The sequence below is a fragment of the Pteronotus mesoamericanus genome, unplaced genomic scaffold, assembly GCF_021234165.1.
Source record: "Pteronotus mesoamericanus isolate MK-2021 breed Mesoamerican mustached bat unplaced genomic scaffold, CSHL_Meso_final contig_25, whole genome shotgun sequence".
NCBI classification, from domain to species: Eukaryota; Metazoa; Chordata; class Mammalia; order Chiroptera; family Mormoopidae; genus Pteronotus; species Pteronotus mesoamericanus.
Genome location: NW_026555105.1, coordinates 4,070,058 through 4,358,415, shown reverse-complemented (window position 1 = coordinate 4,358,415; position 288,358 = coordinate 4,070,058). Strand labels below are relative to the sequence as shown.

The 288,358-nt window shown below is 43.9% G+C and overlaps 1 protein-coding gene across 1 annotated transcript; it reads left to right on the top strand.

Moving 5' to 3' along the window:
- Positions 1–112,329: 112,329 nt before the first annotated feature.
- Positions 112,330–228,820, top strand: DOK5 (docking protein 5). The gene is made up of 8 exons (XM_054573585.1): positions 112,330–112,650; positions 172,082–172,189; positions 184,961–185,075; positions 185,161–185,280; positions 187,943–188,132; positions 203,700–203,835; positions 220,953–221,067; positions 228,678–228,820. Exons 1-8 carry the CDS (start codon positions 112,585–112,587, stop codon positions 228,740–228,742), a joined length of 915 nt encoding a protein of 304 aa, XP_054429560.1. The 5' UTR covers positions 112,330–112,584; the 3' UTR covers positions 228,743–228,820.
- Positions 228,821–288,358: the final 59,538 nt, after the last annotated feature.

Sequence of the window (288,358 nt, the reverse complement as noted above, 5' to 3'; positions counted from 1 at the left end):
TATTCATTTGACTATGAGTCTCTCTTTTTCCTTTGAAAATTTCTTTCTTTTAATGGCTGTAAATTAATTTCAGTAATAGCTCTTATTTAAAGGTCCATCACATGTATTGACATAAGTCACCTTTCCAAAACTCTAACTCTCCAAAATGTATGTAACTTAACAAACCTCAGGCTTATTTTACCAGCATTTTGTATCTTTTGGAAGGATTAATGGATTACTCCATGGAATCCTTTGAAGCACTAACCAAAGAGGGTTTTTAAAATTTTTTTCCTTCCTGAAAATCATACAATTCGTTTTCCAGGAGGTTTTCTTTTTCCCCTCCTTGATATTTAATTTCTCTCTGTGGGGGTTTTAGAGAAAAGAGAGAAAAAAACTCTTTGAGAAGGTACATTGTGGTTTTCTTTTCAATATGTATTTGAGATGTTTCATGCTAATACGGTAGTTGAATGGCTAAATGTCTTCTGAATCAAAATAATATGTGCCTCCATGGCCGCAGGGCGAGCCCACCACCCACAGGATGTCAGGCAAGATCCCGAACACTGGGCTCCTGGGCGCGCCAAAATGCACCATGCAAACAGCTGCGGACTTGGAGGGGTCCCCACCCCGTGCCCCAGTTTTGCTTTCTATATTTTTTTTTACTCATTGAACAATGTAATTGAGAATTCTGAGTTACGATGAGCCAAAGCACCCACCCTATCAGCTCACGACTGAATGATTATTAAAATGACTATCACCATCAGTAGGCTCCTAGTGTGGAGAAAATAATGGTCACATGTTTCTACTATTTTCTATTTAGAATTAAATTACATTCTAATTACTTAATTTTTTTTTTATCCTCACCTGAAGACATTTTTTCATTGCTTGTAGAGAAGGATGGAGGGAGGAGAAGGGAGGGGGAGAGAGAGAGAGAGTAAAACATCGATTGGTTGCCTTCCTGTAAGTGCCTGACGGGACATTGAACACACCACCCAGGTATGTGCCCTGACCAAAATCGAACCCACAGCCTTTCCATCAATGGGACGATGCTCCAGCCAACTGAGCCACACTGGCGGAGCCCTAATTATTTTCTTTCTTGAGATGATTTCTCTCTCTCTCTCTCTTTCTCTCTCTGTGTGTCTCTCTCTCACTCTCTCTCTCTCTCTTTCTCTTTCTCTCAATTGATGATTGCAGGTGCACTTGCTCCAGGACTTTTAAAGACCAATTACTTTGATTTTTTTGCAAAGGTGTCACTTCCTTCTTTCTTCTATCCTACAGTTATTTGGCAGAGGATTCTAAGATGGCACTAACAAAGGTAATAGCGGACCACATAAGCTGTCCCCCCTGGCAGTAGTCAAACCAGCTTGCCTATGCTAAAGAGATGATAGTATGTTCATGTCTGCTCATTCTATCTGCCTGTCTAGGTGGACAACGTTCCAGGAAGGAGTGTACCCTCCCCACTGTAAGGTGGGGCCCCCGCAGTTCACGATGGCCGACGTGACTACTGCCTCCGCGTCATCTTGGCGCATAAGTTGGATGTGAAAACAACATCAAAAAAGATGGTCCTGTTCTTGTGAGTCATTTTCCTGATTGATCTAATTTACCTTGAAGGTTAATGTATTCTAAACTAATTCGGAGATTAATAACCACTTAAAGATATATGAAAGACACTTAGCTCTCTGTGAACACTGTGTCATAACCTCGTTTATTGCCTCCTCAATGACTTTGGGAGTTATTTGATGAGATTTAAGGGGAAATTTGATTGTCGAATATGGAGAGTGACAGGTGCAATGCATAAAGGGCTTTGGAACTTATTCTTGTTAATAATAAAAACAGGCATGTAATTTGATTTTCAGTAATATGATCTTAAGAAGCAAATATTTATTTTCAAGGTGGAAATCATTTTTATCTATTGAAGGAGATAATTGAATATACTGTTTTGCTAAAAGGGAAAGATTGCTTTTAGGATAAAAAGTGACACACGGGTTTTTATTTCACCTCATTTAATTTACTTAATCAATTGCTGAGAGATCCCTGCATGTGGGCATCTTAAGTAGTGGTTCACAAAGTGTTTTCTCTCCTTGTTTTCAATCACTTGAAACGTATTTACCAGTATGATGTGGTTAAACTCATCTGGGCATGCTTACACGTGAGGTATTCCGCCCAACGAATGGCAAGATCATTCCCCCAAAACCTTTCTTTCTCCCTTCTGGTATTTCCCCCCCAGCTTTTATTTACCGTCTTTTTCATTGTTGTTCTCCTTTTTCATTTATCTAACTCAGCTTCCAATTCCCAAGTTCAAAGTGAACACTGATCTGTGGTAAATGAGATCGCACTACAGAGTGAAAAAGTGGAGGGGAAGTACTGTTAGGATTTATAGCTTTTAGAGGGGCATGGAATTAAAAAATAACATTCCCCTCACCTGCACAGCGAGCTGTGATCTGGAGCTGTTTGAAAAGTACAGAGTTGAATGGAGGCTTTTGGATGAATCACCATCATTACCACCACCGCCACCTCCGCCACCTCCGCCACCACCGCCACCATCACCACCATCACCATCATCACCATCATCATCATCATCATCATCATCCCCAGTTCACGATGCCTGAGAAATTTACTACGCACTTTCTCAGCATTGTCTCTTTTGCTATATATGTCACCAACACAAGAAAAGTGACTTTATCATCTCCCATTTTACAGAAAGGGAAACTGACCCTTCCCATTTCCTTACAATTTTGCCTGTGACCGAAGTGAAAACAAGAGGTGCTACGTACTGTCATATTCTTTCCACAGCCCAAATTAGTGAGTTCTTCTTGGGGACCATTCACAGTAAGGGTGTGCTGATGAGAAGAGCCCTTCGCTTTATGTCCTGGTTGTGTACAGCTCAGGCAAGTAGACCTTTGCTCTCGTGGCCCTGCTTACCGGAAGTGGGTAACTCAGGGACTGGAAAAACTCATGGGCTGAGGCTGGGCTTGCCCTCTCAGTGTGTGGTGCAGCCACGATGTGGGAGTTTCTCCTGAGTCCCTTCAGCAGTGAGAAAACCCACAGGGCACTTTTTGATTTGTCTATGCCTATGAGGACTGGACAGAGAAGCTGTGGGACGTGGTAGGTAGAAGAGGTGTCATGGGAGGGCCCCACCGACTCTGGTAAAATACAGAGATCTGCGACCCAGGCAGACCCAGGCAGACCCAGGCAAGGCAGCCTTTGGATGCTGCCACACGGAAGGCATTGATGGCCAGGACGGACATCGGAGAGGGAGGGACAGCCACTGGGGAGGGAATGGAGACTCTGCTGGCTCAGTGAGGACACACTCCTCCTCTTCCTCATCCTGTTCCAGCCCCCGACACCAGAAATGTAACAGCCAAGGAAGGGACACAGCGGAAGTACGGAGAACTGTCCGCACGCTTCCTCCCCAGGCCAAACGCCTCGGTTCGTAAGCCCAGCATGTATTCAGAGAAGGGAACTCGGACTTGAATGTGAGATTGAGGGTTTAGATTGTACTGAACCAAAGTTTAGCAACCAAAGCGACCACGAGGTTTTGAATCCATGAAAAACTAGTTAAGAGACTTACTAGGATGGTTTCAACTGTTCAGAGGAAAAGAGAGACTGTGGGGAAAGACTGGTTTCCTCTTTATAGCCCCTTTCAAGGGTTGGCTCCACCATGAACAGTAAAGTGCTATATATATGTAAAGACTGCTTTTCTTCTCAATGGTGGTTGTACCAATTATTGGATGTCAGTATATGCCAGGCAGTCTGCCAAATGTCTCTTTGATACAATGCACAAAATAACATATGCAAAGCATATTTGAATCATGAAGCATGATAATAAAATGAACCATCTTGACCTTACTTCCCCATTTAAGAAGTATAGTAACACCTGTATCATGAGACTTCTTGTATGTTCCCCTTTGTCCTCTTTTCCTTTGCCTAATTTATTCACCATCCTGATTTTTTTTTTTTTGCTTATTATTTCCTTGATTAAAAAGAACTAGTTTTACTATTTTAGGTTGCTGAGGATGAGAGGCTCCCGTTGATATGTCTGTCAGTGGGATGCAAGGCTCTCCTACTAGAACATAAGCTTCATCCCACTGCCGTCCTTGGTTTGGACTGGAAGTGCAGGCTACCTCCTGAGCATCAGTCAGCCTTCTTGAAATCATGAGCTCTTGCTCACTGGGAAAGCTCCCTTTTATGTTATGAATCAATTACTGAAAAGGATGGTATGGGAGAGACCAAAAAAGTCCTGTGGTACAAGTTCTCTGGCCAAGAGCCGGCAGATAACTGGGGCCTACCTCTAAAACTGTGAGTGACCTTGGAAACAGTTTCTCAGGTGCCCTTTGAGCCTTGACGTCACTATAGGCCCTCTGACAGCTTGACAACCCTCTTGTGGGAGATCCTAAGCCACCTGGAACATGGGGTCCTCTCTGCCTCATTCGCTGTCGCGACTGTCTGGCTTGTTGCCTGGCACAGGGTTGGTACATACACAAAAATATGATGGGTGAGATGCTGACGGTTATGGGGACCCTGACCATGGCTGCCTTTAGGGAGCATTTTCCACGGTCTGGCTTTTTTTCCAATGCTCACAGGTATCCTGTAAGGTAGTTTACATTAATAAAGCTCCCAAATGAAAGAGAGCTGTCGTCATTTACTAAAGCTGCACATGGCTCGTCAGCGGCTGGACCGGAGTTGAAGGCAGCTCTATCAGGTGACAAGGCTTGCTCTCCCTGCATGGTGCCAGCTTGACCTACTCCTCCCTCTCAGTGCCTCAGAGGGTCAGGGCTGGGCCAGGTGCTGCCAGGTAGCTCGCTGCGGGGCGCGAGCGAGGAGCACTGCTCCTGGCGAATCCAAGGGCCTCTATTGCTGTCTCTGCACTGGCATGCATTGTACCTTTAATCGGTAATAACTTCTAAAAAATGAGTCAAAGAAAAAGTTGCTCCTGGAGCTTGAAACTGCTCATTTATCTGCAGGCTTTGTTGCATAAACATCGAATATACGATGGGAGCCGTGCTAGGGAAATGATTCATCTCCACAAGTTATTGATTCTCTCATGAGCCAGAACAGGTTAGAACTGAGCAGAGCTATGACTGGTTTATGGAGAGGTAGCAGCAAAGACTAGAGAGAAGATGTCTCCACAGTTGGACCCATTCTACAATCCTTTCTGCCACATTGGGCCCAGGTAATTTTCATAATCGAATGAACTACCTGATGTAGGTAACAATGCTCCAGCCCACTGTTCAGAGAGGCAAGCTTCATCATCAACTAGAATAATTAATCACTGATAAGATCCTTTAAATTGTACTTAATGCCTCAAAACATTTTTAAAAAATGCTATAAGGTATCATATCACTTCATTCACAATGAATTATGAGTTCAATTTCTTTTAAGCTTGAGACTTTTTAATTGAAAATTATTGTTGCAGGGGTTTTAACATCTCTAGGTATTCTAATATCTTGCTTCACCTCCTTGACATTGTGCTGATATACATATGTGTGTGTGTATATTTATTATATTTGTATGTACTAATTGTGGGAATTTAATTTTGGTGCTTGTGTTTTTATCACAATATTTTGTTGGTTAAATGGCTCAGGTAGGGTGACTTACTTAAGGAGAACGCAGCCTTGTTCTATGGAAACCGGAAACATCTCTTTTAAGGAGGTATTTTAGCATCATTTTGGAGTTCCAATGCCAGCATTTACTAGCCATGTGACATTGGCAAAATCTCGCATCTCTAAGTCTCAGTTTGCTCAACTAGGAAATAATTGTTCTTCACAGGGAGTTTCTGTGACCAAATTCACTAGGGCTGACACGTGGCTTGGCTCTGTGTTTTGCCAACAGCGAGCCTCTGACCGATGATAGCCACTGCCGTCCTTGGTTTGGACTGGAAGTGTAGGCTACCTCCTGAGCATCAGTCAGCCTTCTTGATATCATGAGCTCTTGCTCACTGGGAAAGCTCCCTTTTATGTTATGAATCAATTACTGAAAAGGATGGTATGGGAGAGACCAAAAAAGTCCTGTGGTACAAGTTCTCTGGCCAAGAGCCGGCAGATAACTGGGGCCTACCTCTAAAACTGTGAGTGACCTTGGAAACAGTTTCTCAGGTGCCCTTTGAGCCTTGACGTCACTATAGGCCCTCTGACAGCTTGACAACCTGCTTGTGGGAGATCCTAAGACAGAACCATCCAGCTAAGCTGCTCTTGTGTGTTCCCAACTCTCAGAAATTGTGAGGAATAATACGCACTTATTATTTAAGTAGCTGAGTTTGGGGGCTGTTTGTTATGCAGCAATAAATATCTCACCACCTGTTACAAACTGTACCTCTGCCATTGCCCTTGATATTCCCAGCCCCCTTCACTGCTATCTCTGTCCCTCTCCCTCTATCTCTCCTCCACCTTATTCTTTAACGCTTGACACCTTCTAACGTTTATTTATTCATTAATAATGTCTGTTGTTTATCTCTTTCCTTCTAAAATGTAAATTTTACAAAGGCAGCAGTTTTGATCTGCGTTGTTAACTGCTCTATCCTTAGTGCCTGGTAAACAGGAACTCAAAAAATGTGCGTTGGAAGAATAAATAAATGAACGTAAGTAAGGAGATGTGCAATTGTCTTGCTCAATTATGCTCAGCTTTTTTGTTTTGTTTTGTTTTGGTCTCAGCTCAGGTCTACCGAAGACTTGGGACATTTCAGAAGATAAGGTTCAGAGCGCTGAGAGATAAGATTCCTGCCGTTTGAGAAAAAATTTTTTAACATCATTAAAAATCGGGTTCTTTTTCTAGTTGGTTATAAACTTTAGTAAATTTGCCTGCTGGGAAAAGATGGATGAAATAAATGGCCTTTTGCTCAAATGACTTTCCCCTGAATTTAATTTCATCCATGCGTAGCTTCAGTGTGAAGTTGCCTTCGGATTCCCTTGATAAGAAGCAATGTAGAAAAATGGTAGCGATCACAATGGGGGTGGACGGGACCCAAATAACTTTGGCCTTCCTTTATTTTTTTTATATTTATTGGTTTCAGGTTTTCATCTCCTGTGCATTTCCAAAAGACGCTGAGTTTTTTTTCTGTCCCCCTTGGACACATTGAGTGTGCTCAGTTGTTCCATCTGCCTTTGCCACGAGAACTTTGCAATTCCCGTGATTAAATATGCAATTAAGACTTAAAGCACAAGCCACGTTGCAATTAAGATGAAGCTGCAACCTTGGTGGCAGATTTAAATGTCAAGCCCTCTAATCAGAATCGGAAATGGGGTTTTCCTCTTTCTGTTTGAGTCTGGAAAACCATCTTTTACATGTTAACAACCAGAATCACTAGAAACCAGAACTCAGTGTCCTGATAGCATTTCCTTTCAGAAATGGGCAATTTTGGGAATAATCTGTAGCCTGCCAGTGTACACATGACGCAGTGCAAGTGAAATTACTTTAGCGTGTTTATCAATGTGCCCTAGCATCTCTCCTTGCTGGGTGCATCACCTTGTAAATCTGACATTCACAGGCGAAATCTCTGGAATCCCTTGGGCTGCCTTGGGTTGCAGCAACTTTATGTGAAAAATACATTCCTTTGTCTCTGTGGGAAGGATCTAGGGTTGCTGCATTCATTTTTTTTTTTTTTAAACCATGGTCTGAGTACTTAATCATATGGACATTGTTCAGCAAGAAAATGGTCTCTTCCTCTCTACCCTATTAGCAACATCCTTTCAGTCTTAAGAAATATCAATATTGGAGCACACTCATGGAAGTGACAGCCCACGCTGATCTATTAGCACTCAAAAAGTGTGATAAAGGATGCTGTTAATTAACTCTTTTCGCCAGAATAATTGTTTAGTGCGGCCTCATATTTTAGAGCTATTTGAACTGCCAGGGAAAGGTTAGTAGACTGGCCTGAGAGAGCTGGAAGTCAGACATCGTACGCTTAATTAAATTCTATTAATACAGCAAAAACAGAGCTGAGCCTTCTGTTTTGCAGAGGATCCTAACGGAGAGAACTGCCAGTAGTTACAACAGCACCTGGGAGACAGGAAGGTTCCAACTTCTTAACCCACAGCCCCCTCCCTTCTCCAGGGCGCTTCCCGACACCACCACCACTTGGTCATGTGGCGAATCTTAATCAAGCGCGTGCTGGGTTCCGGCCTTGTTCTGGGGCTGTGGGTGGAGCGGTGAGGAGCAGGTTCAAGGCCCCCTGTTGCGGGGCGCTTACATCCCGGCGTGGGGGCAGGCTCTGACACAGACAGGCGGGGTAATTACACCTGCGATGAATGCTGTGAAGGAAGAGGGGCAGGCCGATAAAGAGGGTGCGGGAGGCCTGTGAATAAGCTTCAGATTGGGCGGTTGAATACCCACTCTCCGAGGAGGTGTCATTTAAGCTGAGACCCAAAGGATGAGCTAGGTGAAGAGATCTGGAGCGGGGGGAGGTTTGCGTGGAGTGGTTGGGGAGGGGCCCTGCGCTGGAGGCAGGATCAGGGGTCCGGGAAGAGAAAGATGCGGCCAGAGACTGGAGCCTGTTGACGGGGCTGGGTGTCAGACGCGGAAAGGGGCTGGCTGGCCGACAGTGAAGAATCCGGATTTTGGGTTTTGCCTAGGGCAATGGGAAGCCCTTCTAGGGCAGTCACATGACTTGATTTATATCATCTAAGTTGACTTTGGTGCTAGTGTTTGGAGAATGGATGTAGAGGGTCAGGAGGCAAAGTGGAAGGGCTCTGGTGGAAGCTAACGCACTGATGAAGGATGCAGCCCCTGCCCATATGCAGGTGGCTGCCCGCAAGCTCAGTGTGATTATCCCAGAGGACGCGCCCATGGCCGGAGGCCCTTCCCAGCTGGACCCTACACCCTTTTCCAGATTTCTTTCTTGCTGCTTCTGACCCTTAGTAGGGGAAGGCCACTCAGTGCTCTCTGGGCCACTACATGCATTTCAGTCCCTCACCTTTACTCCGGTTACTGGTCCTGCCTGCAATAGTCCACCTGCCCATTACCTAGGTCATTCCCACCCTTCAGGCCGGAGTTCAGCTCTGCTTGCCCCGTCAGCCCCCTAGGGACCAGGCCAACCTCTCACCTCGGATCTGAATTTAGGTCAATCACATTGCAAACCCCTTTCAGCCAAAACCCAGGGATGCTCGTTCAAATTGTCGGTGTCCACAGCTCACTCACTATCTGCCTAATCAGGTATTTTGGAGGAATTTGGAACTTGTAAATGAAGTATCCTGGGTGATTCATATAGCCACTCAGCCGCAAAGCAACGCTCTCATGCTTCTTGTCTGCTGCTCGGTAGCACTGGTTTTCCCTTGATTGAGGGTTGCGTGGGAGACGTGGGTTCTTCATGTCTAGAATGGTCTGGGTGTGTATCTCTGCTCCACAGTTAACAGCTGTGTGACGTCAGGCAAGTCAGCGTCTCCGAGCAGGGATAATACTCCCCCCGTTCCCGCACCCCCCACCCCGTGAAGATGAAATCCTATGTGTGAAGTAACTGGCACTTAGTATTTGCCATAGCAACAGCAGTAACACTAATGAATTAGTATATATTAGGTATGTTGCCAGCAATATTCTAGGCAACATTTTAATTGCTTCATATGGAAGAACTCATTCTCATCATGACCCTCTGAGGTCAGCTCTATTGCTATTGTCTCTATTTTGCAGAGGAGGAAGCTGAGGCACAGAGAAGTCAAGTAGCTGGCCCGATGGCAGCTAGCCAGTAAATAACCGTCAATAAATAAACTGTACATAACGATGACTCATAGCCACGTTCTTAGCTTCCTGTGCTAGCCTGCTTTCTCCTAGGGTGACAGCGGAGGGATCTGGGGAGCAATTCCATGTGTGGGATTTGTTTGCTTGCTCCAGCTTTTCATTAGGGTGAGAAAACTATTATACTATGTATGCAGTATATGGCAACTCTAGTTAGAGCTCTTATGGATCCTTTCCCTCCTCTTCCCCATCCTTATCATACCCTGAGGTTCTACCTTCCAAAGCAACTTACGTCATCATCATCCACATGAAAAGCGGTCAACAGTACTTGTTGAAAAAGAGGATCTGAAGATACTGAAGATACATTCCAGCACCTGAGATGGGAAGGCCCCCAGTAGATTCTTCCAGAGGGAACGAATGAAATTAGCCTTCCCTACCTCTGCGTACTCTTGTTCTTCCTTAGGGCTGTTTCATCCCTGATCTTGGGCCTACTGTCTGTATAATCAATGAACTGGATCTAGCATTGAACTTCACACACACACACACAAAGTGATATATTATCTGTCCCCAGATATTTCATTTACTCAACTCAAGCATCCACAGACCAGCATGTGTTTTGGAAAGTGACAGGCTTGTAGGGCAGTAGATTGTTTGAAGGCACGCAGATAGCTTTAATTTTCTCTCTCACACTGATGGTATCTACCAAGAAGAATTAATTTGCGTTGCTATGAAGTCCTGAAATCCTGCCTAAAATATATTGCCTCTAGCAGATGGTGGCTGTTGTTTCTCTATAAAGAGAGATGGGGCACCACTGACATACAGATGTGTTTAATGGGAAATACTAGGACTGAGATTGCCAACAGCTTGGGTAGCTCTTTGGGTTGTCAAGGACCGAAAGCTGTCATCAATCAGCTTGAGCAAAAAAAAGGACTTGATTGGGAGGATTCTGAGGCATCTCACGCAAGCTCGGGACAAGGCTGTGGCTGTGCTCCCAGGGTAACAGGACCCGGAGACCCATACGTCGGGGACGTTGTTACCTTGCCCTTTTGTCCGACTTCTCTCGGTAGATCTGATTTGTCTTGTCTTCCCTTGGCTGGCGCCCAAGCCTTTTCCTCCTGGTCCCGGGGAGCTCCCCTGGGCTTCACAGGTTCTGGTCTAGGCCGGCGCCCGCTCCCCCTTCTCAGCTCCCCTTCTTCATTTCCCAAGGAGGCCCCTCGCCAGCGCAGCCTGGATCAGGAGCTGGCCCAAGACCAAGGAACTGGAGGGCGAGTTTCTGTAACGCTGCTGTTCTGTCACCATTGTGCAGGTGGAGTGGAGAAGAAATCACCCCAGAAGGCAGTGGAGGTGTGGCTTGCCAACGGACACCAGAGATGACGTGTGACACAAGGCAGTTTATACAGGGAACTGGTTACAAAAAATGGGCCAGGGCGATCTAATTTTCATTGCCATGAGGGTCCGAAGTCACACCAAAATGATTACCTCTGATGGATGAGGGCTGTTGTTTTCTCTGTAAAGGGAAGTGAAATGCTCCTGTGCCCTGGATGCGTTAAGTGGGAAATGTGGGGACTGAAGTTTAAATGGCTAGAATGTGCAAAAAAAGACCCAAACCCAAACAAAACAAAACCAACCTCATTTTTGGGGGGCTTGTTTTGTGCAATACAGAGCCGCCTTGATCACAAATTTTCTGGCTGTGACCAAGAAAAGCAAACAGTGCTGATGACTTTGTTTCATCCTCTCAGCTGTCCAGTGCAGTAAGTTTCATTATGATTCTCATTCTACAGTTGAGGAAACGGCGACTCAGAGGGCTCGTCTCTCAGAGCAGGGAGCAGAGGAGTCAGGATTCGAAACTCAACTCTTTATCAGAACTTTCCAGCTAGTGTCCTGTGGACTAGGTGCCGCTCTGGTGTTGCCATGGAAAGGTCTGGGGTGGCCAGAGCCGTTGGGCCGGTCAGCCTCAGCCACAGCAGCCTCACGAGGACTCCAAATCCCCCCAGTTTACCCCTGTGCCACGCAAAGATCATCATCTTCCATGTGTACTTTGCTGCGAGGATATCGGGAAAGATTTTTCCATACACTTTGTTAATGTCCAAAAATGTCGCTTAAAAACAAACCTTCAGGTGCTAAGATTTGAATATTTAAGTGTGCTTTGGTGTGTGCTAGCTGCAGTACCCACCCCTGCCCTTCATCGTGACGAAGGGCCCCGTTTGTCCGGACCTTCCTGTAGGCCAGCCACTGAGCCACGTGCTGACAACTACATTTGCTTTTCCCCATTCTTGCCTTCTCCGATAAACTCTCAAATAAAAATTGCAAGAATGAGAAAATACAGCACCAAAAGAGACAGTCGGCGATGCCATGCAACGGTGGAACTCACATGTGCGGAGATAGACGTAAGGGCTTGATTCAATAGTGCTTATTAATATAAAGGTGTTTAAAACCATCAAAGAAAGCAAGGAGGCAATGACCTCCTTAGAATGAGAAGAGATGTGTCAGGCATTTTCCCTTTTTCTTTGCTAAGGAAACCCCATTTCATTTTGTGCTTAGTGCTGGGGAATAAATCAAGTCTTGGAAATTGGTCCTCTTCCGTCTGTGGCCGGGTGAGATGCCACCTAACACAGGCGCGGCATGAGAGGTGTACACGGGCTTCTGAAAAACATTTTTCTTCCTGGATCAAGGAGAAAGAAATGGGAGGGGAGTCCTTGTCCTCTCCTACACTCTACTTTGAGCTTGCTCACCTGAGTCTTCAAAGCTTAGAGTCGTGGCAGTTGTCTTGCGTGAATGAAGCAACAAACCCAAGGGTGAAAATCCCCAATGCTGAGTATAGAAAGCAGGGGAGGGGAAGGGAGAGAGCCTGGGTGCTTGAAGGTATTTTTAGTCCATCCTCTATCTTATATAAACCCTGGAACCAGCTAACTACAAATTTCTTGTTATTTAAATAGATGATAGATGGAAAGGAGGAACGGAAAGTTGGTTGGATGTCTTTTCTTATTTAAGAAGCCTATGCTCATGGATATAGACAACAGAAGGGTGGTTACCAGAAGGGGAGGGGGCGGGGAGGATGAAGAGGGTAAAGGGGGTCAAATCCATCATGATGGGAGGGGACTAGACTTCAGGTGGCGAACACACAATGGACTATACCGATGTCGTATTATAAAGCTGTACACCTCACACTTATGTACTGTTATTAGCCAGCATTACCCCAATATATTTAATTAAGAGAAATTAGAAAAAAGGTGAGCCAAAATTGCTGCCTTTAAGAAAAAAAGGAACCATTGGTAGGATATTTGCTGTTTGGTGGAAGCATCATAACTGAAACGAGTGGATTATTAAATAATAAGAGGCAGGCACTTTAAGGATAAAATACTGAAAACACAACTGTTGAAACAAAAATGCATGGGTGATATGAAATTCAGATATTGTTAAGGCGAATAATGCAAAATATGTTAGTCCCCTGTAAATAATTTCCAAAGAAAATTTTCATCAGTCGTTTGGTACATATGCTTTCTTTTTTTCCTGTTGTTATTTCTCTTTTAAATTTCTTATAATACTTGTAACATACTATTCATAATGTTTCACAACTTCGTTTTTCACTTACTGGTATGTCTTTGTACACACTGTGGATCTCACTCAATCTTTTTAAGGGCTATGTGATATTCTCTAGTATATACCTCCTTCAGGGATAGCATTTGGCATGAGCTTTTAAAACTAAAATGTTTGAAATTTGTGTCTTTAGGAATTATCCTATAAAATATACCCAAAACAATAAAAAAATGTATGTAGCCTAGAATATTCATTATAGCTTTGTGTTGACTGTAACAATGACCATGGATTAAGGACATTGAGTATGACCCGATTTAGTTCTTGATCACATCTTTTAATTTTGTGTTTATATTTTCCTGAGTGCAATAGCATGCAAATGTTCACAAACTTTAAGCCTACTTTTTAACTTTCTTTTCTAACAACCATTCTGCCGTTGTTTTTCCTGCACGTTTTGTCACTTTGATAACTAAGTGCCTTTACCAAGAAAGCGATATAAAATGCTGAATCACCTATATGTCACTGGTTTTGTACTCCGTGATTATTCATGGGCTAATGGACTGTACGCTTTTAATGAACAGAACATAAATGCAGAGATAGGAAACGATATTAGCTTTTCTCCTCAGGGGGATATGCCTTAATTATACTTAATTCCTCAGGTTATTAACTGCATAACTACCTGTAAAGAACTTATGATCACTCCCTTATAAAATGAAAACATTTGCTTTTACAGATTGACTATCATTTTATAATTTACTTCAGAGGTCAAAAAATGACTAGATTTAAAAGTGATAATTTCATGTCATTTATTCAAATATTAGAGACTCTATCATATTATTCAGTAAATATTTATTGAATGATTACTTGGTTCCAGACTCTGTTCTAGGTGCTGAGATTACAGCAGTAAAGAGACCAGACAAGATTTTTATCCTAAGGCAAATTGCACTCTGGTGACATAGGAGTTAAATGAGTTAAATGAAAATTCTGTGTAGATCGTCCTAGCTGAAACTTAGGGGGAAAAATTGGTGCTTCAGACCAACCTGGACATGACTAAGCAGTTTTCATTTCTTAAAATTTTTTTCTTTTTTATTGAATTTATTGGGGTGACACTGGTTAATAAAATTATGTAGGTTGCAGGCATACGATTTGATAACACATCATCTGTATATTGTACTGTGTGTTCACCACCCCAAGTCAGCTCTCCCTCCATCACCGCTTAATCCCCCCTACAATTAGTTTATAGTTTTATTGAAATGAACATTCTTTCTTAAATAATTGAGAAGAATCAGTTGCAAAATCAGAATTCACACCTATTAGTTGAGTGGTCAGTTAGACATTTCAAAACATATTTGTAGTAATAGACGAGGATTTGAAACTTCTAGTGGAATTTGTAGAATTTGTAGTGGGGTTATATTGAAATTTACTTAAAATCTACTTTAAAAAAATCCGTTATCAACTTAGTGGCTTGAAACAGCAACTTCCCCCTCCCTATTCTGTGGACTAGCAGTTACTGCTGGGCTCAGCCAGGATGGTTCTTCTCTGTTGCACATGGTGTTGGCTGCTTGCCCAGGCACTGGCATGTGGTGGGCGGGTCGCGTTGTCCAACAGGTTATCTTGGGCTTGTTCCCATGGCAACAGTCTTCCAATTGTCATGTTGATGAGGGACTGGAAACCGGCTAGTCTCGCCTACCCTGTTGGTGGGACTATGAATTGACAGCCCCATTTTGGAGGACACCGAGAAGCCATTGGTCTTCTTAAAACTCAGGCTCAGAAGTCGGGCGGTTACATGTCGGCAGGATTCTTTTGGTTCAAGCAAGTCACGAGGCCAGCCAGCCATAGTCGAGACGGTAGTTGAGAAGGTGAAGAAACAGACTCCATGCCTTGCTGAGAGGATTGGCAGAGAATGCGTGGCCATTTTAAATCTACCATGTTATATGCCAGTCTGGTGTTTGATAACGAACTGCTAAAAACTAAATATAAAATAGCACCTATACTTTATAATGTTTTGATCATAACTTGGTATGGTTAAACTCGTCTGAAAGCCACACCAGGATTCTCCCACTCAGCCATCGCCCTCATGGAACTGGGAATAAATTCTCCATTCTACTCGTAGCCGGTTAAGCACACCTTATGGCTTCTAATAAACTACATTCTCTTTCTTTCTAGGTGAGTTCTGCTAGTTTGTTCTTGTCAGAAAGACATATGAGCAGCAGATCACTGGGTGGATGGGTTAATTTTCAATTGCCATGTTTATTCCAGTGAAATGTGGATGTGTCCTATGAGCTGAGAAAACTGAAGGTGATGTGCAAATGGTGGCTTGAACTCTTATCCTACTTGATTTACTCTCTTGGAGGATACACAATTGTCACGTTGATGAGGGATTGTGAAACAGGTAGTCTTATGCTGTGGTGGTGGACTGTACGGTTTTAATGAACAGAACATAAATACAGAGATAGAAAACGATATTAGCGATATCCCTCTGAGGAGAACTATAAATTGACAGCCCCGTTGTGGAGGGCACCTTAGAGATTTCTATGACAGCTAACCATATACCACATTTGAACAGTCCGTACCTGTTTCCTCTTATTGGGCACAGTGAAGGATCATTTCTCAAAATGCGTTCCAAAGGACACTAATTCCAGCAGGAGAAAGTCAACAAAAGGTTCTCATGGCCAACCTAGTCTGGGAGATACTTGATACCTTGGCCTTCTTTTGAAGTTTGCTCAGTATCATCATTGTGAAGGCTCTGGGGAACTGAGCAATAGGACAATCCAGGTAACTATGCATCGCAAAGCGTATTAAGCTTTCCCAACTTACATATAAGGCCGCCTCCTTCACACTTGCCAATCCACATACCCCATGCACATAACCCACTCATTTCCTATGCCCAGCTTCCTAAAGCACTTACCTGGGAAACTACTCTAGACGAATTTGTGAATTAAAATAATGACTAGGCTAGAAGGTCTCTATTAGCCTATGATTCTGTTCCTTAGCCCAAGGTAGCATTTTGAAATATTTTCCCCTTTGCCTCTACCTTTCAAATTACTAATTTTTGTCATATGTCTTAGTGACTAAATTGTTATTGTTTGTAAATTCCAGGATGGTATAAATTTCCATTTGTGGTGGCAAATATTTCTTACTTTCAGTGTAAATATTGAAGTTAATGCATTACAGTTGGACCATGTGAATCTCATCTAAAATCTTGTATGGTGACAGTTATTAGCTGTCCCCATCGAGTTCTGCTGCTTCTGTTTGTGGTTAAATAGTTAATGTGGTTGTAAAAATGTGCTCAAGCTAGGTAATTTGTCACCTAGTTAGGCCTTATTAAATACTAATCACAAAATCTAATGACTGCGTCCAACGATGGGACACTTAATAGGAAACCCTGCTGAGCAATGTCTGGGAAGGTTGAGAGCCTCCTGAATATTTTATTGTTATTGTTGTTGTTGTTCCACTCTTGGGAGAGATCAATGGTCTAAAAACACATGACTCCTATGAGCGATGTTGGGTGGGAGGTGCATATGGAAAGTAAACCCTTCAGGGAGGGAGAGCTGTTCTCTGGGGGCCCTCCGAGAAGGGGGGCGCTGCTTCTGGTGACTCAGCTTGCACATATTTCTGAAATGGGCCAAGGAAACAAAGGCCAGAATGTGTATGGTATCCCCGAACTCGGAAGCCCTCTTGCCAAAACCGTAATGCAGGTGTCTGTCCTCTGAGGCACACCAGACTGTGACCTGCAATGGTACCAACTGGTACCCTAACAAGAGATAAAAAGTAAATAAAACCAAAACGCTTACATTAGTTAACTTGGGAGTTTCACCACGAGCAAGGCGTGTCACCAAGGATAGTGAGAAAATTGTCAGCAATTGATACTTAGGCCAAAAATACTTGTGAAATTGCCAATGATAAACAATTCTCCCACTACCGCAAGTGCTGTTTTCTTATGGGCCTGCCCAGGGCAGAGATCTTACAGCCTGGGGCAGTTGGCCAGTTTCTGAATTAGCATAATCAGGCCTATCTACTGAGACCTCAGGCTGCAGAGCTGTGCTTTGCCACGTGCTGGAAGTCAAGAATGTCCACATCAGAACTCTGAGCTCTGCCCTCTAAATATTTGCCACATTTTTTTTTAATCTTCATCTGTGGACATTTTTTATTCCTTTGCTTTTTAAAGGAAGAAAGGAAGGGAGAGAGGAAGGGAAAGAGGGAAACATTGATGTGAGAGAGAAACATCAATCGGTTGTCTTCTGGACATGTCCAGACTGGGATTGTAGGTGCCCAGACCAGGGGACCCACAACCTGGGTATGTGCCCTGACCAGGAATCAAACCTGTGATGTTCCAGTTATGGCACATCGCTCCGACCAACTGAGCCACACTGGCCAGGGCACTATCATTCTTTTATTTATCAGTATTTATGGTATGTTGTTATGGCAACAACCCTGTGTTTGACATCAAGTAGGGAACTAAACATGCATGGCTTCCGGGCTCATGGAACACATCGCCGGGTGCCTACCCTGAGAAATTTTCCATTTGCAAATCAATTTGAAATACAAGAAAAGAAAAGATGTAAATCGTGCCCCTGTGTGTTATGTTTCTTTCTTATAAAGACGTGCTTAGCATGAGCATTATAGTTCAGTTTGTACTATCTTCCCTGTAAATTTATTTCCAAGTTAAAACACAATCATGAGCTATTTGAATTAAGTTCTTACAGATTTTAATCTCATTCTACCCAATGTTTTTGATAATAGGGAGGCTCTTCCTGAAAACCAAGATTAACCATATTTCCTGGGGGAAACATAATCAGCTCTTAAAGATACAGTCCTGGGGTGGGGGTCACTCGAGACCTTGCTACTCTGTGTGGTCCAGGCTCAGGAGCAGCAGCATCGCCAGAGAGTTCGTTAGACGTGTGGAAGCTCAGATGCTAGCCCAGACTCACTGAGTCGGAATCTACATTTTCCCATGATCCCCTGGGTGATATGAAGGTACACGAAAGCGTGAGAAGAGCAGCTCTAGAAATCTTTCCTGCTGTTGTCTCCCCTCCTCACCTCCCACTATCTCTGGCTGGCTTAGTTGCTTGCCTCATGGTCAACCACACTCAGCATTGTTGATGGACCTGTTTATTTCCCTTACTACAATCTCCTTGAGAGGCAGACCCTCTGGCCATTAATTTACCCTTAGCAATTAGCACTGCAGCAGACAGCAATGTTGTGAGCTCTCAATAAATACTGGTTGGTTGACAGTGTGGATCCGAATTTCCCATTGTCTTTAGCTCTGTTGGACCCAAAATTGAGCTGGATGTTTCCAACAGGGCAAGCAGATTCTCACAAGGCTCCTCAAAGACATGGGAAATGTTAAGACCCAGGACCTGATGAATGACCATCTTTTAATAATGCATTAGAGCAGCGATTTTCAACCTTCTTTATCTCATGGCATACATAAACTAATAACGAAAATTCTGCGGCTCACACGAAAATATATTTCTTGCCAATCAGACTAAAAAATAGGTATAAGTTTGATTGATTTACCAAAAAAAAATAATAGTAATTATCCACCCTTTTATTCTAAAGCGACTTAAAAAAAAATAAATCAGGTGCCTATACTTGTATGTAAGGATTTCAGGTACCAAGAATTAACCAATCAGACTCAACTTTATTATGTGACATGACCAATAAGATGCAGCTCTATTATATGACCTGCATGTTTATGGTTCAAGACAGGGGGCATTCACACCGGATGGCTATTGTTGTGTTGGCTGCTGTCATTTTTTCATTTGACAATCTAAGGGGAAAGAGGTCAGTGCCCTTGACTAAATCATCAGGTATTACACGTTTTAAAAATTCTTGCAGCGTGCCCGTGCTCCGCGGAATACTGGTGAAAGCTGCTGCATTAGAGAAAGAGGAGGAGAGAACCCAGGGCTGCTGTGTTCCAGGAGGCAGCATCGGGCAGCGTCCAGTCTTCCCAGAGTGAGGCTTGAACCCTGGCCATGTTCCCTGCCAGCTCTGTGACATTGCACTAGATTTGCTTGAGTCTCAGTTTCTCCAGCTGTCCCGTGGAAGCCGTAATAAGATCATATCTTAGCTTGGATTCCCTTGTAAGCAAAACCTGAGACAAGATTGTGGGTGGAGGTAGTTTATGTGGGGGGTAGATCTTTGGTGTTCAGAATGAGGTAGTGGGAAGAGTGAGCAGAGGTGTAAGAAAAGTCACTGCAAGAGTCCTTACCAAGGGCCTCCTGGGAAGTGTAGGGACTGCCTCCCAGAAGCGTCCACTGGAAGGATGGGAACCAGGGTCCCCAGTGGTTAAAGGGCGTCCCCAGGCGCTTTCACTGTTTTGCAGTGGCTTGTGCTGAGTGTGCGCCCACCAGGCAGAAGCAAAACTGCGAAGGGCTGGAGGTTGGACCCTGTTTGTGCGCGGTGCACCTGAGCTTGCAGAGAGCTGGCTGCCGCAGCCACAGGTGAACTCAGAAGCCAAGGACATGTGACAGGGAGCAGCAGCAATGTCTGTTACAGGTTGCCATGAGGGCCCCATGAGATCACGCTCCAAAGCCAGCAGCTCAGAGAATGCCAGCAGCAGGCCTTCTCAAGGCTGCTTCATGCAGCTTGAGCTCCGCTCCCGTTTCTGAGGAGCACAGACAGTTCTGCCAACTCTTGCCCAGCCTTGCTCGCATTCTCTCTCCTTTCTCTTCCCCTCGCTTCCCAGTCTCCAAGTTAAGAAAAATGTTTGCTGGGGTCTCCGTCAGAAGCAGGCTTAACCAGATTTGGGAAACTTAGTTGTAGATCCTTTTGTGCCCTCCTTCCAACCTACCATTTTTACCTCACTGCCAAGAGAAAATGGAATTAATGCAGATATAGATGTAATATGTGAATATGTATGTATCCCTGCAAGCCAACCTTTTTTTCTTTCTTCCATAGGCCGCCAGTAAGACTGGAAACTATAAATGGTTGCTGTCAGGGCTCACGTGTGCTTGCCCAGATCTTGCTCTGGGAATTGAAATCCATCTTGCCGTTATAAAGGCGTTTCCGCGAGCGCCACGATTCAGCCTGGCCGTGGGGACGCCTCCTCGGAGCCACACGCCTCCCGGCCAAGGCCCAATCCGCTTGCCAAACTGTTTCACCTCTTTTGTTGTCAGAAGCCGTTGGGCCTCCTATTGTTGTGCTATCCTGTGATATTTTAGGCATATTAACCATTGATCCAAGTATAGTTAATCTGCAAAAATGGAAGTCGGTGAGTCACGGAACAGTCATTCATCATGGGCTTTGGCTCAGTGCCTTAGTGTAAGAAAACTAAGAGGGCAGACTGTGTAGTCCAATGCCTGGAGGTTAAGGGAAACAGGATTAAGGAAGAGAGAAGGTCTGCCTAATCTGTGAGGAACTTGAGCATGGTATCTGACTTCCAGAAGAAGCCTCTTCTCTTGCAAGACTTCTCCTTTGAAACATATGTCAGAGATGCCCTTTTTGGTCTGCTAATTGCTTAAATTATAATCACTTAACAATCTTAAGACAATGTTTAATGACAATAAGGCCACTGATTTCTCTGTGAATGCTGCTCTTATTTATGTGGATGCTATAAATATATTTTAATATTAGTATTTGGTGTTTGGGAGGGGGGTTGTTAAATTAGTTAAATAAAGATATAAACCTGGAATTGCTGGCAACTTTATTGTTTCTAAATAGAAAGAGCCTTTTTGAGAATGAAACTAACATATAATATATAAGCGAAGCAGAACCTTGAGAGAGATGACGTAGTTTAAGGCCCTGGATGCAGCCATGCCTGAAGCTTATATCCTACTGCATGAGCCAATATTTTCTGGTTTTTGCTGGGGCCATTTTGAGCCAGGTTTCAGTTTCCTGTCCTCAAGTTCTTATTAGTACGTTTTCCCAGCACGTAATCTGCTCTTGTAATTTTAAACACACAAGTTATCTAATTCAGTCTGAAAAGTCAAATTTCCAGAGGGGAAGTATTGTATGTGAGCTGCTGGAATGTGTATTTCCATCGTTAAAAAAATCCACCTGAAGTATTAATGTAAATAATAGACATATTGTTAATATTTAAAATGTTATTATATGCTTTGCAGGATTATGTAATGCAAGCAGAATCAAGGTTATTACTTAAATTTGTGAATTTGTCAGTTTTTAAGAAATATTTTAATTATCTCCCTCCCTACCTGTTTTCCTTAGATGCTTCCATATTACAGAAAAGATTTAAGGTACCAGGGTAAAACACACACACATGCATGATAAAGAAACCTAAAAGTCTGTGGTAAAGACTAAGGCAGGGAAAAAAAAGAAGCAAAAAACCTTAGAACATATTGATCTACACACTTACTCAATTGTTATTGATCGGTACATTTATTCACATTTGTAGCTGAGGTACAAATTTGGCTCTGAGTTTCCAACATGTCATGAGAAAATTGAAACACATTACCTACCTTAAAATAAAAATTATCCAATGCTGAGGAATTTGTGCATCTCTTTTATAGTAAGGCAATGCAGAAATTTTCATGTAAATACCTGTGATTCTTATAAAACAAGAGACTATGGCATCATAAATCTACTTTGGTATAACACTTCGGGGGCAGCAGGGTGGGGGACAAGGCCGAACATATCATGGAAGAAGGTGACATCATGGAGCAGGAATTATTTTGCCACAATTCAGGAAAAAGTCTTGACTTTCTTGAAGACCTAGAAGAGCAGATTGACTGACTCTGAGACATGCATATCGTGGCTGAATATTTTTAATAACTAGGTTTATTTTAATAAATAGGTTCGTAAATAAACTATAATCCATTGTAACAAATGGGGTTGTAATAGATTGTAATCCACATTTCTTTAGAACCCTGAATATACCTACACTCTCTTCAAAAATTCTAGCAAAGACACTGTACTCATAAAACACACTAAAAAGTCATCATGGAATTTTAGTGTCTCTGTAGGCAAAGCCCACATTTGCTGCAGGTCTAGGTACTTCTGAAGTCATCTCTAAAAAGGGTAAAACTTGGAAAATATACTCCTTGCTCAACAGGGTAATTTACATTTTGCAAATGCTGTTCAGGGGAGACCGCTGAGCAGAGAGACACAAGGCCAGGTGACAGGAAAACTGAGATGTGGAATCGAGTTATCAGCATGTACTAAGCATGTTTTGTTCATTGGTTTTTGAACACTGAGAAAAGGAAGCATGCACATTTGTAGACAACCTTCTGCATGACTCTCTCCCATATACACAGACTCCTGGTAGATTGCACACATCCGGTGTAGGTTTGCTTTTCCCTTAGGACAGAGAGGAGGAAAGACGGGGTGGATGTAGTCTCAGGTGTGGACGGTGAGACATAATTAAGTGGTGGTAGGTCAGCATAAACATATCTAGAAGAGGATGCTATGGAATTGTGGCTTTGTCCTGTAGTTTGCCCTTAACAAATACCGGATTAACAATGACAATCTGGGTTGTTGGTGTGCTGGGTTGTAGGATTAGCTATTCGGTTGTGGCAATTGGTTTAATGAAGTACAACAGGTGGAAGTTGAAATTGCGTGGCAGGTGGAATGTTGGTTTGGCAGCATATGATCCTACAGTGGAGGGTGTTTATGCGGTTCAAGAATAATATTTTGAAAAGACAAAAAGCTTCCTTTTTCATACAAATAAAAAATGAAGATGTGTCAAAGGTTTTATTTTACTTATTAATTAATGATAGAACAAAGAAGTTACAACCTGTTCAAGGGAGATCCGAAGAACAGACAAATATACATCCCATCAGAGGTGCTGATAGGAATTTGCGTGATAGATGCAAAGCTGGTCTGTATCCACGGAGTGACTGCGGGCTGCGTGCCACCGGACACAATGGCTGCCAGCAGGACGTGGGCAGGAGTCATTGGCGTCACTTCCAGTGTTTAGTTCAAAGACAATAAAATGCAGATAACCGACAGAGATCACCTGCTTTGGTTCCTACTTTAAAATCTTTCACAACTTCTCTTGACAATGCCTCAGCATAAAATACAACTTGTATGGAAAATTTTGGCTTGCTATCATATTCAGAGTAAATCCCTGCTCCTTAGTCTGGCCACAAAATCCTTACAATATGCAGCCTTCCTATCTCCCTCATCTTATTTCTAATACCCTTCTTCTTCTTACTCTGTACAGCCTACATTCACTTTTTTTCTTTTTTCTTGAATTAGTCAGAAGCTGCTGAAAGTAGAGCATTTGTGTTCCCAGCTTCATTGAGATATAATTGACATAGAAACTTGTGGAAGGTATACAACATGATGATTTGATTCATGTATATATTGCTAAATAATTACCACAATAGAATCGGTTAACACCTCCATCACATCACATAGTTATTGTGTGTGTGCACATGTGTGGTGAGAACAGTTAAGGTCCGCTCACTTAGCAGCTTGCAAATTTATATTACAGTATTGTTAACTATAGTCACCATGAACATTATATCCCCAGAACTTACTCATTTTGAAGTGGAAGTTTGTACTCTTTGACCAACATCTATTCATTTTCCCCACCCCAAACCCCTGGCAACCACTATTCTCTGTTTCTAGGAGTTTGGCTTTTTTATATTCCACACATAAGTGGTATCATACACTGTTTGTCTTCTTCTGCCTGATTTATTTCACTTAGTGTAATGCTCTTAAAGTCCATACATATTATTGCAAGTGGAAGGATTTCCTTTTTTCTCATGGCTCAATTATATTCCATGGTGTGTGGGGGTATGTGCGACATCTTTATCCATTTATCTGTCGATGGTCACTTAGATTGTTTCCATATCTTGGCTACTGTGAATAACACCACCGGGAGTGAATAAGGGAGTGCAGCTCTCTCTTCGAGATCCTAATTGCATTTCTTTTGGTCATATACCCAGATATATATTGGTTTTATAGTAGAAAAATTGACATTCCCACCAACAGTACACAAGGGTTCCCTTTTCTCCACATCCTCGTCAACAAGTTATCCCCTGTCTTTCTGATAATAGCAAGAGAAGTGAATTAGTTTTCTCCAAAAGGCAGTGAATTCATTTCAACAGAAGTGAATTAATATCTCCTTATGGTTTTTATTTGCATTTCCCTGATGAGTAGAGATGTTGAGCATCTTTTCATGTACGTTGACCATTTGTATGCATTCTTTGGGAAAAAAAAATGTCTATTCACATTCTTTGCCCATTTTCAATTGGGTTGTTTCCTTTTTTGCTATTCAGTTGTGTGAGTTCCTTATGTATTTTGGATATTTGCCCCTTATCTTATATGGCTTGCAAATATTTTTTCCCATTCCATGGGTTCCCTTTCCATTTGGTTGACTGTTTCTTTCACTGTGCTTTCAGTTTAACGTAGACCCACTTGTTTAGTATTGCTTTTGTTGCTTGTACTTTTGGTGTCATATTTTTAAAAATTTGTTGCCAATACCAATGTCAAGGAGCTTTTCTCCTATGTTTTCTTCTAAGAGTTTTACAATTTCAGGTTTTAAGCCTTTAATGTATTTTGAGTGATTTATTAAGGCTTATTTAATTAATCATTAATTAAATTAACTTATTAAAGCATGTTTTTATTTTAATGACATTTTTGTGAGTGGTATAAGATGCGAGTCCAGTATCATTTTTCTACACGTGATCATGCAGTTTTCCCAGCACGACCATTTACTGGAGAGATTGTCCTTGCCTCACTGAGTGTTCTTGGCTCCCTTGTCAAATGTTAGTTGATCATATATGCGTGGGTTTATTTCTGAGCTCTTGGTTCTATTTCTTTGGCCTATGTGTCTGTTTTTATGCCACAACCATACTCTATTGATTGCTATAGCTTTGTAATACTGTTTGAAATCAGGACTTGTGATGTCCCCAGCTTTGTTCTTCTTTCTTAGTATTGCTTTGAGTATTTGGGGTCTTTTGGGGTTCCCCAGGAATTTTAGCACTGTTTTTTTCTATTTCTGTGAAGATGCTATTGGAATATTGATAGGAACTGTAATGAATCTATAGCTGGGTTTGAGCAGTATGGACATTTTAACAATATCAATTCTTCCAGTCCATGAACACAGGGTATCTTTCCATTTATTTGTGACTCCTTCAAATTCTTTGATTAAACTCACAGTTTTCAGTGTACAGATCTCTCACCTCCTTGGTTAAATTTGTTCTTAAATATTTAATTTCTTATGCTGTTGGAAATGAAATTATTTGCTTTATTTCTTTTTTAGATATTTCATTAGTATACAGAAACATATCTGATTTCCGTATGTTGATTCTGTATCTTGTATCTTTACTAAATTTGTTAATTAGCCTTATCAGTTTTTGGTGGAGATTTTAGAATTTTCTATATATAAGATCATATCATCTGTAAACAGAGACAATTTTATTTCTTTCTTTTGAGTTGGATGCCTTTTATTTCTTTTTCTTGCCTAATTGTGCCAGGCATTATTATGCTGGACCAAGGGACCCAGCTGTGAACAAATGAATTTTTCAGAGTTATAGCTTTAGAATAGTAAGATAAGTTGTTGTGGTCAATAAAATTTACTAAAAAGGTTTCAAAAAGGGGTTACAATTTGTTGAAAACTCAAAGGGGATATGGGACAAGGGATAACAATTTAATATCAGGGAATAGTATTTTCAGGCCAAGCCTAAACAAAGGACTTGGACAGAGAGCATAAAAGAAAGAATTTGAAAGCAGAAATACATTACATTAAAGCAGGTCTTGGCTCTAAAAGCTGAAATAAAGTATGTTTTTAAAAAGATATTTTAGGTAAAAGTAAACTTTTAGACTTGAAATATCTGAATTATATCACCTTTTCTTTTTGTAGACTCTTAACTTCATAATAATACTTAAATCTGATGGGATGCAAATAAGCATTTTAACTTATATAAAGTTGATTTTATAGACACAAGTTTTATTAGATTTTTCTATGAGGATGATGATCATTTGATCATTGAATTACTCCTTGATTCTTTATCTTAGCACCTGTGAAGACAGACATAAGTAAAGGATTTTGTCAATAGGAACATATTAACCCAATTAATTTCTAGTTCTGTAGCACTTCTTTTCTCCAAGAAAAGATGCATATATCCACGCAACGTGCATCTGACAAGTTAGCATTTACCCTTTGTTCACAGCTCACAGTAAGAAAAACGCAATCAGGTATTAACCACACTTGTTCTTCCAATAGAGTGTAATTTTAATGTCTTGCAATTTGAAGACTTAAAAAAGAAATCACACCAAAGCAAATCAGTCCTTTCAAAATCCCGTAATAGGACTTGCCATGAAGGTCAAAGTTATCTAAAAGAGAGAGCTAATTCATGTGTGTAAATGAGAAGTGGGGATAAATGGCAATGGAAAAAAAAATACAATAAAGAAAAAAGAAAAGTGGGCTGTGGGCTAATACTTTGGCTTAGAGAAATGTTGACTTTTGACTTCTAGGTTTTTTAATAGATTATTAAATAAGTCAGCCTAGAGGACACTTTATTTATTTCAAACCATGCTTGGGTAGAAACACAGCAACCAAGCCAAGACTAACTTTTCAGTATCAGTCAAGTCTATAATTTTTGGTTTGGCTATCTCAAAGTGCTTGAAAAACATTATTCTTCAAAATTGTTGGGATTATAGCTACTTTGTCGTCAGCAACAAGAATTTGGCCCCTGTCAAATTGGGAGTGAGGCCTGTGCCTCTCTTCTGGGAGGCTTACTGGGCAGTCGTTGCCTCTTGTGACCTAATACATTTCCCCAGAACAGTGGCTGAGAACAACAGCAAACATTTCTTATTTCATGTGGTTTCTTGAGTCAGGAACTCAGGAGCAGCTGAGCTGGTGGTTCTGGCTCAGGGTATCTGTTGAGGTGGCTGTCCAGCGGTCAGCTGGGGGCTGTGTCATCTGAAGGCTTGACCGAGCCTGGAGGATCCACTTCCAAGGAGGCCCCCGCCAACGTGGTGCTGGTTGCTGGCAGGCAGCCTTAGTTCTTCAACACAAGGCTTTCTCTCCAGAATGCTGTCCAGTTCTTATGTTATTACTGCTGGCTTTCCCCGGAGCAAGTGATCCAAGAGAGCAAAATAGTAGTCAGAGCATTTCTTATGACCTAGCTTGGGAAGTCATGCTATCTTTTCTGCCCTACTCAGTGTCAAAGAGTGTGATGTATGAGAAGGTGGGAGGTCACTGAGGGCCTTCTTGGAGGCTGGCTGCCAGCAGTTTCTTGTGAAATGAGTTATAGGGCATGTCACAATTTTGAGAGTTCTTATATTGGTACTATAGAAACAAACCAATATATAAGCACAACCCAGAAGAAACATGGTATTTAGGTATTTAAGAGTAAACTGGTTATTACCACCCGGTAAGTTTTTAATTGACCTTAAAATGCACCAGCCCTAGACCTAATAGATACAATGGCTGGTTCTAAATAACATGCTGGCTCAGAAAAACAAATATTTAATTCTGGCAGGGAGAGTAAAACAGAAAAGGATCCCTCTAGTTTTCTCTGGAATGCATTGGCAAATGTGTACTTTGCTGAATTCTCAATTGGTAAGCATCCAAGAAACTATTCAATTTTCTAGAAAGATGGTAGATTACTGCTAGAGTCTAATTCTCAACACTGTTGTGTATGATCGGACCATTGCAAAATTTCCCTGCATTTAACATTTCATATGCAGTTTGTTGAATTATCCTCAGGTAATTTGTACATTCTCTCTCTATATATAGAAACGATAGGTGTAGATATGATCAAAGGATGCAGTTATTTATGCACCATTACTCTTTTTATTTGCCACTATAATAAATCCTCCTGTTTACCTTGGATTAATTAAACCTAGAGTCATAAGACTTTGTTTCAAATTACACGATCTTGAACAAATCACCAAAACCTCTTCAGGTCTCGGTGTCCTCATATGTGATGTGCATTCACTTGCAGGCATTTCACAGATACTTGTGGGTACCTGTGTCCTCCTACTGTCCTAGACATTGGGGATGCAGAGATGACCAAGAGAGACAAGGTCTCTTCTCTCATGGCCTTTACACTTCCGTGGGGGGCACATAAAATACAGACAGACACACTGCATCGCAGGTGATGACGGTGCCGCATGGAAAGGTTGCTGGGGTCCCAGGGTGCAACCTCAGATGAGAAGCTGGGGCGGGCTGCCCTGTTCAGAGCAGAGAGCTGAAGGGGGGCAGGCGTCTGGCCATGCACAGGCCTGAAGGAAGAGCCTTGAAGGCAAAGGAACAGTAGGTGCCAACTCCTGCGGCTGGTGTCCTTGGTGTGTCTGAGGAATAGACGTGTGCCTTGAACTGAGTAGCAGCAGCTGGAGAGACAGGAAAGGGAACTGGAGGCAAGACCATGAGGGCCTTCCGTGTTTCACTGTAAGAGTTTTGAATTCAGTTATGGGTGATAGGAGAAGCCGCTGGAGGATTTTTGAGCAGGGGAATGACACCGTCTGACATAGGATTTCAGAGGATCACTGTGGATGCTGGGTGAAAAGCGAGTGAGGGGGGCTCGAGCTGGGACGAATTCAGCCTGCCCGTCCACAGACAGAACCAGGTCTTGCATTAATTAGCCCAGGACAAAGAAGGTGGTGACGTGTGTGGGTGGCCGGTGGGAGAAGCGTTTGCAGCGTGGACACCTTTTGCAGACAGGGCTTGCTTGTCCTCCAGATCTGTCAAGGCCTCTAAGGAGGACCGGATGTGTAAGAACATGTCCTGTGCTGTTAGGGAGAGCCATCTCGTATGCCTGTTTGCGTGACTGCAGCCTCCGCCTCCTGGGAATAATGCTCATTGAGTCTTTATTAAAAGGTGTAAATACCCTGAACACTAAAATTTCGAGGATTTTAAAAAAACAAATGAAACAAAGAAAAAAAAAAGAGAAAAATTGTAAGAGAAGTAGCCTTCATTCAAGTTAGGGTACATGGCCCTCTCCCTGTGCTCAGCAGCCCACCTGTTAAAGAGATGCACAGGCAGTATGTTTCCGACTAACTTCTGCCAGACGTGTGCTGTTTTGCTCAGGTATGTGCTAATAATGTGATCACAAATCAGTTAAGTGTTGTGTTTCAATGCCGAGGACTTGTGGTCACAGGAAATCTAAACAAAAGTTTAATATTTTGTTTACCTATGTATTTTTGTTGCAAAGAAGTAGGTTGATCAATAAGATACTGTTAAATGCAAAAAATAAAAATAAAAATCTTCTTTTAGAGTGAGATTCTGTGGTAGATGTGGAATGGCCAAACAATTTCAAAGGAAGAGGCAAACACTGAAAATTTCTGACCACTGAATGAATGCTCTTGTTCTAGAGTCTTTCAAATGAATGAGAGTGGATGTCAAATTGGAATGATTGTTATAGTCCTTCAAATAAGTATAAAAAAATTAATGTAACTTTATAAAATAAAATCAGTAGTTCCAATATTACAGAAATTACATCCTTTTAAACTTACAATGAAAAGATGTGCCAACCTAATGTGTCAAGGTATATTGGAATGTTCAAAAAATTTTTAGAGGATTAGGGAACAAACAGCAATCGAAGACCATGGGTTAGTATTTGAATCAGGTCCTTTTGTTTCGTGCTTAAATGCCCTTTGCCAAGTTGTTTATCCTCTTTAAACCTCAGGTTCTTTATCTGTACAAAGGTAATTACGTTGAGGTGGGGATGAAATGTGATACTGTACATTGACATATACTTACGTACTGAAAATTGGTACCCCTTGCCATCACGCTAGTAATTGCCAGAATAAATGGAAGAAATGGCACCACTTACAATGGTAAAACTCGTGAGAACTCACGCAAACTTCCCAAGAGAAGTTCCAGATCTTGTCTAAGGACAGAGTCTGCTTCTGGCTGAGGGCTGTGGGTCTTTTCCTATTCATTAAATGTTCTCTTGACTGTGGGTCACCTCTCACTTCTTGGCATGTTTTGTAATTTTTTAAAATATATTTTTATTTATTTTTAGAGGGGAAGGAAGGAGGAAAGAGGGGAAGAGAAACATCAGTGTGTGATTACCTCTTGCACTCCCCCTACTGGGGACCTGGCCCGCAACCCAGGCAAGTGTCCTGACTGGGAATCGAACCAATGACCCTTTGGTTCGCAGGCCGGCATTCAATCCAATGAGCCTCACTTGCCAGGGCATGATTTGTAATTTTTAAAATTATGTTTAGGGCATTGGACCTGGAAGAATAGTGGAGGCAGAAAGGGCATGCCCTCTCCTTTCTCAGACACATAATGTGAGGTGCGTATTAGACTGATCAGATCAGGGCTCGAGGAGATTTGGGGAAGGTTTATGGCTTTAATCATCTAGCAGCCCCTTAGATTTCAAGCACCTGAAATCAAAGTACATTTACTTTTTTAAAAAATTATGGTAAACTACACGTAACATAAACTTTACTGTCGTCACCATTTTTAACTGCGCCGTTCAGGAACGTTAAGGACATGCATGCACATTGTCTTGCAACCGATCCCCAGAACTCTGTTCATCTTGCAAAAGTGAAACTCTGTCCCCAGTAAACAACAACTCTTTTGGACCCTGGTTGCAGTCATTCTACTTTCTGGCTCTATGAATTTGTCTCTTTAGGTTCCTCCTATAAGTGGAATCATAAGGTATTTGTGTCTTTGTGACCGGATTATTTCACTGAGCATAACGTCCTCCAGTTTTATCCACGCTGTTACAAGTGGCAAGATGTCCTTCTTTCTAAGGATGAATAATATTTCATTGTATGTATATTATATCAAATCTTGTTTATCCATTCATTCGTTGATGGACACTTACTTGCATTGATTTCATCTTTATGCTGTTGTGAATAATGCCTGTATGAATGGGGATGTGTAAATATCTCTTCAAGTTCCTGCTTTCTATTCTTTTGGAGATCTATCCAGAGGGGGAATTGCTGGGTTACATTGTCATTCCATTTTGAATTTTTGAATTTTTTGAGAAAATGCTATACTGCTTTCCATGGTGGCTGCACCATTCTGTGTTCCCACCAACAGTGCACAAGAGTTTCAGTTTCTTCCCATCCTTATGAACATTTGCCATTTTCTGTTTGTTTGTTTGTTTGTTTGTTTGTTTTTGGTAGTATGCATCCTAGAAGATGTGCAGTAGCTCCTTTGCTTTTTAGCCTAATACTTAATTTCCTGGGCAGCTGGAGTGCTGGTGTTTCTGGTCGTGTCAGAAGTTGAGTGAGTTAGGCTCGGTTACATCGTGAGTGAGTTACATCGGGGCCACATGCTGTAGCTGAGTTCAGGCTCCTCTCTCAAGTAGAGCACAGACCAAAGAGCAGGAGAATGCAACACCTCGGTTCTGGCAGATGCCAGAAACACTGGCCGTCCTGATGACAAGGTCGAGCTTCAGCAACACTGGCAAACGGCGAGGCAGGGAGACCAGGGGAATGCAGATGGCAGGACATGGGACCGCGAGTCTGCTGTACCATAGGCTGTAAGAACATCAGTCCATGAGACCAAAAAGCTGCGAGCTCACGACTCTCAGGATCGTTCTGTTTCAAAGCTGCAGAGACCCCAGGCAAGAACATGAACTCTCTTTGTGAGTCTAGCCCTGCTCTTCGCCTCTGTTCCCAAGAGAACTATTTGGGTAAAAGAGTCATCTTTCCATGTGTGGCTTCTCCAGATTCAAAACCAAAGCAGCAGCCCCCAGGCTCATCAAAAGTTTCACTGCTTTTTACTTGTTCAAGTGAAACTTGGCCATCTCTGGCATGATCGCCCTTCTTCCTGGCCTGCCCTCCGCCCCAGCCACTGTCCTGGGCGTGGAAACACCCTTGCTCCCTCACACGGAGCTTGTGCATCTGGATTGTTTTCTTTCTAGCTTTCTTTGTAACCACAGCTCTTGGATGACTTTTAATAAAAGCATGGATTTTTTTTTTCCCCTTTGTGTGTTCATCGGTTACTTTTTGATTGGCCTAAATGTCTTCCCCATCTTTCTGTTTGTTTTTTATTGTGTCTTCTTTGTTTGAAAATAACGGCAATCCTTGCAGATGTGCTTGGGGAAAAAGTGAATTTGTTATAAGTACACCTAGCCCTCTCAGACTTCAAGGGAAAAGGCAAACCATGTCTCCTGAGGAACAAGGATCAGAAAGGCATCAGGAAGCAGAAGAGGTTGCTTGTTATTATTTTGTCTCTTAGTGTTTTTCTCACCGAGTGTCTGATAGCATACATTTTTGCTTCATGGGCCTTCCTCTCCAGGTTTTGCTGCTTCTCTTTGCAGAGTGGAATCATTTCCCAGCTCTTGCCCCCAAATTGACCAAAACTCCAGTGCCCCATTCCAGGTCCCCAGTGGGGAGGATCTGGTTAGCAAGCCTTGGTGAGGGGTGCGTTCCTGGACCAATCGACTCTTGCCAGGAGGTCAGGGTGTTTTTGTTGTTGTTTTCATTTTTTTCACCCAAGGACATGCTCATTGACTTTAGAGAGAGGGGAAGGCAGAGAGAGAGCAAGGGGGAGAACCATGGATTGGTTGCCTCTTGTACGCGCCCCAACCAGGAACTGGACCTGCAAACTAGGTATGTGCCCTGACTGGGAATCGAACCAGCAACCCTTCAGTTTACAGGAAGAGGCTCCAGCCAAGTGAGCCACACAGGCCGGGGCAGAGGTCAGGGTCTTTTGCTATAAACATGGCCACATGACTCACTCCTATGGTTAGATGGCTCTTCTCAGAGATGGGGGATGTGACATGTGCCAACCAGATATTCCAACAGCGATTTAAAAATAGAGCCCTCCAACCCACTCAGCTCCAGCTCCCCTTCCGCCCCCCAGAAAGGGCCTAGTGTAAAGTCTCGTTTGGACATTATTGCAGGAAATAATGGTATGTGCCTATGAAATGTCTGACATTAATTAGCATTCATATTAAATGTCAATCTTAGTTTCAAAAACTAATTTAGAACTGTCTAACCACCTTCTTTTCAAAAACTAATTTGGAGCTGTCTAACCACTTATCTCCTCCAATAGCAAGAAAAAAAAAAAACCCCACACTTCTTACTAATTGTATTGAATAATCAGGAAGCAATTCTCATTTATTGCCTAACGGTTAGATAATTAGACACAAGTAGCAGTAGTCTCTTCCTGTGTGTGCTTGTTGAAGTTTATAATCTTCTTCACTGATTGATCTTTAATTAACAATAACATTGATGATCTATATTAAATGATTATTATGGACATCTAATTAGGGCCCCCGGGGCAGAGAACAAAGTAGGCAGGGGCAGTGGAGTGAGTGGGGCGTGACTGAGTGACATTCCTTCAAAGTCTCCCTTTAAGTTTGGGAGGATCCATTTAACAATTCCTCAGTAAAGAATTTCCTAGATGTGGCCTTCATCCTCAGTTCATTCGATGGCAGTAAACATACAAATGAGAGAGGGCCCTGTCTTCTCTGTGTTGGCACTATAAATTACTCAGCTGTTTATCTTCTTTCAAAACCCTCCGCAACATTGAATCTTTGGGGCAGCCCTGGCTTAATGGAACCCTAATAAACTCCATGCGAGAGGGCAGAGATTTATGCCTACCCCCGTTAGCCACAAAATAATGCGTCCATTCAGTGAAATCCTTCTGGAACTGGGAAGTTTCCTCCTGGAATCCAGAAGGCCCACAACTCAACACAAGGTCCTAAGTACTGAGGTCATGACAGACTTATTGGTAAAACATCATGTTTGAATATAACGAAACACAGGCCACATGCGTGTCGGTAAAAGGAAGCCCCATAGTTCAGCAGTTACAAGCCCAGAGTGCAATCTACTCGATGACAGTTTTCAAGATGAAGAGCTGTGTAACTCAACGCTGCACTAAATACACTGAAGATTTAGGACTGATCTGCAGTCCACTGAGGTCCTTTGATTACTCACTAACGTCAGCGCGGCTCATGAATTATGTGTCTCTGTGTTCCTCATGAACACAAATCCCAATCCCGCTGGTTTAGTTTTATGTACTTAGATCATTTATGTGACGACATTCCCCCCATGCACTGGAGGGGAAAGGGAGGCACTTTACCGTGTTTAAAAAATACAAACAGTTTTCTGGCACCAAGAAAATTATCAAGGGCCCAGAAAAACAGGACATGCCTCCCAACTCCTGCTAATGTACAATATGTCACCTTAAACCCTGACAGTAATTCTATTTCAGGTCATATTTGCCTTCCCTGCTTCTCCCCTTCTGCATTATTTCTTGTTAAATTGGCATGTGTGGGAGGGATAGTTAAGATAGTTTGTTAACAGTCTTTACTTGGAGCACCCTAGCTTATCTGCGTGGATCATTTGGGCTTAAAATTAATTATTTTGCTTTTCTTTTCTACCTTTTAAAATAGTATTAATATGGATCTGTATCAGTCAGGATTTGCCAGAGGAATAGAACCAATAGGAGCAGAGGATAGATAGATAGATAGATAGATAGATAGATAGATACATACATACATACATACATAGATACATGGATACATAGATACATGGATAATAGATAGATAGATAAGGACTTATTTCAAGATATTGACTTACATGGCTATGAAGGCTGGCAAGTCTGAAATCTGTAGAGTAGGCCAGCAGGCTGGAAATTCTGGGGCTGATATCTTGAAGCCTGAGGCACAATTTCTTCTTCTTCAGGGAAATCTTAGTTTTGCTCCCAAGACCTTTCAATTGATTGGATGAGGTAAACCCACGTGATCAAAGATAACATCCATGACTTGAAATCAACTGATTGGAAATGTTAACCACATCTACAAAATATTTTAACAGCAACAGTTAGACTAATGTGTCCATGAATAACTGGGAACTGTATCATAGCCACCTTGACATATCAGATGAACCACTTGTCTCTGGTTGCAGCAAGGCAACCAACAAGACTGGCTTCGTAATAATGGCTAATGTGCGTGAACAGTTAGTTGCGCGCAGGCACGTGTGTTGTTTCATCTCAAGGTCTCCAAGCTAAAAACAGCAGAGGCTGGGCTTTGAACCGCTAGGCAATAGTGACTGCAAGTACTTCAAAGAAAACTAACTGACTCATGTGTTTGGATAGTCAAGGAGTAGCTCCAGCTTCAGGCATGGTTGGATCCAGGGCTCGAAAGCTGTGATGAGAACTCTATCTCTTTCTCTGTCTGCTTTGGCCTCCTCTCAGGAAGGTCTTCTTTAAGGGGCACCTTCAGGTTTATGTTGTCTGAGCTTAATAACTCCAGAGGGAAGAGAGCAAAGAGAGCTCCCCTTTCTCAGTATTCAAACAGAAGTCCTGGGATTGCCTGTTCCCGTCCCTCACTCGCCCCTTAACCGATCCGCAAGGTCAGGAGAATGGATGAGCTGGCAGATCAGGTATGAGTCCTCACTCTACCTCTGGGTGAGCAGCAGTGTCTGACGCCCACTGAATCCCTGCAGATGGGTGTGGGGAAAGCTGGTTCCTCAAGGAAAACCAGCTGGCAAAATCAGAAGAGAAAAGAGTGTGGAGCAGGCCTACCCTATAGTGCTTGCCATTGTAGATTAAAAGTGTCTCACCCTTATGTTTTAAAATTTCTTTGCTGGTCTCAACGGATTCTTCTTCGTCTGAGCCCAGTTCTGTCCTCAGCTTATTGCCTACCCTTAGCTGGCTGCTGTGAGCGTGACTTTCTTCCTATCCCTTCCTGTGCCTTTTGCAGCCACCTCTTTGCCCAGACCATTTCCCCTGCTAGGAATGCTTTTCCAACACACCACCTCCTTTTTGCAAACACTGACTCACGTTTCAGATCCTTAGTGAAGCCCGCCCTGTGCTTACATTCGTTTGCTGACATAGTCCTTCATTAATTCACTCAGGAGCACTGTTGTAACCCAGGTGCTGTGAAGTGTTGAGGAAATCAGATACAACAGGCCCCTCTCCTCATGAAATGCACCTTGTCTCGTAACCCTTGGTCACGAACCTCTCAAGAGCTGGATCCGTGCCCGGGGCCATCTTTGTGTGTCTACAGCATTCAGGGAGCCCCAGTGAAGAGGTAAGAGCCTGGGGGCCTGGATCAGGCAGACGTGGGTTCCAGTCCAAGCGTGTGGTCTGGGCTGGGACGATTGCTGAGCTTGTCTGTCCCTCAGGGCCTTCCTCCCTACAAGGGGGATCATAGTTCCTGCTGTGTGAGATGATTTTGAATATTAAGTCCATAAACGGATCTAAAGAATGTGTCCTCGTATCTATCATACCATAGGCACTCAGTACAATAACAGACGGCTCTTATTGTACTAAATGTTCAGTATGTGCTTGAGTGGACACCTGATTGAATTAACCATTCCATTGTCATGCCCCTTCCCTTGAGGTAGGAAGGAGACGGCCTCTATGGCATCGCCTTCTTTCAAAGTGGCGGCCTTGAATGTAATACAAAGATTTAAAAAAACAAACACGCTTGAAATGTTATGCTCACTCTAGATTCTAAAACATCTACTCTTATCTCCATAAAACAACTTTTTAAAACAGAAGATGGTTGCAGCTTAGGTGAGTTTGCTAGGAAATCTCATGGTTCTTCACAATCCAGACTCTTTCTTCAGAGTAACTTTTCCTTCCTTAATGGAGTTAGGATTCGTGATTCTGTTTAAGAGTAAGTAAGGAAGCAAAGTTTAGTATTTTTCTCCCTCAGGCAATGTAATGATTAATGGAATGTTTAACTGACTCCTCATATTATCAACCCACTTACCCGAGGACTCAGTTCCAGCCTTTTAATATGATTTCCTACTAAATGATGCATGGCGCCCAACATCTGGAGACTTGGATTCAAATCTGAGCTAAAAGTGGGTTTAATTGTCCCTAGATAGCCCACGTCAGCAAGTTCATCACAGAGTCGACACCGTCTCCAGGGAAGACTGTGGCCCTCCCGGCCACAGCCAGAGGGGAAGCTGTGAGCGGAGGAGAGTTAGCGAGAGAGAGTGAGGTGCTTGTGCAGCAGGAAACAAATGTGGAGGCGTTCGTGTACCACAGCTAAAACAGTAGAACCACACGAGTTTCTGTCAGCTGGGGAACTGGTAAATAAACTGCAGTTCATTCATGCAGTGGATTATGTTTTAGTAGATATACATGAGTTCTGCATTCACAACAAGGATAAATGTCAACTACGTAATAATGAGCAAAACAATGTTTACCATTTATGTGTGCTTCTAAAGAGCAGGAAACCATATTATATGTTGCATAAGGATATATACATGCACTTATTGTGTGTGTGTGTGTGTGTATATATATATATATATATCTCAAAGTCTAAAATGGGTCCAAAATTATCTCAGGGAAGGAAGGAAAGAAAAGGTATGAGAAATAAGGCTTACGTCGAATCTGTAATTTATTTTCTTTAAAAGAGAAAGATAAAAAGAGAGCTGAAGAAAAGATAAAAACACTCAAACTACTTTTAAATCTTGATGGTGTGTATATGGTTGCAAAATTAGATTCTGTATGCTTAACATTTTTATAATGATAGTTTATAAGAGAAACAAATTTGCAAGAGAATTTTGTGGTGGCTGGAAGACTAACACATGTTATTATTCTAGGACTTTGGGAAATCAGACAGTTTACTCCCCAACTTGATAATCATGGCAGTCATTGAATTTACATCAGCCATAAAAATAATTCCTGGCCCAGCAAGGATTAGAAATTGGGAGTCATCATCAAGAAAACCAGCCAGCGGTTCTGAAATAACTCATCTTTCCTTTGTTTCAGTAGCAGGCTTTGTCTGCTGGTAGAAGTCTTTAAATGTCAGAGTTCTGTTGCACAAATTTCTCTTTTTCACCCCTCCTCTCCATCTGTCTGTCTGTCTTTGAGTTGGGACACCAGTCTCCTGCTGCTTCTGGAGTCAGACTTAGACGGGAATGTGCACCTTGGGTTCTCCGAGCTCCCGGCTTGTTGACCGCACATCTAGGGGCTTCTCGGCCTCCACAATTGTGTGAGCCAGTCCCTTATTTTCATACACACACTCACACACACACACGACATGTAGACATATATATCTATACATATATAAATTATTCCTTATGGTAGGTACATAGGTAGGTAGATTGATCGATCTGTTGGTTCTGTGTCTCTGGAAAACTCAGACTAGTATACCTTCCATCCCACAAAGTTATCATGGGAATAATTTCTAAAATATTGCTTTTGTTGCAAATAAATATATTTATTGTTTAAAAGTCAGGAAATGTTGAAAAGCAGTAGATAAAATAAAAATTACTTATATTTCCAACTTCACAAAATAAGAGTTAACATTTTACAGTGTGCCCATCCAAATATTTTCTCTCTCTCTCTCTCTCTCTCTCTCTATCTTTTATCTACTTACCTACCTAGCTACCTACATACCTATTTGTAGTGGGTTGAATAGTGTTCCCCCCAAATCTATGTCCACTGAAACTCCAAATGTGATCTTTCTGGAAATAGTCTTTGTAGATGACTCAGTTACTTTGGATGAAGTCATACGTGATTAGGGTCAGCCCTAAGTTCAATGACTAATGTCCTCATGAGAACAGGAGAAGGCACACAGAGATACACAGAGAAAAAGAATACCATATCAAGATGGGGGCAGGAATGCCAAGGATGGCCAACGGCCACCGGGAGCTGGGACAGAGGCATGGGACAGATTCTCCCTCAGGGCTGCCGGAAGGAACCAGCCCTGCCCTCACCTTGACCTTGTATTTCTGGCCTCCAGAACTGTGAGAGAATAAATTTCTATAGTTTTAAGCCACTTAAACTGTAGTAATTGGTTACAGCAGATCTAGGACATTATCCATACATGTAGATTTAAAAATGAGAATAAGATTATGTTGTAGAGGGCATACAATATAATTTTGTAGCTATTTTTTAGGTAAGATGTTTAAATCACCTTTCTCTGTCATTTACTGTTCTTCTGTGATGTAATTTTTAATTTCACAATACTTTGTTTTATGGGTATACATTATGTTATTTGTTAGTGTTCTATTATGGCTTTGGACTTTCAGGTTTTCCCTAGTTTTTTATTATTAAATATACTGCCATGGTGGGTGTTCTCCTAGCTGAATATTTGAGCTGAATATTCATAAAGTTTTCCTTAGGATAAAGTCTTAGACATTAGATTTCCCTAAGAACCAAGAGCAAAGGGACCTTTATTGTCTTGTTTCCTGCTGCACCTATCAAATAGTGCAGGACATGTAATAGGAAAATTGTTCCTTTGCTTTGACCTGCTGGGTAAAGTAAAAAGTAAAACTGAAAGGGTATGTACATTTTTACAGCTTTGGGAATACATTGTCACACTGTATACCAGATAATTTTTCAAGTGTCAAACTAAGGAAATAATTTTTTTTTCCTATGCGAATTGATGCAATCTAACTCTAGCGATTTGGTCCCCCAATTCCCTCCTATTCAATAATTACTTTATGAGTCCGGAACTAGTTTGATATACGAGGCTCCTGATTTTGTTATTTTAGGCTACCTATGATGTCATCAGTTTTTTGATGTTGTATCCTCTCTGGCACAAATCATACCTCATACCACTCAATGAGCTCAAAGTTAGAAGGTAGGCGCAGGAGATAGAAATTACTCAGCAGCTTGGCACTCGTTTTGACTTGAGTCATACTTATACTTTAAAAATAATGGTTATGGATCATGATTCAATGAGTATTTCTGTATGTTATCAGAACTATTAGTAAAAGAGGAAAGAAAATGTGTAGTAATGAGGATGAATTCATCACCAGCTACTGAAAGCTGTTTTCATCTTCCCCTTCCCCCAAAGAGCAGAGGGCTTAATTCCTTCAACGAAGTGCTGAGAAACGAAATATATTTGACTGATAAGGAGCATAAAATTCAGTTCACCTTTGCAACACGCACAACAAGAAAGTCTTAGCAAAAGCCCCAGTTTGGACAAAATTCTTTGTATAATTTTTTAGTGGTTGTTCTAGGAATTGCAACAATACATATATGTCTTTTTAGCAACCTGCTTAGAATCCACTTTTAACACTTTACGTGGAATGCAGAATTTTGACAACCATGTAGGTCCCTGTATCTTCCCAATTTTTCGTGTTAGTTGCCTTACCCATAACATTTATATACATCAAAAACTCCATCAGACAGTGTTATAATTTTTACTCTCATCATTCAATCATATTTTAAAGAACCTTAGAGGAAAGGAATATGCATTACATTTACCTAAATATTTGCTATTTCTGTTTGTCCTTCTATAAAAATCCACCTGAAATCGATGTTAGAAAATAGAAAAGAGTTAGTAGAGTTGCCCCTTCAATGATTTTGGATAAGTACTCAGAGCTCTTATCACACAGGATGTCAGTTACAAGCAACAGAAACGATCCCTTACTTGTTTTAGCAGAAAGGGATTTACTAGCGGATTCTCAGGAGCTCACAGACGCCCTGGGAAGGCCAGAGGGACAGGCGTGGGGCCTCGGCGCCAGCAACGGGCGCTCCAGGCCAGTCTTTGGGAGACACCGCTCTCCCAGCTGCTTGGGCCGGGAGGCCAGTGAACAATGTCCCCAGTGGGGGGCCCTGGGGCGCTGCTGCTCAAACCATTATTTGCTGCCCCCTGGAGAAGGGCTGTGACTGCTGCTCTAGCTCCCTTGCCTTGCTTGGGTTGCTCAGACTTTCCTTATTCTACTATTTCGATCAAAATCTGGACTGGATGTGCCTGAATGGCATCGCTTAGAACACGGGTCCTAGCATGCCTTAGCTGCAACAGACACTAGCGGAGGAAGTATTTGGCATGTTTCTGTAATGAGAAGAGAGCTCTGAGGCATGAGGTAGGGAATATTCCCTGAACAGAGAAATGGAAGTTAAAAACCAAAAATGACGAATTCTATTAGAGTCAAGCTTTGACTCATCCTTCTACTTACGATGTATGTGGTCTTTGCAGGAAGAGTTATTTTCCTGCAAGTTTTTCTAAGCATCAGGGTTCTATATGGCAATAAATAAAATGGCAAGTTTTCACTTAGCATAATGTTCTCCAGGTCCATTCACACTGTTGCAAAAGGTAGAATTTCCTTCTTTTTTTTATGGCTGAGTAGAATTCCACTGCTTAAATGTCCAATAGGTGTTTTATCCATTCACCTGCTGATGGGCACTTTAGTTGCTTCCAAAATCTTGGCTATGGTTAATAACTCTGCAATGAACATAGAAGAACATATATTTTTTTGAATTGGTGTTTTGAGTTTCTTCAGATATTTTCCCAGAAGTGGCATTATAGGATCATAAGGCAGTTCCATTTTTAATTTTTAAAGGAAATTCCATGCTGTTTTCCACAGTGACTGCACCAGTCTGCATTCTTATCAACAATGTAAAAGGGTTCCCTTTTCTCCCCATCCTCGCCAACACTTGTTTATTTATTAATGATAGCCATTCTGACAGTTATGAGGTAATATCTCATTGTGGTTTTAATTCTGATTTCTCTTATGATGAGTGATGTTGAGCATCTTTTCATAGATCTCTTGGCCAGCTGTATGTCCTCTTTGGAGAAGTGCCTATTCATGTCCTTTGCCCATTTTTTAATTGGATTATTTGTTTCCTTGGTGTTGAGCTGTATAAGTTTTTTATGAATGTTAGGAATTAAATCTTTGTCAGATATATCATTGGCAAATATGTTATCCCATTCAGTGGGTTGTTTTTTCATTTTGTTGATGGTTTCTTTTGCTGTGCAAAAGCTTTTCAGTTTGATATAGTCCCATTTGTTTATTTTTTCTTCTGTTTCCCTCACCTGAGGAGATATATAAGAAAAAATATTGCTACAAGGAATGTCTGAGATTTTACTGCCTACATTTTCTTGTAGGATTTTTATGGTTTGACATCTTACATTTAAGTCTTTAATCCATTTTGAATTTATTCTTGTGAACGGTGGTCTGCTTCCTTTTTTCTTTTTTGCACATATCTGTCCAATTTTCTCAACACTATTTATTGAATAGACTATCTTTACCCCATTGTATGTTCTTATCTTCTTTGTCAAATATTAATTGATCATAAAGGCATGCATTTATTTTTGGGCTGTATTTTTTTTCATTGACCTATATGCCAGTTTTTATGCCACTACCATGCTGTTTTGATTACTGTGGACTTGTAATATAGTTTGGTACTTATATGTGGAATCTGATGAAAAAAATAAACTAATTAGTCAAATAGAAACAGATTCAAAGATAAAGAGAGGAGACAGACAGCTGTCAGAGGAGAGTGGTGTCAGAGGGGACTGAGTGGAAAAGGTGAAGGGGTTAAGCAAAACAAACAAACAAAACCAAAAAACCCACCCAGACCCAGACAGCAGTATGGTGATTACCGGAGGAAAGGGAGTGTTGGGGGAGATGAAGGAGGGCTAAGGGGGACAGACGGTGGCGGAAAGAGACTTGACTTTGGTGGTGAGAGCGTGGTGCAGTGTGTAGTGATGTGTTGTAGAGTTGTACACTTGCAACCTGTGCAGTTTTATTAGCTAGTGGTGCCCTAATTTAAAACATCATAAGAAAAAACAGTTTGATGTTGAATGTGTTGTGATTAGTGGAGACGATGATTGTCAAATTTTATTATAGAATCTTGCACAGAATAGGTAATTGCATGTTATTTTTACATGTAATCTAGTTAGTCTGGTACTTGTTATTGAATGAGCGGTCACATCATCAGGAACTGTACAGCTAACTTGCAAGGATAATTATTAATTTGGTCTTGAACCCAGTGAGCTTCAGGTATCAGGAAAAGATGGAGTTCGAAATAATTGCAAGAAGATGGCACCTGTCCTGGTCAGGGCCCCCAGAATCTTCAAGACCTAGAGACAGGCAATCAATTCTCTACCGTGTGGTGGTGGATAAATATGTGGGAGAAGCCTTATGGAGTTAAAGCAGTCACACCGTTTTCCTTTTGCTTGAAATGATGAAATCAACACCCAAAGAGCCCCTTTGCCTCCTGACTGATTTAGATCCAATGTAACGGGAATGAAGAGGATACATATTTTATGCCATGGCCTCTCTAGCAGGGATTAATACTTTTTCATGCCCTGGGGTTGAAACAGAAACTGTAATTTCATAGGCATTTTCACAGAAGGAATAAAGGGCACTGAGCTGCTATAGCAGGTCGACTCTCTGTGTTTATGATCAAGCTCTAATAGGTGTTCTTACAATTTTTATCTAGTGTCCCTTTTATTTTATTATATTTAATATACTGATATTTATATGTAATTGTATAAGATTTTATATTATATATTAAATACATGTATCACATGTTTATATTAATACATTAATAATATAACAGAAAAATACATTAATATTGATCAATATAAATTATTATTTAATATGTATAAATTATACATAGGGTAAATATAAATTTATGTATTCGATTTTGGTTTATGGAAGGTTATATATGGGCTCTCCTTTGGAGAACAGTGTAAAATTTTTTCAAACCTGTTTATGTATCAAATGAGATAATTTAAAAAGAAATGTCAAGTAAGCAATGTTACAGATAGTTTAGAGATATGGCAAAAGTTAAGGAGATATACTGTGAAATTTAATAATGTCTGAATTTAGCAAAAAGCTGCAAAGATGGTGTTTATAGGCTTAACATTTAGTAAAACCAAGCTCTGCGGTAGTGTCGAGGCTCCTTTATTTTTAGCCCTGGGCTGTATCCCTAACTTTGCTGTGGCCAAGCTACTCTCTAGCTTCTTCTGGGTAACAGAACCCCATGTTTCCCCCCCACCAGTTACCCATGCCCATCAGGAGACACTGAGCGGAGGTGATTGGCCCACACCAGGTGCGACATGATGATGGTCTCGCCCCGTGTGCTGGACGCCTGGGTTTAGGCAGCAGCAGGTACTCCATTCTACCCGATGGACGCAAGGGTTGGTCTACCGGGTGGTCTCGCCAAGTTAGAGAAGTTCTCCTCTTTTCCAATGAATAAAGCTATGAAAGGAAGAAATGGCAGAAACTGGGGCAGCCACCGTGAGAGCCGGAAGCCAATAGCCTGAGGATGCCAGGGCTGAAAGATGGTGCCAAACAGTCTGAGGACAGTTTTGAAACTCCAAATTAACTGATCATGGAACTGCCCGGTGTCCGTACCTCCTGTGCAATGAGATAATTAGTTCCTTACAGTATATGCCCTTTATTTAGTTAGATTTTCTCTTTCTTGCAGCTGAATGCATCCCAAAAGACTCACTGTCTCTTCCAGCTTCATGGTCTAACTTCCAGAAGCTCATCTACCCACCTGTTATTTTTCTAGCTCTTCAGCGTGTTTCTGGCTACTGAGCCTTTTCTCACATGGCTTCCTGTGCCTGGAATGCTGGCTTCTTTCCTCCCCTTGCACATGACTGGGGTCTTCAAAACTCAACTCAGGAGTCACCTTAGGAGCCTTTCACAACACAGGTAGGGGATCCATACTTTGAGCACCCAGTATTCACCGTTGATTTCCTACGCTGGCTGGGATTTTCTGTTTGTGGACCTATTTTTCTTACTGGGCTCTGCTCCTTGAGGAATGATGTCCCATGGCATTGTGAGCAGGGACGATTATTAGAAATATTTAGCCAAAATATATCTTTCATAGAACAGTAGTGTCTATGAAAGATACCAGCAGGAGCTTGGTATTTGGAGCCTGAGATCCAATCTGGACATTTTATGTAAATGGGGTCATGCAATATGTGACCTTTTGTGCCTGGCTTCTGTCACTGAGCATAATGTTTTTGAGGTTTATCTATGTAGCAGCAGTATCAGTACTTCATTTCCTTTTTATGGCTGAGTAGCATTCCACTAAATTTATATCCTGCAGTTTGCTTGTTCATTCACCAGTTGATGCGCTTGTGGGTAAGGTTGCCAGGTTAAGTATAGAATGCCAAATTCAATTTGTCCCAAATAATTTGGGACATACGTATGCTAATAAAGGCTCACTGTTTATCAGAAATTAAAATTGACCCGACTTCTTATGTTCTTATTTACTAAATTGAGTAACTTTACGTTTAGCATTTCCACTTTTGGACTATTATGGGTAATGCTGCTGTGAACATTCATGTGTTAGTGTTTGTGTCGATGTACATGATTTTTGTGATGGGGAAAAAACTTTAAAAATTTTGTAAAAAGCCCTCCTTTTCTGAATGGATGCCAATAGCACCAGTAATTTAAAAGTCAGTACAAGAGCTTAGGATGCTGTTAATGAATTTGTTGCAGATAAAAGCCCATAAATATTGGACTCTGCTTTAATCATATACCAGCCTTTAATACTGCAGCGATGCCATGCTGTCTTGCGTTGTTTTACTACTTGCTGGATTGCCTACGGTTATTTAAGGGGATCATAAAGCTCGGATACCAGACTTGCTCGACATTTGAACAATCAAAGCCCAGCTCATTAAAAGCCGAGATCGATGGCTTGGTGAATATTTGAACACAGGTTTCTTGTTTTGCTTTTTTTGGTTTTTTTTTGGGGGGGGGGTGGTTTATAAACAGTTTGGATTTCAGGAGAGGATGCGATGTTTTGCCGTCTGTATTGTGGAATGAAGCGCAGCCCAGCCAGCATATTCCCAGGCTCGGCTTGTGCCCTTGTGGCCACCTGGCCTCAGGACACGGCCACCCTGACGCCTGTGTCACCCCTGCTCTGATTGCCTTTGGGTCTCTGTACAAATATCCCTCACTGGGGAGGCCTTTCAGAACCACCCTAACACATGAGCCCCTCAGGCCTACCCAGACCGTGGCCCCTGCCCTTTCTTCATAAGTAGGGTTGATAGATTTGGTGAATAAAATATAAGATGCACAGTTGGGATGTCAGGTAAACAACAAATAATTTTTTAGTCAAAGTATGTCCCAAATACTGCATGGAGCATACATACTTGGCTTAAAAATTATTTGTAGTTGATGTGACATTCAAAGTTCACTGGGTGTCCTGAATATTACCCGGCCATCCTATTTCTAACTCTTAGTACAACCAGACATTATATTATATATTTCTCTGCTTATTGATTTTATTGTTGGCCTCATCCTAAGAGAACATGGCTTTATTAATTCTATAGGGTTGTCATGAAAAATAACTGCAAATTTGGTGGTTTAAAACACCAGAAATTAATTTCCCCCAGTTCTTCCAGAAGATTCTTTCTTGCCTCTTCCAACTTTTGGTGGCTCTTGCATTCCATGGTTATGTGGCTTAATCACTCCGGTCTCTGCTTCCGTCTTCACATGCCCTGTTCCCATAACTCTGTGTTTTCCCCTTTCTGTTTCTTTTAAGGATACCTGCCATCGGTTTAGAGGGCCCACCCTAATCTAGGTTGACCTCATCTTGAGATCTTTAACTTAATTCCATCTGCAAAGACCCTTCTTCCAAATAGGTTCACATTTACAGGTTTTGGGTGGACACATCTTTGGAGGGGCCATCACTCAACCTGCTATAGTGGAACATAAGAATTTGACAATTATATGTTGAATGAGTCAGTGGAAAAGTCAATGGAAGAGGGCATTTTGGGGTTCAATTCTATCCCACAAACATCTACTGAGAGCCTACTGTGGACTGAGAGTAGGAGGGAGCTGGGTGTACATTTCTGATTTAAGCTTCTGGAGGGACCTCCAGGTAGGGACGTCTAAGAGCGGAGAAATACACTTTAGGGGTACACGGGGGACCCTGGCAGCATGTGGATGACAGTTGAGGCATCTGAGCTCTTACATGAGGAAACTTGTAGAAAGTTCTAGAAGGGGGGCTGAAGATGGCACCTTGGTGAGCAGCAACCACACAGGGTTAGGGAGCAAAAGAGAAACAATGGAGGGAGGTAAATCCGCGTGCTGGCATTTTTTATATCAATGCCTGGAGCTCGGGCCTCTGTCCTCAGGCAGAAAGCACCTCAGCAGCCAGAGCGTGAGCCCTGGGGCCAAGACAGCAGGTGTGGCAGGAACGTTTACCTCTCCTTGGGTGGGGAGAACGGTTTCCAGCCCTGTTCAGACCTGATGAGCCCTGAAGCAAAGCTTCCTGCTCCTTCTTGCGAACTGGAAACAAGTCAAATCGGCAGGAGCCCAATGACCAGGGGAACGCTGTCCCCAAAATCGCTGCTGAGCTTTGCCAACAAGGCCATTGTGCTAAGCAAGAAACACAGTGCAAAGTGTCATTAAAGAGAAGCTTGCTTAATTTTTGGTGAACATTCCCAAACGGATAAGAGCATCAGCCCTCCCAAACTGATCGCTGTGAAAGGATGTACTCGTGTGTCCATGGCTGTCATGACGGGAGTGTGACTAGGGCAGTCGCACAGGGCCCTGTGCCCAGAAAGGCCTGGCACACTGCCGAATGCTTAGTTTACTGCTCTATTGTCACTGTCTTCGGATATTTAATATTTTTTAACAAGGGGCGCCCTGTTTTCCTTTTGCATTGAGACTCACACATTATATAGTCAGTAGTGCTTAACAAGGTGCCTAACATTTTTAACAATGCTGGGTTTGTTCAAAATCATTTTGGTTTCTCTTGGGGACTTGCCCTTCGGGAACGGAGCGAGCTTTGTAAGAACAGCAGAATTGTTAGTCTCAGGAATAGAGACGTCAGGGCCAGCGGGATCTGACCGCGCACCCAACACCTCTGCTTCCTCGCTGCCTTTCTTCTTCGGCCTAAGTTTCCTCGTCTGTGAAATAAAATTGGGAAAACCTGTCTCCTGCAGTGGTTGTGAAGATTAAAGATATGCACACAAGCATGTAAAGCCCCGCTCCGTGCCGGACGTGGTGGGGTTCCGGGCGCAAGTGTGGCTCTGAGCCCCACAGCCTGTTGCCAGGCCGGCCAGTAAAACCCGCAGCGATGTGAGAGCATCCAGCCCTTACTCAGCAAGTGCGCCCGGCTGGCCTGCCGGACCCCAGTGGAGCAAACAGATCAAATTTCTCACTTTATCGTGCTTTCCTTACAGTGGTAGACGCGAGACAATTTCAAAGGTATGCAAATAAATAACAGAATTCCAGGCAGTAATAAATGTGAGAAAGGAAATAAAATAGCTTAGAGAAATAAAGTGGATGTAGGGCGGGCCTGGGGGTGGGTGTGGGGGCCTCTCTGGATATTGGGTGTAAACCCAGCCTCTTTATCAGGATGACTTTGGAGCAGAGGCCCCACGGTGTGATGGAGCGTCCCAGTGCGTCGTATGGACGGAAGGTTCTTCCAGGCGCAGGGAGCCAGTGGAGGTGTTAAAGTGGACGCACCTTATCATTGGTCACAGCCATAGCCGGAATAATTGCAGCAAAATGTGCCCGTAGGTATAATGGGTTGATTTAACCAGGGTTGCTTGTGGTCCTTGCTATGCACAACAAACTGTGTGGAGGGAGGAGGTATGAGAAGGAACCCGTCGTGGTCATGTTCAAAGGAGCTGGCGATATACGAGTAATTAAGGAGTCAAAGGTATATAAATAATTGCAGCGAACAAATAAGGCAGTGCTCGGGGGAGAGTGAAATGAAATATTTATTAGTGCAGGATTTCAAATAGAAATGTTGTTCCCGTGGGGTGAAAAAGGTCACTTTTAAATTCTTTCCTGGGAGGAGGCTGGTAAGTTCCTCAAGGATTTAGGGTTAAGAAATTGGGTAGAGAAAACCCTCTAAAAATGCTCTCCCCTCAGCACCCTCATGCACGTCAGGAGTGGGTGGAAGGAAACAAAAAGATTAATATATTCCCAAAGCATACATGCAAATATGTATAACTCAGGAATCAGCGCAGCTCACTCTAAGACACAGCGAAGGCGGGCACTGCCCGCCACACACCCGTTCTGTGTTCCAGGAGCGGTCACGGTTTCTGCGCTATTTCTGAAAAGGAGGGGGTCTCCCATTCCACATTCACATCTGCCCTTGATTCCTCTTTCTGGTCCAGTTCCCAGCCGGACCTGCTTTTTTCAATTCTTGTATCAGTCAGCAGTCTCCCAAGAAATAGAACTAATAGGGTACATTTCTCCTCCACCGAGATTTCAGTAAGATAGTTTCCAAATCCTGCTCAATAGCCCTCCCTCCCTTTCCCTCCCCTTCCTCCCTCTCGCCTTCTCTCCCCCCCCATATTTGTGCATCTTCCTATTTAGAATTTGTCACTCATCATTTGTGATAGAATAGCTAGCGTTGTTGTGAAATTAAGAAAAGCATAAAGTTATTGTTAACACCAGGGTATTTGTGTTGATGGTTTGTTTGTTTTTTTTATAAAATTACATAATACATTTTAAAATACAAAAAAGTTAATGCATCTGCACATTTCCTCATACACTGATTTATCTTACATATATTTGGTGATTTGATGGCCTTTAGATGTTTTACTTATTGAAATGCTTTGGATCATCCTAATATTAAATTTTGTATTTTCTCTTTGTTGGTGAAACAGACAAAATGGAAATGTCATTGCTTATTAAACTACAGTTATAAATCTCAACTCCTTTAAGATCCTGGAATTGGAGATCTATTTCTGAGATTCTTTTGCTCCAATAACCTTCTTCTGGAGCTGCCATATGTCAATTTCTCCTCACCATCGTTTCAAAATGTTTAGTGCTCCAGGACATAAATAGGCTGTTTCTTTTAAATAAGCTATGACCCCAGTAGTCAATAAGGTTAACAAGTAAATTTACAGTTATCTAAGAAAGCTAACCAGAATGATTTTGCATTACCACACAGAACCTTCCCCTTTATAGAATCTAAAATCATTTTCAAGTAAATAGAATGAAACCATCATTCCTTGGCCACAGTTTCTCTTATTTTAAAGTAGCAGTTGCCAAGCACAATATTTATATTTATACATGCTTACTGCTGAAGAAGTCTGAATGAACACCTTGTCTAACAACCTTTGATTAAGGGGAAATTAAATTATTACAGCTCAAACCCTTCATCTCCAAAACTGATCAGCATAGTAAGATCTCGGTGTGGCAAAAATTTCTTTGACAGTTCCTCTGTTGACTTTATTATTAAATTATATAACACATGTTCCTGAGTATTTGCTTTAATTTGTGATAATAAGATGTAATTGTTAGATGTCGTGGCGTAGTTAGTAGCTATAATGCCCTGAATGTAATGGAGAGAGGCCATGTCTGCAATGAGAAAACTCATTATTGTACGTATGCTAATTCTCCCCAAATTAGTCTATAAATGGACATTTTAGTTGGAATCACGCTGAACAGGACTTCTCAGCGGCCCTAAAACATGTATTATGAAATGCATTGGGAAGAATAAAAAAAAAAAATCTAAAACTATTCAATAAAAACAAGATATCAACCCTGGCTGGTGTGGCTCAGTGGATTGAGCGCCAGCCTGAAAACCGAAAGGTCACTGTCTCGATTCCCAGTCAGGGCACATGCCTGGGTTACGGGCCAGGTTCCCCGTTGGGGACGTAGGAGGGGCAACCGAATGATGTATCTCTTGCAGATCAATGTTTCTCTCCCTCTCTTTCTCCTTCCAGTCCCCCTTCTCTAAAAATAAATAAATAAAATCTTTAAAAAACCCCCAAAACCCCAAGATAACAATACTCATTCGAAGGTAGATGATTAAATGGGCAAGCCTAATAGCTTAATGATTAAGCTTTCCAAAAGAGCTCTTGCATCTGACGTGTGCCTTAGATGCTGAAGAATAGAAAGAGCTATGTGAGGCCCTGAGGACCCGGAGGCAGTGGAATGGAGACACCTTCGCCTTCTCCCTTTTCCGTGGCATTAGTTCCCGGGTGTCACCAGTGCGCAGGAGTGGTGTCAACACCAGTGGGATTAGCCATGTGTCCAAAGACCCTCCATTTCCTCCATTAGTTGTCACTCTTGGTGTTGAACAAATAGGGATGCCCTTGTGCAAAGGCTTAGACTAGTGTTCTCTTTATCGTTATCAATAGAAAATGACCCTTGTTTGGCGTCTGAGACTTTTCCCCCTTAAAGCGAGCCCCACGCCCAGAAGTACCCTGGGAGCGACATGCAGCCCCCAGCTCTGCTCGGCCTCCCAGGCTGGGATCAGCAGCAGCCCTCGCAGGTCTAGCAATTGAACTTGGCTGGCAGTTCTGAAGGTGACGTGTTGAGCAGAATGCAATCCAGCATGTTCCTGCACAGTTTTATTGGCTCTGCAATTTTCAAAAGTCGTAAAAGATGGTTTGTCAGTAAAAGAAGCCGGCGTGCAGGGAACACATAATTATGTAATAAGGCGTGATTTCCCATGGCCTAGAAACCATCGCCTGTTTTAACTGTTACACATTATAATATCAATAAAGCCTTGCTCATTTATTATCCATTTTTCAAGTCTTCTCCTTTCAGTAAAGACATCAGGAAAGGTCAGAGCCGCAGTCAGACCCCAGGATGAAGAGCTGCCAGGTACTTTGGAAAATGGCAGTTCTCGCAGCGTTAGGGACTATAAACTTTTTAAATTGAATCGTAAAAGTTTATAATGAATAAAGTAACTCTTTTTAGGTGATTCTGATGGTATTTGGTCGTTTGAAATATTCCACAAATGGAAACAGATGGTCAAGTGACAAGGGAGGGCAGCGTTCGGCACTGTCAGATGCGAATGCGTTTCCTGCATGTTAGGGGAGTAGTGACATTGTCACACTAACGTCACAGGCCACCGTCGAATTTCTGTGAGGATCCGGTTCTTAAACATGACGATGTACATGAAGGAGCAATGCGGCTTCTGTTTGCAGAAAAAGGGAGGAGAGCGGCCAACAGGTCTCCTTTTGGTAACATAAATATGTATTTCTCATTTTCTCCTTCAAACGACCTTGACCAAGTCCATTCTTGCAATGGATCAGGCCCAGTTTACCTGACAAAAGAACGGAAATTCATTATTAGTGAAGAGTAATTTTAAAAAGATTGATTTCTAGGAAGATAAATATATTAGATGGCAAATTTCTTTTTTTCTTTTTCTTTTTGCAGTATACTTTTTATTAAATTAGGGTGGCATTGGTTAGTAAAATTGGTTAGTAAAATTATATAGGTTTCGAATGTACAATTTTGTAATTCATCATCTACATTTTGCATTGTGTGTTCACCACCCAAAGTCAAGTCTCCCTTTGTCATCATATATTGGACCCCCTTTACCATTTGCCGCCTCCCCCACCCTCCTTCCTTCTGGCAACCACCAGGCTCGTGTTTGTGTCATGAGTTGTTGTCCATCTTGTTTGTCTGTTGGTTGCTTTCAGTTTTATATCCCGCACATGAGTGAAATCATATGGTTCTTGGCACATATATGTGGTGGAATACTACTCAGCCATGAGAAAAGATGAAATACTGGCATTTGTGTTGAGATGGATGCATCTTGAGAATATCATGCTAAGCGAAATAAGTCAGATGGAAAAAGTTGAGATTGCACATGTGAACTGTGGCTTCTCCTAGGTCTGGGGTGGAAGTGGGGGCCTGACGAAGAAGGGGACAGGGAACGGAGAAAGTAATCACAACTGCTTGGCATCGATTCATCCCATATTCATCCGTGCATTTCAGCAGATGCACTTCAAATGCCTAGTGTGTGCCAGCCAGGCGTTAATCTCTCATATTGGACATTTAGCTTTTCTGGTTTTGATTTTTTTTTTTTTTGCCACCCAGCATCAACTTCTTCTCTCTGATCACCTCAGTTTCCTCTCAGACATGCCTTCTCCCTAGTTTTGTGAAATCCTGGAAGGACAGTAAACCCGGAAACCGGTACCACATAGGTCCTGCCGGGAGACCAGGCACGTGACCTAAGCTTGACCCACTGAACTCTGTCTACCAGGATTCTGGCTTTATCTCGAGGGAAGAAGAAATGGCTAGTGCCCATGGTCTAGTAGAATATAGTTCAGGTCACAAATGTAAGCTGCACATATAATTTTAAACTTTCTAATAGCCACTAGAAAAAGAAACAGATTTAACTAATTTTAGTTATATATTTTATTTCATCCCCAATCCAAAATATTATCATTGCAACATGTAATCATTATCATAATTATTCATGAAGTAATTAACCTTATTTTTCTTGTACTAAGTCTTTGAAATCTGGGGAGTGTTGCACACTTACAACACAATGCCACTCCATTCAGTGTGGTAACTTCAACCCCTTGTGGCGATCGAAGAGTATAAGGTTGAGTTCATGCATTTCCGCAGCAGCTCCCTGAGTTCCTTCTCGAGATTTTGCTTCTTACTGTGAACTTGGTCTCCTTTGTCAGCTCACTGGTTGCCGTGTTGGCCAGGTCTTATTTCATGCCTCAGGGTAATTAAAAAAGCCAACACTCCCATCAGCGGGAAACTGTGGACTATTAGAATCTCTTTCATTCGTCTACATGTTTACCTACCGACCCACAGAAGATTTGTGTTAATACCCTTATGATGCAAATATTAGAAACAAATTTCTCCTGGCTGGTGTGGCTCAATGGACTGAGCACTGGCTTGTGAACCAAAGGGTCCCAGGTTCAATTCCAGTCAGGGCACAAGGCTGGGTCGTAGGCTAGGTCCCCAGTAGGTCCCCAGTAGGGGGCTCTCCCTCTCTCCCTCCCTTCTCCTCTCTCTAAAAATAAATAAAAAAAATATTTTCTTCTTCTTCTTTTTTTTTTTAAAGAAACACATTTCTTAAAGTTTAAAATGAGCTCACCCAAAGATACATATAATTATGGCTCAAATACTTGATTTTATGGACTTCAGCGGAGGGTTACATTGATTTGGGCCATGGTTATGAAATTACTATTTAATTCTTACCTAATTAAAATAGAAAATAAAAATGTTGAAGTTTGGGTCTGGATTTAAGTCCTGTTCCTCCAAAGCAACTTTGGTTGAGACTTGAAAATGTAAACTCCTGGGGTTATACAGGTGTGTGCCTCCTCATTATAAAATCAGTTATCCTGGCAGCTGTGAAGTATGTATCAAATGAGAACTGATGTGCGCAGACCTTCTGGCCAAGAACACACAGTAACCATTAAACAGATGCGAGTTCCCTGTCATTCATGCCCCCTGTAGGATGGCTCTGCTGGGTGAAAGAGAAAAGCAAGTGATTTATGAGCATATGATTTAAACCAAGACCTGAATTCAAATCTGGAATCTGCCACATCCTAGCTATGTGACTACAGGCAAGTTGCTTAAAATCTCAGAGCCTTAGTTTCTTCATCTATAAAACAGGGATAACAATACCTATTTCTAACTGTTAGGAAGCAGATGAGATAAGTTGATGTGTCTATTTCCTTCACTTAGTAAGCACTCAATAAATTGTAACTATTGTGATTGGCAACTAACGTGTTTCCGTGACTCTGACTCTTTTCTTGAGAACAAATACTCTATAACACATTTAAAGCAGCTTACTAATTATGTTTGTTTAATCTGCCTACATCTGACTACTTGGTTAGGTATTAAGAATACAATGGTTGTGCCCTGACCCATGTGGCTCAGTTGGTTGGGCATCATATCACAAAGTGAAAGGTCACCGGTTCAATTCCCGGTCAGGGCACATGCTTGGGTTGCAGGTTTGGTCCCTGGTGGGGGCTCTTAAGAGAGGCAACCGATCGATGTTTCTCTCCCTCCTTTCCCCTCTCTCTAAAAAGAAATGAATAAAATCTTACAAAGAAATACAAGTGATCTGAAACCAGAGCAAATCATATAACCCACAATTTCCTAAAATGTTTTAGTGCACCCCACCGTAAGATGTAACAAAATGGGCCACTGGGAAATTGTCCTGTGTTCCCAAGGAAGGGGAAAATCTTGATGAACAAAAGTCAAGCCCCTGTCTTTATTGCAGAACTTCTCAGAGCCTTGAACATACAAGCCTGCGTTGTGACTTTCCAGAGGCAAGCAGTGGAGGCAATTTTCTAACTGTTTTGACCAAGAAACACGCTAGCATGGGGTCAGGGCTATTCAGAAAGCATGCGAGGAAGCGACGGCAGAGCGGTTTTACCACCCAACTGCCAAGTGGCGCAAGACGTGATCGCAGCCGACAGCCCTCCTTGCCTGGAGCAGCCATGATGATTGCAATCTGCTGGCTCTTCAACACTGGGCTCTTTCCCCCCACAAATTGAGTTGCAGCCTATGCGGGAGAAGCAAATTGCCTCCCCACTGTTTACACGTCTGCTCTGTCTGTAAATGTGAGGAAATGCTGTAAAAAGATATTTGAATTCCTGCAGTAATAGATAGCAAATACACATTTTCTACAACTAGGGCCAGGGCATCTTTTTCTACCCTTTTATCATCTCAGAGTACCTCATCAGGTTGGGATTGTTGGCAAAGCTTTTGAAAGCCATCTAGCTGACTTTTTCTTTTGTGTGTTCGCAATCTGTTAAACCGTATTTCCAGGGAACTTAGATGAGGAGTTCCCCCCACCACCCTCACCTCCACACACACTCTCTTCCTTCTTCCTTCCTCCCTCCCTCTTTCCTTCCCTGTCCCTGGCTCTCCCTTCCTCTTTCCTTTGCCCTATTTCTTATTCCCTGGCATCTTTGCCACTGGATGGGCCAGTTGAAGCTCACGTAGTCATCTGCCTTCTGAGCACCAGAACTTAATCATATTCTATGCCACTGGCTAAGTAATTACTTCAAATTTGTTATCCGTCATTTAGTCTTTTGTTCCCAGCCTGCCATTGATGTCAGAGGCGGTGTGCCCGCAGAGGAATTAGGTCCTGTTCTTTACGAAGGAAATGTTCTCGTTTGTTCCTGACTTCTGTGCCGGACCGCATCTCAGGAAGAAAACATTCCACATGTCCGCCACCATTTAGAAGTGCGGCAATGTTTCCACCCAAAGCCACATGGGAAAGAGACCGCTTATGGAGTATGGGCAAATCTATTCCTCAGAGCTTACATTTAAAGTCAAAGAGGACCGTTTTCAAAGTTTGCATGATGCTGGTTGGGCAAAATTTTCTTCAGCCTCTTGCACACTCATTATATTTAATGATGATACGCACCTTTTCGGGATCCTAATGGTGACGGTTACTAAGGCGAGATCTAGTCATGTCTTCATCCTTACGGGATTAATTTGAGCTTTGCAAAGTGGAGGCGGAGTTGGGGCACAATGTAGACAAGAGAGACGACAGAGAAGCCGTTTCTGCTCTGTGGTGGGAGCTTCCTGTTGGCGGCACAGAGGCAGGTGCCCAGGAACTACTTGTTTAAGGAACAGAGAGACATCGTCAAAGAGGCCGCCCCAGCCATGAGCACCTGTCCCCTCTATCTATCCGCGGAGTGTCCTGTCATGGCTAAGTTATGCCATGGCTGAGTAATACAGCCTCATAGTCACCATTGGCCTTGGAACCAGAGTCTTGAGAGCGAGGCCCCAGGTCTGCCCACGTCATCTGCGTGGCTTTGTGCCAGTTACTGGGTCTCTCTACGCCTCACTGTCCTCCCCTCGGCAGCGGAGACCACGGTGGCTCCGTCAGACTAAATGCAGGGACTGAGTAAGACAGTGAATGTGAAATGCCTGTGCATGGTACCTGGCAATAGCAAGCATTCGGTACATGCGAATATGACTAGAAAGGGTACATCAAGGTGATTTAAAGTGGATGTATCCCAGGTAGAGCGAGCATATAATAGGATGCTATGTAATTCACGTGCTGTCTAAAAAATTTATAAATGCGGGTATTAGGTCCAAAATGAAAATGTAGCACTGCATTATGTTGAAAATAAAGCCCTGTCCCGCCCTCCCCACGCTGCCCCACCCATCCCCCGCGGCCCCCCATTATCAGGGGAGTAGTTGGTAGCCTATTTCATGGAATGCCTTATAAATAATTATTTCAAAGTGTGGCTCTGGGTCAGTAGTTCTCAGCCAGGGACAATTCCCCTCATTCCCCAACCCCCTCCCGCCCGACCAGGACACTCAGCAGTATCTGGAGTTACTTTTGGAAGTCAGCGCTGGGTGGGAGGCGGGGCGTGCTACATGCTTTTCCTGGGAAGAGGCCGGAGATGCTGCTAAACACCCTACAGTGCCCGGAGCCCCCCGACTCCCCGCTCCCCTCCATGGGGAATGAACATAGTGCTCCAATTGTGAAACCCTGTTCTGGACTTTTGGTTTTAAAAAATAACTTTTTAAAGACTCTGTCCAGGCCGTTTCTTGGAGATAAGTGATATATGACATTATTTTCAGAACATTAAAAAGAGTTAAGTCACATGGCTCAGTTGGGCTGTGAGGACTGGCTAACAAGATCGTTCTGGGGAGCCCCAAACCTGTTTCCTTTCCTGGAATGCATTTGCCCGGCTGCAGGACCCGGGGGCAGAGAACCGCAGTCTGAGGAAAACGCCTCAAGCAAATACCCTGCTTTGGAATGTTTTTAATGAGTCCTTTTCAAAAACTCAAGAGCACTGACTAGTGGCAAAGATCCTAATTAACCCAGATTCCACTAAAAATAGGAAGAGCTCATTGCATTTGTGTGGAATTTTTTTCATTAGATTGTAAAGCCACCCTGTGAGGTAGGCAGAGGAAGTAAATTCTGAATAATAACAATAGCTACTGTTTAGTAAAGGTGGTACTGTGTTGGATACTGCTGTAGGGCAAAATGAGGCAGAAGTTAGGGTCATTTTTTTGGTGGGAACAAATAAAATTTATAATTATTAAAGCATTTGTCACTTCGGTCCTCATTAGTTTAAAAAAATTCTATCTTCAATTCAGGTCATACAACATACATATATAATATAGTATGTCACATGTATCTCATATATAATAAATGATTAGACAGGTATTGAAACATGTGTTCAAAATGTTTTAAACGAGGGAAGTGCATGGATTTTTTTTAATGGGGGTTGGGCAAGGTGACCAGTGACATTGTAATTAAATTTGAAGAAGAGTCAAGGTAAAAAATGAAAATTCTTGTAGGGTAGAAAAAATAGGATTTAATATCTCAGAAAAAACTCAAGCCCTTCATACAATATTTGCCCGTGAAGGATTTACAAAATCGAGGCCTGCCTCCCACCCCACCCCTGTGCTGGCTTCCCCCTTTCCCTAGCCTGGGCCAGCCAGGGGTGCCAAATGGCCTGGACTTGTGTGCCCACGTCCCTATTGCCTTTGCTCAGACAGGTCGCCCCGCCTGGACTGTCTTCCTCATTCCTCTCTGCCTTGCCATATTTCTTAAGACCTTGGCTCGATCCGATCTCACCTGCAAAGACCTCCTTGACCATTTCTGATGAAAGGGAGATTCTGCCTCCGCTGAAGTTCTTGAGCTGGGGTTCAAGGGCGGGGGCAGGTCTAGGTAGCTCAGAGTGATCTGGGAGCACTTTAAAAACATGGGTTCCTGGTCGTCCCTCCAGAGAGTCTGATTCTGTAAATGTAGGCCAGGGGTGATGGGCGTTGCTTAGGACTCCACTCCTAGAAGCTGTCCAATTCTTTCCAGTGATAAATCACCCTCAGAAACTGGCATCCAAGAGATCATTTGTATAGGATATTCAGCACATGCCCCTTTATGGTACCCTTTTCAGAAATTATCTCATGTTTCTAATTAGCTTGTCAAGAAATCATTTATTCATTATGAGGATTGAAAGATGGACGGGTCCTAATGCACTGAACTCTTTTTAGAATTGATATTGGACCCTGGCCAGGTGGCTCAGCTCATTGGATCACCATCCTGTGCACCAGCGGGTTGTGGGTTCAATTCCTGGTCAGGGCACATACCTGAGTAGTAGGTTTGATCCCCAGTTGGGGCGCATTTAGGAGGTATCTGATCCATGTTTCTCTCTCTCTCCTTTCCTCCTCTCTAAAATCAATAAGCATATCCTCAGCTGAGGATAAAATACAAAATAGAATTGGTGCTGAAAGGGCAAGTCTCTAGTGGGGACCAATGCCCTGAGCCAAGAGGTTTTTGGCTTCGCACAGGAAAGAATCCAAGACAAGAGCCAGACAAAAGGTTAAAACGGAAAAGCAGGTTTTATTGAGCAGAGGGAACAAGCAAAAAAAGCCACACCATAGACAGAGTAGAGGATTCTCCTCATGAGAGAAGGAAGAGAGACAGACCCCAACCATCTCTAGGGCTGAGCTTTTATATTTGTGGTTTCTATGGAAAATTCCTGGTATGGGAAAATAGAGAGTGGAAAAGGTTGAGATTAACTTTAACCTTTCCAAGGCATGTTTTGTGGCCTGTGTTTTTCTTTTACAGTACGAGTAACCGATAAGGTAAGGGTGAGTACCTATTCATCAGTCTTTGCCGGAGTTGTCTTGGTTCCCAAGGCTCTCTGCGGTGGGCTCGCATCTCCAGTCAGCGGAGTTGTGTGGCAGGCAGCCTGGGGCAGGCCCCTGACTTAACTTTGTTTGACCTTAGTTAATTTATATAGTTCTCATGCCCTTCTCCTATATTAGAGTGACTCTAGGAGACAGTGTAAAATACTAATGGAATTAATGGAGTCCTAAGGGAAAATAGGTACCAGCAATAATTGAACCAATTTGCATGTCAATAGGTAGGTTTTCATTTTCATTCTTGAATTTTTATTTTAAAAAAGAATGTTCTAAAATGTGCCATATGTTTCTTCTAATCAAAGTAAATGATCTTTTAAAAACTTAAACTATTTCTACAGATTTCTCTCAAGTTATCTCTAGCCAAGTAATGTTCAAAGGATTTTATTTTTAATGAGTGGAGTTGTGAATTGGAAAACAAATATGCAGAAACCTATTAACAGGCCAGTAAATGAGAATAAAAAGAAAGAAATTTTCTACTCCTAAAAGAAGGTTCTAATTTACATGCAAATGTGAGGAGGAAAAAAATGTGTGCTGGAATTTATTTTTAATGGATAGCAGATCTAGAGAAGAGACAAGAGGTACAAATTGATGGCCTTTCAAACACACTGCTGGTTAGAACTGCAGAGAAATGGGCCAGCGTCCTTAAGGATGAACTATTTTAATAATAATCTTACCACATGAGAAAAATTATTAATTCATCCAATTAGCATTAGTATGTAAATTATTCATTAGTGCAACTATCAGAATGAAATGAGATTTTCTAGGAAATTGTCCATGGTTCTGTCTTCTACTGTGTGAGAGAGACTATATTTTGGAAGACTAGCAACTACTTGAGTGAAATATAATTACAGATGGCCAAGGAAAATGTGGGCATTGAGTATAATTATAAATTTGCTCTTAGCAAACAATTAGTTTCAGTTATTTTGACATTAGTAAAGGGCTGGGCCTATTGACTATTTATTTGTGATTTTAAAAAGCTCCCCTAGTGTATGGAAATAAGTTGGTGATTTTGATATGTGTAAATTCGGGAATTTTTTTTTTTTATCTAGTAAATGAAATTCTACCTGTCCTCTTCACCCAAAAGCATTCAGCATTCAGTGTAACAACCAAGTAGTGCCACATGAATGGAATGAAAGATCTCTTATCTTTGTTCTTCCTTAGTTTGGCCTCCCTTCTTCCTCTTTATTGACAACTTGACACTTGGCTGGCAGTCTAGGAAGAAGCGTTTTGGCAGGCGGTATTTACAAAAGCCTGAAACAGCCCAGGAATCAGGACCTGACACATGAATACTTTTCACCGAAAATCTCTTGCATCAACATATGCTCAGCTCTCATGACATAGAAAATTGTAACCCCCAACCTTTTCTCATCCTGATTATCTCAAACTAACAAATCAATCTCTTTTCTTGGGAAAACCAAACAAAAATCTCGTTTGGGCAAAGGAAGCTTAAGAATTTTAAATATATCAATATATGCACTATACACATACACACACACACAATATACATACGCATATATATATGTTATATATGTATTTTATGTGCATTACATGCATTAAGTTCTTTGTGTAGGATTTTTCAGCTCAAGGTGGTGTTCTAGTCAAAACTCTTCCCAGCATCTTACCCTTTGAGAATCCAAAGTCCCCACCGTGGCCTGTAAGGCCATAAAATGGGCTTTCTTCTTTCTGTTTCAAATCCAGTGATCCATTCCAGGTTTTATGTGCCCCCGACATACACACATACACACATACACACAGTCACTAATACAATGTGCTAATTGCCATAACAAGCCCACTGTCCCCTGACACATTGGAAGGTTCTGGTTAAAGCATGGTTTTCCAGCATTTGGATGGGAATGAATGACTTTTCGGAAGCAGGACCTGAATTGGTAGTTTTGTAATCTGTAAACATTTTCTCCGCCTCAGGACACAAACCTGGCCCGGTTAACTGGGACATGCCAAGACCGACTTGATTGGCAGCCTCTCAACAGAACTCATTATGAATTGGCTGTTTCAAAATAGCTTTGGATGGAAAAATGGGTGAAATTTTTTTCTCATTTGAGCACAGGAACCCAAGCAGAAATAGGCTTTTGAGAGTCTCATTGTCAGCAATGGATCTTTCCCAATTAATTGTTGAAAACCCTGATTGAAGCCAAATCAGAGGGGAAAAAAAAAAAGGAATTTGGAGTCTTCACATGTGTCCAAAGAAAATAGAAATTTTTAGACACAGTAAAGTTAGAATAACTAGTTGGTTAAGTTTCACCAATTTCAAGAGAGAACTACAAATACTGAGTAAAATCTTAAAGATGAATTGAAACTTGGCTTCTGTCTTCATTGGGTAGGACAGGTCTCTTCCTCACATTAGAGGTTACCTTCCTACTTTCAGCCTATGAATAAGCGTTTTATTTGCTGCTCACGAAAGGAAAAGAGATCATTCTGATGCTCCTGTTCCAAAATTAAGACTGTTTATCATTAATTTTTATAAGAATAAATAAGTTTTAATGTTTTCAGTACATCAGAGGTAAATAAAACCAAATCAGATTACAAAACAAATCGGTGGAAGGATGCCTTTGTATTTCACAGCAATTAGCTACATGATTGGTTATTGCTCTGCCTTGTTCACATTGGAAAATCAGATTTGAAAATTAGGTTGGGAATAATACAAGGCATTTGCTACACTTATTACCAATTACTTTTTTTTTTTGGAAGGCTGTAGTTATGCATAAAACAATTTGAATTTCAATGGCGTGAGCAAAATTCCTGACATGGAAAGTTTCATTTAAAATTCTAACCTGAGAGAGAATTTCATTAGTTGACTATTACCTCATGACTTTGGGCTGTTGTAATGAGAAAGTGGCATTAAAAATTATTTGTTGAGCAAATGCTTTTCAAGGCTTTTGGTGTTTACAAAGCATAAAAGATGCATATGTTTATGAAAGATGGTTCATTGGAGATCAATTTAGGTACTCATATATTCATAGCCTCTGTGTTTTGAAAATTCTAATTGCCAGCACCAAATTAAAGTCATTGCTGTTTTTAAAAATGTTCCTACATTTTATTATTGCTGTGTTCTTCACATTGGTTTATAAATATTTATATACCTAAGTGGAATTATGTATCTTAATGGCTCCAGAAGGTAGAGGTATAGAAAAAAATACTGTTTACAGCAAAACAGACAAACAAGCAAACCCCAACAACAACAACAACAACAACAACAACAAACATTACCAAGAACCCATCCTTTGGCCTCTGTTATTTTGTTTAGTAGCATTTTCTTTTCACAGCTCCATGAGACCCGCCCCCCACCCAGAAAGGAAAAGTGGACCAAACACATTTTAAGAAAGCAGTGAAGTAAAATTCTTTGACTATGGTGGCTTTGCTCAGTAATAAATTGTGTATAGTGTTATGGAGATTTGATTTTAAAACCAACTTTCAGAAATATCAAAAGGACTATTATGCTTTCTCTGTAATTCCCTGGGCTAATATCTCCACTCCGATAGTGATTATTGCTTTTGAATGTTGCATGTTAATTATATGACTCGACTCACTCCTTTAATTAAGTACCTCAGAAAACTGCCAGATTTCCACTTCAGTTTGGGCCAAGTTCATTAATTTGGGGCAGGCACATATTAGGTGATGTATTTCTTGGGGGTGAGGGTATGGGATTCGTCCATTGGAGAGCTGTTGTTCCAACCCCTCCAAGAAAAGGGTTGTTGACAGGTTTTGTTCCTCTCTGAGACTTGTAACAAGAGCAACCACGGTAGTAATTGCTAATACCAGTGACACAAAGTTCTCCATGTGCCAGGGACCATATATGTTAGCTCATTCCGTCCTTGCCCCGTCTGAGGAAGGCAGTGTGTGGATACCTCCATTTTAGGAATGAAGGCATTTGTACCCAGAGAAGTTGTAAAACTTGTTCAAATTTCCCAACGTAACTTCCGGGCTTGGGCTTTGCACACTATACAACCTGTGACCTTCAATTGCACAATCAAATAGGGATTTTCAATGTATCCAGGTGATTTTAATTGGGTGAGTTTGAGTCATTTTCTAACAAGTTAGATAGAACGTCTCAACTTTTTTAAAGTTCAGGTACCACTCATAGGAAAAATGTTTTTGTAGACCCTGTGTTGGCTTAAATTGCTTGGATTATAGTGTTATTTAATAAACAGGCAAGACCGTGACAATCTTACTTTTATTTCTCATATGCAACTATAAAACCATGACCAATTTACAAGTTAATTCCAAATAAAACTCTAAAACCAATGAAGCCAAAGTAGAAAACATCAACTGTTACATTAATAATAGATGTTTTATTGCTGAATCCAAATTTCTGCTCACAGAGTGAAAAAGTCCTAACAACTGGAACCAAGATTTCCTCAGTTTAATGTGGTTCTAGAGCTTCTGCCAGGCAAGGACTCCATTCTCCCATCAAGTTTTTCTATTTGAACTACTCCTTTCTTCAGTGTACCACGGCATTTTATACCATCCATTGGTATGAATGGATCATTTCCATACTAGGTCTACTCTCTTCTCATTGTAAAAAAGAGATTAAATTATAGGAGTATAACTCAGCCTCAGCTCACTCATACACTCATACTTTGGAATTGCAATGCAGTGAAGCACTCAGATACGCAGTAACTATTGAAGACCTGACAACCACCTGTTCAGTTCCTGCCTCTTTCTGAAGCAGACAGGAAGAGCATGCCTTCCCACCTCTCCGAGGCTAGGTGTTGCAGTGGATGTGCTGAAATGTGAGTGGAAGCAGTAAGAACCAGGGTACAACACTCCATGTGCCCTTCCTCAGCTGTGGTCACAGGGAACACATTTTGGACATCATTTCCATATGACTGCAGTGGCCTCCATCACTCAGCCAACCCGTGGCCCTGCAGGGAGAAATGAACCTGGATCATGTTTATCACTGAGATTTAGAAGTGTTTGTTATGGTGGCATAACTTGTTCTAACCTGACCAATGCAGAAGTCACCCACTGTGATGAAGCATACGCTCATGATTATTCAGAGGGAGGCTGTCATTTAAATGCAAACATGACATTGAAAAGGTCACTGGGGACATCGTCAGCATCCTGCTCTATTCTTAAAGCTTTCACAGAGCCCTCAGTCTGCAGGTTGGAAGCCCTTCATCTTTACCGAGTATTGCTCCTGCTCTCGTAAATGACATTTTCTAATACTGCCTGTATATAGTTGTCTTTCTATTTAAGATTCTCTGAGAAGTTATGTTCCGTCCCATGAAATTGCTGCTCGATCCTAAATTGATTGGGTTAAAGGAAATTCAGCTTTCTGGCCATATCAGCCCACTTCCTCTAGACAGTCCTTTGGTGTCTAGAACTTCAGGAGAAGACGCAGAAGCTGGCTCCAAGTACTTGCTCTGTTCCGTGTTTGGGTCTAGTGTTTGTGGCCAGCACTCTAGGTGGATCCAACACCTATTTCAATCCGCTCCCCTTCAGAAGGTGAGAAAGCTAAGAACCTACATTCACGGGCCTTTTCTATAGCTGGCTGTGGCATTGGTCGCAGACTGGCCTGTCCAACCTAATCTGAAGTCATTTGGGGGCAGTTGTTACTCTACCAATAAAAGTGATAGCGCTGCCTGGCGGTTCCTCACTTCTTGCTGTGAATACAGATGTCATAGCTGGAACCACAGAGGCTGTGTTTTGACTCTCAAGGAAAAGCCAAGAGACCTTCTCATGCAGAGCCACTGAAATAACACCAGCAACTGCCTGCTTCTAGACTTCATGTCACCTGAGAACAAAAAACTTCAGAGTAGGCTTCCTGTGACCCACACCCAAGGGGGACCCCAGCTGACATTCAGGCGATTTCTCGTTCCCTAGAATCGCACATAATGAGGAGGTGGCAATACAATGGTGAGACTGTACCCGTTCTGGAGGTCAGAAAAGAAAATCCAGACAGGTGAGTTAGCTCTCTTCCTAGCAAGCATCCCATTCTGTAGTGTGTAGTTTATAGTCGATGATGAGGGGGCCTTATTCATCACAGTTTATTATAATTTATCACCTTTATATTTGGTGATGTATCTGGAATATGCCCCCTAAAAGTGTTAGATGAATCAATAAAAGTAACACAGAACCCCAGTTCACTGTGCTTCCCTGCTCGTAACCCCATTTGCTGACATGAATACCTGGATCCCCATCAGGGGCCGCTCCTAATTCCTTTTTTTGCAGGGATGAGGCTTGTTGTACAGATAAACACTATGGAGTTATCCCTCTGGGGAGAAAAACACCTCTTAGGAAAAATCTATTCTACAAAGGCTCTCTCAAAATTACAAAAGGCATCACCAAACACTAAGCTATTCTAATTAGCAAATTCCTCCTGGCTTTGTGCAAACACCCAAAGGAAAGAGAACAGCCAGAGATGTTTGGAAAATTTTCCTAGGGGAAGAGGGTGGGGAGGAGGAGGAATCTCAGTCTACTAATTAAAAGAATGAACTTGAGCTAAAGAGCCTCCTGGGACTGTCGTCGTAGTAACGAGATCCAAGTGAAAAAGTGTTTCTTGAAGTTGCTATTCAGGAAAAAAAAAAGCCTCTTGGTTGAGAAAGTGTGGCTTTTGTGATGCAAGATGCCAAGTTTTCAGGCCTAGACTTGGAAGATTCTGAAGCATTTCTGTCACGTCAGTCACACTAATCCCCAGACACAAAGAAGATTGCTTATAATGTTATGCAAATAGCCAGCAGGGAGAAAGACACAAGATAATTTCCAAGCATTGTGTGCTAACGTTATTAAATGTCATCGAAAAGAAAATAATTGGAATGATTTATTCTGCCATATCTTCTCTCATTTCTTTTGAGTATCTAAGAAAACTTTAGAGTCAAGTAATTATGTCATATTAAAAATCATTACGTTAGAATGCATTCAATGTTATCGGTTATATCACATATCTATAGATCAGTTAGCTATTGCTGTGTAACAGTTCCCCTCCCCCAAAGACAATGGTTCAGTTGTGTTTGTTATTGGTTATGAGTCTGTGGGCCCACTGAGGGGTTCTGGTGGGATTTGGCTGATTGTAGCTAATTGCTGTGTCAGCTCCAGACCAAGGGGAGGCCTTTGCTGGTTAAATGGGCCTTGTCAGTTGTGCAGGAGTTTGTTGGCCAAACGTTGGTCCAGGATGGCCTAGGCCAGAGCGACTGGGCTCTCTTCTGAGGGATCTGTCATCTCGCCGTAGTTTGGTCCAGGCTGTTCGCACGATGGAGGCTGGGCTGGTAGGAGGAGTGAAAGTGCATAGGGGCCTCTTGAGTCCCTGTCTCAGAACTCACACAACGTAAATACTGCTGTATTCTGTTGGCCAAAGATGGCCGAGGCCGCCTCAGATTCCCGGGGAGGGGAAGGAGACGCCATGTCTTGTAAGGGTAATTACAAATAGTGTGGAAATGAGGAGGCCTGAAGAAGTGGGGACTTTTAAAAAAATTACCCTACCTCGTAGTATGCTCTGTTTCTTTCTCAATTTGAAAATGATTTATTGCTGTTCATCACAAACAATAATAAGCTGTTCCTGCACTGGGAACCGTGCTACCACATCAAATGAAAAATCTATTCTTGGAATATAGCACATCATCTTCTGGTTGGGGCAAGGTTTAAATTAATTCAAGTCAGCAGGCAGCTGTAGAGCACCGCTCTGTGCTCAGCACGGATGTAGGCTCAGAGGGCTCATGCGCAAAGTGAGACAGGGGACCCCTGGTCTCTGGGCTACCTAAGAGTTGGGGGTGGCAAGCCTGAGATATTGGAAAAAGATGTGCTAAAGGGGTGTTATGTGAAGTGAGAGAGATTTTAAATATTTATTGTCTACAAATTAACTGAAATCACTTAAGTGCAATGCAACATATTTGTGCTTCCTGCACGATATTGATAGTGTAAGATTTAAAATACCAATTCATGGTGTGGTATGATCTGGTTGTAATTCAAGTTCCCTGATTTTTTTCCTTCTGTCATATCTCCTCTTCTCCTAATCTCATCTAGTAATTTATTTATTTCAGAAGTTCCACTTGGGTTTTTTCTTATGTCTCATTTGTCTCCAAATTATGTTAATATTAAAAAAAATACTTGAGTATATTTACAATAGCAATTTTAATATCTTGTCAGCAAATTCTTCCTTTTTTGTCATTTCTGGCTTGGTTCACATTGACCTATTTTTCTGCTAATGATGTGATATTCCTGCTTTTTGGCCTAATGATATTTGATTGAATACAGGACGTTGTGACTCTCCCATTGCTGAATGCCTGGATTTTGTCATCTTCTTTTAAGAAGCGTTAACCTTGATAATGGCAGGCAATGGAGGGAACTGCAGATCAGCTTGGTATATTCAAGTCTTTTTTAAACCTTCGTTATTACAGATGTAGGACAGGTTTAGCCATACCACTAAGGCATGGCCCATATTTAAGTAGTGAACAAAGACTGTCCACTCTGGTTGGCAGGCACTTGAATGGGCGCTGATCTTACTTAGCTTCTCGTCATTCTTTCCTTAGCCTTACCGAGTCAGGGTCTACACTTGTACAACTTACACTGCAGAGAAGAGCCCTCTGCAGATAGGTATCTGGGCTTCTTTTTCTCCATAGCTCTCTCTTTTCTGGAACTCCCTGTCTTCCAGCAGCCTCAGCCTCCATGAACTCCAATCTCTATCATCTCAACTCAGTGAGAAGACAGAAAGGGAGCCCTGCTCTCCTTTGCCCTTTCTGTCCTTGAACTCAGGTGACGGTGTGACTGCGTGCATAGGCTCGAGACATCGACAGGGCTCCCTTTCTTTGTGTTCTGTAGGAATTACAGTCTTTCACTGACAGCTGTCAGTGTCTGAAACAGTTTTTTTCTCTATTTTGTCCAGTTTTCTGGAGGGTAATTCCAGTGCCAGTTAGTCCCCTATGACCAGAGTTAGATGCTATTTTGAGCCAAAAGTCTCACGTAATGGACTATCTACGGCAAGTGTCCTCTCCTGGGGTGTTTTCAACCAGACTACTCCTTAGCATCTCTCCCAAGCAACTAGCCATATTGTAATAGGAAAAGGATGCTCATTTTAATATTTTATTAAGCATATTAAACAGCTGAAACATTATGACAAAAAGAAATCTGACTGAAATCCAGCATCTATAAAAATCATGGCATTCTATTGTCTTTGAATCAGAGTTTTCTTACGGCTCTCTTGGCGGAGATGATTGAGATGTAATTCTTTTCCTGGAAAATCCTGGATTAGAATCATATAATCATTTATTTCTGCATCGCTGAAGAACTAGTAAGTGCACAGCCTTTAAAAAGGTTCACAGTGGTAGAAACAAACATGTAACTTAATTTTATTGTTATTGCTGTCATTCTTTTTTAATCATATTTCAATAAGGAAACTGGTTTACCTTAAAATTTTTTTCCTTATGAGTTTTCTTGCATTTGGATTCGAAATAGAGATAAGTTGGACATTTATTCTGGCGCATACGCATCCTTGTCAATTTACTCTTTGTCATAGGGCCTGCTCTGGGGATCATGCCTTTGAGACATTCAGAAATCATGTGACGATGACAGTTTTTTGGCTTGTAACTCCTAAAAGAACACACACACACACACACACACACACACACATCAAAAATACAGGGGGCAGTGAGAAAACAGTACCTGCTTTTCTTAATTGTGTATTTGGGTTAAGTCTTTAAGTCCTTATTAATAAAATTCTTAATGAAAGGAGCATGTTTAGATAACATGTTTGATTTTTTTTCTTCACTTACAGTAGATTTGAAAATAATGTGCACGACCGCAAGCTCAATTTTTATGAGGATTTTTCAATTCTTGGTCCCTTGGAACAGAAGTATAATCATTTACCACATCAGTGCACTCGAAATGTTACATCACTAAATTGCCCAGCAACGGCCCCATGCTCCTTCATGGAACACACACACACACACACACACACACACACTCTCTTTCTCTCACAACCTGTGTGCTGAGGCAGATGCCTGACCTGGTCATATTTCCCCATTCTGAAGAAGACATCTTGGTTCCTAGACAAAGCAAGTGACAGTTGTGGTGGGGGTAGCAGTTTCAGATGAATGGCCTGCTCGAGTGTGAAGACTAAAAGAAATGATAGCCGGCTGCACGTATTCATCATCCCTTGACAGCCGGCCCTAATAGCGCCATTTTTATAGCTCTGTGGTAAATTCTGTTTTCAGACAGAAATCATTCAGTTATACATCATCCATGTTTGTAATGGCACTCCTTGTTTCCAGTACAAAATCCAGAATCAAGACGACGCTCGGGAGATAGGAAGCAGAGGGGCGAGGTGTTTTCAAAGAATCAGGAGCTTTGTGTCACCTTTGATTTTGAGTTAAATGCAAACACGATGATATTAATAACATAACCAAAGAGCACTGCCTTTAAGCCAGAGATAAAAAGCGCATGCAAAATAAGCGATAAGCTCCCTTCCTTGATAATAACTCATTCTCTATGCCATGAAATATAAACATAAATGGGATCGCTGCCCTGTAGCTTGTCGGAACTAGCGATATGTTTTTTGATAGCATGTGTCTATTGATGGCATGCATCTATTTAAAACCCCGCAACAATGGGTTGAAATCATGAGGGCTCATAGTCCATTAGTGGAAATTGCAAATATGTGTTTGGAATTACAAGCGGTAATTCCAGCCACAACAACCTTAATTAAAACTATAGCTAATATTTTTTGTGCTGAGCCTCTTCACAAGTCTTTGTGCTTCAGTCCCCACTTTCAGCCCCTGTCCCATGCTCTGAACACAAAAGGCAGAGCCATCCTGTTCCAGTCGTGGTCAGATGACGCCACTCTTCTGCCCAGAGCCTTCCTGCTCCTACCTGTGGCAGAGAGAACACCTGGGGTCAGCCGGGGCTGGCTGACCATGGCCCCAGAGCCAGAGCTAGCCCGATGCCTATTTTTTACGTCCCCTGACCTAAGAATAAAACAATTTTTTTGACATTTTTAAATAGTTGGGAAAAAAAAGAACAGTACTTTGTGGCATGTGAACATAATATGAAATTCAAATTTCAATGTTCATAAATAAAGATTTACTTGAACACAGCCATGCTGATTGGTTCACCATCAGGGGTGTCCAACCCACGGCCCACGGCTTGGAATCCAAAAACCATGATCCACATGGTTGTCAGGGACAGGATTTTTGCAAAAGAGGAAAAGCTGGTAAAGTTCCAGCGAAACAAAGCACAGGCTGCTCTGGATTTACCCAATGGTTTTCTACTGGTGAAAGTCATTGAATAGTAGGGTCCTACATTGTGTTCCTCGTAAATGATGTTTAGGTTCTAATTGCAGTTCATTGTAAGCAGGTTTTTCACTCGTGAATGACATTTGAAAGTTGGGCTGAAGGTCAGAAAGCTCGCCTTCGGGCAGGACCATCAGATGCCTTGCGAGGCGCCTGCATCTTACGCCATCCCTTGTCGTCACAAAGTGCTCATAAGACCCCACACTAGGACAACCCAGAAACCCTCCTGTGCTCACACGGTTCCCTTCAGGGAAGCACTGAGGTGCGTCAGGACGCCACGCAGCAGCTCTGCTCTGCCTTCGTGGCCGCCCTCTTGCCAGTGCCCGGCGATCCCCTCCATCGGTTCCTCGTTGCCAAGCGCAGCGAGCTCTGCTCAGGCCGCTGTGCTCCGGAGCACGCTGGCTCACCTACCTGCGGCGTCCCACCTTCTTAGCTTCCTGCCAGTGTGTCATCACACCTCATCAAATCTGAGGCGCCTTTGACATCTATTATTTATGTGCCACCAGGAAAGAAAAAGTGCTGCCAAGAAGCCTACGGCATGACATTGAAGGTAAGATGCATCCCAAATTCTGAGATATGAAACGTGGGGGGAAATGCATAGGTAGAAGCAGTGAAATCCGGCCTTTGTCGTTCAGAGTCAGGCTGCCTGGGGGAGGCTGTTGACTGAGGTAAAACCGGGTCTGGCCTCAGAGCCAGTGACCCACTCAAACACCAGCTTCACCAGTTACAGCTGCAGTGCCTCTCTTTCCTTAACTCTTCAAATGGGGGGGATGATTGGGTTTTGGGAGAATTAAATGAGGTAATTCCTATAAAGCACCAAATGCAACGTCTGGCGCAACGGTGACCCCTCGGCGATTGTGGTTACTTATTGTTATTCACAGCGGGCAGTTGTCACGTCACCTCCACTGTCGATTTGTCCCCGATTCTCTCCATCAGAGGCATCCCTTCCTTTTTGCGAAGGCGTTAGGAGTCTGCTGCTGACCACGCACCATCCCCCGCCCCAACCTCCCTAATCATTAAGGGATTCAACAGGGTTCCCAGAAGTCGTCATCTTTGGAAAACAGTGTAGACATTCACGTGCACATATATGTGCACACACACGAGGCTGAGAGGAGAAATAAATTGCTCAATTCCTAGAAATAGTGGCTAACATTTCCCCCGAGTTGGCACTTGGCCAGGCACTGAGCTAAGCAAGCGCCCGCAGGCATGATCTTGCTTAATCCTTGTATTGATCCTGTGAGGCGGGCACAGCGAACCCTTCATCACAGAGGAAGAAACTGTGGCTTAACTAGCACAGCCGTGTGACAGAGCCGGGCTATGATCCCAGGGTCTCTGACCCCAGAGCCCTAAATGTGCACCTATGACACATCTTTGGTTCATTTAATCAGCATCCGAACCAAGTCTATAAGCAGCTGGCTTGTCTTTCAAGTCCCTGTGCCTCTTCTGCCACTACCCTACCAAGAAGGTTTATTTAATGACTTTTTGCATTTAGGGATTGGGTACAGTACTATTGGAACATTTTCCAGCAGCTTCTTAGTGCTAAGCAAAGCTGTGTTAGAAAGAAAAGATTTTTTTAATCCATCATATCATTCCCAAACAGTGAGCCAGGTAGGGAGACGGAGAGGAGGTGGGATTTGATTAATGCATCAAGCTGGCTCTGTATTGGGATGAATTTCTGAAAGGAAAAGTAGGCGAGCCCTCTGATAAAGCGGGCGTCACTGCAGTCGACGTGTGGCTTCTCCAGATAAACAGCCCAGCTCGGTCGGATGCCTCTCCGGGGAGCAATGCGATAGCGGAGCTCTACGTTTGATGGCTTGGAGTCGGAAAATCAAATGCTAGATTTTTGTTGGGGCTTTGTGGATTCAGCCCCTTTATTCTCTTCTCTCCCCAGTGATTCATGATCCTGAACACAGAGCAAAGATGATGAAAATTGTAACCAATAGCTTAGTAAATATGCAGGTCATTTTTCCTTCTTATTTTGTTTGAAAAGATGGCATTGCAAATTTGCCAGCTCTTTCTCTCTCTCTTTCTCTCTCTTTCTTTTCCAAAGCAGTGAAGGCAGAACTATCTGTTAAGAAATGTGTGGGGTTGCCAAAATCCTGCTGAGCAGCCCCCAACATCTGGAATTCAGACTGTTGCAAGTTTGGGGAGTAAGAAATCTATTCTCCTGCTGTTGCTGGCGATAAACTAACACTCATTAAGGCTCAGAGCAATGTCCAGGGATTCAATCAGATGATTAGAATGCCTATCATTTCATAGAAGTCTTGCCTCATGTTACTGAAATCTCATAGAAGGGCACCAGATGTTGTCTAAAATGGGAGGGGGGGATGTTTCTTGCCGTATATAGTTCCTCAATTAAAGGTACTTTTATTGAAGCACACACAGCCATCTGTATAAAATAAATATTTGCTTAGGCAGAACTCAACTAAACAAAAAATTTTAGTTGGTCCAACAATGGATGGTCATAATGATGAGCCTGTTGTCTTCCGTCTTTAAGCTTCTTTTCAGATATCAAACGAAGATTGAATTTCTTTTGAGTGGATTTTTGCACTTGTGTTGGAATGACTGCCTGAGTTTTAACTATGTCAGGTCAGGATGGCAAACACTACCTTCAAGTGTCCCTGTCAGCCCAGCCCCTGCCCAGGTGCCCACGACAGCCACCCTGCACTGGTCATGGAGGTCTCTCCTCCCGACCGCCTGGCCTTTCCCTCCATGCCTCCACTAAAAGCCAGGCCACTCAGATGCTAAAATGTGGAATAACACTTATGTGCCATTAAGTTAACTGATAAGATTTGTAAAAAGGATATTCAGGTAAGAACCAGATAAACAGGATTTTGTTGATCTTATGGAAAACTCTATTGTGTGGCTTGCGATTCAATATGCCGTTGACTTGTGTTTTGTACGATATTAGCTGTTTTCTTCAACGCGTGTAAAGCTGAGTGAAACTATGCAGGCTGCTGGTGGACTTAGGTGGTATCAGTAATAGTAAGTCACAATGCATATATTTTACAGAGTCAAAATGTGATTAAATTAACTTGATATATATGACATATAACAACATTTATAGCATATATTGTATATAATACACATATTAGCAAGAGACAGCACCATAGTTAACAGTAGTAGCTAACACAGAGGAAGCATATGCACATTTATGCAACTTCGTGTGTTATTTTTAATGAACTATATGCATTCTGAAATACACACATGTTAAGGGTAAATGGCAATACATACATTCATGTAACTGGCAGTCCTCTCCGCTTCTCAAGGTACGTTCCCATCACACCCGGAAGCCCCCCTGCGTCCCCTCTCCATCAGTTGCTCCTTCCCAGTGCTCTCTGCCAGGGCATCTGCTGTCCGACTTCTATCACCGGGATGAGTCTTGCCTGTTCTAGAACTTTCTATCAGTGGAATCACATAATACGCACTTTTTGTGTCTGGCTTTTTCTACTCAGAAAGAAAAAATTACCCTTAGACTAATAAATATGATTACAGGTAACAATAGGTTATTTCTTTTCCATTGCTGATCAGTATTTTATTATAGGAATTGGTTTATCTATTTTCCTGCCAATATATGTACATTTTGGTTATTTTCAGTTTAGAATTATTATAAATAAAACTGCAATGTGAACATTGATGCAAACCTTTATGTGAATATATGTTTTCATTTTTTCTTGGTTAAATATAGAGCAGTAGAATCACTGGCGCATATGGTAGATGTACTCATCAATCATGTTTTTCTTACCCAAGAGTCCTATGAAATTTGATTTCAAGAAATTTTTATTTTTTGAAAAATCAAAGACACAGGAAAATGACTTCAACAAAATTTTGCAGATCGGAATTTAATTTATTTACATATGGCTTAACTTTTTAAAAAAGAGCTTAGATTGCTATCAAAGTTCATAAATGTAGGCTGCAGGTAATAAAAGCCAATTTTAAGGATACCCACATTTATAATAGGACAAGGAAAGGAAATGCAGTTTGTTAAAATGTAGAAGACAAAATTGTAGTTACATTCAGATTCATTCTTTCTCTTTCTAAAAACTCGAGTGAAAAAAAATTGAACTTACAGTAACTTCAGAAAATGGCCACTGAAATAAATTTGCAAGAGAGTCAGTAGCTTTCCATGTGCTCAAAATTGTCAGTTAAAAAATATGATACAATGTAAGATCGTATTCACAGTAATAACACAAAAAAGACAGTACACTAATAACTGGATGTAAACTCTTAAAAAATGCAGGGCCAAATTTAAAGAAAAAAGCAGAACTTTTCAGAGGGACACAACATAAAGCAGGAATAAAGGAGAGCCATAGTTACTGAAGCGGTGCAAATTAAACTGGAAAAATACTCATCTGGAAGAGGTAACCCATCAACTCCTATTCATTAAAACCTTAGCTCCCATTTGCTTAGTTTATCAGTGGCAATTCACTCAGCAAAGTGAATCAGTTCCTAGGTAATGAGACATGGCATTAGCAAGTCTGTTAATAGAAATGATGTGAGAAAACACACCCCGAGGAGAGAGTATCAGAAGGGATGCTACCATGGGATATGTTAACCTTTATTGTAAGGCTGTCTACACGTGGATGGCTTTCTTAATGGGTTCAAACTTCAGGGGTTAAGCAATCTTTCCATGGAAACACATAAGAAATATGAAAAGCTGCAACTCTGTTAGATCATTTTTAAGATATATTTTGATGTTCACCATAAAAATACCAGTATGGCACCCAGCAGCCACATTGGTGGTGGTTGCTGTTGCTACAGTGAGTCGGTCTCATTACTGTATCGGTTCATTAAGTTTTTCTCCTGACTGTGCTATTGGACAAAGCTTCAATAGGCAAGAGTGTGAGTCGTATTCTGTTGTATACATACACCTCATATTCTTTATCTAGTCATCTATCTCAGCTATCAGAAAAGATGAGATACTGCCATTTATGACAGCATGGATGGATCTTGAGAATATCGTGTTAAGCAAAATAAGTCAGTTGGACAAGGTCAAGAACCATGCGATTTCACTCATATGTGGGATATGAAACTGAAAGCAACAAACGAACAAACAAGACAAAAACCTGTAGACACAGACAACAATGCAGCGGTTATCGGAGGGAAAGGGGGTAAGGGGAGGTGGGGAGGGGTTAAGGGGGCCAGGTACATGGTAACGGAAGGAGATCTGACTTTGGGTGGTGGCCACAAAAGGCAATATGCAGATGACGTATTGTAGAATGATAAACTTGTATAATATTATTAACCAATGTGACCCCAGTACATTTAATAAAGTAAAAAAAAAAAAAAAAAAAAAAAGCAGGGGTGGGAACAAACCATCTATTCACACAGCACCTGTGCACTGAAGCCTGGCTGTTGATCTTTTCTTTGAACAGAACTAGTGATATTTTTAAACCTAAGGTGAGAAAATGGAACTCTCGCTATGATTCAAACAATAGGCACCTATGGCTCTTACAGCTTTTGTTAGTTTAAGAAAGACAAAAGATACTTACTTTGATTGAATCATTCCTGAAATTTTTGTTTCTGCTTAAATTCCATCTGTCATAAACAGCCCCCTGCGCCTTTGAGGAATAACTGTGCCCCACAGGGCAGAGGAAGGCAGGGGCCTGCACCCTTCTGTGAAGAGCCAGGGAGCCAGTGTCTTCGGTTCTGCTGGCCACGCAGTCTCTGTCTTAACTCCCCGCATCTGCTGTGGCCTCAGAAAAGCAGCCACACATGATAGGTAAACAAAGGAGCAGGGCCATATTCCAATAAAACTTTATTCACAGTCACTGAAATTTTAACAGCATGCCATTTACACGTGTCATGTTTTCTTTGGACTTTTCCCCCAACCATTTAAGATGTAAAATCCATGCTTAGCTCCTGAGCTGTACTGGGTGGTCAGCCAGATTGGGTCACAGGCCCATTGCTTGCCAATCCCAGGATTATGACACTCATTGATTATTAGTACCTTTTCAACAAAACTTGGAAGGAAGCTGGGTGCGTAGAGCATCATGGTGGGGAGCCAGGCACCGGCGTCAGAGTGGCGTTATTGCCTTGTTGTGCTTCTTACCAGCGGAGTGGCCTTAGGTCGGTTATTAACTTACGTAACCTCCACCTCCTCACCTGTAAAGCGGGGGTGTTAATACCACTAATTTGTAGGATCGCCGTAAAGGCTCAGAACGTGGCTGGCGCATCAGCGATGTTCATTAAACGGAAGCACTGGCCGCATGGTGACATTGAGCTCGGGTGGGAAGAAGGCATACTGTGGCTCTTAGGGGCCACGGCTGGACTACGGTGTCCACTGGGCAGACGGTTACTGGACTAAGTCAGTTAGCTGTGTCTGGAGTGTTTTTGTTAGAGGGGAGCATGCATCCTGTGACCACTGCCTGCACACCTGGCCCAGCCATCTTTAGAGGCCAGCCGGTGTGAGCGGCTTAGAAAGAGGATTCTGTCCTCAAGTGTGAGTTCTGTCTGTCTTGTTATGATGAAAAGCACCGTTTGGGCCTTACCCAAGAAGAGTGTCATATTTACGTACGAAGGACTCAGGGACTCCATGAAATGTTGCAGGCTGCTTGGCCTCCTATCTGCGTGGTGCCGTCATAGCTCCTGACTGAGATCCTTGGAGCTAGGCTGGCCTTTTGTGTCTCAGAGCTGCAAAGCATGAAGGCTTCGTCACTCGCGGGCCCTGTCCCAAACAGATGTGTGCACGGCCATACAGGCGCGCAACCGAAAAGTAGGATAACACTGTCACCTTTAACCAAAAAGGGATGGACCCATGGGGGCGGTGCCCCTCCAGGAAGCAGGCAATAGAATTGCAGGCAGAGAAACCAGGCACAGTAATAAGTGAGCTTTAGAAGTGCAAGCCTCCTCGTCCAGAGCTGCTGGGATTCTCGCCCTGAGTTGCTCGAGTTGCTACCGAGGGTCCCAGGCACTCATGTTGGGGGGTGTCTCCCACCCCTGCACAGCATTGGCCCCTGGCTGTCCTCTGGAAGCAGATCTCATTAGCGATTACAGTTGATGGCCCTTTGTGTCACGCAGGATGATTTTAGCAGCCCTCTCATTCCCCCCGCTACAGTTTTACGCTTCACCCGGAGTGTGCCAGGGCTCTCTCCCACAGTGGGCGTGGGGTTTCCATCAGTCAGTGATGGGCACCTCCCACCCCTGTCCCCATGTGCTGCTTTATCATCACATTTCAGCTCAACCCTCGTGAACACAAGGGGATGGACCCCTGGGCTTCCCTCCACTGCGATCGCCATGGCCACGCCCCCAGGGAGACTGACAGGCCAGTAGGATCTGCCTGAGCACTTGCTGACCCCTTGGGGCACTGCCACACTCCCAGGGAAGGGGGGGTGCCTCCTTCTCTAGGCTACGGGTCAAAATAATTGCCGTGAATGCTACGCAACTTGCTTAGTGACTTTACCTCCTAGTGTGGAGCGGGCTGCCCATTCAGGAAATCGAATGCGGGGGGAATTAACCTTTTGTGTTCTGACCTACAGGCGTCCCCTTTCCTTGCGTTTGGCATAGGACCCTTCCTTTGTTGCCCCAGGTGCTGCTTCTCCTGTGAAAACTCTTCTTCCCTATTGGTAGCCCCAGAGGTCGTTTCTGTCCCACCCCAGGAGGGAAGAGTCCCTTTTCCAGCTGTCCCACCCTTGTGGTGAGCATCTAAGTAGTCCTTTCACTTTGCAACTAGTTGTGCTTCCAACTCTTGTGAAGTAGCCACAGTCCCTTGGAACACACATGGCCCGGGGTGGATTTAATGTTGGCTTTTCCGACTTTCCCAGTTCTGAGAACTGACTTCTACCACTCTCAGAGGTTTGCATTCCATGTGCATAACAGCCTTGACCAACATTTCCTTCTGGAGAAGTACCCCAAACCCAAATACATTCTTCACTTGTTTCTGTTTGCAGATCGACTTATTTTTCGCCAACCTTCATGATACAGGTGTCCGGAACTAGAGGAGTCACCTTGTAAACCTCTAAGTGAGCTGGCAGATTGTCTACAGGTGACAGTGAACGTGCGCTTGTGCCATGTGAAAGGCGAGATACAGACCATCAGACTCACAGACTCAGGGAAGAGGCAGCCGTTTTAAATCAGGGCTGGCCGTATTTCACAGAAATTGAATCTTGTAGCTTTTGAGAGTTCATTAAATCAATGAATCAGCAAACTTTTTCAGAAAAGGGGCAACTGGAAATATTTGAGTATTTGGAGTCCATGCGGTTCCTGTCCTAACTACTCTACTTTGCCTTTGTATCAGGAAAGCAACCTCAGATGGCATGTTGGGTGGTATTCCAATAAAACTTCGTTTATAAAAACAGGTGCCCGATTAGACTGATCCACAGGCCATACTTTGCTGACTCCTGATCTATTTGATTTCATATAAGGCAAAAGATATTTATTATATCCCAAACCTGAAAAAAATGTATGCTTTCTATCTCTACCTAGTTTTAAAATTGACAGGTGTTATCTTTGTGTCTTTAAATATCATGTTTTAAAGTAACTCAGCAGGTGGTACTATTTTGAAGTGGCCAAGTGTGCTGTGATTTTCCTAGGTATGCAATCTTTCCATGTTTCTGAGAACCACCAACTTTCCTAAGATGAATTATTTAATTAAGACATCAATCGTAAAATGGTTCCTAATTCTCACTTGGAAAAATGCTACAGTGCATTAAGGAAACTGAGCTGAAGCATCGAATATTAGAAAGATTAAAACCTTCATTGCATTAGTGATAATGGTATTATTTATTTAGCATGTATGGTTTGGCTCTGCTAAACCTTCGTGTCTTAAAAGAGATGGCTGGTATGATCCCTACTATAAATTTGAGGGGACTTAGTCCCTCAGGTTGTAAGTGACCTGTGCAGTGTCCAAATATGTCTGAACCCAACGTGGATTGTTTATGGGGTTGGCTTTGGGCATTCGTAACAAGCAAGTCAACAACTTCCATCTCACTTTCTAAATAAAGGGTTGGTTTCACTGAGCTTAACATACCTTCAAATGTTCTTATTTGAAATAATACTTAGGTACTTCAAAAGATATGCCTTGAATATAGCAGACACTGCTAAATTCTGGTGATGCAGATATTTTTCCATGGAGTTTGCTTTCTAGAAATAAGAACTGTATTGTCTATAGAGCACAGGATATATTTTACAGCTCCGAAGAAGAGAACAGTTGTTTTTATTAAAACATGGTATGGGCCACAAACTTTGAAAATAACGCTTCAGGCTTCTATGTAGTGATGTAACTAATGAAGAAAATCAATCCCCTAAAATTCAAGTGGGGGCTTTTATTTAAAAGGAAAAAGCTGAAAGAACTGAAAACATATCATTTAAATGTGAGAGTTGGAAACAAAGCCCCAGCTAATGACAGCAGATGAACTTGAGTAGAAGAGTGACTGTACAGGAAACAATAAAAAAGAGGTATTTTTATGGGAGCCAATGTGTGCAGGAGTTCTAAGGTTGCAAGCAGCAGAAACCAAATATGGCAAAGTAGACCAAAGAGGATTTATTAGAACAGCATGGGGCACCAGCGCCGGAAGACTCGTAGGATGCAAGGGAGCCTGTTACACCAGATTTGGGAACAACCCTGAACAAAGCGTTTGCAAAGGTGAGCAATCACCTTCTATCTGGAAATAACTGGTTCAAGATGCCAGAAATGTGTTCTTCTCCCGGGAAGGAGCACCCGATGGTGGACGCATATTCACAACCCAGTCCCTTTCCCATGCCCAGAAACGACTTTTCCCACACTGGTTTTCCTAGAAAGAGGCAACCCTTAGGATTACCCTTCTACCAACACTACATGCCAATGGGGAAAGAGGGTCCCCAAAAGGAGATGGGAATAGAATGGGCAGGCAAAAAAAAAAAGTGTCCCTATTAAGACTATTACCCAAAACAATCAACTGAGAAATGAATTCACACCCCAATTTTTGATTTATTCAGATAACTGCCAGAGTTTATTGTCAAATGATAGCCAGCTTATTCCATTTGGCCAAATCTGATCTTAGATAATTAGCTTTCATGTTTTCAAATTATTCCTAAAATGCAAATTGGATTCCTAATTTCCTTATCCCAAACAGTAGTAAGATATAATTATGTACTATTAAACACCTGCTAAATTAAAATGAGGTGGGTGGGGGAAATGAGGATTATGGAGTAATTGGATAGTGCTGGCGCAGGGAAGTGAAATTGATTTTCATTACCGGAAAAGGCCAGCCAGAGGTGGAAGTCCATGGCTTTATTTTAGGACAACTAGCAATTGGATGGAAGCGATGCGGTGTCAGGTATTTTAATTCTCTTCACTGCATGAGCCTCTCTAATTGAGCTCGGGAAGTTCAATGAGTTTAGTGCATACAAGTGAGATAATATTTGATGATGAATTAAGACTTCCTTGACTTCTCCTGCCTCTAGGTAGAAATCTATTCCTTCAACATTTTCTTTCTTTCCTGAAGATTTTATTTATTTATTTTTGAGAGAGGGGAAGGGAGGGAGAAAGGGAGGAAGAGAAACATCAATGTGTGGTTACCTCTGGTGCACCCCCTACTGGGGACCTGGCCTGCAACCCAGGTGTGTGTGTGTCCTGATTGGGAATCGAACCAGGGACCCCTTGGTTCGCAGGCTAGCACTGAATCCACTGAGCCACAGCAGCCAGGGCTCATTCAACATTTTCTGAGTGCCTACTGTGTCAGTAAGATAGGCTAACCCTGGAGTGTTACAAGAATAAAAACACATGGTTTCAGTGCTAGAGAAGCCTTCAGTCTAGTTGGGAAAAGGGACAAGATGCTAAGGTTATGATGGAAACATGAGCCAAGTGTATACGACATGCTATGGAAATGTAGAATAGGTTCCTACCCAACTTGAGATTCTAACAGAGTCTCCGGAAGATGCGGTATCCTTCTCTCTTACTGAAAATATAGCGCAGTGGTTTTCAAAATATGGTCCCCTACCTGGCAGCATAACCCTCCCCTAGGAGCTTGTTATAAAGCAGACCTACTGAAACAGACCCTGGGGGCGGGGTCTAGCAATCTGTGTTCCAACAATCCTTCAGGTGAGAATCGGCTGTGCCCAAGTTTAAGAGCCACCGATACATCAGAATGGTTAAGACCACAGACTTTCCTATCAGATCAGTCGTTCTCGATTCCAACTCTGTGTTAGAACCACCTAGGGAATTTTTGAAGGCCTTGACGCTCAGGCAGAACCACACCAATACACTCTCCTGCCCTGGGGCGTTGGCCTCTCCCTACATGTACACACATACATGCACATTTCCATTCTTTCCCAAGTGATCTGAATGCTAGATCAAAGTTTGCTAAGTTCAGCCTTTACTTATTGAATGCCTTCTAGGTGACAGAGCAGTAGGTTGAGAGCAGATGTGAACAAGAAAAAGAAAGAAAGAAGAGAAATAACATCTTTTTTGAATGTTGCAGGCCAGACACTGAACAAGGGGCTACAGATACAAAGAAAGAACAAGAGGAAATAGGAAAGGAAAGAAAAGGGAAAGGGAGTACAAGAGGAAAAAAGCACTTGGGAGCTTTTAGTGATTCAATAAATATCACCTCATTCGGTTCTCATGACAGCCCTTCCAAGAGGCTGATGTTAGACCCACTTCAAAGATGAGAAAACTGAGACTCAGAAGTAAAAAGGAATCTCTCAAGGCTATGAGACTAGCAAGGAGGAGAGTCCGTAGTTGAGCCCAAGGTCGTCTACCTCTAGATGCTAGGCTCTTTCTTTGCTTCCTGAAAGGTCACATAGTGCCGGGGACAGGCCTGTGGGCTCAGACCAGACTTCTCACTAGCAAATCCTGCCTCCTTCACTTTTGAACTGTGCAACTGTCAGCAGATTACTTAGCCTCTGTTTTGGTTTCCCTCTCTGTAAACAGGGGACATTAATGGCACATAGATTGTTGCAAGAGCGGATCAGTTGATGCACATCAAGCTTTTATAACAGAAATCTGCGCCATAGCTAAGTGCTGATGCATTTGTTAGCATCATAAAACAACATTTTAAGAAATCACAGGACTGTTGCAACAGACTCCTATTATCATAAAAACTGTTTAATAAAAGGAGACATAAATAAAAACAACTAAGTTGACTACAATGTGACCATTTTGACAAAAGTACAAAAGACTTCAGAAGAAGTTATAGTCGTATACATTGACATTAAAATTTAAAGTATAGCCCTGTCCTGGACATTTCACTTTTCTGAATCTTTTCTATAGAAGTGAGATAACGTCAGTGGAAACGAAAGTACAGAGACGCATTTCTTGCACCTTTCTTTGGTGGGGTGACCAAAATAAAAAAGAAGAATCAGAAAAAGAGGAGGAGGGGAGGAGGTAGAAAAGACAAAAGAGGAAAAAAAATCACTGGAGGAAGAAAAATAACCCAAATGTCTACCAATAATAAAGTATGGTGTATCTGTAAATACAAAATTATACAGTTGTTTAAAAAGTTGTATTTCTGCCCTGGCTGGTGTAGCACAGTTGGTTGGGCATCGTCCCATAAACTGAAAGGTCACTAGTTCGATTCTTGGTCAGGGCACACGCCTGGGTTGTGGGTTTGGTCCCCTGTTGGGCACATACCGGAGGCAACTGATTGATGTATCTCTCTCTTTCTCTCTCCCTCCCTTCCCCTGTTTCTAAAATCAATAAGCATATTCTTGGGTGAGGATAAAAAATAATAATTATAAATTAAAAAATCAAAAGTCATATTTCTCCATATATGCTTAAAGGGATATTTATGATATGAAACAAACAAAAGTTACAGTGTATATGATGTAGTGCGATTCCATTTAGAAAATGGACAACAAAACCTACATAGGTTTGTACAAGTTTATACAAGCATTAAAAAAATGGTGGGGAAGGTTTCATACCAATTTTGTTCCCATTATTGCTTCGGGGTTTAGAATTAGAGGAATAGATGGGGGTTGCTAGCTTTTTATTCACTTTCATTTTTATTTTCGTTTATGCAACAAATGAAGAAGAAATAGTGCTTGAGAGAGTACCAACACTTTGGCATGCGTAACTCTCTGTCTCTCCCATCAAATGAAGAGGTTCTGGGGGCAGGAGTCCCCAGATGTTTATCTTGCAACCTCCAGGTGTAGCCCAGATGGAGGTCCATGGATACTGAGAAATCCTGTGTGTTTTGTTGAGCTGCACTGTTGAGAAATCTCTGAGCCAAGGGTTGATGTGGGGCATCGGGGGAAAGGGGTTGCTTGGGAATCCTCCTGCAACCAATAGGCTTAGCTTCATGTCTGCTTCCTGGTCTTTGAGACCCAATGGGGAGGGAGAGAGTCATTATAGTCTTGATGATTCCCATTTGTGTGTGAGTATCTTGAGGCAAACTAATTCAACTTTTTGTGCTGTGAGGTCTTCATTTGCAAAGCATGATAAACTTGGGTTAGGTTTGCCAATCAATCCTGTCTGTTCTCCACCCTGGGAAATTACGGAGATAAATGGAGTTTAAAACATGATTGTTCTTGGCTTCCTTAGAAATAAGCACATGCAAATAACATAGGTTACAAATAATGTGCTGTGATTGAATAAATCAAATGTTGCTATTCGACTGAAATCAGAGTTCAGGAATGTCCAACTGTGCATTTCTTTGAATCTTCCTGCTACAAAAACATTTTGTGGTGCATATGCTTTGCAGGGGGGAAGTGCTTCCAGCCTCGATCATGGTCACCTGATGATTTGATCAGTAATCAACTATAGTGAAGATGATGTGAATAACTTATTACAGGGCAATGGAGCATGCTTAGAATTTATTGCCTTGTGTCCTAGCAAATGTGAAATATAGGCAAGCTCATTCCATAACACCTTGAAATCATTTCAGAGGGAATAGATTAATTAGTCAGCTTCACTTAGCAAACAAGCAGTGTTGATCATTTGTCATGTGTAGGTGGATTTTTCCCTTCCCTTTTCCTCTGTGTCCCAAGAATGTGGGTGATTTAAGGAGAGACAAGTTCCTGGATTTATTTTCACCCTCACAGGCTCTGTACCTTGTCCACAACTGGTACGCAGATGACTTTGTGCAAAGCAATCAGATTTCATTTGCCACAGATGGTGTTTTGGCCACGCCGGCAAAAAGTGGGCTCCTTTCTGTGTGCTACATCAATATTCCAATCTGGCCTGCTGGCAAAGTTGACTTGAACCTGCAGCAGAAATGTGTCAAAAGATGCAAAGAAAATAAACAGAATCACATATGGACTGGATCCATTGGAAATTACTTCTTCTAGACTAATATTTCTCTTTTGAACATCCATCAAGAATGCAACACAGAAGGAAAATGGACAATGTCTTTTTAGATCTTTCTTACAAGACTAGAGCTTTCTAAAAATATTAAGTTCTTAATGGATCTTCCTGAGAAATCCCTTGGCTTGGATAAAAACCATGGAAATCTTTGTTTAGAGCAAGCACTTCATGGAAGAATTGCCTGGCCTATTCTTGGACCCTCAAATTTAGGCCAGTGGTAATCAGGCAACCATGTTTATTTTTGTCGATATGCTGGCAGTTCCAAAGTAAAAAAAAAATGACTCAAGTTGTCTTCAGTAATAATTTATTGGTCAATATAACAGAAAACTTGAGAGTAATCTTCAGGCGTGGCTGAATCCAGGTGCTCTGATTTTGTCATTAGGGATCTCCCTGTATCTCTACTCTTTGCTTTCTTCTGTTTTGACTTTAATCAGGCTCTTGAGTCATTGTAACAAAATGCCCTCCAGAAATTCTAAATATACATCCTACCAGAATACCAACAGCATTATAAAGAGAATTTCTTTTTATAAGGATTCTGTCACAATCTTAAGGTTGTCTTAGTGGTCCGGCTTGTGTGCATTCCTGAACCAAGCGGTGGCAGAAATGTCCTGATTGGTCGTGGCTTAGTCACATGAGTACTGCTGGAGCAACGTCAGTGTCAGTAGATTCAATCTTACAAAAACCATATGGACTCATTTAAGGAGGATTTCTTTTCAAAAGACAAAAAATGGGTTCTTACTAAACAACAGAGACTGGATGATGGGCAGTAAAAATAAACCAACAAAAAAGTATATCTATTGGGGATGCAGATGGGAAGACCATGACGTCAAAAATGATTCACATCCCAGCATTTGCTTGAGTGCGGTGTCTAGTAGAATGATCAAGCCAGGACCTCTGTCCAGCCTCGGGGAAAAGCGTTATTAAGCACTTGAATCACCCGAGCCACCTCCTGTTGAGTACTTTTTTCACAAGAGGTTCACACAACTCAGGTGAGTATGTGCCTTATGTTGAAAAGCATTACGAGGTCCTTGCATTTTTTATTCCTGATGACAAAAATTAAACAGCACCAGCGACCTCAGCATTCTAAAGGAAAAAAGAAGGTGCAGGGTTCACGTAAAGTACTTTGTGACCAGAAAGGATTGTTTAAAGAGAGCTGGACTATAAGGATGCTTACATTTTTAAAGAGCAAATTGAAAAGAGCAGAAATGCTTGTATTAAATTTTAATGTTAGGGAAATGGGCTGTCAGGAGGTATATGGCTGTAGAGCTTGTAAAGTAATGTGAGTGCATTCAGACTTTAAATTCTCCTTAAATGCCACAGGAACCATTTGACGTTAGTCACATCTAAATGAAAGAGGGAGACAGTTTAAGTCCCAGGAGGAAATCTATAGCTAGAAGCCATGCCAGCCCACACCTACATAGACTCCATATTATACTGTGAACCTCGAGAACCAAAGGGGTTTATTCTAAAGCCAGAAGATTTGTGCCCGCGCCATAGAACTGGAATTTTAATTCTCTCCCCTGGAAGATGAATACAAATGCAGGAGAGGTTTGAGGAAGATGAAGAGACCAGATGCGTATCAAAGAAGGAGACCCTAAAATTTAATACCGTGGTTCATCTTCTAATTAAATAAGCAACCAGATATATGTCTACTGTCAGTGAGGACATTTCAAAGAGGGATGCTTCTCCTTCAAAGCAGGGTAGATTTTAAAATATGTAGTCTCCATAATCTAGGTCTTGCAGTTTCCTTCATGATCTTAAAAGGGTACCTATATAAAAATGAGCCCGTCGTGTTTTCATAGCATTTGGTCTATACCCCTGTCATAGAAATTTATTCATTTATCCACTCACTCACTGACTCGTCTAATGGATATTTATTGGGTATCAGCTATGCTTCAGGCGGTATGGACTCATCAAGGGAAAAAACAGACAGAGCCAGTGGTTTTCTGGACCTGATAGCCCAAGACTCAACTAAAAATCAACAGGCAAATACACCAAATGACGTGCAACAAGAGATCCAATCCCTTCAATGTTCTCTATCACATAATTTTGTTGTGTGTATCAAATAATATACAATGTGCAAAATGCTTAGTGCAATGCCTGAAATGTAAAAAAAAACAAACAAAACTCCCACAATATTATTGTTATTGCAGAATTAGTTCTTTGATTATATATGTGTGTATAAATAAATTCATGTGTTAGAGAAGACATTCTATAGTTAAGCAATTTTTTTTAATACCAAGATTTACACATCTGCAGCTAATGATGTGGGTTAAAATCACTTTCTAAACGAATCAGTGTTTGTGAAACTTTGCTCATGTGTCATCTTCGCAGTTTTTGCCATATTGTGTATCACACATACCCTTTCTATTTTGATTTATTATTTTTAATGGAAAAGCCTTCTTTCTTTAAATGTGTATATAAATATATAATATACAAATAAGTGCATATACAGAATGTCTTTTCTATGTCTTTCTACATATATCATATATTACATAAATAAATAATATGTCACTGGCTTAAATGGAGCAACACTATTGTTCTGATACACATTACAATGAAGGCATTACTGTTTTTTAAAAAGTTTAACACCTGAGTTCATTTCTTACCCCACATTCTGGGAAACATTAATGAATTTATACTTTTGGCAGAAGTGCTCTTTTTACTGTTTCAGATCCTTGCCAAGCTTATTTTTAAAGACCCCTTGAGTAGATTTCATAATCACTCTTAATTACAGCTTGAATATGAACTCTGTACAGGCGGGATCATTGATCTTATTCACTGCTCCATAAATACGTGTGGCACGAATGGATGAATTCCGTGATCTGCCCTCTCCCTTCACCCTGCGCTCGGGGGTGCAGTGGGAATGGTCACAGCATATTGCACGGCTGTGGTTTACGGTGCGCGTGCCTTCTGGGGAAGAAACGGCAGAACTGGGAACTCAGTGTCACCTCTAGAAACTTCATTAAAAAAGAATGAATCGCGTTGGTTGGTGATGGCTTGGCCGTCAGGATATTTGGTTTTGATACGAGGCCATGTCCTCATTCGCATTTTTCCCTTGCTTCTGGAAGTTTCCCTGTAGATTATTTTTGAGTCATGAGGTTTCAAACTTTTGCAGAGGGTAGTGCTGATGCTATCACAATATAATTAGACATTTGGAAATGGGTAAAATCCAGCTAGTGTATATTTGGTTTTAGTTAGAGCTGCAACTTATGTAAGCAGCAATAACTCAGTCCCAAACGCTAAATGTGGCCTATAATTAGAAAGGCCCACTTTTATAATTGATGGTTAAAATTATTGTAACATGCTTAATGGACTTACTTTAGTTTGTCTTATCATAAGGAACATGTAGGCAGCCTGTTTTTGCCTTGCAAAGGAAGATTCACAAAACTGTCCCTTAAAATGAAAATAAGGTCACTCTATAAAGCATGATTGTCTCATGTTCTACTTTGTTAAATGACATAGTTTGTAAGTTTTCGAAGTACCATCTGCATTCTATAATTAGAGCAGTATATTTTTCTTCCAAACATTTGTCAAATTAAGGGTCCCAAGGTCTCAAGCATAACTTCACAGCGCGTGTGCATAGTGCTGGGAGCTTCTGTGTGTGTGTGTGTGTGTGTGTGTGTGTGTGTATCAATTCAAGATGAGGACAGGCCATTAGCAGGAAAAGCAAGATTAAAAGAGAAAAAAGAACATGGCTTGGGGTAAAAATATGGAGACGTGGCTCAGCCATTCACCAGCTGGGGAATTCCCTGAACTCCTTTGGGCCCCTGTTTCTCACCTGAAAAAGCGGGGAGATAGGAAAGGACCTGAATGAGAGAAGCATTCAGTTCAGCAGACATTTCCCTGAGTCTCCAGCCCATGCCAAGTCCTTCCTGAGTGAACATGAGACAGAGAAAAATAGGGTGAACCCCTGCCTCTAGGGAGTTTGTACTCTCCTCTGCAAGACAGGAAAATAGAGATCATTACATTACAATAGAGAGAGTCAAAGTAAGCGTGGGGGCGTGGCCAGAAGATAACCCTCCCTCCCTCCCATCCCCCACCCCTCCCTCCCTCCTTCCTTCCTTCCTTCCTTCCTTCCTTCCTTCCTTCCTTCCTTCCTTCCTTCCTTCCTTCCTTCCTTCCTTCCCTCCTTTCTTCAGCAAATACTGACTCAGTACTTCCTACGTGCCAAAATCTAAAGACAATGGATTTTCAACATCAGACAAAACAAAAAGCGTCCCTGCTTTCAGGGAGGCGTGCCATTTCCTGCTTGCCCTGAGCGTGCAGTGAGGACCAGGAAGAAGAACAAAGGGGATACAAACTAGAGAATGGTGTTGGGTGGGAGACATGCTGCTGGGGAAGGCTTCTGTAATGAGACAGTGCTTACGCCAAACCCCCCTGGCAGGTGGGACTGTGACCAGTAAGCCCTGAGGTCACAGTACCAATTGTCTGAGGTCGTAGTGTACTTGGAGGCTAGCAAGGAATGAGCATGGAGCACAAATATTTAGGGCCTTATGTAGGTCATGGTGAGGATTTCTGATTTTACTCTGCGTGTGTTGGGGACGACTAGGTGATTTGGGGCCAAGGCTGACCTGATCTGACTTCCGTATTTTAAAAAGACCACTCTGGCTGCCGAGGCACGGGCAGCCATAGTGGGAGGCGGCGCGGAAGTCAGCAGACAGCGAGGTGCCCGATGCGCCAAGGAGAGGGTGTTTTTACATCAGCATGTGACGTGGCAGCTATGGAAAGTCAGTAAGAAGCTAGGAGAATGCTGAGCCATCCCTCGTCCGTTGGAAACTGGGGCATGGAAGGAAAGGGTAACTGGCCTTCAGTGGTTACAGAAAAGCAGCGCCTTGGAGAGGAAGGGCTCGGCTGGTACCAAGTGACTGACGGCAGGGAGGAGGAGGAGGTAGGTTGAACTAGAGGGAAGTCCGGCAACCGGGGATGTGGTTTCCCAAGGAGCACAGGGTTTTGGAAACAGGAGGTGGAGAAACACAAAACAGTACAAGGAGGGAAAACATTTGTAGGAGGAGAGCTGGCCAGAGGGGCTTCGTGTTTCAGTATTGACAATGCACGTAGTTGGGATGAAACAGCTAATGGATAGGAAGGGAGAGAGTCAAGTTCAATGCAGCCGCAACACATTTTCAGACGCTGCTAAGGAAGGGAGAGGCAAGCTCTTGGGGAATACTAGTTGAAATCAACTTCGTTGAAATGTTTCTTCCTATATATCAATCCTTCAGTGTGACAGTCCCCCTCCTAGAAATTTATCATCTCAAATAGTTGAGGATATATGCAAATAGTTAACTACAAATATATATAATGCAACATTAATAATAGTTTAATTTTTAGAGTCAAAGTGTCCAGTAGTACACACTGGTAGATACAGTGTGTCCTCACAGTGGGATATTATATATGTGTTTACAAGGATGTTGCATAAGAATAGTTAATAACATGGGAAGTATTCCTAATACATTATTAAGTGAACAAGCAAGTTAAAAACAATAGTTCCATATTATGCCATTTATGTATGAGGGTCTTCATTGTCTGGGATTTCCTTATCTGAACCCTGTGGTTCAGGAAAAAGTAAAAGTTATTGTAATATAAAAGCATTGATTAATAGACTACTTTAAATTAATAAAACGTAGTCTGTGCTTAAATGCTGTCCTTGCTCAATGCCAATATCCATCTCAGCAGTATCCTAGCTGATAGAAAGTTGATTTTGGGATGTTGTAAATATCTAAAAATGATCAGTGAAGAGACCCAATCTGTCTATTAGTCATCGTAAACAATAAAAGATAGTTCAGCCCCTGAGCAGGATTCCCCAGACATTCTGTCTTTCATGCGCGTATGGGTTCTGATGGAGACATTAATATGGTGGCTCCTGGGCCTGGCTCTGCTACAGGCTTCCACTGTTCCAGTGTCAGAGAGACACCTGAAGCAGGGCCAGGTCTTCAGGTGTGGGCAGAGCCTGGTGGATACGAAGCTGGAGGCGGTGCTGCCTTGCGAAGAGGCTGCAGCCTGGGGACTCCGCCATGGCTGCAGTGAGCGGGATGCAACTGCTTCCTCTCTGGTGGAGATGTTACCTTCTCCCTCACGGCTGCCAGAGTCCTGAAAACTGACCTCGATGAAGGGCAGTCAGGGCCTTGCCTTCTTGACATGCCCAGCAAAAATCGGCCGGGACGCTCAAGGCCAATGGCAACGGCCTGCCGCCCTTCCCCACCGACACGAGCACCAGCCTTACAGCTTTCCCTGATGGAAGCGTCCGCCACTGTAAGAGCCACGCTACCCCTCACGCTGTTTTAGAAAAAGGCAAAGGGCTGCGTAAGGAATCAGTACCGGCGTAAGAGTTTAGAATGCTTTGGGCTGCAAGGAACGAAATAGTCCCTTTTTGGGATCGTAAGGGAATGTTTCATTCTCACCTAAAACGAAGTCCTGGCAGAAGGCGGTTTGCTCATGACGGTCCAGTGGCTCAACAGCATTGGGCCTCCAACTTAGTCTTCTGCAGTTCTCTAAACTTTCCGCCCACAGTTACAAGATGGGACTGGCTCTTCTGAATGGGATGTTCTGACCCCAACATTTCCAAAGCAAGGGGGAGTGGTGCAGGGCATTTCTTTTGGTACGGGGGCGGACACAGACACCTCACTTTCTCAGGGGTCTCCAAGGGATGTTTTCGTGTATATCTTTTTGGCCAAAGCTGGTCCTGTGATACCAGGTCACATGACTACTCCTAGATTGGCATCTGCTTCCTTCTTTCCTGGAGGACCTCTGCCGGGTATTTAAATAAAATCAAAGCTCTGTGACTGAGGAAAGCCGGAGTTGATGGCTTTGGGCACACTTCTGCCCCGGTTCCTGTCTGGCATTCAGACCAGGATGCCGGACAAGGAGGTTGGGCTGGAACCCCATCATCATGACAGCAAGTGGTGGCTTGGTCGGTGCTTTCCCGAGGGAACAACGAGCGTGGATTGGTGGTGGGTGAGGAGCCTGCCAATTAATTTGGCAAAGAACTCCGCTTCAGTGAACTTTAAATAAAGAGCACAAAAAAGGGCCCGTGGGAATTATTTTGTAATCTGACTCAAGCCTCGCGCGTTCCCGAGTCGCTGAAGAGCAGAGCGACAAGAGGCTCCTCGTGGCAAGCGCTGCCAGCCAGCCGAAGCCGGAGGGGCGCGGGCAGAAGCTGTTCGTACGCCTGGAACCTGTCACAAAAATGCCAAGGCAGCATGATGAGTGCCCGGCTTCTCAGTGGGTGCCACAGCCCAGGATTCAGCAGTCTGTTTGCTTGCAGGTTTACTCAGCGTTCTTTTCCTCCTTTTAATAATATTCACCATATTGACAGTAATTTGCAGGTTTTTAATTTCTGCATATGTTCTTATGGAAATTTTTTTTTTTTTTTCTCGGATCTTGTTCCAGAAACACTGGAGGTAGGCACAAAAAAAAAAAAAAAATTGAAAATACTTAACTATTGTGCATCAATCAGAAAACATCTTTGGAAAGTTTTCCTGGCTTTTGCTCATAAACTACTGCACCTATTGGTGTGGCGATGGCAACATTAGGACATTTATTTTTATAAATTAGATTCATAGTCACAGGTTGTTTTCCACTGAGAATTATTTTACACTGTTAGGTCTGTAATATATTTTTTAAAGGTTTAAAAAATAACTTTTTAACTTGATAAACGGCACATTTATGACACACAAATTCTATTACTGTAATTTTATTAGAGGTCCACGTGTACCTAGAACAATGAGTGTACTTTTATGTGGACAGCTGTGTGTATTTGTACGTACGAAACCTTAATGGCCCACCAAGGATGGATCCTAAAGGCAGCTGGTTCAAATATTGACCCAAATTACGATTTGGTTTTCAACAAGATACTTATTGTAGATCTGGTGGTTCAAAGTATGTCTCTGAAGTCAGATTCCGGGGTTCCAGTTCTTGCACTGTCATCTGACCTTGCGACAGTTATTTTATTTCTCTGACCCTCAGCTTCCTTATTTATCGAATGAGTTAACAAATACCAAGAGTAATAATGATGGCAATAATAATGATAATGATGGTGATGATATTATAGCTACTAGTTACTGAGTGAGAAGCATTGCTCTAAACACTTCTTTTGTGTTTACTGATTTATTACTATTAATATTGATGATTATAGGGGTTTGTGAGGATATTGTAAATGTTTGAACACATGTAGTAGCCAAGATAATATTAATTGAATGAATGGATTGGGAAAATAAGTCAAAATGGAACAGACCCATTATGTGCCCAAGACGCCACCAAGAAGCCCCAGGCTGTCCTAGTTATTGAGTTTCAGAGACATTGCCAGGGTGTTCTGGGCAGAGGGTTTCCAAAGTATATCCGACCCTGACAGAATTCACCAAGCACGTTAACAACAAAGGTTCCTTTGTCTTTCAAACGGGAGCCTTTAGGATTTCCACACGTTTGCATGCAGATCTGGGTATTTCTGGCTAGAACCTCAAGAGTTTAATTAAATAGTGCACAGCAGACTTTTTCCAGAACGTTTGCAGAAGACAGTACACCTGCTGCAACTTCAGATTGGCTCGTCCCTGGGCTGGCATTTTTCCTTCTCCCGCTCCGGTCCCCAACAGCCAAGGACGCCCAGCACCCGCTGCGTGAGAGGTTCCGATGGGTTGTCTGTCTCCCGGTGCCAGCGCTTGTTAAGCCCTCCCCTGCTGGCTTTTTCATAATGAGCACAGGACACTGGCCACCACCGTGCATTTGCTTACTCATGCATCTCCAAGATTGCCCGGGGAGGTCTATAGCGAAAGGACACCTGATCACAAACATGCTTACCTTGTTTAAAATTTTCAGCAGTTTCTCATGCATTCCGAAGAAGAAGCTTGTTCCCTCTACCCCCCGAGAACTGGCACCTCGCCTGGCTCTGTCTTCATTTTTGTGTCACACCCTCAGTCTGTGTGCTTCAGCCACACTTCTCTAACTGCCTCTCTTTGAACGAGCCAAACTCACCCAGCTTCACTCTGCCCTGCATGCCTGTCTCTACCGCTTCCATGACTGGCTCAGCTCGAATATGTCTCCTCATGGAGCCTTGTCCTGTCGACCCTACTTAAAGCAACTCCTCTTTCTCCAGTGCGTGAACGGTGCCACGTAGGTGCTCGTTGTTCATTAAATCACACGAATAATGCACCTGCACTGTGCGGATTATTCTCTTGGAAAGAACATACTTAGGGGTTACAATTAAACCCAAGGAGAGCTCATGAGAGTGTAGTGATCTCTTAGAAGAAAGGCAGTGAGGGTCATGGCTCCTACGTAGAACTGGACATTCCAGTCTAAATGGCTGCAGGAGCCAGGCAGGTTAACAGTGTTGGAAGTCAACCTAATTTTAAAGAAAGGACAATGGGTTAGGTCTATGACCTGACCGGAGAGTCATGCCCTGCCTAAAAGAATGCAAACTCAATAAAAAAAATAAAAACAAAAATTGTCGCCTTGACCACGGATCCACTGGCTGGTTTCTAACCCTTACTTGGCCAAATGCTTTTCTGTGCACTTTTGTTTAACATTCACAGTAGCCAGTAAATCCTTTGAGTTACTGTTGTGACATCGTTTCCAGATGTGGCACTTAGGGTTCATAGAGCAGAGCCAGGTAATGCCTGTTGGATGCTTGGTTGGCTACATGGTCTCTGTTGCAACTTAAAAGCACTCGGCTCCCCTTGTGACGCAAGCAGCTGCAGTTGTGACACAAGCAGATGGGCGTGGCTGTGTGCCAATAACGTCGTGTTTATAAACACAAGCAGCAGGCTGGATTTAGCTGGCTACGGTCTGCTACCCTCTCGAAGAGAGGGTCCTTTGCCTGCATTTATTATAAATAGCTGTTAAGTAGCAGCATGGTTTCGAACTCAGGTCTCTGTGATTCCAGAATGCTAGATGTTAATACCTAATTTCTGTACGGCCTCGCCTTCCCCCCAGCCCATCTAATAGGTCAGGGCCACCACTGTCTTTAGTAACTATGATGAACATGTGTTGACTGCTTAATACACACCAGGCAATGTCTACAAGGTCCATATGTATGCAGGGTGGGACAGAAGTAGGTCTACAGTTGTTCCTATGGAATGAATTAATAAATAATAATACAAGAATAAACTGTTTCACATACTCACAACTGTAAATGTAGTTTTGCCCCACTCCATAGTCAATGATTTAATCCTCATGGTGTTGAAGGAAGAAGCTACCACTCGATATCTGAGATAAAAAGCTGAATTTCTCATTTGTTAAGAATGGAGAAGAGTTTTGGTTAAGGCTCCCTCTGAACAAGCAGAGAGAGAGCTGACCTTTCCAGCCTTTGGAGAGGTGTGGAGTTCAAGGGTTGGTGGGCTTCCAGAAGCTGGGGGTTGAGGGAGAGCTTGCCTTTTGTTCTGGAGGTCTGGCTAGTTGTCCAGGGCTGCTGTGGATACCCTGTTAGAAGGAGAGTGCTTGGCGAGTTGACATGGGTGGGCTGGGATAGACCTCAACCCATTCTGGTGATTACTTGTTTGGGGCATGGACAAGGGTCAGAGTATTGTCCACATTTCTCTCTCTTGAATTTGGATACTAAGATTTTTTAATGCTTACAACACCCCTGTGAAGGAGAAACTCTTTTTGCCCCTGATGTTTCAGGAAATAGAAGCATATAGAGATGTTGAACATGACTTGCCCTGGATCTTAAGGCCGGTAAAACTCTTGAGCCAGAGTTTTAAAACTGAAAGTGGGATCCATACTCACAATGGCCCTCTCTGCCTCCCATGTCACGTGTTTGCTTTCAGTGAGAAGCATGAGTTGATCACCTGCAGGCATTCAAATTAATTCCTCGTCTGAATCCATACATTTTATTCATTTTAACTCGTCCTTTGTTCTCATCTCCATTCTATCTTTTAGGTAACAAATGGCCACTTAAAAAAGAACACCCACAAGGCCAAGTTCCTTGATGTGAAATGCAGTGCCATTTAAGGTAATTGTTCCTAATGTTTAGCTTCTAACTGAAAAGCTGGGCTTGCTTTTGCTGAAAGGTTAATAAGCAGAAATCTTGACTTTACACTGCATCAGGACAGATAAATGACTACGTGAAAGATAATGCAAAATTATAGCCTAGCTTAACCCTATTGGGCTTGTTCTTGACTCCTAGACCAACCTTGCAAAAGGTTAAATGGAAAATGAAGGGAAACACAAGTTTATTTCTCTGCAAACTCATGTTCTACCTTTTACAACCAACAACTCCAAAGTCATGGCCAACATTTACAGCAAAACTAAGAGTTATATAACTAAAGAGTTATAATTGTCTCCAACTTGACCACAGACTGACTCAGGGGACAGAAGACTTGGACTTAATCCTATTTTCACCAGTAACTTAGATGCAAAATCCTGAGAAATGGGTTGAGTCTGTCTATATGTATTAGTATCTTAGGACTGCAATAACAAAGTACCGCAAACTGGGCATCTTTAAATAACAGAAATGTTTGTCTCATAGTTCTGGAGATCAGACATCTGAGATGAAGGTGTTAGCAGGACCACGTTCTTTCTGAAGACTCCGGGTATCATACCTTCTTGACTCTCCTAGTTTCTGGTGTTTCCTGGCAATCTGTAGTGTTCCTTGGCTTATAGATGCATCACTCCAATCTCCATCCCTATTGCTACGTAGCCTTACCCACTATGTGCCTCTGTTTCCAAGTCTCTTCTCCTCTTCTTATAAAGCCACCAGTCACATTGGATTAAGAGCCCACGCTTCTTACTTTGACTCATCTTATTAATTACATCTACAATGACCTTATTTCCAAATAAGTCCACACTCTGACGTACCAGAGGGTTAGGACTTCAACATATATTTTGGAGGGATGCAATTCAACCATAACGCCAGGATTTCATGTTCTTATTTGTTTTATGATGATAAGATTGCCTTCTTCATAGAGATTCTGAGGGAAGATAATGAGATTCAAGTCCTTTGAGGGAAAAGTACTCTGTAATTATTAAACATATCACTGCCAGACTAAGCCAAAAGATGAAGACATATTCATGGGCAGCCCTTATGGAGACCAGAATTCTTTTATTATAGACTCAGCCAACTTCCTTTTTATAGGAGTTGAGCTCCTGGAGGCATATTTTTTTTGCCAAAATAATAAATAACTTCAAAATAAGTGAGATATACACAAAAGGATGATAATTTCTTCCCCAGATGTGATTCTGCAGTAAGTTTCAGAAATTGCTTCCTTTACACATGGATGGGGCATTTCTTAAGAGAAACTCAGCTTCTCCCCAGAGATGCAAAGAAGTGTTTCTTTTGTTTGTTTTGGAGGAAAAGGAAGTTTTCATCAGTACAACTCATCCATATTCAGCTTTGCCCCTGAACTTGTAGAAAAGAATGTCAATTTAGACAGTGCACAGAGGGTGCAGGAAGTACTCTCTGGCCTCTCAAGAAATAAAGCCTGCATGAAATGGAAAAAACATGGTCCCGTAATCTTGTCTGGGTTTTGTTTGCTCATTGCTCATTGATTCAACAAATACAGAGCCCACCAGATGTCAGGCAGGGACACCAGAGGGGCAAAGATACATTGGATATGATCCCCACCCTCAGAGAAGGCCCAGGTAAGAGGAGAACACACGGAAAGAAATAGCCATGCTATGTTAAGTTCTATTGGAGAGGTGTTTGCAAAATGCTGTGGATACAGCTGAAGCCGTTGAAAGAAATCGGGGAAGGTTTCCTTGCAGCAGAAACAACAAAAGTAAGGAGTGTAATGGGGCAAAGGCGAAGGAGTGTAGGGTCCTTATTATTTTCTCCGTGAGGCTGGAGGGTAGACTGTGAGGTGTGGGTGGGAAGTGGGACAAGGAGAGGCAGGTAGGGGCTGTATCATGAATATTTCCTTTGTATGTCACACTGAAGAATTTGAACTCTATCACCCCAGAGTAACAATTGTTTTTTCATTTCCTAATAATTATCTTTTCTTAAATTAGCATGAGCTTGTTATAGAAAACTGAAAGTGTTATAGAAAACTTAAAGTATAGAGAAGTGTAAACATGAAAATTAAAATCAGTATCTATAGATGGTTTTTTGTGTTTTATGTATATCTTTCCATCTTATCATTAAGTAAATTTAACATAATGTATTTATTTTAATTTTAGATTATTATCATGTTAAGATGTATATGTTTCTTTTTTTTTGTTTCACTTAAATTATCCTGCAGACCTGTCCTAAAGGAATCTTTTCTAGACAGCATTGTGATATGCCTGCATTTTTAAAAGATGTTCAACTCTGGTAGCAAGAAGAGGGTCCACAGTCTAGGATAATAATGTCAACGGAACTCGTGGCCACAGCTTGAATTCCAACCATTCCTAGCTGTAGACTTTGTTCAGTCTTGATGCCTTTCCACTCATGGTGTGATTCACAGAAATAAATAATTGGCTTCTTTTTTTAATAAAGGGGAATTTTAAGTGGTAAATGAAAAAGAAAACGTTGATGAGGAAGAAGAGCAGGTTCTAAGCCATACATTGATTTTTCTAAAAATAAGTGTTTTTCTTTATTTAAGCTTGGAGTCTGAGCATGCTGAATATGTGATACTTTAATCCTAAGATTTCCATAAACTGCATCATTACAAGACACATAAACTCGGCGGTCAATATTACAGGAATCTCCTATAATCTGTCTAGAGAATAAATCTTAGATCAAAGTAACACCGTAGTCCACATCAGAGCTTTTCAAATTTATGCTAATCATAATTTAAGATAAAATTTAAGATAATCTTAATAAAATCGGAATGGATCAAAGTGGGTCCAATGGGCATGAAATAAAATTAACTGATAGGAATGTGGGCGTGTACAATGCCTCCCAGGCTTTGTCTACCTCTAAGATGACTTAATGTTTTAATGTGAAAAATTAATAGTCTGTTGCAATTTTAACAATATTTAATAACACCCACAAATTCCACTAAATCAGAGTTCACAAACAATTAAGATAAACACAATGATTTTTATTTTGCCTTGTCTTAAATTAGAGGTTGTTGACAATACCTTTTAATTCACCATTCATCTATGGTGGCATTTTATATCTTCAAAGATAAAGAAAAATAACTTAAATATCTAGAGGGAAAAATCAAGTTATCTTTAAGGAAACAAAAGCCAGGCTAGCTCCAACCTTCCATTGTGGGAGGGAGGGAATTAGACACCCATGCCCATTATAGAAAGATAATTTTCAGGAAGACGTAAAATCATGACTTACATATAGATATCAAAGTGAACATGGTGATTTTATTTTACTCCCAGGAGAGGTCCAGGCCGATGTTATCATGGGTTCAAAGGAAAAGTCAAAACAGCAACAAATTATCTGGAACAGAGAAATGTTGGGGTGAATGGCAAGCAAAGACAAAAACTGTTTTTTTCCGCAGGGTAGGACTGACGACAGTCTGAACCTCTACCAGATAAGACATATTTTGTGTATCTGTCAGTTATCTGTGACTTCCAGAATTGCGACATAGCTCCTGGTCAGGACCGGAGACGGATTCCCACAACTCGGAGGGTGCGCCACAGACGTGCCTGGTCTTCTGCGCAGACCCTTTCCATCCCGTGAGAGCAGTTCACCTCTCTTTGCCCTGTTGCCTTCGGTTCCCGGTTACGCCAGTCTTCTGCAGTTCTAAAACTCTGAATTAAGTCAAATGATGCCTTTAGTTTTAGGAGGAGAGAAAGGTTTTAAAAAGCACTAATCTAGGCTCAAACAGTGACTATTACTGTCCAAGGGCAAAGGGCAGATGCCCCGCCCCTGCAGCGTCCGTTCCACTGACCAAAGCGCCTCAGCCGTTTGGTCCGCTACTACTTCTGATCGACCCTGGTTGTTGAGGCCTGAAACTTTTGCAATTATCAGAGTCCTCTTTAAAAAAGAAAATGCATGTAAAATTGTGAATAGAAAATTAGGTACAGAGCAAATATTTACTTAGAATGAGAAAATAAATCATGACATAAACTGTCAATCATTAACAAGTCCTAAATCACAAATGTTTTTAAAGCTAATGAACCTGCATGTGTCCCCAAGTCCAGAAACACAGCACAGTATTATTTTTTGTTAACTGATTGACACCTCTGTAGGGCCTTTTCCCCTATATTTTTTGTGGACACACATTTTGATCATTCTTCCATGGGACAAGGATTTAATAATATTATTTTCTAGAGGGAGAATTAAAAGATCATTCCGTCTTTCTTCCGCTGTGGTTGAATATTTCTGTTTTGAGAGCTGTTTTGTGTGGACACACAAGATTTCACCAGGACACGAGGTGTGAGATGAGCTGTGATTTTAGCTGCCACTCAGTGTGTGTGTGTGTGTGTGTGTGTGTCCTGGGCATTACGAATTCAAGATTTCTGAAATTCATTCTTTCATAATTCCCATCAAAAGATGAATAAAAATGTATGGTGTGTTTATTGTTGCTATGTTGTCAAATAGATTCTCAGTGCTGGCGATCTTGGGTCTCGGAATTTTCCGGAGACTGTCATCTGACTCTGCATGTTCCAAGCCTTGTTTCTCCTTCCTGGGCCACATACTTGTTAGGTCGGGAGAGTGGCTCTGTTGTGATACCACTTCTGTCTTTGCGTCTGGTGTCATGAGACCTGGAGGTCCACCCTGTAGGCACTGAGAGTCTCTTAGGAAGCAGTTCCTACACCAGAACGGTCAGCCTACATTGAACTGAAACACATCAATGACTATGAGTCACATACATATATCCCACTAGAGCCAAAATCTGTGTATCCTAAATTCATTTTTCTCTTAGCCGGTGCATGGCCACAACCACTTTAATACTACTTGATAAGAAGGAAGTGTAGCAAGCAGGAAGTTAGTGGGGAAGGAAGCAACATTTAGCTCAATTGGGCTTGAATATCTCTGACAAAATTTACAAAAATATGAAAATATGTATCTGTCAATATATTGTTAGTAATCCTATCCATGTCTCCATATATCCCCAGTGTCTTACACGTTACATGGATTATAATACACACTTAATACATCTCTGTTTAAGGATTAAATAAATGCTGATGAAGCAACATGAAAAAAGGATATATATATGTGTGAGGTTTTTCCGGTGCCCTCGCGGGATGGTTGTACATGGAGAAAATACTATTTAGAAGGTTTTCAAAAAATTAGTATTCAATTTATTAATATCACAGTTGTAAAAAACTGTTAATTTTTTCTTAGGCTTTAAGCAGAGCTCACAAATCTATTCTTCTATTTTTAAATTAAGTAGATGTTAGTAATCATTTTTAAGGGATCTTTGATAAAGAGAAAAGCTTCCTTTAATAACTTAAATGCCTCAGATATTTTAAACACCTTTTATAAATTTAATATATTTCCTTTACTTAAGTACTCCAAGAGACTGAACTAATAAAAACAACTTTCACCAGATCTTTTTTATTTACGAATGTTTAAACTTATAAAAATTTGAAGTTTTCATTTTCTTAAAATGTTTCAAATGCATAAGACAAAGTGTATACAATTTTTTGTTTACAGAAAAATATTAATACTATGGATTTGTTACTCTCAAAATTTTTATACATAATTTTAATGTTTAAGAAATGTATTCACATTTAAAGAATACAGTTATCATCCCAACTAAATGGGTTTATTCATGATCATAGGTTTCATCCACAAGATTTGCAATGACCACACCTACTGGGACACATCGCGGTCTATTTCCGTTTCCTTATTGTATCTCCTTAACTCCAAGATATGGTCAATTAGCCTCCATCCCCAAGTTCATTTGTACGCATTCACTAATCCATATGTCTATTCACAGATTCTGTAACTCTCACCCAAGCTGATACTTGATTAAATTTTTATTTGCCTCCACCCATCTTACAGCACATTATATTGATCCTTGCTAAATCAGACTTAGGAATTTGATGGAATTTTAAAGACATAGAAATAGAATTTCCACCCAAGGATAAAGACTTGCCAGTTTCATGACCTCATTTTTAAAAAATATATTCTCAAATGTATGCCACTGGTAGAGGTGTTTACAATGATATCCAGTTGAATTTTGTGGACTTCATCTGATTTGCATTTAAATTCAGTCATTCTACTGGAAGGAAAGTTAAGTACTTTTCCTAAAAATGAAACTTCCGGCTATTCATAAAAATATATCAAAGAATTTCAGAGAAGGAAAATGACAGTATGAAACACAGGCAATGATCAGGAGAAATGTGATTTAATAGTAGGCATTTGTTAAATGTGATTGCAAGAATAAACACGAGTTTCAAAAACAATCTTTGAACGGGAAGGTGCAGGAAACAATAAATAAGAAGTTTATGGATTAAAACCCTCCATTTACATGGGTTCTATATAGTAGATACTAGATGAGGTAGGGTGAGGCTCATATAAAACAAAATGCTAAATTCCCCATCATAGATATTTATATCCTTATAAAACCTAATACAGATGTCAAAAGTATTGAAAGCAAGGGTGATGTAAGCTCATCATCATCTTTATCATTATAATACCCTATCCTCTCAACAACAAATGCTAGGAAAGGGGGTAGGGTGTAGGGGAAATAAAAAGTTGCTTAGTTTTCTATGTTCTACAAAAAGTTAGACTTTAGAATTTTTGACAGAAACATGAAAAATCGATTTAAAGGTATTCATAGAACTATGAAATTACCTGCCGAGGGAATAAAAATAGGACGGTGTTGTTGCCTGATCCCCCAGCGAGTCCATCAAAACACCCTGCAGATCAAAGCCAAGCTGGTGGTCTGCTGCAGGGAGGGTGGTGGAGTGTCGAGGGTCGGTCGAGGGTCGAGGGTTGGGGCATCTCCAAAATGGGAAAGCCAAAAGCGGGCTCTCCGCGTCCTGATTTAAGGGGGTCTTGTCACTGGGATTTGGCAAAGTTTGTGACAGGCTAGTTGAGATTTGATGGATATGGACAGGTGAAGATTTTGAAGTGACTCTCTTTAAAGAATAAACAATAATTTGATGAATCCACTCCAGCAGTCTGTTTTACGGAGGAAGAAGAGACTATTGCTCCCTGTACTGAAAAGAACTAGGTGAATAGCCTATTGTTCAGATAAATGGATGTTTTCAGCAAGTTCCTACAACAAACAAGTGACTGGCAACTTTATTTTTCTGGGCAAGAATTTCTTGGCGATACAGAGTAATGTTAATATAGGCAGCAAGGAGTGTTGATCAGATGAAACAGCTGTCAGCAATGTTTTTTCCCCCAACATCAGAATTATTAAAACTTAAAAAGAAAACACAGCTTGTAGAGAAAAAAAGGGGAAAGATAATTTATAAAACAAGCAAAAACTCAGAAAACAAAAATTAGGAGGGGGTAGGAAGAAGGCCAAACACACCAAGACATGTTAGAAATAAAAATGGATTCAGCTATCCGGTGAAAACATGCATTTAATTATAGACTAATCGAAGATGAACATACCTTACGATGAAGCCTGTAGATTAAAAGTAGAGTGGGCAGTGATTTCTCAGACCATCACAAAAACATTAATGGGGAGTGTTACACTAATGCAAGGCATTAGAATTCAAAGCAAAAATTATGAATGTTGTAAAGGAATTTCATTAGTTTAGGTTTCTACTATTTGTTCAACATCTCAGAACCCAAACAATACCAAACAATAGCCCACAGGCACTGTGTTGCTTTCCTCCCTCCCTCCCTTCCTGCCTTCCCCCCCTCTCTTTCTGTCATTCAAAAACGTAACAGCTTTATGAGGGCCAGTGACTCAGTTGGGGTTGGAAAGTTCAGAGGTCAAGCAAGGCTTCTGCGAGGAAGGGACGTACCCACAGGACAAGGAGGAGTCACTTGTGAGAATCTGAAGGAGGTGGGTGGGAAAGAGAGAATGAGCAAAGGTGGACACGTGGAGGAGGGAGGGAGCGGGGTGCACTTCCAGGCCAGAAGGAGGTGGGAGCTGTGCAGGGGCCTGAGGTAGAGGACTTCAGAGGTGGGTGAGGGCCCAGCAGGGTCTGACCCTGAGGTCAAAGACAGGGTGTGGGTTTTATTCCACGGGCCAGTGAAGCATGATCTTGTCCAAGTCACTTCAGAAGACTAAATGTTACCTTTCTTTGAGCTAAAATACTAACGCAATGTCCTACATGTTCTTGCTTCTCTCATTTTTAGTTATATGTTTACAGTGATTTAAATAGACTGATATGAGAGTTAAACTTTGAAGCTTACGAGGGAAATCAAAAAAGTATTTAAAATATATTAGTTTAGTTTTTATTCTCCCAGCAGATTTTCAACAAAACAGACTATTTTTATTGCACTGGCTCCTTAGAAAGTCTCTTGAGTTATTTGATTTCATTTTTTTAAAATTTCATTTTAGAAAGCCCACAAGTACCTATATTCTTTAAGAATTCTGATATTGTCAATGACTGACTGTGATTTTAGATATTTTTCAGAAAGATATACAGTGATGCTCTTATTGCATATTTTAGGACCTAACAATTGAACACCTATTGCTTATAGGATAAAATGGAAATGATTTGAATTTCCATCAGTGGAGAAAGGAGAAATAAAATTGTCATTGTCAAATGATGTACTATGAGTCAGCAGTTTAATGGACTAGGTCTGTGTATATCAGTCTGTACAGGTCTCCACAAAAAGAGGAGGCAGGAAATAGAAACAATGCAATCTCCCCCCCCCCCAAGGTTTATTGAGATATAATTGACACATGACATTGTGTAAGTTTAGAGCATACAAGTGTCGATCTGATACATTGATATATGGCAAAATGGTTACCATCACAGTCTGGGGGCATGAGATTGCAGGGGCCCGAGAAAACTTGGATGGATACATTCATGACGTTGATCATGGTGTTGATTTCGCAGGCATATGTGTGTCTGAACGTAGGAAATTTTGCATTTCATTGTGTGCAGTTTCTTGGATATCAGTTATACTTCAGCAAAGCTGGTTCAACGACTGTGGTTGGTCATTGACTTGAAAAGGGAGATTGGTAGTCATTTTCCTTCCTAACTGGTGTGCGAAATGGTCGTGTACTTTTAAATTAATGGCATCTTAGATTTCAAAAACGACAGCGATAACTGCCTTTGAGCTGAATTCTGGTGGCTGAGCTTTATGCTATTTTCAGCTAAAAACCTGCTCACTGATATCACAGGAAACACTAGAGGGGGATGATGTGGGGAAGACAATGAACTTGTTCTCAGGCATGTTAAAGCTAGGGTGTCTTGGTTAGAGGCTGCTGGTTGTCACCCCGTGGCTTCCTAAGTGGTCACTTCATCCTCCTGGGCTCTGTCTGACCCGGTCCCCAGCCTGTGCTGTAGACTCGCACCCTAGCATTGCTCGTGGATGCCTTTAATGACACCTACACTTTCCCACCTCCCCACCTGTCTGTGAGGCCAAGGTCGTGGGACTCAGCTGTGGCCAATGAGATTAAAGCGAAGTCAATGTGCGAGTGAGGCTAATACAGATCCCCATCTAAGAAAGGTGTCCCTAACATTACAAATGGATCTGCCTGTCATCTTTTATTGTAAATGTGTCTGTTTTTCTTCTTGCCTTATAATTCATCAACATGGAAATGATGTTTTCAGCTGCAATTTAATTGTGAGTTGAGCGAAGTTGCAGTGTTTCCTCTTGGAACTGCCACGCCGTCAGCTGCCCATCCCCGTTCTGAAGCAGGCTCCGTCTGTGTCTTCGGATGAGTCGTCCAGTCCTTCTGCTTCAGGCCTCGCTGTGAAATGTGGCTGATACTGAAGGGTTGAGGGGCGCTGTGAGGATTAATTAACGTTGGCAGAGCGCTTGGAACGTCACACTTGCCCTCTTCGCGCATTTCACCCGGAGACTTCACCAGACTGCGCCAACCGGGCTGGCCACGCCATTTATCTCTGTTTCCCAGATCAGGTTATGAGGCAGGAGAAATTAATGACCTGCCCCAAGTCACTCCGTCAAGACAGGGACCAGCCCCAAGGAGACCTCTGGAATATTGACTTATAATCTTGTTGCGACAAGCAGCGCACACACATGCGCTGCTTTGACAAAGGGCTCCACGGGCGCCCAGTGCCTTTGTCGCCTGGCTACTTCCCTGCAATCTTTTTCTCGTGCGCTGGCCAAGATTTTCCTGTGTTGTTTTGCACTGGCGTCCAGAGAGGAGGGCTCTTCTCATCAGAAAAAAAAGTGCAGTTTCTAGGGGAGCCCAATGAGTGAGCCAGGATTCTGAAATTCACATTCTGGTCAAGTCCACAAGAGGTTTGTGTTTGCCTTTGTGTCTTTGTTTATAAAAGTTAAGACGGGAGGTCCACCCATGCAGAAAGAAATAATCTTTCTATGTTTTTGAATTGCCTTGGGATTTTATTTTTTAAACACACAGGACAAAATGAACACCTCCAACACTCCTGCCGACAGGTAACAAGCACCATTAATATTTTAGCTTTAGAGATATTCAGGCTGGGTTTTAAAAATATTTATGAAAAACCTCATTAAAAAAAATTGGACCTTGTTGCATCGATCAATTAGAACATACTGATCAATACAGGAGAAACCCTGTTATTCTCTCTGGCCCTCTCCTCATTCTTTACATTCCAGTCACCCCGATCTTTTTTCTTGTTCTTAATGTGACGTATGCTGTCTTGTCTGGGACGTTCATGATGTCCCTCTCCCCCTTCCCACTCTCCCCCTCCCCTCCCCCACGCAATAGTGCCTTCTCCCTAATTTCTTCATCTGTCCCCACCTTCCAAAGGGGTCCCGGTCCTCTCCCCTCGTCCTAACACCACTTTGTTTTGTGCATAGTCTTCCTGGTTTTTATTTTATTAACGACTTGCACCTCCACGAGGGACGGCCCGCGGGCAGAGCCTGCTCTCCTTCCGACTGCTCTGTTGACCACTCGCTGCCTTGCAAGCCTGGCTCAAATAATAGCTGTTGAACAAACAAATAAGAAGCGACCTCGCTTACATCTGTTTTAATGGTTTTTAACAGAATGGGAAGCGTGACTCTTCCAGTTGACTCAATTTCAGCAGAAGCCTCAAAAGCCCAGGGCGGGAAAACATTTAGAAAACATTGTAAAGCAAGGTGCTGTGCCATCTGTGCACAGACTGCAAAAAAGAGTTGCTCAAAACCATTTTGTCTGCGTTTGTTGATCATGCACCTTTGGCCTAAATAAGCGATCGTGGCTCAAGAGGTTAAAGAAGAATGGTTCTCGGGCAGGGAATTGTTCCGCCCGCGAGCGAGGCAGGGAGAGGGGAGCTTCCCTTTACCCTACAGCAGGGGAGTGGTATTGAACAGAGTCACTCAGAAGATATGTGTCCCCGCAAGTGTGGGGACACGGACTGGTGCCTGACCCACTCCTTAGTAGCCTCAAGGGGGAGGCTTGGGGTTGACCAGTTGCCTTGACTCGAGGCAGCGATGAGAGCAGCACCTGCCCTGGGATGAGCTGGCCATTTGATGATGGGGCGACACTGAGGGAGTTTCCCCTCTGACCAGCCAAACACTCAGAGGGAACAGGTAAGGGTCATCTTAGTGACATCCACCAAGAGGCCCACCTGGAAGGGGAAGGAGAACCCAGTACAGCCCTGGGGCCCTGGGACCCCGGGGGCTGGTTGCGGGGGGGGCGGTGAAGAGGAGCCAGACGGAGAACAGGATTGAAGGTGGAGCTCTGGGCAGGTGCGTTTCTTAGGAATCCACAAAAGCTGCTTGAGTGACAGAGTGGACGTTTGTATACCTGCTGCCCAGAGCATGTGCGCTTGCAGGCAGAACTTGGAGCAGGCGAAAGTTGGCTGGGCTGTAGCTTCCCTCCGACCTCCAGTCCCGGGAGGCCCAGAGCCCGGGGCTGTTCTGTGGAAGAGACGGCGGAGCAGAAAATTGCGAAGAAGCCGCCCCCAAGCCTCGCTGTACTCCCCTGGCTGAGCTGGGCTTGGGATAAACTGTAGGTGGTTGATATTCCCTGATATGCCTATGGAATTAAAACGGGCTCTTTATTACCTACAAGTTGCCAAAAAGGCCAGGGATTTTATGGAGATTTCATTCAGGTTTGGAGAAAGAACTTTTTAATAAGCGAAGCTTAATGGGGAATGATTGTGCCCCATTGATCTGAGCTTCTTTGGATATTTGGTTCCATGTATGTACATACTTCCATGTGAAAAAAAATGTTTAGATGTATGTATTATATTAAGACATATATGTTACATTAAGGTATACGTATTGTGTTAAGATAAATATTCATATCGTCCTACACCATACTGCAGTGAATATTCTTGTAACTAAATATTTGTGTCTGGATATATTCCCAGAGTGGGACTTGGTAAGGACCAAGGATGAGCAACTATCAAAGTTTTAAATGTTTTAATAGATTTCATCACTTAGGTTTCAAAACAATTATAGCAATCGATATAAATTTACAAGCTTCATTTCTCTTAAAGATTTTTGGGTAAAGGTTTTTAGAAGTGCATTTTAACATGGTCTCATCATTTTCAGCCCAGTTCCTTCTAATGTATTTTTTTGTTCATCAGATAGAATTAATATTTTGAAAATATGAACCAGATGTTTCTGCATAATTTCCTGCTGTTGAATAGAATGCGGTCCTCTTGCTGTGACCTGCTAGGACCTGGATTACAGTCTCTCAGACAATTCCCCACACCTCTCCCTCCTCTGGCCTTAAGGTGCCCCGCCCTTCCCTCACCCCTTGAACCTGGCTGGTGACGTCCTCGCTTTCCAGCGGTCTTGCCTGCAGCTGGAATCCACTTGCCCTGAGGGTTCACATAGCTCCTCACCTCCTCGTCTCAGCTCAACGTCACCTCCACAGAGAAGCCGTCCCGGCCTGGGGCTGCTTGTTACCTCCAGCACAGCACATCACCGGTTTCTTTGCACCACCTTCTGTAGCTCTTGAAATTGCTTATTTGCTTGTTTGTGTCTCCTGCTGGGATCTAAGCTCTGTGGGGACAGTCACTGCCCATAGCAGGTGCTCCATCATATTCGCTGAAGCAGGAAGGAAGCAAGGGGACCGTGAGCAACCAAAGCAGTCCCAGTCCTAGGTTCCCCACCCCCGCCCTGGGCTTCGGTGCCTCCTCCCAAGCCATCCTTCTTTTTAGCTGGGTATAGGACAGGCCGAGGGAGACCCGGCTGCACGGCAGACAACCCCGCTCCTTAGCGATGGCCCATTTTTTTCACCAGCCCTGGCCCATCCTGCCCAAGGAAAGGCTGCATATGTTTCGGTGACTCTCCCACTGAGAGCCGCGGGCGACGGGGCCAAAGCTCAAGTTATTTTTGGCAAAAGTATTGGCCCAATGTCATTGCAGCAGCAATCTGGCTACTTTGTGTTACCTGGTGAAAGTACAGCCTCCTTTGGTGAAACGGGGGAGCCCATCACCTGCTCTGGAAAAGTTAGAAACTTCTGGATTTTTGCACACAATTTTCTGTCCTGAAGAGCTAAATAATAATAATAATAATAATAATGATGATAATAATAGTAGTAGTAGTAACAACTGGCTGAACGAAATGCAGAAGGAAAGGCACGAGTCGTTCACAGCGCCAGCCGGAGTGGGTTTCTGCCTGGAATGCCACAGGGGGGCCAGCTTCAGTTCCTGTCTGGCCCTGCCGGGCCGGGGTTGCAAAGATCCGTTTCAGCAGAGGGCACAGTTTTGCTTCATATCGACAAGATGTCACATAGAAGCAGGACTGTATTTTTTTCCATTTTGAACTCCCACTGATTTCATTTAAAATCACCCCGTGTTTAAGGAGGGTGGCATTAGGGACGGAATGCTGGCGTCCCTTCAGCACTGGTAGGGTGGAAGCCCCGACCCCGTGCGATGCTGTTTGGAGGTGCGGCCTCTGGAAGGTGATTAGGTCAGATGAGGTCGGGAGGGTGGGGTCCTCCTGCTGGGATTAGCACCCTTGTCCTAAGAGGAGGAGAGGCCAGAGGGCCCCTCCCCCCAGAGTGAGCGCACGGCCAGGGTGGCGGGCTGCAGGCAAGGGAGAGGGGTCTGCTGGCCTCGGGGCGTGGGGCTCCTCGGCTTCCAGGGCTGTAAGACCCGAACTTCGGTGGGGTCGTCAGAGCGGTCTGAGCTGACTGAGCCCGGTGGTGTCAGGGTGAGGACGAGGCGGGGGCACTTGGGGTGCACCGTGTAAAGCGGAGGCAGAGGGGTTTGAAACAACAGGGTCTCATTTTCATGTGGACGCTGCTTTCTGTGCCGTCTGTCCCCCTCCTGAGAAGTGGCAGTGACAAGACCCACCAGCGTGAGGCCGCGCGTCCTCTCTTCCCGGACAGTGTGCCGCCTGGATTGTTTCACGAGAGGGAAATAAACTCATATCCAACTTAAGTCATTGTATTTTGGGGTCCAATTTTTATAACCAGCCTCACACATACCTAAATAGCATAGCAGGTTCGTGGGGTGCAGAATAAGGGGGTTTGAACAGCGTCCTCAGGATTCGGTTTGCTTCTCTCGTTGTGTCTTGTTTCTGCTTCCTCACAGTGGCCTCCCCTCTCACAGCTCCTGAGGTCCAGGGAGACTGCATCTTGGCCCTGCCCAGTGTGATGCTTCGCCTGAGAAATCAGCAAAAGTAATGCAGTTCAGGCTTCCTCAGACAGCTTAGGTCGTGTCTGGACCAGTCAGTACGCCCGGAGGAAGGCAATGGGCGAGGCTGCACACCTGTCCTGGGAGCAGAGGACAACGAGGTGAAAATGGTGACCACGATTGAGACGGCGGAGCCTGGATGTTGAGAAAACAAACAAAAATGGATACTAAAATAAGTTCCAAGTTCTGAAGATTGAGTTAAAAACAGGGGTTGAAATAAGGATTTTTGTGTTGTCCCACGGTGCCGTCGTGACTGTGTGTCGGGTTGGAAGCGTGTAGTTGCGGGGTTGTGCTCGGCGCAGCTCTGCGAATGACTCCTTTCCCCTCCTGGCGCGGTGTCCCGCGCGCCTCGGGAAGGCGTCGGCGGCCGCCCGTCCCGGGAACAGCCCAGCACAGTCCGTGTATGTTGCCTGCGTGCCAGTGTGACCTCCCCGAAAACAAATAAAACCACATACGGAATTCCATTTTGCGATGGAAAGAAGCCTCTTGTCTCTTCATCTCTAGTTTGATTCCAATTTCCTCACTTCTAGCTTAATTATTTATGGATGTTGATTAAACTCAACATGAACTACCAAGGGCAAGGTTTCCCAGCCTCAATTTTTGCTGGCGATGATCTGCATTGCCCCGCGCCCGGCGCTCCGGCCCCCCCCCCCCCCCCCCCGTGCGGAAGCTCCCTCCCTCCGTTTCTCTGGCGCTGGCGTTAGTACAGCAATGGGGTGCTGGACGGCCGCCTCCCATGGGCAGGTCTGTCATGGCAACCATGGGCAGCATTTTTTTTTTTTAAGTTCTAAGCCTTCAAAAAGAATTCTCTAATTCATTTTTTTTTTTTTATCATTCCACCCTCTCTTGGTGAGAGATTTAAACTTAAAACATCATTTACATCGAATGAGGCGATGAGAGAGCTGCTGGTTTACAGTACAGACAAAAGAGTGCTCCCTGGCAGGATATTTGGTTTTTGCTTGTCCCAATTTAGGCTCAGTTCTCCTGTGACACGTACTTGGGTCTTTCTCTTCTTTAACGGACACCCAGGAAACCCAAGGTGACTAAAAGCTCATGTGCCCCATGAGTCATATAATCTTAGAGTTGAAAGGTATCATCCACTAAATAAATGAATTTTCATCTTAATAGCTCTGACGGAAGGTCACCCAGCCTTGATTCCGTCACCTCCAGTTAATAAGAATTGCCAGACTTCTGATGCTCTATTTCCCCTTGTGGCTAGCACGATGATTAGAAAGCTCTTTCTTGGAAACCAATGAGTAACCACCCCTGCCCACCCCCCACCCCCCGCCGGCCATGGTCTCTGCTGATCAGAAGGGGTAGGGGACAGTGTTTCCTCTTTCTGTCCTAAGCCCTCTGGGACTGGGGCCAGTTGCTTCCTTCCTCCCAGCGTCAGTGTCTGTAAAATATGGATGATAGTATGTATCTCATTATTCCTTTAACAGAATTACCACGCTGTCCAGCGCCCTGGTGCCCGTAAATGTTACAGGTTATCATCAGCTCAAGGAAGGCAGTACAGTCAGGTGAATGCAAAGCCTGGTCCCCCTTTAATTTTGTTCTGTGGACCGTATCCCATAATGGCTATGAGGGTGGGCTCTGAAGACATAAATATGGACCTGGTGTTTACACGAGGGGGAACCTACCTCCAAAGGTGCAGGGGAATTTAAACGTGCTTGGTACTAAGGATTTATGGGGCACCTGCTCTGGGCCAGCCTTTCGGGGTACACGTGAAACCAAATCTTAGCCTCCAGAAACTTATATTCAGGTGGGAAAGACAGGCTCAGACAATAAAAATGTGGCGTGTGCTATCACCCAGGGCGGGGTGCAGGATGCGGAGACCCTGAGGGAGCGTGCAGCTTAAGCCACGGCATCATCCCTGGTCTCACATGCCAAGGTCAAGGCCAACCATGGCAACACCACCTCCCCAGATACACACCCCACAGATGTAAAAATTAGCCCTTCGGGGGAAGAGACGGGGCTGAAGGCAGAGGTGGGGCAGGCGGCGACTGGGGAAAAGTGAAATTTCCTCTCTTTCTAAAATAAGCCCTGGGCGCAAGGAGAAAGAGCCTTACACCGGCAGGCTGTCTGCGAGGTGCAGGCGCGCGGGTGGAGGGCAGGCGGGTGTCCAACCACTTGGGAAAGTGGGCCGGGCCAGGTGGGCGGGGGACCCTGGAAGAGCGCATTCGAGCGTGTCCGCCGGTGGGTGGCCACCTCCTGGCGCAAGGACCTGCGCGGCTCCTCCTCTTCGACCCCCCCGCCTTCCTCCTCCTCCTGCTCCTCCTGGGCCCGGGAGGAGGCAGGGCTGGATCCCTGGGCAGCCGCCGCTCCTCCTCCTGGCACGCTGGCTGATGAGTCAGCTGACGCCGGCGCTCCAGCCTCGCCTGGGCTCTGCACTCTCTGCGCTCCCCCGAAGTGGCTGCAAGCCGCCCACTTCCAGGGTTCGGGGGACAGGCAAAGTGATGTGCACCTTCTAAAGCCTCGCAGAGCCTCAGCCGAAGCAGCTTCACCTCTTCAACTTTCTCCCCGCCCCCACGCCTTCTCTTGACCTGCCCTCTACCCTCCCCAAAGCCACTTAGGGTGCCTGCGCTCGGGTGAGGGGGTCACCGGCTGTCCGGGATGGCTTCCAATTTTAATGACATCGTGAAGCAAGGGTACGTGAGGATCCGGAGCAGACGCCTAGGGGTGAGTATGAATCCTCTTTTCCTCTGTTCGCTGGTTCAATTGTCTTCCTCCTTCGCCAGCATCGCGGGAGGGAGGAAGGAGATCGCGGGCGGCGCGCCGGAGAATTGCGCGGTGGCTCTCTCTGCCGGAATCCACACCTCCGGGGGCTGCCGCTGGAAGGCCAGGTCTAGGTATGTCATGGGTCTATCTTTATCACTCGGATGACTTGGCTTTCAGATGGTGGCCGCGTGTTTGGCTTCAGTAGCCACTGGAGCCCATCTACTCGAAATAAATATTTCTCGGTAGCCATGGGAGTTAGAGCTGAGAACCAGGGCGGGCGCGAAGCCTGCCGGATGCCCCCGGTGGCCCTCGTCCCGCTCGCAGCCAACTTAACTTTTCCAGGGGATGGATGGATCAGCTGGCTGAGAAAGAGGGCAGCCGCCGTCGGTGGGAACAAGGTCAGGGACCCCCTGTCCCCAGGGAGGTCCCTGCCGACTGAAAGGTCTCTTTGGACTCCGGGTCCTGGACGGTGACCCGCCTCTGCTGCAGGTATTGGGAGAGGCGGCGTGGGTAGCCCCTGGCCAGGCCACCTGGGGGCAGGTGCTCGAATCTGAATACCCCCCACCCCCGCCCCACCACCCCTCGGTCCTTAGTCCAGGTGGTGGATTTCTGCTGCCGGAACACACATTGGACCCCGCCGAGAGATGGTTTAGGAAGGAACAGAACGCCTGGCATGGGCCAGTGTTCCCTAAATATGTGCTGAAGGAAAGAGTGAATGAATCCGAGGGTTCCCGCAGGTTGCACAGGGGTGGCTTCCCTCAAACCTCCCCCGCCCCTTCCCCCTTTCCTCGTCGTGGATGGGACTTCAGACAGCACTCATTCTGCTTCTCTTTGGGCTTGAGGGACCCTGAAGGAATTCTTGAGGGAGGGGGAGGATCTTGGAATGATTTCTTTCTTTCTTTTTTCTTTTTTCAGCTTCAGACTACCTCATTCCTCTTTGCCTTGTGTCAAGTGCTGTTGCTGCCTTTGTTTACTGTGTGCGTTTGCCCAGAGGTGGGGGGAGGAAAGTTACTTTAGTCATGTCTGAGATGGTCTTGGACGTCAGCGGTGATGTGGAGCAGCGCGCCGGGGGGCGGGGGGCGGGGGGCGGGGCTAGCGCTGCCTTTCTCTACAGATATGTCCCTGGCACCTTTTTCTCATTTGGTCTTTGGACTTTCTCTGTGTGCCAGGTAATTTTACCGAAAATTGAACGGAAATTTTACCATGGTAAACAGCGAAGGAGGAAAACCTGGTGATGGGAAACATCTGTAATTATTAAAAACTGCTGCCTGGTTTGTTTTGGTGCCTCCCTGCCCCTCTTCCCTCTTTCTTCCTTTTTTTCTTTCTTACTCTTCCTCTGGCTTCTCTCCTTTTCTTTTCTTTCTTTCTTTTTCTGCTGGTTGTCATGTTCTAGCAACTATGTCCTCTGTTATTGTGACTATATAAATATATAATTAGGGAGAAATGTAACAGAATTAACCAATCCCTGTCAGCCCTGTCTAAGTTTCCTTGATTTCAGTTTTTGCTTTGCAAATGTTCTTATCACCAGGATCAACTATTGTTGGGGCACTTAACTGAAAGACTCCCATGCAAAGGATAAGAAATAATAGGAACTTTAGAGTTTTGATCATCTTTTGGGCAAGCCAGAGTGTTACAATAGTAAAGGCAGCATTGAAAAAACACCATTCTAATTTTAGATTTACTCCATCATGTCAGTTGAGGAAATTGTTAATAGGCATCCATTCTGTGTTGGGGAGCATTCCAGTAGGAAGAGGACATGCATTATTAATGTACAAAATGTGAATTATTCATAAGGATCGGAGTTTATGCCAAATTGTGACACATGGTGATGTATTTGAAAGACTAGTTACCATAACTTTGTAGCTTATGGTAATTGAGATTATTTTTCTATATAACTACAGCTGACACAATATAGTGCAATGTGTGTGCCAATGTTTATGGGCAGATCTTTGAAGCAGAAGGGAGGGAAATATAGTTTGCATTAATTTTATATTTCACAGTGTTTGGGGTGCCAGCGAGCAGTATACTTTCCCAGGACTTGTTCATTTTGTCTGTCTTAACACTCAGATTGATTTGAGAACATCTGCTGAATGATGGTTATTGCTCATGGAGAGAAAAGGTCAGAAATATAATCAAAGGAATCTGGTCTTCTTCATTGGCGTTGGTTTTATCATCAGTTAATTTTTTAAAAGCGTCCTCCTGATATAGTTTGTTTATATAAACAAGGAGGCTGCTCGCGTCGTTGTCAGAAAACAGTGCAAACTGGAGTTTTGAATGGAGACTGCAAGCAATGGGGAAGGCTGCCTCAGGGCCGGGGCGGGGGGCCTCTGTCCAGAGTGCCCGCGGGCGGCGTCCCTCCAGGCCGCAGGGAGCCGGACAGTGTGTGAAGCTCAGGGAGAGGCAGGGCACAGCGCCCGGCACCTGGCAAGTGCCCGTTGCACTAGGCGTTGAATTACCGAGCGAATGGGCGACTTCGCAATTCATAAGCCTCTTTAGGAGCTAATACTAGACATAATGGTTTTATGAATGGCATCCAGACAAGTGTCTGTGGCTTAGAACCATGTTTGGGAGGGTTTATAATTAAACAAGAAAACTGCTTTCGTGGCAAGCAGCTGTTGTGCCGCGAAGCGCTCCCTCGGATTTGGAAAAAGAGAGGAGTATGAATTCTGCTTCTATGACTCGTTAGCTCTATGACCCCTGACCTTTCTTGGCCTCAGTTTTCAAATCTGTACAGTAAACACTAGTTATGTCGGGAGCATTACATCAGGTAATACCTGTGTACCTGTGAAAATGCAATGAAAGCATACAGCATTGATTCTGATTGTATCATTTCTTTAGTGCAATCAGAGATGAGTTAGAATCAGTGGAAGGATGTAGGGATTATTGATTCCTTTATTTTTGTATTTTGAAGTGTTTAAAGGCATAAATGTTTTTGCAGCTGGAGACATTCTCACTGGATGAAGCTTTTACAAATTACATACATTCAAGTGATTTTGTTTTTTCATGAGACAGGAAACACCCCAAGGCCATCCCCATTCAGAAGGCGGGGGGTGAGTGTGCCTCCTTCGTTGAGCTCCTGCACAGTTTACATGATTAAGCAATCAAATATGGATTGAGTTTTTTCTTTAAACACAGAAAACCTTAATGGCATTCAACTCCTGTAACTCAAAAGTCTCAGTACCCTCATGTCTTCATTCTCCAGCTTACTCCGCACCGGTCCACGGAAGTTGAGGCTGTGCCCCGGTACAGGATGTGTTTAAGGATGTCCATGTTCCTGTTCGGGGGCCTGTGGGGAGAGAAGGGGGGAAGCTGCCTACAATTACTTGGCTAATCCATGAACAGCCCTAAACATTTATCCTGAAGATGAGTGGCGAATCAGACAATTTGCACACCATCATGCTGACTGGGTGTGTGCCTTAGATGGTGCCTGTTGACTGTCCTCATTGATTTCTTCCTTTGCGACAGAGAGAAGTCCCAATCAATAATTGCTATGGCTTTTCCACAATTTAAACCTCAGAGTTTAAACTCAGACTCGTTACCTGTACGCAGTCCCTCCCCTCGATTGCTCGCCTGTAAATGACATCTCTGTGCTTCCGTCTACCAAGGACCACCTCTCCTGTCTACTCTAGCCCACCTCTGCCTGGCAGTCCATCTAACTGAGGACTCACTCTGAAAGCTGCCAAACCCTTGATTGTTTCATCCAGACCAGCATCTACTGGAGTCTGCATCTCAGCCACTAGAGGTCCCAACATTTTAGTTGCCCTGGTAAAAATCAAGCCAGCAAGTCAGCAAGCCAGCCAGCAAGGAAGCCTCCCTGTCATTTCTCGTTTCTTCCCTCTGCTCTCACTCCCAAACCATCCATCAGGAGGGCTTGTGGGTTCCGGCTCTGACATGCACATGGAATCTGACTCTCTCCTACCTTCCCTGTTACCACCCTGGGCCCAGTGCCCGTCATGCCTCTCTGTCACGCGGCAGTAACCTCCCAGCCTGTTTCCCGGCTGCTCAGACCACCGTGTCTTCCCATGCAAGCCAGAGAGAAAGCTTTACAGTGGGCCCCGAGGTCCTGCGCTGACTCAGATCCTTTTCTGTCACTGTTCCTCGGGCTTGGAACCGTGCTCCCCCAGTGATCGCCTCCTGGCTCGCTCCCTCACCTCCTTCAGACTCTCCTCAAATGCCACCTTCTCGTTGAAGCCTCCCAGACACCCTACCTTCCTTCCCCCCTCCCCTTCGACCCCTCTCCTTTTTTCTCTCTAGACTTATCGCCCCCCATATATCTGTATGATTTACTTGTTGATTGCCCGTGTCCCCCAAATAGCCTATGCGGCTCCTTGAAGGCTGGGAATTCTCTGTCTTGTGTTTATATTAGAGCGGAACACCCGTGCCTGGAGCAGTGCCCAGCACATAATGAAGATGAAGGAATGCACGACACTATCACCACGGACTAGTTTAAAAGCATATTCTCTGACATGACACCATGTTAAAGCCCAATTTGGCAACCGGTTACGTGACTTTTGATGAGTTAGTGAACATACATGTAAGCCCCAGTCTTCACTCCAAATGGGGAGGCTCAGAATTCCCACCTCCTAGACAACCCTTGTAGAACAGGGCATAGGACAATGCTTGATACAGTGGGAGCCCCATTAATGTTTATTGCTGCTCTTACTCTTAACTGCCCCCGAGCTAGGAAAGGACAAGGACGTGTAGGTGGCAACTGTTTCCACTGCTCCTACTGCGTTAGCTCTCATGCTCCAAGAACTTGCTGTTTAGTTAGGAAAACAGACTTAATATACGTGAACTAATGAACAGACAAGCGCAAATATTGCTTGGCACGGATGCTAGAATATTTGCCGTAGTAGGATTTCTCCTGATCCTTATAGATCAATGGCAAAGATGTCAAGGCCCAGAAATGATCACCTCTGTTAGTTTTGCTCTGAGTGAGCTCATCTGACTAGGAGGTTACTCATGTTCTCTTGCTGGAGGGTCTTTCTGGGTGGCAGGGAATGGATTTGAAGAATTGGTTAGTTAATGGCCAGATGTTAGGAAGACGCATTTTCTTACCCTTTGTTTCTCTGTTTCACCTGTCAAAGAGGCTTTAATATTTCACGTAGGGTTTTTGGATTTAGAGATGATCAGGAATCTGCATTTTTTTGTGATACCATGACAAAGTTGTAGACATAACATAAAAATCATAGAAATAGGATAATTTTATCACATACTATCAGTACATAAGTATATGTACACACTTGTGCGCATACACATAGCCATTCAGTAAGGTATATCACCTGTGGTTTTTCTTAAGAGAAAGAGACTTTGGGGATAACTTGGCCAGTCATGAAATTTATGGCCCGATAGACCAAGTACAAAGGCCTAAGTCAAGACCACGCAGTATTTTGGTCCAATTTGAATCAGCTTTACGAGTTTTGTTGTCAGAAGTGCTTTCCAGCTGGTATTTTAGTCATCTTCATTCAGTGGTCCATGTGGATGGCATGATTAATTATGCATAAAGTCAGCCCTTAATCATCATCCCCAAAACTGATTTAAGCAAAGAATGGCCAGTTTAGGGACTTCATATGTTGGCATAAACCAAATTACTGAAGTGATGATTTTCCCCACAACTGCCAATGTATTTTTTTCATTGTGTTCATTAGATGACTAGAAATGTTTATCTTTAACCAGTTCGGTAATTTTTGTTGGGCAGTCATTATCTCTGGTATTTTAAGAATTTAGTTCTCATTTCGGATATATTTGCTTTCATTTTATCATTCATCAAATATTTATTGAGTGCCTACTAGTGTTAAGCTTGGGATAAACTGCCCTAAATAAGACAGGTACAGTCAACATCCTCAAAGAATTAACCATCTACTTTTGGACTTGTTAACTTGAGATGAATATATTTGCTACAGTTTAGGGTGAACTAGTTTTAGTCACAGGTCACATTGTCACCTGAAAGGTATCTGTAGGTCTCTCTCTGTTCTGTGTTCATGGAATGAGGAAAGGCAAATTTGATTTTCCTCTTACCCTAGGACATTGATTCCAGTTGGGTGGAAATAAATCTTTGGAGGTTCTAAGCCAGGAAGAGCTTCTGATGCCTCCCTCCTGCCAGCCCGTTTCTGAGAATTTCAAAATGCGGTTGTGAGTTTAGAAATGCCACAGACGGATGCGAATGTCAAAGTTAAAATAGCTTCTTTCTGCGGTGCCGATGGTTAAATTTCGGATGAGTATCTGGAAGCTGAATTTTGCGGAGCAGGTGGGGGACTGTTTGTTCTTTTACTAGTGTTCTCAGCCTCCGCTCATGCCCTGGATCCCAGAGAACATAAATGCGAGCTGTAAGTTTTATGTTCCTGAGTGGAGTCCCTTAAACGGGCTCCAGGGAGAGGACGCAGGTGACTTTCCTCAGGCGATACTTCATGTATTTTTTATCAGCTTCTTGCAGAGATGTGGACCTCTCTGCTCAGGCACTCCCGCCCCCTGCACACTCATCTTCCAAAGGCTAAGGACCACTGTCTCATTTTTTAAAAATTAGGTTAAAAATTTTTTTTAGATAATAGTAGGTTCACATGTAGTTCTAAGAAGTAATACAAAGAGATGTTTCCGGTCCTTTACCCAGTGTCCCACGGTGGGGACAGCCTTCCCATCTTCCTAGCACATTATCCCAGCCAGGAGGCTGGTATCGCTACAGGCAGACACAGAAGACCCCCCGCCAGCGCATACCTTCCTCGTACCCTCTGAGAGTTGCTCCTCCCACTCCTCTCCCACAGCCCTAAATCCCTGACAACCGCTACTCTGTTTTTCATCTCTACAATTCTGTCATTTCAAGAATATTGAATGAAAGAACCATACAGTATATAACAGTTGGGGCTTGGCTCTGGAATTGTCCCTGCTCTGGAATTGTCATGGTACCAACAGCCCATTCCTTTTTCATTGCTATGTAATATTCCACGGTATGGCTGGACCATGATTCGTTTAGCCATTCATCTGTTGGAAGACATTTGGAGTGGTTTCCAGTTTTGGGCTGCTGTGAGTAAAGCCGACACAAACCTTGCCTACAGGTTTCTGTGTGAGTATACACGTTCATAACTCGGTAGGAGGCCACCCTGCAAGAAAGTGGTGGGGGCTCAGGTCCGACCCCCGAGTCAGAAGAGCAGCATACTGCTTTCCCGCCACCAAGAGAACCACAGGGCTAGGAATGCTTTCAACCTCAGTAAGATGTGGTCAGGTTAAAGGAAAGTCCCTAAAATGGTGTTTGAGCAGTAGCTCTTAAGGCCGTCTTTTTGGTGACCTTTGCTCATTATTATAGTAAAAAACAACCGCTGGGTGGGGACCTAAAATGCTAAGGAGACATGTCGTCCTACTACACTTGTGCCAGCTGGGGCCAGTCCGCCCAAAGAGGGACTTGGACCTTGAACTGGGAACCAGGACTCACCCAGCGCCCTGTAACCGCAGCCTCTACAAAGGCTGTAGCCGCGTTTGCGGCCCACTCCCTCAGTGATCAAGCTGTGGTCTCTGCCCTCTGACGCTTTAGAAAACTTTTCTGCTCTAACCGTTGTCTCCTCCACGGTTTCTCTCTGTGGTTTCAACAAGAACCTACCCTTTGGTCAGCGACACCGCTAGGTAGATGCCCAGGAGAGCAGTTGGTGGTTGTACGGGTAGTTGCTTTTTTAGTTTTTTAAGAAACTGCCCAACTGTTTTCTACAGTGGAACCACAGTTTGTCACATTCATACCAGCTGTGTGTGAGTGATCTGGCTTCTCTGCATCCTTGCCAGAATTTGCTGTTGTCACCAGTTTTTGGTGTTGCCACTGTTTTTTTTTTTAGACAATCCTCTGTGTGTGCAGAATGTCTAAATTATCTCCTTGTGGTGTTATCTGCATTTCCCTCATGGGTGGTGATGTTGAGCATCTTTCACGGGCTTATAGGCCACCCGTATTTACATTTTGATCAAATGCCTATTCATGTTTTATGCCCATTTTCTATTGCATTGCTTGTTTTTTAACTGCTGAGTTTTGAGAGTTTTTAAAAAAACATATTCCTCATATTAATCTTTTTCAAACATACGGGTCCTAAGGAAAAATATCCTACATATGCAATACTATCCTTTTAGGGAACTTCCATCAGCTATCACTATAGGTGTTCATGTCAGTTCCCAGCCCCCAAACCCCCAACCGTACCTCAAATTTGCCTAAACCTTTATCTTATCTTCCCTTCATTCATATGTACAATGAATACTTTAGTGGTTAATAGAAAGAGAAATTAGCCTGTCTTATGAATGGACTCACTTAAATTAAATTAAAACACTGCTTTGGATTCACAGCTTTTACTTAAGTTTCACTGTTTAGGAAAGCAATTAAATTCTTAAAATTCATTTAATTATCTTAATGCCACACATTAACTCAATAAAAGAAATTTATTTAGAACACCTTTAAGAAATCATACCTTGTGAATCCCTTAGCAAAACTGACTCTTCATATGAACAATTCCTTCACGTTGCCAGGTTTTTATCTGCCAACATGCAGATATTTTAGCTCATTTGCAAAAGAACCACTTTTGAGCCTGAGTAGTAATCCACCAACAGTGGCCCCAGATCTAGATATTACAAAACTAGTTTGGTTTTTAATGTCTTAATTCAGATGCCAACCGTGGTGTGGAGTGCGGTGTGAGAGTGAGCTTCCCTGGAGGGCTTGCCGATGGAGAGGTCTTCATCCTTTGACTCTGATTTCTCTCTGATTTTCCCTGGCTGGCCGTTTCTTTCTTGTATCCAGATTTGAGCTCTTTACTTTGTGCTCCAAAATGACCTGTCCTGACCACCACATCTAAGGTCTTCCCCTTACATCCTTCTGGAACACCATTCTAATATTAGAGTATACAGAGGACCTTTTAAATTAATTTTCTTATTTTTGTGCCAGATATATTTCTTTGTCATTGTCTCCTCCTCCCCCTTCTTCTTCTTCCTCCTCCCCCTCTTCTTCTTCCTCTTCTCCTTCTTCTTCTTCCTCTTCCCCTTCTCCTTCTCCTTCTCCTTCTTCTCCTTCTCCTTCTCCTCCTTCTCCTTCTCCTTCTCCTTCTCCTTCTCCTTCTCCTTCTCCTTCTCCTTCTCCTTCTCCTTCTCCTTCTCCTTCTCCTTCTCCTTCTCCTTCTCCTTCTCCTTCTCCTTCTCCTTCTCCTTCTCCTTCTCCTTCTTCTTCTTCTTCTTCTTCTTCTTCTTCTTCTTCTTCTCTCTCTCGTTATGTATTCTCCCACTAGGATGTGAGTTCAATGAGACCGCAGACCTTGGCTGGCTTGTTCATTGCTATATCCTGGCTTTTAGCTCATAGTAAATGCTCAGTCAGTAAATTTGCTGATTGAATGACTTGAACAGTTTTACTTCAGGTCAGAATAATAAAAGGGGATATTCCAATGTAAGAAAACAAATAGAAAATTGTGCTTACGTCCAGCTGATTTTGTTGTAATTCTATTCCCAAGTGGTAGAATGTTCTAGAATTTCTTATGGATTTGTAGTCTGCAACTTTAGTATCAGGAACTATAGCAATTAATGCTAGAGGTTTGGATTGACCTCCTTAAAACTGAATTTTATTTGATGCCTTTGGGAATAGGTAATGTGTACACTTGGTACAAAATTTGGAGGTTCAAGGTTTATGCATTGAACGATAAGAGTTTGGTTCATCCTTGTCCACAGGAACCACCTCATTTCATTCCCCAGAAATAACCACTGTGAATAATGTCTTCTAGAGTAGTCTATGTACCAAAAGTTTTGTCTGTGAGTGAGTGCCTGTGTGTATGTATGTGCATAATGTGAAATTACATACTCCTCTGTCCCAGGGTTTTCTTATTTAGCAACCTACCGCGCTTTTCAGCGATAGGATATGATTCAGTGTATGGATAGACCTGATATCATATAATTATTTGCTTATTTACTCATTCTCTCTTCTTTCCTTCCTTTTTTTATTATTGAATCTGTGCATGAAGTATTTTTATGCCCGTTTTACAGATCCTGAAACTGAGTTAGTAAGTTTTTTGTTGAAGTTACACAGCTGATACGCAGTGGAACCTGGTTTTGCATTCAAGCGGCACCTCTTTTGTGGAATGTCTGGGTCATTCCTTTCTGCTCCCCAGTGCTGACCACTGGTCGTCTCACCCAGCTGCGCAGCCCCTTGGTGAATAAACCCCCGGAAGTGGGACCGTGGCCCACAGTGCACTCGTGTGCAGAGGGTGCTCCCCGCCAGCCCCCCGAGAACGCCCGCTTCCTCTCCTTGCACACGTGAGCTTTGAGAGCTTTTTGAAGGTCTTATTAACCTGATGAGAAATGGACCTTTTAGAGTCTTTTCGTTTTGCAGTCTTTTTTTTTTTTTTTTGAGAATATTTACTCAACTGAGAAAGTAGTTATTAAGTAAGGATTCAGAAACTCCTAAAAGGTTATTTACTTTCTTAAGAAAAACACTTGCGGGAAATGCTATATAGAAATCTTTGACCTAGAAGATATGATAAATCCTATGTTACCTGTGACTGTTATTTTTATCCTAAAAATAAAATTATAATATTGAAAATTTGATTGACATATATTAGGTTTAAAAAAGAGATACATGTGTTGGCTCAGATAAATACATACTGACTAATGTAGCCCAATCAATATTTTTATTAGCTTGTCCAGCCTCGTAAGATGCTTCAGGCACCAGCTGGGTGGGGATAATATTAATCTTTTAACTGCTGGCTAGATGCAGTTCCTGACTATTCCACTTAGGTTGTTCCTAGCTATTATGAACCGCTCGGCCTTGCTCAGTTTGGAGTCTTGAGTGTCTCTCTTTCTTTCTCTCTAAGCTCCAGCCACTGTATCTCCTTTCTGGTCCTCACAGGACAAACGCTTTTTCATTCATACCCTTTGCGCTCGGTCCTTCCCTTCACCTGTCACGCTCTTCCGTGGCTGGCTCTCAGCTCAGTTACCAGCTCAAAGTCACCACTCCAGATTCTGACCGCCCCGGCACAGGTGGCCTCTCTCAGGTGTTCTCTGTCTCATCATCCTTTTTGTTTCATTCAAACTCATTCCTCTGTAATGGTTTTTAAAGTTATTTCATTCTTTATTTTTTTCCTACTTGCCTCTGATCATTGAGAAAAAACCTTTTTTCTGTTTCTGGTGTTGGCGTTGTTGTTGTTCACAGCTGAATCCTCCTCAGTGGCTAGAAGGGTGCCTGGGCACATAGTAGGTGCTCAATAAACATTTAGGCAATTGAATGAAACCTCGAGATAACATTTTGCATATTAAATTATGAATCTGGCACTAACCCTAGCATATATGTACGTGTATACATATTTAGAAATCCCAAGAAATGCCAGGAGTTTGGTGGAATTCCTTTGCGTGGCTTTTGTTGCAGCCCTCTCTGTTATCCCCACTGCAGTCCTTGGACCGGGCCAAACATGTGGGCAAGAGAAACCTGGCTGGAATGAGAAGGGCCTGATTGTTACCCGGTCCTGCTGCTGGCCATCTGCTGTGACCAGAGCATGTCCCTGAACTTCTCACACCTCAGCTTCCACGGTGGCAGAGTGCAGGCGGAAATGTCTGACCTCCCTCTCTCACCACCTGGCTGCCTCCGAGCCCGACGTGTGATGGTGGACGTGCGAGGCTTGCCAAGCACACACAATAGTCTCTTTAGTCCCAGGTTGGCCTCCTCCGTGCCCCACCGTTGGCCTCCGGAGTGAGAAATGGCAGAGAGAACTTCGGATTCCTCGCTGATGCTGTGGCTTGTGTCAGACCCTAAACAAGAGCAGATGGCTTTTTAGATTTGTTACTTTGGACTTCAAAAGGCAAAATTGAATTTCTGGGGCAAAAAGAAGGAACCAAACAACAAAAAAAGGCCCACTCTACTTACAACAAAACATGGCTACACACATAGACAAACACACACACCTGTACACACAGATACCCCGGGTCTTTTTAACAAGCTCTTTACACTACACACTCATGGTGAAGAAATTTTAAACATGCAAAAAAAGAGAAAGATGCAGAGGAAATTTCCCTCCTACCTCAGACTTGCCTTACTTCCCAGGCATAGCCATTCAAGCAGATTCTTGTATATTTGTGTAGAGATGTTTATGCATAAATATACATAAAAGGGCGAGAGAGAGAGAGAGAGAGAGAGAGAGAGAGAGAGAGAGAGAGACACACCTTTTGGGATGTTCCCCTGCCTATGTTTCTTGGCTCAGTCCCCGACTTCCAGACCTACTCTGTTTGTGGCAAATTGATCATCTAAAAAACTCAAACCTAATTCTGTCTCCCTCTGCTTTAAAACTCTCTAATGCCTTCCCCGTGCACGTGGATATTCTGCAATGTCTTCAAGATACTCTGATCTAGACCCTACCACATCTCATCCTGTCCAAATCATTGTTTGAACCAGTGAACCCCCAAACCAGTGCCCCAGTCACCATCCCCGCTAATCAGGGCTCCAGCCAAGCACTCCCTTTGGTTCCTCTTTCGACCCCGCTCTTCCCTTTGTCATTGCTTCTCCCCATGCCTTTTCATGGATGAGAAAAATCGTCATCTTCCTTCTCATCCAGCAAATCCCAGCTGGGTCGTCGCTGTCTTGGAGATGCTTTCCTGACCCCATCCCCCTCTAAAGGTGGAAGGAGCCACTTGCCACATGCAGACTGTTGAATTTAAATTAATTAAATTGGAATAAAATACAAAAAATTCAATTCCTAGTCACACTGGCCATATTTCCAGTGCTCAAGAGCCCCAGTTCATCGGTAGCTGCCATTCTGGGCAACATCAAGGTAGACTCTTTCCAGCACTGGAGAGAATTCTGTTAAACAGTACTGCCCTGTATTTCTTTATGACACTCACAGCTGTTTTAAATCATATGTTTTGAGAATAAAGTTTTGATGATTTTACCCTCACTAGGCTGTGAGCTCCACAAGGGCTCTGGTTTTTCTTATCATGCTTCTTGCCCTTCCCATATAGTGGGAGTTCAATAACTCTTTGTTGAATGAAGGGAGGAAGGAAGGAAGGAAGGAAGAAAGGAAGGAAGAAAGGAAGGAAGGAAGGAAGGAAGGAAGGAAGGAAGGAAGGAAGGAAGGAAGGAAGGAAGGAAGCAATGAGTTCCTCCCAGCTCTCAGCTTTATTGTTGTGCCTCACTGATCCGTAGACCTTCTGGGAAAGGAGGGGCCGGACAGTCCATGTTCTTACCCAAGTCCCCATCAACATTCCACTTGCATACCTGAGCAGGACCCTAATTTTGTTCCCATCACCGTCTGGGATTATTTAACCTTTCCCGTGGGCTTGACCTTTCAGCCTCCATTGCTGAACTGTGGAAAGGTTGACGGGGGTTGCAGGACTAGACCTGCGTAGTGAGCACTGGGGCCTCCCAGGGCTCCAGCCCGCTGTCCCAGGCCTGTAGCACCCCTCCCGCCCCCCAGCTGGAGAGCCGGAGGTGGGGTGGACTGACATCTTGCAGCCGAACCCTCTGCTGCTGCCGAAGGAAGCTAACTGGCTGAAAGCCAAGCCCCTCCTGGGGCACAGCTGGCCCACAGTGACCGCCCCAGTTTGGGACAACTCTGTAGGCATCCAGGGTTCTGCATGGGGGTGGCGGGCCTTCAGAGGGCATTGTTGACAGTATATCACAGCTGACCTGCCCCTGGGACTGTACCCTAAGGTGTTGCGACCCAGATCACTCCACTAAACCCACTGAACGCAAGTCTCCTTCTCAGAATCCACTGTCTGGTAAACTCAATTCACAACAACCTGATTTGTGATTGAAAATCTGCAGCCTTTGCCTTTTGCAGAAAGAGGTTTTTTTGGCTTGATTTGTCAGCCCATGGTTTCCCCTGTATTTTATCCAGTGTTCTCAAAACTAAAAGGGCTCTTTAGTTTAATTTTCATAAAATGAAAGTTTGGTGGCTTCTTTCATTCACTATTTGTCAAAATGCTACAGACTCTTCAATAGCTCCATCTCATGAAATAATTAAGGAAATACCTTCACCGGTTCATTATTGAATTTGTACTTGGTAAATTATTAGTTTCAACCATGTTTTTCTCCAAGTAAACAGTTGGCAAGATTTGCATGCGTGTTACTTTAGCTGTTTTTGCTTGAAAGGTCTGATGACAGTTCTTCCTCCCAAGAACCTGTTCAGACCAACCACGGAAGGGTTGTCGGGTAGCTTGTTATAGTCAGAGGGTGAAGCAAGATGCCGTGGATTTGATTCCACTTCAATCCTGAACGGGGCATTGGGCCATCAAATCGCCCGCTCAGTGGGAGGAGATCATTTGTTTTTTTTTTTTCCCCAGAACTGTTGATTATAGAGGGCGACTGCAAATTTCTGGGGAATATTTGTAAAATAAATGGAGTTACGTGACCGGCGGATGTTTTGAGAATGATTAAAGATTTAGAAACAAGTACATTTCCCCGGGCTGCTGGGCTACGTTTTAATGAGAGTGACAGTTTTATATATGGGGCTGAAAAAGCTCTTTATCGAACAGAAATAAATTTCTAAAATTCAGTCCATTGGAGAAAGATGGACACAGGGTAGAGTAGATGAAGTGTGTGCGAAGGAGAGTGGACATTTTCCTGGTGTTTAACTTTAAAGCTTATTTTTCAGAAATAGGTGAAGTTGAATATGTCAAAGATGAAAAAATCCTTTTGTTAGACTAATTATTCTAATATTAATTCATATAATGGATCAGCTTCACAGGTTAAGGTCATTCATTCCAGGGAATTTGTAATTGTGATTTGAGATGGGCATTAGGCATATGGAATTAGAAATTAGCCATTTTTCATTTTATCTTTTAAAGATGCCAGTTGAGCAAGGAATTGGCATATAAATTGGAGAAATGACTAATAAGAAGAATATAAAGGTTATTAAAAATATGTTTTACTATCCTTTGACCTAGAGAGGCATGTAAGATTATATTAAAAGTAAAGGATAACATATAAAAAGAATAATATCCATTCTAGTTCTGAAAGCAGAAAAAAGAAAGTAGTGCCAGAATCAATCAATACAGTGAACAGAGAATTGATACTAATTTGTCTGGTCCCTATATTTTACTGATGGGGAAAATGAGACCAAGAGAGATGTCATGACTCCTCCACAGCTGTAGCCCCCTAGACATTATGTTTTTAAGCTGTGATGTCTCCAGCCTGGTGACTAAGAGCACAAGTATAAGCCACTGTGAGAGGTGGCAGACAGACCTTTCTATGCTGTTGACTCACTGTGATTTTCGACAGGTCACTTAGCTTCTCCTAATTTGTTTTCTCAGAGAAGCGGGTGTCAATAATTACAGTTCTGGTCTCAGAGGGGTTGTGTGAAAATTAAAAAAAATAATTGGCTGTGCATTTCATAGCCTCTAGGTGACTTCTGCATTTGGAGCCCTGGGCTATTTGTTCGCAGGGATTAAGCCAAGAAACCACCAGGAACAAAGGGCCCTGTGAGGAAACACCACAAACCAAAGTGCTCGGGAACTGCCTTGTAGATGGCCCAGGCTACAGATGTTATCGGTTTAAAGAGGCAGGCATTTGAAGAACATACCCGTATTTCATCCTTTGACTGTTTCCAAACTTGTAATTGCATTGTTGGTAAAGGGCAGCTTTTAAAGGGGGAAGTGGACGTTGAAAGGTGGTAAAACCTGTTGTAAGATGAAAAGTCACCGCCTAATGAATGGAACGTCTTCAGATTTGTTCTCGCCTTCATCTCCTCACTGCTATCTTCTCCAGAATGGTCCTGATGTATTGCAAAGTGTGAAAAAAGCAAGCAATATAAACAAAGAGGGGTTTTGGCATAATGTGTGCACCCACATATTTCTGAATGGGTACAGAAAAATGCAAAAACGGAAGGCTGCTGGTAGTAACTATTGTGAAGTAACTGTTTCTTAAGAAGTGGGATTGATCCAGGTTGGGCTGGGTGCAGAGTCTTTTGCTTTTTTGGAGGCTTTTGTACTTATCTGTCTGTCTGTCTGTCTGTCTATCTATCTATCTACCTATCTATCTTTCTGTCTGCCTATTTATTTGTTTTATAATGAACATTCATGCATTTTGTGAAACAAAAACAAAAAATGTGACCCTGATTGGCTAGAGACAGAAAACAGCACTTGGGATATAAAAATTGAAAATCCATTCTCTGTATGATAAGGGTTCCACTCATACATGTGTCATCCTGAAAAACATGGCCCAGTCTTGTCACCAATCGTTCCTCCTGTGTATCTGTTGGGACTTAGGAGAGCAACAGGCCACATGCATCCATATGTAAACCACTCATCCATTTGTCACTTTACCTTTGTAGGAGAGGTAGTGGCGCACATGACTTTGTACACTTTAGCAAAATGATGATGGCTTTTTCAAAAACATTGTAAGACATCCTCACAATTAAAATGAAGTACATTGTCCTTTAGTGACCATTATTGATGTCATTTTAATTAACAACATCAAGAGTTCAGGGTGTCCGCGACATGCCTCTGTGTCGTAAATTAGAGGATGGAATGGTCTTTCTACAAATCATATTAAGTTTATCAAGGAAGCAGCAGCAACTCCAGTTTGTCATGAGAGGAAGCTGGGTGGTGGATTTATCTGCTCAAATAGTTAAATGTGGAAGTTTCAGTAATGAGAGACTATGGTTAGTTTGAGCAAATGGCAGAGGGAGGTTGGGTCAGATTTTCAGAGCAAATCAAGCTGGTTTTTTGTGTCCCTTTGCAAGTGCTGGTGTTTGCTCTGATGGAGCAGAAGTCACATTAAACATTTAAGGGTTATGTTCCTAATGAACTGTATAAATTGTACAATCAGCCTGTTTTGTTTAGGACAATTATATAAAGTGGGGAGAGAGAGGTCATGCCTCTTTAAGCTGGTTTTAGAAAGGTTTGTCTGCAAAAGCTAGTATTTTGACAGATTTCAGCTCTTCAGCCAATGAAGGATTTGTCTGTGGAAGAGTAAAGCCATCTGTTGACTGTGTCGGTGTGGTTGGTTGTAATGTGGGGGTGGAAATATGGAAGGATTGACAGCAATTGTTCTGGGCTCCATGAGTCAGTATACTGAGTCTGGGCGAATTGTAGTAGGGTATTTAATAGCTGGTATAATAAGGCAAAGCACTATATACACACAGGGGAATTAGTTACTACTAGCGACCCCTTAGTATGGATGAAGAAAGTGAGAAGTGGAGCAGTGACATGCCTCGTCCAAGGCCACGTGTACAAGTGAGATGCACCTGGGATTGAACTTGGGCACGTTCAGTTCATTCTTCACTTATCTCTTGAGACAACATTTAATCATTGGTTACTCCTTTTGCAGGGGGAGTAAGGATACTTACAGGCCATCTTAATTTTCTAAGTCATATGTTGTTAGCGTCATTTAAAGTTTCAGGAGCCTCAACAATTTAGGCTAAGCAGTCAGAAGATGTCCAGAATCACAGAAATGGTACAGGACAGAGGAGGATTTGAACTCCTGTTGGGACCAGCATCCCTGCTAGTTTTTGTACTTACAGCGACACTGATGCAGACAGACCCGAAGTCTCTCCCGTGCCCGGACGAGAAAGCGTGTGGGATTGGGCAGCACGCACACAGACTGCTTCCAGGGCGGCCAGCTTCTGCTGCAGTTACCATAGTCCTGTTGCACCAATACCAGTGGAAGGACGGCCAGGCGGGAGTGACCACTTACACTGGCCAATTTAAAAGAATCAACTACATTAGTAAAATTAAGGCACTGAGAGATTAAGTAACTCCCCAAGGTCACACAAGCAAGGCACCCTCATCTGTCTCTGTGGTTAGCCACATCACTTGACCAAGTGGCCGTAGAGAGTAAAAGTTAAATCTGGGTTTGAATTCAGTCTCACCCCCTTACGATGTGGCACCATTGCCCTTGTTTTGTAGATGAAAGAGCTGGGGCTTAGAGAAGATGGGGAATATACCCAAGGCGGTCCAGCAACAAACATGAGGAGCTACGGGTTCAGATCTCGCCTTTCTCTGCTCGCTCCCCGTTACAACAATGCAACGGCCAAACCTTGGCCAAACCTTGACATAATAATGTTGGTAACAGGACTCACTGAACACCTTGAATTACAATGGTAGTATTGCCTCTTCGGACATTTTCCTAAGCTGCTTTATCTGGTCCTCTGAAAAATACCTTGAATTCCTACTGTAGGATTGCCTTTCAGGAAATAGACTCATAGGATAAAGCTAGGCTCCGTAAATAGAATCTTTAGAATGGCTTTAATAACGGAGATTATCTCATGCAGTGTGGTAGACTAAATCTGAACACTGGACACAGGGAATAGCTAAGACCACATTGATGTCAATAATGTTTATTTTAATATATCTCTTCCCATTTTTCCCCTACCTATCTAAAATTTCACATGTTTTCTATTACATTACTATGTCATATCTTTTGTTTTACAATGTGTTTTGATATAGTGTCAACATTTTCTCAAATGGCTACAGAATCATTAAAACTATAATTTTCTTGAAGTCTGTGATACTCCACTGAGTAGGCACATAATTTACTTGACACTTGTTTACAATTAGTAAATTGTTTCTAATTACAAATAACACTCAGGCTTCTAACTTTGACAGTGTTTTGGATTGATCCCTTACAATGGATGTGATTATTATGCTAGAGAGTTTGAATATTTTTATGACCCTTGATATACATCTTGAATTAACTTCCCTGAGGGCCACGGCAATTTACAGCAGGGTCTGATGGGACGGAGACCAGCGTTCGAGATGAGACACTGGCCAGGTGCCACAGAGGAAGCTGAGTTCTATTTGTTTTTCTGCCCAGAGTTTGGCTTCAGAGCCCAAATGAAGTAATAAAACAAAGTTAGACCTATAGTCTTCAGTGTATTTCAGCCCTTCGCACGAAGATATATACGATATTTTGTGACTTCCATGATTTAGACCCTCTGTAAATTCTTGAAATAATTTAGGAATTTCATTACAACCAGAGGAAAATTAAATATGCTCTTTGCAGTGGTGAGCTGGGCTGTCTTCAGTACATTAATCAGTGCTGCCAGATGACTTCAATGAGCATGTGGTTTCATTTGTCCTGAAACCGAAAAGAGGACACGCAGTGTCTGTTTCTGAATTTTGAGCAAATTTTCGTTCCTCGGGTAATGCTGTGAATGTAGTTGACTTGCTATATGTTTCCTAAGGGTGGAGAACATTGAGTCTGGTTTTGTGGCTTATGCCCTTTATTAATTATACTCTGTTGATAAAGCCAGCTCTACCTACCGCGAAGCTGGGAAAGTTAATAAAGAGAGCATGTGCTCTTTCAAGTAAGTTCTGTCCTCTGGCTATGAGTGGTATATGCATAGCACTGTCAAACCACAGGAGCAGTTGGGACCTGTTTAATAATCGTTATACCTGCAACCTAATTATTCTTGTAGTTTCAACTATTTCATGAACTTGCGTTTGTTTGGTTTATGCATTCCGTGCACTCACTTGCTCACCTCTTCATTGAGCACCTGGTTCGTAACAGATAACTGAGGAACCAAAATAAGCCAGAAAACATATAAATGACAAATGTAGTAACTTAGTCATTTGATGTTACTGTAATGATTTTATGCTATCTGATTTAAAACATTTTATAGGTATTCATATGGCTCAAAATTCAATGAACAACAGTTAAATAAGGTACACAGCAAAAATTCTCTCATTCCTCCATAGTCATTTAATGTTATTCAAATAGACAATCAGTGTTACAGTTATTTATATATTTCTCAGTTCTGTTTCGGGCATGTACCAACATTACGCATGTGTGTGTACAGATATGTTTACATATATGTTATATGCATGTCCCATTTTTCCTCACATATACTTTTTTTGCATTAAAAATTTTTTCCATTTACAGTTGCCTTTCAATATTACTTTGTCTTCATTTCAGGTGTAGAGCATAGGGGTGAGGCAGTCGTGTACTTTACAAAGTGTTTCCCCCCGATTTCCATTGCCCCCCCGGTACCGTACACAGTCATGGCACTTCCGCACATGTCTATGCAATGACCCGAAGGAAGGGTGTGGAGCCACTTGGACACGTGAAAAAGTGTATTCCAGGCAGAATGAAAGGGGCATAAAAGGGCAAAAGGTCCCAGGCTGTGTGCATCGGGAGCGTGCCAGGGCCAGGGTTGTGTGTGCTGGGAGTGTGCAAGGACCAGCGGGGAGGCGGGGGACCTGACGCGGAGTGAGCGGTGGGAGAGAGGAGAAGCATTCGGTGGGGCCACTGTTTGTCACTGACCCCCTGTGTATGCACGTAGGGCTTTGCCTGACAGCTCTGGCTATTAATTATGCTACTATTATTAGTCTGAACTCAGCATACTGATTCATAGAGCCCAGAATACTTGCTGTCAATCCTTCCATATTTCGAACTCCGTGTTACAACCAACCACATTGACATGGTCAACAGATGGCTTTACTCTTCCACCGACAAATCCTTCTTTGGCTGAAGAGCTGAAATCTGTCAAAATACTAGCTTTTGCAGACAGACTTTTGTAAAACCAGCTTAAAGAGGCATGACCTCTCTCTCCCCACTTTATATAATTGTCCTAAACAAAATAGGTTCATTGTACAATTTATACAGTTCACTAGGACCATGACCCTTGAACATTTAATGTGATTTTGCTCCATCAGGGCAAACACTTGCAGAGTGACCCAGAAAAGTGGCAGTGAACACGTTACCAAGGTCAGTTGTAACCCCAAATCAACTTGTTTTGCTCTGAAAGCTTATCCCAACTCTCTCCTTCCATTTGGTCAGCCTGACCACTGCTTCTTAGAACAGTGCCGACCACGTTGTGTCAGTAGTTAGTAGTGTTCATTGATATCACTGCCATTAGTGATATCAGGGAGGACTCGTTCTATACACATATTCAATACCTACTACGTGTTTGCACTGGAGAAGCAACAGGCAAGAGTTCTCATTCCTCTCTTCATTGCGCTCATCGGGAGACGGATGAGCGCTTGGAGGCTTTCTATTTGCGCCCTGGGCTGGGGCCGTGCTGCTTTGGAGAAGTTGCACAGACTTTGCCAGGATCCAAATCATGATTTCTATGAAATTAGTCATGTGCAGATTATTTAATCTCTCTATAAAAAAGAGACGTTAACTTTATTTTTATAGTTCACCCAAGTGCTCAGTAAACACATGCTTAGTATAAAAGGTGCTATAAAAATCATTCATTTGTTTCACCAATATTTGTTGAGTACTTGCCTTGTGCCAGAAGCTTGTATGGCATGGATGGTACGGTGTGAATAAGACAGATGAAGACCCCCTGCCTTCAATGAGATGTAGAGGGGCTGGGGCAGGCAATCGATTGCAGATGAATGAAAGTGCTAGGTTGAGCTAAGAATTCCATGGGAAATTAAGTAGATTCTAGAGCCACTCTGTCCAACAGAAATACAATGTGAACGGCACAGATAGGCCACGAATGCAGTTTTAAATTTTCTGGAAGGCACATTCAAAAATAAAATGAAGTAGGTGAAATTAATAATAATATATTTTATTTAATCCAATATATCCAAAATGATATTATTTTAACATATAATATGAAAATTATTAATAAGACATTTTACCTTCCTTTTTCTACTAAGTCTTCAAAAATCTGGCCTTTTATTTCTGACGGCACATTTCATTTTAGTCTAGCTACGTTTCAAGGGCTCAAAACTGACTTGTGGACAGTGGACGTCACAGGCCTAGATGCCCGGCTGTCTGCTTTCCCTTCAGTGGTTGGGGAAAATGAAACCTTATGCAGACTTGTGGGAAGCAGACTTCTGTGTAGAAGACAGAACTGGGCAAAGAACCTAGGGCAAGGATGGGCTCCCTATGGTAACCCAAAATAAATCAACAAGGCCGGGTGTCCAGAACCCAGAGAACCAAGAGGTAGTCATATGAGGTTGGAGACCTACATGCAGCCAGATCTCATAGGAACTGAGTCCATAACGAGGAAGGTGGATGAATTCTAAGTGTGTTGAGAATCAGTGGGAGGGGTAAGTGATGAGAGCAGAATGTTAAGAGGCAAGAATGGAAGCAGAAAGCCATTGGAGATACATCCAGTCCAGCTTTGGGAGGTCAAGGACGGTTTGGGGAAGTGTGTCATACAAAGGACTTCCCCAGGCAAAGTCAGGTTGAGCTGGGATTGGAAGATGCAGCGAGCGCTTTGTACCCACAGTGTTCACACATCTCTGATTACATAATTCATTTAGTTAAGAAAGCAGCTGCTAACGTCTTTATTTTTAATTATTCATTACACATATGCTCTATCCATTATTGTATTATATTTTAATAAACCTGTTCTTACTTGTTCCAGATGCACACAGAAGTAAATACAAGTTTTAATATATTTTTTCCCTTCATTGCATCTTATTTTGGAAATGGCTGTTCTAGGCAGAGGGCATTGCACGGGCAGAGGTTGGAAGATGTAACAAACCGTGGCCTGTGTGGGGAACGGCCGGGGCCCCACACACCTGAAGGCGAGTGTGTAGGTCGGCAGGCGGGGGTCAGGGGCGATGGTCCAGAGCCGTTTCTGGAGCTAGATCCTAAGGGCTTACAGGCTGCGGGAAGGATTTTGATCTATTTCTGTAAGTGATGGAAAGTTATGGGTGGGTTTGAAGCTAGAGGGGGTATCCAGCATTTGGAAAGCACTTTACCGTCAACGTCTCATCGATTTGTCTCCAACATGTGCAAAGCAAGAACAGACGGCGGGGTTTAAAGCAAGGGGGTTACAGGAGCGTTTATTATTGGCTAGAAGGTTCTTCTTGCCCTCTTCTCTCCTTTCTCTCATTAAATTCTATCAGTTGAAAACTCCTGCTGGTGAACACCGTAGCTTTGATCACAGAGAGAAATTTCAGTCCGGGACAGACTGCGCACCGGCTCACCCTGCCCCCTACCTCCGCCGCGGCAGAAGGGAAATGCCGCCTGGCCTGGTTCCAGCAAAAGCTCTGCGGTTATACTGAGACAGAAATATCCACGGAAGCTTTTGGGCAAGAGTGTGGACACGTTGTAAAATACCAACTGACGTTTTCTTTTATTTGCATTTCTTGTTCGTTTGCCTAAAATTTCCTAGAAACAATGCTGTTATTAAAAACTGCGTTGTTTCTTTTTCTTTGTTCTGGGTTCTTCGCTCCCTTTCTTGATTGATTAGGCTGGCCGGCTACGGAAAGGACCGTTTCTCTTCCTACAGGCACTCAGTAATTAAGAGTCACATTTTATACTTAATCTTAAAGCATATGTACGTGAACTTTTGAAACAGCCCTTTAAAACTTCGGACTTGTTTACTTTATAGCTTCCTATTAGCATTAAAGAAAGAAAAAATAAGCCCTTTCTTGTTCAGTTTCTATTCATGGTTAAGAAAGGGGTTCTGCCGCTAATTTCTTTAAACCACAGCCAGAGATGTAGACTAAGAAAATCACTTTATAATGGTGGCTAATTGGAAAAACCAACATTATTGTTGGAACATTCATGGAAATAGTATGGAGGCTTGCTTCCTTTTCTCTCTTTCTTTCTTTTAAAAATACTGCTTTAATTTTTTAAATCATATTTCATTGATTATGCTATTACAGTTACCCTGAATTTTCCCCTTTTATCCCCTCCACCCAGAACTCCCTACGCTCCCCGGCAGTTCCCGTATCAGTGTTCATGTCCCTGGGTCATGTGTAGGTTGTTCGGCTACTCCATTACCTATACGGTACTTTACTTCCCTGTTTGTGTTCCCTAATCCCCTCACCTATTCACCCATCCCCCGACACCCCCCTCCCGTCGTGCAACCGTCAGTTGCTCTTTGTATCTCTGATTCTGTCTCTGTTCTTCTTGTTTGCTTAGTTTGTTTTTTAGATTCAGTGGCGTTGATAGATATGTATTTATTGTCATTTTATTATTCATAGTTTTGATCTTCTTTTTCTTAAGTAAGTCCCTTTAACATTTCATATAATAATGGTTTGGTATGATGGACTCCTTTATTTTTTTCTTGTCTGGGAAGCTCTTTTTCTGCTCTATGATTCTAAATGGTATCTTGGCTGGGTAGAGCAATCTTGGCTGTTGGTCCCTGCTTTTCATGTCTTTGGATATTTCTTGCCAATCCCTTTTAGCCTGCAAAGTTTCTTTTGAGAAATCAGCTGCCAGTCTTATGGAAATTCCCCTGTAGGTAACTAACTGCTTTTTTCTTGCTTCTTTTAAGATTATTTATTTTTAGCCTTTAGCATTTTAATTATGATGTGTCTTAGAGTGGGCCTCTTTGCGTCCATCTTGTTTGGGATCTCTGTGCTTCCTGGACTTGCATGTGTATTTCCTTCACCAAATTAGTTTCCTTTCATTATTTTTTCCTTTCATTATTTTTTTCAAATAGATTTCCAATTTTTTTGCATTTACTATTCTCCTTCTGGCACCCCTATGACACGAATGTTGCATTTATTGAAGTTGTCCCAGAGGCTGTGTGCACTATTCTCACTTTTTTGTATTCTTTTTTTTTCTTCTTGTTGTTCTGATTGGTTGTTTTTTGCATCCTTATGTTCCAAATCATTGATTTGATTCTTGGTGTCTTCTACTCTACTGTTGTTTCCCTGAAAATTGTTCTTTATTTCAATTAGTGTATCATTCATTTCTGATTGGATCTTTTTTATGCTTTTGAGGCCCTCACTAAGTTCCTTGAGCATCCTTTTAGCCAGTGTTTTGAACTCTGCATCTGACAGATTGCTTATCCCCATTTTGTTTAGGTCTTTTTCTGATCTGTTCTTTCATTTGGGCCATGTTTCTTTGTCTCCTCATTTTGACAGCCTTCCTGTGTTTGTTTCTGTGTTATTAGGTAGAGCTGCTATGACTCCCTGGCTTGGTAGCATGGCCTAATGTAATAGGTGTCCTGTAGGATCAAGAAGCATAGCCTCCCCTATCACCTAAGGCGTGCACTCGAGGTGCACCCGTCATGCGGGCTGAGTACACCCTCCTCTTGTAGTTGAGCCTTGATTGCTGTTGGCAAGTCAATGGGAGGGATTAACCCAGGCCAGTCAGCTGCAAGGACTGGCTGTGACCACTGACCACCAACCTCTGCCCTCCATGGAAGATCAGCTGTGCGAGGACAGGGTAGTCTGTGGCTGTCCACTGGGTATGTAGACTCTGGGGTTTCCTGGGTGCTGCAGGTCAAGGTCAGCCCCACTTCTGTTTTTCCAGGGGCCACCGTGCCTGACCTATAAAGCAATCTGAGATGGCTGCTACTTGTTCTGGGCTTGGAGATTCCTGGTAAAGCCAAACTGTGAGCCTAGGCTGATTGCTGCTAGTGCCAGGCATGGGGCCACTTAGCAAGAGGTATGTGGGCTGGGAGCTCACTGAGGCTGGCTGTTGTTTGTTTGAGAGGATTTAGGAAGTTGTGAAGCATGAGCCAAGACCAGCCATTCATATGGAAAATAGGGGCCTCTTTTGTGGGCCCCCAAGTTTGGTGGGACAGTCTCTGGGGATATCCAGGGTGGGGCAGTGTTAACTAGGATAATGGAGTCTCAGAACAGGACCTGCCTGCTGGCTCTGTGGCTCTGTTGGGGGGAGGGCTCAGGAAAGGAACAATGCCTCTGCCTGCCTTTCTATCTGGGAGAAAGCTGTCCCCCAGCTGCTGCCTTGATGCAGCCACTTCAGTTCCTCCCTATGTGCCACTGGTGCCTTTCAAGTGGCTCTTCTGGTACTGAAGCTCAGAGAGAGTGAGTCTGAGTAAGTCCATATGTGGGTTCTTTAAGAGCAATTGCTTGGAACTCCAGAAGTTTCTTCCACTGACTCAATCCCCACTTGTTTTTACAGCCAGAAGTTATTGTGACTTATCTTCCTGGTACTGGAACCCTGGGTTTGGGGGCCTAGTATGGGTTTGGGACTCCTTGCTTCCAAGATATCCCTCCCAAATTTTTATCCACCACAGGTGGGTGTGAGACCAGCCTATTCCACATCTCTGCTCCCCTAACAGTCTGAATGGATGTGGTTTCTATAATTACGTAGTTGTCAGACTTCTGTTTTACTCAATTTCTGACAGTTCTGAGTGATGGTGGTTCTATATTTTAGTTGTAATTTTGATGTGGTTGTGCAAGGAGGTGAGCCGTGTTTACCTATGTTGCCATCTTGACCAAAAGTCAGGAAAATCACATGCAGGCTTTCAAAATGGATTTGGCACAGAATCCCATGGTCTAGTTTGAGAGAGAAAATTTTTCCTTCCTCATCTGCTGGAACCCAGTTAGCCCACCCTGCTCTGCTTCACAGCAGTTCACATACATTGCCCAGGGTCATGCTGGATTGGAAGGCTGCCTAGCTTTGTAGCTTTGCTGGGCCAGAATTACTGTCCCTGCTTGGCCATTGGGAGCACACTCTGTCTACAGATTCATCCACCTGATTTCACTTCTGGGCCTCTGGACTTGAAAGAGCAGTCCTTCGATTGGGAATGAGCCGGGGGCTCAGCGAGGCTGGCTTTGTCAGCGTGGTCTGCCCATTGTGCTCAACTTGACAATGCAGAATAGCGATTTTGTCTGTTGACAGTCAGAGCCACCAGACCCCCCTCCTCCTTCAGTAAGAACAACAGCAACCGTCATAAGAATGTCTACCATTTAGTGAGTGTTTTCCATGTGCTCAACTCTGAGCTAAACTTTTTCATAAAGCCTTACCATGACCGTATGAGATAGGTCGCATCCCTTTGGAGATGAAGTCACCTGTGTCCTGGGTGTGAATGCTGCCTCGACCACTTCCTAGCTCTGTGGCCTATCTCTTGCAGGCATGTGTTTCCCCTTCTTCCAAATGAGAACAACAGTAGTAACAACTGTCTAGAGCTGCTATATTAAGCAGGAGCCTGTAGTGCCCGGCACATAGTAGGGGCTCAGTAAAAGCTAGTCATTGACTTTGCTTTGCTAATGAAGATACTTGGGTGCAGGGAGGTGAAGTAGCCTGTCTAACCTGTCTGTGCTGGTACAATTGGTACTTCCTCTGGCCTTACTGAAGGATGAAGCCAAAGGAAGTGGAGTAAAAAACCAGCACGTGTCTGATAACTTAAGAAATGGTTTTTCCAATATGTTAGTGGGCTACCCATAGTTCCCTGGGGGACTTAATAGCTGTAGGCTTGGTCTTGATCATTGTTGCCCAACATCAGGTAAAGAATCATAGGTGGAATTCTTATCAGTTATATGCGAATAGCAGAAAATCAAATGAAAAGAAAGGTATTGGTTCATAAGATTAAAAAAACCCGAAAGTGCATCTAGGTTGAGGAATGACTTGTCCCAGGAGGCCAAATGATATGGATGGGAACTAATTTTTTCTCAGACGGTCTCCTTCTTGAGCTTCCAAGATGATTGTAGCAGTTTCAAAATTCTTACCCATTCAGATTCGTACCCAGTGGGACAGAAAAAGTTGAAGAAACGTTCTGAGCCTGGCTCTCACTGGCCAGAATGAGATCACATGCCCATCATTGAACCAGTCCTCTGGCCCAGGTGATGGGGAGGGCGAGTTGGCTTAAGATAATGAGGTTGCACGTTCGAACCCGAGGATGGGTCACCTTACACACACCGACAGGCAGGGATGGGCTCACAGAGGAAGTCCGAGGTGCCACTTCCTCGTAGGAGGAACAGATGCCACAAACAGAAGAAGCCCACAAGGCTCCCGAATAAATGAGTAGTCTCACCTGTGCACCTTCAGAGTATGTTCCTTTGTACTTTTCTTCTGTTCCCTTAAACTTTTTTTTTTTTTCCTGCAAAACTTATTCAGAAAATAAAGGCAAACAAAGATTCATCACCTTTAAGGGAAAACAGCCAACTGTAGAGCAGGGTTTTATATTTTCTGCTGTCCCCTAAATATCATGGTACATCAGTCAGACTCAGACCATTGTGACATTTGATGGTGATCCACAGAAAAGAGCCAATCGACCTGGACAGTTGCAGCTTGTTAAAAATCTGAACTGTGAATTCCCTCATTGGGGGAGTCAGTTTGGAAAGTTGATTGTGCCACGTGCACACTATTCAGCAGTAGTAATGGCAGCCAATGCTTTAAGTGTAGGCACCTAATTCTTTACCTTTGGGACCCAAGGGTGGTAAAAACTGGGCTGGGTGCAAAAGCATAGCATTTTTAATAGTATCCTTTTATATTGAAATCTCACACTTAACCATTTTAAAAAATACTCTTTCTTTTTTTCTTTTCTGTTTTTTTTTTTTAAAGAAATTTGCTATGAAGGCTAAACTCCCCTTTGGTGGTGTGCACCCAACTCTGCTCCATGGCAAAGTCACTGCTGTTAGGAAGCTGTAAATTGATCTTTTATAATGAGCTTATGAGTAGGTAAAATGGAATGAAGTAAGGTCAATGAAGGAACAAGCAAAAACTCTGCCTTCTAGGACATGTTCATAACTCCACTCAGTTTAGGTAATACAGAAATTATATATTCGATTTGACAAAGAGCAGAGAAGTTAGTTAAATTCCTGTGTCCCAAATCTTAAAACTGGTCAGCATCTGAAGTCAAGAATGACTGCCAGGGTTTGGGAAATCTAATCCCCATTCTTACCACTAACGACCGGCTACTGGAGTAGCTGTGGGCTAATCCCCTAGCCGTGGGAGTGAACTAACCTGCTCCTTCTCATCGTTCATCGTAACTTCTCTGTCACAGACTGACCTTCTGAACCTGCCCCTTTCACTCTCTTGTCACTAACAAACACTATGTGTTTTGGTTCCAGAAACCCACGTTCAAGTCCTCTCTCTGCCACTTCCCTAATTGAGCCACCTAACCTGAAAACCTAGATACCCAGCCAATAGGGCTGTGGTGAGAATTATGGGGTAAGTGGTCATTTGATAGAGAGATGATCAACAAATACTAATTCTAGATGACTGACACATAGGACATGCTCTAAAATGAGCTATGGTTGTTGAAGACATTATTCAAAAGAGTCCAAAACTCCAAGGCCCTTGGGACAAGTTGCCAACCTGGATAAATGAAGGAGGCTGGTGAGGGGTTGCAGTAAAATAACATTCTCCCTGTTTCATAACCAGCCTGGGGATCCAGCTTGGGTCCATCTTCCAATTACTGAAGCAAAACAGGAAATCCAATCTTATGTGAAACTTGATTATGAAATATGGGTTCATTTATTTTTTTAAACATGCTCTGTGGGCAAAAACTCCTTCATATCCATTCGCGGGCTGCCATTTTGCAACTGACCGTTCATTTATTTCATTTATTCACTCAATAGCCTGTGGAGAGGTTGAAGGTGGTTCAGAAGTGAGTCACCAAAAAGGCTGCAAAATAAGACTTTCAGAGGAAGGGGAAAGACACCGAGATTATGAGCATTGGAGGGAGGTGGGCTGTCAGTTGGCTCATTAGTAGTTTTCAAACGTGTGAAGGGAATTTAAACAGTCGATGTTGACTGTTCTTTGTCACGTAGAGAATAGTACAAAAGCAAAAGCATTCATTTTTAAGGAATTAAGCAATTCCTTAAGGAAATTTTTAAGGAATTTAAGCAATTAAGGACAACAGTTATGAATACATTTGAGAGGCATGGGACTCAGATTTGGGACTGAAGTTTTCCAGGGGTGTCCAGCCTTTTGGCGTCTCTGGGCCACACTGGAGGAAGAAGAGTTGTCTTGGACCACACATTAAATACATTGTGACATGTAATCACAAAACTATCTCATAATGCTTTAAGTAAATGTACAATTCTGTGTTGGGCTGCATTCACAGCTGTCCGGGGCCCCATGTGGCCCACGGGCTGAAGGTTGGACACCCCTGTTAGAGAGGACAGAGTAGGGGTAGACTGTGGACCCTGATTTTGTAGGGGCTTTTCAGCAGAGGACCAGTTTTCAGAGGGATCTGTTTATATAGTTTGCATGACCTTGGAATGATCCCCGCTCCCATTTGGATTCTGATGCCGTGAGGACTTCGGAATGAGTTCAGTAGCAGCGCCCAACTTTTCCAATGCACTGTTCGCTGCAGGGTGCAATTCAAGGGAAGGGCTGAGGGGTCTGTAGGGATAGGGGGGTTCTGATTCCTTGAGTCTCTACCTGCTCACGCCATAACCGCTCCAGTTAACGGACACACACTTGCAATACAGGGCTCCTTCTGGAGGCAGAGAAAAGAAGTTTCCCCCAGGGAAGTCACGTCTCCCAGTCTGACAGATGTCAACTTAAATCTTCCTGCTCTTTCGTTATTCTGAATAATTCCATGACGCCCTCCTCCCTGCAGGACGACGCGGAGCTGAGGACTTGCCTTTTCCACTTGTCAAGGGTGTCAGGAGTTTCTAGGAGCCCAGGCCATTCCTGGGGTTGCAGACACGCGTGGGATTCCAAGGGCTCCAGAAATGACAGCGGATCTCTGCTCCTCATAGCTTTGGTTCAGGCATGTTTTAGAAATTTGAAGCTTAAGAGGGTTTTAAATATTCTCTTTCCTTTTGCTGAAAAACTTCAAGTTATTTTAAAACATATGGAGGTTGCCTAGTAACAACAGCTTCACTAGCTGTGTAAGGGAAGCTTGCTTTAAAAAAATTTTTTTTTGGCTACAGAAGGGTAGTCAGGGAGAGCAATGGGAGAAATGAATGAAAAATAAGGTGTCTCTTTGGGGCTTGAGATCACATAAAACTGATGTTGGAGGGAACGTGTAATGCTAGGTTTGTGTCTGAGACAGTGAGGAACTAGTTCAAGGAAATCATCTTCCACTCTTTCTTTGCACATCTGTGTAGTTTGTGTGAAGAGCACTGAGTCCAAGTCAACTTTGTAGGAGTTGAATTGTGAAAACATTCTCTCTTGCCCTTCCTTCCTCTCCCCTCCCTCCCTCCCTCCCTCCCTCCCTTCCTTCCTTCTTTCCTTCCTTCCTTCCTTCCCAGGCTATCAAAACAGAATGCTGCAGCCTGGCTTAAACAACAGAAAGTCATTTTCTCACACTCCGGGAGGCGGGAGAGTCTAAGGTCTTATAACCTCATTTAACCATAATCACCTCCTTAGAGGCCCTGTCTCCAAATATAGTGACACTGGGGGCTGGGGCTTCATGGTGTGAATGTGGGGAGGACACAATTCAGTGCATGACACATGGCCTAGGTCATCTTAGTGCTCTATGAACCTGACTTCAGGCTCTGAGATATGGGTTAGTGATAACTGAATTTAAACTGATTTGACTCCTCTTCTTAATTCTGCTTCTTTCAACCTAGTGGGAAATAATAAGCACAGATAGGATAGAAATCTGGTTGGACCCATTACCTAGGGGTCTTAACGGAGGAGGCCCAGGTTTGTAATGAACTTGTAGAAGAGCGGAGTATCGACCTTTGCAGAGTTGTCTTGGGATGGTGCGAGTTGTGTGGACTAATGGTAGGACTCAGTGCCCCTTTCCATGTTCAAGGGCACATTGTGTTTCCTTCCTGTCTCCCGCCCTCTCTCCCTCTGTTTCCCTCTGATTCTCTCTGTGACCTGTAAAGAAGAAAACTGAGGGAAAATGGCACTTAAGTTAATGGAACCATTAGTCCTGTGTCACACAGGACTCCTAGACTTGACTCGTTTAAGTAATATTTATTAGTTGCCATCTCTAAGCCAGGCACATGTATTCAGAGTAATTTGGTGAACAAGGCAAGCAAGACCCCTGCCCCTACAACATTCCTCCCCTGTTTATTAAATCTCAGTCTTCTAGAAGTAGACAGACACCGAACCTTGAAAGAAGTGATTTTTAGGGAAGGTAAAATGAATGGTTTACCAGCAGGCTGGGCTGGCTCTCCCGTTTTGGGTATGCGGTAGGAACAGGAGGTTTTAGGGGAAGCCAGCCACCATCTAACCTTCCAGAGAGACGATGACCTTGTCTTTCTACTGAACATTCTTTGGAGTCTCTTTTGGGAACACAGTCCTGGGTGGGATGACTTATTGGCCCGGCCTTTTCTGGTTTTTCCGTTGATTTTCTTCTGGTGTGTTCTCTTGACGCCTCATGCCAGGATCGCTGGTCTTTCTCCTTCTGTGTCTCTCTGTCTCTTCCTCGATGTCTACCCAGCTGATACCTCCTTAGTCTGATTTGGGAACATAAGCCGCTGTAATATTTTATTAACTTTCATCATCTGAATAATGCATAGCTCATTTTTATGACAGGAAGTTAAAGTATTACAAATGAATGCCGAGGCTAATGTCCCTTGGCAATATCCTCCTACCTTTAATTCCTTACCAGGGGCAGCCATTGTTATCAATTTGCTTAATATAATTTCAGATGATTTGTAGCAATTTGCATAAACATATATCCCTAGAAATTCAGTTATTTGGTATATGTTTTATTTTATGTAAATGATATCTTATCCAGAGTGTTCTGCAAGAAATTTTATTTACTTATCGAGAGAGAAACACGTGTACTTAAGCGGAGGTCCGGTAGGATGACTGTTGTATCATGGGTCCTGGTGGCATAAATTAAAAACCACGTGTGTGTCCATCAGTAGGGGAGTGGTCAAATTACTATTAATTGTGGAATTCTATACCATTTTAAAAATGAAATACATGTATATACACAGATACTGACATGGCAAGATCATCTCTGTACTCTTTGCGTCATACCCACATTTGCATCACATGATTTATGACACCATACAGACATGGTTGACACATGTCCCTCTTGAATTAGCCAGGGAACAGCTGGAGGGTAGGAGTGCACATTTTCATATTTGTCTTTGGTCGACTTTGGTTCAGGCTATGCTTTCAATAAGAGCTGTTGCACAAGTGAAAGAAAATATTGAACAGATAAGTGGATGTGTTATATATGAACAAATAAATGAGCAAATACATAACTACATTTTCAAGAATTGGAAAGAAATTTAAGTTACAGTAGTTCTGGTTCAGTGTCCAAAATCATTAGTTATATATGGATTCCATTTTCCAAAATGGGAATTGCAAAAATATTTGTCTCAAAGGGTACCTTGAAAAAAATAATAGTACATATGTTACTTTCACGTTGCTGTTGAAGCAAATTATCATACCCTTTGGGGCTGAAAAGAACACAGATTTCTCATTTTACAGTTTTGGAGGTCAGACCTCTGAACTGAGTCTTCCAGGCTAAAATTAAGATGTCAGTAGAGCTGCGTGTATTCTGGAGGATTCAGGGAAAATCGCTTCCTTGCCTTTTTCAGATTCCAGCGCCTGCCTGCACTCCTTGACTCATGGCCTCTTCTTTCATCTTCAAAATACAGCACTCTCACCTGTTCCCATTGTCACATCTCTTGTCTGACTTTGCCTTCACATCATGACATTGTGCCCACCGGGAGAATCCAGGATTACCACACCGTATCAACATCCTTAACTTAATCACATCTGCCAAGTATCTTTTGTCACGTAAGGCAACATTTTCACAGGTCTGGGCATTAGGGTGTGGACATTCCTTCCTTCCTTCCTTCCTTCCTTCCTTCCTTCCTTCCTTCCTTCCTTCCTTCCTTCCTTCCTTCCTTCCTTCCTTCCCTTCTTCCCTCTCTCCCTCCCTCCCTCCCTCCTTCCTTCCTTCGTTCCTCTTCCTCCCTTCCTTCCTTTGTCTGCCACATATATTTTGATGCTCCTGGTTACTAAGTCTTACTTTGAGATCTTATCATGGGGCAACATTCTACCGATGTCACTTGAGATGCAAATTTGTAGAGTTTGGAGCTCATGCTGCCTGTTGTTTAACTCATTTCAGAAGGTTAATTTATTTACCAGGGTCACAAATCATTTGTTACATTGGCCGCCGAGGAAAGGAGGCATGGGTCTACCAAAGAGATGGAACCGGGATGGGGTCCATGCCTCCTGAGGGGCTGGCTGCCCAAAATGTGTGTCAGTCACACAGAGACGTCAGATCGCGGGCAGCCATCCCATTTTCTCAGGCGATGGCACCGATTTCAGAGCGTGCTTTTCTGCCATTCTCGATGCTGCAGTAATTGGGTAGCGCGTTAGCCGACAGTGGCCTCTGACACAATCCATCTCCTCCTGGTTTTCTTTACATTGACTCTAAAACCAGACGGGATGCCAAAAGCAAGGCGCTTCCTTGCAGTGTGTCATGCACCCTTGGGCTGCAGGTAGGCAGCGCCTCAGAACCCAGCTCTTGCGTTCCCTTTTCCCCATAGGTAATGCCTTACGTGGGCCGAAGTGTGTTTCGTTACATAACCCTGTCATAGTGGGAAAAGGAGCTATATTTAAATGCCTATGTGGAGAGCTCATTGTCAGCTGCAGATACATATTTAATTACAGTAAGGAAAAAAAAATCCACGAATTTGAATATGATGTGGGGGTTGATTTTATTCAAATTCAAGCTCTAATTCAGTCTTAAAGAATGGAGCAGTGTTGTTGAAATGATGGGCTCTTAGGAGACAGTGTGTGTAAGTGTATCTACAGCCCTGCTGTATTTTAGGAGACCTTTTCAGCAGATGGAAAGGTGTGAGAGAGAGAAGACATGATTTCAGTTTAACTCTTTGGAACTACTCTAGCTTTAGGGACATTTCATGGTTTTCCTGGGTCTGATAGGGTACGCTACTGTGTCTGAGCTCTATCTTCTCTCATATCCTAGGCTAAGAGCTTTATTTTCACAAAAACTCTGGTCCTCCATGTGGTAGAGATGGGACCCCCAACTAAGGTGGTTCGACCCCCGGTGTGTGCGCTACGCGGACCCAACATCTCACCTAGCAATCAAGGATGAAAAAATTAACATAGGCATTTATTCATGCATTCATTTATTCAGTTACTAAATGGGTGCTTACTACTATGAGCAGTTGCTACTCACCAGACATTTCTGACACCCAAGAGGTGTTGGGTCTCCCTACACCAACCTGCTGTCCAGCACTTTGGACAGCAGCTGCTTCCCTGCAGTTCAATCCAGTGCTGGTACTGACCACCGAGAGTTTCTGCAGACCCCACAGTTCATGGGCTCCCCAACACAACGAGCCCCATTTCAGATGTTAATCACAAGTAGTGGGTCTCCAAGGTTTCCCATCGCTGCACTTTGGCTACAAATTGGGGTTCCCTTGACCCCCTTCTTCTATTCAATAATTTGCTAAAACAGCTCACAGAGCTCAAGGAAATGCTTTTCTTCTATTACTGGTCTGTTATAAAGGATTTTGTAAAGGATTCATTTGCATCCTTTACATGAAGAGGTCCCTAGGACGAGGTCTGGAAGGGCCCTGAGCCCAGGAGGCTCTGTGCCTGTGGAGTGCGGGTGTGCCACCCTCCTGGCAGGTAGGCTGCACTCACAGACCAGGAGGGTCTCTGAGCTCCTTGGTGTCGGATTTTGGGGGAGGGTTGATTACGTGGGCGTGATTGATGAAATCATCGTCATTGTGACTGATGTCATCTCTAGCCCCTCTCCCCTCCCGGGAGGTTAGGAAGTGGGGCTGGAAGGTCTGAAAGTTCCAAGTCACTAAGAATCACTTGGTTGGTTCAGGACGGACCAGCCCCCATCCGGAAGCCCTCCAGCGGCCCACCTGGAGTCACCTCGGAAGTGTAAATTCAGGTGTGGATGGAAGGGGCTTATCATAAACAATGAAACATGCCCCTTTCACCTTTATCATCCAGGAAATTACAAGCGTTTTAGGAGCTCTGTACAAGGAAATAAGAATGAAGGCAAATTTATATTTCTTATAATGTCTCAATACTAAAGATCGAAATTGTCCTTAGATTGAGAAATCTAGAACTTAGATTTAGTTTCTTCCCTCAAAGAATTTACAGGGTAGGAGGGAACCCACTTCCAAGCCAGCAATTAAGCCTTTGCCATCTTTGCTTTTATTCTATAACACTGAATTTAAAACAGCCTTTTCTCAGAAGCAATTCTGGTTTTACAAACTGTCTCCTGGGCTCAAAATTCCTCTTATTATCAAGTTTCTTTATAGCCTTGCATTCACTTTTAAGTACAACATATCAGAATTCGTGTTTTATGTTCTATAATAATCTTTCAATTTCTCTTATTTACTTGAGAATTTGAAAATATATGTTGCTGTGTACAAAATCCCTAAAGAATTAGCAGGCTGGTTTGATTTACATACAACTTCTTACCCCATGTGTAATGTAAAACCACTGCGTTTAGTAGATTTAAGTTCTAATCCCTCCTGTGTCTCTTGTCAATGTTTTAGTAGCATTTGGTTAACACACTTGGGTTAGCCTGGGCTCCGTTTCTTTGCCTGCATAACAGGCATCAGTGTGGATCCTTGCAATGATCAAATGCTGATGTGTAGGAATTCTGTGCAAAAAAGTAAGGCCATAATATATGTTAAACGTTTAGCATTCATCCCATAGTACATGGTACATAAATACCAGATATTTCATTAACACTAGATCTATTTCAAATTATAAATTATAATCTTTATTTCATTTCTATTATTCTTTTTAACACTAAAACCACCCTGAAATGAGTAAGTTATGTATGCTTCTCTGCAGAGGTGCAGAGCTTGGCAGTGTGTATACCTCAAAGATGAGGGATGACGAGATTTCTGTAATATTTACTGAAAGGCAGAAACAAACTTTTCATTTAGGTCAAAGTTTCAATTTTGAGTATGACTTGAACTCTTTTTTTTTTTCCCCTCAAATAACAAATATCATTAAGTCGATAACAGCATCCTCTTGTGATTCAGTTAAGAAAGAGAAATGGGTTGTTTCAACACGATGTTTTTTACCAGCTCATTTGAAAGTGAATGATGCATTCAATAACTGTATTTGTGAATTTGGCTCTCTGCTATGAAATAACCAATTTGTCTGGTTTTATCTTTGAATTAATGCTTGTTTTGGCTTCAAGGAGAGGTGATGCATTAGAAATTGCATATTAGCTGTGGCAGATCTGATTTGTAGGCATTTAGTAACACCTCATTTCAAATTATCAGGGGAGAGAATACTGTTATCTTAGATGTTGGTCCTTGAAAAATCAAATGTGTGCTAACTTCTGTAGTATGTGCAGACTTGCCTACTGATGCTCTGTGACCTATAGCTGCTGCTGGCCGTCAGACTCTTGTAGCAATGTCCATGCCATTGGGTCCCCCTCTTTTAGTTGATGGAATCAAATGTATCTCAGTAGAACTGCTAATCCAGCTCCCCAAATATGTCCTTCATAAAGGCCTTCCTCTCTCAGTGAATGACAACTTCATCATTTTAGTTGCTTGGGCTATCAATCTTCAGTCATCCTTGACTTCTCTTTCTCTCACACTTCATTGATAGTTCCTTAGCAAATTCTCCTAGTTCTGTGTTTAAACTACATCTAGGATTTCGTTCTTTGTATCCCTTCTTTTATCAATGTAGGTCAAAACTCCATGTATTATCTATCACCTGGACTATTACAACAGCCTTCTAACTTGCCTGCTTGCTTCTACCCTTGCCCATCTTTGGCTGAGATGATTTTTGATGCTATAAATTAGAACATGCCACTGCTCTGCTCAAAACTCCACAAAATCTCAAATCTTACCCAGAATAGAATCCAGAGTCCATCTGAAGTTTCACATGATTGTGCCTCTAGCTCCTTCTCTGGTCTTCCTCCTACTCAGGCAGGATACTAAAAAGCTAGGAAAATTCCTTGACAATTGGAATGGGGAAACTGAGGCAGATGGCTGACTCAAACTGTCCCTATCCAGCACCCTGACTCACCTGCCTCCTTCTCCCTTGCACAACAGTGAGGTTCTAATCAGCATCGATAATCTAGGGGCAAAGCCTCGGGCCTGCTGACCATAGAGACAGAGCTTTGGTCTAACTAGAGATAATATCTACCAGGGGTGTCCAACCTTTTGGTGTCTCTGGGCCACACTGGAAGAAGAAGGGTTGTCTTGGGCCATACATTAAATACATTGCGACATATAATAACAACAAAAAAAATCTCATAATGTTTTAAGTCAACTTACGATTTGGTGTTGGGCTGTGTTCACAGCCATCCTGGGCTGCATGTGGCCTGTGGGCCGCAAGTAGGACACCCCTGATTCTTGGCATCAGACGTATCTCAGCTCCTGGCCTAGAAAAACAGTGAAACAGATGAGGTGATGTCATGTTGACATCAGGACCAGTAACCCCTACCCTGTCACCTACCAATGAGTGGAGACCACAACCCTGAAAGGACACACCTGAAAAGCTGATGAATATCCTATTGAGATCCTCCCTTGAGATCTCCCCTAAAATTCCTGCCTTCGGAAAATAGATAAAAACCCTTAAGACAAAGGCCCCAGTGTGTGCTCTCCCCGGAGCATGCCCACATTGTCCCCTCTTTCTTTCCTCAGGCACGTACTTTTCATTCTTTCTCCAAGGGCCCTTTTTTGCCTTGGTAACATGTTTCCTAAGTTCATGCAGCCCAGGTGGCTCACTTCTTCTGCCTCTGTGACTGTCTTTCTAAAAGGTCAAGGCAGCTCTCTGAGAGGCCCACATAGTTCTTCTCTTTGAGTGTACTTTCTCTTTGCTTGGTAATTAAACTTCCCCTTGTGCTAGAGTTCTTGGCTCTGGATTCTTCCTTTGTGGAACTCAAGAACCAAGAGCCTGTATCTCTGCTACCTCTACCACTTGTCCATTCACTCTGTGGACTGCTTTGCTTCACTTTAACTGTGGCAGGCACACTGTCTCGGGGCCTTTGCACTTACCGTCTCCTTGGAATGTTCTTTCCTTGCCGGTGGCTCAGCTTGCCCCCTTACACTATCCTGTCCTCTGGTTGAATGACCCCTATCAGAGGGACTTTCTACGAGGAACCTCTGAATAGCATGCGTCTTCTCTCCTTGGACGTGTCCTTCATTTTCTGGCTTCATGTCCCTTATTACCCGCTGTGGTGTCTTTTGTGACACAACTTCTGACACCAAATATGTGTACCTTTTTCCACACCAGCTCTCCAAGTCTCCAGCACCAGCTGTGGCTGTCCCACAGTTCAGTTCTGTTGTGGTACTGATTCCTGGAGTTAGCGCAGACTTCCCCGGTTAAGGGCTCAATCCTCCACAGCTGCCCTGATTTCAGAGCCCAGCCTCCAATGAGGTGCCCAGGCTACCCATATTATGCCTGGCTGGCTACGTAATTGGAGCTCCCAGGACTCCCTTCTCAGGTTCAATAATTTGCTAGAACAACTCACAGTGCTCAGGAAAACATTTTACTTGGCATTTACCACATGGTATATGCCATGGTATAAAAGATGCAAGTCAGGGATGGCCAAATGGAAGAGACGCCCAGGACAAGGTACAAAGAAGGTCTTCGAGGACCTTCCGTGCCCTCCCCAGGCCTGCCACCCTCGCAGCACCTTGATCTGTTTATTAATCCTGAGGCTCAAAATTGATTAAATCACTGGCCATTTGTGATTGAACTCAATCTCCATGGAGTTTGGAGGTGGGGGTGAGGATGCAGCTGTGAGTGTCGGCCTCTGACCACATGGTTGGTTCCTCTGGCCCATCAAGAGCCATCTCATTGGCACAAACGGTTGAAAGGAGCTCATTTTGAATGAGAAAAGATGCTCCTAAAACTTCTTCCTATCACTCAGGTTATCCCAAGGGTTTCAGGAGCTCTGTGCCAGGGACCAGGGACAACAATGAGATGCAGAGGACATATTATGTCACACCTACCCACCTATGGAGTTGTACTTAGATGCTCATTGTGTCTCTGCACCTGCTAGAATTAAACTCAGCGCCGGGAACGGTGCCTGATGCACCCATAGGCAATTAATATTTGCTGGATGAGTTACTTAATTGAATTAAATTGAACATTTATTAATTCAGCAGTTCATAGAGGAAGACCATAGGTAGAGGCAGAGGGGAGTGAACCTGTGCTCTGTGAGAGTCAGGACCCAAGAAAGAGGGAGCACCAGAAACGAAGGCTTTCTGGTTTGACTTTTAGTCCTTTGTGGCACTGTTTTTAAAGGGGAAGGTTCCTTGAGCTTCTCTTGAAAATAACCCCCCCTTTTCTTAAGCAAGGCTGAATGGGTTTTCTGTTCGTCGCAAGCCAAAGTACCTCAGTGAATGCAACCCTGCTCAGCCTGGAAGAGGACAAGAAATGCGCCTGGCATGTAATCAGCGCTCAGTAAATATTATCTACGTTTTCCTCAACCATGGCCTCTTTTAGGGCACTTAACGTTGAAACTCCGGTAAAAATGTTGCGACTCTTAATTATGTAACTGTGTCTAGGGTCGGCACCAGGGGCCACGTTTGTTCTGGCCGCAGAGTGGAAGCGTTTAGATGCGGTCGTGTTGACCCCCGTCACGCCGGGCTTCAAGACCTGTGTGGCTAAGGGCCTGTGGACTGGGTTAGCCAGGGTTCCCCCCACGTACCTCTCAGCCATGCCCCCGGCACCTCCCAGGTGTAACCCAACGCAGTGCCTCCCGTTTTGAGCTGGCAGAGGGCCGAGGGGACGAGACATGGTGAAGGGAAGTCTAGGACCAGGGGAAGGGGGTGGCATTCGTGCCAAAGCAGAAAGAAATGAAAGGCAGCTTCCTGTAGTAAAGATGCGACAGGGGTATTTGTCCCTCTGTCCTGTGGTTCCCCTACACGGATCTGGCCCCCTTGCCGACATCAGCAAATGCTGGCAGATGAGCGTTTCCACTAGGATGCAGTGCGCATTCACAAGACCCGCCCTCTGACCGCCCTGCAGCTCCCAGAAGCCCAAACCCTGCTTCCCTGCCTGCGCACCCTCTGAGAGTGATCTGATTTTAGGACCGTCTGTCGCGTGATCAGACCCCTGTAAGCCTGCGCCCCTCCTATCGCTGTGCGGTGGGGTGGTGAGGAGGGGGTTGGCCCTGTGTTCTTCACTATTGGGCGGGGGGAAGCAGGGACTCAGGAGTTAGGGAGATAATTTGCCCAACGTCACACAGTAGACGGGGCAGGGTGGGAGCCTCCTCCTTCCGGGATGAGTCCTCTCAGAGGAAACATTCATGGAAGTACCCCAAGAGCAGGTAACGCATCATATTTTTGTTTCATTATTTTATTTCTTCAGGGCTTATATCATTGTGGGGCATCTTCGTGAAGGGTGAGAGATGGAAAAATCCAGATGCAGACTGGGTTTCCAGAAGTCAAACCCTGATCTTGAACCCTTTGAGAGTTTCTTCCTCTGTGACGTGGAGGCCACCATCTCCTGGTCGGGAGAGTTCAATGGGCTACATTTACGGAGAAACCCAGAGCGGCGGCTCCCCTCGGACACTGACCGTTGGTATCCGCCGCAGGTAGACTGCCTAAAAAGTGTGCTGCCTATTCTTACAACTTAAATACCATTAAAATAATTCAGGCAGTCATAAAAATATAATAATTTAGGCAGCCCTTTTATCTTTGCTGAAATTACAGGCATTGTAGTCAGGTCTTCCCAATGTTTCCCACTCGGTGATTCAACTTGTTTTGAAGATTCGCCTGCAGATTTGGGGCCAAACACTAAGAAACAAATCACTTTTTTTATCTTAAGTGTGTGCACGTGAGTGGGCGATGCTCTTCCACGGCAGTTCCCAGCTCCAGCCCTCGTTGCTTTCTTTCTGCTCTCACCACGTTCTCTTGCTCAGCTTCACTCTTCCCACTTGGCTGCTCCTCCCCGTTCGAGTTCGGTCTTCTCGCTTCTCCCGCCCAGAAGCCCGTGGAAAAGCAGACCAGGAGTTTTCGAACCTTCTCCCGTGTTCTTCCCTTCTAGGTTTGGGGAGGCCAGCTGTCTCAGGGGACCACACCTGAGAGTCCTTTCCTTCTCCTAGTGACAACGTCGGACAAAGGCAGCCTGGGCCAACAGCGCTTTCGGTCTGAGGGACGCCCTTTCTCTGCCTTGGGAAGGGCGAGGCCCCAGGGCTGGGACAGTGACAGCCTGGTGCCAGGATGCCTGGGGAATATTCCGGGAGGAAAGGTATCTGTTCCCCTCGATCCGTCTCTGGCTGCCAGAGATGCCGGCTGGCACGTGAGAGAGAATATGAGAGAGACCCGGGCAGGTTGGGTACTAAGAACGTTAGAAGCAAGGATCGTCTCCTTAGGATTCAAACCCTTCTTGCTGCAGACTCGTGGTCTGATTAGAAACCAAGTGAGTGCCTGGCAGGAGCCAAGCATACTTGGTTAAAAAAAAAAAGAAACAACAAAAACTGGAAGACGCAAAAAAGATGTCCAGTTGCTGGATGCCTCCTAGAGCTGTGTAATTAAAGTAAGCTGTGTTTTCCAGAAATACCTGGAGCATCTCTGTCTTCCGGGATTGCACAGCTGTTTGTACACATGGACTCTCAGAGAAAACAGTGGGACTTTATTATCAGAAAGCAGCCTTTTTTCCTTTTCTTTGTTCTTTCTGCGTGCCCGTGTGAAAGGCCAGCGTAGCTTCTCATTCAGAGGTAGAGATGTTTGAAGATTAATTGCTCACCACAGAAAAAGGAAGGTCTATGAAATAATAGGATTTTATTTGTCATGGACAATGTTTATTAAGGGACCGCTTGCCCGGTCTTTTATTTTACTGAGAAGTGATTCAAAATAGTTGAGGCTTCTGTAGAGGGCTGATCAGGACACCGAGACAATTGTACTTTCAACAGAAAGGGCGATCGAGAGAACGTCTTCCATTACGATTTCTCCCCAAAACTGAAAGCTGGAGCACGTGCCCGCAAACAGAGATTTGGCCTTTGCATGAGACGCAGGGTGTCTTTTATCACTACCATTCTGAGTCCGGTGGCAAACCTCTGGGTATGTGGTTCAGAGTCTGCCTTCTCTCTGGGGAATGGCGGCTTTAAGAGTTTATTTTATTTTATCCCCCAACAAGCGTTAACTGTCTTGTGCGTGGTCCGATGGATACAGGTACATATTAGGTGTGTACTCCTGGGCTTAGAATGTCATGAAGCTTCTTCACACTTGCAATTCCTTGGCTGTTTCCAAGAAAAAAGCCCTTGGCTCGCCTCTCTCACGGAGCCGCGCATTGTCACGGCAGCCACAGTGAAATTCAGGTCCCAGAGCAGACCTCTCATTGCTGGCGTCACTGCATGGTGTTTGCTCCAGTAGCCGCTGAGGGGGATGCTGTCCCCAAAGGGCTTTTTATTGGTTTCCCAGAATGGAAACTGGGAATAAGGTTGCTTCCCTAAGAACAAAATCACACTCAATGCCATGGGAAGGTGGGACTGCGTAGAAACTGTTTGGTTTTTGTTTTTGTTTTTCCAGAATAAGAGAGCATTCAAAAAACAAATTTAACCACCCAGCAAAGGGATACAGGGTACCAAGCTGAGGCTTTAAGATATGGAACAATATTAAGTTAGTCTTCATTCCATTTGAAAACTTTTTGTTGTCTGCTCACCATGATCCAGTTACTGTGATTAGAGACCCTCATGGAGCTGACCATTTAGAGAGAGAGAATTAAATTATCAGATAGTTTATACATCATGGTGGAAGGTTAAGGGGCCCTCTGACCGTTCATTTATTTAGCAATTATTTATTGAGTCCCTACAGTATGACAAGCGCTGTGAATGAGTTGAGAATAAAGTAACGATGAATAGAGACAACCTTCCTTTGCTCATAGAGATTGCATTTTGGTAAGAGATCTAGCATTCATTAAACGTTTGTGTGCCAGGCATTGTTCTAGTGCTTTAAACGTAGTAACTCATTTGATCCTCATGATAGTCCCATGAGGCAGCTCCTCCTACAGTTACCCCATGATGTTCAGAGAAGTTAATAACTTGCCCAAGGCCACACAGCATGTGTACAGTTTGGAATCAACAGCTCAGCCCGGACAGGTTGGCTTCCGAGGCCTTGTTCCTGACTTCTCTTGGGTGACATATGTGTCTCTGTATGGTCTGTGTGTATATTGGCATAGGGGTAACAGGAAGGAGGTGGCTAGAAGTAACATGACACATGAAAGGAGTTGCTGGGTGGAAAGGCATGGAGTAGGCAGATCGCCCCACGTAGAGGCGCTGCACCCAGGGGCAAGAGAAAGGCGGAGCATGATTGCAGCGAAGGAGGGGCCCTGAGGTGGCTGTGAGCCTAGCCTGGCAGAAGCCTCTAGTCACATGCAGACTTGAGGCTTTCTGTGCAGGGGCTGCTGCTCTCACAGCCTTTGTTGGGTTTCTTTTCCTACGGATTGATCCTCCCCGCGCCCTTTTCCTCTGGTCTGTCCCATCGCTGCGGGCAGTGACTTCTCTACCTAGGCGCAGTTCGGGGCCAGATTCCAGGGGGCTCCGAGACCTACTGTCCCAGCGGCATTTCCTCAGGCTGTGTCTAGACCGCCTGACCCAGGACTGATGGCTGTCACCTGACTTGAATATCTTGTTTGGGGACGAGGGGCAAGCCTCAGCTTGCTGGGATCTGTGTCTACCTGACCCTGAAGCGTTCTATCGGTTTAGCAGGAATGTTCGGTCATCTTGCTGTTTGGCTTCCAACAGGGCCGATTCCAGGTTCCGCTGCCTTCTCACGCACCTTGAGTGTACCCGGCCTCATCAAACAGACCTGACTTTGATCCATGAGTCCTTTTAAATCTGGGATAAACGCCTTAATTTTGAGTAGACTTTTCTTTACCTAACGTCTTCTTTTTCTCCACTTTGATCCCGTTGACATTTTTGGGCCAGATGTGTCTTTGTAGTGGGGGTGTATCCGGTGTAGCTGAGGATGTTTGGCAGCATCCCCAGCTTCTAACCACTAGACACCGAGAGCAACTCCCCATTTGTGGCAAGTAAATATTATCTCCAGACGCAGCCAAATGTTCCCTGAGGGGCTAAGCTGTTCCCAGGTGAGAGCCATTGATCTAACCGGGAGTAGTGTATGCTTTTTCTAACCTGTTATAATTACAGTAATATGAATAGTAATAATATAATAATAAAACATGAAGTTAGGCTAGGAAAGGCATGTTTAAATAATAAAATATTAATTAACCTTTACTGAGTACTTCCTGTTGGTACCTTCCACACAAACCTGGGTAGTCACTGGTATTAGCACTGTTTCACAGGTGAAAGTACTGATGCTCCAAAGGGTAAGTTATTTGCTCAAAGTCAGACTGATGGCATTTTTATTAACTTTGATTTTATCCCAGGCTTCCCATTTTTAGAGCTTGGGGAATATTTCTGTTAATATCAGAACGTGTGATATGGCATAATATTTGTATTCTTGATCCTTGTTTTTTATTCCATTTATTTCACAAGATAAATTGTTACCTTCTTTCTCAAGAACTGTCAAAAGTAAAAGATGAAAATTCTGTTTTTGGATTGATTTGGTAATTTCAGAGATCGTATGTCCCCAAAATGCTGTTTTTCAGCAGCAGAGTCTATGGACAGCAGCTGTATTATAATCTCTCTTTTTGATAATTGTCTCATTTTTTTTCTCTTCTGCTGATGACTTTGTAAAGTCATCTTATTGTCAGGAGTAAATTCAGGTCCTGAAGAATGAATTCAAAAGGAACTTGCCAGTATGGCTGGACCACCAATTAACAAAAAACGGGTGGTCCTGCAAATTTGCTTTTGCTCTGCCATCAGGGATTCGAGCTCAAGGTGGAGACCTCGGTCTGGGAGGCAGTCAGACCTGATTTCAAGTGTTGACTCCACAATATATTAGTTACGTAATGGGACACATAATATTGGGTTGGCCAAGAAGGTCGTTCGGGTTTCTGTAAGCTGGCTCTGGTAGCGTTCTTTGTTTGAAACAATTTCATTAGACTGTATTGTGACAGCTGTCATATCAGTATGCATTTAAAAAAAATCAAAATTGGTGAATTTTTTGTGTAGCCATTTTAATAATGAAGATGGAAGAAAATACACAACATTTTTGGCATATTAGGCTTTATTATTTCAAGAAAGGTAAAACTGTAACTGAAATGCAAAAAAGATTTGTGCAGTGTACGGAGAAGGTGCTGTGAGTGATGGAATGTGTCAAAAGCAGCTTGCAAAGTTTCGTGCTGGAGGTTTCTCACTGGATGATGCTCCACGGTCGGGTCGACAGGTGAACTTGCAAGCGATCAAATCAAGACATTAATCGAGAACAATCAACATTCTACCACACAGGAGAGAGCCGACATACTGAAAATATCCACATCAATAAAGCTCTTGGTGAAAATGAAGAATGTGTCTTTTATTTTACGGAAAATACCATACGGACTTTTTGGCCAACCCAATAGTTAATGTGTTGCCAGTGTTTAATTCTGTTCCTCCTTCAATAAAACCAAGCAAATCAAAACTCCCCAAACCAAGACCAAACAAGCACCTGACCTTGCAGGCGCTGTCACTTCGACCTCTGTGCGTGACAAGAAGGATTTTTGAAACTATGTTCCTTTGCTGTCAATTGCCCGTGAAAACCTGCCACCGTTTCCTCCCGGGCCACCCAGGTTTTCTTCTCTTGCATTCTTGGCTTAGGATTTTTTACAACATGACTATTATCCCTCGCCCTTCTGCCCTTTTCTGGGAACATCTGTTCCTCGTGTGCGTGTGTGTGTGTGTGTTAAAAGAGTGCTTTCTCAACCATGGGATTTATTTCTCTTCCTTTCTTTGAGAGTAGTGTTCTCATTTTTTTGTCCTGCACCCTCTCACGGAATGACCCTCACTCAGTGCTGCCACATACTAACGTGTGGAGGTGGGGCGGCCGCCACGCTGCGGAGATTCCTTCTGCCTTCATTCCAGCGCTCGGCTTCAGAACAGGCGTCTTAAATGAAAACTCTCTAATCTGGATTCCTCTTCTTCTTCCCTCCCCCCTCTCCCACCCCCTCCCCTCCCCTAGCTCCCCGCCCCCCCACCCCGCCTCCTTCTTCTATTTGCCACTGCAGATCGATGTCCTTACAATGTGGTTAGAGCCTGTTTCTAATTATAGGGATATAGTTATTTTAGTTTATAGGGAAATGTAGTCATCTCGAGGTTCTGTGGGTTTAGAACCAAACCCCACTGATGTCTCAACACATCGACATGACAAATGACCACTGGAACCTTTCTCCGGGGCATGGAAAATGGCATCTTGTAGAATGCACTTTTAAAGAAAAGTGTGGTTTTGTAATTGTTTCTTCTAAAAGAATGACTCTCAGTATAGTTTGAATGTTTGTACTTGGCATATCTCGGAATTTTTGCTTTTCTTTGAAATCTTGTATAAAGATGTTAAGGCTTATCTGGAAATGTCAGACCCATTCTGAGGCACGTTGATATCCAAGAGCCAAATATATGAAATTCTGGAAATCTCTTGAGTTCTGAGTATGAATTTCTCTCATTAATTTATTCACTCAGTCATTCAAAAACAAAGAAATGAAGAATCTAATGCTCTCCTAGACCTTGAGGATTCAAGGTGATTAAAGTAAAATATGATCTTTTTTTTTTTTTACATTCTGAGGAGAAGGAAAAACAAGTATGTAGACAAATCAGTGAGCAAGATAATTTTAGATATTGATTTGGGCCTCGTGTGTGGGAATTGGAGGTATATTAGATTTGGTAGGTGGGGTGGTGTCTCTGAGGAGGGGACATCCTGGCAGATTGTGAGTGTGCTGATGGTTTCAGGGACCTCCCTGAGACTGGATTCTCTGCCCCTGCCCTGGCTCTGGCCGCGGCCATGTGAGCTGCATGTTATTAGCATGCCTGACGTAAGCAGAGGCTTTTGAAAGCACGTGCAGGCTTCTGGTCCTGGGACTAGTGACTAGGCATACCTTCCGCCTGTTCTTCCTGCTGTGTACAGCTAAAATCCCTGGACATTATATATAAATTATGTAGGGCCAGGCATATGTATTAATGTAAATTAAACCCAGGAGACTATAAAGGGCAGGCAGAAGCAGACTGGCTCGGGACCTTCGGATCGGAGGAGCAACACAGTGGTGAGTTTCCTGGGTTTTCTTTTGGCCTCATTTATCCCAGTCTTGGAGCGGAAGAAGCCAGCAACCCAGAAATGCCAATGGGCACCAACAAAAGTCCCAACAAAATCCCGTTTCCTGACCAACAGACTGGGAAATGAGGCAGCCTCACAATGCATAAAATGGCTGCTCTATATCAGCAAACTCCCCATACCCCCCCAGACCCCCTGGCCAGTGAAGGCTGAGTAAGGAGCCTCGACATCCAGCCTTGTGAGACTCTGCAGTGAGTAAAACTTTTCCCCTACCCCCTTAGGTGCTGTGCCTTGGCATTGCAGATTAAACTGACAAAAGACAAACAGAAGAAAAGGTGTACAAATTTCACTGATAATTTTATGTTCATGGGAACTTCACAGAAAAGATGCAGCAATCCAAACATTAGTGAGGTTCAGCATTGTATATACCATTTTAACAAAGGGTGAAAAATTGTGGTGAGGAGACTAGACAAAGGAAAGGGGGTTTGGGCTCCTGGGGGTGGCACATCATGGGAAGGCAACTAGGAAATGGATAGTAGGTCAGGGTTGCTTAGTATGGTTTGTTACAGAGAGTCATCTTAGTGCCGTCTCTGGCCTTCCTGGTATGAGAGGGAAGCGCCGTTATGAATATATGTCTGTGTCACACTGTTAAAGGGAAAGTGATGCCTTGCTTTTCTGCAGAAAGGGGAGGGAAGAGGGCTCTTCCTGTATCTGCTGTTTCTCAGTTGCCTTCAGCTCAAAGCCATCTTGTGCCAAGGTAGCATATTTTGGCCATCGTGTATTCTGATCTCTTTCAAATGTGCCAGGGTGTCATTCTACCCATCAAGGCGATGCCCATGAAATACAAGTAGAGAGCCAGGACTTTCGCCCCTGCCAGCTGGTCATTAACCCTCCCCAACACAACATCGGAGGAGACCACAAGGGGAGCCTGGACCTGTGCCCTCTCCCAGATGTGATTAGGTGCCCACCCCTTTCCTAGCTAGGTGACGTCAGAGGAGGCCAAGTGCAGAGTCAGGATTTTCACCCTCGCCCAGTGGTAAGGAGACCGTCCCACCCAGCAGTAACAAAGGGCCCCCACTGGCACCAACGATCTTTCTGCTTCCTCTCTCTGACTTCTGCTTGCCCCGGGAATGTGCCCCAGCTAAGCTTCTGGAGAACCTGAGACCATGCGGTACAGAGCTGAGTAACTCCTGGGAAACTCAAGACGACCTCGACTCGAAGGCTGAGGTGTGCAGGAGCCCAGCCATGCTGGAGAGGCCAGGTCAGATCAGCAGAGCCACCTCGTTAATGGCCATAGTCGTGGGAAGTGGTCAACGGCTGTTGTGTGAAGCTTCCGAGCTTCGGTGTGATGTTATGCAACCATAGCTAGTTGATAGAGAAGGTTCCTGTGGGACGTGAGGGATGAAAAGAGGCTGCCCTGTGAACAGTGTGGGGGTGGGGTCTTGGCAAACTCTTTCTTCCTCATCAGAGAAGCATGTAGTATTTTGGAGATTGGTGTGTCATGAGCGAAGCCGGCACCAATGGGAATGGAGGCCTGACCAGTAGGCGGGGGTCAGATGACACAGCGCCAGGCCATGGAATTGGAGCTGAGTCTTGGTGATTTTGGTTTGAGGATTGGTCAAAGACCGCTTCGAGAGTCCCTTTGGAAGCCACAATGAGGTCATTTCTTTTTTAATTGCACCAAAGACTTTCTGCATACGTACGACCAAATGACAGTGTTCTGCAAGTGTGCCCATAAACATTATCTCCACATGCCAGGCACCATGCCAGGGGCTGGAGAATTACTTGTCTGTCTCTGCGCATGAGAAAGGGATCCTGGGGACTTTGCACAAGGCTGTTCCTTCAGTGCTTGGAGCAGGACCCAGTGCATACTAGATACTCGGTAAACATTGGCAAAATGAATGAGTGAATGAAGGAAACAAAATGTATGTTGTCCTTTTTTGCATGCAGATCACCACCTAGCAGGATGGTGTGAGCTGCCAACCGCTACGGAGTGCTTCGCAAGCAATATAAATTCTTTAAATGCACTGATTCACCCCGTTCTTACAACAGCCCTATAGGGAAGATAGTATTATTAATTCATTTTAAAAGTCTGACAAAATCTTGTACGGTTGACCCTTGAATGTCACATGTTTGAGCTGCGTGGGTCTACTTATAAGCAGATGTTTTCCAATAAATCCTGTAAATGTATTTTCCTTATGATTTTCTTTTGACAATATTTTCTTTTCTCTGCCTTATGTTATTGTAAGACTACAGTATATAATACATATGACATTGCAAAATATGTCTTAATCAACTCTTTATGTTATCAGTAAGGTTCTGGTCAACCGTAGGCTGTTAGTTAAGTTTTTGGGGAATGAAAAATTATGCACAGATTTTCCACTGTGCAGCGGTTCGGCTTCCCTAACCCCTGCATTGTTCAAGGGTCAGATGCATATACAGGCTCATCTCTACATTAGTCGCATAATCATTATGCATTATGCATAATGCATACATAATATTATGTAAACATTAACATAATATTTACATAAACTTAGGTGTTGAACAGACGTGGCAAGCTCATTATGCCCACCCTCAAACCCCACATCCTTCCTCCAAATCCCAGCCCTCCTCCAGGCTTGCGCAGTTCATGGAAGCTCCGTCCTTCCACTTGCTTGAGCTAAAAATCTTGCAGTCATCCTTGACTTTTTCCTTGCTCTCATCCCTCCATCCGATCCCATCCATAAAGCTCTTGGTTCTCCCTTCAAAATATATCCGGACTCTGCCCACGTCTCATCCCCTCCCCCACTTCCACCCTGGCCCCAGTCACCAACGCCCTGACCGCCGCCTCTGCCTTTAGATTCCGACAGTCTGTGAAATGTAGAGTGGATTAAGCAGGGTGGGCAAAAGGTTTACAGTGTTCATTTTGCTACACGCTGTATTGCATCCCTTCAACCTCATCCCACGTCCCATGCCATTCAGAGAAAGAGCCGAAGTGTTCACAAGATGCAGGAGGCCCAGTCTGACCCCCTCCGCCGCCACCACCCCTGAATGCTCTGGGCTCCGCTGGCCTCTTCACTCATCGCCCCCATGCCAGGCAGGTTTTTTGGGGGGGGCCCATTTGTTCTTTCTTTTGCCTATTACCCTCTTCTCCCATCAATCCACTCCATGTACCCCTCGTCTCTTTGTCTCGTTCAGGTCTCTGCTCAGATACCACCCTCTCTCTGAGAACTTCCTGGTTACCCCCCATTTAACATCAGAATACCCATCGCTAGAATTTCTATCCACTTTCTTTGGTTTATTTTTGTTTATGGTACTGAACAGCGTGAGACGTATAATCTGTGCACTGTAACACACACACATATGCACATACTCGTCTGTGCATTCCCCGTGCACACATATTAAAATTTGATTTTCTCCTGTGAATCTCTGTTAATCTGACTATTAACCCAGCTAGAAGAACTGAGAAGGGGGGAGAAACATTTAATTTTTTTTAGCCTTCACAGTAGCAAGAACAGGACTTGGTAGATACTGATTCCATGAGATTTTTGCACAATAACATATTCCTTGTTTGATTGTTACTAAACAACAACACATACTTGTGTATTTGTAAGTGAGGGATATATAAAAGAGGAAAGCAGCAAAATAAGGCTAAAACAGTAGGGAGGGACAAGTTCTTGCAGGCTCTGGAATGTCTTCTCAGGGCTTTGGTTTTTACCCTAAAGGCAAAAGGCAGCCACAGAAGCGATTTAAGCAGTGGATTGATGTGGTCCGACTTTGAAGATCACCCCACATGTCCCGCAGGCCGTGGATTGACATGCGGCCAGCATGAAAGCGGGGGAACTCTGCCTGCAGTTTAGGAGATGGTGACTTAGATTAGGTGGCAGTCCCCAGGAAAGAAGAAAAGATGCTGCAGGCTTAATTAGATGGTAAAAAACACAGGATTCAGTGATTGATGTGTTGCGTTAGAAGACAATTTTCAAAATCAGATAAAATCCTGACATAAAGACCTGAAACGAACATGTTAAAGATTCTACTTCGCTCCTTCATTCAATGAGAGAACAAAGCAGAATGGTACAGCCAGTTCCACGGGTGATCTATAGAGTCTGCACAGTGTGAGAAATGCCCCCGCAGAGGCAGAACTAGCGTCCCCTACGGTGGGGGAGGGAAGTCAAGGCAGCTGCCACTGAAAGGGACAGAATTTTCCACTTTATGGACCAGAAGCATCGAGCATTTTTATGAGTTAACAATCGAGAATGGAGACTGTCTCCTACAAATCAGAGGCGGATCGCCTTGGGAGCATGTGTGAGCGCACGCGCAGCTTTCCCATCAAGGCACGGATGTTGTCTGTGAGTGTGAGTGTGCGAGAGTGGGTATGCGTGGGGGTGTGACGGGGGCGGGTGTGAAGGATTGAATATAGCTCGCAATCTTTGTATGAGCAACTGAGCCATGTCTACTGAATGCGCATCTGTAATGGAGTAGAAACATTAACAAACAGGGATAGCCTACTTTTTATACTTAATAATTTACTAATAGCATTTCCTATAGTATAAATATTATTTAACAACATCATTTTTAATGATGGCAATTTCCAGTTTACAGGTATGTCATAATTAATTAAGCCAGTCCCTTGAAACATTTAGCATTTCCAGTTTTCATGCCGAAGAAACCTGTTCCCATATGTTTGCATGGCTCCTTAATTATTTCCTCGGGGGAAAGTTCCCAGAATTAATATTTCCGGGTCAAAGGGTAGACATAATTCTGTCTCTAGAAAGGTTGCCCTAATTTACTTCACCATTAGCAAAAGACTGACATAGCCAATTTATTGCCTGTGGGGGCTTTTACGTATTTTTAATCCTCTTTATAAAATTTTTATTTTATGATTCATTATCCCATTTTTTTCTTGTATTTTTTTCCTGCAGTGAATTTAAAATGCACCTTGCTACCTAGTGTGAAACGGTTTTCAAATTAGCATTTCTTTCCTTGCAATTGAAAGGTATACTGTGTAAATGACAGGCATGGAATCATGTTGTTTGCTCATTAAAATGATCTTTTTTTTCTTTATGAAATATAAATTCTGAACCAATTCATTATTTGGTAAGTGGAGTTGGTAGCAGGCTACAAGTTCTGATTCAAGCGCGCCCAAGGACCCCTCCTTTTATATTCTTCACCTGTCAACTTCTGCAATCCTGTAATGACGCAGAGTCACCCCTTAAGAGCCAGAAAGTTACAACCCCCTCAGTTGCAGAGATCAACCAGGTCAAGTTCTTAAGGTGGGAAAGGAGAAATGTGCAGATGATGGCAGATGGCGGGGAGTTATCTTCTGGGCTCATTTTTACCTGCTTCTCCTTGGTTAAGGTCTCCTCCCCTTTTACTCCCAGTCCACATCATCCTGTACCGTTCTCTGTGGCTGTGGGTCTCAAAACAGCAACAGAGGATCCCCAAGACTCTGGGCGGGCAGCCGTCTCCTCTGGCCGGCGTCGGTCGCCAAGGTGGCTGAGGGTTCCTAGGGAAGTCACTGGTCAGCCCCTGTGGTGGGCTCCGCATGCCAGCAGAGAGGCAGGTAGCCAGGTTTGAGTTTGCTGCAGTTGTAACTGGTGAGAACAAGAGGCTGACAGCTCAAGGGGCAAGAGAGGGCAGGCAAGACTGAGAAGGTGCAGGAGATACTGCCAATGTAGTTAGAAATACGTAGCACGTCTGGGTTTCTGGACTTTCGTGAAGGATGCTGGATGTTTTGTCACGGATGGACAGAGTGTGTGGAATTCTTTTAAGTGCAAACACTTCTTGCGTGTTGCTGAACTGCCATGGAGCCTGGAGTCCTGCACTAGGTCTTCACATTCTGCTTTCAGAAATCTTTCATTAAAAACCATCTCTGTCAGTGGGCGCTTGGTGCCAGTGAACCGAAAATCACACATGCAGCCCTGGCTCCGGGGGATGGAGCATTGTCCCGCACACCAAAATGGTGTGATCCCCATTCAGGGCACCTACCCAGGGTGTGGGTTCGATCCCTGGTTGGGGTACGGACGGGAGGCAACTGATCGGTGTTTCTCACATTGATGTTTCTCTCTGTCTCCCTTCCTCTGAGGATTAAAAAAAAAAAAAAATCACAAATGCAAATGTCACGCTGAAGTAGCTCTGCTGTAAAGCCGCTGTCCAGATGACAGAGTGTATGGTTACAACTAAATGTCTCTTTTTAGAGGATGTGAAGCAGGCAGATAAACTCCCTACAGGCAGCTCGATCCTCAGCCTACATGTGTGCATCCCTAGGTGTCCGGCTTTTCTGGGGGAACCCTGGGGTGATGGTCAGGAGCGTGTTCTCCAGAGTCAGGCAGTCCGAGGCTGTAACCCTGCCTCATGTCTACTCGTTTCGTGCCCTTGAGGCCGACTTAGTGAATGATCTCACTGTGGCTACATCTCCTCCTTGTTAAACAGGGGTGGGGGGGTGCGGATAAGAGCACCTGCCCCCTAGGGTTGGTGGAATAGGTAACTGAGGTCCTGCACCTGACAGGCTCAGCCTTCTGCCCCACACCTTAGCCCATGCTAGCCATCGATATTAACATCCTGGACGAGAAGGAGATGTGATTCGTTTAGGAGAGTAGGTGAAAACGGGGCTAGGGCATGAGAAATGAGGCTCCTTAGCATGCTGTGGCCGAGGATATATCTTTAGGGGAGAATGCTCAGAAAAGAAGAGAAAGTTGAAGTGATTACAGAAAAGGGATGCTGGCCAAATGGAAAATAGTCCTCATAGCCCTTTTCTTCCACATGCACCTTGACTTTGTCGAATAAGGTAGCTATAAAAAGCTCCTTACATCCAAGGGCAGAGATGGGATGCCAGATCTCTGCCTGTAAACGTGCTTCAGGGAAGTGTCTGCGTTCATGGTAGACCAGTGATTCCTAACAGTGGACAGGCGACCAGAAGGGTGGTGGAGGGCTATAGAGGCATCGGGTCAATATTTTCATATAATTTGACTGAAGAAAAATGTTGGCTTGTGGGGAGATGTGGAGCATATAGGGGCTTTCCCCTGGGGCACATTTCTTCCTCTTTTTCCTCCAGGAGGGACATGTCACACAGATTGTCACATTCATCAGAAGGTGACCTGAGTTTAAGCAGTTGAGGAATGTGCCTGCCGACCACAGGGCGGCACATGGTGGCGTGTGGCCCATGTCGGGCCCCCTGCCTGGTTTTTAAATAATGTTCTATTGGAAGATAGCCACACCGTTCCCACACACATGGATTCCATAGCTGCTTTCATGAGTTTAGTAGTTGCTACAAAGGCCTCTGCCATCGAAGACTAAGATACTCGTTATCTGGCTCTTTACAGAAAAAGTTTGCTGACTCTTCGATAAGTCAAAAAACCTAAATGGTCACATCTTAGTTAGCTTTCCTCTTTTCTTGAGCTTACATAGAGGCAGTATATAATTTTCTTTCAGCAGGAATTTGGTGATTAAAATTTGCTTTCTGTTATCTTCATAGCTGTCCATGTGCCCTCCAGAAGTTTAATTTGTGACTCTGTTGTTCAAGATATTGGGGTAGACTGCTGATACAATAAGCAGTCTAATTCTGAACAAATTCTTAATTGTTTCAGCTGCTTTTTGGAACTGGAAATCTTGGTGAATTTACCAGAACATTCTTTGTCAGGAAAAGAAGTTAATAAAAAGTGGCAGGCATTTGAAACCAGAGCTAAGCAATGACTAAGGATATCAAGTTTTAAAGAAAGGAAAGACAGTGAAAAAATAGTCAAATCATTTAAGAGTCGGTAACAATGTAAGGCTGAAAGGGAGGTATAACAAAACCACCACCACCGGCAACAAAAGACACGCTGAGGTCCATTGTCCTGTAACTGCAAAATCTGGTGGGTATCCACCCAGGTTGTCCTGTCTGGTGAGCTCATCTATTTTAGCTTCCACATTGGCGTGTGTGGATTGATTTATCCAGATCTGGGACTTGGAAGGTACTCGTAAAGCCTCATGTTCTTGAACGTGCAACCTCAGATTAGTGGCCATTCATCTTGAGCAGTGGTTCTTACTTGGCTTGCCAGGGGACACTTGGCAATGTCTGGAGACAGTTTTGGTTGTGAGCTGAAGCTGGGGGAGCTTGCTCCTGGGATTCTGGCGGTGGAGGGCCATGTTGCTATTAAATGTCTACAGTGCCCAGGACAGCCCCTCCACCCACTGAAAGAACATGGCCTTGCCCAGCATGTCAATGGTGCTGAGACTGAGCAGCCCTGATGCGTAGGAGGAGGTGAGATTTCTCAACGTGAGAATTAGTCTGTCATCAAATTCTCTCACAGTATATTTCTCATGGGATTTCCTATTCTTTGTGGCCATTGAAACTCCTCTTTCCTATTGTGGCTATGATAGAAGTTTCCTCCTTAAATTAAAACATTTTAGTTAAAAAAGCCTATGGAAAGTTGTTAATTAAAAATAGTGTAGGTGGTATGCAGATATGTTGTTTAAAATAGGAAGCAGATGGTTGAATGGATGCGTTTTAAGAAAAGCTCTGTCCTAAGCTATTAAGTGAATGACATTATTCTCAAATTGTCTCCCTTTTAACCTTTTAACAGTGGCAGTGTTAACCCAAATTGGCCTCCGCACGTTACCGTGGTCAGAGTCCTGAGTCCTGTTTCATTTTCTGGAAACGGTACTGAGATATTTCGGATAAGTTTTTACTCCTTTGGTGCTAGTGCCTTTTCTCGTGTTCTTGAGACCGAAAGTGCATGGTGATGGAAACTGGGAGTTTACTCTCCTGAGCAGATTAGAGTTTTGCCTGTAATGTGTCTCTCAAACCCAAGACAGCTGCTCAGAGGGCCTCGGCGGGCTGGGAGGCACACACCTCAGAGGGAACTGCCACCGCGCCACGCGCCCCTCCCCCCCCCCCGCCCCACATTCTCGAGCACGGGCTGGAGAGCTCTTTGTGGGCCAGCCCATTGGGAAGCGCTATATTGTCTGAAAGCCCTTATGCATATTTATGGGCTGGCTTGCAAACTGCAAACCAGAACACTTGGGGAATGAGTTCAAGAGCAAATTTGTCTGGCTCCACCCCAAGAGGCCCTGATGCAGTAGACCTTGGCTAATCTCTAGGAATATGCACATTTAACAATTACTGGGAGTGATGTTGGGCCAACTCTGAGAGCCAACCAATATGTTTTCATCTATTCCATGTTGACTTCCCAGCCAAGGGTTACAAGCAATATTGCATGTGAATTTGTACAATATTTATGTTTGCAGTTACTTGATTATAACATTGTACTTCCCCCCTACTATTTAATAAAAATCAAAAGAAAAACAAAAAAGTGAGGAACAAAACCCCCCTAAACTTAATACAGATAAATTAGATGGAAATCATTAGACATATTGAAATTGTGGAATCTTTACCTTGCATTCAACAGCCTTCGGACACAAGCCAGATAAATACCGGTTCAATGGTAAATAAAATGAACAACAACAACAAAAGTTTGAAATGCTATCACTCAAGATTGGCCCTGAAAGTTGAGGTGTAATTAGCAAATTTAATCTATCTAACTCAGTGACAGTAATTTTTTTTCAGCAGCGGCATATTTCTTATATACCTTTGGCACGCTAAATTTCTAACGTATTTTCTGAGGTGTATACAAAAGAAAGTGTTGCCAATAATAGAATGACGGTGAGAAACCTATTTTCTACACCTCTTATTTGAACAATCGGAGTGACAGGCATTCTCATTCCGCTGTAATTACAGTAATCTGGTGGCTGTCAAGCTTTGAGGGAGCCAGGAGTCTCATCTGTTATTCAGACATAAGTGAGACGTTGGTAAGACTTCTATTTGCCAACCACTGTTCTGAGAATGTTCATTTTCATGGCTGAATCTCCATCCTGAAAGGGAGGCTGGTTCTTGCAACTTTACTTCTTAAAGTTGCTTGGCTTAGTGGTTAGTTGGACGGCGGTCTGATCGTAGAAGCAGTAGGACTAGTGAAGAGTGTAGATGACTGTTATTAGATTAGACTGTAATTTTAAGATCTCAGGTAAATATCTCTACATTTTTCCCTTTAAAAATTTTTACGTGCTTTATTTTTAAGTAATTGTAGATTCACCCTCAGTCATAAGAAATATTACAGATAGATTCTGTACCTTTACCCAGTTTCCCTGTTGGTAACATCTTTGAAATTACAATGCCGTATTATAACCAAGATGTTGGCATTAATACAGCCAAGATACAGGACAATTCATCACTGCAAAGATACCCCATATTATCTTTTATAAGCACACCCTTCTCTCCCCCATCCCTAACCGCTGATAACCACTAATCTGCTTTCTATAGTTTGTCATTTCAAGAACGCTATGAATGAATTTATACAATACGTAACCTCTTGGGTTTGGTTTTTTTCCCCCACTCAGCATAATTCTCTGAAGGCTCATTCGAATTGCTGCAGTATTAATAGTTCATTTGTTTAGATAGCTAAGTAACTACATGATAGGGATGTTTGTTTGACCGTTTACCCACTGAAGGCTATGTGGGTTGTTTCCAGTTTTGTGCTGATACAAATAAAGCTGGACTGAATATTCTTGTTCGAGTTTATTTTGTGGGAAGTTTGCATTTTTCTGGGGTTGATTCCTAAGACTGCAATGGCTGGTCCTACGTTGCCTATTTAGTTTTTCAAAGGAATTGCCAAACTGTTTGAGAGTGTCTGTACCGGTTGACCTGTCCACCGGCAAGGTATGAGGGGTCCAGTTTCTGTGCATCTCTGCCAGCCTTTGGTGGTGTTGTTATTGTTATTAGTTTATTTTAGCCGATCTGATTGGTGTGTAATTATATCTCATTGTGGTTTTAATTAACATTTCCTTGATGGCTAACGATGTTGAACATCTTTGTGTGCGCTGCTCAGTCATCTGTGTACCCTCTTCGCTGAAATGTCTGTTCATGTCTTTTCTGGTCCATTTTGTAATTGGATTGTTTCTTTACTATTGAGATTTGAGACATCTTTGTATATTCTAGATACTAATCCTTTGTGAGATAATGTGGTTTGCAAACATTTTCTCCCAGTCTGTAGCGTGTCATTTCATCCTCTTAACAGGTTTTCACATAGCAAATGTTTTAAGTGTTGAGGAGGTACAATTTGGCAAGTTTTCCTTTTTGGACTGTGCTTTTGGTATGAAGTCTAGGAACTCTTTGTCCAGACCCTCACCTCAAACATTTTCTCCTGAAAATCTTATAGTTTTGTGTTATATTTAAGTCCATTTTGAGTTAATTTTTGTGTAAGAGAGGTGTTTCAGGTTAAAGTGTTTGTTTTTCCCTCCTGGATGTTCAATTATTCCAACATCATTTGTTTAAAAGCCTACTCTTGCTCCATTTAATGATTTTCCCATTTTTGTCTCCATGCTATGGCCCTTGTTAAATCAATCGCTATGCAAGATGAAAGCCGAAAGAATGGATTTTAATTACTGTATTATTTTACCGACACCTCTGGGTATGTAAGAATTGACATGCAAAGGCTGTCTCTTTCTCGGACTATCAACGGAATCTTTAGAACGTGTCAGACTCATGGTTCCCATACTTAATTGCATTTGAAATCAGAGCATGTGCTACATTATTTGAAATGATTTGAGATTTTTATCTCTGGGACTTTTTGTCAAATATTCCCACTGATAGTATTATCAAAACATGAAGAAATTTGCCTTCACATACTTTTTTAAAAAATTTCAGTAATTGTCAGAATGACATAATACACTCATGTGGAAACAGTTTTGGTGTTCTGAATTTTATTTCCCTAGGCGCCAGCACATTTATGGCTTCTGAATATTTCACAGGTGAAACCATCAAAAGGAAAACATTTAAATGCAAATGTCATTACATCATAGCCGAGTGAGTAGTGAAGCTGAGCACAATCTTCGTACTTTCTTTCAGATTTATCAACGATGCTGGTTAGTATTCAAGAAAGCCTCCAGCAAAGGTCCAAAGAGACTGGAGAAATTTTCCGATGAACGAGCTGCATATTTTAGGTGTTATCATAAGGTAAGACTCCATTGTTCTAGCTTTCCAGAAATCTCTACACAGGTGGGTAACCCAAGTTCACTGAGTCTGGCAACCTGTCTGGATTATTTGACCAAAGGACATATCATTCTTTTTCCAAGCACAAAACATTTCTAAAGTACTATATACTTGCTAATTGTTTAAAATAATTGTCTGATGTGAAGTCCTGTTAGTGGTTTCCTGCTACTTGTTGTTTTCCAATCTCGAGTGTAAGAGTTTACCATGTTGTATTGTAAATTTTCAAGTTGCATAGTAGACCCTACTTCCAACATCAAAGTCCCTGAGGGTAAGGATTGGGTCTTATGGAATCGAGCACAGTGACTGGTGCAGAGTAGCCCCTCGTTCAGAGCTTGGAGTGTGGGGAGAGGAGACCGGGGCGGGGGCTGGAGGCAAGCTGGAAAACAGGTGATTGGTGGAGATAGAGGAAGCCCCACCCACAAATTTATTTCTTTAAGTTTGATGACTAAAGTTAATTCAGATTTCCAGTTTTCTTAGTAGCAGCAGCAGCAGCAGCAGCAGCAGTAGTAGTAGTGAACTTCCTCACTAAAAACAGTAATTGTGTGTTAACATGCATCATTCAGGAGTAGAAAGTTCAGGTAAATGCAAGATATACTTACTAATTAGATTCATAAGTTAGTCATGTCTATCCCTCTCCATGGCAATGTTTTTCATGGTCTTTTTATTGGGCAGCCCGTGTATTTTCTATTTTCATGAAAATGTGGAAAAGCCCATGGGTAATACTTCTTTTCCTCAAGGCTCTGGCTATTCTTGTATTGGAAAAATACTACTCTTTTGACTATGGAGGGACCATGCTTATTTTCATGATAGAACATTTTAATTGTTTTGGTTTTCCATATTGAAGATTTTTATCTGCATTTTGTGAGAATTTACCAGGGGGCTACGTGCCATTTATGTGAAACCAATAGATCCAGGGGCACAGAAATTTAGCTAAGTGAGGGAAGGTGGGTAATCTTTCCTTTTGCGCAAACTCTCCAAATGCGGTGGCTCTGCAGCATCTTGTTAATAAGGACCCATGTTGACACTTTGGTTTATACAGTAAATTACAATGGCAGTTTTTTATAGCAGTCTGAACAGACTCTTGTTCTGTCTGGTCCTTGTGCATGGCACTTCCTTCTTTGGGTAGAGTCCCACATACATCTGGAAACACCTGATTCTTCATGGTCCCCTCTACCTACCTTTGAGAATACAGAAAGATAAAGAAATAGGCTATGGTTTCTTACAGATCTTCACATACCTAAGAGAAGAGGAAAAGCAAGGAATGCTTTGTAGAAACTCTCCAGATCTAGTCCATCAGCAAATGGTGTTGGCTCTGTGATCAATCAGCAAATGGTGTTGGCTCTGTGTTCAATAGGCAGAAAGACTCCAAACTCTTCTCACAACCTTTGCTGCTACTGCTGTGGTCCAAGCCCCAGGGCTGCCTAATTCTTAGCCCTCTAGACTCTGTGGGATCCTGTGTCAATCACACCACGATAGCCCAGCTCACAGCCCTCAGCCAGGTCCGAATAGTGGACTCCACACTCACATGAATGGATTCCCCGTGGCCTGTTTAATTCCACTCTACGCGGTTGCAGGCATCCTGGGCTCCTGGCTTTCTCTAGGGCCTGCCAAACACACTCCTACCTTGGAACTTGTTTTTCTCTTTCCTTGGAATCCTGTCCCCACAAATACTCATGTAGCTCATGTCTTTACTTTGCTCAAGTCATTGCTTAAATTTTTCTCAAAGGGAAGCCATTTCTTGATCCCATTATTTAAAATGGAATCCTTTGACACACCTCAACTCCCTTTATTTTTCTCTTTACCACTTACTACTACATAACATATTTACTCAGTTGTTTCTTATTGTATTTGCCACATGGCCACCTTATAAAATTATAAAATAAGGACCCTAAGGGCAGAGATTTGGTGGGGGGGGGGGGAGTTGAAGGGGGTTGGGCGTGGTTCTCTATTCCGTTATTAGTACCTAACACATAGTAGATGTTTTTTACAGTATTGATTGAACAGCAATGAATATTATCAGTAGTAGACGTAGAGCACATATAGATGTGTTTGTGTCAAACATCTGTTTAGCTTACCAGGAAAAATCTGTACCTGAGACATCTAAAGCCAGGAGAAGGAGGTTTTGATTTGGAGGAAATGGGGTGAGTGATGGTGGGGGCGGAGAAAGCCAGGATTGCAAAGTTTTTGAGGACAGACTCAAAGGGAAAACCAAAGTGGATTGAAAGTTCCCCCTTGAACGTGAAACAAGCAAGGGGAGTTTGAGGACAAACTTGCCCTGTTTCAGACTTCTACCTCCTGGCTTTGGAATTTAATATGTAAATCTTTGAGGAACGTGGTAAGCCAATTCTCTTTCATCTCTAATAATCATTAACCAAAGTTCAAAGCATTAGAACGGAAGAATTATCTACATTTTAAGCCTCCAAGTCCTTGATGAGTTCCTGTAGCGGATTCATCCTTCTTATTCTTTTAGATCTGATACATTTAGTGTTAATCTCTTGGGGCTTATAAAAAGCTGGAGGAACTCTGAGATATGCATTTTTTATCTAAATGCTGTGTAATTTATGAATCTTGATAATGAAATACTGGGGTTGTAAGTAGCACAGCATGATCAGATTTCAGAGTGTATTCAACTATAAATAAAGCAATTTACAAAATAAATGAGGACCGGTACATGATGCTATTTGGTCAGTACAGAGATGCTGTGACTTCAGTGGACGTATCTGTCCTGTAGGAAATCTGTAGCATTTATGAGAACACAGTGCTTCTTTCAGTTTATTTTTAAGGATGTGATTAAGAAAAAAAGCGCCAGTTTTGCCTGTCCGCTCCGTTGTCGAAGTGTTAAAACAAGAAATTGGCTGTAGACTTTTAAAAGTTGGTACCTTCCTCACGGCAAAAGTAGCCAGTGGTGCTCTCCTGTGCAAGTTGGAAAATAAATACATGAATAATGCACGCCCAGAACAAGTCATTTTTCATTCCTGGACCTCCTGCTCGAAGTGCCCCAGCCCCTGCGGCTGGCTGCCAGAGACGCCTGTGAATGTGATGGGCTGTCACTGCGACCGCGTCACCCCTCCAGTGACTTTTCCTGTCGACCCTTCCCGTTAAACCCTGAATGTCTTCATTCAGGAAGTCAAAGGGGTTCACAATCCCCGGAAGGGGTTGAGCGTCCCTGGGCGTCGTTTTACTTCTTCTGTGATGAGGAATAATCGGGAAGGGATCGGAGTGGAAGGAAGACCGTCTCTCTCTTTGGAGACCAAGGCCAGGGCGCGGCGGAAGTGCGCCGGCCTGGGTCTGGGAAGCCGGCTTTCTCGCCCTGGCTTTGTTCTCCGTGTGTCCTGTGCGTGGCTTACCTTCTGGGCGAAGGGCACCCCCGAGGCCAGTCCCGCTGTGACTCCCCATCATCACTGCAAGATTCAGTTTGCCTTGGGCCAGAAGGATGAATCCAGCGATTTCTCTAACCTAGTGTTTCCCAAAATGTGCGCGAGAGAGTGCAGCAAAGGAGAGTTCTGGGAGGACGGGGGTGTGGGGGGCCAACGTTCGGGAGCTGCAGCTTTGCCCCCCCTGTCTGAGGTTCCTAACCCACGCTAGTGTACAGAGGCTCTGGGGACTTCTACACTGAGGAGACCTGAGTCGCTTTACGTCAGCGTTTCCAAAACTGATCGATGGCACATGGAGCTGTCTTTCTTTTGATTCACATATTCCATGAACAAACACCTTTAATTCTAAGGAACACAGTTTTGTATATGTATATCTATTCCTATGAAGTATGTCTTTTATGCATTTATTTAACTGGATTTTTTTTTTTACTATTGTGTTTGACAGGTTTTTAAATAAGGTTTAAATACCAGTGTCTTTTGTCAGCTACGCAGTTGCACATATTTTCTCTCATTCCATGGCTTATCTTTTCATTCTTTTAGCAGGGCCTTTTCAGAACAAAAGTTTTAATTTTGATGTGGTCTAGTATTTGAATTTATACTTTTATGGGCCATGCTTTTGGTTCAAGTGTAAACACTCTTGCCTAGCCTTGGGTTCTGAATATTTTCTCCCAGTTTTATCATTTAAAAAATTTTAAATGTTTTATAGTTTTAAGTATTATATTTAACTCCATAATTCATTTTGAGCTTAATTTTTGTATAAGGTGTGAGATGTAGATTTAGTTTCTTTTTTCTTTTCTTTTCTTTTTTTTACCTATGGATGTCTAATTATCCAAACACCATTTGTTGAAACAAGTTATTCTTTTCCCATTGAATTGCTTCTGTGCTTTTGTCAAAAATCATTTGTGTTTATTAGCATGAGTCTATTCCTAGATTCTCTGTCTGCTTCCACTGAGCTATGTCTCTACCTCTCTAATGATAACATACTCTGTTGTTAATTGTAGATATAATCCTTAATGTTGGATAGAATGATATCTTCCATTTCATTTTTTGTTTGTTTGTTTGTTTTAGCTCTTCTAGTGCCTTTCCATAAAATTCTAAAATAAACTTGTTAGGATTTTGAGAAGACTGACAATAAACTTATAGATCAAATTGTAGAAAACCTGCCATTTTTTTTCTCTGTTGAGATTTTCAGTTCATGAACCTGGTATGATGCTCCGTTTATTTGAATTTTCTTTGATTTCTTTCATCAGCATTTGTAATATTCAGCTTCCATATCCTGTACATGTTTTGTTAATGTTATACCTAATTATTTCATTCAATTTGGATTAAATTGAAAGCCTTTTGGATTAAGTACTTAACTTGTGTAAGTCATATTTGGCCTACAATCTGATAAAGCAATCATCTAGTTTAAATTATTTTTTTCCAGTCCCTCACTTATTTGACTAATCATTTGAAATGTTTGGTTTTCCTTGCCTTTTTGGAAGAGCCTCAATTTTTTAAAGGTTTGTGGAAATTTAATCCTTCTACTCTGTCACTAGTCTGTAAGTCTGTTTGACTTGGTTATATTTTTAAGAAACATACACATATATGTAGCAAAATAAGAACAAGGCAAAAGCAAACTTCACCTACAAAGTTCATTGATTGCAAATGACCCCTCCCCCCATTTACACTAATTTCTTATATGAATTTCTTAAGAAGATGCATCTCTCGGACTCGTTCCACGTTACTTTACATTTGTGTGGAAACACTTGAATGTAATCCAAGTCCACACAGAAGCTCTCTGTAAATGATGTCAAAAGAAAAAGGGTGGGTTTTCTCAGGTTAGTGAAAAATTAGTCGGTGGTTTTTTGCTCTGAGAGACATCACGGAATATGGTTGGCCAGGGGAGCCAGCGGTGAAGAAGGTCTGCTGACAAAGAACGGAGCTCTGCTCACCGCCTTTTAAGATATTTTGCACGTTTCTTTCTCTCTCTCTTTTTTCCCTCTTCACTTTTCTTATTCTTTAATTTGTAAACATCATATATGTTCCTTGGAACCAACTGAAACAATTCTGAAGTGTATGAAGTGAAATGGAAGAAAATAATGACCCTGGTCTTGGTCCTCAGGAAAAAAAATGCTATTAGATTGATGCGTATTTTTAGACTGTTTTCTCAAGTAGAAACATAGCCTCACTGATATATAGATCCTATTTTTAGAGCAAGAGTGGAGTAATTCATTACATACTGTAATGAGTATTTGAGGAGTCCATAAATACAGACTTCCCCAGGACATGGGGCTGAGTCTGTAGTTCTTAATGTAAGTTTTAGTAGCAGTTCCTTTCATAGTCAGAATATTATGGTTCATGAGCTAAATTAAATGGTCACATGAATTATACCAGTCTCCTTTCACTCACTCTGACTGTAATTCTAAGTCAATATTAATAGCTTATTAATGATGCCTCATTACTTGAACAATTCTAGAGTAAACTTTAATATTGATATACCGTAATCTGTTTAAAAATATCCAAATTGAAGGACAAAATGTTTACAGTTCCTTGTTAATACACATTTTGTTACAGGGAGAAACTTGTGCATCTGTCTTTATGTGTCCATGTTAATCTTTTTGGGAGAAAAAGTCTTAGAAGTAAAATCGCCAGGTAATATCCCACACCTTTAATTTTTTGTAACTACTGCCAAATTGTGTCCAGAAAGGTGATACAAAATCACACCCCCATTGACAGCTTAGAAAAGTGTCCTTTGCCCCAGATTCCATTCTCTGCATAAATTTTCCTGTAGACTTTTCAGTTTAAGTGCAGCCTTTTTTTTTTTCTTTTTTTTTCTGATGTGTGTGGCTCTGTATTTTTAAGGAAGGCACAATGAATGGATTATTTAAGTTATTTCACATGGACAAATAAAGATCCACTCTTCGGGGAGACAGTTCAAATTTATGACTCAGACAGGCACTCGTCCAGTTTATTTTAAGTGACCAAGGGCATGCGGCTATTTTGGGAATGAATGGAACCATCTCTGCAGGGGTCGGGACAGCATTGTCTAGACTGGTTCTTTCCTAAGAGATCTTTTATGAACTGTTTGCTTAGGCTGCTGTGTTCCGGGTCCTGAGGGGAGGCTTGTGAAGAGGAATGTTTTGTGGTGACAACTGGTGATTAGACCTGAGCCTGTCTCTTCTTATTTGCCTGTCCCTGCCTGCTGGTGCCGTGTCTTAAAACCAGTGATACTCTCCTTAGGAGAGACAACATGGAAAAGTTTAAAGGCTTGGAACATTACTCAAGAAATCTTCTGGAAATTTTCAACAGAAATGTTTATTAGGGTATTTTAGAGTACTCTGAAATTTCAACACATAATAATGTAAAAGTGTTACAATGAAAACAATAATAGTAAGAATAGTGTAATCAATCATTTTATTAATACTTGAGGAAACATTATGGGCCCCAAGATGGATGGCTTTCATATTACTTTTATTATCAAAGACAACCTACAAAAGTTAAAGGGGCTTATGCCTCTTCATTTTCAGTAGGATAATGGCTTAATTTAAAAAAAAAAAATAAAGCAATTTGAAGCTTCTGCAGAGCTTTGCAATTTGCATATACAAAGCAAATTGCTCACTTAATTCATTCAGTCCCATAAGGGGAAAATAATTAGGATACAACCTACAAGAAAGCACGGCGGCAAATTGCCTTTTTAGGTAGCGGTCTCGTTCTCACTCTGTAAATATAAATACATCATCATCTGTGCATTACTATAAGCAAAAGAAGGAGAAAAATTGGAAATCAAAAGCTTGTTTCCCTAAATGGATTTTGACTTTGCAGCACACCAGAAACATACTTAAAATTCCCACACAAGGCCTACTAATTGCATAATTCTGACAGGAATGTACCAGTCACTTAAGGGAATGCATTTTTTAAAAAATCCGATTGTCTTAATCTTCTCTTGAAACACTAGAGGAAATTCAACAGTCTCTCTGTCTAGTTACAAAATAATCCATTTGGAAAATTGGATTGTGTAATTTATAATTGTTTTCTGAGTTGTTAATGCAGAACTATATCGATAGCACATTAAAGTTTTACAGTATGGCTTCTTTGTTAATCACTGGCTGTTAAATATTTATGTCAATTAATATTATCACTTAGGATGAATAAGACATCTGGAGTATGGCTTTAAACAGCCAAAATAATTTGGTGGTCCTTATTTGGGAATTCCTAATTGGACGGCGTACTCAAAGATTTATCAGAAATTTCAGAGAGGGTTGAATATTTTTGTCTTTGATGGAGCCATAAGACTGTGTTTTTCATACTCAGAAGACTAGAAACCAGGAGCTGCGTGGTAATTAAGTAACTCCTAAATCTCTCCCTGTCCTTCCATTCCTCCCGTTCTAACCCAAGCTACAGTGGTAATCCACTCACGGCTTGGTTGTCTGCTGGCCTCTGCGGACCGTATCTCTGACCTCAGATCATGTTCCCATCCTTCCCAAGGTTAAGGTCACCATGGATGGCCCAGTCAGCTGCTCGCTGCTTAACGCCAGGGGGCGCCACTCTCATCGAGTCCATGTGAGGGTCACTCTAGTTCCGTAATGAATCAGCCTTGTCCTTTCTCCATTTTTACTAGATCAGGGAGTCTCAACCCCAACACTATTAACATTTTGGTCGTGGGGGCTGTCCTGTGCACTGTAGGATGTTTAGCAGCATGTCTGGCCTCTGCCCAGTATATTCTAGGAGCACCCCCAGTTGTGACAACCTAGCGTGTTTCCGGACATGGCTACCTACTTCCCCACACAGAGGAGAGGGGTGCGAGAATCTCCCCCAGATTGCGAACTGCTGCTCTACAAAGTAGTCTTTCTAAAACACAGACATGACCCTTTTGTTTATCCGCTTAAAGCCCTTCAGTGTATGCCCTTCGGACGTCACGATTCACGCTGGGCTCCTGGTGGCGGTGACAGCCCGTTAGCCGCTCGGCCTGGGCCACTCCTCCACGTTTTGTCACAGGAACTGCAGTTCCATGATTGTGCATTCATGGCTCCTTTTGCCGAGAAATTTGTCTTGCTCTCCCACGCACCCTTGAATGCCCTTCGTGACCACCTGAGGAATAGCGAGGCCCGACTCAGGAGCGGCGGCCTCTTGGTTCCTTCCCTGCGTGTTCATCGGGGGCCCGTTCGGTCGTTCGGTGTGCCTGCCAGGGAGATTCTTGAAGAAGGAATGTGGTTCTAGAACAGCGGCGTGTGAGTGGTCCCCTCCTTGATGCTGGGACACCTTGAAGAAATTCTGACATTTTCTTTGTGACTCTACAGATGAAGACGTCATGATACACATAGAGTGTATGGTGTGTCTCTGTGTTTGCACTGTGGAAGAAAGTTAAAATCTCTAACTACAGAGGCTCGGGGGGAGTTTCCCTAAGAAGGTTTGAGCTTGGGAGGAAATAATGCTTGGCTGGTCTGGGACTGAAGGAAGAGACAAGAGATTCAAACGGAAGGTGAATTGAGAGAGTTATTACTGTACATGCTTTTGGTCCTGAGTGCCCACCCCTCGGAGGCAGTACTGGGGACCCGACAGTCACTTGGGATGGTCAAGTGCCCTTAGGAAGCTCCCATTTAAAATAATACTCACATTCAATGAGAATCTGAGGCTGCATAAAGATCTGTGTTTGCTTTAAAAGTGATTCTTTTAGGCACACCTTATTTCTTTGCGAAAGGAATATTAAAGAAAAAAAAAAGTCCTGCTTTGGTTTTCTCATTGACAAAAATGGAGTGATGGTGGAAATAAATACGTCTTATAGAAGTGTTATGTGACTTACAAATACAGCTGCAAATGTTAGTTCTCGTAGTTACCGCTTCACCGTGTGTTTTGGGGAAGACTCAGAGACTGGCGTGGATGGCCGTGTTTTTAAAGTAAGGGGTGCGTGTGGGTGTTGGGGGGTTGTTGTGGGTATGTGCCCGTGGGTGCTCACCGAGGTGTCGTTCTGATTTGGGGACAGACTCTGCTGCTTTAGCACCTGGTTGTCCTTCCGCCGGCTCTGCAAACACTCGCCCCTCTCCCCTGAGTGGGGGTGTCAGGTTGTTATTATCTAAACCAATTTCCAAAATGGGTAATTGTGTTCTGACTCATGCAGTCCTTCCTGCATTTCCTGACTCTTTCAGGTGACTTATTCCTTCCTCTTGGCCCTTAATGGCTGGGTAATGCCGTGACACATTTGGGAGTCATTGCTGCCTTTCAGATGAGGGTAGACCACTCTTATATATAGGGACTTGGTAGGGGGGTCAGCCTAAAGCCTGGGGCACTCACATCCTACGTCCACCCCCACGGGGAAAATAAAGAGGCCCCGAAGCAGGAGATCACTTTGGGGGCTGAAGATTCTCTGTGCTGGACGGTTTTCAAATCAGTCATTAGCATTTCATCCGGGCAGCCGAAGGGCATAGGACTCAGGGTTCCATTGCCTCATTCAACACTTGGTTCTGCCATTTTTTTTGCTGTGAATGTGGGCAGTTGACTTTGACCTTTCTCAGACTCAATTTCTTCATCTTGAAAACACTGATGATATTATCTTTCTCATAGGGTTTTGTGAAGATCAAATGAGACATAGCATATAAGAGGAGTCTAAGCACAGAGCGTGGCGAGTGGGACAGGCTTCATAAATGTTGGCTCTCATATGACTTTCTCATCGATTGAGTCCATCAGTAAGTCACTGATAGGTGACTCATGTCTAACTGCGAGCTGGGGAGATAAATGGATTAATCACAATAGCAGATAATAGAATACAGCTTCATGCATCATACATGGGAGCAGAAAGAAAGGAACAATTAATTCACACGAAGGTCAGGACAGGTTTCCCAGAGGAAGTGGACCTTAAAGGAGAAGCAGAATTTCTCCAGAGAAAAGCGGCAGGAGAGAGAGGCTTTCACTCTGGGGACGCGCCCTGCAAGTACGTTTGTGGGTGGGTATGTTCTTTTGTTCAAGTCCACACGTGTTGATAGAGTTTCCACTGTGCAGCAAGCGGTGTGTCAGATTCAGAGGACTCAGTCTGGAGCAAAACAGATCCTGTCCCTAGTCTATGGGGCTTTTACTCTACAGAGAAGATGGGCACCAAACCATGACGCCTACAGCCACCCGTGGGCTGGGACTGAAGAGATGGGGATGGGGGTTATCTTTCTGAGCTCTGCAAGGGACGGCACGTAAACTAAGCCCTGTAAGCTGAGTGGGAGCAAGGGAAGGAGAGAGGGCGAAGGCGCTGTGCCTGGAGAGCCATGGTCCCTTCTGGGAACTAAATAAAGGCCAGTGTGGTTGGGACATAGGACACGTGGCGAAGATGACAGAGAGGAGGCTGGTGAAACAGCTATGGGGAAGGCCCCCGAGGGTCTCGATGGTCATTCTAAGGATTGGGGCTTTTGTCTCAGGTGCCATGGGAAGACCTTGAAGTGTTTTATGCATGGAATTGCTCAAATCGGACGTGTGTTTTATAAAGGCCATCTGGATGTTGTGTTTACAGTGAATTAATGGGGTTAAGATGGGAGTGGAGAGACCAGTGAGTAGTTGTGGCAGAACGATAGTGGCTGTATTGGGGCCTGAGCACCAATGGCAACCAAATGTAAGCAGTTTCTCCTGGTAAACTCGATGGGGCTTGGCATAGTTGGAGAATACTTTAGGTAGTGTTGAGCCACCAGAAACTGGCTTGGCTGAACTTTTGGGGAGCACTGGTGTCTTAGTCCAGGGGTCCCCAACCCCCAAGTGGTGGACCAGCGCCAGCCTGTTAGGAACCGGGTTGTGAGGGTCGCTTGCCCAAGCTCTGCCTCCTGGCCCCTCCCTCTGCCTGAGCTCCGCCTTCTGTTCCTCCATCCCCCCTTCCACCTCCCCATCCTTGGAAAAACCAGTCCCTGGTGCGAGAATGTTGGGGACTACTGTCTTAGTCCACTTGTGCTGCTATAACAGAATGCCATAAACTGGGTAGTTCATAAACAACAGAAGTTTATTTCTCACAGCTTTAGAGGCTGAAAAGTCCAAGGTCAAGGCACTGCCAGATTCAGTATCTAGTGGAAACTCGCTTTCTGGTTCATAGATGACATCTTCGTCCTGTGTCTGCACAGGGCAGAAGGGATGAGGGAGCTCTCTGGGTCTGTTTTCTAAGGGCACTAATCCTGTGCACAAGGGCTCCACCCTCGTGACCTAAGCATCTGTCAAAAGCCACACCTCTTAGTACCATCACCTTGGCTTGGGGGGTGGGATAGGATTTGACCTATGGGTCATGGGAGAGGCACACATATTCGGTGTGTAGCAACTTTATGATATTGCATGCTAAGAAATTTGCATTCATATTATAGAGGGAGCTGGAGGTAAAAAAAAAAAAGCAGGGAAGCAAACTAATTAGGTTAGTGTGCTCATCGAGAGTATTTATTTCACTCCTTGCCTACTTCTGGACTCAGGCATTTATTGAGTTTAGAGCAGTAGACGGGAGAAATGGTTCGCGTGACTGAAGGTAAAGATGGATGGCAGGTACATTGTTTTGTGTGAGACAAAGGACTTATTGGAAGGGGAGGCAAAGCCTGTTGGTGGGGAAGAGTCATCTATCTTGTAAATACTCTAGGCTGAGGCCACGCGTACCTTCTCTCAGGCAGGAGCCACTTCCCATACTGCAGCAAGGGACCCAGCTGTAACCAGAGTGGGGGCAGCCATTTTGGAAACACAATGAGCAGAATCCTCTGTGGGTGGGGAGGGGTTTGTTAGAGTGCTAAAGGCACCGGGAAAGTGGGCGAGAGGAAGAGGCAATGTCTGCCGTGCCGTCTTTCCCTTCGGACAGGAACAAGGCGTTGCCAATGCAGAGATCTCTGCCTCTAAATAAAAACAGTGCTTGCAGAGCCCTTGGGAAGCCAGGAGGTCCGAGAGCAGGTACGCACTGCACAGACCAACCCTCTGTGTGGGGATCCAGGACTGGAACCTTGAAGGGAGGGCTTTTTTGAGAGACTGGACATTCCTGCTGTGACTGGCAAACAGTGAGATAATTTAGTTACAAATGGGACGGTTTTCGCTCGGGATCGGGCAGGGGCGGGGCTTCTTAGTCCACTGGGAGTGTTGGAAAGGCTGTCCACCATGATGCAGACAGTCACGAGAACCATGGGAAGGTGGAGTCTCTGGAAGGACAAAAAAAGAATAAAACCACTAAAATGAGCTTTCTACTTCTATGAAGGCAAGTCACACCACTTCACTGGCCTCAGGAAGCTCAGGAGCTACAGGAAGGGGGAGTTATTAAGGATGACGCTGAAGGAATCCATGCTCTTTTGTCCAGCTGTGTTCCTCTTGCTGTCTGTCTGCCCTGGAGTGGGGTGTGGAGAGGAAGCATTCATTCATGGAGTGTGATCAAACTTGCAGTTGTCCATCTTTTCAGGTTACGGAACTCAACAATGTGAAGAACGTGGCTCGACTGCCAAAGAGCACCAAGAAGCACGCTGTAGGGATTTACTTCAATGACGACACCTCCAAGACCTTTGCTTGTGAATCAGGTTTGTGTGAGGCAGGGAGGGCTTGGGCTTCCAGCTTTGAGGTGCGCGCTGGGCTTACAAGTTCGTCTTCTGGACATTTCTGCAGATCTTGAGGCTGATGAATGGTGCAAAGTACTCCAGATGGAGTGTGTAGGGACACGGATCAATGACATCAGCCTCGGAGAGCCTGACTTGCTGGCTACTGGGGTTGAGAGAGAGCAGAGTGGTATGTAAAGAAAATCTTCTCCTTCGCTCTTTTATGAAACTGTGTTTTTGTCCCTGTATAATAAAACAGAAGATATCTTCATTATGTAAAATGGTTTAAGTTGTAAAAAAAAAATATATGTGTAGAAGCAAAAATAACCTTTTGTTTCACCTAAAACCAGTGTTAATATTTCAGTCTATTTCTTTTCTTTATATGTTTTTGATGCATACTATGGCTATATCTGCACTAATAACATCAGCTAGAAATTTTGGGGAGCCCACTCTGTGCCTGTTTCCGTGGAAGATGCATTAGATTGTTTAATTTTCTCAGCAGCCGTATGACATAGGTTCTATTACTTTCCCATTTTACAGATGAAGAAACTGAAGCTTAGAAAAGCTAAAGATCTCGCTCCGGTTCCAATCACTAGTGTTTGATTCCAGACTATACGTTTGGGCCCATGTTTAGAATGTACAGACTTGACAGTGTCATGGGTTTGTGTCTGGAGTTTTTCACTTAAAATTTTCATTGAAAGCCTCCCAATGTTATTAATAGAATCTGAACTTTATGAATATTTCATCAAGTTTAAACCCACCTCAGTCCTTTCTACTGAAACACTTGAGCCAGCTCTTGGAGCTCAGCATTCAACCTGGGAATAAATCATTTCAAGTAATAATGACCAAAATATTCATGAACACTTCAGCAAAAATCAATGTTGGTTTACAGTATGAGCCCAGAGGTGGAAAATCACTTCTTTGTCTCCAAGTAGCTGAGCCATATGACAGGGCAGATTGGATCCCCGAGTTCTGCTTTAGCCTGTTGACTTGATCCCTGAGGCTGTATCACACCCTCCTGGAGAGGTTGTGGGTCACCTGGCTTGGCTGGGAACAAGGCAGAGGCAGGATTGGACTGACCCTTTCCTTGGGCACACACTCCCATTGTTAGGAAAACAATGCCCTCCTTCCCATTAGGAGCTGTGTCTCTATGACACATTCACAGTCTGGGACTATTTCACATGCTCCGTATCGGCCATAACCCACCTTCGCGGAAGTGTTATGGATGGAGGACCTGGAAGTGCAGGCTCATTGGCGGGAGCCTCTTTGCAGACTAGGAAGTGGAGCTGCGGGGAGGTGGGCATGTGCCAGGTCAGACAGCCAAGTGCGGGCTCCTTTCCTGGGTCGCTAAGTCGGGGGCCGCCCGGACTGCGGGGATGCACCCGGGGTGCCTCGCAGACAGAGGCACGTAACGAGGAAAACATACCAGGTTTTGACTTCTTCTAAAATTTAAAGTGCCGTGATCAGCACTTATTTTTTCACAAATTTGTATTTGTGAAGCAGTACCCAGGGGCTCCCTTTCCTGTGCCTCAGTTTCCTCTTCTGTCAAATAGGAGAAAAAATACCCCTGGTAGAGAAGGACTAGGGATGGTTATGAAACTCAGCTATGCCTTTAAGGCACTGTACAGCATCAAATTCCACGACTTGAAGTAATCGTAACAGAAACGGCCACTCTCCGCACTGTGGCTGTTGTCATTCTTGAGCAAGGGAGTTACAGAAGAACTGTTAAGCAAATAAACTGGTAATGGTCTCTCTTACTTTTTAATTAATGATGACAGTCTCTCTTCCTTGTTCCAGCAAATATTTGGTTAGAGGGAGTTTGAAATCACTTAGAAAACTTGAGTAATACACGCATGAATGCATTCCACAAACACAGTCTTACCACTCCTTACTGAATTCAACTAAAATCTATGAAAATTCTAATGCCATCTTTACTACTATAAAATAATTAACTTAGAATTATATTAATGTTATCAGCACCACACTATTTTGTCAGATGTATGCAATCTACTATAATGGTGGATAGGTGAAAATGTGTTTGCCATAGTAATAATATTTTTGTTCATATTTCACTTTTTGGCTCTGTAATCTTAATTTAATGAACTTTCTAAAAAATTTAATAGAAATACCATGATTGTACCTGTAGAAATGAAAATTCAGTTGCAGTAATGAGTCAAGAGCTGTATTTAGAGTAATCTTAGTTAAATTTTAACAGTTATCCCAAAAAGCAAATGAGTATTTCTTTCCAGTATTTTGCTGAAGACAGCTCATTGTTAAAACTAGTTCAAATATATACATTGGCATTTTTCCGTACTGTAGGTCTATTAAGTGCATGGTATTAATGTTGAGTTTTATTTAAATAATTGGGGATACAGTTTTATTTATCAAGTTCTGAAAACTATAAGCTGATCAATATAATTTTTATATCATTAAACCATAAGACCGTTATTTTGCACCTGCATCTATTGTGAACACAAAAGTGTGGGTGTAATTAATATGTACCTGCGGGGAAAACAATGTTTTTAATGGTTTCATTGTTTTAGCCTTTTATTGACATACACATTTTTTATTATGCAAATTAAAAAATTCTTAAAATGGTCTTTGCTCAGTTAAATAGTGTTTAGTATGTGTTGACAGCCAGACTGTATCATTATTATGTGATTTAATATGATCTTCATTGAAAAAAATAATTTTCTGGGACTGTTAACTTATGAGAAAGGTTTATCTTTTTGACTGTTCAGTCAAAAGCTAGATTGTGAGCTTGAATTATGTTGAAATGCCTCTTTGTTCCTACAGTGTCTTTGATGTTCTATTCCTGGGGATTTTAGACTAACCTTTTGTTTTTCTCCCAGAGAGATTCAATGTGTATTTGATGCCATCTCCTAACTTAGATGTACATGGCGAATGTGCCTTGCAGATTACATATGAGCACATCTGTCTTTGGGACGTCCAGAATCCCAGAGTCAAGCTCATCTCTTGGCCGCTCAGCGCCCTGCGGCGGTATGGACGAGATGCTGCTTGGTTCACTTTTGAGGCAGGGAGGTGAGTTTCGTAATTGTTTTTCCGTCTTTTCCCCGCACTTCCTCCTGCCCCTGAGGTGCACATCATTTGAGACCTAGGTTTACAGACGAGATCCATCTTGGACCCCACTTCAGGAAGTGTGTAGAGCTACATGTGACCATGCAATGTTAGGAGGGTGTGTTGTAAAATATTCGTATTAATAAACATGGCTCTCTTTTCCATGGGTGATTCTCATGTTCCCTGACTATCATGTGAATTTTCATTTCGTGGTTTGATTACGTAGCACAGACTGAAGTTGAATGAGGTAAAAATGTACTGGGTCGAGCTCCTTGGTTTTTGGGAAACTGCCATCCGTTACTCTATTTATGTTTCCTCGTCTGAGCTGACTATGGTCGGCCATTAATACGGGGGCATTGAGTTTTTTGCAGTTGCAGGTGGGTGAGTCCCACTTGCTTTTCTCACAGTGGGATGAGTGACTCTGATGCTGGAAGAGGTTAATTCTGAGACGTGCTCCTCGCAATGCCCAGCACGGCAAGCACTGCTCGGGGTTTCCCTTTGTCCTTCCGGGTGTTCGTCCGGGAGAGGGACGATGGCTGCCCCGCATTTGGGTTGGCCAGTAACTATAAAGAGATCAGCCTAATCAGTGTTTCATTGTCCTTCCTCAATTTAGCCTCTCCATGTAAAACACTGCATGTAAGTTTTATATTTCAGAAATTTAACTGACTAAATTTTAGGAAATACAAGCCTTTCTGTAAATGGCCTAACATTGCGTTAAAGTTGCAAACAATCAACTTGTGACTTAAAAAACAAAATGCACGCCTTACTGGATAGGAATGGGGTACTTGATACAAGGAGAGTAAACACAGAAGTTCTAGACACCTGGCACCCCAGTCCACCTGAATATGCAACAGTAAGTTTCCACTCAAGTTAGTCTGTTAATTCCATTTGAAAACACAGCTGGTTATTTAAAATTTGCTTCTCAGAAATAGGATCACTTTGATGCGCTTAAAAACATTCTAGAAAGTTTTTGAATTCTCCTTTCTCATACAGCTCTTCTCTGGTCCATTAGTTTCAAGTACTGAAAGTAAATTTCAGGTAGAGTGTCATTTCAAGGATGTATGGAAATGCTGTAAATGAGTCAGTGGGTCTCCCAGAGGCTGCAAAGGTCCTTGGGTTACAAAAGAAAACTTCAGTCTTCAGGGCATTGCTCTTCTTTTGTCAGAATTACTTATTTATTATCCTTATGGAAAAAAAAATCTCTATTTAGGAAATTAAGAAATTGCTTGAGAAGGTGGGCATATTTTCCTGTTTGAGTCTCAGGTATTATTTGTATATTAATTGTAACCAGTGAAATCAAGGTATAAAAATGTTTTATAATAGACTTTTCTATCGACCATAAACCCACATCATTCCTACTGTTATTTCATATTGATGCGCAGGGGAAGTCTCCATTGATCTGGATGTTTGGGGCTCGTTTCGGGCAGTGCTTATTCAAACACGAGTATTTTCCAATTGTTCTTTGATTTCACTATTTATAGGAGATAGTAATAGGAAAAGTGTGTGGCTTTTTAAATCATAATTTCTGGAAGCTAAAACCTTTTATTTGGAACTTTTTTCAAATTATCTTAATATCCCAGGTTTTGCTACTACTTATATCTTCCTCCAGGTTAATTTATTTGTATTGAAAACTGGTTGAATTCTAAGGGTCTAAGATCATTTTAAAGCTTTTTACATTTCTCCTAAGTCATTTAGGAAACCATAGAGATTTTTTAAACAGGTGTTTATGTGTGTGTATGTGCAGACGCACGCGCGGATGTGTGTGTGAGAGAGAGATGTGATGTTCCTCATTTGTAAACAGCAGGATACAGGCACAGGTGTAGATGTGGAGAGATACTGAAATAGTTCAGGTGGAAGAAATAGTAGATAAAAAATGTGGATGTACTGGAGACATAAATTTCAGAATTATCCAGTGATCTTTGACCAAAGGCCATGGAGTGCTGCTCTCTTGGAAAATGGAAGAGTTTTACTCTATGACTTCGGTCTCTTTATGGTCTGACCTTTGGGGTATTTTATCCAAGAACTCCAGCGGTTAGATGATTATAAAACCCACAACCCATTACATACAGCCTGGTGCCTGAAATAGCGCAGGGGCTTAGAGCATTTTTTAAGTTTGAATAGCATTCTTAGTGAGTGTCATGCTTTGTGGGGCGGGTGCAAAGGAGATGAAATAATCAGAAGGGCCAGTACCGGGGATTGTATTCTTGGGACCTTACTCATTGCTCAGCCAGCCTGGTGTAGCGAAGGGACGCCGGTTCAGGAGTCAAAGAGACCCTAGATTCTAATCTCTATTTTTTCCTAGCTGTTGCCCTTGGCTGAGGTGTTGAACTTCCCTTGTGAGTTTATCCAGAGAATTACTTCCTTGCAGGGTAAAAGCAGAAATGCAAGTAGATAGCCTAGAAGGTGCTGGGCTTCTCCGAAATACTATCTTTGATATTTTATTATGATTCCTTTTGGAGCAGGACTTGGGTTTGCAGGATACAGACACTGTTAAGCCCAAGGTAATATTACTATTTTATATTTTTGCCTGAAACTCAAATAAAGATGGATTTTTATAGTTATCATCAAGATGCTCAGGATAATAAGATCATTCATGTTCCCCCAAGCGTGAAGCTTTCATATCTGCCTTGCTTTATTAGTGAAGGTAATTTCTTCCCTGGCTATTTTTGGATGTGTTCAAAACAAGGCAGTTTCATATTAACTAATATAATTTCCTCCCTGCCTCCCAAGGATAAATGAATAGGAGTCGAGTCTCTACGGGCGAACCTTTATCACACCCAGATCGCTCCCACAGAGATGTTCCAGTATTTCTGTTTGGAACGCCAGGGATGTTGTCAAAGACCTTGGGTGACACTCATCTTTAGCCCCGGCCACCCCCCGCCCCCGAATAACATTAGGGACATGTGATAAACTGGACTGGATGTTGGACAAAACTAAATTAAATTATGTTTTGACCATGTACTGGCTGTGGGGCTCTGAGTGAGTCAGCCAGCTTCCTGCGCTTCCACTGTAACATGGGTGTAATATATATACACGTATCTCACAAGATCGCCAAGGATATTCGTAAAGGTACATGTGCACACCCCTGTCCTAATGCCAGCGGAGAAGAGTTAGTGGCAGCAACCCAAGCTGTCGTGAGCAGAAAAGAAATTCATTGGATTACTGTACCCAGAATCCAGGGAGTAGGGATGGCTTCAGGCTCGGCCTCATTCAGGGTCAATGTTGAACTTAGGTTTCCTCTCCCGCCCGGTCCTGTTTCTTCTAGGATGGCATCACTCTCACTCCCATGGTGGCTTCTAGGAGCTTTGGGGTCCTCTCACACCATAAGCCAGTGGAAGAGCGATGAATTCTTGCCATATGTTGATCATTGCTTTTACAAGGTGTCAGGCACTGTACCGAGAGCAGTTTCTGCAAAGCACACGGGGTATGAATGGAATGGGGATGGTTCTCCCAAAGCAGGAAGGGGGTTCTGAGGCCACCGGAAGGGGAATGAATGTGAAGTTTTTTGAAAAAACGAACGAAATGTGTCCAGTACAACATTTAATAACTGCTTAAAGCAAATTGGGTGAAGTGATTAACTTTAATTAGCAATGCCACTCAGAATGGGGCTGGGGTACAGAACACTGGTTCCCCACCAGCGGTGGCTTTGCCCCCAAGGACATTCGGCAGTGTCTGGAGACATTTTTGCTTGTCACATCTCTGACGAGGGCACTGCTGGCATCTTGTGGGTAGAGGGGCCGGAGACACTACTATACCTATGCTCACCAACACTCCTTCACGACAAAGAATTATCAGGTCCAGTTATTCGATTGAGAAACTCCGCCCCAGCAGACCTCTCCACCATTGAAAATAATCACTAATATTTAGTGAGCTCTTACTGTATGAAAGTTGCTGTACTAGGCATTTGACATGCACTGTCTCATTGAAGTCACTTGCTCGTCATATAATATTATTATTCCCATCTTGGTCCAAAAGCACGAGACGAGTATATACTGGATTCAGGAGTCACTCTCAGATCTTCTTACTTCCCAACCCTACAGATTTCTGAAAAGGCTAAGTATTACCATTCTACTGGCAGGTAACCTTGTTCTTTTTTCTTTCTTTTTTTAAAATTGAATTGATTGGGGTGACACTGGTTAATATTATTGTTTGGGTTGCAGGTGTACAATTCTGTCATGTGTCACCTGTATATCGTATCGTGTGTCCACTGCCCCAAGTCAAGTTTCTGTCCGTAGGAGGAGCCTAGTTCTTAATTACCTTCTGCAGAGCGAAGGAAGAGAAGGCAGACTTCCGTAGCCAGTGCTCCCTAAAACCATCGGCGGGGGGGGGCCTGCCAGAGTGTTACCATTGTTGTTTAAGCTGCTCAACAGGAGGAAGGGTGCCCGCATATGAGCAACAGACTTGCAAAGATATTGGTAATTTGAACAGGCCTCCTGAGATACACCCTAAGGTACACGTTTTCTTAGTTTACTTTAATTCTGGAATCCTCTACGTGTTCTTTCAATTTGGAGTGCAGGCACATGCAGCTGGGATTGTTCACCTCTCCTGGGCAGCAGTGTCATGATTATATCTGTAGGGTTTTCTAGATACTCTTTGTCCCCCAGGAACCCCCATAAGCAAATCTGACCACATGTCAATCTTTCTTTCCTTGAAGAAATTCAGAGTTGAAACATAAGCTTTTCAGAAAAGTGCAATTGCACGATTAATTGCCACTCAATGACCCTGGAGATCAAGAACAATTAGTATATTTGGGGAGACAGAGACACAGATGACCTTTTTTGAGGTTTTTTTCTCATCTTTTGTTCGTTTCTTCCCACTTCCAAGCTCGGGAACCTCAGGGAAGCCCATCAGGTAGGCAGGGCCTCCCACGTTTACGGGGAGATCCAGGTGACAGGAGACCCTGGCTGTGCCGTTCCGCAACGTTGACCGTTCAGAGTAAGGCGGCAGGTGTCCGGCAGGTTTCCCTGTTAACGTCACAGCTGGGGGCTGAGTTCACCTGCCTCCGTGTCAGCTCCATGCCGCGCCTCCTGGCTGATCTAAATGAATACTCTGGGTGTAGCACCTGCAGGAGTGGGAGCCGCTCAGGTGACGTTTGGCAGGGTGGACTGAGTAATTACCACACATGAGCGCTCTCTCTACCAGCTGGAGAGCTTCTCTGCCGTGCTTTTGACATTGTTTTAGGAGAAACTTTTAGGTGTGCCAAGAATATGTGAAAAGCAACATTACATCGGCAAATGCTTTTCCTTAAATGGAGTGCATGAATGTGTGAAGCAGCTTTTTTTTTTTTTTTTTTTTTTTTTTTTTGGCTATAAAGGCATCTGAACAGCCTTGGAAAAAGAAATCATTTGTTTCCTGTGTATATCACTCCAAAAACAAGTCTAATTGGTGAAATAACTTTTCATTGGAAAAGAAAATTGTTTCCCCCTGTAATTGGTGAATTTACAGCTAAAAGGACAATTATTCTGGTATAAATCTTTGAATATTCTCTATCTTCTTGATTCTAAGCTCCTCAATAATCTCTGATTTCTGCATATTTTATAGAGCATATGCTCATTCTTATAAAAGGATTAAAAGCAAATTAACAAGTAAAAAGTACTCAATTCTCCCTTCTATGTTGAGTAGGTAGATTTGGATGGAGATGAACCGGATCTCACACACAGGCTTGCTCAGAAGTGAAATCACTCTTTCTGCAGGAGAGCAGAAACTACCATTGTGCCATGCATTCCATTTGTTCTTGGACAGCCTTTCCCCCCAAAGAATTTTAGTTATGAAAGGAACACACTCTTATTATAAATAAATAGGAGGAAGAGTTCCTTGTCTACTCCACAGAATAACCTCTCTAATACCCATCATTAATAGATCTCATTACTGCGAGCCTGTCCTTGGCCAGACTGTGGGCTAGGTGTGGGGTGTGCACACAGACAAGACGAGACCACCATCACAAGCTTAGCCAGGTCCCCTCTGCCCCCGAGCTCCTGGGATGATAGCACGGGGAACCCCTAGAGGAAAGGAGGACTTTCTCAGGGCCTTTGGGAAAATCCAGACACTCAGCTATGCATCCTGTCTGTGGCCGTCTTTTAAACATTTGAGTGTGTATTATTTATTTATGTATTTTTACAGCTTTCTTGAGATATAAGTGACATAAAACAAAGTTTAAGGCATACCATGTGATTTGATACATGTACCTAGAGCAAAACGATTGTTATATAATCAGTTTAGTTAACACCTTCCTCGCCTCACATCATTACCTTTTTTCTACGTGGTGAGAACATTCAAGATTTACCCCCTTAGCAACTTTCAAGGATACAATACAGTCTTTTAAAGTTACAGTGACCCCGTTTTCCATTACATCCCCAGATCTGACTCATTTTCTAACTGGCAGTTTGTACCTTTGGCCCACATCTCCCCATTTCCCTCCACCCCCCAGCCCCTGGTAACCACCATCCTACCCTCTGTTTCTAGGAGTTCAGCTCTTTTAGATGCCGCAGTATCCATGAGATCACACAGCATCTGTCTTTATCTGTCTGCGTTATTCCACTTACAATACTGCCCTCAAGTCCCATCCACGTGTGACAAGGAAATGGCAGAATTTCCTTCCTTCTCCTTGTGGCTGAATAATATTCATATATATATATATATATGTACATAATACTGTAGTGAGCATGGGGTGTAGCTATCTCTCAGACACAGTGTTTTTATTTCCTTTGAGTGTATACCCAGAAGTGGAATTGCTGGATCATATGGTAGTTCTACTTTTAGTTTTTCAGAGGACCGCCGTATGTTTTCCTGAGTGGCTGCTCCAATGGATAAGCCCACCGACAGTGCACAGGAGTCTCCTTCTCTCTTTGCTTTGCCAACTGTTCTGTCTCGTCTTCTTGTTTGTCGCCATTCTCACAGGTGCAAAGTGATAGCTCATCGCGGTTTTCATTCCCCTGGTGATCAGAGATGCTCGGCCCCTTTTCATGCACCTGTACCTGTTGGTGTGGTGCGGCCATCCTATCGTAGCCGATGGCTCTCTTGTGCAGGTGACCACTTACTTGTGATGGTCCTCAGGATTCTAGAAACATCTAGCAAAAGTGAGCCATCCCTTCTCCTATCAAAATGTTCTCTTGAGTACATTCTAATAGCCTCGTGTGGTTCTAAGCACCGTGGATGTAGCAGTGAATAAAGCATCTAAGTGTTGTCGTTTTGAAACTTACTCTCTAGAGGATGGCAGATACAGACGATAAAAACCATTGAAAAAGGAAAATAGGTGTAGCTTGTGTAAGTCCCACAGTGAGAAGCAAAGCTGTTGATAGTAAGCAAGGAAGGAAGGGCGTGGCTTTCAACGGGATGGGCAGGGCTGGCTTTGCCGAGTGAGGGATGCGTGAGGGAAGACCTAAAGAGGCGAGGGGGGCACCATGCAGGACCTGGGGGCAGAGCGTTCCAGCCGAGGAAGGCAGCTGGGATGAGGTGCTGAGAGCGAGGTGCGTGCAGAGGACAGCCAGGGCCTGTGTGCCTGGAGCAGAGTCAGCGAGGGGCAGCGGGGTAGGGTGAGGGTGGAGATGCCTCAGGTGCGCCATGGCTGGGCTGAAGGCCATGGTAAAGATGTTTAGGCTTTTAGTCTTGGTCAGGTGCTTGGTCAGGTGCATAGCCATTGGGGCTGCCTAGAGGTGCACACTGACCAAGTTCATAGGAACCATTCCCATGACCTTCCAGGGGTTCCCACAACCCCCTAAGGTTGAATAATTCGCTGAAGGGACTCACAGAGCTCACTGAAAGCTGTGAAGCTTGGGGTTCAAGTTCATTACAGCATAGAACACAAGTGCATGGCAGGCAGGGAAGAGGCGTGGGGGTGGAGGGCAGAGAAGCAGCAGGCGTGGGGCTTCCGCTGCCCTCTCCCTGGGGGGTCGGGACAGCGGTGCCCTGCTCGCCTTGCTGTGTGACGTCCTCTCAGGCCATCGCCAACCAGAGAAGCTCCCCTAGCCCAGAGCTCACAGTTGTTACCGGGGCTCCATCACACACATGCGTCATTGATTTATTGGTGGCCCACACGGTCGTCGTGAGCCTCCAGGTTCACCGTAAATCACGTTGTTACTATGTGGCTAGTTCAAGGACCCCAGGCAAACCAAAGGGCAGCTGTTCATGGCCTCCTAGGAGCCACTAAAGCTATGGGAAAAGGAGCGAGGGGGTGCGGCCTGGACTGAGGATGATCTGACCCCACTTGGTGGACCTCCAGGTTCCTTCAGCCACTTCCCTCGCTGGCTAACCTGGCTCTTCATTCTATCAGGGTTATAAAGGTAGATACCATGTTTGGGTTTGGAAACTGTTAGCAAAACTTCGCACCCCCCCCTGCCCCCGCCCCGCCTGCTTACAAACTGCAACGGCAGGAAGAGGGGTAAAGACGCTCCCCGGACAGGCCACTCAGCCGTAGGTCAGGGCCTCAGAGGGCAAATATGGCAGAGAAGCGTGACCTGTCCTGGACTTTATGTGTTAATGATTAAGAACAGGCACAATTCATAAACTGCTGCTATCTCTTACGTGCGCCATGTTCTATGACTGTGGATGATTTTCCACCACAAAACTTCAAGTCCACACATATCTGGGGGTGGATGTACATTTAAAGAGTGATGACGGTGGCCTCTGTGCACATTCGGGAGAACTCGGTCAGGACGCCTGGTGACGAAGCCACAGCATGTGACAATGCCCAGGCTGAACTGGGACCTTTGTCTTCGTCACGCGCCCTTGGCTAATAAGCTTTATATCCTGCTTGGAAGGTGTTGCTAGCATTCTGAACAGATGCAGGCTACTTCAGAGCCAGAGAGCAGAACACCCAATTTTTGCACATCATTTTTATTTAATGAAAGCTGCTTCTTGTCTTAAAGGGAGGCTCGTCATTCCGAACACCTGTGTTTGCTCTCAAGGAGCAGGTGCCTTTGATTCTGTTTTCCTACGCCCACCCGCGAGCCTCCCACGGAAACCTCCCCCAGCCACACACTTTCCGACCTCATGCATCTTGCTCGGCTTTTCTGTTTTGTTCTGGGGTGTGGGCACCCACACTTCCTTCCGGGCAGTGATGCGGCTGTGCCTCCTACGTGAGTTTTCCCTGAGAAGCCCTGTCTGCCTCAGCCTTGACATCGGAAGGGTTACAAGAACAACAACAAAAATCCTCATTAACTGCTGATTGGGGTCAGATCCTTCGCTAAATGTGAAATACAGTTTCCCATCGCCCTGTGAGGTTTGGGCGATCTCATTGCATTTGAAATATGAAGGCCCTGAAACTTGAAGAGGCCAAGGAACTTGCCCAAGGTCACAACGCAAGCATAAGAGGGAAGCGATGGAGACTTCCTGTTGCGCATACCTGCCTCCCACACCATATCTGCACCCAAATGGGGGCTGATTTTAGGGGACAGAGGCATGGCGTTAAATACATGTGGCTCTCACGATGAGGTCATAGCCATGTTCTTTTCAGTTACCTTTCTGCTCCCTTTGATTGAATTACAGAGAAACATTTCAGTGGGTGCTGGCATTCCACTGAACACATCTTCTAACACTTTCTCATTTACCTGAGTTCCTAAGAAGCGAATACACTTCCAGCTCAGATCTTTAAGAAGAGGACCCAGGCAATTTAATAACATTATTTTGTTTGCATTACATCCATTTTAATGTCAGCTTTTAATTAATGTCAGTGCAAAGTGGCTTAGGATATGGATTTGATGATTCCATTTACAATAAGTTTGTTTAAGGGGGAAAAAATGTTAGTTCACTAAATAAGTATTAAGTAGGTACCCCAAAGATTTGACGAACAAATGGAAGTGGTCGTTGAATGACTGATGTTTCCAAGGGCTAGCCCCTGCTTGTCCCTCACCCTGTGCTGGTCCCAGCAAAGCTGTCACACACGCGTGCACACACACATGGCACCTGCAGAGCCCGACAGCCACCCTGTCTTAATCTGAGATCAATCAGGCAGTGATGCCAATGACTGAGACACGCAAGACACCACCGAGCAGGATGGACTCTTCACCTTGACAAGAGTACAGGCTTTAGGGAAGCAATCGTCTCTCCACGCCCCCTAAGAGCTGCCTTGTGTGTGGGTCCTCTTTACCATTTAAACCTAAGTCGTCTTCTCCTTCTTGTCCTTGTTTTCACCTGGTCAGAGGAGCAATTCAGAAAGGAAGGGCCTCACTGGGAAGAGAGATGGGAGTCAGCTGTCAGTGCCGGGAGACAATGCCGGCATCCAGCCAGCAGAGATCGGAGATGCTGCTAAACACCGTACCGGGCCTAGGATGGTCCCCCACAACAAAGAACGATCTGGCTGTGTCAACTTCACAGGTGTTAATCGTGCCAGTGTAGAGAAATCCCTGCTCTGTATTATAAGCTCCTAACAGACCCCCCGCCCCCCGCCCCCAGACTTTTCTTCCAGATGGAGCTACTGGCTTCCCTGTGTTTAAGCCTCTTAATTACTTCATTTTGTGTTTCTCTCTGTGTGTTTTCTTGTCATAGTGTCTTAGACATTGCCATAGCCATGGGCAGGGGAGGGGTCCCCACATCTGTTCGCCTCAGCGTCACAGACAAAAGAATGTAAACATTCTAAAGATTTTTGCTCCTGATTTTGTGTGCTCCTCTGCAAGGAGCTTCGGATCGGTTTCTCTCAGGCCTGGGGCTTCCTAATTTTCTTTTTCTCTTCCAAGGCTGACATCCACCTCTCTCTCCAACTACAACTTTCCTTTCTTAATTGCCCCTCTGACCAGTTCCACCATGATACTATTCTTGAATGCACTCACATATGTAGATCTTGTCTAACCAAGTAAACTGTAACCACCACAAAGAAAAAGCCTTGTCTTCTTTTAATATTTTGAAATTACAGTTTACATTTGATAGTATCTTGTATTAGTTTCAGGTGTACAGCATAGTGGTTAGACATTCACATAATTTACGAAGCGATAGCACCCACCTGGCCCTATACATAGTGATTACAATATTATTAACTCTATTCCCTGTGCTGCACTTTACATCCTCGTGGCTGTTTTGTAACCACCAATCCGCACTTCTCAACCCTTCACCCGAAAAAGCCATGTCTTCACCTTTGTTTACACCCAACACAGCCACTATTGTCATTTGCCTTACGGTAGTCTGACAACTCCTGTGTTCTTTCAGTTACACTATGTAACTGCATATGCTAAATCCAACATTTATCTCATAACCACTTTGCAGGGGTGAAGAGGAGGGTATCTTAAACATGCATGTTGAGTATAAGGTTCATCTTGCTTTTAGCAGGGTCCAAATATTCTAAATACACAAACGTATGCACTCACGTGTATGCTCACAGTACATCTATGCATTGAGGAGATACGGAACTGACTGGAATACTGGTTTCGTAAGTTTACTTATTAACACTGCCCAGCATGAGATCATTTGTTTTGGTTTTTTATAATGTCAGCCCATTAGCATTTTTCCAATAACATGCACTGGTGTGAAATGGCGTTGGCCAAGAGAGAAAGAGTTCCTGCAGTTGGGCCTTCTGTGCTTTTGGGGACCATTGCATTCGGGTGGTGACTTCGAATTAGCGAAGACCGTCGACCCCCGAACACTCACGCGCAGTCGATGGTAGTCCACACACCGGGGCCGCCCCTCCTCCTCCCTCTCCCCGCCAGCCGGGGGTCCCTGGGCTTTGTCCCGCCTGAAGGCATTCGGGGTGCGGTTATTTCTGTTGGAACTGCTCTCCTAGCCCTCTCTTCCAAACCGCTCCCCTCCTGAGGGCATCTCGATGAGCCCTCGGTTTAAATAAGACTTGCTCAAGGAAACCTGGGTCAAGTTCCCAGTTGTGCCTTTTCTGTCAGCTGCCCGCTGTTTCGCAACGTGCTCTACAGCTGTTCGCTGAGTGCCCAGCAGAGGCCACGCCCTGTTCCAGGCCCTGGTGGAAAAGCTGTGAGAAACAGCAAAAGCTCTGTCTCAGGGACCTCACATTCCAGCGGGATGGTGGCAGTGCACATTAGGAGGGGATGTGCCTTGTGCACACTACGTATCGTATCTAATACTTTCAGGAAAAGTAGGGGACAGCAACTGTCACTATATTTACTTTCCAAAGGAAATGCAGGCTTAGGTTAAATGTCAGGTCACAAAGCTGGTAAGGGCCAGTCCAGTTAGGCCTCCTGGCGCCCAAGTCCCGCCTCTCACTCTATGTTGCTGTGGTACATCTGGGCGCGAATGAATGAATTTCTCATTATTTCCGGAGCTCTTGATTTTCTTCTTGACCAATCGCACAATCCAAGGTTTGGAGTGATAGGCATACCATTCAGGCAAAGTCATGATTTGGAAATTCAGAACTCTAAATGCATTGATACGGCCACAGTATTCTTTTGTCTGACTCCATCCTTCTCTTCAGAAAGGACATGGGAGAAGGCAAGCTTAAACTCATTATTTTACCTGTTCTGGGTTTTGGTCCCTGGTTTCTGGTCAAGTAAGGCCATGAGGAAAGAGTATTGGCGCATTTGGGACCACTTTATATGCTGGAAAAGTATGCAAGGGAAATCTCGGTGGGTAAAGAGAAAGGCATACAAACCATTTAAAGTCAAAATGTATATCTGCAATTCTGCTATGGCTGAACCCATTACAACATCTTTGTTCTCTGCTGTGTTCTTCGGGGATGAGACGCAGATGTTGCTGTATTGGGTTACGTAAGACCATTAGCCTGTTTGAAGTGTCTTCTGTTTACTTCCTTTTTTTCTTTTTTCCCCCCGACTTTCCTTTTATTTGTCTTGGGGAGTTCTCCCATTGTGTTATTTTGACAAAGGCACTCAGTAACATTTTTAATGGATTTAAAGCAGCTTATGCAACAGCACACAGATCTATTGGGGGGAGTGGATGAAATGAAAGAACCCCTGAGTTGAGGTCAGAAGAGACTCAGGGAGCAGTGTTTAAGATCCATTTTTTGTCCATTATGGCCTTCCCGGATCATGCTGTTCCACGGAAGGACATGAGCCTTTGATCAGCTCGGCCAAAAGACCTAATTGCTCTTCTGTTCAGGGTCTGTTCAGCGCAGACTAATGGCCCTCTGGCCAGGTCAGGTTGACAGGGGCATTTGGGCCCCCACAGCTTAAGAAAAAATGGACGAAGTTGCCAACATTAAAAATTCAGATTATTTCACACAAAAGTCAGGTTTTCTGGCTTCTCTTGAACAATCAGAAGCTGTGGCCACGTTGGGCTGATGGGCCCCCGTGTGACTACCTGGCTAGGGCTGACTGGCGGCCGCTGCCCGGTAGCCATGCCCCGACTACCCCGCCTTGTGGTTTGCCTGAGCCACTCCGCTCATTCACCTCTGTCTAAACGCTGGGTGCATTTGAGATCGTGACCCCTGGTCCTTTCTGTGAGTGGCAAGTGGTGTGTATGGTATGTGTGTGTGTTTGTGTGAGTGTGTGTCTTCCAGATCCTTAGGTGGAGGCGGCGGCAGCGGGGAGGGTCTACTGTTGGTGTACTTTAAAGAAGAATGCTTGATGTTACAATGGTTTTGATTTCATTTGCTTTTGATCACAGTAATTATTTAGAGATTCAAATGTCTTTAAAGGAAGATTGTAGATTCATTATGTTTATCAAAAGCAGACATTGGATAAAAAAGTGATTGTCAAAGAGTAGTTCTTGCCAGCTAGCAGGTCATAATACAGATAAAGCATTTCACTACTAGTGTTAAAAATAAGGTAGAATAGAAAACATCAGCATGTTTTAAGTTGATAATAAATAAATATATAGACTGGCTCATAATCTAAACTACATTTATTACTGTGGATTGCAGTTGCACTTTAAGAGCCACTGGGCTGTCAAGTTTGAGAAGTAGCGTTGCAGGGATTGATATTAAACAATCAGCTACTCTGTTTCTGGATAACAGGTATCCTCATCCTTTCTAGAACCAAGGTTGGCGTATAAGTAAGTAAGTAAATGATAACCTTGGCCATAGGAAAAACAGAGGGCCACTTCTTCCTCTTAAAGAATCAAATGAGGCTACTTCCTCTGCGATTGTATTTCCATATGTGATGGAAAAAGGAGGTGTGAAAAACATCAGACCTTGCAGAATTGGGCGTCCAATTTGTGTGGTGGCCTCAATGAGGAGGAATAGCAGTGAGTGTTGAGGTACTTCAAGAAACAAAGAGGACTCGAATGAAAGGCATTAGTTCTTGGTTTTTCATTCTTCATTGGGTTAGAAGGGCCTCATGATGTAGTTCTTTATGTTAGCTTGCTGAAAGAGCCATCTGCTTTTTTTTTTTTTAATTTGCTTCTTCACCCATAGCCCATATTCGTGAAATTCAAGCTAGGCAGGTTGTGACCATTATGTACACTGTGCTCTATATGTGCTGAGAGCTGCCATATGGCGGTGGCATTGGGCCAACTGTGGGAAATTAGATAGGGAGGAACCTTTCTATTTTTACTGCATTAATTGCATAGACTGGGCTAGAAAAAATAATTAACAGCAGTTTGGGTCAAAAATTTGCTTGGTTTCCATGTTGTGTGAAGCAGTTCTTCAGATGTGAGCAAAACTCAGGCACTGAAGCCAGTATTCAGCTTTTCAGAGATGCTGAGATAGGAGTGGATTGTGTCTAGAATAATTAGGTTCTTTAAAATAAATAAACAAGAACAACCTCTTAGTGTACTGTCAATATATGTATATATCAAAAATCAGAACTTTAAAAGCATCCTTGCATATAATTTTGCCCATGTCTTTAAAAATACTTAGAGTAATTAAACATATTGGGTAAGTGTGTATTATGCATGTATATGTACACACATTCAAGTATGTTTAGCAATTAAAACACATGTATTTGCCTCTTGCCTAATCATGTGTACTGTTTTCCCTTATTCGTGGAATTCAGTTCTGGTTCAACAGTCTGAGCTGGGGGTGATCTTCCTCTTAATCCGTAACATTAATGATCAAGCCCACAGGGCATCCCGAGGGAAGCTTCTCGTATGTTCCAAATGTTAATTCAGCACAGTCATGGTCATTAAAAAAATTCTTACCTGCATTTGATCCATCACATTAAGTGGAAGCTGGGGTGTCATTCGATCTATGACTTTGGAGATGAAAGAATCCTTCAAGCATTGTCTGTAAGGAGAATTAGACCAGAGCCAGAGAGTCCTCGAATCCTTTGTTTCACCTCCGAGCTGAATGGCATAGATGCTGACGGGTCTCAGATTCCTGGACTTAAGGCAAAAGAAAGCAGTCAACAGGACCCTCTTCGAGAATCGTAAAGCGAAGTGCAGGGATTATGCTAAAAATCAAGAAACGGTCTTTTGTTTATTTAAATTAACTTTCTACTTTGTTTCTTGACCAAAAAACAAACAAACAAAAATAATCAACACTGTATTAGCCTAGAGTGTTTGGCCCATATTAATAGCCATTCGTTGGAAATTGGACTCTCCTTAAGTTCGTTTAGCAAATGGGCATGCACATCCCCATCTCGTACAGAAGCAATGGGTCTCGTTTCCTGGGGGATGTCCTGGGCTCTCGGGCATGGAACGTCCAGGGGCCGGACTCTCAGAAGCTCTTTGTCTTTACTTTCACAGGATGTGTGAGACTGGCGAAGGGCTGTTTATCTTTCAGACGCGAGATGGGGAGGCCATCTACCAGAAAGTCCACTCTGCTGCCCTGGCCATCGCCGAGCAGCATGAGCGCTTGCTGCAGAGCGTGAAAAATTCCATGGTACGTGCAGCATTTCCTCCTTGGGACGGGCGGGAACCGCGCCCGCAGCGGCCTGGGAATCTGTGTGCCACAAGCTCCGGCCGGCGGTGTTTGAGCAGGTGGTTCACTCTTGTCCTCCACTGCGGACTACTCGGATTAAATGCCATCCTGGGAGAGGCTGAAGGAGCCAGCTGCTAACACTGTAACCTCCTTGTCCATTTTGTGCGTCAGTTATTGTAGGTGTGCACCTCAACCCTCTAACTGATACCATAGACTAGATCATTTATACACCACAGATACTTATTTCTCACGGGGAGGCTGGGGAGTCCAAGATCAAGGTGGTCTGTGTCTGAGGGGCCCACTTCCTGGCTGCCTTTTCTCTCTTACATTACTGAAGAGATGAGGGATTGCTTGGAGGTTTCTTTATAAAGGCACTGTGCCCTCAGGACCTAATCATGTCTCATGGGCCCTGCCTTCTAATACCTTCCACTTTGAGGTAAAGATTTCAATGTATGAATTTAGGGGAGACTTCATCACTGAGTCTGTTGCAGGGAGTGTGCATATTAAAATCGATTTGGGTGTATATGGACTTCTGTAGACACAACTATGTGGGTTATCTACCTGTAGATATATATTTATAGCTGTATCAGAAGTTGTGATTTCCACAGTCAGCGGGGGTCAGAAAAAACATATAAGTGAGAGAAGAGGACGGAGCGGACACTAGAGTGAAATGTCAAAGGCCCAAGACCCAACAACGGTTGACATGAGACTGTGGACTTAATGTAGGAGATCCTGTGATTTTTTTTTCCCCAGAGAAGCTGAGGATTTGAGTCTGTATATAACATCTCCCAGTCTGTAACTGTAGGAAATGAATTCTAGTTAAAACCAACTGCAAAATAATCACAACTAGTGGGCCAAAGAAAACATGTCTGTAGACTCTGTCTTGCTCATAGACGTGCATTTGCAACCTCTGGTTGATAAACCTTCATAGTCTTTCATGTATCAAGATACCACAGACACAGTTACATGTGAGCACCCACAAGTGCCCTTTCAGAACACCCACCCTGACCATTGCATTGTGCTAGGTACTCTGAATCGTACAGAGGATCATGATTTCGGACTTTCTTCTTTAAGGAGAATAAATTCACAAAATCATAAAGGAATGCAGAACCGTTCAACAATGCAAATCATGCATTGTGGCTGCAGACACATACAGAGAGCTGCCCATCTGGAAGGAAATCTGCAAAACCGAAAGGAACTGGGTTGGCACGCTAGGATTAGGGTAGTTTGAAAATTGATGATGGAGACATGTGGGGTGGTTGGATTTAAAGAGTGGGAAAAGCCTGCCAGCTATTGATGTGACCTGCCCCAAAGCAGCTCTAGGTTATTCCCAAATGACCTTCGCATTCATTGCTCTGGGATTTTAGAACAGGAATCAAGCACAACTTTCTGTGAAGGGCCAGAGAATAAAGGCTGTAGGTTTTGTAGATGAAGATGGTCTCTTGCAACCCCTCAGGTAAAGCAACCGTAGGTAAAATGTCGTCAACTGAGTGTGGCCATGATCCACAAAAACTTTTATTCAAATTTCATGTAATGTTCACATTAGTGAAATTTAAAAAAAGATCCTATTATTTTATTTTTAGACAGAGGCAAAAGGACAGAGAAAGAAAGGGAGAGAAACATCAATGTGCGGTTGCCTCTTGCACACCCCCTACTAGGGACCTGGCCTACAACCCAGGCATGTGCTCTGACTGGGAATTGAACCAGCAACTCCGTGGTTCACAGACCAGTGCTCAATCCACTGAGCCACATCAGCCAGGGCTGAAATATTTTTTTTTATTTCCCCTCCCAATAATTTAAAAATGTTCTTTTTGAACTAATGCAGACTTGATGTTTATTCCCCTACATGCTTACCAATTCTGGATATTACCACAGAGATAGATAAATGGGTGGATGGACAAATAGCTGGCTGGCTGAATGGAGAGATGGATGGACAGATAGATAGATATTAGCTAGCTAGCTCTAAAGTTGACTTCAAGTCACTTTGAATTTATAGAACAACATGTAATTTGCATTAAAGTTGTGTAGCTAGCCATGAGATGCCTCAAACATCTGAGGAGATTTTTTGAAGGTTCCTTATTTGCAAAGCCATCAATTAGCATAAATTGTTGTGTGCTTGAAAGGCAGGCTCTGCACGCACATGTTTTTCCATTTACAACCTTCTCATTACTTCCGCTAAAAATTAATCAGAATTATGAGTAATTTGTTCAGATCATCCCCTTGCAAATTTAACTGGAAAATAACGTTGTTTGCTCTTAATTTGCTGTATGCTAAATGAGTTCTGTAAAATGAATGTCATTTTAAAGCAACAGCATCCTGTTTTAGATGGAAATGAGTTAGCTTCCAAAAGGATCTGAATCTCAAGGAAGTTAAACTGGGGATTGTGAAACGCTTCAAAGAAACGCACTTGAGTCAATTTCTGATTGGGGAGAAAGGAGAGCGTGTGCTAAAATGAACCAAATGACAACAATATGACTGCCCACCCTCCCTGGGTTACAGTTTTGAGATTTCTGGTCATTGGGAATGGATCCACACAGATCTGGCTGGATTCTCACGTAGGAGTTGCCCTGAAGCCACAGCTGGCTTGCCTCCCTGAGACAGTCAAGGTCATAGATGGAGAATGATGGTGAAGTGTGAACCTCTGGGCTTAGCCCCGTTATTAGGAAGCCCTAACCCACTGTTAGCTGACTTCATCTACAGACAGAACCCTTGACTGTGGGACCCATGCCAGTTTGACGTTGTAGCCTTGAGTGAGTAGGTTTGGGTTGGACTTGTGACCTTGCGTCCCAGAGCTCACAAAGAGGGAGCTTGTGGGTTGGGCAATAATAATAGCAAGAATTATTCTTGTGGCCGGCAGTCTAACGGCTCCCCAGCGATGCCCACACCCTAATCCTTGGAGCCCGTGACTATTACAGACTGGGAGGTGTTATGTACAGAGTCATATCCTTGGCTTCTCTGGAAAAGAAAATCAAGGGATCTTCTACAATTCTCCCCATGTAGATCTCCACACAAGAGATCTCCACACTCTCATGGCAACAATCATTGGTCTTAGGCTTTGGAAGTTGCCCTGTCGTAGTCTGCTGATTAAAAGTAGGTTACAGTCAGAAAAGGGGATCCAGTGGGCATGAACACCGGGACGAGAAGATCAATGGGCCACCTGTCTGTCTTCACACCATGCAAACTCCTGGGGTCATGTTTACTTAGTGCTTTGATATTATCTTTTTGATACTTTTTCTACTTTATGGTGTTTTGCTAATAATATTTATTTGTGGAACATCTGCCATATGCCAGGCTCTTTAGTAATTAATAGTCTCAGCGATCTCTCAAGCCTCCTACAGTATGCCACATACTTTCCTTGCTTTTTCTCTGATCACTGCAATATCTCTGTGAGGTAGATTCACTCTTTATTCTCATTCATTTGTTCACTCAAAACTGTTCATGGAGGACATGAGATGCTCTGTTATGTGCTGTGGGGTAGCATGGTGATTGACAGGTGAAGCCCATGCTCCCCTGGGGCTTACGATTCAAGAAAATTTTATTCATGGCTCTTGACATGGAAGGAATCACTGTCCCTGTCATATAGATGAGGAAACATGCTCAGAGTGGCTAAGTCCCTTGCCTGCAGCCATAGAGCTCATGACTATTGGCGCTAAGAACGCAGGGTCATTGTCTTGCGTTCCTAAACTTCTACCTGTGGCCACAACACCGCAGCCCCCGGAAGAGTCGTATCCTCGCTGAGAATTCTATCAGCGTTTCCAAATTACCCTGAAAACTCTTCAGAATATCAACTTAGAGTATATCTAAAAAAATCACTGTTCCAGGAAATCCCATTTCTTTGGGCAGTTTTGGCACCAGAAAGCAATCTGGTGGTTCTCCCCACCTTCTCGCTTTTGAAACTCAGTTGTATTATTATTCGCTCTGAAGGGGGTGCTAGACGAAGGTGGGGTGAGCCTGGACTAGGGGAGGCCTCCCTGTCGAACAAGGTGGACCAGCTGCCAGCTGCCTTGCTAGAGGAGCTGCCCAGAGACAGCGGGGACAGCTCCGGGCTCCCTGGGGCAGCCGCTATTTTTGCCACCTTGGAGATCAGTGTCTCTGACAAAGTCTAATTTTGGAACAAGGAGTGGCGGTGTGTGGGATGGTCCTCATTCCACGACGGGGCCTGTCATTTTTAGAATTTCTTTAAGGCGAGGGCGACACAGTGGAGGAGGATTGCAATTTAACAGGCTCTTCCCGGGGCTGTGGGAAAGGGGAGCCCCCTGGGGTGGGGGTGTCGGCCCCACGGTGATGTCTCCCTGTCGTCTGGCTGTGCACAGGTTTGAGAGTGAAATCTGAACAGTTTTTCACCGTGGTCCCCTCTTTTTTGTTGGTTGCTTTAATTGACGTATTTTCTTCCAAACTTGGTTTTGCAAATCAAATTTGCTAACGAATTTGTAGAATCCAAGCAGAAATCTTCCACAATTCTGGAAATCAAAGGATTTTATAGTCAGTCTCATTTAAAAAGCAATATGCTACCCAACTTTTTTAAATACAGAGGGCATCAAAGAAATAAGAACATGAATTTCATTACTGTTCAGACACTGAAATAGACCCTTGCATGCCGGACACACACACACATGCATGCACACACACGCGCGCACATATATATATTCCCTCTTCTTCTCCCACAAAAAAGATATGTTTTTAACTTTCTCTTTATGGGCTCTGGTTAATTGGGATTTTTTTTCTTCTTCTCTTTCTTTTTATATTGCTTAAAGCAATTATCAGCTTTTTCCTTTTCCTGAATTAAGCCCTTTTTACATCCTGGTATATTAATTACCCAAAAAGCTTTTTAACAAACACCTGTCTATTACTTGCATAGCAATGTGGTAGGTCTTATGGAGAATACAAAATAAAGAATAAAAGTCCTTTGCATCTTTAAAGGGAGCTTAAAACTTAGATAGGGAGTCAGGGTTTATATTCCTCAAATCATGCAACAGTATAGTCCTGTAAATTCAATTTGTACCGTCTCTTTGGAGGGCAATCTGTCCTTATTTATCAGAATTACATTTATACAACTTTCTATCCAGCAATAGTACTTCTGGGAACTTACTGTGGAGACGTGCCAGCAGAAGCGAAGATGACGAGGACACAAGTGTTCGCGGAAGGCACCGTGCCTTCATTCTTACCTTCTGCTGTTTAACAAATACTGGTTGAGCCCGGCCACCCACGAGATGCTGTGAAATGACTCTGGAGACGACGAGGCTCCCATTCTTGGGGGGCTTGTCTGTCATAACAGACACAACTGAAACAGCTGCAGCGTCCCTCAGTGGGGAATAATTAGGTAAATCATAGCACATGCCACATGAATTATACGAGGAAGTTAAAGAGCATGAAGAGCCATACTTGTAACATCAAAGGTGCGTGAAGGACATGAAGGAACAAGAGGCAGGAGCGGGCAGAGCGGATGCGCGCATGTGTGCTTTGCAAACACAACTTCAGGCGGATGCAGGGGTGCATGGTCATCATATTGGTTACCTCTGGGGGTGAGATGACGGTGTGAGGGTCCAGGAAGGGTCTTTTGTATTTCACTGTATGTCTTTTTCTTCCATTTAATTTTTTTAAAAAAATCATGGCTACATAATTGTATTTCTAGGAACAGACACAGTAGTCAAGCTTCTGGCACGTGGCATACTGGACTGATACCATTGATGGGGGAGAGGGAGGTTTTATGAATGCGTAAAAATGCAGGATAAGAGAGAATGATTTAAAACAATAGTTTCATGGAGCCTGAAAGCTTCATCAGTCAATTTTCAGGTGCTAGGAATGGGGTCTCCGTTAAGGGGCAAGATCATCTTGTTGGAGAAGTTATGCCTCAGCCGAGTTTTAGGATGAGTGAGAGTGAGCTACATGCTGCTACTGCTGGTGATGGTAATGTATCTCCTATTCATTGAGTACTTACTATGTGCCAGACACACTCCCAAGCACTAGACATGTATTAACTTTTAAGCATCAACATGACTCTGTTGATGTGGGCACTGCCATCCCATTTTGTAGTTATGGAGTTTGAAGCGTGGACACCAAACTACAAGCGAGGGAGCCACCATTTAAATCCAGGCCCCATGGCCCACAGTTTGGCCGCCATGCTCTACTTACTCGGCTAAAATTAAATTAATTGAATCAAGTCACCAAGCACTCCTGAATTCATTAGAAATTGAAAGAGGCTAAGTGGAATTAACCTACATTTAGTAACAGACATTGAAGACAGATGGAACTGTTTATTCAGACAGGATCGATATGGCTACAACTCGGGCTTCTTGAATTTGCTGTGACTTTCATTCCTGATTATTAGGGAAACAAGTATTTTTCTGAGCATGCCCCTTTCAGTGTCTTACAACGATATGAGAACGTGCAAGGTGCAATAGTGGGTTTTAATAACCGTTTCACCTGATTATGAAGTGCTGCCTTACCTTGCACAGTTTCTTCCCAGAGCTTGCTGTGCCTCTACAGGAAACGGAAATACATTGAACATTGCTAACAGCTTGTAGCTTTGTTCAGGAACTCTAAAACTAATGGTAATGTGTAAGGCAGTGTCTCCACAAGCAGGAGGTAAATTGAAAGCCTGATGCTGGCCAGACAGTGGGTTCACGACGTGAACCGAAAGTGTTCACATGACAGCAGGGAGCACCTGGTTAACCGGGGAGTGTCGGGTTGACCAGATGGCCGACAGCGAGCACCACAGTGTTCCTGTTGTCAGTCACGGCAGAGAGGATAGATGACGAGGACTAGGAGATGCATGGAATCAGTGCAGTGCCATTTTCAATCTCTTCTGAGAAGTCAGGAAATAAGTGCTTTACCCATCTCCACCAAGGGCTGGCACATCTTTTCTGAAAAGGGCCAGATGTTACCTCTTTTAGATTTTATGGGCTGTGTACGGTTGCTGCTGCTGCTGCTCCTTCCCTTCCTCCTCTCCTCCTCTTTTTTTTTTTTTAACTTTAAAAATGTAAAAACCATTCTTTGTTCTGGGCCATACAAAAACAGGCCACCAGCACCTGGCCTGGTTTTTAGGCATTAGATACAAATGTGCTTACTTAACCAGCCTCCCCTCCTCCAAGCCATGTGATTCACTTCTTCTCGTAGGATTTTGCCAAAGGCCCAGTATCCATACCTAAAGGCTTGTTGAGTGAACAGACTAGGGATCGGTTAGATAATTTTGTGAGCAGAGTGGAAAAGAAAAATGGAGCCAGAATACCCACTGTTGTTCCCTTCCAACGCCCACCTAAGACCCAGGTTCCGGGCAAGTCAGCTTCACGGGCCGTGGGAAGCAGCCCCCGAGGACAGGAATCCCAGTGTGCAGGTGGGAAGAGGGCTTCCTTAGCAAGGAGGCATCAGAGTTACCAGAAGCAAAGGGAGCAATGATTTTGTTTAATGCGTGTGACTGGGAATTCAGATGGCTCTGAATAAATACATGCAAATCACTTTCATTCCCCGTGAAAATAACCATTTGAGTGCATCTGGTACTCAGCAAAATGCTGCACTTGGAAACGTGGCCCCACAAGGCTGATTTCATGAACAGCCTGCTGTACCGAAGCCACGGCCACAGTAGGGGCATTGTGTTAGCCAGAGCTCTCGGCTGCTGTCTCTGCCACCATTTCTCCCTGGTGGGAAGCAATCCTTTCTCTCTCACTCCCCTCCCCTCCTTTCTCTCTGAAGTTCAAGAAGTAAGCCTCCGCTCACTCTCTTCCCTCTCCTCAGCAGTTCAGTAACATTTTGTGTGATATCTTGGTAAGATGTCGATGATTGATGGCAATACCTGTCGCTTTCCCAGCAAACATCAGACGGGGGAGAGGAGTTGGAGAAAGTAGACAGCTCTCTGAGTGTTTCATGCCAAACATATGTCAGCGCTGGAGTCGGGATCAGGCACCCGTGAGAACGGGTGTCAGTGGGAAGCCAGGAGAGACCGCGTTGGGCAGGTGGTTCTTTTCCATGGGAGAGAAGGAACCACGGGAATCCAGCAGCCTGGCCGAATCCCTGGTCGATTCTGTTCCTCAGGGTTCCCGTCTCCTTGCATCCTAGGCGTTTGGCCAGTTGCCATTTCTCGAAGCTTTGGAAATAAAATTCAGGTGACTTTTATTGTGATGAATAGGATATGAGCCCATCTTTAAGGTCTTCGTAACATCTTCATAGCATTCTATGAGAAACACACAAGATTGCGATATGCACTTGAAGTTGTGGGGTCAGAAGCCAGGTCTGAAATCCTGGCCGGGCACCTCTGTCAGCCCAGAGACCTTGGGCCAATCTCTACACCACCCTTAGTATTCATCTCCCCTCTGTACAGGGGGCCAGATCGGTACATGGTGCGTCAGGTGGGATAAAACAAGTCACTTCCTGACATAGTGCCCGGCACCTTCTAAATACAGATCAGCCTTGTCATCATTGACTTGATGATTCATTCGTTCAGTCAAGTCGGCTCATCCATCATTGAGTCATTCAGCTGCCTTTTATAAAGTGCCTACTATGTGCCAGGAATCCTGGAGGGCTCTAGGTCTGTGAGCACGTACAATGAACCTTCTCCACCTATGCCTAGCAGAGGGTCTGCCCCTTTTTAGATGCAGAAGGCACCGGGACCGAAGCTGGGCTTTGAACCAGCACTCTGGCCATTCCCTGTGGAATCCTGGGGCATGGAGGAGGCACGTTGGATTCATTTCTGTTTCCGGCCCCTAGCTCAGTGCGTGGCTTACAGACAATGCCCAGAGTGTGTAAGTGGATGGAATGAGTGAATAAATGCACCGAAGAACATCGAGTGCAGAATTCATGGAAAGGGGTGGGGGAAGGCAGGGCGTTAGGGAGCCCCTAAGCAGAGACCCGCATTAGGAGGCTCAATCTAACTGAGCAAAATTAAGCTTGGAACAAGCTGTTCCATCTGGCCCTGTGCTGAGAGTCTGCACGCTTTATTTCATTTAATTTTCACAACTGTCCTTGGACGTAGGGACTGGTTTTTGAATCCTATTTATATTATATTCATATTAACATGTGTATGTAAAATTTAACTGACTGTAAGAATATCACCACATCGATGATGATTAATACTAATTTTTTTCATTATTTGTTTACATGCATGTCTTTACTTTCTTTTCCCTTCTTCAGTAACTCCTTAATCTTATCAAGAAGTTTATACTTACCTTTCCATGTTTTCCTCTGTATCCATATAATCCTGTATGGAAATCTATCTACATACACACATGCTTAGATAGAGATACACAGAAACACGTACTCACGTTGTGTATTTGAGGGTCATTGTTGGTTTTACAAAAGTCTGATGAAACCACACACTTTAGAGACCCCCCCCCCCGATTTCCTCATTCAAAAGTAAATCCCATGGAAGAAGTTAAAAGTCGCGTGGTATGTAGGTCTGATTCAAGGGTTGGCAAACTGCAGACCAGAGGCAAAATCGGGCCTGCACCTGTTTTTCTAAGTAAAGTTTTCCAGGGACACAGACACGCCCTTTCAGTTATATATTGTTATGGCCACTTTCACATCAAAACAAAGGGGTTTTACTTGGCCATAGAGATTGCATGGGGCGCAGGTCTGTTTCCTACCTGGCCCTTGACCGAGGTTTGCCACCCTAGGTCCTGTTCATCCCTTTTAGTGGCTGCGTGACATTTCAGGGTCTCGGTGGAACATGAATTTATTAAGCCTGCCCATGGGAATATCAGATTTCTTGCCACTAATAAATAATACCGCAATAAGCATGTACACTTACCTTTACATATTGTTTATTTAACTGACTTCCTGAACTTTATTGGATTGTGTTTCTAAAAACTTTATTTAACTGGATTTTCTACATGCAGCAGTAGAATTGCTGAATCAAAGGGTATTTGATTCCAAAATACTGGAATACTGTGCATTTCATTGACAGTATTATTAGGTCCACTTCATAGCAGGGGCAACTGAGGCCCAAGTGGCTTGGGATTAGTAAGTGAAGAGTCAGGACAGGAACGTAAAGCCCAGGACTTGTACTCCATGGGAACCGAAAGGAAGGAGCACACCTGGGGGCTGTGGCGGTGGGACACAGGGCAAGAAAATGGGACAGGGGCACCGAGAGACCTTGGCTCTCCACCTTCAGTGAGCACCAAAGTCACGGGTCGCTGGGCTCTGCCTCCCGCATCCCTGCGGTCTGGGGTGGGGCGTTGGATTTTGCATTTCCAACAGGTCCCCAGGTGAACCCGGTGTCGTCGGTCCAGGAACTGCCTGTGGAGGACCGTGGCTCTGCAGTGACTGAGAATCTGGTTCCTTGGTCCCCAGAAGAAGTGGGACAGGATCTAGAGAGGGCTTGGCACAGGACTGCACACCTCGGAACCCCACATGCGTAGAAAAAGTCACAGCCAGACCTACACCCATCACTCAGTGAACACACCGTTGTTCCAAGAACAGAATCCCGTAATTGTCTACGACACCGACACCGGCCACTAAGCGGTCTTTCCGTGTGTGTCACAGCTGTGTTTGCGGGTTTCCTATGAGAGCAGGAACCTGGTGCTAACTCCAGGGGAGAGCGCCTGCCGGTGGGGGAGGCGCGAGCACAGTGCTGAGCAGGCGTCCGCACCGCCCGAGGCTGGCTGACCTCTTCTCGTCAGCTGCGTGGTTGCCCCGTAATGATTCCAGCACTCGCCCTGCGACGTTGGCGAGGCTGTGCCGGTGGAATTGGTTCCTGCCGCGTAGTGCGGCAATTACCATTTTAAGCAGTTTGTATTGATTGAGCGAGCCTGCTTCATCAAGCAGGAAGAACCCAAAGAATGCAGCGAGTATAGTTATCGCCATAAATTACTCTCAGCACCAAGCCAGATGAGATACATTTGCTAGAACTCTACAAGGGTGTTTGATACACTTCAGAAGTGTGGATTTATTTGTCAGATTGCAGAAATAGATCGTATGTTCCACAAACACACGCTTAATTTTTGTCTTTTTAAAAAAGATTTTATTTATTTAATGTAAGAGAAAAGGAAGTGAGAGAGAGAGACATCGATGTGTGGTTGCCTCTCACGTGCCCCGTAGTGGGGACCTGGCCCACAACCCAGGCCTGTGCCCTGCCTGGGAATCGAACTGGTGACTTTTCGTTTCACAGGCTGGTGCTTAATGCACTGAGCCACACCAGGCAGAGCAGCCCCTTGATTTTAAAATTGTTTTATATCCTCTCACAAAAACCTACCTTTTTCTTTTTAATGTCTGTGAATCAATCTGTTGTATAGATGCACAATAATGTGAAGGTAAGACTACTTTGTTTAAAACAAAAATGAAACCAACTCTTCCCTTTCCTGATGCAGTACCATTTAAAAGTAACTTTTGAGTCAGCCTAAAATACGATTTGACACATAAATGACATTAAATAGATCTTTAAAAAACTGATTATTGGCATAACGGTCGATAGAGTGGGTCCCAGAATAAAAATTGCGGTTAGCTGGGGAAAAAATGTGATGCAGGAGATTGGGTACGGCTTTAATTCCATCATCTTACCTGGTGCATTATAAATGATTAAGGAAATGAATGAAGAAAATACAGGACAGCAAAAGGACAGTCTAGGATGCAGACAGGAAAATGACGGGAGAAGAGGGCACATTTAGGAGTGTCTGGAATATATTAAATGAAAAAAAGAAGATGACATGCAGCGTATAGATGGTCATGCATTTTGTGTTAAATACGTATTGTGTGTGCACATCTTCAAAACAAGACTAGAAGGAAATATACTAACATGATAAAAGTTATCTTTGCTTCTTTGTTTTCTCCGGGTGATGGATATAGGGCTTATTTCAAATCTACCTTATATATATTTTCGTATTTCCTGAACATAAATAAAAATAGATCAATACTAAGAAAGAAGGAATACAGTTTATTAGACATCTTAAAAATGAGTAATAAAGGTCACAAAAACGTGGGCCACCCCCCAACCCCCACCCTTTTAGGTGCCGGGCAAAATACTACCAGCCCCAAAGAGAGGGCTGCCTTGGGGAAAAGAAACTCGCCGGGGAGGGAGAGGCAGCTTTGGGCCTAGGGACCCAGGAGCATCCAGGATTTTCCTCTGTTTCTATGGTCATTCCAGGCTGAGAGTAAGAGTTTCATTCTTGTCTGTTCATCGAGTTTGTCACACACTGACTGAAGCAGGTGATTCAAGATATTCTCTAAGCAGACTGATTGATTGAGTGATTGATTGGATATGTGGATTATTTTTTTGTTATTGCCTGAAAAATTTTTAAAACTTCTGTCCTCAAGCCAGAAGCACAGTCCAATATCACATATTTAGGTTTATTTAGAAGCTATTGCTAAAGACAATATTTCGATTGCTCTAATAAGGCTGATTGTAAACATTGCTAACATTTATGGGATCCCACCCTGAATCACGTATGTTCTTGGAATTATTTGCAAATCGGGAACTGCTTGCTCTCTTTCTTTTCCACTGACAAGATATTAAGGACTAAAGGAGGTTAAATAACCAGCCTAGAGTCGTACACTTGTTAGTGGCAGAGTCCAGACTTCAACCTGATTTTGGACCAAGGTTGGGCTCATCTTACCACAGTGGGAAACTTGATTCCCAGAACAAAGGTGATAAGTAACCTAGAAGAGTGGTTCTCAAATCGTGGTCCCTGGCCCAGTAAGTTGGAATCACCTGGAAACTTGGCAGAAACACAAATCCCTGGCGCCCACCCCTAGAGCAGGAGCAGGGCCCAGGACTCCAGGCGATTCCCGTGCTCGCTGAAGTTGGACTACCGACTCAGGGTCCAGAAAGCACAGGTAGACCAATAATATTTCCAATGTTATTTTCAGAGGAGAATTGGCAGGCAGACCACGTGGATGGAGTTCAGGAAACCCAACGGAGAACGTCGATGGAATGGGAGGGGCCTGTGAATGAGGCTGCTGGGCTCTGAGTAGGCTGAGCGAAGGGAGACATTGAGATGCCGATTTCTGTGGGACCCAGTTTGACTTTTTCTCTCTTGGACTGAATTGTCCCTTCTGACTCACCTTGGCCCACATTTTGTGCTTAAAATATCCATGGGAAGTAAATTGGTTTGTATGTTCTCTCTTAGAGGAGACACCAGACTGGGATGAGCTCTGGAAGTCTCTCTGGTTGCGCAGACATCCCAGCGTAGCGGTAGCTGACTCGCAGCTCAACCCTATGGTCACAGCGGTGCCCTTGTTCAGCAGGTGGAGTGAATGGAAAATGACAATATGATTTGCATATGCAAAATTGCTGTGGCAGAGGCCCCACTGGAGACACTTTCAAGGAGCAGCCTGCTGGAGGTTTGCGTCTGACGAGGATGGAATTAGGTCCTGAGGTGTCACCCTGCCATCATGGTGACGTATGCTTGTTTCTGAATGGATCCAGACCCGACTCACAAACCGGCCATATGGTGCTCATGATCGACTGTAGCAGCAAACACTCACATCCTGTCGTGCTGTTCAATTTCCAAACACACCATTCTCTGCTGTAGAAGCAGTTGGATTCCCGAGAAGGACAACGTGGCATAGTATTGCAGCTGTGACTCAACATTGCTCTGCAGTCCTCGCCTGAGACTCACAGCGTCAGCCAGACCTGGCGCAGAACACAGGACGCGACAGTGTGCCTGGTCCTGTGGAGGACGCCGGGTTTCCTTTCTCACGGAGAAGCTGTGCACCGCGTGCATGAGAACTTTCTCAAGAGGGTGGATGGATAGAGTTCACCCCTCTTTCTGGGGGGAGGCGCTTAGCAATCAGCGACCCCCTCGCCATGCATCCTGGGAGGTTTGAAAAAGGATCTGTCTGCGTTGATAGTGATGGTGACCGGGGACCATGCCTGGGTCAGTTGTCACTGAAGTTTAAATGTTACTTCCCCTGGGACTGGGAGCTACCCACTAACTCATGATGTCATGTTTTTTAAAAAACAGTTTGCATTGCACATGCTGCTATCTGATTTTATATTTTTGATGACAGCTTTATGGAGATATAATTCACGTACCATATAATGTGCCCTTTAAACTGTACAATTCAGTGGTTTTAATATATTCTCAGAGTTGCGAGAGTATCACCGCACTCAATTCTAGAACATTTTCATCACCCTCAACAGAAATCCGTTTCCTTCAGGCATCACCCCGCCTTATGCAGCCGTTGACTTAGTTTCTCTCTTGTCTGAATTTGCCTTTTCTGGACATTTCATAGAAACAGAATCATACCATGTGTGGCCTTTATGTCTGGCCTCATAGCATAAATCAGGACCTCATTCCTTTTTATGGTAATCTGATTACTTTTATTTGTTTAGTTTAATTATCTGTCTCGTTAGAAGGGAGGTTCTGTGAGAAAGGAGCCTTTGAGGCTCAGAGAAGGGGAGGGTGTGTCTCATGTCACACAGCCCTGGAGAGCATCCTAAACCGGCACGTGGGTCTCTGACCCCATGGTCACTTTCCGTCCCTGGTAGCGCCGTGATCCCTCTGCCTTCCAAACACAGCCCCTTCGATCCATTGATTATTTAGGCCACTGGGCAGTTTCCGGACTCGCGAAGGCTGGGTTAGGAAGAGACCGGCGTGCGTCGCTGCTGGTTAGGGGGACAGTTTGAGTATTGAAGGGTAAGAAGACATTTGACATGCATGAAGGCTTGCCCGCCTTCCCTGTGGGATCCTGTGCTAACACTGCTCATTGAATGAATAAATGTCACGCTGCACTCCCCCGCTGGGGGACTGGCCTCCCCGGCCGTGCTGTGCACGGAAGCGGATCTCCCCGAGGCCTCGCTGCTGCTCGTCACTTGAATGGCAAAGCAGACCGAGGTAGCATCTTACTGCTCCGTCCCCCATGGCCAGGGGCAGTCACGTTCATTTCACCTGGACCTGACGCTTCAGCAGGAATTCAGCCTTGGGTTCCCGGGGGTTCTAATTTGCTGGGTTATTAGGATTTATTTCCGCAAGTATTCCCTGCTACCCAGGCAGAGGCTGGGTTCGTTCATCCGTTCGTTCACGCACCCTCTGTTTCTTAAGCCTCCGGATTCCCAAGCTAGGTGCCGGGGATAGAGATTAAAGGGATGATCCCCATTTTCTGGAATCCATGTCTGTCTTGCGGGGCGGGCTAGAGCAGCAGCTGTCCCAAAGCAGCCAGTGATCCGACTTCGAGCAGGACTTTGTGTCTGGGAGCAGCACCTGGTATCGTTAGGGGAGAAGAGATGTCAGCAAAACGTCCCGGGAGGGGATTCCTGAGCTGACTCCTGAAGGGAAGGTCGGTGCCAACCAGGTGGCTGGTGGGGCAGCTCTCTGGCCTGGGGAGTGGCATTTTCAGTAGCAGGCGGGTGTGAGAGTGGGCGTCCCGGGTGCTTGGAGATGACTGGACCAGGATCCTGGAGGCCAGCACTTCCAACCGATCTTTTTCTGCATTTTCTATAACCTACGTGAACTTCCGGCCTCCAAGATACCTCCCAAAGTGGCAGTGGCTCAGGTCATAATGATCTTCCCATAACCCAATTGTCCCAACAATTTGCAAAATGGGAGGTTTTCTGGGAGTGGCTCTCGTTATAGCAGAAATACCTCTGCTTATACACGTTATGGTTGTGGTAATTTTTATTTTTCCTTTTTAATGTGAGAGTACTATGTTTATTTTAAAGGAAAAACAAAGTAAGTCAAAGTGGATCAGATTTTTAAATCCTTCTCTCCCGATACCCCAGGTTACCCAAGTCGAACTCCTTAAAAAATGTAGTGTTAATTTGCACTTCCACCAGGGGGCGTCCATGAGCCCCATTCACATCCCCCTTCGCTACTTGGCGTTGCTTTCAACAATAAAGAAAAACGATGTAGACGCTGTCCTCTTCCACTTTTCACCAAATCACTTCCGGAGCCTTCTCACCCTTTGAGAATCTAGACATTTTTGAGTGAAATAAGACTTTTTCATCATTTTTCTCGAAAGACAATGAGAATGCTCCTTTCATAAAATAAGCTGTCCTTTCAAAGGTTCAACAAAGGAGTCAGGAGCCAGGCCTTGTCGTGGTCCCTGTGAAACATGACATTGCTGTCATCTCCTCCTCCTCCCAAAATAAGCTTCCTAAAAATAAAAATACAGCCACAGCGTGTGGCACTGCAGAAATATATTCCTAGTCGCATCATGAACAAGTCGAAGCGATGGCTCTTTCCCAAGTGTGTTTCTTATATTAAATCTCTAATTATATTAAATATAATCTCTTTATAGTAGGAAAGCCAGATAATTGTACTTTGAAAATTCAGTTCTTTTTCTCTCTTTATTTTCTTGCATTCATGCAAATGGGTTTGAATGTGACCAGGAGTTGCTGGGTTTTTTGGCTTTGCTTGTTGCTCTTAGATTTTGGGACTGTCATACCTAGACATAGAGAAATAGCGGCAGAACTCTTCTGCCAGCTCTGTTCTCAGCTTCTTGCCCCTTTCAACGGAGAGTATATGTTTAAGAAAGTTGAAAATGCCCTCACGAAACCTAGTGCTGTGTAATTCTTCTCAGGGACTCATTGTGGTAATTGTGCTATTATTGTGATAGGGACCGAAAAATTCAATCATCACACATAAATACAACACAAATTAAATTATCCTTGGAACAAATGGTTATAATTTTTTTTCTCCAAGTTCAGTCTCATCAACTACAATGATTTCGGCCTCCAGAGTATGAAGCCTCATATTATTTTGGCTTTATTGTGTGAACATACAAATATTATGCCCGGAACTACCACGCCGATGACTTGCACAGAGTGAGGAGTTTTCTTTAAAGAAAAAGAGACAGCTTTAAATGGGCTTTGCAATTAATAATTCATAATAATATCCTCCATTTTTTCACCCTGTAGCCAGTCTGTGCTCAGCAAAATGCCAAGCAGGTACCATTTCATGGAACGCTCATACGAGCAATTAAAATGGCAGTTCCCCAGATGGCGTGGGGGGGTTCCCTTTTTAATTGATTACATCTGGTTTGTAGTTGCCAAGTATTGCCGTTGCTTGTTTGTGTCGAGCAATGGAGTCGAGCAATGGAGCCTAAAGTCCCCTCCATGGGTCTAGAGGGACCCCTCCCTGATACGCCCCGCCCCGCGGTCATGTCTCTTTCGGCCCCGGTAGCTGACTTGCGACCTTCTTGTCTTGACACAGCTGCAGATGAAGATGGGTGAGCGGGCCGCCTCGCTGAGCACCATGGTGCCTCGCAGCGCCTACTGGCAGCACATCACCCGGCAGCACAGCACGGGCCAGCTCTACCGCCTGCAAGGTGAGTGCTGGCGTTGTACGGCGCGACAGTGAGTCGGAGACGCTGCGTGGGTGACTGTGTGCAGAAGGGGAACCGCGCCCCGCAGCCCTACGACCGCGGGGGGCTCCGCTCAGCGACCTGCTGCTGGATGCCAGGCCCCCGGGCCAGGGCCGCATCAGGGCCTCTTTCCCCAGGCATCGACTCTATCCGGACGTCCTGGGGAAATGGTTTACAATGCAGGTCCTTGGACCCTCCATGCCAGAGATGAAATGCTGGAGGATGTGGCGTAACAATCCGCACTTCCGGCAGATGCCCACGTGGCCTGGGCGAGAGGCCTGGGGTCCGCTCGGAGAAACGGTCTGGCAGACAGACCGCTCGCTAGCAGTGTCAGCATTACTTGGGACCTCGCTAAAAGCGCAGATTTTCGGGCGCCTCCCCAGACCTAAGGAGTCAGGGACTCTGAGGGTGGGGACGAGCCATCCTTGTCCCCAGGTGACTCTCAGGCTTAGGAGCTGTGGTCTAAGGGAAGGGAATGACTGAGGTTGGGAGCCCTGGGTTCCCGCCCGCGGTGACTCTCCCCAAATCCTGATGCCCCTCGGCCAACACGGTCTCAGAACTAGAGTACAGAATGGCCCAATGGCAACAATTCGAAATCCTGCGTAAACATTTCCTTGTACTTTCACCTGCAGCTTTATCTGTTTAACAGTGTAAAAGAGGAGCTTGTGCAGGTACCATTTGTAAATAAAGAGGCCCGTGGGGCACCTTGCTGCAGGGCCTTGCCGAGTGCGCTCTAGGCTGCTCCACCTTGTGACGCAGGAGGTGCTGAGTACCCAGTGCGACAGTGAGCAGGGGTCTGTGGAGAACGGGGCCCAGCCACCGAGGCCTGCTCTGTGCCCTGGTCGCGCAGCCTGCCCCTCAGCGCCCCCTGCTGGCTGTCCCTCTCCCACAGAGCTCGTCCTGGTGGCACTCCGGTGCCTCCTAGACTTGAATATAACCAGCGCGGGGCTCTCGGGTGCTGTGCACTCCTGCGATGTGGCAGAGGGCTCGCTCCTTTATAGCCCCCGTCACAGTTTTCATTTAGTACTTAATTGCGAGGCCGCTTGACTCATGACCGGCTCCTCGGATAAGTAGCAAGGCCAAGGCGGGCGGGACGGCTGGGACTCGTTATCCACCCGGTGCCGTGCACGGAGTAGCCGTGATGTGCGACGCGAAGAGGGGACCTAGGGTATTTCCCGTGTAGCCTCCATGACTGCAGCCTCTGGTCACCGCCGAGGGCGCGGGACTTGGTAGAGCTCTGGGATACTCGTACGTCCTGAATGCAGGTGAGCCTGCGCACGTCGCTAAGCAACGGACTAGCGAGCTGGCCTCCTAACATACCCATGCACACAGCATTGGGCTAGAGCGGGTTGTTGTCATTTGTTCTGTGTCACCTTCAGAAACTTGTAATACTTGAATGACACCATCATGGTTTTTGTCACCTACACACCCCTTATACTATTTATTCAATTGTGTTCGATCTCATCTACTTAAGTACATTTATTTTTTAAAGTGTGTTCACCACTGCGAAGCTGTTATAGCAACTATGGTTTTTCTGATATGCAATAAGATCAAGCACATGAACTTATATTCACGGTAACCTATTGAATGGCTGTATAACTTGACTCTCTATACATATCAAGATAACCATCACAGAAAAGGTAGGTCTTTTTAGATTCCACATGTCCAGAACGCTAAAGAAAGTTGAGAACCAATGTGCTGTAGGTGTCCCAGAGAGCAAACTGGCAAATTGCCTTCCTTCCTGAGATGCAGCGTGGCGGCTTGAGAGTTGTCAACATGCACCAGCGTCGATGAGTGGCTGCAGTTCCCTAAAATAAATACCATGTTTGCAAAGATGCACTGAGAGCAAGGAAGTTCTAAGCACTTACAATAAGTTGCTATTTATGAATTTATTAGCAGATATCCCAGAACTTCAAAACCCTCAGGACAATTTGGGCAGAAAATTGTCATGTGAACACCCTCATCTTACAATCCTTAACTAACCCAGCTATCCTTAACCAAAATAAGTACACATTCCTGAGATATAACCTAAGGCCAAGTAAGGGTCTCATCAGGGCCTTGGTGGCATCATAATATTTTTTAAAATCTGTTTTAAATTGGAGGAGGATGTTTTGGCTGCTGTTGGCATATGGTGTGTGTGCTCCTAGGGTATCTATGACTACCACAACCATGTTTACATCTGGACACATCTGTTTCTCAGCTTACAGACACAGTATTTTAAGAACAACAACAATAAAATCTGCAAATTTGCCTGCATGCACAAAGCCCTTGTGGTGGTTGGAAGACCCATACAAGGCGGACAAGTCTGGGATGAGCCTTGGAGACTTGTAACCTGCAAGTTCCAGAATAAAAATAGTGACCGTGTGGCCTATGGAAGTGGAACAGGGGGTTCCAGACCATCCGAGCGAGGACAGAAATCCCCGTTCTTTCAGACGGTCCTGCTTTTGTTGCTATCCAAAATATCCAGCCACCCACCAAACAACTTCTCACAATTAAATTTGGGTTTAATCCCTCTACTGTTAGGTTTAATATTTATCCTGGTTTTACCCATCACTCAGAAGTGACAAGGTATTACTGAAAAGTCAGGGTCAAGCTTATCAGTCCAGATTTTTCAAAGGAACACCATGGTAGCCCTTAGGAAACAGGCATCGGAAGAGAATGATGGTTCAGGTCCCGAGGAACTCAGTGAGGATGAGAAGAAATGTCACAGGATTCCTGCAGAGACGGCAGCCCCTCAAGCTTTGTCACGGATGAGGGCTCTGGAGATAATCTTGCCCTCGGTTTTGAAATATAATTAAAACTTTTATTGTTGGCTTTTTGCTGCATACTATGAACTTCACGGAAGGTACACATTTTTATTAGAATTCTTGCATTGTTCCTGCTTCTGCTGCATAGTCATCCTCCATGAAATAGCCTGCTACCTTGGAATGTGTCTAGGCATGAGAATGGCCTTGTCATTGCCTCACAATTGTCTTTTTTTGCCCTGTGGTTTGTATTAGTTATTTCATCCAATGATTCATTTTCATGTACCTGTACCTTTGTCACTTGGGTAGGAATTCATGGACATGTATTTTATTTTGACATTTAATTTGTACTGACGTTGACTGAGGTAGTTCCTCACTGCGTGTCCTCCGTGGACTTGCCCACATTTATCTTACTGTGTGGATTGCTCTGTGGTCACCAGTGTTCCTCGAGACAGTGCCAATGTGTGGTCTGTGTTGTATGGGACACAATTTTTCAGTAATTTGTTCTCTTAAAAATATAGTTCACAGACTTACCTAAAATGCTGTTGCTTATTTGGGGGCTGGCCATTTACATGACAAACAAATGGAATAGGTTTGTCTATTGCTCCACCTATATACCTGCCTTTCTCCTTCCCTTCCCCCACTCTCTGGTGGGGGTCGGAGGGACTGAAGTTAGGAAAAATTAGTGACATCATGGCCCCGTGTGTGCCACCGTGCCACATGCTGAAATTGCATGGTACATAGTTTTTTCTAGTTTTGCTGGTATTTGTAACTTGTAATTTCTCTGGCTGATTCACCTACCTTGATGTAACCTTGGTATAGGAGAATTCATCTGATTTGAGAAATTTTTCATTTCCTCCCTAAATCTAGTCCTATGGCGCCACCTGCTGGCTGATTTTGGAATTGTCATTTTGTCATTAGTTTTGGGTGGCGAGAGGAAGGTGCTGTCTGAGGCTAAGGCATGTTTAATCCACTTTCACTACTTCTCTCATCCCATTTTCATATAGAAATGCTCTTCTGTGGTTAGGCACATACAGAACCAACATGACAAGGAGGCTTATCATGAAAGCTGGAAGAAATTTATGAAGGAGAAGCACTCAACAAGTGTATGTTGATACTGCATTCACAAGATTTTTTTAGGAACCCATTGAATAATGTCACCGCAGACTCATCTTTTCCCAACTGTGTTCTGTGTTGTCCTAACCCTGGCAGACAGCACCCTTCCCCCGAAAAGTGCTGCTGTCTAACAAGCTTGGAGGAGACGCTATGTGTTCATTCTCCTCTTCGAAATCCAGCATGCAAATCAACATTTCCAAGGCTCTGAGATGTCTTGTAGGAAAGAATCTGTTTAATGTTGTTCAGACCAGAGATTTACAAATCTGTCAAATAGAAAACCTCTTTCCTTTTTTATACAAACATGCCACTTGTGAGGGGCTGGGCTTGTGCCTTACAAAGGAGAGAAGACATACGTGATGAGTATCTTTATAAAAGCTACCCTTTCTTGAGGACCTACTGTGCTGCAGGCTTTTCATGAGGCCTCAAGACACATGATCTCATTTAGTCCTTGAAACAGCCACCGGAAAGTATGTTATATCCATTTGCCGTGAAGAACCTGAGAATTTGAAGGGTTAGTATTGTGTCCGAGGTCACCTGTGTATAATAGTAAGTCGTTGAAGTTTCTGCCTCTCCATCGTTCATCTACCCACTCATTCATTTAATCAGTAGATGTTTCCTGAGCATCTACTTTGTGCCAAGGCATGGTTCTAGATGACGGAGACTGGGGTTACTAGATACACATGTTTCTGCCCTCCTGGACCTTATTGTCTAAACAAGGATCACAGTCAATAATTAAATTCAAATTTGACACATGCCACCTTGAAAAGCAAGTGTTTGTTGTGGGGAATAGGGAGGTGGAGCTTTTGGGTTGGGGGAGGATGTGCTAAAGGGACTTCTTTACATGGGGTGGTCGCAGGAGGCTATTGACATCTCTCCCAAGACCTGAAGTCTGAGAAGAGGCAGCCACACTGGGAGTGAGGGAAGCTCCGTCTCGCTGGGGACGCCAGCAAGTGCAAAGGCCCTGCGGCAGAAATGAGCTGGGAGGTTCAAAGAGCAGAAGGCACGCAGCGCGGCCGGTGCGTAAGGGGCTTTAGGAGACAGCCGAGTGCCAGTTGGCTTTCCTGGCAACAGATTGAGTTGGCAAGAGTGGGACTATCTTCTCCATTTCAATGGAGGCAGAAATCAAGAGGCTTGGAAGTCAGGTGGCTAGCGAGCGACGACCACATGACTAGTGAGTGGCGGAGATGGCATCCAGACTCCAGGGTTCGGGCACCTCTCCCAGGGCCGCGCCTTGTCTCAGGTGGTCTCATCTGAGCGTGTCTCACCACATGCTCTGTGCTGTGGAAATAGCTCCTCCACATAGCTGGGTCCAGCCCACGCAATTTACATATGTGTTATAAGGATGATAGTTTCTGGGAGCACATGGCCACTTGGGTTTTCAATATGCAGCCTAACACAGCCACAGATACTATGTTTGCAGCAGTGAAAATGAAGTCGTAGGATAAGACCTGAGCAAATGCGAAAAGATGAAGGATAATCCAGGCTCTCAAACGTGCATGTCCGTTGGGGCCTGGGGGACGTGCCAAGAGGGAACAGGGCAGGGGCGAGAGTGGCGGGTCCCTGGTGAGCCACCGGCCTCCTTTGCCAGGGGCCGTTTGCAGTCACCCCCGTCCACCCTGCTGTGGCAGGACATAGGCCACGGGTACCTCCCGGTGCTACAAGGGAGCAGGTCAGTGAGCACCTTTGTGGGGAAGTCCACAGTTTAAATAGTGACAAGCAAGTCCCAAAGTTTTATGGCCTGTGTCGACCAGAGAGCCGGGCTGGGCCCCGGCGGAGCTGCCAGCCAGTGCCAGCTTGTGCCTTTGCCGGGAACTGCCGAAACGTCAGAAAATCTCTTGGTCCGTTTTGTGGCTTTAGACTAAAAACAGCATTCAAACCAAGCCGGAGGGATTCGGGTAGCCATCGTGATGGAAGCCGCAGGGGTTTTTGTTTCAGCCTGACCCCAAGTGCATGCTCTCATTTGCTTTCCTGGCAAACTCCGGGAGCCTAAGGAGCCGTAGCTGACGGCACAGGGGAGGGCTTTGCGCTTGACCAAGGATTTGGATTTCATAGCAATACTGGTTGCAGGCTGTCGCTTCCTGCTGGAGATTTTATCAAGCTCTAATAAAGCCGCACCTGGATTTTTACTTGTAGTAAACCTCCTTATTGCTTGTGCGGACGTGTGTCGGGGAAAGAGAATAGAATTCCTGTTCCTAATGGCTGGGAGGCTGGACGAAGTGATTTCTAGCGATGGAGGGTATTTTAATGTTCAAGATTTCTCTGACAGTCCCTGCTGACATGTGCTGGTGACTGTATGATTAGATATATAATGTTCTTATGGTTCAGATCTGAGGCATGTGAATACCTGAATCCGTGATTTTTGTTTTCCTTGTGGTTTGGTGTTGTGCCCTCAGTAAGGTAAGTTACTTTATTTTTTTTAAAGATTTTATTTATTTTTAGAGAGAGAGGTGAAGGGAGGGAGAAACAGAGGAAAAGAAACAGCAATGTGAGAGAGAAATATCGATCAGTTGCCTTGTGTATACTCCCTGACTGGGGCCCGAACCTGCAACCCAAGCATGTGCCCCAACTGGGAATCGAACAGGCAACTTTTTGATTTGCAGCACAATGCTCCAACCACTGAGAGGCACTGGTCAAGGCTACACAGGACTTTAAATGGGCGTGTACTGAGGTCTGTCAGAGGTCAGAGACGACTAAACTTAAGGCCACAGCCACCATCCACTTCTTGCTTGGGCCAATGCTGGGCTCCACCTGGGTTTTGAGTGTGGATGGGGGGTGGGGGCAGGCATGCCCTCTAAGCTGTGGTCCTGTCTCTCTGTGATTCTGCCGGTGTGACCCGCACATCTGGTTCCCCGCAGTACTGAGCTCAGTGGCACCAGGTTGTTCAGCTCAGGTGTAGTTTTATGTGCACTGTGTACACTTCCTGGCTCCTGCTAACCTGAGCCAGGAGATGGCAGTAAAACCTCTCATTTTTATAATACCAAGGGCTCTCCCTGCAGGAATCGTCACACTAGGGCCTGCTGGGGGATCCAGCCTCTCCTGCTTTTGTGAACAAAGATATATCGGAACATTGACGCCCACTCGTTCAATCCGTGTTCACAGCAGCTGTCTTTGCGCTGCAGGCAGCAGAGCCGCTGCGAGACCACATGGTCTGCAAAATCTGCAACTTTTAGTGTTTGGGTCTTCGTCAAGAAAGGTTGCCATCCGTTCTGTCTGTGTCACAAAGAAGGCTGACAGTGGCCTTGTGCTTCCCCTTCCTGACTTCCTTACTTTCTTGGTTGGAACCTAAACCTGAAATAATAAAGGCCAGATAGATTTTAATAAGTCCTCCTTTATAGCAAGATTTCCTAGGTATAATGAGTATAATATCATCTTATTTCTGATCAGGCTGGCAAAGAGTGTCTCTCCTCGCCAAAAGTTTCTGCAGTCCTAGGATTTTGCCTGACTTTTCCAAAATACGCTGGGAGTTAATGAAAACGAAAACTGTAGGAATATAATCAGTGGTCTGATTATAGCTCCATGCAAAAGCCACATGCAAATAATATGTTAATCACATAATCCTTCATGGCTCTCGTTTGCATATCACTGTGAGTGGCCTTTGGGAACAGTCTGGGTCATATGTTACTTATTTCTGCTCTGTAGACGCTTGTCACTAGCTAATCTGATTGTGGGCTTTCTTGACATTTAACCACTGTTTTCACATTCTTTTTGGAAAAGATGTCACCAGTCCTCTGAAGCTTCACCGAACAGAGACGTTTCCCGCCTACCGATCAGAGCACTGACAGTAACTGCCCAGCGCGGCCGTGAGACACGCGTGGGACACGCCAGCCACCGATCCCCCAGGACGTCACAGGACAATGGCGAGAGAAGGAGGAAGGAAAGAAGCTTCCAGTCCTGCTCATCCTGTGCTCATTGGGAAACTGCAATACAATATTTGTCTTTCTGTTTTTCCTTCTTTTCTTTTTGTTTTTTCTTTTTGTTTCCAAAAAAAAAAAAAAAAAAAACCAACAAAAAACCCCCACAAAAAACCCTTAGCGTAATTGAAACATGCTCTATAGATATTGACCTCTTGTTCCCCTCTCGCAGCTGGGCAGAAAGGAGTCACTGTCATGCAATGATTTTCTATTGTAGATACTGTGTCCCTTGCACTTCTCAGAATCTGTCCTTTTGTGGGTTCTCGTGATTTTTTCCTTCTGTGTTTCGATTGTATGACAGTCGGTACTGACAATAAAATGCCTCTTCATTATTTGTTATTTGTGTATACTGTGTTCCTCCGTTATTATACAATATCCCGGTTCCGGTTAATGACTGGCATTTTATTATATTACTCATTAGTAAACTCAGTGCTTTGACTTGCTCTTATTTATTAAGAAATTGCTTTTCCAAGGATGCTCTAGTATTCCTTACAGTTTTTTACACAATCTTCCCCCTTCCCCTTTTTTGAAAGCCTTTATTTGGTTTGCAGTAACTTCATCAAACGGTTTTAAAGATAAAAGATCACTCTTCTCCCAGATGCTGTCTGGATTCTGGCAAAATGCAGCTTCCTCTCTATCTTCAGTGTCTCTGAAGGCTTGTGAGTCTTGTCCTTGCGAGCCCTGGGCATGGCTTGACGTTGCGCTTGATCTAGGGCCGGCTGTTGACACCGAGGCCCTTGCTCACTCCCTGGGATGGTGCTGAGCGCCTGCCCGTTCATTGAGCCCTGGAACCTGGAGAGGAGGAGACACAGGCCCTGTCCCCAAGGACCTGAGCCGCAGCGGAGTTCTACAAGGAAATGAGGTTGCCGTTCCCATTCAGAGTGCCGTCCGCTAAGGGGCCCCCGGAGGCAGCGACAAGGCCGCCCGGTGCCCAGGCTGCCCCGCGGGGGAACTGACTTCCGTGGGCTCCTCCGGCTGGGGCTGGTACTAAGCTTGACGAGAGAGCAGCAACGGTGTTGTCAAAGTCACGACCCTGTTGCCGGGTAAAATAGAGGACAGCCGGTTAAATCTGAATTCCAGATGTGCGATGAATAATCTTCTAGCGTGTGTTGCATGGAACATAATTATACTTTGTAAGAATGTTTGTTGCGTGTCTTAAGTTCAAGTGTGACTGGATGGTCTGTGTTCTTCCTGGCTAAGTCTAGCGTTCCTATTTCCCGGCCCTAAAACTGTGCCGGGCTCATGGCCCACGCTTGAAAAATACATGCTGCACGAATGGAGAGATGAATAAACTTCTCTCCTGGGCACAGAATTCATTCTAAAGGAGGCAAATGAACATTGATTCCTGGTATATATTTTCTCAGTGCCAGGCATAGGGCTTCTCCAGATTGATGATTTTCACCAGAAAATATTACCTCGGATTGTCTAGGAGAAAAATAAACTTTACTAAGCCCCAAGAAAGGGCCATCAGAAGGTTTATTATCATTTGTGGTCTTTCTGAAAAGTATGCAATTTCCCAGAAGAGAGGTTGACCCATGAAACCCCAAAGGCCCAGTGTCCAGTAGGACACCACTGGTCGGCCTACAGGAATATTGGGCGAAGGAGGGTCACACTAAGATGAGAGTTAATTAGTGGATTAAGGATATGTAAATGATTTGGTGCTAATGGCGTTGCTGGCATGCATTTGTGTTTTAGCTACTTCTCACATCATTTAGCTCCTCCTCCTCCTCCCAGGTGCATTCCGATTCATCTTGCAAAAATTTGGTCCGCCACACGCACTTGCTAATTCACTCACTGTTCATTTTCCTGACTGTCTGGCTCTTATTTTATCTTCTTTCTCTTCTAAAACCATCTCAGACGAGGCTCTCCGTGAGTCCCAGAACCTTGGCAGCCCATGTCGGGGATTAAGTTGAAGAAGTAGATAAAGGAAATGGAATTAAAGAAATAATTATAATTTTAATGAAGTCAGAATTGCTGAAGCAAGTCTAAAGCTAATGAATGTGTTAAGAAATGTTGCTGAGTGTAGTTAACTATAAGTCAGAACCTCTTTTAGGACTTTTTAAAAGAGAAGCATTCCGCCCCAATAAAAGGGTGAGCGTTTGATTGGATTTTCCTAACAGCCTTTATGTACCATCCAGCACTCGGCCAGGTGCTTCTCTTGTGTTACCTTAGCTGAATCCCCACAGCAGCTCTAGGAGGTAAGTATTTTACCTCCTATTTGTTCCCATTTTATAGATGAGGAAACTGAGCCTTAAGGAGTTTTAATACATCTAAATAATATGCCTAGGATCTCTTAGCTCTGTTAAAAGGTAAACCGGGGCACATTAAACATTTTATCACTTTAGCCTTGGCCAGTGTGGCTTAGTTGGTTGGGCTTTGTTCCCCAAACCAAAGGGTCGCTGGTTCTATTTGCGCTCAACGCACATGCCTGGGTTGCAGGCTCTGTCCTGGTTGGGCTCATACAGAAGGCAAGCGGCCGGTCAGTGTGTACCTCTTGCATTGATGTTTCTCTCCCTCTCTTTCTCCCTCCCTCCCCTCTCTCTAAAATCAAAAATTTTAAAAAAAGATACATATTTAAAAAATAATTTTTACGAGTGTATTTGAGCACACATGGATTTGTTAGTGGCTGTGCCAAGACTCCTGTTGGGGACAGGAGCTAGGGGAGAGGTCTTCACGGACAAGATGCAGATGGAAGCAAAGCAAGGGGGTTATTTGACTAGGGCTTCCTTGGTTTCCTTATTTGAGAAGCCTACTTGGCTGCTAGTGATCGGCCATGGCTACGTTTCACTTCCTTGCATTCTGGAGCCCTGGATCTGGCTTACAGTTTGCTTTGCTCACATGGGCTGACAAGGCATTAAGCACCACCCAGACAAATGGCCTCCCTTCTCATTTAATTACTTTAACAGCTTATCCCAGGGTAGGCTCACACTGGAACCCAGGGTTCTGATTCCTGAGCCTGCTGTGTAAGACCCTAACACATGCCCGCACAGGGGGCAGCAAGCTTTTTTTTTAAGAGCCAGAATATAAATATTTTAGGCTTTGGGGGCCCCCATGGTCTCTTGCTCGGATATCACAAAAGCAGCCACAGGCATAATAAACCCATGGGGATGGCTGTGTGCCAATAAAACTTTATTTGCAAAAGCAAGTGGCAGGTTGGATTTGCCTGCACTACAGCTGCCAATCCCTACTCCAGATTATAAGAGCTGTTATAGTTAACTTTCGTTAATTTCAGGGTTTTGGGAGAAGCCAGGAGAAATTTAAACACTTTAATCCCTGGCCTTACCTGAGGGGAAGCATAATGGGAAACGATTTTGTCTTTCTTTTCCTAATCCCTACCCTAAGTGGTGAACACACAAGTATAAGAAAGGGCGGTTCTTCAAAGCTGTGGTGGATTTGCACACAATTCAAACTACATTCTAAAGCACTTGTGCCAACATGGCAAATAAACGGAAACCTGGGCATTAAACTACAGGCTATGCCTCAGACAGAGTTGTTTTTGTTTTAATTACTGAGAAAAAAAAAAAGGGACAATTTTTTTTTTTTTTTTTTGGTGGGAGGTGGGGTGGGGCACGGGGAGGAAGTTTCATATTCCTCTCTGCGCCCTCAAGCCAGCGCCAGAAAGACCTCTGACCCCGCTCACAGCAGAAGGATGCAGTCGTTGGTAAAAGGCCTCCTCAGCGAGGGCAGCTTGAGTTTCCCAAGGTCGCTCACGGCGCGGGTGTGGGCCCCGTGTGTTCTCTGGGTGCGCCAGGCCCGGTGGCAGTTGCTCCTGGAAACACAGTGCAAAGAATGCAGGAGCCCGGGCACCGCCCTCGCCGCTCTAAAGAGAACACGCGCTGGTGTCAAGAGACTTTTTATGATTTCTCTTTGGGGCAGTGTTGACTTTGAGAGGGAAACACTGCACTACTCTTAACAGAACCTGCTTCTCTGCAGTTCCAGGAAAAAAATACATCCATTTTCTGATTTCAGTGAGGGCGGCAAGCTCAACACTTCCCACCCATGTCAAGGCTCTAAGTCCTTTTGGTTAAGCATTGGAGGTAAGTTGGCCAACCTTCCGATGGAAGTCAACAGCGGGTTTCCAAGCAGATCGCTGGCTCCAGCTCGGGTGATGAGGCCCAGCCTGAGGCGGGACCCCGGAGATATCCTACATTTGCCTACATCTGTGCTCAACGAGATATTGCTCCCCATGTGCGGCTCTCTGAGCTCCTAGTTATCAAATGCTGGTAGAAGATGCTCGCTCAGTAGGTCCGGGATGGCGCCCACGAGCCTGCATTGTTCATTCAGTGTCTCCAGGTTTTTCCAATGCCAGTGAGAGACAATCAATCCCATTTGAGGCAACCTGGAGGGGCTGGCGCTGGAGGAGAGAGGTTCCCCTCGGGTGAGACGTGGCACCTGGAGACAGTTGTTCTTAAGCAGGACGCCAGGCGCGCGGGGGTGAGCGGGTGGAGCCAGGCTTCCAGGAGCCGCAGGACGCAGGGCGCGCAGGTACAAATGCAATCCGCAGGCGCGAGGGTTCCACGCAGGACGTGGGCTCCCCGGCGGCGTTTTCGGGGCCTCTGCAAGTTTCATTGTTGCTATAACAACAGAGAAAGAGATTCAGTTTGACCTCCTTTGTTTCTCGGAGTGGCGTGAACGAGCTCTTCTTCATAGGAAAAGCCGGCCGGAAGCTGCATGCGGACTTCCAGGCAGGGACTGCGACAGACGGGCGCGCGGGGCCAGGGAGGCAGCCAGCGTCCGGTTAACCCGTGTTTCTCCCACCCAACGCCCTTCCCGGGCTTCCCCTCCTTGTTGAAATCGCGGTTTGATTTTCTTTGCCAACTGTGCCTTCCCTCCCCTACTGAAACGCAGAGGTCGCTTGGGTGGATTTAAAGCTACTAGAGATGAGTAGCAATTAGGATTTTGGCTCTGAGTCCTCCTGGTGTCTCTGTTGTGTCGACATGTTGTGTTTCTTTGCTGGTTTACGTGGGAAACGAAGAGGCCAAGGACTTGGTTTTATCGTGTGTTTTTTTGGGGAGGTAGTTACCTTCCCTAGACCCAACCAGCGCGGTGCGCGAGGAAACCCTCATTAGCCAGGGTCTGCGGGCTCCCGCCCAAATTGGTGGGCTCCCGGTTTTTGTAACTGAAGTTTTACTGGCTTGTAGTTGTTTATTATATATTTGTGCCTGCTTTGGGGGCACAGCTGCAGAATGGAGTGGTTGTGGCGGGGCCACGTGCCCCCTCCAGGGAGGGCTCGGGACCCCAGCCCTCAAGATCCGGAGGGTTACCTGGGCTCCCGCCATGCAGGCGTCCGGGCATCAGCGTTACCTGTGAAATTAACGTTATCCTGGAAGCAGGGAAGCGAGCCCTTAGCCTTCTCTAGACGCCGTGCAAAACTGGAACTTCCTTCAGGCTCCGCCCTAAATACCAGGCTCTGGGTAGTCCTTCCCAGACCCACGCTCTGCACCCCCCCCCCCCGCCCCCGGGCCCCCATACCCATGAAGCCGACAGTCCTAAGTACTCAGATCGGTTCCTGCACAGCGCCCCTTGCTGTTGATGACATTTTCGTGTGGTTGCTCATCGTCCCCTCTCTGTGCTGCTCAAACTCCCACCCAGAGCGCGGGTGCGGTACCTGTTTGGCTAAGCTTTGTATTGGGTTGGCCAGAAAGATCGTTTAGTTTTTTCCCTACGACGGCTCTCGTAGTGCTTGGTAGCCTTATCTTCATTCTAAACAATTTTGTTAGATTGTATGGTGACAGCTGTCATATCAGCACGGATTTTTAAAAAATTAGCAAAATTGGTGAGTTTTGTGCAGCCATTTTAATATTGAAAATGGAAGAAGACATGCAACACGTTTGGCGTATTATGCTTTATTATTTCAAGAAAGGTAAGAATGCAACTGAAATGCAAAAAATTTGTGCCATGTGTGGAGAAGGTGCTGTGACTGATCAAAAGTGTCAAAAGTGAGTTTGCCAAGCTTCTTGGTGGTATTGACATTTTGGCCAAAGGATTCTCTGCTGTGGGGCTGCCATATGCATTGGAAGAGGTTTAGCAGCGCCCCTGGCCTCTCCCCACGAGCCAGTAGGAGGAGATGGCCAACATACTCAAAACAGCTAAATCAATAAAGTTATTGGTGAAAATGGAAAAAATGTGTCTTCTATTTTACAGAAAAAAAACATATGAACTTTTTGGCCAACCCAATACCCTCAGCGCCAAAAAAAAAAAAAAAAAAAAAAAAAAGTCTATTGAACTTAGAGGGTGCTTATTCAATAATCATTTTGTTCATTTTGTTGATATAGCGATGGAAAGAGACAGCAACAAATGCACCATGAAGTCACAGTGGCAGGGAACATAGGAAGCCCTAACTTTTCTGGGACTCCTGCCGTGTGTCGAACATAATCCCTACATCACCTCTGTGCGGAGGATGACTCCTGAGCCCACACACTTTACTTCTACATTGTGGTTCCCAAACTGTGTGCCAAGGCACCCCAGGGTACCACAGCAAGCTCACAGAGGTGCTGTGGGATACATGGAATTTTTGCAGGAGGTGGTGATCCTCAGCATCTATTGGATCTTTGGGGACCTCTAGGTGGAGGCTGTTTGGGGTCAACATTAGATCACGCTCCGTTCATTTCTATGATGGCATTTTTGTGAAGCGGGGTCTTTGGCAGTTGCTCTGATAAAAAGCAGAAGTGCCGCATGAAAATCGGTGGGGACCAGGAAATGGGGAGGGGTGGTGGGGTCCGGCCTGATACCCAGGTTTGGGGGAGGGCCAGTGCCAACTGACACACACTTTCATCAAGGATTTGTGGTTACTTAAGAATAAGGTAAAACTAATCTTTCTTTGGATTTTGCTATATCCTTTTTAACAGCTCCTCGTTTGTTGGGGCATAATTATTTTTAAATGGTTTGACCTACCCACTTAATAAGTGGAACTGCTAGGTATTTCTTTTGACCTAAGGGTGCTATGAAAAAATAATTGAGCTACAAAGAGCCCTGTGAACAGAGACAGTGGTGAGAACCTCTGCTCCTTGCTCTGCTCTCCCGCCCCACTGCCTGGCTTCATGGCTGCCAGCCGTGCGGTCCCACGGGCTCCACGCTCACCGGGCCGCGTACTTGGGTTAAAGCTCTGCTGCCGCCATCTTGAAATCTTCGCTATATTTATCTTTGACCTTGTGTTTGTAAGTGAAGTCTGACGGGTCAGTGGAGCGTGTGTGTGAGCAGGGCAGGTACCTGAGTGGGAGTGTGCCTCTCGCTGGCCCTTGTGCCTTGTTTGCACGTGGTGTTCATGATGAACAGCTTTTCATCATGATGAACAGCTCATGGGGAGACCCAAAGCAAAGACGAGGTTAAGGGTATAATGTCCATACCTGGTGAGCAGAGGTCTCGCTTGACAGCCAGCTCAAGAGCCTTTCCCTTGGACCCAGGACTTGTTGCACATGTGGAAAGAAGGCAGTGGCTTCTAAAATGCAGACGTCATGCCTTGATTCACGTCACTTCCCCGTGAGACGTGGAAAGGCAGGAAAGATGGGAACACCCATAGCTGGTTCTTTCGGTCTCTCTTTCATCCACAAGCCCAAGGCCAAGTGTGTGGGCAGAGCGTGGTTATGGGAAGGAGCGCAATGAAAGCAGTCATATGTGTTGTGCACAGTGTGTCTCTCATTCAGGCAAGAACGAAATACGTTTGCATATGTGGGCTCCAGAACGCGTGCTGTGCGGTTTCGGTGAACCAGCAGGCAAATGAAATGTTCCTAGGTTAACATTGGAAGAGGATATCACATGGCAGAAAGGTGACCAGTAAAATGCACGCTAATAATTTAAAATTGTAATTTTTCTTTACTTGTAATGACATTGCTAGCCAATAGGAAACGCACTGACAAGCTGAGAGAGAGAGAAAGAGGGGAACACTTTACACTTCAGTTCCTTTACAGGCACGGGGCCCTCGTTTTAATTTTACGCTGGGTCTCCCACATCCCAAGCAGAAGGTGCCCCCTGAAGAGCAGGCCAGCTGAGTGGGGCTGGGGCCGTGTTCCAGCCGACTTTTCTTCCTCCTGGTGCCTGCTTTCACACGTGGCTCCCCTGCAAGGCCTGTGGCTCATCCTTTAAACCTTTCAATGCAGACATGTAATAATTGACCTATTGAAGACAAGCCACACACTTCCTACTTGAAGCCAGCGCCCCAATGCCAGCCACTGTGACTGCCCACAGCCACACGCCACAGAATTATTTTCCTCCTCACTGAATTCCTTTTAAAGTTGTGCCATTAGAACAAAGAAAGAAGAGCATTTGGTTATCAAAGGAAGCCGGCCCCCAAATTTACTTTCCTTTAGCTGTCATGCAAATTTCGAGCCAGAGGCATAGCTGGGTGGCTTTGAAGATAGAGATCACAGTGTGTTCTAGAGACACTTCAATAGCATTTCTGAGGATCCTGTGATTTACTTGGGAAGGAAGAAAAGAGCAGAGAACAATGGGAAGCACTCAGCTTGGAAGGCGTAAAAGCCCAGGGCCTAATTCCGGTCCTTGGGTTGGCTGGAGGAAGTGCCTGTTATCGGTGAAGGGGCGGGGCAGGGCTAGGCCAGGATGGCTGGAGGTGCGGTCCATGTGATGCCAATTAAGGTGGCTGGGGTGGGGTCGGGGGGACAGTTTGGTCCCTAAATGTATTTTTGGTCAGTGTTCCCTTGATGAGTTATTTTACTTTGCAGACGTTTTGGAGCCTTCCATTCGGTGAACAACGGAGCTGCCAAGAGGGTGCCTAGAGGCGGCAGGATTTCTGATGCGACCTGACTTAACGCCAGTTTGGCTGCTGGTGGCGATGGAATCCGTAGCTTCCAGCGATGAGAAGCCGGTGAGGGCAGGTCTTCTCACCCTCAGGCCATCAGAGGGCTGTTGACAATTCAGTTGCACATCCAGGTACCTGTTAACCCATATCAGCTGGCGGTACAAAAACACGGACGTCACAAGCTCTGCACCTTCAGGTGTCCTGACTGTCTAAGGTAGTAAAGGTTTCCCTGAGGCAGACAGGACAATATTCTAGCAGCAAGACTGAGCTAAGGTTCTCTTGGGAAGGGGGGGACTGCCACAGCCATCAGCTGGAAGAGAAAGAGTCAGGAAACTGGTTAAAAGTCAGGTGAAGAGCATCTGTGCTGGTTAATGTTTTGTAGGTCAAAGGACAGAAACTGAAATGTCTATGGGCTACAATCAGCGATAGGCCTTCCGTTTACCCCCCTGATTAAATCGGGTTGCCATTGATTTTATTAGCTATTGTTATTAGTGATCCTTGACATCACTTGACAAATGGGGAAAGAGACAAAGTGTGAAATGGGTCAGAAGTGGCACTTGCTGTTTGTCTGAGTCTCAGGGTTGGGGGAGGGGACGTCCCATGAGTTTTGTTCTTCTAACTATTTGATATTTTTGCTTTTCCTTGAGGCTTTAAAGCTTTGATCCCTTAATTTGTCATCTTTAGCAATGACAGCATGGGAAATTTATCATACACATGACTGAGCACTAAGTGCCTTTGTCCAGGTGTTATTAATGGACTGATGGGCGTGATGAAACTTGACCCCAGTTAATCCGGAGAGACCGAAAATGCTACGACCTTGGTCTTTGCAGGAATTTCCCTTAGATTCATTTTTAAAAATATTTCTTTTGCTGTTACTCATCAGCATTCTTACAGAAAGCCAAAATGATAGAATATTGCTTTTGTGCTGTCGTGTTATTTGATACATAACATCCAACATCATCAAAATACGTGAGATATAGTTCTTCAACTGGCAGTAGCAGAGTGGAGCCAACCTTTAAGCAATGACAAATAGTCACTGAAGCTGAGACTCAGAACTTAAAGGGAAATGGAAAATACGGGCTTTCTGCAGAATGGGAGGTCATGCCCTAACACTGTGGGCCACGGACTCAGACCGTCTGCCTTATTGTCACTTGCAACACATCTGACACCAACTGTGTGGATTTTTTCAGCACCAGCAACCAGTTCTGATACCACCTGGTGCCCTACAATTCGACACAGTTGCGAGGCTAACTACCTGGAGTGGGCGGAGTCTCCGCAGGGGAAGGGCTTGATCCCCAAGGCCACCCCATGCAGGTTGCCGCCTATACTTCTGACCCACTGGCTAGGAGTCAAGGGTTCCGAAACCCTCTTTTCAGGGTCCATAACTTGCTAGAATAGCTCATAGACCTCAGAAGGCACTGTGCCTGCTGTTAAGCCATTTATTATAAAGGATGCCAACGGGCAGCCAAGTGGAAGAGAGGCACTGGGCAAAGTGTGAGGTAAGGGCATCAAACTGCTGTCTGTGGGCATCTCCTTCCCAGCACCTAAGTGTGTTCACCAACTCCTCTCCCAACGCTGTCATTTAGCGGTTTCCACGGAGGCTTCATTACGTAGGCAATGACTGACTAAATATCGATCGTTGGCTGTTGGTGATTGAACTCAGTGGCCAACGCCTCTCCCGTTGTGGCAGGAGGTGAGGCTGAGAGACCCAGCCTTCTCATCATGCCTTGGCATTTCTGGCAAGCAACCCCCGCGCTGAAACCTGCAAGGGACCCAGAACACACTCATTGCTCCGAGATTCCCAGGTTTCAGTAGCTGTGTGCCAGGAACCTGAATGAAGGCCAAATGGATATTTCTTCTTATGTCACGGCCCTAAGATTGTGTCTCACCTTCCGCCATTTACTAGCTGCATAAGCTTGGACCAGGACTGGTACCTGGCCAGGCCTCCGTTTCCTCACGTCTGCACTTGTTAAACCAATTTCTGACTCTGCGTGGTTTTCGTCACTCACTGAAATACCAAGGCCCCAGGACAGCGCGTCCCGGGAGGAGGTCTCAGCTATGGGTGTGTTTGGAGGCAGCGGTTTTACAAGTTTTGATGGCTGCCCCGTAGAGGTGCCCGGCTCATGACTCGGTTAATATGAGTGTTCCTAGCCAGTGCGATTTGAATGCTGGGAAATTCCATAGTGGGTAGAATAAAACACTGGCATTTTACTAACCATCATAATACTCTTCTTCTTTTAAACACAGCTGCATACAGTTCTAATTAATATAATATCCACACTTTTTGTTGGTCACTTTGATGAATTTTGACTGATGTGTGTTGGTATAGACCCCCCACCACCATAAAGATGTAGAGCATTCCAACACCTCCCAGAACTGCCCCCTTGCCCTTGGCAATGAACTGCCCGTTTGGCCTTGGGAAACCACTGATCCGCTTCCACCCTCTATTTTGTCTTATTTAGAATTTCATATAAGTGGAATCATACTGTATACTTTGTTTTTTATACTTCGGGTAACATAAATTTAAAGTGTTGCAGCCAGCATTTAAAAAAAAATGAAATAGAAAACATCAGAGCGAATCGCATCTAGTAACAGTCTGTTACATACGAGTTTTGTTTTAGGTGTGGGGATGTGTGTGCTGGGTCATAGTGACATAAGACCATTTCTTACTGTGTGCCAGAATCAACAAAGCTAAAAACAAAACGAAACAACCTACTGTGGTAGTCTTAAAAATACCACTGTTACGTGGAAATAACTTCCACCTCACCTCATCTGGGCCCGTGTTTCACCTGGGGACTAGAGGTTGGGATAAAGAGTTAACGTGCTCTTTTGGTGCAGCCCTGGACTGGGCCCGGGCCTCCATTTTTCCTCATCTAACCCTCCCACAAGCTGAAAGGGGTGTATCCCTTTCCCAGAGGAGGCTCCGAGGAGCCAAGCTCAAGGCCTCACCTCTAGCTAGCGGCGAAACTAAAACTCAAACCACGGGAGATTCTTTGGTGCACTTAGATCCCTGATAGGGTCAGCGAAGGGAAGAAAGGGAATACCGCTTGGAAGAGCCCATTCCTGGCTGCCCCTGGATTACCTGACTGGGGATGATGGACAAACACGAGGCAGGTGCTGGGAGGCCCAGTGGCAGAGAGGCGCCTTCTGCCCTTAGACAGGAAGGGAAGGCGCTCAAACTGGGTGACGCAGAGCGTGGGCTTCGGTGTCCCGTGGGATTCCGGCTGGGCCCCTGACAGGTTCCTTGACCCCTGGCGGGACCCTTAGCCTCTCTGAGGGTCAGGTTCCTACTTTGTCCAATGCTGGTCATGACTCCTATTTCGCGAGGTTGGGGAGGGTTCGAGTCGGGCAGGTTTCTCAGACTCGGCCCTTTGGACGTGTGGGGCCGGACCGTTCTTAGTGGCGGTGGCTGTCCTGGGTGCTGTAGGTTTTCTTACCCTCAGCCCTGACCTCTACCCACTCAGTGCCAGAAGCACCCATCCCCTCCTCAAATGTCTGTCACTGCCAAAGTTTCCCTGGGGGGCAGAATTGCCTCCAGCAGAGAACCCCTACAATAAAGTGGACAAAGTGTCCCTGCCCACAGACCCCTTGTTCCTCCCCTAGTTATGAAATGGAAGTCCTCATGCATTGCAGCAGTGGGTCACCTGCCTGAGCAGCGGATGGGGCTCAGCTCACGCTGCCCAGTGTCCAGCGGGCAGCAGGGGGCTGTGGGCATGCGCCTGGGTTTCTGAGTCCAGACTCCGCCTCCACCTATCTCCTGAGGTCAGTTACTTAAACAGTTTGCACCTCCGGTTTCCCATTTGTAAGATGGGAATGAACGCAGCCCCCTCCTCTTAGAGTTTTTATGAGGACACAATGAAGTGCTAAGTAGAAGTTATTTTAGTTTAATGATGACGTTATTTGAAATCGGCTCTCAGCCAGCGCTGCATGGGCATTGCAGCCATCGTGACCAACTTGTCCCGGCGTGCCTGGGACTTTCCTGGGGTTAACATGCAAAGTCCCATGTCCTGGGAAGTCCCTGAGCCCCTGGCAAACCCGGCCGATGTGTCACACCCCAGCCAACAGCTGAAGATGTTGTTGGGTTATGGTCATTAGTCCGCAAACACTCTGTCCTTTACCAAGAGTTGTGTGCAGGTGCGAGTGTTCAGCGCACCTCACCGTCTGGTGGCCGAGGCACCCGCCACAGGGCAGACTCTCAGGTGGCTTGGCCAGGGCGGTGCAGGGAGGCACCGTCAGCCGGCGGGGTGCGCAGCAACGTCTGTACTGAGAAAGTAGAGAGCAGCTGAGTGTAGCCAGGCAGAAGGAGATGCAAAAGACACACCTATTTTTATCGGCCTGGAAAGACAACACCATGTCTTGTACTATAGGGACTGTGACTTATAAAAATAAATTTGCTCCTAGGCAAGTGTTTCTTTCCCATTGGCATGTTAGCAAATAGCACAGAATTATGTCTACTTCTTGGCTTCCCATGGTGCTCACGGAGGACACAGTGGCCTGGGGGGTTGCCTTCTGGTGACAACCTAAGAGCTGTCCAAGTTTCCTGGTAGGCTGGAACTTGCCTGAGTTGAGTTGGATTTTCAAAGATTTGGCCGTGCCTTAGGACTGGAGAGTCATTTTGTTTTATAGAAATTATGGCTGTTGAAGAAGACACCCAACCTCCATTTTTTTTTTTTTTTTTTTTTTTTTACCCAACATTTTCCCTCACTAACAACCCTGGTTTTGTTTGGGGGAAGCAAGGATTCTATTTGAAACGCCCTACTTTTCCCGATTCTCTGCAATGTCACAGCACCCCGCCCTGGCCAGGGAGATGTGGGCAGAAGTCCTCGTGGATGGCTTTGTTTCCCCCAACAAACAGAGCTGCTAGAAAGGGAGTCTTTCACCTTTCATCCTTGGCACTCTTCTTTCTATGTGCCTGGAATGCAGATGTGATAGCTGGATGTGGAGGAGCTGTCTTGCTCCCATGAGGAGCACAGATACTTGGTAAGGATGTCAGCAAGGAGGCTAGGAGGAGCCTGGGTCCTTAGGACTCCCCATGAGTAGCTGTCCCAAGCCTGGCCTGTCCATGTCTGGACCTTGTCATAAGAAAAATTTGTTTGGGTAAACTGCTACAGATGGATCTCCAGGGTGTGCAGCCAAATGTAATCCTAATTAAACTGTTAGGTACTTATTTCAGTAGTGCCTGACAAATGTTGGGAGCATCAAAACTTGCGGACATGTGGACTTGGTATAATTTGTGTGCGTGTGAACAATGTTTCTAGCTGATGGAGTTTTCACACGATATTATCTGGGCCACCTTTGTCCTTAGGCACAGAAGGTGCAGTGCCTGCAATGTGGGATATTTTGAGGGACTCAAAAATCTTTTACTCTTTTAAAATCAGAAGAAAAATCCACCTGGGATTATATTGGTCTTTTATGCACACTCAATTGTATGCTATCATTCCCAGTACCACTTTATAGGGGAAGGGTCCCAGTGCGGACCAGATACCTCCTCATCTCAAAGAGGAACTGGTCTCATTTCTTCTTGCCCGTCTTCCACTCTCAAGTCTGCCTCGCGTGGACGCAGGAACTCACGCTTCCGTTCGGCCGAGGGGCAAGGGGCAGCAGAATGGCTCCCACATCAGCGGAGGTAGGTTTTGGCCCCCGTGGGATTTGAGGCAAGTTTCTGACTTTCCGGTATCGGTTTTATAAAATGGCTCGATTGCTTTGTGTATTTACTCAGCAATGACTTGAATGCCCATGAGAGAGCAGGCACTGTCTGGAGGGTAGCGATCATTCGAGGATTAGAGAAATGGAGACATACGACAATACTATCAAGCACGCAGTACCATTTTCAGTCCCCTCCCCCTTCCCTGCCGCTCTGCGCAGGCTTTTGCGCGCTCTTGCTGTGCCCAACGCTGGGATTTTGAAAGTGGCTTCTTCCCAAGATGGGGGCGAGGGGGAGGCTTTACCTTTTGTAAAAGAGCAATGCTTTTCCCTTGAGCTTAATTACGGTCCCGCGCTCCTTCCCACAGTCAGTCCCCTCGTGGCCCCCGCATCTCCTCTCATGATTCTGTTCCGTTTGTAAAACTTCTCTAAGTTGCAACACTCAGACAGCGGTGTGACATCAGATAATTCAAAGACCCACGACTCACCTTTCCTTGGAAGAAGCTACCAGAATTTCAGACCTGGTTTACTTTTTTTGTTGTGGGATTTTTTTTTTCCTCCTTTTTTTCCCCCTACCTTATTATAACTCCCTTACTGATTCATCTCTGGGGGAAAAAAAGCAATTGTTGATTAGAAAAATGCGTATTTCCCCATTATACTATACCAGGCCACATCAGAATGCATTGAAGATTGCCTAGTTATGTTATAAAAGTGCCAAATATAATTTCTATGCAAATATCTTCTGGGATTATTTTGAGTTTATATTCTTTGATTGCATGCAGAAAAATACACCAAGTGAATTGGAGGCAAACACATGCTGGAGCCTGCTGTGATAAGAAGCATCCCAGAGAGAAGAGAAGGAAATGTCCCTTGAATCAACTTATTCAGATTCGGTAGAAGAAATGGCAGTACTTCCCCCCAGGAGGCAGGCTCCGGGTTTTATTTTGTCTGCTATCAAATGCACCCATTTCCACCCTGTTTGCCTCCCCCTGCCTCGCCTGGTCTGGGAGTTTCGAAGAGGCACCAGAGAGAAATTGTGTGCCCGATGCCTTCTACCCTGCGGCCTGGGGCCTGGAGCCAGTTACCCCGATGGTGGCCAAATTGTGTCCCCTGTCCTGTGTGCAGAGGCAGTGGCCCAGGATGCATCGTCATGGTGCCGCCCTGGTGTCTGGACACTGCTTGTTTGACCCCTATGGGAGATGCCTACTATGTGCCCAGCAGGGCACAGGGCACTTGCACTGAGAAATCTGATAGTTTGAAGTTCCAAACATACTCCCACATTATTTAACTCTACGTATAGATGATTCAGGAGACCGCCAGAACCCCCAAACATGCTCCCGGTAACGTCTTCCCTCTTGGCCTTTCTCAGTGTATGCTTTTGCTTAAAGCTGAATTTTCCCGGGGGAGCAAGGGGGTCACGTGTTACTGCCTCATCATGTTCTGCCAGCCGAAGCCCAGAGTGACGCGTATGTGTACATTCACTCATCGATGCCCTCCTCGAAATGTGGCTAGTGACCCTGATGTCTGCAGAACATCACGGGAGGCTCTAGAGAAGAGGAGAAACTAGACATGGAAGTGGTTTTTCTCAAGCAGCTCGACACTGGGTGGGAGAGTTTGAGAGGACAGAGATGCAAATTTTGTGTGATGATAGGTGAGTCCTGAGTGTTTGGAAGCCCAGGGTAGGGGAACTTCATGCTCACTGGAGTAATCGCAGAGGGCTTCCTGGAGGAGGTGATGCCTGAAGAATGAGTGAAGAAGAGTGGAGGTGCTTCAACAGGCATTGCTCACTGAGCAGGCAGGTATAGTAGAAGGAGATGGACCAATCTGTAGGAAAACAGGAGGCACCCCGGCGCATGATGGAGACTTGAAGGAAGCGCAGGGCCACAAAAGAGAAGGAAAACATGTGACAGAAAGGTGATAAAAACAATGAGGCAGGCCTAGCTGTTTTGCCGAGGGAGGCCAGTATGGCAGACAGTTGGTTTCTGGTTCCCCAGTGTCACCTTTTTGGTGTGGCATGCAGATGCCTGCCTGCTTCATCTCCTTGCATAGAAGCTCCTGCTGCCCCTGATTTCTAGCGACTAGTGGACAGGTCTCTGGGATTTTTTTTTTTTTTTCCTCTAAAGAGAAGATGCTGCAATGGGGCAAGAAAAAGATGAACGTATACTGCATGACTCCTACAGCGGTTTGTTCCTTCATTCATCCACCTAAAGTTTATTGAGCATTTATTATATGCTTTAGATATTGGCAATACAGCAGTAAATACAACAGATGTAATTCTCTGCCCTCCTGGTACATGCATTCTGCTGGGGGAAGTAAAGAATAGGTGATGTTTGTGTCATGTCTGCCATCAACAGTATTGTTGAGAAAACCAGGCAGGGATGGGTATAGGGAGCTCCGAGGGGGATGTTGTAATTTTAAGTAGGGTGGTCAAGAGGTCACAACGATAAGGTGATTTGTAGGAAAAAGCCCCAAATGGGTCAGCTCCGTAGAGTCTTGGGGAAAAAGCTCTCTAACAAGGAGCTCAGTGAGAGCAAAAGCCACAAGCCAGGGATGTTGAGGAACAAGGGGGGCACACTGTCTGGCTGGGAGGAGTGAGTTTGTTGGGGGCAGCTGTGGAGAGCAGGCCAGGGTGCAAAGGACCGTCCAGGTTTGGGCAATGGCATGAGCAGAGACTTGGTGAGGGGAAGTAAGGGGACAACCTGTTTGTCCTTGACTTGGTCCAGGGGCGGCTATGGGAGACGTTGCTTTCCAGCTGCCAAATGCCGAAGGATTTGCGCTCGCTAGGAACACCTTTGTGCCAGACAGCTCGTTCCCACACTGCCTTGAATCCAGAGGAGCCTGCTCCCCCATGCTCTTAGAAATTCTGGAAACCCCGATTTTTATGTGAAATCTCCCGATGTCGAAACAATGGCTTCTGTTTTGTTTTCCTGATGTGCACTCCCAACCAAACCTTTCTCCAGGCAGGATTGTTTCTGTGGCTTCCGGCCGGAGATGTGGGCCTAGGCCAGGGGCTCAGATGTGAGTGGGGGAGAAGGTTTGAACAGCCCAGGAGCAATGAGCAGATTGTCTTTATCAATTTGTGTATCTTGTATCACACAAGGTGCATTGGGAAGCCAGAGAAGGGAGGAATCCCAGCTGCTTGGAGGGGTCTGGATGCCTTCTCTGAGAAGGTGGGTCTCCACTAACTAATTAAATAGTCAATTAAGTAATGGATACCATCTGAGTAAGCAGCAGCCAGGAGCATTGGAAGACCTGGAAAACCATGTTCAGGGCAGGCGAACTGTGAAACAAAGAAGGGTATGTAAGAGGTTTGGTCTCCTGGGAGCAAGTCATATATAAGGGACTCGAAAAGGTCAGCAAGTAATTTTGAATCTGAGCTCCTTCTATTATCTACAGTTCTCTTCTGCCAGCTGCTGACCCACCTCTGCGGTCAGGTTTGGTTGTCAATTGTCTCTAGGTTCTTTTCCAAGTCGCTGGTGGTGATTCAGAGATATTCCACCAGGGGGCGGTGTTCTCATTCAGAAAAAGCTGCAAGGGACGCCGGAGAGAGAGCAACTTTTTGTCTAATGATGTCTGCTGGGTTCTCTGATCCCTGCCTAAGCCTGGGTTTATAGCTAATAAAGTAAAAACAGCGTGCACACTTCCCCTTTTTTTGTTCATCTCTGGGACTTTCCGTGGAACTTGCCACACCAAGCCCACAATATTTATTTCTGTGGCGACTGCTCTGCGAAGTACACGGGGAACGTGCAAGCATCCTCTCCAGAGGCCGAGCCAGAGCCGACAAAGAGCGGATCAGGCGGCGCGTGTGATTACACGGTCAGAGGACAGGCTGGTCCTGAGGGAGAGAGGAGAAAGAAAATCGGTGGCTTTCACTCCAGCGTCCCAAGATACGTGATTTAGATAGCAGATTGCTGCCAAAAGACCCTTTTTAAGAAATAGAACATGGAACCATTTCTAAAAGACCTTCTTTGAGCCTGTCCACCAGGGAAGCTCAGGGCAAGGATGCCCACCCAGAGGTGGGTGGCTGCTCATGAAGGACAGTCCCCAGGGCTGTGAAGGTTGGGGGTAGGGGCTGAGACGGGGAGCAACGGATGGGTCATTTATTTCTTTGACCCCGTGGAGGGAGCGCCATGTAGATTTCCTGAGCCCCCTCAAGACGGGGTTGACTCGGGACAGTGGACCAGCAGTTCATGGTCAGCTCTGGCTGCGGGAAACAGTTCCAGTGGCCCCTCTGATAGAGGAACACCTGTGAGGTGCTCAGCATTGCTCCTCTGGGGTCAGGATGGCATATTAGTGTCATTTCATCTATTTATTCTACTCAGATTCACTTTGCTCCTCATCTGCTCTAGACACTGGACTTTCAGAGCTCTTTCCTCTCGCTCTGTTCCTTCTTTCTTCCGTGCAATCCCATTTCTTGTCGCAGTGCATTCAGAACCTACCTCCCGTTCCCGGCTGTGAACAGTCCCCTCTCTCGGCGCATGGCTTTCCCTTCCCGCTGGCCCCTTGCTGGCTGCCACCCTCCACCTCGCTCCCCCTGCCAGTTTCTGGAAAGGCGAGGCTGTGCATCTGTTGCAGGTAAACCTGCTGGTTCCCCCGCCATGAACAGTGGGGTAAAGCCTTCTCCTGGACCCGCGGTGGGCGAGGAAAATAGGAGGGCACAGTGAGAGGTACAGCCTAGGAGACCCGCTTTGAGTACCAGCTCCGCCGAAGTCCCCTTCCCAACAGGTCCTGCTGGGTGGTCGGTTCAGGCCCAGGTGGCCGGGTATCCTCCTCTTGGCCACCATCTGCCCCACGAGCTTCAGCTGCGGCCACAGGCCTGAATCACTTGGCTGTAGGCTGTTTGTAAGACTCCATCTGATCTGGAGGGAGCTGGTTGATGTTGACATCTAGGCTTTAAGTTGGTTTTTGTTGTTGTTGTTGTTTTTTTTTTAAATTAGTCTAGTTTCTAGAGGTTTCAGCTGACCTGCCCAGAGAGATGTGAAACCTGAGAACCAGGAATAAGTTCCCTGTTATAAAGGAGCACGCAGCCACCTGACACCTGGCTTTGCTTGTGTCCCAGTCTGTAGCTGTGACAACTTCACTGCCCTGCTTGGTAAAGATTTGGCATCTAGAACCTTCCCCACCAGCTGTGCCTCTAAGCTACCCACCCTGGACTGCGATGCTTCTCCTGAATTTGATTTCAGGCCTCGGGTTGATTTGTGTGTGGTTCGCTGGGCATGGTCTTGTCCGCCTGTCGTTGGGTAGGGAGAACTGAAGTCACAGTTTCCCAGTCCCTTCCAGCTCTAAGCTTTGTGATTGGCAGCAGTCCAGCCCAATGGGGTCCGACCAGCCTCATTCATTCAACCAACAAGTCAGAGCCTCCCAACACTGTTCTGGGCACTGGGGCTCTGAGACCAGGAAGACATGGTTCCTGAGGTCCTGAAGAAATCCTTAGAATGGGGTAGATAACAGGCAATGAATGGTGTGCACATAATGTGTCAGGTAGTACAAGGCTGGGAAGGAAAATTCAGGATGTGAGTAGGCGTGACCAGGGCAACCTGAGGGATGGAAATACTTGGCAGGGAGCTGAGGGCGTGAGCCCGGCTTTCCTCTGGGGAAGCACATTCCAGGGAACAGCGTGTGCAAAGGGCCAGCGGTAGGAGTGTGAGGACTCCAGTGTGGCTTTCAGGAAGTGGTAGAAAAGGCAGAAGGTGAGGTAAAGGCAGGGATTTCCAGAATTATATAGGACTTCATGGACCCTGGAGAGGGTCCTGAATGAAATGTAAACTTTCCTGAGGCTTTTGAGGAGAGATGGTATCTGATATGCTTTCGGCCATTTCCAAGGCTTATTTATTTTCTTCATTTTTCTAAAGGGAAATAGGGTACGAGTATAACGTTCTGTGTAGAACCACAGATCTACATATGCACATACATAAATCTGTGTACGTATGCTATACAGGTTTGGCATGTATGCCTGTAAACCTCTTTTCGGCTAAATGCCCGCTGTGCACAGGTCCCTGTTTCTTCATTTATTTGCCTCGGGAGGAAGGAACTCATTTGGAAGAACCAGGGGAAGCCCAGGAGCCCCTTGGAGTCCTGCCTCATTCCATACGCTCCCTGGGTATTGATCTTAGGCAGTGGCGCCCACAGCCCCCCTTTTCTCAGGGGTACCTGGAAGCAGAGATGTTTGAGATGCAGGGGAAGCGTGGAGAAGGAACCTGTGCAAGGGGAAACAATGGCTAGGCGTCCTGGGTGGCCCAGCGGCTCCGTGAGACTGCGCTGGGGAAGCTGGCGTCCTCGCGACGCAGAACGCCTGATTCTCCGCAAATGTGAGATGAGTCGAGCCTGCTGGTGTTAATGAAGCGCGGTGTGTGTTTTTAGAAGAATAAAAGGGGATTCACAATAAGCCCACAGGATATTTCAGATACAATACGTGTGTGTGCAATGTGTTTAAAATTGAGATTTCCGAGGAGATAGCTCTTATCAAAAATAGATTTTCAGATTCTCCGATAACTAGTCTGATTTTGTCTCTGAAGAAGAGTCCAAGGAGCCTATTTTGTCCCAACTCAGGGAGCTCCCGGGTACCTTTGGCCAAAAGTTCACTGGCTGGGCTGCAAGCTAAGGTGTTCCCTCGTTACTATCCTGGTAATGAACCTTCTACTAAAGTTGACAGCAACTCACTGGTGGACATTGTATTCCTCTTCAAGAAGTTTTATAGGTGTGGGAAAAATTTTAGGAGACTTCCTTTGAAATCTCAATTAAGCGATCGACCCAAGCGTCCTTGGATCAAGTTCACTGAGATTCAAATGCTTTATAAATCCGATTTGCTTAGCAGACTCTTTTTCCAATATTGCCCTAATGTGATCTAAATCAGCCTCGTACGGGGCATTGGTCACACACAGTTTCTTTGGGACACTATGTATAAATCCATCCCTTTGGAGAACTCGGGGAGAAGACCAAGGCAACGTAAAAGGTGGCTTTGAGAGTAGCTTCCCCATTGCTCCTACAGTGACTTTTGCACAGCCCTGGGCTTCAGTCCCCTTGTCCCCACTGTAGCCATTGCCGGTGTTCCTAAAAGGCTTAAATGACTGAGTTCCTAAAAGTCCCTTTGCGGTGTCACCCTCTCCTTTCTTCCGCAGCACCTGGGGCGTCTCTCCTTTGCGAAGTCTGTGTCTCAGCCACAGGAAGGTCTCCCCTCCCCTCCCATTTCCTCCAACAGCCCACAGCACTGTGGTTATTCCCGCCCCAGGGGCCGGTGGGGGGCACGTGGGAGTCCTGCCGCGAGCTCTGTGAGTTAGGAAAAAGTCTCTTTAATCGTCCCCAGGGCTAGTAGCACTTCTTGTCATTCCTGTTTTTATTTATCTTTAAAATTAAAAATGCTCCTCTTAAAAATTATGGTTATCAGAAATAGTGACATAAAATGAAGACCTCCTTCAGACGCCTGGCATGCAGAATCACAGAAATCTGTGCGTCTGCCAGGAAGCCCAGAGGCAGGATTTCACTAGGAGGAAATTCTGCCTCTGGTTCTGAGGTGTGTGTTTGTAACATTGGCAGCCTGATTAATGAGATCATACATGTACATTACTTAACCGAGTGCAGGCACATGGCTCCAGAGTTACTGGATGCTTACGATGATACTTGGCCCATTGCCAGTGGCAGCAGGATCTTCAGCATCATTACAAATAGGTAGGTTACACCTTCTTGACCAATGTTGTGTGCCTGGTTTTCTCAAGTCTCCAATATCTAATGATAGGGTCTGTGTACTGAGAGGTACAGCTATTGATATGATCATATGCCCCTTAAATGCCAACTGTACTGAGGAAGACATACATGGTATTTTTTTTTTAATTCTCACCTGAGGATATATTTATTGGCTTTAGAGAGAGAGGGTAAGAGAGAGAAACATTGACATGAGAGGGAAACATTGATTGGTTGCTTCCCATATGCACCCAGATAGGGGACTGAACCCACAACCTAGGTATGTACCCTGACTGGGAATCAAACCTACAATTTTTTGGTGCATGGAACGATGCCCCAACCAACTAAGCCACCCAGGCGGGACCATACGTGGTATTTTTAAGACTGGTTTTGAAATACTTCTGTATTGGGTGATATTGAGAAGCCCTTCTTGCCATCAAAGGGTCTTGAATTTCTCAATGCACATTAAGCATTTTTCTCTATTTTTTTTTGAAGCTCAATTTCCCCTCCTACCATAATCCCTCAGAGTCCCAGAGAGATTGTTCAGTGAGTTTGCGAACTCTTGTTGCTTATTAATTATCTGCAATAAATGCCCTAGACTGAATCCAAAAGGCAAACCTAACATAGTTGGCATGCCCTTTTTAGTCTTCTGACAATTTATCATGCACTGATTTGGCTTTTATATGGGCAGGTGGCAAAAAAGGAAAAAGATGGACTAAGAAACGTATGCATTTCTTTCTCATTAAACATGAATCTAGCTGGCTGGTGGAAGAGAGACTGAGGAGACCACCAGTTGAATATAGAACATGGATCTCTGGCCTTTGGAAATACTTGCTTCTTGTCGGTTTTACAGCCGTATTTATTAAAAGCATAACTGTGTAGAGCGGCATCAGGAGAGAAGACCTTTGTCTGGTTTGTAATTTAAAACATTGGCTGAAGATTCAGGCTCCAGTTCAGATGGACTCAAATTTGGACCCTGATCCGCTATGAGCAATGCTACCTTTGGCAAGTAACTATGCATTTTTGAGCCATAAGAGTTGACAGATACTCAGTGAATAAAATAAGCCTGTGGCTGCCAGGACCTTTAGTGTCACAGGCGGAGAGAGAGACAATAAAGAGATAACAGGTACTCAAAGAGCAGGATGCCAGTCCGTGGTGGGCGGGGATGGACACGTTATGCTGGGGGCAGATGATTTAGAGAGGCTGGATTTGTAGGAGGCCCTTGGAGGAGCTAAAACCAGAGGCAGTAGCTGCTTTATCAGGTGGTAATGAGGATTAATTGAGCACACAAAGCCTTTAGAACAAAACCTGACACATAGGCTTGGAATGATAGCTCCTATTTTTGTGTGTCCTTTCATAATTAACAACACAAATCTGTTCGTACAGTGTTTCCAAAAACACTTGGATTTTTGGAGCTAGAAGAAGCAGGCTTGGGGACATAGAGATATGAATGTGGGAGCCAATATGGGGGGGGGGTCAGGGATAGGAAGCTCGTTTTCCAGCCCTGACCAGTGTGACTCCAAGCAAGTTACAGCTCCTTCCCGTCTTCTCCGAGACCGAAAAGAAAGGACGTGCTCGCGCATGCGCACTCGAATGCATGTGCACACATGGGTCATTGTGCGTTGGCACAGGGAGAAGTTGCTGCAGTCCTAAGTCTGCCCTTTCAAAGTGTGCTTTCCTTCACCATCAATTTCTTGAGAAACTGAGAGTCTGCTCTCAGTCCTTCCTAGGCCGGAGTTTTTCCCCTTGTGGACCGGATCTCAGTCGGCCACATGCAATGCAAATTTCATTTAGATCCGGGTCGGGGCAGCTGCAGGCCTGTTACTTCTGCCCTTTGCTTCTCAAATGGTTATTTCAGTTACTTGTTTACACAGCGAAGCAAAATCAATCCAAAGTTGGTTTTTTTTCTCCCCAGGACACGTGACTGTCCGGTCCCCGCGGAGTGCTCAAATTGCGTGATCCATTGCTTCAAGTGGGGCAGTGCATTTAATTACAGCTTAATTATCTTGCAGATGGGGAGTTCAGTGGCCACTGGGTTGATCAGTGGGCATTTGCAGCATCTGGGTTTCTGGCTGCCTTTTTTTTTTTTTTTTTTTTTTTTTTTTTTTTTTTTGGAGAGTGTGAACTTGTTTGTAATGCAATCAGATTCTCTGGTTACAGCTTCACTTGGTCCTATCAGCTGAGAATTTCGTTGCTTTAGAATTGCAAGACTTTTGTTACCTCTACAACCATGAACCTGACAGCCAAAATCAAAGCAAAAGGAAGTACCAGCAGATGGGGAGGACTGTGTCATGGCTTTGTTGTGGCCGAAGCTACGGAGAATGCAGCTTCTAGGGGATTAGTAGCAACCTCAGTTCCTTATCCATGATGTCCAGTGTTACTATTTATTTGCAACCTCCAGGTGATATTATTATCCTAGCCTGACGTGGAACTGTGGCCTCTTTGCATTTCTGCTGAAGAGGTGTCTTAATTGTTAATACCCTTTTCTCCTCCTTACCCAAAGAGAGGGAGTAAAAACCGTTTTCATAGAAGGTGCGAGGATATAAAGCATCGCGTAGGTGACTTCGCAGTCTGCCCGCATCTGGCTAATAGGATAACAAAAACAGTTATCAGAGGGAAGAGCCAGAGAATAAAAGTCATTTCGCAGAACCTGGGCTGCGTCTGTGTTTGTGGCTGCAGCGTGGTGTGCATGCAGTAAAGTGCAAGCCCGAGCCTACCAAGAAAGTTTCAGCCGCCAGAGCTGAGCTTGTTGCTACACTTTTGCTACCCGGGGACCATAAATTGGAGGCAGGGACAAAAGGCAGTGAAATCTAAATGACTCCTCAAGATTCAGGGCAGACGTTTTACCACCAGAGGGTCCGGGAAGATGTTGCAGCATGCTCCAAGAGGATTACTGCTGGAAACAGGGTTTCTTTTTCTAGCTTCAGCCACCAGACGTGGCAGTTGTGTTCCTGAGTGAGCTGCCTGGTGGTGTCCAACTGCAGAGTTAGGTCCTGTGGCTTTGCGGTTATTTAGTGCTCAGCTGCCAGTTTTTAATAAACTGTTCATTTCCCATTATTTTATTTATACAAACCCCTCTCCAGCTGATTCATATTCACCCCTGATTTAGGGTTCTCCAAGTGAAAAATAAAATCAGGGAGACGCCATTGAAACAGAGCAAATAAATGACACAATTCAGGAGTGTTGTCTCCATCCTCAGTGCTGGCACTTTTACTAGAAATGCAGCTGTAGAGAAAAACAGAAATGTTGCCTGGAGGGGCAGGGAGCCTCTCTGTAAGGAGCGTGGACTGTGACGGGTGAGGGAGCTAATTCCCTCTCAGACCTACCTGGTCCTATTTCATCTTCCCGATCATCCTGTGAAGGCTGGGCAGCACCCCCATTTTCATAAAGGGAAAGATGGAGGATGAGAGAGGCTCAGGCGCTTGAGTAGCGAGCAGAGGGCCGGGTGTGTCCGCGAGCTATCGCTGCTATAAACATCACCACATCCAGTGACCTGAAACAACACAGATCTATTATCGTAAGTTCTAAATGTTGAAGTCCTAAAATCCATGTGTCAGCGGGGCTGCGCGCCCCCTGGAGGCTCCGGGGGAAGAATCTGGTTCCTTGTCTTCTCTACTTCCTGAGGCCCCCTGCATTTCTTGGCTTACAGCCACCTTCATCTTCAAAGCCAGCAACTTCAAATCTCTAAATCTCTCTCTCCGACCTCTGCTGCTGTGGCCTATCGTTGCCTCTGGCCCAGCATTGGACCCACCTGCATAACCCAGCGGAGTGTCTGAAGATCAGCAGCTTAATCACATCTGCAAAGTCCCTTTGGCCCTGTACATAACTCATTCAAAGGTTCTGGGGACTGGGGCGCTACCTCTTTGAGGGGCTGTTCTTCAGCCCGCCCTGCTAGGGCTATAGCGATGAGTGTTAGGAGAAGACCAACCCTACTCATGTGGCTCTCTCTGGACAGAAGAGTCTCTGGTCCACAGACTTTGTGGACATTTCTAGAATTGTGCAGGAGTATTCTAAAATTAAGAACAAGTCTCAGTCACAAGATTTATTTTTCTCTATTTGCATTATCTGTACATTTCAGTGTCCGTTTCAGAACCTTCCAACTGCATCAGCTTTTAAACATCGTGGAATTAGAAACAGGTATCTGAAGGCGTTGACGATCCTGCTGGATGGTGAGAGCCCTCGTTTGGCGGAATGCAGCCTGTGCTTATTATGGGCACTGTCCCTGGCCCACTGTTTCTCTTATGTCTTCAAGTGCAGAAATAAACGCACTGCCTTTTTTCTGAGCTCTTTGCTCCCATCTTCTGGGTACACCTGGCTCAAGGGGCTGTGGCTGACCGCCTTGTTTCTGCAGTCTTGCTGCTACGATGTTCACATCTTGGCGAAGCCCTCTGCTGAATCTGGAGATTTTCCTGAAAAGACCAGGGATGATCCAGTGCCTGGACTCTGAGTTAGACTGCTGAGGTTCCGATCCAGGCTTCCAGCCTTGTTAGCACTGTGACTTTGGGCAAGTGTCTGAACTGTATGTAGGCTTCATTCTCTTACCCTTAAGTGACGATGGCACTGAGGAGCCCACAGCACCCTTTCTGGGGGGCTTACAGATCGAACGCAATGGTTCTGCCACACACAGGAAACTCAGTTATTGGAACTTAATATGTGAACATCTGGTCATGTGCTCTCTAGTGCCTACATAGGGACCGAGAGGGCCAAGCCCTGTTTGATATTTCAATGCTTACTTATGGAAGTGTTCATATTTCTAAAAAAGCAAATACAAAACTTGCGTCCAGAAGGCAAATGGGAAGCATTAATTGAATAGTTTGGAACTTGTTTTCTGAACTGTTCTGCATTCTCATGTAGCATTTCCTCCCTGGCGTTGGCTCCTAAGCATTGATGGTAGAGTGAGCACGCGTCACACACAGGAGCCTCGCCGCGGCCTGGGGAGGAAGCCCCGCTGCAGCAGGCTCACACGTGAGTCCTTGCGCCAAGCCCAGAGGGGGATGAGGTTCACAAATGCCTTCTGATGGCTGCTTGGCTGCTGAATAATTTGCAAATACGACCGATTATTTAATACTCCATTTACTGATGGCAAGGCACAGGAACACATTTTAGGGAAAATTAAAACTCTTCCCAAATTCTACGTGGTATCAGTTGTCCTGCCAGGGTTCCAGTGAGAAACAACATCTGGGGAATATTTTTACATATTCAGTGAAATAATTGATTTCCTGCTTCTAACCATTCCATGCAAATTTTCTGTTCATCTTCCCCACTTCCAACCGAGTGACCTCTGCACAGAACTAACCGCCTTTTTATAAAAACAAAACAAACTAAACATTCGTTCACCAGTGCATGAAGCTTCTTTGAGGACCCCTGCAGCCTTTTGGGTCTTAACCCCATCCTGCCTACTAACCTCATCGCCCTTCTGTCTGCTTCATGGTACCTGTTCCATACATAGGTATGAACAGGCACCATACCTATGCTTCATGAACATGGGCTGTTTCGGGTACCTGTCAAAACTTGGCCTGTGCTCATTCCTCTTTAAGGAGCGCCTTCTCTCCGTTATCCACATCCTAGATGTCTACTCAGTTTCCTAGACACACTTTAAGACACTTCTTTCACTTCTTCTATATTCCGACAACGCAATGAATCGAGACATCAATATATACACTTGTATTTTAATTATTTTCTTCACATTTAAAGCACCCTTTAAACAGAGAACTCTGACCATCAGATCACGTCTAATTCCTCTTTGAATAGGGTTGGCCAAAAAGTCCGTGTGGTTTTTTTCTGTAACATAAAAGGCACGTTTTTTTCATTTTAACCAGTAACTTTACTGATTTGGGTATTTTGCTTATTTGGCTATATCCTGCTATTGGCTTCTAGTGGTAGAGGCCAGGGGTGCTGCTAAACATCTTCCAATGTATAAGGCAGCCCCACAGCAAAGAATTATTTGGCCAGAATGTCAATAGTAACAAGAAACTTGGCAAACCACTTTTGACATGTTTGACTAGTCACAGCACCTTCTTCATATACCACACAAATCTTTTTCATGTGTTTCAGTTGCATTTTTACATTTCTTGAAATAATGAAGCATAATATGCCAAAAATGTTGCGTATTTTCCTCCATCTTCTAAATATTAAAAAGGCTGTGCAAAATTCACCAATTTTGATGTTTTTTTAAATGCATGCTGATATGCCAGCTGTCACAATACTATCTAACAACATTGTTTAGAATGAAGTTAAAGACAACTAAGCACTACCAGAACCATTGTACAGAAAAAACTGAATGAAATTTTGGCCAACCCTATATATCCAATACCCAATTTGGCACACAGACTAAAATAAATGATAAATGGACGGATAGGTGAGTTAACGACCAAATGTATTGTAATTGGGTGAAGGTCTGTCTACCCTTTGCCCGAAACCTCTGTCTTGAGAACTCTTGCTTGGTAGTAAGCCTTGAAGTTAGGTAGTGTGAGTCCTCTAACTTTAATTTTAAATTCTAAGTTTTCTTCATTGGATAGTCTTAAGTTTTTTCATTTCTATATATAATTTGGAATCAGCTTCTCAATTTCTACCAAAAAAACTTAATAGAATTGGGGTCGTTGTGATATTATTGAGTTATTCAACTGAATAGTAGTATATCTACCCATGTATTTCAATATTCCTTGATTTCTTTCTGTGACCTTTTGTAGTTTTTAATGTAGAGGACTTCTATTACTCCCCCCTTTATTTCAGTTCCTTTCGATGCTGTGATTCATTTAGCCCTTTCCTTTCTTTGTACCTCTCTTTCTCCTTCTAGCTCTCTTTCTTTCTCTCCATCTTCCATTCAGCAGATGTACTTAAGTTGTGTAGTTCAGCACACACATGATGTGCCTTCATCTTAGTGAGTTTTTTTGGGGGGGGATCTCCTCCTAGTATATCTGAGGCAATATACTCTTTCACTAAAGAGCAATGGTTTTCTAAGCCTTCTGTAGTTCATTCCACATACTCTCTCAAAATAAATTCTGGGGATTATGGGTGTTTCAATGACAAACTCCTTTATTTCCAACTCTGGAGCTGCCTTTGGGTCCCTTGGCCCCTTCTGTACAGATCAGGGAGAGTGACTTGCCATTAGGATACAATCTCATCTGGGGGCCCATTATCACTATTTTAAGGTATTTCAAAGACCCTAAATGCCCCCCAAATAAACCTATGTCCTTATACATTAAAAAAGCTGTTATTTGGAATAATTGAACTGACAGAGAGAAGGGGTCTGTTTAATACTAATGAATGAAGATGGGATTTCTTGAAAAATATTGGTAGCAAGCAGAGCTTCCAAGTTATTCTTTGGTTAAAAAATCTATTTCAATATTGCTGTCTGCAGGGCTTCTCACCTGGAACTCTGTTTGTAATGATTTTACGTTTGATTGTATTTCAAACTTGGGTCATTTTAGATTTCATCTTTTGCTTTTTTAAAAAATATTTAGATATAACTGATGTACAAAACTTGTGTCATTCTAAAAGAGTAGGGTTAAACATGAAATTACAGTTCGTGACAAAAGTTGTCAAATATCAGCAATTTCAGATGTTCAACTGATAAGATTTTTGTTATATGTACCTTTTAGTGAATGTATCAGTGTATCGCACCTCTATGTACAGCAGACACATTTTAAAAAAAGAAGGAAGCTGTATCATTCATTCTTTCCAGAATGTTATACAAGACAATGGTAGACCTCCTAGATGGGCAGCGAGGTGACCCCTTTTCTCAGGGATGACCTGAGAGTCTGGATCAATTCTTCCTCAAACATCTTTCTTCTTTACTAGAAAACGTTTGCGATCTGGAAGAAGTCTCTTATCAGAATTCATTTTCTCACATTCTCACATTGAGAGATAAAGGTGGTACATCTAACAAATTACATTTTCATTCTTAAAATTCCTACTGACTGCCTAGTGGACCCTGAGCAGGCTTTCTCTATATACTTTTTAATCTCTGAGGGATATAGAATTTTAGTGAACTAGGGTGTAATTCAGAAACTTTTCAACTTTCAAAAAGATAGTATCCATCTCTTCACAGAAGGAAAGGGCTGGGCTTTGGTTCTGAATGAGGGGGTTCTGCTTCTTAGGCTCTGCAATGCACCCAGGCGTGGTTCCAGACCCTGGCTGGCTGCTTAGTCTCCTACTCAGTCAGCGGTCTGAGGTCACGTTGGGGTTGGGGACTGGAAGAAGAACACATCGTCTTCTAGCAACGTCTGTGACATATGAAGGATGACAGAGTGGAGGACTGGGATCACATAAGTTCAACACTTGCACTTTGTAAAATCAGATTTAAAAAGAGTACACATAGTAACATTATTTGAAAAGAGACACTAAAACATACTGGTGCTAAAACAAGGTGATCAGTTATTGAAATAATGCGTGAATATCCAGTCACATGGGAAAGAATTATCTGTAAAAAAAGAAAACAAACAAACAAAAAACCAAACCCCATAAAACCCAATGTGTCTGGGGAGATAAATTTCTGATGTAGTCACAAGTGTGAATGGGGGATGGGAGCAGAATATAATCAAGACCAAAGATAAAATGTCACAGACATGCAGGGTTATTTTTAGGAAGGCTAAAGGTCATGCTGCATCAAAGCTGATGGAAATATTACCTAAAGGGAAAAAGGCTTTATTCCCTTTAGCAGTATGTAAGGCAAGACAACCTGGGAAGACGTGGCATGTCTGCTTGGGGTGGAGCGGGAAGTTGAATGTTGGCACAGGCACGTGACCCTCCTTCTCTCTCTCTCTTTACCAAGAGATTGTCGATCTGCGAGTGCCAAGCAAGCACCGTTACGGGGAGAATTAAAGACATTACAACACTAAAATGAGCAGGGGTGGCCAAATTTCTTCTCTCAAGGCCCAGAATCTTTACCTACATTTGGCTTTGGGAGATTTCTGGTTTCCATGGTAACTATGCAATCTGCCCCTGTTGCACACAATCAGCCACATAGAATATACAAATGAATGGGTGTGGCTGTGTTCTAATGGAACTTAGTTTATGGAGCCTGAAATTTGAAATTCATGAGATTTTCATATGTCACGAGATGTTAGTCTACTTTTGATTTTTTTCAACCATTTAAAAATATTTCTAAAAACGTTAAGTTTTTGAGCCCTGTTGTAACATGTGTTGGGCCAGAGTTGGCCCACAGGCCATCGTTTGTCCACCTTGAAATAAGCAGTCACTTCTGTACTTTAACGATGGCATTCTCTACTATTAAATGAATATACCAACATACTGAAAAAGTGAAAGACATGACTAAGAAACTGCTGTTAATCCATCCATAACAGATGGTATTGTCTGAGTGAAGGATCAAATTTGGAGACAGACGTGTACTAATTTTCTAAAAGGTAGTAAATGATCACTTCTGGGAACCATAGACCAGAATGTTTGAGATCAATCATGGAAATATATTGGAACACATTATTAAACAGGCAGGTGCACTAAGAATTGATTACTCCCTAGTGTGAGTTAACAAAAATAAATATCAAACTTAAAAAAAATTGGTAGATCAAATTATTAAAACAGATGAATGGCACATACAGAGGATATACTGAGCGTGCAGGGCAATGTTTGGCAAAAATCTTTCATACATACATACATACATACCACTGGGCCAAGGGAAGAAATACGCTATATACAACAGCACACTTTTATAGGGTTGTGATTATTTTCACAATGGCAACGCGTACTAACTGATGTGTCCCTGTTGGGTTTACTGTGTAAAATAAAGCCTTTAACCTTATAAGGCTAAATGCTAAGTTGTAGGTCCGAACACCAGCTCAACATTCCAATTGTCCTTTTACCTGAACTCAATGTATCACTAAAGCCACGCCCCTCAAATTTTCAAATGACCCAAGATTACCAAGGGCTTACAATGGAATCACATCAAAAAATATATCAGATTATGAAATGATAGGTCCAAACCAAAAAGACAAAGTTTGGTTAGGTTAAAACAAACCCCTTTATTAACAAGTATGGATGGCAACATACATAGCATAACTACTTTTGTTTTCTCTCTTTTTGGGGGGGGTGGCAGTGTGTGTGTATTTTTCCAAAAATGATGAGATCTGGTTAATAACAAACTCACAATTAGCCAATGGTCTGATGTTTCTGCACATATATGTGCCCTCTCTCCTCTTTCTAATCCTTGTGTTGCAATTTGGGAAACTACAGAGTAAAGGGACCCTTGGCTTCGTTTGCGCTTTGGGAATTTTCCTCGTCATGATAACAACTTGGGAACATTCTTGGTGACCATTCTGTCTGCTGAGATCATGTTTTGGACAGTTTGGTTGGGTCAAATTTTCATAACTTCCTAGTCTGCTTGTAATGGGCCATCTGGAGACGCAAGTGTCCCCTCGATTTCATTTTTGATCCATATTAAGTGTACTAGACCATCAATGTAGGAGGCAGTAAACGTGATACAGATGGGAATAAGGGTATCAAGAAGCTTAGGATCTTGTGGCAGAGATTCTAGTAGTTCACTCTGCAGCATTGTGCAAATTATTTAATGTCATGGAGGACAAGGGCTTCAGCTTTAACAAGAATATGGGTGCAATTGGGGAGCAGTTGGGGGTGTCACCTTCCCTATATTCCTGATTATATTCTTATATTCCTTCTTCCTGAGCCTGTCCCTGGTTCCTGACCCAGGTCTCCTAACCCTTGTCATCTGAGGGACAGAGATGCAAGGAACATCTTTTGTTCTCATATTTGGCTTCTTCGACCACAGAGCTCCTACCAGCCTTGTAATTTCCTGAGTGATTGGGGAGGGGGATCAGAGTGTCTCAGATAGAACTCCTAAATTTCCTGGGTGATAGGAGACTTTTTTGCTTTAATGAGGCGATCCCTGTGTAGCTTCAAGATGGTACTGCTCGCTGAGAGACCACGCATGTGAGAGAGAAGCTTGGAACTTCCAGCCTGACCTCTTCTCTGGGGAGGGGGGCGGGGCTGGAGGGGGAACTAAAAATTAACTATGACTGTGGGCACAGCCTCCATAGAAATTTATAAAGTGTAGGGTTCAGAGGGCTTCCGGGGAGGTGAACACATCCACGTGCCAGAAGGGTGCTGCACCCCGACTCTACAGGGACCACAGCTCCTGTGCTGGGGACCCTTCTTGACCTCGCCCTTGACCTCTTCTGCCGGCTGTCCACCTCGACCCTTACTACTATCCATTATTATACCATAAGCTGCTAAATATAAGTAAGTCTTCCTGAGTTTTGTGAGCTGTTGTTGCAAATTATTGAACCTGAGTAGGGGGAGCTCCTGATTTATGGATTGTCCATCAGAGGCAACTGACATCTGAGGTGGAGGCCATCTTTTGGGATTAAACCCTTAAATTGTGTGATCTGATGTTAATTTTAGGTAGATAATGTCAGAATTGCATTGACTTGTAGGACACCCAGCTGGTGCTGGAGAAGTGGCCAGTTGTCGGGGAAAAAACCCACACATTGGGTGTCAGAAGTGATGTGAGTAAAGAAAAAAAACAACTTTTTCCTTTCAGCCTCAGAATCCTTCTTAACACAGACAATGAGTCGGCATGAGGCAGATCAAATATGGAATGTGAAGAGTATTTGTCATGCCTGTTGAGATGGCTTGTGAAATTTCTTCCCACTTGAGTCCGTATATGATTTCCAAATTTGGGGATTTTAATATTTTATTGTTATTTTGTATTATGATATCTCCCCCATCACTCTTTATTAAATATTATACAGTAATTCCTTAATAGTTTGTCAATGTTTTGGTATTAATATTGCTCCAAAAATACCTCTGCATTTGCTAAGATAGTCTCTGGGAGTTTTGCGAAAATTAGACCCTCTGAGTCTCTTCTTGAAACAGCCATTCTAAAATCTGAAGACTGATATCTGGAAAGTTGTTGTCATTGATAACTATACAAAAACCTATAATGCAGAGTTCCTCTCCTCAAATGATGTCAAGGTCAATCAATACATCTAGGAGATGAGAGTAATTCTGTTTTCTTAGAATGATAAACTGGAGCATTAATTTGCCACTCTAAATTCAAAGTAACTTTCTGTCCAATGCTCGATATCTCTGCAATTCAATATGGCAGCCGTTCATTAATTTCCAGGCAATACAGGGGTTTTCTAATCTGGAGCCGGGCCGAACGACACTTAACAAAGCCTACTGCAACCTTGCCACCTTCCACCCACATCCTTTCTCAGCACTTCCCCTTCCCCGTGTGTTTCCACCTCGTGCCTTTGGGTCCCTCTTCTTCCTGTCCCCACTCTTTATGGGTCCCTGTTGCTTCCCAGTCACCTAGGTGGCTTTGCAGCGTGCATCACCATGGTGCACTCCCAAAATAAAGGCATATGCTGTGGCTGTCTGCCCAGATGTACGCAGATGTCTGTGGACACTATGCGAGACATAGCAATATTTTGAAATTGCACAGTAGCTTTGATTTTGGGTCCTTGGACTTAGTGCAGACCGGGTGCCCATCCTCTGTCTCTCAGGGGCTGGTGGCCTTCCTTCCCTTGGGGACACGCCCTATCTCTGCGTGTGCTTATGAAATTGTGCTGGAGGGCAGGTTCGATGTCATGCTTCATTTAAATCTGTTTGAGGATTTCTCAAATAAAACGTCTCAATCACATCATTGGCAGATAATGAAACCAATGCTCCAGGTCTAAGGAGACATCTACGTGACCCGGGGCACCGGGGCAGTCTTACACAGGGCCCATCCGCACTCCTGGAAACCATGATGTGTTCAGTGAGAGTGCCGAACATGGATCAAGTTATTTTTCTGAATTCTCTACCCAGCCTCTTTGCCTGGTGGGGGGCTCCAATACCTCCCCGGGTCACTCCCCAGGTCACTCCCCAGGTGTCACCTTATTCATCAGGTTTCAAAATACAGTCAGGTTTCAAGTTGGGGGAAGAGCTTTATCACACAGGTCCCCCTCTGCTAATCAGTCTATCCATATATTATATTTACTGACTGCTTGGGATCTCTTCCTAGGGAAGAAGTTTGTCATTGGAAGAAGTCTGCGTGATGCCAAAAGTCATCTTTTACAATGCAGGCATGCAGTGGAGAGATTTACGATATCTTCTCTTTTGGACTCCCTCCAGCTGCCTGGAGCAAACATTCATCTTCTGCTTCCTTTAATAGGAGCTGACTTGTGACATCATGCTCTGGAAGGCTGCAGTTTAATGGGTGTATTTTCTCTCTAACACACATGCATTATGCAGAAACCCTAGGACTTCATTTTTATTTTATTTTATTTTATTTTTTTGAGTCTGTAGAAGCCAACTGCTTCAGGGGCTCTTTTTCCTGGAGACTCTGGCAGTGTGAGGGTCACATTCTGACTGCTGAAAATGTGTCGTACATAAACCTGCTCTTACAGTGTGTGCTTAGGGCTTGGCTTGTGCAAAAGTGGCTTGTCCTGCTAGTTGAGCGCCACATGGAGATGCCAATGACATTTATCTTCATTAAGCTTCCAAAGCAACTGGATAGAAATGCGGGCACAGTACTACATATTTATTTTTAAGGGAAGTGTCCTTGCTTCTGAGGTTTCTGGCATGTTGGCGTCAATGCATTTGCAACGTCTTGCCTAAAATGTTGCCTTGGATAAGAAAATAGCAGGATACTACGTTCTAAATTGTAGAATTCTCCAGAAGGACAGAAACGCTGATCATTTGGGGTGTGGGTGGGCAAAAGTGGCTGTCGGGATGTCTTAATGTTGTGAACCATGAATGTTTTAATGTTTGGTCAGTGGGGTGCTTGCTACTTACTAGAAAGACAGGGATCCTGGTCTCACCTGGCTTCAGAGGTGTCAAGGTGGCTTTGGCAGTGAATGTTTAGCATCATGTCTAGTGCCTACACTGGCTCTGTGACATGGGCACATCATTATTTTTTTCCCTTTTGTTTCTAAGAAAGGACCTGTTGGTGCGCTAACTGGGGGAGTTTCAACATCTTCATAATGTAGGGTGTCTATGAGATTGCTTAGGACTTTTTCAGCTCCAAGAGGAAAAAAACACCCAACCCACATATTTAGGAAACAAACATCGTTGAGAAGTCTGAGGGGAATACTGGTTTCAGGCCCATGGCTACTGTGGTTTGCCATGTAGAATGCACACTTTTTTGCCCAAATTTTTTAGGGAAAAATAAGGATGCATAATTCTATATCTATATACAGGTTTTTAATTCTTTTATTTATGCTTATGCATTAAAAGTGTTAACTCTAGAAAGCAATGATATCCATATGAAAAACAATATCCTAGAATACGATAAGAGGTTTTGTTTCTAAATATAAATATATAAAATTGAATCAAAAAGTTAAAATAGATTTTTTTAATGTAAGTTTGAGCCAAAATGTGAGTGCACAGTTTATACGGGAACATATTATACACAGCAAAATACGGTAGAGTTGGGATTCAAGCGACCTCAGCGGAACTTTCTCTCTCCCCTACTCTCGGTGCTCACTTCACCCCGACTGGTGCTATGGTCCCCGCCTCCTGCCACTCTTTTCCTGGGGCTCTTCCAGGGACAGCGACTTGGCTCCAGCACAGCCTCCTGGCTTCAAGTCTGACCGGAAGCAGAAGGCCCCTGTGCCACTCATTCCTGTAGAATCTCTGAGGTCTGATTGGGTTAGTTCCTGAACCTACTCTGTGGCCTGGAGAATGCGGTGTGCTTAATCTGGGTAGACGGAAAGTAGCAGAAAATAGATTCCAAGCAAAAATCCATTCTTCTTCTGAAGAATGGGAGGCTAACGATATGTATCTTGTGCTTAGATTGTACCGAAACTCCCCAAATCCCTATGCTGAAGCCCTCACCCCCAGCACCACAGAATGTGACTGTCTGAGGAACAGATGAAGTTAAGAGGAGATCATAAGGGTGGGCCCTCATCCAACCTAACCAGTGTCCTTATAACAGGAGGAAATTTGGACGCACAAAGGGAGAGATTAAAACGCCTGTTTAAGCCACTGCTATTTTGGTCTTCTTTTCAGGAACTTAAATAATATCAGTGCAGCAGCTACCTCCTTAGGCATCTTGCCCTGCATATTAAGATTCTGTCACCCTTTCCAGTGTCTCCCTCAAAGATAACATTAGCTTGAATTCTTCAAGGCCTATAAAATTAACACAGCAAGGGGCTGAATCTCTAAGTTGTGAAACAAACGGCTGAAAGTTCTTCCAATTCTTTGTGTTTGGGTTCTGTTCACTTGAATTTAGCTCGTGTGAATGTACCAAAGAGTGCAATCTTTGGATGAGAATTTGAAAGCTAGACATCATAATCAGACGTCTCTGTTCCTTCTGTCTTTGATTTTGTGAAGGATCGTTTTTGTGGTGGAGCTTGTTATTTTTCAGCAGTATGAAGGAAATGTTTTCAGCTGACACCATAAAAAATACACCATTTAAAAAATAAATAATGCATAGAGTTTTCAATACTTCTTTTAAGACACATAAAAATATCCTCTTTCAATTATTGTAGCAGCTCTTTTAGCTGCTGAATACATGCTTCTGGGACTTGTCTGTTCTCCCCTCCTCTCCAAAATTTGTCTGGTAGGTGAAATTCATCCGAGGTCTACATGAACACTGCTGTTGTGTTCTATTAAGTGTAGGATATCATTATAGCATGTGTCAGTCACAAGAACAATAAACTCCAAGGCGCTCTCTATGTGTACGCCAGCTTCATGTATTCTACACAACAGATGTTCCTGTCACTTCCTCCTTCTGACACCTCCCCCAGTCCAGTAGAGAGGTTCAGATGGTTCTGCTCACCCTGGTATCTTGCATCGTGTCACGGAGGTGCTGACTTTGCTGACCTTTCTCTGGAATCTTCCTTTGACCCAAAGGACTATGGTGAGGTAAGTGTGTAATGAGGCTGCTTTGCGCAGATCTGTCCATTTGGAGTCCCAGAGCCCTTAACAGTTGAAAAGCAACTTGGAGTACCTCTCAGCATTTTGCATGGAGAGGCTGTCAAGTTACATTTTCTCCTCTGCTTTTGATGTCTTATGTGCTCCATCTGCGGAAGCCCAGGGCCAGGAGAAAGGTCGCCCAACTCTCAGCTCTGCCTCAGGAAGAGCCAGAGCTGATCTCTCGGAAAGACAAGAGAGCCCGGCCGTAGCTTGTAGTTTTCCAGCTTGACCAAGAGAAACCAAGGCAACCTAGTCTGTGGTGTTAACGAAAAAGTTAAGGGATTAAATAAATAAAATGCCCTCAAATAAGTAGTCTCTGGGATACATACAGTTTTGTGCCTTCTCTGTAGAAAATACTGGTTCTTTGAGGGTTGGTGTCAGCAGTTTATACTACTCACGGGGGTCTCAGAGAGGCGTCAGCGATGTGTGCAGAGCTGGTGATGCCCACGCAGTCCCTGCTTTTTATTTTGTGTGTGTCTCTATCTGCTGAGCCTTCTGAGAACAGGAATCTGATGGGACTGGTCACTAACTCACCAACACCAAACAGCCTAGCGACGCAAAGGAGTCAGTGGGATTCCTGCCACCTCGTCAGCCATCCTTCGAGCCATGAGGCCATGACACTGTGCCTTCTCAATATGGATTGGAGCTTGTCATCTGATCTAAAAGTATCTGTAAGATGGGCATAGGTAGGACACCCAGGTCCTTTACAGTCAAGACTAGGGCAGTATCAAGAGGGAAAAGAGCTCTCTCACTGCCAGGTACTGGGACGAGCCCAGGTGACCCGGGCATAGGCGCAGAATTCCAGCAGCACATGCCACCCAGGTGCTCTTCTGAACACCATCCCACGGATGGCGTCGTTGAGTGAAGTATGCTCGAACAGCACCTCTTTTACGTACAAGGAAACTGAGGCACAGAGCGGTTAAATAACCCCCTAAATTTGCATACATCTGTAAGGGGCCAAGTCAGGAGAGAGACCGGCAGCTTTAGGCAGTTAAATAACCCCCTAACAACCTTCCCAGCCCCAGGTCCTCATTAGTAACACCTGATTCATGTAGCTGGGTAAGAAGGGAATGAACAGAAATAGAGTGCTTTGAACACTATGGCACGTCGAAAGCACACAACCGTTGTCAGTTCTTTCTTGCTAACGTTGCTGCTCTGGTGCTGAGCTCAGAATGAGCCTTTTCCCATCATCTCCTTCACCCATAGGAACTTCTTAGCAAGACAGCATTAATTTGGAGAGGTTGTAGCTCTGCCTAGCCATACATGTGCAATCATACATGTATTATTGACTGCTTATACAAGGATAGGCAATAACAAATGTCATACATCAGATGGGGATGCTGTATATCATTTTGAGGATGTTCCTTATTGTTTTTTATCTGATTATAACATATAGGTGCCATATTCTGTAACTGCCTCTGTTTTTGAATTTTTTATACAGGATACGTTATATATTTTACACATCTTTCACAACTCTATGTTATAAATGCATGTCTACATATTTATAAATGAACATCTATATTTGTAGTTTTACAATATATGCATTTATAAATATATTTAGATACATGTATTTTATGTGTATATTATACAAAGTATTTTTGTAACATATCAAAATACCAAAATAGAGAAAGGTACAGATAATAGTATAGTCAGCATCTATGTGCCCATTACCTAGATATAATGATAGCAACTGTTAAAATCTTAACTTTTTAAAGAAATAAAACATTACAGATACAAATTACCCTTTCTCCATTCCATTTCCTTTTCTGTCCTCCATATTTTCTCCTCACCTCCAACCAACCCTATTCTGAAGCTGCTGTATATCTTATATAACTATTTTTTAATATTTTAGCACAAGTGTAGGTTTCTCAGGCCAGTATTTAAAATCCAACATAGTACTTTTGTTGTTAAAAATCACTGTAAATAATTTTCTAAATGTGTTTTTGCAACTTTCTCTCTTCACTCAGCTTCCTTTTTGAGATTTATTCATGCTGATAAATGGTCCCTATTAATTTAACTGCTGTTCAGTAATGCTGTTGTAAGGACACATGACAGTGAATTTATCCCTCTCCCCACTGATGTATAGACACGTTGTTCACAGCTTTCCGTTCTTACAAGGACCAGGGCGGTGTCTGTGGTCATGCCCACCGGCTCCTCAGGCAGATGTGGGAGAGCTTCCCCCAGGCGTGCGAGCGTGAGAGCAGTTTCCGGGCGACAAGTTCTCATCTCTTTTATATACATTTTAGACATTGAAACTCAAGCATTCGTTGGCTCTTCTTAATTCTCAGCCTTAAAGCAAATAAGATTACTACCTCACTTCTCCCACCTTTGAGTGAGTCAGTGGAAGGCTGAAGTTTGCAAGAAAGGCTTAGCATCGGGGTCTGTTTATCTGCATGACCCGGGATTTACTTGCCGCTGCAGGCATAAGGGCATGGAATGCAAAAACAAAACAAAACAAAACAAAACAAAAAACCAACTGTAAAAAACAAAAACTCAAAATAAAAAAAAAACAAACAAAACAAAGAGACTGGATGCCAAGGATCATAGGAAACTAGAGCTACCATTTCTAATCACCAGTGTAAATACGATGCACTCTTCAAAGCTATTATGTCGCATATCAAATGCCAACCCTTTTACTTTAAATGTGTGGATTAGAGTTTTATTTTGATAGTACATAATTATATTTGAAAAGTGTATAACAGAAGATGAGAAAGACTCTCGAATCTCCTCCACTGAATTTTATTCTACAAAAGCTACTACGTGTGACTGGTATATGTTATCTTCCAGATTATTTCCTAAGTACTTACACATGTATATGTGTGTACTTTCTAACAAATAGTATTTTAGTATATATTCAATTCTGCAATTTAGCAATTTGAAGCTGTTTCATTTTGGGTTTATGTGTAAAATAATAATGTAACTAATATGGAACAATTATATTTATACTATCAAATACTGCATCATTCTTTTGCATATTGAGGCATTGGCCAAATTAAGTGAGCACAGAAATGAAGCACTTACTCAATATCAAGTTTTCCTAATTAACTCAAAGATGGAAATGCTACTCAGGTGCAGGCAAAGTAGGGCGAAGCCAAGGTCTGCCAGCAGAGCACCCCGGGCCTTTTCTTGCTGTATTTGGGCATGCTCCAGTGGAGTTTAACATGCCAGGAGTCTAAGAATTATATGCAAATACCCTGCTTATACAAACATCACTATTGTATACAGAACTTTTGTAGCCTTTTCCAGGGAGCCGTGTCCCAAAGGTCCAAGGAGTCTGGGCGACTTGACCGCTAACCACCCAGGCAGGCAGGCATTTCATAGACGAGGACTCTCCTGCTGGTAAATGCCATTTGTGAGTTTGCCACTGGGCCTGTTGTTAGCGTACTTCCACGGAGGCTGGACTGGATGACTTCACTCTTCTGGTTCACCCACAATAAAGGGGAGAGGAGACTGCAGGCATGCTATGTTGCAGGCATTTTTGTCCTGTGCACCCCTCATTGGGATAAAAATCACCATGAAATGTTCCGGGTCCATGGCCAAAGCCACTTTAAAAATCTTGCCCTGTTAGGTTCAGCAGCAGCAACTCTACAACTCACAGTGATTGTTTTTGGTACGTACTTTTGTTTTCTTCATGCCTGAGATTACATTTCTGTTCCTCTATATTTCCAGGCAAGATTTAGTCCTACTTTCCAGCTCTCATTCTTCAGAGACCTTGTTACCGACCCTAAATTCTGACCTGCAGTGAATCTTCTAGGTGGCCCCTTGGACTGAGTCTGTTTAATCAGATGAGACACCTAGCCTAGTAATATCTTGTAAAGAGGGGCTTTAGCAAGGATCACAGCATTGTCTGTTTCTGGGCGTAACTCTGGCAGCTGTTTATTTCTCTGCATACACATAAAGTGCTTTAGGATGGAAATAGAACTTAGCTGTTTCCTATTTTTGTCCAAATAGAAATGGAAGCGAGGGATGTGTTACTTTGAGAAGTTGGGTCATTTGTTTGTCAGATATGAATTATTCCACTGGAGCTCGGCCCCTCTTCGTTGGTCCATTTCTTCCTCTGGATAATTTCCCGCCTTTCAGAAGCACCTGTGATTAAACAATTGCAGGCAGATGAACGCTGAATGGTGAGAACCGAAAGGAGACGGTGTTAATATTTATGTAGCTTATAAACAGCGGAGCTTTCACGTGAAGGAAGCATCGTCTCCCGTGCCAAGTGCAAGAAATGAATTTTGTTTGGAAACAATATGGGAAGAAAAAGCAAATAGTTCATTCAAAAGAGATAAAGCAAATGCGCTTTCAAACCTCTGAAATGATTATCGCTAGTTTGGTTTAGAAAATATCCTCTCACTTACCAAACATGTCATGTTAATTAGGGAATATGCTGGAGATTAAAGCTGCAAAATGTCATTGTATAACTGCTGCCCAGCCTCATACCTGCTTTTCAGAATAACAGCTACAACTGCACCAGCAGCAACCACGGGACCCCCCCAGCGGTGGGGGAGGGCAGGAGAGCTATTTTGTAATGAAGTTTGAACTCGGGGAACACCACTTGGAGGTTTAGTCTCTGAAAAGATGTGTTTTCTCTGCTCTGGGACTTCCCATCCTAAGGTCTGTTTTGTGGTCCCAAGGGCAACCTGACCCAGGTGTCAATATTGGTCTTCACACAGCTAAGTGGTCTTAGGTTTCCACTGGCAGGTCTCAAACCTCACACCTCATAAATTCAGCATGTTTGTCAGCGAAGAGAGCTAGCAACGTGTTTATCTAATCAGACGTTTGCTTAGGAGACACACTGTGGGGCCCATCAGCTCTTTGAATGGTGAGAGGCTTTCACAGAAGGACACGCAAGGAAGCCATATCCGTTCCCTAGGATATTTCTTGATCTCAGGAGACCCAAATTGCTAGGAATTTAGGGTTTTGAGAGGGGGAGGAAATAAGATCTGTGTAACAAGTGAGCTAAAGAAAGCTTTTTGTCTTAAATGTTTAGATTGAGAAAAGACGCAATTATCTCTTAAATAAGTCATTTGCAGCGTCCCCAACCCCCGGGCCATGGCCCGTGGCCTGTTAGGAACGGGCGGCACAGCGAGAGGTGAGCTTGCGTGTAAGATGCTCGAATCGTCCCTCCCACCTGGCCCGTGGAAAACTTTTCTTCCATGAAACTAGTCCCTGCTGCCGAAGGGCTGGGGACCGCTGATTTACAGGATGCATAAGCAGGTAAAAATGGATTAACCGCAGGAAGGAGATAGTTTTTATTACCTGAACCTGACAAGCCGCGAGGGGAAGCGGTGAGACCCTCCTGGCAGGGTGGATGGTGGGGACGGCTCCCACTGACGAGCGTGTACCCTGCGCTTGCGGCCCCTCCAGGAACTTTCGGAGCATCAGCTCACTTAATCTTTGCAGTGGCCTATGAACGGGATGCTCCTGTGGGGCTCACAGCCGTCACACTGAGGCTCGGGGTCCTGGCGTAACTCGCTGAGGTTCGCACAGCTCCCAAGCGGCGGCTTTATCAATACGTCGTCCGTCTGGTTCCAGAGAACTGCAGTACCTTCGGCGCTGCAGGTCAGTCGACGCCCTGAGTCATTTAATGACTGAGAGAGTGACATGTGGCTAAGAGAAGCTTGTATTTTTCCCTAGGGGACACACGTCTCTCCTGCGGCATCCCCTGGGGGCCTTGGGAACCAGACACACGGGTGGTCTCATAGGATGCCAGGCCATAGGACCCTTGTGGCTGACGTGGACTCTGATTTCAGATTTTCAACTTGTTGGATCTTGGCGCCGTGAGGGTTAGGGCCTTGCTCGTGGTCCGCCAGGCTCTGTTGTCTCCCAGTCCCACCCTGTGACTGCCACCAAGGACCACGGCCTCCGTAGGCCAGCGCAAGCAGAGCACAAGCATTTGCTTAGTTTATGAAAGAAGGGTCAGTAGGCCATGCAGCCAGCCTCAGTACCAAAGTAAATTGTAGGGTGTCCGGTTAGTTTGTGTGTCATCTTTGTTGACCGAATCGATGGTACAGGGACATGAGCATTTTGTTCAATGAGCCGTTGGCTCTGTTGCAGTTCTTGTGATAATAATTTTGATTTTTGTACCCAGTAATGTTTGGTTCCCAGTAACAGAAACTTGGTGGAACTTGATTAAGTTTGAGGAAACAAAGTGTGGGTGTAACTGTGCTGGGAATATCAGGGTGTCAAGAACTCGGGCAGGACATATGCAGAGTTTTGAGCAACTGAAACTAGAAACTATACATTTAAAAACTAAAGTCATCTCTTTATCTCTCACGAGTTGAACAGGACTCCATTTCCGCTTGTCTCTGCAGAGGCAATTTGTTCTTCTTGGTCTCGGTAGCCAGACCTTTCCTGCTTCTCCAGGGACAGAGCAGAGAATGGCCGGTCAACCCACCTGTCCATCCCTCTTCAAGTTCAGAGCCCTGGTGAGTCTCTGACACTCAGGTCCCAGATCTCTGGGGTGGAGCATCAGAAGACCTTACCTTGGGTCTTTGGTGACCCTGGGACAGTGCGGTCAGATGGGCCCCTCCTCTGTCATCAGGCCTGTTGGAAAAAAAAACCCAGGCCAGGGTGGGAAGGTCCCCCCCCCCCCCCGACACACAGAGGGTGCTCAGAGCAGGAGGCCATGGCTGCTTTAGGCCCCTCGTCTAGACATTGCCTTGTGAGAAATCATTCGGTAGGTCCTCCCAAGCCTGGCCTTCCACACAATTCCTTGTTGTTGGATGAATGATGCTGTTTAGAATTTTCCTTTGTGTTAGAATTGGGGAGTTTGATATATGGAATGTTAAGTAGTATAATGGCGGATGTAGAGTTTGCAATTCGAAGGGCTGGGAGCCGCATCCTAGCACCAGAGCTTACTCGCTGTGAGACATCACGGGAGTGACTTAACCGCTCTGTGCCTCTCTCGCCTGTTCCAAAGAACAAGAAGACTCTTAGTAACTACCTTATGGATGTTTTGTAAGGACTCATTGTTTGCACACATGGATGCTTTTAGAACAGTTCCTGTCATGCGGGGTTCTCAGCAGAGTTGTTTGGCAAGAGGTCTTGTAAATTATGAGATTTTGTAATTATGAGATTAAACATGTTTAGGGACTTCTGCATATTAATTGAGCAAAATTAAAAACTTGGGAATTAAAGCATGTGTGAGGCACTGGGAGGAAAACAAGCAAGACGAAAAAGAGGAGACTACAGAATAGATCCAATCTGATGATGACAAGGGAGTGGTTCTGCCCAGTGGGACAAAGGTCCAGTGAAGCTCAGACCGTATGGCCCACTCCATGTTGGCCCAGGTTATGGGATGCCCTTCCCCCTTCCCCTCATGTCAATATGATCATGAGAAATGCCATATGCGAATTAAGTAAACTGTAATCTGGTAGAGCAGTGGGTATTCTGGCTAACGCTGTGTTGGAGGAAGGCTGGGAGAAGTTGGGAAGAAGTTCAGGGGGAGGACACAAGATAAACTCAAGAGGGAATCGGTTTAGTTGCAAATATAAGGTTGTTTGTATTTGACTGGGGGCTTTGCTACGTTGGGGGAATCCTAGTTTGGAAGTCGTTGTGTCTCTGTATCTTAGTGGCTTTTTATGTTGCTCTGAGTCCCTTTCACTGTGGCCAATTCTACCTTAATTTCTTATCTTCCCAGATCTTTGCTGCTCCCAAGGAATGTCAAGCTTTGTTAAGGAATATAGAAAATCCAATTGTAGTGATTATAAAAGCAGTGGGTCATTTTAAATAAAAAAATTGTAGGCCAACCATGTTGGGCATTTTGGTACAAAGAGGTGTCTGACGTTCTTCTCTGTCCAGCAGTGCTGTTGATGAGGTGAGAGGCTCCCTGTTGAGTCTGGTACAGGGCAGGTGCCTCTAAGGTGCGGTCCTCCCCCTTGGCCCGGTTAGACCAGCTGGAAATGTAAGAGCAAACGGAAGTCCTTGCAATATGAGCGTCTCTGTGCTGAATCCGGGCAACCCCTGCGCCATGTTTCTCCCTGTTTTGACTTCTTTTACTTGTTCAGAGAATTACTGAGAGACAGCTGATTTCTGATTCTTGCTCTAAGCCAAGGATGTATTTAATCATAAGTTTCACACAATCCTCACTTTTATTCTTTTAACAGTGGAGGGTAGCCTCATGACACTGAAACCCTCAGCAAGCTCAGATGGCTCCCTGAAAAACAACTTTGGGTAAGTTTTATCTTTAAGTACTAAAAACAGTTTTTAACTTATAGCAGAAATAAACTTTGGATTATTCTGAAGTCAAACAATGGGCAAAATCACCTACAGATGTCCTTTTTTCTTAGTAGAATTTAATTTAGATATCAAGTTTTATTTCCTTTTAATCTGATAAAAGCAAACACATGAGGACCTAAAAATGTTTTTGTTTTTCTTTCCATTTGGCTTTAATGATTTTGAGAAGATAAGCTTCGATAACAGAATGTGCTTAGCTTTGTGGTTGGTAAAGCGTTGCTTAAAATGCAGCTAAACAATTGTTCACTTTTTAATTAATATTATTACACTGTTGTTGTGTGGCTGAAATGCTGTGGTGATGTTTACTGGAAGCCGGTCTTTCTGACAGAGGAGAAACTGGGGGCATAGCACGTACCAGCGCCCACTCTTCCGGAAGGTTGTAAAGAATACAGCGTTCACAATAATCTGTCAGAAAACAGGCATTGTGTAACCTTCATGTTTGTGTCCCAAATACCTAGCATGTTGCCTTGCATGTAGTAGGTCCTCAGTGAATCTGTATGGTGTGGAATTGAATGGAATTGGAACTTAGATCTTCTTCACTGAAACGTGAAGTCGAGACATGCAGATACAATGACACGTTAGAGGAGCTCTCTTTTAGTCCAGAAGGTACTAGTTGAAGTGTTTGTTTTGTTATGGCTTGGGAGACTTAATGATAAGGCTATTGATAAAAAGTTTAGAATATCCTGTAGGTTTTTTCATTGTTTTCACTTGGTGTGGTTTGCAAGAGAAAATGATCTCTCACTGGGCATGCAAAGGAGAGATGATGGTGTCTCACCTGAAAAGGGGTCCAGACCTCAGACCAAGCATCTCTTTGTGCTACCTTAACAAGGCAAACTGTGTGCCAGACACTTAACTGACTTATAACACTACATACTTGCTAGGCATCATCTCACTTATTCAGCCTGAAAGCCTCCTTCCGTGTTCTCTCTGTGGCTTGTGCTCTCAGACCTGCGCCCCTGTCTCTTGGGCCTCTTGGGGTATCCCAGCCGTCCCTGCGCTGAGCCACCTGCGCTGAGCCATCTCCACTCCCCACATGCAGCTGCGGAAAGCCTTGCTGCCTGCATGGGTTCACAGCAGGCCAGACGCGGCTGGGATTGAAAGGTCCTGGATAGCAGCCCTGGACCATTGACTCTCATGAGTCGGGGTAATTCTGATGCGTTTGTGCTGCACCACTTCCGGTGGGGACTAAGTTCCCATTGCCCAATGGTGGGTGGCAGTGGGTCCAAGAACACGCCCTCTCCTGGCCACCACCCTGTCCTATAGCACATTTCCATTTCCCCACTGGGGTTCCGGCCTGTTTCCCTTGAAACTGCACTCAAAGCTGTGTCTCAGGGTCTGCTTGGGGAGAACAGAAAGGAAGGTGTCATTATCTTCCTTTTTCTCTTGAATTTCATGAAGTTGCGCATGGCTGCATAGCTAGAGAGTGGTGCAGCCAGGAATGAAATCCACATTTGTCTGACCTCCAGAGGCAAAATTAAGAATTAATGGGGAACTTCCAGTTAAGATGGTGGCGTGGGCAGACATGGTTTGCCTCTTCGCACAACCACATGAAAATTACAACTAAAATATAGAACAACTGTCACTTGGAACCTTCAGAAATCAAGTTGAATGGAAATTGAGTTTAATTCCCTAGTTCTAACAACTAGGGAATTAAAGAAACCACATCCATCCAGACTGGTAGGAGGGGCGCAGATGTGGAATGGGCTGGTCCCTCACTCATGTGCGGTGGATAAAAATTCGGAATGGGTATCTCAGGGGCGGGAAGTCCCAGCCTCGCACAGGCCCCCAGCCCAGGGTCCCAGTGCTGGGAAGATAAGTCCCCACAACTTTTGGCTGCAAAAATAAGTGGAGATTGAGTTGGTGTAAGAAACTTCTGGAGTCCCAGGCGTTCTTCTCAGAGAACCCACATATGGACCTACCTACTCAGACTCATTCCCTCTGAGCTCCAGCACCAACATAGCAGCTTAAAAGGCACCAGTGATACACAGGGAGAAATGAAGTGTCTGGCATCAAGGCGAGCAGACGCCACTGTCCCTTCTCTAAACCCTCTCCCCACAGAGCCAGCAAGCTGGTCCTGTATCTGAGACTCCGTCAACCTAGATAACACCATGTGACCTGCCTTGGAGACCCCTGGAGACTCTACCCCACCCAACTTTAGGTCTTACATTTCCATATGAATGGCTGGTCTTGGCTCACACTTCACAACTTCTAAATCCTATCAAACAAGCAACAGCTCCCCTTAGTGAGTCCCAGGCCCAGCACTAGCTGCAGCCAGCCTACATTCACAGCCTGACTTTGCCTGGGAATCTCCAAGCCCAGCACAAGTAGCAGCCATCTGAGGTTGCTTTAGAGCTCACTCAAGGTGGTCCCAGGAAAAACACAGGTGGGGGCTGACCTTGGCCCCCAGGAAACCATAAGGCTAGCGCACCCAGTGGATAGCTACAGACCATGTCAGGGCACCACCACCCTGACCCTGCATAGCTGATCCTCTGCAGAGAGCAGAGGGTGGTGATCAGTGGTCACAGTCAGTCCTTGCCCCTGACTGGCCTGGGTAAATCCTTCCCATCGATCTGTCAACAACAAGCAAGGCTCAACTACAAGAGGAGGGTGTACTCAGCCCACACAAAGGGCACACCTCAAGTATCCAGTTTGTGAATAGGGGAGGCTATGCCACTGGACCCTACGGGACACCTACTTACCTTAGGCCCCACTACCAAGACACAGAGTCAAAGCAGCACTACTTAATACACAGAAACAAATACAGGAAGGCTGTCAAAATGAGGAGACAAAGAAACATGGCCCAAATGATAGAACAGATTCAAAACTCCAGAAAAAGCTAAATGAAATGAAGATAAGCAATCTATCTGATGCAGAGTTCAAAATGCTGGTTATAAGGATGCTCAAGGAGCTTAGTGAGGACGTCAACAGCATAAAAAAGATCCAATAAGAAACTAAGGATACATGATTGAAATAAGGAACAATTCACAGGGAAACAATAGTGGAGTGGACAAAGATGAGAATGAAATCAATGAATGGGAACACAAGGATGAATAAAACAAGCAATGAGAACAAGAAGAAGAAAAAAGAATCCAAAAAAATGAGGATAGTATAAGTAGCCTCTGGGACAACTTCAAGAAATCCAACATTTGTATCATATGGGTGCCAGAAGGAGAAGAGAAAGAGCAAGAAATTGGAAATCTATTTGAAAAAATAGTGAAAGGAAGCTTCTCTAATTTGGTAAAGGAAATAGACATACAAGTCCAGGAAGCACAGAATCCCAAACAAGATGTTTAATTAAACATAATTAAAATGCCAAAGGTTAAAGAGAGAATCTTAAAAGTAGCAAGAGAAAAGATGTAGTTAACTACAGGGGAGTTTCCATAAGACTGTCAGCTGATTTCTCAAAAGAAACTTTGCAAACTGCAAGGGATTGGCAAGAAATATTCAAAGTCATAAAAAGAAGGGACCTACAGCCAAGATTGCTCTACCCAGCAAAGCTATCATTTAGAATCAAAGGGCAGATAAAGAGCTTCCCAGGCAAGAAAAAACTAAAGGAGTTCATCATCACCAAACCATTATTATATGAAATGTCAGAGAGACTTATTTAGGAAAAAGAAGAGCAAAGAACAATAAAATGGCAGTAAATACCTATCTATCAACACCACTGAATCTAAAAACAAACTAAGCAAACAAGATGAACAGAGACAGAATCATAGATACAGAAAGCGTTTTGATGGTTTCCAGGTGGGAGGGGGTGTGGGGGAACGGGTGAAGAGGTGAGGGGATTAAGACATACAAATACGTATGTACAGAACGGCCACGGGGGTGGAAAGTACAGTATAGGAAATAGATTAGCCGAAGAACTTATATGCATGACCCATGGACATGAACAATAGTATGGGGATTGAATGAGGGAGTTGGGGGTGCTGGGTGCAGGGGGGCAAAGGGGGAAAAATCAGGACAACTGTAATAGCATAATCAATAAAATATAATTAAAAAAAATGGGAAACCAATGGGAATTCTCCAGTGTCCACATAATTCCGATGACATGATATGTGGAGAAAGACAGCTGATCCTGTGAATGAGTATCATTAGTTTGCTACAGTAAATGCATTCTCTAGCCACTTTTTTTTCTTTTTTTGTCTTTGGCATCCCTGGACTATTTGGAAGTAGGAGACAGACTCCTAATAGATTTTCAAGCGCAAGACTTTGTTCTTTCATGTGTAATTCCTTTTTTAGTTCTCCCAAACCTCACCTAAGAAGAACTTGTTTCTGAACGTACTTACATATCCATGAACTAGTTTCTCTCTCTACCTTTTATTGAGGGCCTGAAGGAAAGTGTGTGTGTGTGTGTGTGTGTGTGTGTGTGTGTAGGGGAGGGTGTGCCCATGTGCACAGTGAGAGAGAGGGATATACACACACACACAGGTTTACAGCATAGACATGGTGGGCTCAAAAAGCATCATGGGCATTTTTCTCCTCTTTGCTCTGTGAGTGTACATGTATGCGTGTACATGTATGCGTTGGCTACTTTCTTCTCAGATATCTTTTTCTGTGTGGCAGCAAGGTGGCTACCAGCTGCTCCAGGATTGCATTCTATCATCCTATCAAGCAGCCACTTTTCCAAAATTCCAGAAAAGTCCTACCATTACATCACATATGCCTCCTGTGGGTCATATGCCCATCTTGAAACTTGTCAGCATGGCTGACGGAATGGAGAGTGCTGATAGGCCGGGGCCAGGTCATGTGCTTCATCCTTCTTCACCCACCTGGCAGCCAGGCTTGGGCCAAATCTACACAGACCACACAGGCTCAGAGAGGTGGGGCAGTGGTCCTTCAAAGGACAGGGTTTTCAGGGGCCAGAAGAAGCAGTAAAGGGGGCTGGGCATGGCACAGCACGAGACGTCCTCTGCAGTAGTCAGGGTGCATGGAAACCCATCCTTCTAGCTTAGTGTTAAATAGCTGCTGGCACACAGACTTTGACAGTTTAAAAAAAAATTGAATTCCATGCCTGAGGTTCCTCTTACATAAAACGCAGAACTTTTGCTTTCCCAGTGCATTTTATTTAATTGAAACTTGGTTGTAGTAGGCATTGGATGGGAAACGGTGTTTAGTCTTTGAGTCCTTCAGCCTAACAAAGGGATTTTGTCTGATGAACCACAATCTCAAACAGCAGGAGGGATTAGTGAACGATGACAAGGCTGAGAGCCAGATGTGCGGCCTCAGCCCCAGTGTAGTCAGAGCCTTGGACACGTTGACATTGACCTTCTCAGGTTATAGTCAGTCCAGCTGGAAATTCTGATAAAAATCAGTGTCACCGCAAAGAAGACAATGAGTGTGAAGTGACCTTGTTTTGAGTAAATTAGAAAAGATAATAAGTTTAAGCAGCAACGTTGGCACAGCCCACAGAGATGGCTGCCGAAGGGTTATAACCCTTGGGTCTTGGGGCTTGACCTCCTTGTCCTCCAGCTCCCAGATCCTCTCCTGCTTCTGCTTCTCTGTTCTGGGAGATTTCGAGTTGAAATCACATCAGAAGGTGCGAGCTTCTGAGCGGAAGTGTCGCTGCTCTTAGTGAATGTTTCTGGCTCGTGAATGTTGTGATGTTTCATGTTATCACATCCATAGGTCTGGAAACAAGAAAGGGGGTGGCGAGCAAAGTGACAAAGGACCACGGCGCCTCAGTCGGGCACAGTGGGGCTCAAGTCGTGCCTCAGACGCTTTCTAACCGTGTCCGTGGACAGAGAACGGAACCATTTTTGAATGTTTCCTTCCTTGTTGGTACGGTGATGGGATCTACAGTTCCAACCTGACAGTGTTGTAAGTGTTATGTAACACTATTTCCCAGTGCTTAGCAAAGCGTCTGGCGCTTACCAAATACTCAGACAATACTCTGAAAATGAAGGTTGCTATAATTAGAGGACTATGTGCTTTTCCAATTAAGGGCGTCATCAGCATGCCTTCAATTGGAACCACTAGATGGACAAGCCAAGTACTGATTAACCTGTGACTCATAAACTCATCTGGTCACGGTGGGGTGCTTCCTCTTTTTGCTTTTATTTCCCTCGGGAAAGGGGTGATGGAGAATGGAAGTCAAGACTGTTATGATTTCCCTAATTAGATGGTAAAGGAAAACAAGAATAGCAAATCAGGTTTTTCAACATCATGGGCCGAAGCATTTCCTCTGGATATACAAGTACTTCCTTAACTATCTTTTTTTTTTTTTTTTCTGTGAATACCCAGGGTGGGAAGGGCAGGTGTGAGACTGGAGGGCTTCATTTATCTATTTTCATATAGACACAAGTATAAAATGAAGACACAGTGTAGTTTTCATTTCCTTGTGCCAATGGACGGCAGCCCAGAGGCTTAGATCATCTACTGTAATTGATACGTGGTCTTGGAATGCATTAGGTAGTTTGAACTGCGCCTTGTTTCAGCAGGCTCACCTAATTACGATTTGCTGAGGCTCATGTGGAAACAGCTGTGAGTTTGCTAAGTGTATCCCACTCAGCAGTGGGGAAAGTTGGCCTAGAAAACTGCTGGGCAGAAGGATAATGGCGGACGGGGATCCCGAACACATCGCGAAGTATTTGCATGCGGATAATTGCGTCTGGACTGCAAGCCACGGCCTGTGATGCTCTTTCGCTGGAATGCAGTGCTCACGTAGTCATTTTACCAAACAAAAAGGCAATTAGCCTGATCTCTGGGGAACACAGTCTCCTGCCCAGAAGGATAAAATGATTGCTTGACGAGGTGTGCAGAGGGCAGCTGGTTGTTTGGATTGCTCTCTCTTCACCTAGAAAATCTTAGAGCATTACTCGGCCAAAGATTTTTTGATGAAACAGCTCTATGACCTACTTTCAGATCCTCTCAAATTAAAATAAACGTGTATGTATATATATAGGGTGTATTTGAAACTGTATGTTTTGAATTCAGGTGACATTTTGTCTTCCATGTAGCACTCACCAAGATCATTTTTCTGTTTCTTTTTTCTTTTTTACATTATTGATACTATGTGAGTATTCTCATGTAAATTTCCTTCTCAGAAATTCGTACTTTTAATGACGTGTGGTTTGAAGTTCCATGATTGGTCCCAAACTTTACCTAACTGCATTTTTATGGTTGCAGTACTATTCTGCATGCTAAGCCTATACCAGTACCCACCCACCCCCAACCCACCCTGGAGATAGGTAAATAGACACCTGTACATTTAGATGTGTGTGTGTCTGTCTCTGTTTTCCTTTATCTATATATTGACATTGATACTGATATCATATAAGTATACATTTAGAAATCTGTGTCACTCCTTTATATTTATCTCTATCTGTATATAAACATTTATATATTCGTACTCTGGATGTTCATTAGCCCTCAATGCCCTCGGCTGCTGGTATTGATTTCCTGCAGACCTGTATCTGGAAACGAAACCAACTCGGGGGCTTGTTACGGCACCAAGCAATCTAAACTGTTTTTCTCTCTCTAAGGCAGTTCAGAGACCTTAATGTCTGAATTTTTCCCTCTAGGTTTTCTCTTTGTCAAAAGTGAAATTATATGCCAGTGACCATGTTTCACACTGCCTCTTCCCCAAATAATCTGGATTATTGGAATTTCCAATCTTCTTTCTTGGATCATTGCCACAAAACCAGTTACCAATGAAGATTACATTTCTGGAAATGGCTGGTTTCAAGCCAAAGATGCCTGAAAAGCAATGAGTGGGTTTTCAGAAAACTGAAGATACACTTGAACGTGTTATATTTTGAAAACCTCACACTCTCTGTCGTAGAGAATGGAATTAAGTGGAGGTTCAGAATACTTGAGTTTGGATCAGTTATCTGAGGTTTAGTTTGCATAGTTGCATTTTATTCTTTGGGTATTTCAGAATATACTCCTCTTCCCCACCTCTCTTTTTCTATTTCTAGGGCCACTATTGTTCCAGATAACTGATCACTATCAAAGATGCCTGAATCCAAAATGCAACTTTCATTTCTCAGGCAGTTATCTGATACAATGTGATAGGCAGCAGACTAACCAGAAGGAGGAAGAGCACTAGCAAGGGTAGGGAAAACAGTTTTTGAGTCACATTTTTATTTTGTTCATGTTATTGCTTAGAATATGTACTTCATGCTTTATTCAGTGAAATTTTGCCAGTGATAACATTTACTGCGAATACTTAAACAGTGAGATGTTGACTGAGAATGAGACAGTGATGTCAATAATTGCCCGTTGAAAGTTAGTCTGCCACTCAGGATTGGTTTCAGGTCCATGAGACATAAACTGCTTCAGTGGATGAACCAAAAGAGCATTCATTTTTCTCACCTATTAAGTGGGCTGACGAAGAGATGCAGAAGTGCAATGGAAGCCGAACCGTGTTGGTGTGGATCCAGGTGGCATCGATAGTTGTGCTACGCTTTCCCCAGCGATGCAGCCCCACCCATAGTCTCAGCATGGCTGTCGAAGCTCCTGCCATCACACATACATTCCAGGCAGGGAGAAGGAAGGGTGACATTTACAAGGCAAGCACCAGACCGGTCTATTGCCTATTTTGGGAAAATGCCAGCTTTCAACCCAGTACATTCTCACATTTCATAGATGAGAACTTGATGAGAAGGGCACCCTGGCTGCCTGGAAGTTTGGGGGATGTGATGCTTTTGTCTGATTATGTTGCTCTTTAGAACAACTTCAGTGAACAGATACTTGTATACAACTAATAGTGTCTTCTTAATATATAAAAGCAACACGGTGTTTGCCAGGGCAGAAAATACACCAACTCGTTTCAGATTAGATACCTGATGTATTTTATATATTTAATAAAGAAAATATAAACAAGTAGAAGAAGCATAGTAAAAATATGTTCCTGAGAAATGTTGGCTGTTTCCATCGCAACAGTGTCAGGGAGAGAAACTGAGTTAAAGGGCTCTGTGTTTATATGAAGATGATGCAGACAGAGAGAGTGTGTGTGTGTGTGTGTGTGTGTGTGTGGCGGGGGAGGGAACCAAAATGCACAGTTTTCTTCTTAAAGTAGCTTAGATAGTGATTTCCTGGCCCCACTGTACTGAGTAATATTATGCTAGTTCCATAACCACATTTTGCCTTCGTCTGACATTTTGCCAGGTGTCAGCCAGTTTTTTCTGATCCCTCCGCCCAGTTAAGCCCAACCTTGAGCTCCAGTTTCCGTGTGTGTAGAGGCCAATTTTGGCAAAAATCCTGCTAAATCAGTTTAGCTAGAATCTCCCTACCCTGCTCTATGGTCTCCCTGGATATCTGACCAAATTCTTAATCCCCCAGAGATTGTCTTTATGGTTTACCATCCTAGCCTGCCCTTTCCAGATAGGCTACTGAGCATGAAAATCTGTTAGTAATTTTCCATCCACCAACCCCCTTCCCTACTCTGGTTCTTGGCTATAAATCCATATTTTTTGAAAATTCAATATTGAGCCCAATCTCTCTCCCCTGCAAACATTATTGAGTAGTCCCCATTCTGTAGTAATAGAATAAAATCTGCCTTACCATTTTAATAAGAGTTTAAAATATTTTTTTCCTTAACACTATCTCATGGGATGGTGTGATGAACAAGCTACTGTACACAAAGCATTTAGTACAGAGTCTTTTACACGGTGGCAGTTAAATAAGTAAACACTCTGTACTGTGGAAGGAATTCATTGAGTTATGTCTTTATCAGACGCCAGGTTAAATCTTTATCAGAGTTCGTGTGTCCTATTCACTATTGCAGCTCCAGTCCCTGGCATGTTGTTGGAGTTCATTCAGTGCTTAGTGAATTAATACATGAATCTTAGCTGATGCTAAGAGATTTTTGGTTCAGTAAGCTCCACTTGTTCGTTGCATATTTGTCAACAATAGTATGATTTAAATGTAGTCTGTTAAAGGACTCAACAAATGTCTTTTGAGTAATTTCAGTTTATACAAGAGCAATTTTTCGTAGTATATTGGTCACGTAATCTTCTGATTATGATTGGATTTTGCACAACAGCAAGGGGAGCACATTCTTATCCTGCACCCAAGTGTTCACCGTTTGTTTGACAGTTGGGTTTTTCTCTGAAATTAATTTGGCATTCAGCTGTTAACTTTTTTTGGGGGTGGCGGGAAGGGGCACGGTTTTACCAATGTTAAGGGTATCTCAGTCCCTGATCATGTTTGGAAAGCACGTCTCCGGGGAACCTATTGGGAACGCCTGGACTGGCCTCTTACACGATTGTCGTAGCCTCATTTTAATTTCCTGTTTCCAACTCTCTTCAGTTGATTAACAAATTAAGTAAATAATGTAGTTATTATTATCGTGCTTTGCCGTGTATAATTCGAACCCACGTTTTTGTGCGCATTATACACAGGATTATTGTGCCCATTACTATATTGTGCCCATGGCATGTAATCATTATACCTGTGCATAATGTGCACCCTTAATTTTCCCTAAAAGATTCAGGCCAAAAAGTGAGCATTATACACAATAAAATATAGCTTTCTGTGTAGAATCTAATCCCAACTCTACAATTTATTAGCTCTAAAATTTGGGCAAGTTATTTAAGCTCTGTGTATCTTGGTTTCCTTGATTGTAAAGTAGGATTTATAATAGTGCCTGTTATATAATAGAGTGATGTTGTAGATTAAATGAAATAATTTGCGGTAATATAGTTCCTGACATATTATTGCTCAGGAAAAAAGGAAGAGTATCTGCATTTTCCAGTTAGTCCATCCTTTGAGACAATTGTTTCTATTGGCCGTTTACCACAAGGGTAAACAGATGATCGGTTCAGTGAGAAAAACGATCAGTCACTCTAAGTATTTCATTTGAGACCAGAGATGGAGTTTTGACTGAATTTTCCCACCGGGCGTTATGAAACTCTAGATGGGCAGACTGCATTTTAGGTTAGGCCAAAGGGGCTGTTACCGAGTAGATTATTCTAGATGTCACCTTAGCTGCACTGCAGTGGACTGCAGCAACTCCGTGTGACATATCCTGCCCTGCATATGCCATAGGTATCCTATTCATACTGTACACTGTGTAAGTTATGCTATAACTATTCTGGTTTTTAAGTACCAGTTACTTACTAGGGAGGAGGTTGATCATAGATACTGGGTTTCAAATCAATTTGGAATCTATTCTCTTGAGTCACGTTTATTTTACATTCCTCCTAATTTAAGTAATTGGGTGAGATTTTAGTATATCCATTTTAAAATGCTGTTTGCATTTTTTCTTTATATTAACAAATTGACTCACGGTTTTCTCCTAGGCTGTGGACATGAAGAAATCAGACACTTTTTATTGTATCCCAAGCACCTGATATTCATTCATCCATTCATTGAGCAGCAAGTTACAGAATTAGTGGCCACAAAACGTTTATTGAGTAAATAAGTGAAAATATGTGCAGAAAACTGAACAAAGATGTATAGGGAAAGGTAAACTTCTCAGTGAGTAACACCCTGCTGACAATTTAATGTTCTTTCCTGCTGCCCCTTTTTTACTGTGAGTATACTTTTAGACTTAGATGGGATTAATTATTTATGTGTCTATAAAAGAACAAGCAGCTTTCTTTACTTCTAAGAAAAGATTTTTAAAAAAAGTTTTGAAGCCTTTACTTCAAAAGGATCATTTAATGATGACAGCCATCTCACGGAACTCATGTTCCGCAGAGGCTGCTAACCCCAGGGAGGCAGAGCGGGCTGTCCCAAGGCTCCGTCACACACAGCGCCTGAGTTTGTGTAGCAGCAGCCTCTCCAGAGGGCGCCCTGGTTTGCAGGAGAGTCCCGCCCACGGACCGAGGACCAGTTAATGTGTCTTCTGCTTCTGAGTCACCTTGGTGCAGCACCAGGTTGACACGAGCTCTGACTTGCACCACAACCACAAATCCCTTTGTTGTAATTCTCAAGTCCAAAAAGCCCTGAACCTCAGCCTTTTTGGTTGTGGTCCAATTGTAGCCAACATTACTGTGATAGTAACACACAGCCTCCACCAAGTCCAGGCAAGCAGGGACCCCGTTCGTACATTTGACTGAAGAAATTGTAAGGTGATCGATCCCTGGGGTAGTGGTATGACCTTTTGGAACTGAAAAGGTCTCTATGCAGAATCAAACTCTCCCCCTTGGGTTTCTGATAAAAGACTGTAGACGTGTATTTGCTTGGAAACACTGCCATTTTAAAGGAGGAGACGGGCTCCAATGACAAAAAGCCAATTTACCATGTGCTGTGTATGACTCCAAGAGAGCGGCTGGTACCCTTTGCTTCCGACTCCTCCCCTCTAAAATGGAGTTAGCAACGGCACCCAATTCTGTGCCCACAGGGTTGTCATGTGAGCACGTAGAGTGCTTAGCATGATGCCTTGGCTAGTCCCCATCAAGTACCAGCAGCACGGACGTTGCCGGGCGCAGTGTTTTACAGATGTGTTGAGTTCAACAATCAGAAGAGGGTAATTTGGACTAAGGCTTAGTGTAGAACTTGCCCCTAGGAGTCGATCAGGGCAACGGCATCACCTCAAAATACAGACGTTGGAAAGACATGGCCGAGGACAATAGCTCTTTGCCTCTCTGAGCAAATATTGAAACTCCAGGTCAGCAAATATCCAGGGATTATCCCAGAGTAATTACTCTGATAATTGGGACTTTATAAACGGATGTTCAGTTTAACTGAGTGTGATAATTTATTAATAACTCTTGGAAGAGGAAAAAGCAAGGCGATGCAGAATAACATTTTATGTATCCAGATATGTTTATTCTTTATTAAACATGCAGCACTGAAGGTTCTTTGTTAAAGTAAAATATTTCATTCAACATCGTAGTGACTAAATTATTGATGGAGTCATTCGGACCCTTTCCTCGTGGAATTCTAGTCTGGTTTTCATTTTTAGGGTGCCAGATCCTCCTCCTAGAATCTAGATAAAACAATCAGCAGGGGTCAGTTTCTCCCTTACCTGTCAGCTCTTTCTGTCTGGTATGTAGAACTAACAGCGGCGTAGTTCCTTATTCCCCAAGTACCAGGGAGAGATGGGATGCGGTATCATGTCTGCGTTGATAGTTCACGATGCTGCTTCTCAGGAGAAACCAGTTTTGAAGGCTAATTTTCTAAATGTGCTTTTTAAACACCCACTTCCTGTTATTTTCAGTGTTCATATTCTTAAATATATATCTCTGCTGAAAATAACCGAAGTATTTGAAACATCAGTTTTAAAAAGTAAATAACATTTTCTCTGTAGAGACTTTCATAAATTGGACTTGGACTATAATTTTTTATTGGTCAGGCATTTATTTGTGATATGTGTGTTTCCATGTTGGGATAAATTTTCGAATAATCTA

Excerpts from the sequence above, each read along its gene's own strand:
- DOK5 (XM_054573585.1), top strand. The coding sequence starts at position 112,585 with ATGGCTTCCAATTTTAATGACATCGTGAAGCAAGGGTACGTGAGGATC. Across the intron at positions 188,133-203,699 it reads TTCACTTTTGAGGCAGGGAG|GATGTGTGAGACTGGCGAAG; the intron begins GTGAGTTTCGTA and ends TTACTTTCACAG. Across the intron at positions 203,836-220,952 it reads AGAGCGTGAAAAATTCCATG|CTGCAGATGAAGATGGGTGA; the intron begins GTACGTGCAGCA and ends GTCTTGACACAG.